The sequence below is a fragment of the Notolepis coatsorum genome (genome assembly GCF_963971535.1).
Source record: "Notolepis coatsorum genome assembly, chromosome: 12".
Taxonomy (NCBI): domain Eukaryota; kingdom Metazoa; phylum Chordata; class Actinopteri; order Aulopiformes; family Paralepididae; genus Notolepis; species Notolepis coatsorum.
The window spans coordinates 121,447,237-121,718,570 of NC_140176.1; the positions used below are offsets into that span (position 1 = coordinate 121,447,237).

Consider the following 271,334-nt stretch of genomic DNA (forward strand, 5'->3'; position numbering starts at 1 on the left):
GTGGGGTGGGGTTGGGTGGGTTGGGTGAGGGCTGTACATTGGAGGTGGGGGGGGGGGGGGGGGGGATTATAATTGATTGATTATAATTCTATGCGAATATTATATTGTTCACTCATCCTACCATATTTGAGTTACTGTGTGGAAGTGTGGGGTAACACGTATGAAAGCAACATAAAGCCATTATTTATATTACAGAAGAGAGCAGTAAGAATAGTTCACAATGTAGATTCAAGAGAACATACCAACGAATTATTTATTAAATCCAGACTATTGAAACTTAAAGAGTTAGCTGAAATACAGACTTTATTAGTTTTGTTTAGAGCAAAATGCAGAGTATTACCAGCAAATATACAGAGGTTGTTCGTTCCCTGTCCAGATGACAGCAGAAGGAAATTAAATTTTAAACACCAATTTGCACGAACAACCTTAAAACAAAGGTGCACCTCAGTTATAGGTATCAAACTATGGAACTCCTTGCAGAACGATGAAAAGAGTTCCAATAATATATTTCACTTCAAAAGGTTGTGCAAAGAAAAGATACATAGACAGTATAGCACAGTTTAGTATAATATTGCAGTTTAGCGTGTCAGGATGACGTAGCATAGAGTTGTAGTGTAGGCCAGTATGAGTATAGTAATATAGTATATAGCAGCGTAACATAGAATAATAATATATTAAAATATTGTATAATACTGTACCAATATGGTGTAGAATAAATAGTATGATTTAGTTATATGATTTAGTTATATTATAATAAAATAGAAATTAGATAGTATATAGAAGTATAATACATTATATAAGTGTGTGTGTGGGGGTGTGTGTGTGTGTGTAAATGAATTAACCTAAATATGTAGTTCGACTGATAGATAGACAAAATGGGTTTATTTATGTTGATTTAATTTGGTTGTGTTGATGTTAAATTTAAATTTTTTTTTTGCAAAATGGGTATATTCTGTTTGGTTTTACACAATATGTCTATCGGTGTGTTGTGTGTGTGTAAATCTGAAGACACACATGAGAACTCATACAGGAGAGAAACCACTGTTCAGTTTAAGCTGACAATAGACATGAAAAGAAGAAGGAACAGGTTCCAAAACAGTTAGCTATATCTACAATAGGAATATCATGTATGTATGTATACTAAGCAGTATGCACAATAGGAGAAAAAGAAAAAAAGAGATATATAATATATATATATATATAAATAAAGTGTGTATATGTTTTGTACATAAAACTATGAAACGTTTGTAACCTTTTGTTTTTGCAAAATGATTTACTGAATTATGTTTCTTTTTTGTATTATTTTTTGTGTGTAAATAATGTAATGTAAAAAAGGGTAGGCAATTATAAGCCTCGGCTTCAGCCTACACCTTTTCGGTAATTTTTTATTTTTATTTTAATATTCTACTACTATGCTTTGTAAAAGAAGACTGAAATAAAATCATTCATCATCATCATCATCATCAATGGTGACACCTTCTATAAAAATAGCCTCCCAGAAGTCCTCTCACAAAGGAAAATGCCTGTGACCAGTGACAATATTGTCTCCCAGGAAGATTTGGTGAAGTGGCCTTACCTGTCTGATGTGGTCAATGGCCCCCTTCAAGCAAATGATGGTCCTGAAAATGGGATTGCAGTGGCCAATGTTAAGAGAAGATGTTCGATTTCTGAAGATCATGGAGGAATCGGCACAGCTTATGGATGGACACTATAGTCTGAAGATGCCCTTCAGAAGTGACCAGATTTCTCTTCCCAACCTCTGTGTGGTCAAGCAACGGCTATTTGGATTACAGAGGAGGTTCAAGAAAGATGAAATCTTCCACAATGAGCACACCAGCTTTTTCACTGACATTATCAGGAATGGATATGCTGAGGAAGTGCCTAAACATCAGCTGGATCATGGAGTTGGACGCATTTGGTATGTCCCCCACCATGGTGTGCATCATCCAAGAAAGGGCAACTTAACCTCTTCCGCCCATGCGGTCCGGCCATCACGTCATAAATCAAGCTCTCCAGACTGTCTGACATAATTATAGTTTTATTTTCAAACGTATTCAAGAATAAACATCCTAATCATGTCACAACAGCAGTTATAATGTATATTTTCATCAATACATTTGTTTACCAATAGGTTAAACTAGCGATTCTAGTTAAAAAAAAATTATTGCGGAAATCGGCCATTTTGAATTATCGGCCGTCAGTGAATGTAGTAATTTTGAGTAATTTTGAGAAGAGGACATCCAGAGCTTTCAATGAGCGTTGGCATTTTTCAAAACTACACTTCCCAAAGGCCTCTAGCTTTCTTCAAGCAAATGACTTCCTGATTATTCTTTATTTTTCTTTTATTACTCTGGATTATATACCACAAAACATTAGGTTATGTCTATAACCAAGTTCTATGAGTAATGGTGACGCTCAGCATCACACTTGCACTGTACTTCACTTTGTGCACGTGCACTGAATAAAAAATTCCACCATGTACCTTTACATCCCAACATTCGTCTGGCCACACCCCCATCCGCTTACCTTCATAAGCAGGTGTGTGGTCACCTACTTGCCTCCTTCCCAAGCTTTCACCACAAGGCGAGATCAAGGGCCGCAGCGGCGTCTGATGCTGAGCGTCACCATTACTCATAGAACTTGGTTATAGACATAACCTAACGTTCTATTTCATAATGGATCTCGCTCAGCATCACACTTGCACAAGGGAGGCTGAGCGAGAGCCATAGCCCGACAAATGTACCCCGCTGAGGCCCCCCACAACCATCAGACCGGGGAGGACCGAGCCCCCCCGACCCTCCCTAATGGAGGATACCCCCCCTATTGGAGGTTCACGGGAGGGCGACGGATCCGACCGTGCGAAGAGGCACTCAAGCAACTCAACCCACAGGGTGAGCAGACCGTGGCTTGACCCCACAACTACACACACGCACAACCCGCATGCCACCCGGGAACGAACGGAAGGAACAACCTTGTTACTGCCCCCAGAAATCACGGGGGTCAAGAGCCAACCCAACCCCGTCGCAAGGCCGTAGCAGCGGAGCGCGAAGGAAGACCCAGACCCACTGAAGGGACTGGATCCCCTGGAAAACGGGGGCCCGGAGAGGTCAATGACGCCAGGCATCAAGACCCCACCAGGTGGTCACTTAGTGACACCGCCCCCCACATCGCCAGCGTATTCGGATAAGGCCCCTCCAAGAGCGGGCCCTTTCCCCCCAATAGCACACCGCCTGGCACACTGACCCTGCAGAACAGGCAGTCAGCATGGCCGTAAGCACACAAAAAAGGTTAACCAACAGAAGCAGGCAGCGCACCGGGGAAACCAGGCAACAGGCTGTAACCTTAGCCTGGAGCACTGCGGACGAGACAGGCGCCAAAGGAGTCAGCTGAAAACAGCGCCCCCGGTGGAAGGGGCGTATGCTGGCGTTGTTGCATGACAAAGCCTCCATTAAAAAAAAACACCCAGAGGGGTTGAGGCAGAGAAGGCTGACATGATTGGCAGACATCATGAACGTGCAGGGGCACACTCAACCGGGTAACCCGGGAGTTGACTCTGCTCCAACACACCAGGGAACCAACCACCCTGTCGTTACCAGATGCGGTGGTTGTTCCTATAACCCCTCAAGAAAAAACTCCAAAACACACCTGCGGGCATACACTGGCTATACCGCAGTACAAGTGTTTCAGTTTTCAAAAAAGGGTTATCCCAGGCCTACAATATCAACGAAACTTTACTTCGGACCGGGCCCGGCGGCACGGGAAGCACAGGGTTACCAGAGGAGGTCCAAGACCACCCCAACAGCCCCCTCTTCGCCACGCGTGAGAGAGGAGCGAAAAGAATGGAGAACCAGCCCTAAGCACACCGCACTTGGTATTCCCAGGCGGTCTCCCAACCAAGTACTAACCAGGACCGAACCTGCGTAGCGTCCAAGATCGGACGAGATCGGGCGTGTACAGGTTGGTATGGCCGTAAGCCATTACGATAGTGCAGAGTACAACATGTACCCAACAAAGGGTCTCCATAGCGCCTAACCCTGTGACACCCGGACCGACCTGGCATTTTTCCCCCCGAAAAAAGAACAAGTCCCTCAGGGTACCAGAACAGCAGATCTGCATCCCCGGCAGACAACGGGTTAACTGACCTGGACCAGCGTGACCAGACCAGTCCCGTGTCCTAACCACGCCGACATGCCCACTCCAGGAGAGGGGGTAGGTATGCGTGTCGATCTAAAACATGAAAAGAGGGCGCCACCCAGACGGTCCCATTTGGACCGTGCTCAGTGGCCCACCCCAAGGGCGTGAGACCCCTCTACCTATGTTCAGATCTATTCCGTTAACATCCCCCAGATATGAACGAGAATTCATCGAGACAACCTAGTAAACTGGCGCTCGGAAGAGACAAAACTCCATCCCAGTTGCCCTATAAAAACGCTGTTTTAACAAGCAACCAAGGCGCAATTAGCCCCTGTGTGATTCTGTCACAGAAACACACCTGAGCCAGCACTATGTATGCGTCGAGACCCAAACACATCAATGGATAGTCTAGCAAGACACCAAACATTGTTCCTCCAAGTCGCCTGGGAGAACGACACGGAGCCGTCGTGCTTCATGTACCTTCCTCTTTTTATTCAAAAAAGAAAGAACACAGACTGACATGAATCCCTCGTGACACCGCTGAGGGTAATTTCTTTTTACATTTTTACATCCCACCACCCTCCCATAGGGAGGAGACGGAAATCCCCAGAGAGACTTCCCACGCGAGCTGTATAGATTGAAAAGAATATATTGCAATATTGAGCCATGTAAAATTTGGGTTAGGGCTTGTAGTAGTTTTCCATAACCAAATAATGGAAAGTGTATGAAAGAATGTATGTAATAATACTAATAAATGAAACCGGGGCGGCGCAACCGCTAAACGAAGGCGAAGCGGCGGACGATGAAGCCGTGGTGGCGCAACCCCCAAACAAAGGGGAAGATGCAAATGATTATGGGGAGCCAGACAGAGGGGACCACGATTGGCCACCAGTAGAAGATGAGGGATTTTTACAGGAGCCAGACAGAGGAGAGGATTATGAATTGGAACATAATAATTTCTCCTCTGTGGACTTGGATGGTGTACCAGAAGGACCGGATGGACCAGTGCTTAGCACAAGCCCGGAACGAGATACTCGACCACAACGAGTCATTAAGAAACCTCAAAGGTACACATAGGCAAAAGGAGGGACAGTGTAAATGATAGACCATGGAGAGAGGGTGTGTCGGTACTGGCTGTCCGGCCCTGGAGGCAGCTGTCCAATAGACGAAGGTATGATGTTTGAATTTTATTCCACAGTAATTAGTAAATGGGTGGTGTGGGTTATACTGTTTTGACAGTATAATATAAAGAGAGCCATGTGAATATTTCTGAATTTTGAATATTAACGATCTAGAAGCCATGAAATATATAGATAAATGATTTGGAAAAGAAAGGTGTCAAAACTCAGACCAGTAAAGAGTGTCTGAGGGAGGAAAAATATGGATTCTCAATCAAATGTTGTGGTAGAAGTAACCTGCACTGTCCACCGACGCGATATATATTCACTGCAGGATATGAATGGGGGATTGGGGAACCAGCAGTCAGCCGAGTGGGGATGTGTATGCAATTTAGTTTTTCCCATAATAGGTACGTGAGTGATGACTGGATTATGTGGAGCTGTGTACCCGGAGTTCGGTGTTGGGTCCGGTCGGCTGTGCATGGCTGTCCGGCAGGGCACTGGATTCTGGGGATGTTAGCTTGAATGATGGGATAAGATGCTTGGATGCTGACTGCTTTGTACCTGTGGTGGGGTGTGTTCAAACAGCTGTGGAGGGTCTATTATGGACTCTTCAGAAAACAGGGGTGTCCAAAGCATTCTTTAGATTATCTCTGGGGGACACGTGTCCCCTGGGGGGAGTGGTACTGAATAATGGAAAGTGTATGAAAGAATGTATGTAATAATACTAATAAATGAAACCAGATGGTGTACCAGAAGGACCGGATGGACCAGTGCTTAGCACAAGCCCGGAACGAGATACTCGACCACAACGAGTCATTAAGAAACCTCAAAGGTACACATAGGCAAAAGGAGGGACAGTGTAAATGATAGGCCATGGAGAGAGTGTGTATATATTTTTTGATTTTTGATTAGTGAGCTCTCTCCTTTTTTAGAAATGTTTAAAAAATGAATGCAATGTAATAATCTTTTCTTTCAGAGTTGGTCACACAAAATAGACATGTTTGGTTAAAAAACACATAAGTATAGTCTCAACCTGGTAATTGGTCCGATGCCCTTTTTGTATAAAGGGACGGACCTAGACGGAAGTGAACTTGGAATAACTGATACATTGTGTAAAATCTTGAAATAACTGGAAATTGTTAAACGGTGTGAGTGAATTTAGAACTGTGTAAACGTCAACTGACTAATAGTCGTTAATTGTGTGAGGGAGCTAATGTGGGTGTTGAAAGCAATTGATACTAACAAATATGAACTATGGGCTAGAAGGATTCTGGAAATATGTGGTTCTTAGGTGATTTGGCTAAACAGTAAAAAGGTTAAGGTATTTGTAACAGTTTGATTGAGAAAATACTAACAAGTATATTGGGGATCATTAATCCCCAAACCGGGGAAACTGTAGTAGTTTTCCATAACCAAACTGTTTAAATAAACTGTACACGGAAGCAGAATGGCAACCTGGCATGAATGAATGAATGAATGAAAACTTTATTTAACAGATTGCAGAATGGGTACAATACAGTACGGCTCAATACATACAATTGTTAAGGGGATGCAGACCTGAGAAAGACATTTGTCTTGTTTCCATCAGGGTCCCCCATTTTCAATTCATATAGCAGAGGTGGTAACGCACGCATCATACATTCTGACTCAAAGCGACCGTCACCTGACGCCTGGAGAGGGGGAAGGTGGAGGTAGAGGCTGAGTTAAGCACCATAGGCTGACTCCCTCATCTCTACATTCTTACAATAGACTTCTGGCTCAAACCCCCCAAGCTGCACCTTAGAGATAGTGAGATCAATAGACTTCTTGAAGCCGAGACTCAGATACAAGAGTGGGGTGTTGACCATACACAAAAGACACACTAGACTTTTGTCTCAAACTCCCCAAGTCAAACCTTAGTTACAATAGATCAAACGGTATCTTGATGTTGGAGGGCTGGCCGAGACAATGACGGTCGACACCATGCCCTAGAACACAGGTTTTATTACTCCTCAACAACAAGAACGGACAGGATGCAGCTGGTTCACAGTAATCCCACAATAGACGCGGCCATAGGCAGCTGTTAGAAGTAACCGTTTGTTATCGGGGGGAGAACATTACCCCCCGCAGAGATAGCCTTAAAAGGCGTTTCCGGCCCAGGGCTATTCAAAGAGACAGGCATGTATTTTCAGCGAATTAGACGTGGAGGTAGACTATAAACGGTCACGACCACTGGCTATCCAATAGGAAGCTCTCTAACTCTCAGAAAGACCCGCCCTCATGACGTAACGTTTGGCGGGTGGAGACTAGTCTTTAAAGTACGTGGTTCTGGGGGAAAGCTTCAGAACCCACACTAACAACGGAGAGAAAGCAACATCCACTCTACATACCTCCCCCCACCCACTGGACCGGAAGTCAGCGGCGACGCCCCGGAGCAGACGATACATACCAACGGAGAAGCGAGGCAGGAGCCGAGCTCGTTAGATATTGAATATTTAGACTGAATTCTACGAACCTCCGGCATAGCGGCTGCTTCTCGTAGGTTCATTGCATTTATTCTTCAAATCGTTGATTTGTAAATTGTTGGAATCCTTTTGATTAAAACTTGGATTCTTCCAAAATCAATCTGCCCGGAACTGTTTTTCTTCAAAACCGTCATCTCTCTGAGCATCAGCCGCATACAAACCATTTCCTGGTTTGTTGTTTGAAGTACTCTAGGCTTTTAAGGTTTTGAACACAACGCAGAAGATTAGGTTCTGATTAAATCAGAACAATTAGCCCAGAAAAGTACTACAGGCTCTCCGAGGAGGAGGCACTGAACCAATACACACTCAATAATCGAATTGAATCGAATACACACACAATAGAGCAGGACTCCTTTTTGAAGTTCTACTCACCTTGACAATCTGAGGAGGAGGCTCTGAACTCTGAGGAGGCTCCTTCACAGGGAAGGAGAGTCCTAACTCACAGAAGGCCCGAGTAGGAGCTTCGTGAGGAGGAGCCCTGACCACTCCCTGAAACAGATCCATCATATGGACCTGAACAACTCACGGAAGTCTTACCAACAGTGACGTACTCTATGGCGGGGGAATTTTTGCGGTGCACACGCCCAATCTTCCAGGGCGTGGGACCAGGAAACTCCCCCCCCCCTCTTACCCTGTAACGTGCCGAACAGCAACGTGACAGGAACCTTGAAGGACAGGAGGTTTTAACCCCTGCCCATCAAAAGGGGAGGAAAGGATTACCAGTTCACCCCTTTACGACCCCACACCCATGATACGATGTAATGACAAAAAAGAGCATGACACAGTCATAGTCAGCTACATGAAGTGTCTAACAGCTTCACACAGCTCATGTGCTAACCTGCTATCTGATTTTTACTAAGGAAAAAACACAGAATAGAGAGGGGCCCCTTAAGAGCCCCGGTACCAGACTTACACATGTGCTTCTGTGGCCAACCTAACCCAGTTATAGATCACAAGACACACACAACCCTTTATCACCACAAAAAATGGCAAATCTACAGAGGAACGCCGTTTTTCATAATGAGAGAATACATAATTCTCGATTAGTATCGGCCACAGGCCTTGCTAAGCACACACGAAAAGTGACCAAACAATCTTTTCTTTAGGAAAATATAGTTTCTCAAGCGGTTTAGCACAACCCCAGCAACTAAGCTAAGGGTTACATCGTATCCCCACAACACAGTGACACAATATATTGTAAACAACATGTCTGAGAGGAGGGTGGGGAAGCTCCAGGGAACCGGGGGGAACACCCCTCCTACCTTACCCTTGATACGGCCAGTTGAACAGGTAAACCTGTTAATATGTGAACACACTGTTCATTGTCATTACAGGCTGAGAAAAGAATTCATTCTTCACTCATATGTCACTAAGCATAGCTTTATAGGTTAATTAACCCCCTTAGTTGTGAGTACACGGTACATGAACACACATGATGTTTCTCAACACAACTAACCAGATCATTTTTACATATGTAACAAAAACCCGATTTGCATGGAGAAGCTATACCAGTGACAAGACAATTCACACACAACACGCGTCGTATCCTAAATGTATTGCAGCAACACCCGTTTTGGAAAACATCGTTATTACAAAACATTAGAAGGGAAGGAAGAAGACGCGTTAAGGTCTGGTCGGGACCTTCCTACCGTGAGCACAGGCCAAGCGAACTGCAGTCTGGCTAACGGGGCACTGATAGTAAACACAGCATTCCTGCAGCCGGGCTCCCGGTAGGTTTGACTAACATCCTCTGTCAAAGATGACGTCGTAGTCAGAGTGTTTAAGGCATGTTATAGTCACAGAACGTTCAACAGTGTAGCATTAAGCTAACAGCCGATCGGCTGATAGCAACAAGCTAACGTATACCAGCCTGGTAAACACAGCGAGCTAACGCCGCAGCTAACAGCTGCACAGCTAACAGCTGCACAGCTAACAGCTGCGCAGCTAACAGCTGACTGGCAGTAGTCCATGAGTACCAGGGAACTTTACTGAACAGTGAAATGTTACAAGGCCCTAATCTCACCAGTTCGCTACTTGGTGTTTTTGTAAGATTCAGACACGAGCCAGTAGTGTTCATGGGAGACATAAAGTCAATGTTTTACCAGGTCAAAGTTCCTGATGAACACCAAGATGTTTGTTTCTTTCTCTGGTGGGCAACACAAGTCTGGAGATTGTTTAACACCGAATAACAGTGCACCTGTTTGGGGCAGTTTCCTCCCTAAATTGGGCAAGCTATGCACTGAAGAAGACTGCTGAAGACAATCGCAATTACTTTTCTGCCGATGTTTTTATGTGGATGATTGTTTAAAGAGCCTACCCACAGAGGAGGAAGCAGTTGTCATGGTTCAAGTTCTTTCAGAGATTTGTCAGAGAGGCGGATTCACCTTGACCAAGTGGACCAGCAACAGCCGGTCAGTACTGCAGTCAGTTGCAGAAGAGCACCGGGCAAGGGACTCGAAAGAGTTGAATCTGGACAGAGATGCGCTTCTGATGGAGAGAGCCCTAGGACTACTGTGTTGTGTGGAAACGGACTCCTTTAAATAAAATTTTTTGAAGAAGGAGCAATCGCATACCCGGCGAGGTCTGCTGTCCCATCGTGAGTTCAGTGTACGATCCCCTGAGTTTCCTTAGCCCAGTTACACTGCCTGCCAAGTCCATGCTGCAGGAACTATGTAGAAGAGGGTGCAGCTGGGATTAGAACATTCCCAAAGATATCAAGGACCAATGGACAAGATGGCTGGAGGAACTGGAAAAGATGATGTCATTCAAAGTCAACCGATGTGTTAACCTCTTAACATGCAAGGGCCCACATGTGGGCCCTTTTTAGGACGATTTTCCCACCGGCACTTTGGCAACCACTAGTGGCTCGGTGTGCATATTTTGTAATACAATATATAATACGAATTGAAGGGTTATTTGTTGCCTGTCGATAGCCCTTTCAGGTGACAAAATCCGTTCAGCGGTTCTCGAGTTACATGCCGGTATTTGAGGCTTGTGCAAAGTACACAGTATTGTGCAAAATACTACTCCCGGCTCTAGTTCCGTCAATCATTTGGCGATCTCGAAAATGATTTTGGAGGGTTGTAGCCAATGAGTGTGGCTTTCCAATGATACCCCACCTGATGTATGAATCAGGGTTATGTTATCGTCATAGCTTCCGCTCTGCGCCTACTGGAATATATCCCTATATCAGTCTATATACTGAATAAATTCTCCACATGCACCTATACACACCCATCCATCTGGCCACACCCCCATCCGCTCCTCTACATAAGCAGGGGTGTGGCTGTAGTATTATTTGATAAACCATAAATCCTAAAAATGTATTGGAAAAATGTTCCTAATAGAAAAGGTCATAAGATTAAGCTTTGATCAGAAAACAGCTGTCCTATTCAGTCAACCAAAGGGCCAAAGCAGTTGGGACAGTAGGGAGAGAAGTTACATTCTTCTGGGATCTACTGAGAACGGCCAAAGAACAGGTTTAAGGTGTGTGTTTATACATAGGCTCTAAAAGTGGACCAAAAGTAAAGTAATATTGTTTAGATTATGCCCTGAAGATAGTCAGAGGTTCTGATTCAAGCTGTGTCTCCACCCCCCCTGGAGAGGAGAGGTGAAGAGGACACAGTTTGAAACCACCTTTTAATTTGCACAGAGTTGTAAAAAGGCGATTAAATTACTCTGCCCTTTTTCCCTGTCTCTCTAAATAGATAGGGTTGTTTACTAAAGCAAGACCCCCACAATAGGTTGTGAGTTGGGCTACTCAACAGCCGGCTGTAAAAGATAAAGAACTGTTTGAGTAAGCCCTTCGAGGGTTCTAGAACAAAAGAGCCACCTGGGCCCTCATTCATCAATAGTGTGCGTAGAACATTTCTATTTCCACATGTAAGCACGGAATGTAGAACTAGTGTACGCACAGGGAAGTCGGGATTCATCACACGGTGCGTACGCAGGCTCTATGCCCCTCCGTGTTGATGAATACCACTTTGTTCTACCGTCAATGCTTGTGCATGATTATCCATATATGGTCATGAAAATGAGGAAACACCCCCCATGGGATGTGAAATAATGGACTGACCCGAGCGGAACCCTGAGAAACTCCACGAAGATTGTTCACAGCTGTCGAACCAAGAAGACACTATCGCGTATTATGGGATAAATAATAAAAGGCGGACTTGTAAACGGTGATGTCAGATATCAACGGCTCCCTAAGACCATTGCTGCAATTCTGCCTGGACAGCTCAGAATACTAATAAAGACCGTTCGTTGACCACTGTTTGGCGTTGGTTGTGTGTCATTATAACCGTGCTGTAATATGAATGCCTTTATTAGTTGTGTTCGATTGGCTATATGATTTTTAGAGGCATCTATTTTGTTGTCGGCTAATAAAGACCGCGCTGGAATATGACTGCCTTTTCCCGTGTTGTTTGATTGATACCCAGGGATTAAAGTTCTCCTCAATTCTATTCCAAATCGCGATGGATCTCCCGTCAATTTTCTACCTGCTGCATATGATTTCTAGAGGCATACTACAATCTATTTTGATGTCAGTATTGGGTAGCCTATATAAACAATAATAGAGAGCATATACAAGAACAATGAATCTCACTGCATGTATGATGTAGGCATGTCTTTCAATACATGAACTTGAATTCCATCATGTTTGTGTGCGGGACTCACAAGGCTGTTGTCACAATGGGTGGTACCGGTACAGTAATAATTACAGTCCACACAATATCACGATCCATGCCATAGCCTATGTTCTATTAGGACATGATCTGTGACGACAAATGTTCTAGAATGTTTGATTAAGATATCATACTCTGACAGCATGCCTATGAGCAACAAAAACGCGAACTTGAATCCCATCATATAGTCTGTCCACTATCTGCATGGTGTCATTGCAATGCGTTTTCTATTCTTTCTTATACAGTAAAAAGGGGGAAGAACACTATATTCATATGACTTATTCTGCTTACAGCTTCGAAATTCCACTTGTTTCGTTTAACGTAAAGCCTTTTAAATATAATCAAAACGTTCCCGTGTTTCGGCGGTCTGTGCGCAAAATAATAACGAGTTGAGCTTTATGATTTATGATGAATTGAAAATGGGGGACCCTGATGTAAACAAGACGAAAGTTGGTCTGCATCCCCAATTAACAATTGTATGTACTGAGCTGTACTGTACTGTACCCATTCTGCAATCTGTTAATAAACTTTTCAATCAATCAATCAATCAATCAAGCTACGCGGAGCGCAGTCAGTCAGTAGCCTACACCCCGTATATTCCGATAACGCTATATAAACCATGCTGCATTCATTCTGAGAGAAAGATCTATTATTCCAAATGCTATTTATAGGGTTTTGACCATAATTACACTACTGTTGCTATTTTACAATGAACTATAATGAACTACGGTTCGTACAGAACATGCCAGTGTTATTATGCACAGAAGCTCATTTCCTTGTTGTAATAATATATTCTACCACTGGGCGTCAGGTAAGTGTGCTCTGACCTGTGCGTAGATGTAAGCACGGAGTCAAGTTCAAATCGAAATTGATGAATCCCACTCTTTGCTTAGAAATGATCGTACGCACAGGGTAAGCACAGATCTGTGCGTAGAACACGTTGATGAATGAGGGCCCTGGTTTCTTTAGGGTGTGGGACAGGAAGGGTTTTAGATAAGCCCTAGTTAAACACAGAAGAACACCATTTGGTCTCAAAGTAAGTAATCCCACATAGAAAATAATAAAGAGGTTAAAGAAATACCTAGACCGTTTAAAGTTGAGTTAAATAACTTAAATGTGTTTTTACTGAGTTAGGATGTTTACCATCAATGTGAAATACCTGCATATATGACTGTTATGTTGGACTGATGATGCTGAATAGAATGATGTGATTATATGCTGTGATTATACTAGTTAAAGAGGTAATATGTTTGTGTTTAAAGATGAGATGAAACAATGTGGTCTCTAGGTTAAAGAGTCTTGGTAAATCATGTGGGAACATTTTATTAATGAAAGCTAAATATAAACTGTTTGTAGCTATTTAATTTAAGCCAGAAAGACTGTTTTAGAGACTTAATCCCCAGCATATTATGACTATTTTTACCTAGGTTTAAAACAATGAAACGAGAACTGTTGGGCTTAAGGGCCACCTCCTTTTCAAATACCAACTATGGAAGCTTGCGATTGGGTGAAATCATAGGGGTGGATCACTTGGTGACGTCACGCCCAGGGTTTCTCGCTCATGGATAAAATGGGGAGGTAGAAGGAGACACAAAAACGGAACCGACACAGGGACACACCTCCCGATTCACAGGGAGGACGGCGAGCAGAGGAAAACGGAGAAGAAGCTTTTTGGAGGGAGAAAAGACTCTCTTTGTTTGTTACCAGACCACAAAGACAATCCACAACTCAACGACGAAGACCATTCTTTTTAACTGCTTTCTTAGACTAATATTAATGGCAAGCGGCTTAGTGCTTTTGGTACATTAATATTATAGCACACTTTCAGTTGATTGAAACAGATCATTTTTTGTATAACTTTGTGGATTTTAATAAACCACTACTTTTGAAATAACTACATTCTCCTCTTTCATTCTCCTGCATAGCTGCCGTCGAACAAGGCCAGTTTCCTGGTCTTTTGAAAGTACAAGGGAATTAGTAACGGACAAACACAACGCAGGGTAGCTTAGCTGGTTCTGTATATCAGAACAGAACTTAGACCCCTTGATACTTCATGGCCATACTAACAGCTCCTTCCTTATTTTCACCACGGCGAGTGTCTGTATACACCACTTGAGTTTAGTTTAAAACAGTTGGAAAGGAGCTACGTTAGGAGGACATTATATCTTTGTTTTCTCTCTCACTATTTTTCGAGGAAATACAGCGATAATGTCTTCGCCACCGGAGTGTCTAGAAGATGATGATCAGTCTGACCTCCATTGGAGCTTTGTAGTAGGGGCTCGCGTCGCCGAGCAAATCTCCGCCGGCATTTCCTCCACTCTGCAGTTGGACTTTGCTTGGGAGGTGGTCGGCTGTGTGGGGGCTGACGGCCTCTCTGGGGCGGGTGATGTGTTTGCAATGCAGGCGCCAGGTGTGTTGGTTGTGGAGGGAACAACTACACAGTTTATGAAGATCCTGCCCCAGGCTGGTATTCTTTTTTCGCTGCTCTAGCGGCATGGAGAGGGTTCTGGTTCTCATCGAGAGCTTTGTTTACTGGGACCGTGCTCCGAATCTGCGGTTCAATTCCCCGGGTCTCTGGACAAACGGATCCCCTCTGTCACCGTGCGGGCCCCGCTTTCAAGATGAAAAATACCCAGCGTGAGGGAGGTGAGCTTGGTGTTTCATTATGAGAATATCCCCACGCTCAAGTCGGCTGCAGCCTATGAGGGACTTGTTGCCGACACCGCTGTGTCTGATAAACACTGTTCTGAAGACTGTGTTGCCTTCTTTTTCTCTTCTCTCTTCGGATGAGGAGAGGGGCGTCTCTACTTTTCGTAGCTCCATTTCTGCAGACTCCTCTCTGATTGGTTGAGCTCCATTTCTGCAGACCCCTCTCTGATTGGTTGAGCGCGCGCATGCGCATGAGCCGCGACAAGCTCCTCTAGCCAGGAATCGAAACTCCGTTAAGCTCCAGAGAGAGAGGCTGAAAACCCACAGTTCTTGCCCGACGGATGGGAACCGAATCCCGGATCCGAGTTTTCTGATGACTACCCCCAAAACATGGAGGTCGCGAACGCAATTTATACGCATGGCGCCATAACGAATCATTAAAAAAATATACCGTTAACTGGAATATGTTGTGTGTTGTAACTAGACAGTTACAATATAACATTTATATTAATTAACCCAGTTAATGCCTTAAGAGAAAGAGTCTGGTGGTCAATGTCACTTCGGTTTGCTACGGAAATGTTGTGCCTTACTAATAATAACTAATTCCTTGGTCAATAGAAGTCTCTGTGATACTTTCTGAATATAACAATATAATTAACTCTGAATATAATAATGAGGAAAAAGAAACAGGATACACAACAAGGTGCATGATGAGATGAGGTTATATGTTGAACATGGTACAGTTACAGTAAGTGGGGAGTGCGTCATGGTACAGTTACAGTAAGTGGGGAGTGTAAACACTAAACAGTGATTCAAACCATTATGTGAATAAACTGCAAAATAACATAACGTTATGTTATATAATGTTACAATGTACAGTTTCTAACAGCTGGCTGTGTTGTGAAATGTGCATAACGTTATGAATAAACCGCGAAATAACCGCAAAATAACATAACGTTATGTTATATAATGTTACAATGTACAGTTTCTAACAGCTGGCTGTGTTGTGAAATGTGCATAACGTTATGAATAAACCGCGAAGTCACGCGAAATAACGTTATACACGAATCTGGTAGTACATTTCTTTTTATCTTCTTGATATGATAACATTACATCCGCCTTTTACCGAGTGACGAGCTAAACCAATCAGAGAGGGGCTTCGCTCAACCAATCAGAGAGGGGTCTGCAGAAATGGGCTCAACCAATCAGAGAAGGGTCTGCAGAAATGGAGCTACGAAAAGTAGAGACGCAGGAGAGGGACAGACAGCGGCTGTCTGAAGTGTTGGCCTATATTGTTTTCTCACGTTGTACAGTTTCAGTGGTAGCTGCTTAGCTTGCTTCCTAGCTGGGTTGAGCTACCTGTTAGCCAGTTAGCTGTTTAGCTATGACGTTAGCTCTGTATGTTCGCTCGGCTGGGAACGTTAGCCTGATGCTATCAGTTAGCCTGGAGTTAGCTGTTAGCTTGTGCTACAACCGTTGAACATTAGCTGTGAGAATAGCAGGCCCTAGAACTCTGACTACGACGTCATCTTTGACAGAAGATGCACCATGACCGGCTGTTGGAGGGGGGCGTCTCGCCGGAGCCTTGCTCCGGCCATAGCTTCTTTTGCCCCGCCAGCGAGAGGCCTTTCGTCAACGTGGAGACCAGCCTGTTGCGGCCTTCTGGTTTGTTGGTGCAGGTAAGGGTCCATTGGACATTACCACACTCTTCCTTCCTTCCCCTCCCGAATGTTTTGTTAATAATGATGTTTTTTCCAAAACGTATGTTGCTTCACTACATTTGGAGATACGACATGTGCTATGTGTGAAAGCTATGTGGCCAAAGCTTGTGCTTTTCTCTCTACCTAGAAACAGCATTGTTTTTTACGTGAGTAAAAATGAACTGGGTTTTTGTCGTATGATGAGAAGTTGTGTGTGTTCATGTAACGTTAGACAACGTGGCTGAGCCCACAACTGGCTGAGTTACCCTACAATGCTGTGCATAGTGGCATGTGATCGAGGGATGAGTCCCTCTCTCAGCTTGTAATGACAATAAACAGGTGGCAAGTTTTTTCTCACATGAACAGGACTGTACCTGTTCAAACAAGGTCTTCGGCTGTGCTGGCGTGCATGATGTAAAGCTTACTCTACACATTGGCGTCGTATCCGGGGTAAGGTGGTGAGGGGTGGGTTTCTCCGGTTTTCCCCTGGGCCCCCCCCTCCCCTCAAACCTGATTTTGTTTACAATATGTGTGTTGTTTCACTATGTTTTTGGGGATACAGTGTAACCCCTCAGCTTCTGCTGGGGTTGTGCTCTTGCTTAGAGAGGCAATTTTTTTCTGAAAATTGTTTGGTCGCTGTCATGTGGACTTAGCAAGGCCTGTGGCCAGTACTTAATCGAGGACTTGTGTCTTCTCTCGTTATGAAAAACGGCGTTCCTCTTACGGTAGTGAGAGTGTACTTTCGCCATTTTTTGTTGTGATGGAGGGTTGTGTGTGTCTGGGTTAGGTTTTGGCCTACAGAAGTTACATGTGTAAGCTCTTGTACCAGGGCCCTTGGCCCTCTCTTGGTCTGTGTTTTTTCTTTCTTTAGGAAAAGGTGTAAAAATTCAAGTGGCAGTTTCGCACATGAGCCTATGTGAAGCTGTTACCTTGACAGGTATACATGCGCTTCATGTAGCACGCTATGACTGGTGTCATGGCTCTGCTTTGTCATTGCATCGTATCAGGGGTGAAGGGTCATGAGGGGGTGAACTGATAAACTCTCCCTCCCCTTTTTCTGATTGGTCAGGGGGTTGGACCTTCTGTCCTTCGGGCTTCCTGTCACGTTGCTGGGTCAGCGCGTCACAGGGTAGGGAGGAGGGGGGAGGGAGTTTCCTGGTCCCACACCATATTTGGGCGGTGGGTCACGGAATTCCCCCCGCCATAGAGTATGTCACTGGGCACGTTTCTATTGGTTGTGAGACTTCCGTGAGTTCTTTTCAGGCTCCATGTTGTGGACCTCTGTTATTGTCAAGATGAGTTAGAACTTAAAAAGAAGTTCTGCTCTGTTGTATGTGTCTTGAGCTTGGTAGGTGATGCAATGCAGTAGAGACAATTTGTTCTTCTGCTCTGCTCCCTACTAGTAGTGTATATTGGGTCAGAGCCTCCTCCTCAGGGAGTTCAGAGCCTCCTCCTCAGGGAGTTTCAGAGCCTCCTCTGTGAGTTTCAGAACCTCCCTCTCAGTGAGGGAGCCTCCTCAAGAGTTTCAGAGCCTCCTCCTCAGAGAGTCTTAGTCCAGTTGTTACAGCTCAATGTTGCATATATCTTTTCAATTATTACTCACGTGGGAAGTCTCTCTCTGGGGGTTCCCTGTCTCCTCTCTTTTATAGGGCAGGGTTGACAGGGGTGTTTTCCCTCGGACGCGTCATATGGGACCCATATCTGTGTCTTGGCCAGCTTCCTGCCGCTCTCCCAGGCGGCTTGGAGGGAACGTTATCTGGGTTCTTGTTAGAATTACCATTGATATGTTTTGGGTCTCGACGTGTGCATAGTGCTGGCCCTGGGTGCTTCTGTGTGGAACCACGCATGGGCTTGCGCGCCTTGGTTGCTCATTATTGAAACAGTGTTTTTATGGGGCAACAAGGGTGGAGTTTTGTCTCTTCCGAGCGCCAGTGTACTAGGTTAGTCTCGATGAATTCTCGTTCATCTCTGGGGGGAGCTAACGGAATTGATCAAAGCATTGGTGGAGGGGTCTCACGCCTTTGGGGTGGGCCACCGGGTGAGGCTTGGTGGGGCCGTCTGTGATGTTTTAGATCGACACACGTACCTACCCCCCTCCTGGGACTGGGGATGGCGGCGTGATTAGGACACGGGACTGGTTCTGGTCGCGCCGGACCAGGTCAGTTAACCCGTTGTCCGCCGGGGCGCAGATCTGCTGTTCTGGTGTTCCGGCCTGGGCGTTGCAGGGTTTGATGTTATGAAGATGTTCTGGTCCTTCTCCATTCCTTTTTCGCCCCTCTCTTCTCCTGCTTGGCGGGGCTGGGAGGGGGCTGTCGAGGTGGTTCTTGTACCCCTCTGGCATCCCTGTGTACGTCCCGGTCTGCCGGGCCCAGGTCCGAACTTGTTTCGTCGACCTGTTGGCCTGGGTTAACCCCTTCTTGGAAACTGAAACACTTGTACTGCTGTACAGCCAGTGTATACCCGCAGTTGTGTTTTGGAGTTTTTTCTTGGGGGGGTTATAGGAACAACCGCCTCATGTTAGAACCAAGGTGGTGGTTGGTTTCCAGGTGTGTTGGTAGCGGAGTCGACTCTCGGGGTAGGCCGGGCTTGGCCCTGTCTGTCTGTGAGTGTGCCCCCGCACCTTTCATGACGTCTGCCAATCGTGTCTGCCTTCTCTGCCTCGGCCCCTCTAGAGGGTCAGGGTTTTTTGTGGAGGCTGCAACATGGTGCACAGCATACCGTACGCCCCTTCCGCCGGGGTGCTGTTTTCAGCAGACCCCTTTGGCGCCTGTCTAGTCCGCAGTGCTCCAGGCTCAGGTCGAGTGACCTGTTGCCTGGATTGAGGGATCTACCTCTTTTGGGGGTTGTCTCCCCGGTGCGCTGCCTGGTCCCGCTGTGGGTGTAGCCTCTTGAGTGCTTCAGGGTGGCGTGCTTTGGGTGGGAAGGGCCTGCTCTTGTCCGAATACGCTGGCGATGTGGGGGGTGGTGTCACTAGTGACCGCCTGGTGGGGTCTCGATGCTGCGGCGTCGTTGGCCTCACCAGGCCCCCTTTTCCGGGGGGGTCCAGTCCCTTCCTGGGCCTGGGTCCTCCTTCGCGCTCCGCTGCTACGGCCTTGCCACAGGGTTGGGTTTTTGCCCTTGACCCTGTGATATTAGGGGTTGTAATGTTTTTTTTTTATTTCTTCCCGTTCGTTCCCTAGTGGCATGTGGGTTGCGCGTTTGTGTAGTCGTGGGTTCTTCTGTGGGAAGGTAAGTCCCACGGTCTGCTCACCCTGTGCGTTTGAGTTGCTAAACCCCTCTTCGCACAGTCGGATCCATTCCCTCCCGTCCTCCACTAGGGGGGTCTGGGGGCTCGGGTCCTCCCCGGTTGTGATGGTTGTGGGGGGCCTCAGCGGGTACAGCGGGTACTGTATTCCAGTAGGGTGCAGAGCGGAGCTATACGATACTATAACGTACGGTTATGTCTATAACCATAGTTATATGAGTATAGTGACGTACAGTATAATCCATCCGACTTATATATCACTTCTCTTGGTACCCAAAGACGCTTAAAACACATTTGCATTCAGTACCAGTTTAACATTAATACATAATCTTACTCAGCACTAAAGTGGCAGGTTCTCAACAGCTAATTCTACAGAGTCTGTAAACAATACAGTACAGCATTATCTGCATGAAAATAAGATGAGACAATATCAATAATAGAAATAGTGAACAGGACAGGACCCAACATTGATCCCTCTGGAACACATTTAGTTACCGGTAAGAACTCGGATAGGGTTCAATTGATCCCTGTTGAATCAAAAGCAATCCTACGTAATCTCTCTAAAAGCAGTGAATTGTATCAAATGCAATCCAGATTGATGAAAAGAACAGCACAATGTTTTCTGTTGCCCATAGCAGATACACTATTTAAGACTAAATAACAACAGAGATGGTGCTTAACTCTGGAACTAACTGTTGAGAGCTCAATACAGAATACACTGGGTTGATTATTCATTACAGGATTTTTGTTAGACAGTATAGTTTGGAAATTGGTCTGTAATTATTGAGATACAGTAACTTCTATCTTCACCATTATGTAAAGGAATGAGTCATGACTTTCAAAAACCTACAAACTATGCCAGATTAAATAGGTGTTATTTACTCTGTAATCAATGGAGGAGATTATTTATCAAATGTATCCTCTTATCAATGGCTTGCACTGCCTCAATAACACTAGGAGAGGAAGGCTGTACGTTTACAGAGAAACATGACTTATTGGGTGCACAGCCTCTTAACATGCAAGGGCCCACATGTGGGCCTTTTTTGGGATGATTTGCCCACCGGCACTTTGGCGACCACTAGTGGCTCGGGTGTGCATATTTCGTAATACAATATATATATATATATATATCGAATTAAAGGCTCATTTGTTGCCTGTAGAGAGCCCTTTCAGTTGACAAAATCCGTTCAGCAGTTTTCCAGTTACATGCCGGTATTTGAGGCTTGTGCAAAGTACATGGTATTGCTCAGAATACCACTTCCGACTCTTGGGGTTCTAGTTCCGTCAATCATTTGGCGATCTCGAAAATGATTGTGGAGGGTTGTAGCCAATGAGTGTGGCTTTCCAATGATACCCCAATTCATGGGGTTATATGAATCAGGGATCTAGGTGAAAAACTAACAAGCGAAAACAGGAAGAGAAAAACAGCCGAATTAATTGAAGTCTATGAAAAAAGATTTTATTTTGTAGAGTTTACCAAAATGTCTCCTAATCACTCATTTCTCAATGGATCTTTATGATATTTGGACATGTACTACATAAAGCTTCGGGCTATGGATCTCGGGAGTTTTCTTAAGCCATACCACCTTCTGGGGAAATACTACCTCTGGACTACTACTACTACAGAAAAACTAGAGTAACACGTTTTTCTACAATTCAAGATCTTTCTTTTTGTATCATAAACTTCAGAATGTTATCTTTCAAAAGAGACCAGGCTCATGCATGTGCTATAAGTATAAAGTATAGTATTTTGGTTTGCAAAAAAAGTATGCAGTCCTCAAAAACTAAAACTAAAATGGCCACTTTTGGGGGCGCAGGTTAAAAGGGACCGTGTTTTCATGTTTAAATACATGACCAGCAGACCAGCAGCAAAATGTGTATTAAAGGCTAATCTCTTTCATCTCAGATATTAAACAGTCAACCTCACACCAGAAATAACGACCATCTATGACTGGAATTGTTTCTATACTCTGGCTAGTGGCTACTGAGTTATATATCGGGTATATATGGCTATATACCCTCACCACCGCAACAACAGCCTTAAAGTGGAGATGAAGCAGTGCGATAAATACATATTCATAGCATCACATTAGTATTTAGATAAGCCACAGAAGAAATCACGTTATAAAAATAAGCAGTTTCTAAGAAAAAACGATTTGTTGTGTGCATTTCTGAAGCATTTAGCATTATGGGCGCGGCCATTTTGTTGCTGACGTCATGCCGCTGGTTGGGTGTATACACTGCTGGTTAGCTGCCTATAGTGAATGGGTCAGTCAGTAAATAAAATGTTGCCTACAAAACAACGGGACCGCGGTGGTTCTGTTTGTATTGCTCCTGGCTGTTCAAACTAATTTTACCATGTGAGAGAGAGGAAAGTTGGTTAATTTCCACAAACTACCAGTGAAAAAAACAGTGTTGTTGGCACGTTGGCTCAGGCTGGCTGCACTCAGGCGGCGCGACCAGCCTGTTGGACAGGGAAGGAGGATCTGCAGCGAACACTTCATTGCCTCGGATTATGTTGTTGGGGGTGGAAGGTTTGTCCAGAAGACCACTAATCAGCTGAAGCCTGATGCGGTTCCCTCGGTCTTCGACAGACAGACCGGCGTTAGCTCTCGGGAGCGATCGCTAGCTAGTTGGCACCAGCCGGGGACCGGAGTTAGCTCTCGGGAGCGATCGCTAGCTAGTTAGCACCAGCCGGGGACCGGCGTTAGCAACCGGGAGCGTCGCGGAGCATTCAGCCTGCTGGATACCTAGATCCACTTCAACCAGCGTCGCGGAGCATTCAGCCTGCTGGCTACACAGCTTGTCGGTGTGCTGGAACCTCGGCAAGCTAACGGTAGCTGGCTACATAGCTTGTCGGTGTGCTGGAACCTCGGCAAGCTAACGGTAGCTGGCTACACAGCTTGTCGGTGTGCTGGAGCCTCTGCAAGCTAACGGTAGCTGGCTACACAGCTTGTCGGTGTGCTAATAGCCTCGGCAAGCTAACGGTAGCTGGCTCCAGGCTATTAGCACATCGACAAGCTGCTGGAGCTCCCGACCAGGGGCGGATCTAGGATTGTAGGAGATCCGGGGCTTAGCCCAGATGGGCCCCCCTTTTATTTTTTTATATATATTTTTTCGTTTACAATTTTTTTTATTTTTATTTTTTTTGCAGGCAAGGGGTGGTTTGGAGGGGGTCAGGCACGACCCCCTCCACGACAGATTTTTTTTTAATTTAATTAACCTGTACGTGCAATTTCCTGCAATATAGAGCCTTCAATCTTGACCAATAAAGCTGCTCTTTTCACTATAAAACTCAGTTAACCATAACGTAGTTATGGTTAGATTTATATATTGGGGGGGGATATATAATATTTTTCATATGATCAAAAAGTGGTGGAGCAAGAGCATACCTTTGCTCCCCCAAGTTCAATAGTGGGAGAGCAGAGATGCTCCGAATGCTCTTATGGCCAGGCATCTATGATTCACTGATACAAAGTAAAATAGTGCAGTGCAATAAAATAGTTAGTAAAATAGAATAAAATAATGCAATAGTGCATTGCAATAAAATTGTTATCATCGTATTTTTTCGGGAGGCCGGTAAGGAGTGCATTACAGTAGTCGAGTCGGCTTGAGATAAAGGCATGGATCTGGTTTTCAGCGTCCTTTTGATTTATAAATGGCCGTACTTTAGCTATGTTTCTAAGGTGGAAGAATTAAGTTTTTGTCAACTTGTTGATTGTGATTTAAATCTTAGGTCTGAGTCTACCATAACACCAAGACTTAACTCACTCAAATACAGTTAGCAGCTGGATAGACCACAGATGGAAATTAGCTTCTGCTAAATCTGGTGCAAACATATTTTCATGTAACAATGATGAATTGTAAAAAAAAAAAAAAAAAAAAAAGGTTTTTTTATTTTTTTTAATTTAAAAAATTTTTTTTTAATAGATTCGGGGCTTTTCAGAATACATCCGGGGCTTGAGCCCAGGTAGCCACCCCCTAGCTCCGCCCCTGCTCCCGACGCTCGGCTGGTTGAAGTGGATCTAGGTAGCCAGCAGGCTGAATGCTCCGCGACGCTCCCGAGAGCTAACTCCGGTCCCTGGCTGGTGCCAACTAGCTAGCGATCGCTCCCGAGAGCTAACGCCGGTCTGTCTGTCGAAGACCGAGGGAACCGCATCAGGCTTCAGCTGATTAGTGGTCTTCTGGACAAACCTTCCACCCCCAACAACATAATCCGAGGCAATGAAGTGTTCGCTGCAGATCCTCCTTCCCTGTCCAACAGGCTGGTCGCGCCGCCTGAGTGCAGCCAGCCTGAGCCAACGTGCCAACAACACTGTTTTTTTCACTGGTAGTTTGTGGAAATTAACCAACTTTCCTCTCTCTCACATGGTAAAATTAGTTTGAACAGCCAGGAGCAATACAAACAGAACCACCGCGGTCCCGTTGTTTTGTAGGCAACATTTTATTTGCTGACTGACCCATTCACTATAGGCAGCTAACCAGCAGTGTATACACCCAACCAGCGGCATGACGTCAGCCATGACGTCAGCAACAAAATGGCGGCGCCCATGTTGAAAACAGGGATATTATATTTGATTTTTCAGACAAATAAGATAGATTTCACATTTGATTATAGAACCCTGTCTTACACAAGGTACACAACAAACAAACTAGGATCACATTGTTCACTGCTTCATCTCCACTTTAAGCTGCTGCGGTCAGGCAAGCGCCTACGGTCACACGCTGCAAGAACAGAGAGACTCCAACTCAGCTTCTTCCCCGAGGCCATCAGAACACTGAACACTGAACTCTCCACTCACAAGTACACATGAGCACACACACACAACACTCATGCGGCAACTGCTAAAACAATCACTTGTAAACAAAATGTCACTTTAAAAAATAGAATCTTTAGAAACACTTTAAAAGAAGGAGGTACTGTATAGTTTAGATACATTAAGAGTTAACATTGTAAATTGTATATTGCATAGTAGTGTATATAAGAACCAGTTTCTCAAGAACTGGCCATCAGGATGCTCAACGAACAATAACACTATGTAACAACTATCAAATGCACTCTCAGCACACACATCCACACGCACACACTCACTTTAAACAAAGAACTCACTGCAGCACCCACTTTAGAACACCTAAACACACTTTATATTTATTGGTAAAGAATTTGCACTACAACCCATACCTCATTACACCGTACTGTAAATTGTACCTAAATTGTACCTCATCCCATTTCTCCTTTGCACTATATAGTATTATTGTATATTAGTATATTGTATAGTATATTGTATGGTAACTCAGTTACTTCTATTCTGCATTGAACATTGTACATATACATACTGAACACTTGTGTCTACGTACGTGACTTCTATTTTATACTTGCTATACTTACTTTATTTTATACTTATCTATTTTGTCTAGCACAGTCTCTGGAGCGTAACAGAAAGAAGCATTTTGTATAAAAGTATTCTGTACTTCTGTATGACAACTAATAAAGAAACTTGAACTCGAACTTGAAGAACCTAGCATGTCTTTTTTTACCATGCATATCTTGTTTTATCTATTTTATTTTTTCGATGCCCATTTTATTCTATTTTTTTATTGTATTTTGCACAATCAATGCGGGCATGACCACCCACATTTCACTGTATGCCCTGGTATGTATGTGACAAATAAACCTCTTCTTCTTGATTCTGACTGTAGATCTGAAATAAAGGATCAACCACAAGGGGGAGCCAGTTTACCTGACATATTCTGCTCATATTCAGAATGATGTTACTGCATCAAGTCATGGACTTTTAACCCAATACTTCTGTTATAAACTAGAAGACTAAGAAATTAGTCATTGGTGTGACAAATAACTGTGCTGTCTGAAAGAGGATTGCAGTGTAACTTTGGTTCAAAATCATCAGATGGATTTTATTTATATATTTTTTTACAAAATTATAGCGTAACATGAATTGATGTTGTGAGCTCCCCTCCATCCAGGATATATACAATATAATATATAATGGGTTAACCCTAAACATCTGTGGTTGTCCCCTCCCTCCAGGATATATACAACATAATATATAATGGGTTAACGTGCGTGTGTGTGTGTGTGCGTGCGTGCGTGTGTGCGTGCGTGCGTGCGTGCGCGTGTGTGTGTGTGCGTGCGTGCATGCGTGCGTGTGTGTGTACTGTACAGCACCAGATCCCAGCGCGGGGCCCAGTCATTTGGGACCCACCCCTACGACGGGTCCAAGAGGCTTCCGGAACTACTTCATGAGCAGGAAGCTGGACTGTGACGACCAGCTGCCAGACCCTGAGCGCCTGTTCCAGAGTGTTGCCACGACCAGCTGCCAGACCCTGAGCGCCTGTTCCAGAGTGTTGCCACGACCAGCTGCCAGACCCTGAGCGCCTGTTCCAGAGTGTTGCCACGAGCAGCTGCCAGACCCTGAGCGCCTGTTCCAGAGTGTTGCCACGAGCAGCTGCCAGACCCTGAGCGCCTGTTCCAGAGTGTTGCCACGAGCAGCTGCCAGACCCTGAGCGCCTGTTCCACGCAGTGGACTAAGCACTCGCCTACCACCGCAGAGACTCCGGGATCGAATCCAGCTGTCAGCGGTGCCTCCGGCTTGGTCAGTCGTCCCTATACTGACACAATTGGCACAAGTGTTAGCGGGTGGGAAGCCGGCGGGGTATAATATGTGTCCTGGTCGTTGTAAAACAGCGACTCCTACTGGTCGGTCGGGGCGCCTGCTCAGCGAGGGAGGGGGGATCTGGGGGAAATAGCGTGAACCTCCGCACGCGTTACGTTCCCCCAGTGAGAGTCCTCACTGTCGGGTGAAGAGAAGCGGCCGGCTGACTCCACATGTATCGGAGGAGGCGTGTGGTAGTTCTACACCCTCCCTAGGCCGACAGTGGGGCAATGCGCGCAACGACCAGGAAGGGAATTGGCATAACGACTCAATTGGGATAAATTGAGCAAAATACAGAAAAAGTGAGAAAAAATTATATATATTAATAAATAAAATGGAATGTCCCGGGGACGACTTGCTGGACGGCACTGCGGGGGGGGGGGGGGGGGGCATGGCGGCATCACAACACTCTGAAGACCAATGACTTCTTTACTGCGCTCTCTGCTTGAGGGGAGTTGGGATTACTGTGGATTTTTTTAATGTGGGCATAAGTACCAGCGCGCGCCCCCGCAGACAGTGGAGGGTTAAATCCGCGGATACTCGTCACTACACTACCGTGTACCTCTTTGTGGCAAATAATGCGTGAGATCCCAAAAAAAACGACGACTGCCCTTCTAGCAGGTACCGCGATGACTCCGAACACTTGTCGCTGAACACATAAATACCGTCCAATGTTTTTCCCCCGTCCGTCTGTGTTTGGAAAGGCGTCTGAAACGGTGTTTACTTTTAGACGATGTGACGCTGAAATACTCTGTTGAAACCGATACAAGGGGGGCTTCTGTCACGGTGCGGTGGCGGCTGTTTGACGACGTGGCGTGTTTTAAGGTGTTTCCCCCGAAGCCTGTCTTTGGGCTTCGAAACTTCGTCAGGGTTTTTTTTCGAACGGACGTTCGAACCTTCGTTTTTAATACAAAAAAAATATATATACAAATAAAATAATAAAAATCATCAATTTGAATAAAGTGATTAATCTGATTAAATTAGTCTTTAAAATAAAATTTAAATTAAATCAACTTTCTTTAATGAATATAACTCGTCAGTTTCGTCAACATAGATCATCCAATCAGGGCTCACGGTTGGCACGAAAGTGACGGTGACGTCTTGATGGAGCGCGAAAGCGGATGCAGATATATAGGCGACATCATTTATGATGATCAATGTTTTATTTACATTTTTAGGACGAGTCATATACTATAAGAGTATAATAGTATATCTGCCACTGTGAAGATTTTTTTTTTTAAATAATTTATTAAAAATAAAGAATTCTAATGTTGATTTAGAATTCGAACGCCACCGTAACGAACGAAGGTCCGGACGTTTGGGCCCAGCCCTACGAGGTGGTGGCTTCGTGACGAGAGATCCTTTATCCATCGTGTCTGGATGTAGAGATGGGATGTTTTGAGAGACTTCAACTGCCCCCTGTTCCCACTCCGTGCCTCTCTCATCCTGCACCACTGAGTGATGAGTAACGTATGCATACTGTATGTATCAGGAAATATTTAGCAAATGAGTTTAGTTTAGTTTAGTTTATTTAGCACATTATTTAAAAACAGTGCTAGGAGGGAACGAAGCCCAAAGGGCTTGTACAAAGTTCCACTCCCACGCCATCAATGTCCATAATCAAAATAGGAACGTAATATACATGGTCAAGAAAAGAAACACAAAACAAGATCAGAGACATAAGGCAAACACTATGACGAAAAATGGAAGATAGTCAAGGATAGATATCACGTTCAAAACACACAGCAACAAGAGCCAATAACAAGAAAAGATTATTTAAGTCCAAGGCAAAGGAGAGGAGAATAACATGTGAAAAATAAAATATAATAATGAATAAAAAAGAACAAAAGAACCAGCCATATTGGTAACACTGTTACACAGGACTAACCTTGTGTTTCATGATGTTATTTTTGTGTGATTGATTGATTGAAAACTTTATTAACAGATTGCAGAATGGGTACAATACAGCACGGCTCAATGTAGGGGTGGACGGTATAAACGGTATATAAACGGTATGAATTTGCGCTACGGTATGGATTTTGATTATACCTTCATTACCTTGTGACCGGTAGACTAAGAGCAGCTAGTCACAGCAGTAGCAATGACGTTAGCGTTACTTGACGTTTCACTCGACGTTTGCAGCGGTCGTTGCATAGTGTTTAATTGTACTGACTTTTTCTCCACTTGCTCACTTGTCATATAGTTTGGGCATTTCAATTTGGCTAAGGAGGCTGAGAGGAGACTTGCTTTAGCGCAGCAACGGGCTAACGTTAACATGCCGTGATATATACCGTTACGGTCTATGCTCAGTGGCGGCCGGTGGGTACTTCGCCACTAGGGGCGCTATACCAAATATTTTGCAAACATGTACAGTACAGTACTGTACCACGCAAGACTCATGGCAAGACGTGAGCGATTCGACTCACGCTCACGGCAATGAATCGGCTCTTATGAACGAGTCGCTCAGCTGTTACTACAACAACACACAACCAGTCAAATAAAGTATAGTCTAGACTCTAATTCACAACTTGAAACACAATATAAATAGAAAAGTTAGAAACAAAACTCGCCCGTCTCCAAACACAGGCAGATCTCTCCCTCTCTCCTTCTCTCTCTCACACACAGCGCGACGTGGAATCGATTCGTTACACAATCAGACCTATTATATACCAAGAATAACTTCAGTATGAGTACAGGGCTGTACACATATTTTGCATATTGTTAAACGAGCCAAGGCTAGCTATTAAACTATCAATATGAATCGAAAATCTGGGACCCTGATGTAAACAAGACAAACGTCTTTCTCTGGTCTGCATCCCCTTAACAATTGTGTGTATTGAGCCGTACTGTATTGTACCCATTCTGCAATCTGTTAATAAAGTTCTCATTCATTCATTCATTCAAACATAGACGATATTGAACAAGCCATAATCCACGTATTTTCAATCCGAGAGAGCTGCAGTAGTTAAATCAATGAGCCATCGACATAGTCAGTGTGGTAAGTAACGTTATTATTGCATCCAAGATTGATACACGGCTGGCTAGGCAGTTGGTAGTCATAGTCTTGTGTTATAAAATAAATAAACAATCAGCAATGTCTCGCTTCATGAATGGCCACTGCTCCTAAAAAAAACTATTTACAAACGTTAACGTTAAGCACAGAGAGAGAGAGAGAGAGAGAGAGAGAGAGAGAGAGAGAGAGAGAGAGAGAGAGAGAGAGAGAGAGAGAGAGAGAGAGAGAGAGAGAGAGAGACTCACTGTTTAGTTGAAACGTCCAGGGCAGGAGAGCTTGATAAACGTGTATAATCCGCCATATAGCTTGTTAGCCAAGTGTTAGCTGAGCTCGTTAGCACAACACTCAACAAGTACATTCCTTTGTCCATTTCCGCTCGAACAGACTGCAAACTACCTGGCGTTCTATCGCCATGCTCTAAGACAAACTCTAACCTTAACCAACTTTGAAAGAGTGCCTAAGCTTAACAGTCTAAAGAACTTGCAGTCACGGCACGCTCTAAGACAAACAACCTAGACCAACCTAGGAACCAAGCTAGAAGCTAGAATTGGAACATTAGAAATTGGATTCGGCCAATCAGAGATCGTCTCTGTGAAATTCTGCCATGGAAAAAAATACTGGCGTCGGCCAATCAGAGAGCGTCTCCGCGAAATGCGGCTATGGAAATTCTTCACGGAAGTTCACGCTGCTGCCTAGACCGCTTCAAATCGCGCTCGGATTCCAACATAATAGTCATATTTCAACGCACAACGCCGTATGCACTGATTGGCTGTGACGGAGACAGCGATCAAACTGTGACGCGCACTCAGAGCGCTATCGCTTCTAGCCCGGGCGAGAAATACGAAAAAATAAAAAAAAAGTCACTTCCTGCTCATGAAAACGATGTTTTTTTAATTTAGATAATAACGTTATATTGTGCATTGGAAATACAAACATACTTAAAATGAGTAAATATTATTCATTTTAAACATGTTTATATTATTTATAGGGCTATAAAACACAAAAACGAAAAAGTTTTATTGTCTTCTTCTCTGATTTAACAGCAGCTGGCCAGCAGGTGGGTCGGCGCCCTTGCGCCCCTAGTGGCGAGCCGCCACTGTCTATGCTTCGAATTATACTGTGATATAGATTTTAGACCCTACCGTCCAGCCCTAGCTCAATACACACAACTGTTAAGGGGATGCAGACCAGAGAAAGACCTTTGTCTTGTTTACATCAGGGTTGTTAAATTGGTGCCTGCTTTGTTGTTTTCGATGCAGTGATATGACTCAACATATACAGAATACATTACTCTCAGCGTCCCCATGGCCATCAGATCTGCCCCCCCCCCCCTCCATCGAGTCTTTTGAATCTAAACTCAAAACCCATCTATACTCCCTGGCCTTCCCCGACTCACTCTGACTCTGGCCTCGCTTGTGTTGTTCTGTTTCTGTGTCTGTCTGTTGGTTGTTTATAGTTTCTGTTTATTTTATACTTTAGCACTTTGTCCTTTGTTTTTAGCTATGTGACTTACTGTGAAGCACTTTGGTTGACAAGTGTCATGTCTAAATGTGCTATACAAATACATTTGATTGATTGACTGATTGATTGATTAACTCTCTGAATCCGTACCGCTGGCACTGCATCAAACGAGGTCTCAGCCTTCAGCAGTGAATTGTTTTGATTGTACTACAATAGCTTTTATATTATCTACAGAATGTACTGCACAAGAGTATTGCCAAAAGTAAATACTGTAAACAATTTTGTACATTTGGACACACACGGATACCATACTGTAACCGATGGATGGGCAATTCCCTCTAAAATCTCATTAAAGGAACACCACCAAAAGGGTTAAGTGCCCAGAATTTAAAAGAACATTTGCCCATATCTCAGGGGCTCATACAGAAACAAGCATTTCATCGTAAGGTATTCTGTATTTTGTCGTGACAACTAATAAACAAACTTGAAAACTTGAAACTTGTTTTGAACCTTGGAATACACAGGTCAGCAGATGTGGCTCTGGTGTTATGGGTACAGTGGGTACACATGTCCCTGTTACACTGGAAATAATTGGTAAGATTGTTGTGTGTGATGTCAGTGATTCAGGCGAGACGTTTCCCAGCGTGGGATGTGAGGAGGAGGCCACTATTCATCTCTTCATCGAGTAGAGACACTCGCAGACATTCCGAGACACAATTACTCTCCCTCCTCGTGGGACCAAAATGTCGTTGTTAAATTGCCTATTTGTGCTTTCTCACACGGTCTCTACTCTATACTTTACATAATAGCCAATTTGTCCCTGTTGCTCATTTTCTTCCTGTCTTGCTACGTGAGAGGCTTTCCGTGCAGGAACTAACTGAGAGGCTTTCTGTGTGCGAACAGTAGGGCTGACCCCTATTAATCGATTAGTCGACTAATCGGTCGAAAGGGGCCGTAGTCGACTGGCCAACCTCTTAGTCGAATATAATTAAAAAAATAAAAATAAAAAATATAATTTTTTTCAAAAGAAAAGAGGCCTAGAAGCGTGGCTAACGCTAATGGCGCGCATACCAGAGGCTAACTGCCTACGAAAACAGGCACAGAGGCACTGAAAGAGGATTTCACCATCTAATGAACACACTAGACTAGACAAATATCAAGATGTATCCATCAGTGGACCAATTGCATGCTTTTGCACAGAGGACAAGAAGCCTTCAGTCGACTCCTTCAGACATTAAGCACCCCCCACAGCCCAAATGGAATGATAAAAAAAAAATTAAAAAAAATTAAAAAAAAAATATATATATATATATATATATATAGTTCAAGTTCAAGTTCAAGTTCTTTAATAGTTGTCATACAGAAGTACAGAATACTTTCATACAAAATGCTTCTTACTGTTACGCTCCAGAGACTGTGCTAGACAAGATAGTATCAAATAACATAATAACATAATATAGCATGAATTTAGAAGAAGAAAATGAGGTCACAGTGTTCGGTATAGACATATGTACAATGTTCTGAGTTACCATATAATATACAATACACAATACTATGCAGTGTACTAATGTACAGTACTATCTAGTGCAAAGCAGAAATGGGATGAGGTACAATTTTAGGTACAATTTACAGTAAGGTGTACGAGTTGTAGTGCAATCCTTCATCCATAAATATAAAGTGTGGGGAGTGGGTGCTACAGTGTGTTTGTTTAAAGTGGGTGTGTGCTATAAGTGTGTGGAGTGGGTGCTACAGTGTGTTTGTTTAAAGTGAGTGTGTGCGTGTGGATGTGTGTGCTATGTGCGTTTGGTGGTTGTTGTTGTGTAGTGTTCATTCATTGTTCGTTTAGCAGCCTGATGGCCTGGGGATAGAAGCTTCTTCTGAGTCTTTCTGTGCTCGCCTTGAGACTCCTGTATCGCTTGCCTGACGGCAGCAGTTCAAAGAGGCAGTTGTTCGGGTGACTGGAGTCTTTAATGATTCTCTTAGCCTTGCCCTTGCAACGCTTGTAGTAAATGTTCTGGAGGGTGGGGAGCCCCCCTCCAATTGTGCGTTCGGCTGAACGTGTCACTCTTTGTAGTCTGCTTTGGTCTTGTGCAGTGCTATTCCCAAACCAGGAGGTGATGTTGCCGGTCAAGATGCTCTCTATTGTACATGAGTAGAAGTTCTTAAGGATCTTCTGGCTGACTTGGAACTTCCTTAGGCGCCTGAGGAAGTAGAGGCGTTGTCGTGCCTTCCTCAAAACACTGTTAATGTGTGTGGTCCATGTCAAGTCCTCGGATATGTAGGCTCCGAGGTACTTAAAGCTGTTGACTCTCTCAACCGGTGCCCCGTCGATGCTGAGGGGGCTGTAGTCCTTGACCCCCGACCTCCTGAAGTCCACAATCATCTCCTTTGTTTTGCTGACGTTCAGGGAGAGGCTGTTTTCCTGGCACCATCCCGCCAGGACCTTGACCTCTTCCAGGTAGGCCCTCTCGTCGTTGGCAGAGATCAGGCCCACCACCACTGTGTCGTCAGCAAATTTGACGATTGTATTGCTACTCCGCTGAGCCACACAGTCGTGTGTGTACAGGGAGTAGAGGAGGGGACTCAGAACACAGCCCTGGGGGGCCCCTATGTTGAGGGTGATGGATGAGGAGGTGCAGTTGCCTGCTCTCACCACCTGGGGTCTGCCAGTCAGGAAGTCCAAGACCCACTGGCAGAGGTCATAGCCCAAGCCCAGGTCCCTGAGCTTGGCTATGAGTATGGAGGGGACTATGGTATTGAATGCCGAGCTGTAGTCGATGAATAGCATTCTCACATAGTTCCCCTGCCTCTTGTCCAGGTGTGATGCTGCTGTGTGCAGCACATGGGATATGGCGTCCTCCGTGGACCTGTTGGGGCGGTATGCAAATTGCAGGGGGTCCATGTTGATGGGGAGGGAGGAGCAGATGTAGCCCTTTACTAGCTTCTCGAAGCACTTCATGGCTATGGAGGTGAGAGCTACAGGGCGGTAGTCGTTGAGGCAAGCAGGCTTGGATTTTTTTATATATTATACTTCATAGATACAGGTTAAAATAGCTATCGGATTGACCCAGGAAAAGGTGGACAGTATAGCCTGCTTATTATGACTAAAATATGGCCTTTGCACAGGGGTGGTATTTGGTTGGTTTACAGTTGACAGCACAGTGTCTGGTGGCCTGTCAGGCTAATGCTGCTGCTCGCCAGAGCTGAACAGTTGTAATTTTTGCGCAGAACAAGAGTGACTATGAAATGCATGAGTGAATGGATCACAGTGTAGGCAGGAGGCGTCTATGCTTTAGGCAACTGGCTTGTCCTTTCGCGTTGCTCTGATTTGGCCACTGATCTACGCTAGTTTCGCCCCTATACGCTCTCTATATTAACGTAACTAGCATATTCATATCAATTGAAATAACGTATTGTATTGTTTTCATCTCTCTATGTTAACGTGATTCCATCAACACTGTGGCTGAATAATGAAGCCCAAAGTCGCGTCACGCGCAAGAGCATTATTACCTGTGTGTTGATGGAATCACGTTAATATAGAGAGATGAAAACAATACAATACGTTATTTCAATTGATATGAATAGCTAGTTACGTTAATATAGAGAGATGAACGTTATTTCAATTGATATGAATAGCTAGTTACGTTAATATAGAGAGATGATAAATTAATTAAACGTAAAGAAAATAATACTTAAACAAACGCACGCAATTGGCACAAGTGTAAATTATGCATTCGTCACTCAGTTTTTTAAGATTTTTTATTTTTTGGCATTTTTATCGCTTTATTGCTACTGGGCAGTCCAGTAGAGAGAGACAGAGGAGGAATGGGAGACAGAGTGGGGGGAAGACATTGGGAAAATAACGACGGGATCGGGAATCGAACCCGGGTCGGCCATGTCGCGGCTGAGCGTGCTATGTGGTTCGCCACTGGGGCGCCCCGTCACTCAGTTTTAACATCGACGCACTTAGCTCAACTCGTTCGTCAGCTGGCTGTGGAGCCTATGGTCACAAGTTCAAATCACTCTTAGTTTAATATTTAAATATAGATAAAAATGCCAAAAAATAAAAAATCTTAAAAAACTGAGTGACGAATGCATAATTTACACTTGTGCCAATTGCGTGCGTTTGTCTAAGTATTATTATTCTAAGTATTATTATTATTATTATCTACCGGCGGGGGCAAAACCTGCGTGTGTGCGAGGGCTCTCGCATTATTATTATTATTATCTAGGCTCATGCGCATGCGCGCGCTCATACCGGCGTAGGGGCGAAACTAGTGTAGATCAGTGGTCAATCAGAGCAACGCGGAAGGACAAGCCAGTTGCCTAAAGCATAGACGCAGCCAGGAGACACCTATCACATGTCACTAACCCATCAAGTTACACTTCTCATTAAAGCCACTAGAGGGTGTAACTTCTTCAAGCTATGTATCCAGAAGCATTATTAGTGGCCCATAATACTGTTCTTCATGATAACTTGACTCCTCTGCTTCACCTTCCTCAATCCCAGTATATCTGATGGATCTGATTACAGCTGGATCTGATTACAGTTGGATCTGATTACAGCTGGATCTGATTACAGTTGGATCTGATTACAGCTGGATCTGATTACAGTTGGATGTGATTACAGTTGGATCTGATTACAGTTGGATGTGATTACAGTTGGATCTGATTACAGATGGATGTGATTACAGTTGGATCTGATTACAGCTAGATCTGATTACAGATGGATCTGATTACAGCTGGATCTGATTACAGTTGGATGTGATTACAGTTGGATCTGATTACAGTTGGATCTGATTACAGTTGGATGTGATTACAGTTGGATGTGATTACAGTTGGATCTGATTACAGTTGGATGTGATTACAGTTGGATCTGATTACAGATGGATGTGATTACAGTTGGATCTGATTACAGCTAGATCTGATTACAGATGGATCTGATTATTGTGCCACTCATTGGCCACACTGCACAGACGCAGCTTAATGGTAATACATTAAATGGAAGGCCCTCGCTTTTGGATCAATACATTCAGAATTATAGAGTAAAGTAAACTTGTAAACTTTGTAAGTCGCTTTGGATAAAAGCGTCGGCTAAATGACAAAATGACCAAATGTAAATGTACAAAAAGGGGGAATGGCAACACAGTCACACAGCGGGGATGAGTGAGTGACAAGCCCAGTAATGTTACTCATTAACATCAGCTTTCTTAAAGGCATGTAGGAGGAAGCTGTGACACTTCCTGCAACCTTTGCCCCGCGAGTCTTTGGTTCATGGAAGCGCTGCCCACCTGAAGCCAGCCACAGACACCTGTTAATAAAACGCAGGACCAGAAGGGGACTATACGACTGCAAACTGTCTACAAACTGTATCTATTAGGTAAGTCCTAAATGTACATTATAATGTAGAGAAAGTCTGTGTGAGGAGAAAGTTAAGTGTTTGTCTAATGCCAGTCGGAGGACACACCCTGCGAGTGTAGAGGGTGACCTAGGGACGGCTTGTTGTTGTTGTTGTGGCACACTTAGGTCATTCCTTTGTGTTTTTCTCTGTAGTATACTTTGTATATTTTGTATATTTTATACATAGTCGAAAACAGTATTACAATGTATTTAATATATGGGACTGGGAACGAGGTTAAGCCGGTACAATATACTTAACGACCTACATGCCGTTTAAGGTGTAAAGTTAATCGGTAAGCATTTCACGACTATAATCACGAACCTGGGAAGACCACGGTATAGCCTACTTGTGCGTGTCACCAAGTCATGGGATACATACATATATACGCTAGAGGAGAATTTAATTAATCATTACAACAGTGTATCACAATTAATGGTTCTGATTACGCCTAACGAGGCATATTGGATTCATGGGTTACTTACAAACTAAGCATATTGTAGTCTTAAGTCCAAACCAAGCCATGGGAGAGGTGTTTATTGACGCGGAGGTTTATTGGCCCATGAAAGAATGTTGTTCCAGCCTTGTAGGCCGAAGTGGGACCATGTTGTCCTGGCCTCGTCCACGGGGTGGCGCTGCTGTCAAGTGAACCCAAGAGACAAAAGAAACCGTTTGTTTTGCCTTTTTTTTATTAGGACCCCAGGCCTCCCAACCACAAACTGTTTCAGCTGTTGTCGTAAGGCCCGGACCAGCAGACTCAGGAACAGTTATTTTCCCCAGCGGTCATCTACCGGCCTGTGACTGAGGAAGAATCTGTGCTATTCTACCGCTGAGAGAAAGGATGTAGTTTACAGAGAAATATTACTTATTGCACACTATCATTAATAAGAAGGGACCCTGTGTTTTCATGTTCAAATACATGACCAGCAGCAGCAACATGCGTATTAAAGGCTAATCTCTTTCATCTCAGATATTAAACAGTCAACCTCACACCAGCAATAACGACCATCTCTGACTGGAATTGTTTCAATACTCTGGCTAGTGGCTGACTGTAGATCTGAAATAAAGGATCAACCACAAGGGGGAACCAGTTTACCTGACATATTCTGCTCTTGTGTAGGAGAATGATGTTACTGCATCAAGTCATGGGCTTTTAACCAAATACTTCTGTTATAAACTAGAAGACTAAGAAAATAGTAATTGGTGTGACCAATGTGAAAATAGTTACCACAAGCAGGGTTTATCACTCAAAAAGTAATTTTATAGGTACCTTTCTGAATAAATATTTAGCCAAACTGGAGTGCTAAATGGTCTACACCAGGGGTCTCAAACTCACGGCCCGCGGGCCAATTGTGGCCCGCTGGATGATATTTTGCGGCCCCCTACTTGACATCAAAGTTTAGTGTTAGTGCGGCCCGTGCGCAACTTGTTGCCGAGTCATTGCACGAGTTGGACGTTTTATTTATTTTATCACTTGTAGGCTACCATAGCGCAGGCTCATGACAGCAACGTTACGTTAGTGACTTGGTTGAAACGTGATTCCGGAGTGATACCAAGTAAAGTGGAAGGCAAATGCATCCTCGCTATCTCCTATGCAAGCAGTGCTCTGCATGTCCGGCTGCACTGCCACTCTGTCTGTGTACTCTGCTCTGGTCCAATCACATTCAGCGCCCCGTCAGCGTTTCCCCCCCCACCCACAGTCTGCGAATGTATGCAGATGCAGAGTAGGGGAGTAGGGAGCGGGTCTTCACGGAATGCGTGTCGTCTTTCAGTCCGAGTCAGAGCAGAGAGTTGACAGCGCATCTACAGTAGCCTCGCTCCCAGTTTTATCTCTGTGAGATAAATGTAGCTAGTAGCCTTTAGTTTTGCCAGCAGGCAGGCAGCAAAAAATATGGCATGTTCAAAGATGGCGAGTAAAAGAAAAGTCGACTGCAATTCAAAGGTGAATGGACTGAAAAAGATGCATTCATCCTGAGTCCCAGCACCAAACCAATGTGATATAATATGCCAAGAAACGGTAGCTCTTGTGAAGAGTGGCAATTTGAAACGCCACTACGAAACAAAAGTTATTTTGATGCAACCTTCCCTCAAAATTCAGTGCTAAGAACCACAAAAATAAATGGAATGAAATCATCATATCAAGCTGCAAGCAGAATTATTGTTAAATCTATGTCACAACGCGAAAAAAAAGCAACCAAGTCCTCACTCAGTGGCATGGGTGTTGGCTAAACACAAGAAGCCATTCTCTCTCTCTGATGCATACCAGTGGAGGTTTCTCTATGACAACACGTGAAACACAAATTCACTCATAATTCATAATTATTATTAATTTACATATATATATACATTTATTTTATTTATATATATATAAAAAAATATTTTTTTAATTATTATTATTTTATATTTTTTTATTAGAAAAGTTTTCCTCTGTAAAAAAAAATTCAGTGAATTTTTTCTTTTTTAAAAATGGCCAAAAATGACAGCTCTGAGCAGGCCTGCACTGCAGTAATGACTGCAGTAATTATTCGTGAAGAAAACTTCACAGGTGTGACCCAATGTTATATAAATAATAAATAACAGCCAATCGAAATAGGCTATTAACTTCGTCTAAGCACGGTCTGTGCAGTTAAACTCTCGCCATTGAATGGAGGATTGAATGATTGACAGCCCTTGCCATCCAATACATGGAGGTTGAATATGATTGGCAGCCTTGCAAATCCAATCAGAGATTGCTGCATTGCAAAGTCAAAACGGGTCCATCTGCAGGGTAGGTTTAGCTCTGGCCAATCTCAAGTTTCTCAAGTTTCTTTATTAGTTGTCATACAGAAGTACAGAATACTTTTATACAAAATGTAACTGAAATAAGCATTTTGTATAAAAGTATTCTGTACTTCTGTATGACAACTAATAAAGAAACTTGAGAAACTTGAGATTGGCCAGAGCTAAACCTAACCTCCGACCCTGCAGATGGACCCATTTTGACTTTTTGAAAGAGCAAGGAAGTAGTTTAGTTGTTGTTTAGTAGAAGTAAGCTGTACAGCTATAACAAGTAAAGTCAGGCTAAATTAAACTTTGCGCCAACATTAGGACCGAAGTATAAACCAGCAACTGAGCAACATGAAGAAGTGGATCAGAAAAAACGTTGTGGATGAAAAAGTAAGTAGGCTAGTGTTTGTAAAAGCTTGTATGCTAACAGTAGCTAGCCATCTTAGCCTACATCACAATGATAATCACCAAGCTAACTTACTGTACACACTGTAGGGCTGGGCAATTAATCAAAACAGAATCGCGATATCGATTCATAGACCTATGCAATCTCATTTCTAAGTTATGACTATTTTTTTTTATTAAATATATATATATATTTTTTTTTTTTACTTTTTAAATTATTTTATCTGGGTTGAACATGATTTGTGGAACTCCCTCTGGTGTTGTGGTCGTGGTATTCACTGACCTTTGGGAAGTATTCCGACATGCACATGGGTATCTTAGTGGTGTAGTGTATCTTGTAGACCAGGCCCATTGCAAGTTGCTGTACTCTGTCGTCTACTCTCTAAGCCATCCTAGGTTGTCAAAGTGGGCAGGGGTGAGGTGGGTTTTAGGAGTAAGGTCAAGCAGTAGTCTGACCAGTTTGTTTTGTGATGTTTGTAATCTTGTTTTTAGTGCCTTTGAGGTGCTTTGGTACCATGAGGTGCAAGCATAGTCGTAGTACCCTTGAATGAGTGCTCCTGTTAGAGTCTTCAAGGTATTCTTGTTTACCAGAGAGGAGATCCGGTACAGGAATCTAGTTTGTTGGTTGACTTAGTTTTATTACATTGGATCCCATTTTGTCACAGGAATGATTTGCCTCTATAGGATGGAACCCAGGTAGGGAATTTCATCTTTCCTTTTAAGATAAGATAAGATATTCCTTTATTGATCCCCTTGGGGAAATTCAGGCATCATAGCAGCATGGGGGAGGGGGGGGGGGGTACAGGTAGTGAAAACAACACAAGCAGTGTAAACAAATAGGTCAATATAATTTACTATCTAACTAACTGAAATATATTTTCACAGTGTCACATAAGGTGCAGTATGCATAAGGTAGTGTTATAATTTACTATCTAACTAACTGAAATATACATTATTCATTATTCACAGTATCACAGTATCCACATAAGGTGCAGTATGCCTAAGGTAGTGTAAGTTGTCCTCCTTGGGTTCCTATAAGTCCCAGGTCGATGTCTGGCAGCAGTTGCTGCCCACTGTTGTGGAGCCTGATGGCCACTGGTATGAAGGACTGTCCGAGGCGGTTAGTTGAGTGTCGGGGGGGTATGAGTCTGTGGCTTCCTTGTCACCTTCACCTAATATGTTTTGATCTGGTCAGGTGCGCTGTCACCTAAAATGTTTTGATCTGATCAGGTGCGCTGTCACCTAAAATGTTTTGATCTGATCAGGTGCGCTGTCACTTAATATGTTTTGATCTGGTCAGGTGGGCTGTCACCTAATATGATTTCATCTGGTCAGGTGCGCTGTCGCCTAATATGATTTCATCTGGTCAGGTGCGCTGTCACCTAATGTTAATATGTTTTCATCTGTGTCCACTGACCACTGACACACAGTGGGGGATGTTTTAAAAATATAATTTAATATATAATATAATATAATAATTTGTGCTTCACCTAAAAATTTGGTCAGCAGCCTCCACTGATGCATACATAATAAAATAATGTATGACTGAAGTGATGGAGACCATGTTTGAAGGCAAACAAAAGCAAATCCCCCTCAGATAGCACAGCAACCAGAATAACTGAAATACTGGCTGGTGATTTGATTAAACAGCTTTGTGATAGAATAAAAAAATGCACAGTGCATTTCCATACGCAGAACACCCACCTCCAAACACGATTAAATATTGTTTAAAATAAAAAGCGAAATACTATTATTTTGTGTGTCATGTTTCCAAATAAGATTGGTCACAACGAAATGCTTTCTACTTAAATTTGTTGGTTAGAATAGATGACCTCTGTTGAAACTTCACTGAGACTAAGACAGTCTATTTGTGAGCTCCCGCACAGACGTGATAATAATAATAGCTTCATTTTATATAGCGCCTTTTAAGAGACCCAAGGTCGCTTTACATAGGGGGAAAAAATAACAGTAACAAACATAGTGGACAGACACAACATATAAATATGATGATGGAATTCAAGTTCGCGTTTTTATTGATCACATAGGCAGGCTATACATAGGCTACATGCAGGGCTGTACAGTGCGACATATATATCGCACGTGCTACAGCAACAGCGGTCTGTGCGATGAATGGATTTACTTCAGTAGCACTGGTGCGATAGGCATTCGGTTCATATTGATACTCTTATTTTGAAAATCCTGTCACAGGTCTCATTTCCGCCTAAGCGCACCTCCAGTCATAATATCTGGGCTCCGGCAGCTAGCAACGGTCAGGTTCATATGATACTCTTATTTTGAAAAAACCCATAGGAACTCCGCAATGTCATATCCGCCCCAGACCGTGCTTCTGCCTTCTGCTCTCAGCCGAGCAGTGCGGCTATTTTGCGATCCGAAATAAGTCTGTGGTGTATTTTTTTCTCACAACGGGTCAAATGCATCTAACACGCTTTGCATCGTCGCCATTCCTTTATGCCCACATCGCCCGAAATGAACGTTACATTAGCATAAGCTAACAAGCTAATCCTGATCAGAGGCAGAGCCATAGAGACAGTGTGGACTGGGGAAAGGGTGTGTGTATGTGTCGAGAGGAGTGGAAGTTTGAAGACAGACTAGACTACAATATGATGCGGGGGTGGTGAGTTGAAACAGTGTGAATGAATGAAAACTTTATTTAACAGATTGCAGACTGGGTACAATACAGTACGGCTCAATACACACAATTGTTAAGGGGATGCAGACCAGAGAAAGACTTTCGTCTTGTTTACATCAGGGTCCCCCATTGTGTGTGTGTGTGTCCCAACCGACCCCACTTCTATGTTTCAATAAATTATTTGCATTTAAAAATGTTAACGCTGACTCATTCCTTCAGTCCACTCAAAATTATGCTAATATTCCTTATGATATTAATTGAAAATAGCATATGAGAGTATTATAGTAATAATAACACATGGCGATATACTAAAAAGCAATTTATACTTTTTGGCTGGTAAAAAATCTGCTTATTTTTTTTTTTAAATCTACCAGCCAAATGGCTGGTAAGTAAAAAAGTTAAGTTTGTTCCCTGACTGCAACTAAATAACACAAATACAATAGGCACATTTGTGACTGTTACAAATATAACACATTCTATACTTGTGCTACAAGATTTTGGCCAGTGCTACAAAACTATCAACCTCTGTAGCACCAGTGCTATGTGCAAAAAAAAGTTAACGTACAGCCCTGCTACATGGCAGTGAGATTCATTGTTCTACTCTCGTATTATTGTTATAGTATATGCTATTGTCAAGAAGGAAGTACATTATTTTCAATCGTGGCTTTAATTCGTATAGCCGAGAAGCAGTCTCCTCTCCTATCAGCTACATTAATCCCGACCCATCTCAGCAACAGCATAACTGAGACCGGCTATGGAAACAAATCAGAAATAGACTACTGTAAATAAAATAGCCTAGGATAGGCTATAGCAGGGGTTCCCAACATTTATTCCCCAGAGCCCCACGATTGCTTGGAGACATAGGAATATGATATGATATAAAGGTATACTGGTCCGTCAACGAGGAGATAGCCCACAGCGGATAGCCATTAAATGCCATTTGAGAATATAGGCTATTAAGGCAAAACAACGGCCTATACATATTATTTAATGTTTTCATAAGCGTAAAGATACAAGGACAACAGTTATATTAACGATCAAGTTAGTTTACTGTATGCAGGCGCGGGGCTCCGTGTGACATGTCTGGCCATGCTGCGTTATGCGCAAATTACTGTTGCATAATGTAGGCTATATATATAATTTATATAGGCTATACCTAATACCAACATCAAAATAGATTGTATGCCTCTACAAATCATATTAAACCATGCAGGTAGAAAATTGACGGAAAATTCGACGCGATTTGGAATCAAATCAAAGAACTTTAATTTCTGGGTAATCAAACTTTAAAAGAACAACGCGAAAAAGGGCATTCATATTCCAGCATGGTTATTATTAATGACACCAACGCCAAACAGTGGTTAGCGGTCTTTATTAGTGTTTGCGCTGCCCAGGCAGCAATGGTCTTTAGGAAGTTAATAGATATCATATCCGACTGTTTCCGACATCACCGTGTACATGTCTGTCAGCCTGTCGCGTATTTCTCCCAGGCGTTCGCTCGGTTTAGTCCACTTTTCCACATTTCATGGGGGTGTTTCATTACCGTATATGGTTAATTACGGGCAGTTCTATATGCAAATACGTAAAACCGTGCACGAGCGTGGAGCGTAGATCAAGTGATATTTATCAACACAGAGTACTTGCAGGTGTGCGTGGGACACGTCTATGCACGTTTGATAAATCCTGATTTTTCTGTACGTACACACATTCTAAATTCTGTGCTTAAGAACGAAAATAGAACACTTTCTAAGAATTGTTGATAAATGAGGGCCCAGGTCTACACAATATGACTTCTTGTGCATTTTTACATTCCCTTTATCGCTGAACCTGTTCCAACTAATTAAACAACTACAGAGTTTCTCTCCAGTATGACTTAAATCAAATCAAATTTATTTGTAAGGCCCGACAACACACGTTAATGTCCCCATGAGCCGTACACTTCTTCTTTAAACAAGTCAAGAAGAAACATCACAATAAGTCCAGAACAAAAACAAGAACACCATAAGGTCCAAAAAATATTAAATAAATGCAAAAAATTAAATAAATGCAACACTCCCAGACATACCCCACGTGAAGGTAAGGAAAAACTCACTAATACCTAGCAATAGGAGGGGGTTAGAGAGTTCCCATGTTTGTAGTGGGCGGAGATGGAACAATAAATACAAGTAGTGAGCATATGCATACGTGACAGTAGAATCATAGTATATAAGAAAATTGTGAAGACAGAGGTTAAAAGGTTCTCCTATGTCTGCAGAAAAGCAGACAAGGGAGCAAATAGACATCCTAACTAAACTAGACAGATTAATCTAAGGGTCAGGCCCCGACCAGGTGAGATCAGGGTAGGTTGAAGGAGAGAGAGAAAAGATGAGTCTTAAGCAGGGATTTAAAAGCTTCGACAGAGCAGGCGCCCCTGACGACGGCAGGTAATTTGTTCCACAGGTAGGGAGCGCGGTAGACAAAGGCTCTGTGGCCGGCGGATTTCTTTTTAACCCTAGGAATCGATAGAAGCCCTGCATTTTGTGAGCGCAGAGCACGAGCGGGCGAGTATTGAGAGATGAGATCGGATAGATAAAGCGGTGCAAGCCCATTTAAAATTTTGTAAGTCAAGAGTAGCACTTTAAAGTCAGATCGGGCTTGAATAGGAAGCCAGTGTAGCGTGGACAAAACTGGTGTGATGTGATAACATTTTCTAGTTTTAGTTAGTATCCGTGCAGCCGCATTTTGCACGAGTTAAAGATTTTTGATGCTTGACTTAGGTAGGCCTGAAAAAAGTGCATTACAGTAGTCTAGACGTGATGAGACAAAAGCATGAATTAGGGTTTCAGCATCAGCCAGAGTTAAAATTAGGGATGCACGATAATCCGATATCAGCAATTATGACGTCATCCCGATAAACGCGATAACGTTATTGATAGCTCCGATAATATATAATAAATTTTTTGGTTAAAAGAAATCCGGTGTGGGTGGATTTGGATGAAGGGCGCTTGTTTTTATTATAGCCTCCTCCCATTTTGCCAGTACTGTGGTAAAACTGATAGCGTGTGGTTTAGGAACAGGGAGTTTTTCACAAATCCAGCGCTCCCTTTCTTGGCTGTGACGTAGTCACGTTACATTCGGAGGCAGACAGTCGATCTGCCAATTACGTCCCACCGCTTGCACCCACCTCTTCTTCTTACCACCAATCAGAAGCTCTCGTTCGTTTTATTTACCTCCGGATTGTCAGCCATTACTCTACTCGGAGCTAACGTTAGTTCCCCGCCAGCCACATTGACAAGTACCAGCGCTTATACATTACTGGCAAATGTCTTGTTGCACTTGTGGCAACGAGCGTTGTCAGCATCGACTTTAGTAAAATAGACCCAGACTTTTGAACGTTTCGTTCTGTCCGCCTGGCCATGATGAGAGCAGAGCTGTCTGTACTCGGCAGCAGCAGCACCCGTGTGTGTGTGTGTGTGTGTGTGGGAGGGGAAGAGAGGAGAGAGCACAGCACAGCCCGCTCCTAGCGCAGGCAGAGACACCAAGGCAGGAGAGATATAGACAACGGCCAACAAGATTAGTTTGCGACGTTTAAATTCCTCAAAAAAAAAAACTCCATAATTTCTCGAGTACCGATAGCAGTACCGATGACGTCAGAGCTTATAAATACTAAAAAAGAATATATATATATATATATACATTTAAAAAAAAAATTATAATACAATAAATATCGGTTATCGGTATCGGTTATCGGCTTGAGGAGCATAAAGTTATCGGTATCGGTGTCAAAAAATCAATATCGTGCATCCCTATCGTGCATTAAATGAGGGAGGAATAAAAAATTACTCAGAGGTTTTTTATGGTGGAGCTCTGGGATACATGACAAGTATCAAAGTTGAGGGAGATGTCCTGAAACAGGCCTCTGTGGTTTGGGGGGCCAAAAATTAACATCTCAGTTTTATCTGCATTAAGGAGTAGAAAGTTTTGCGACATCCATTTTTTTACGGCAAGCAGGCAAGCCTCAAGATTTTGTAATTGGGAGGAATCATTTGGCTTAATAGGTATATATAATTGGGTGTCATCAGCGTAAAATGAAAGTTTATGCCAAATTTGCGTATGATATTGCCGAGGGGTAGCATGTAAATTGAAAATAGCAAAGGGCCCAGGACAGAGCCTTGTGGGACCCCGCATTGCACTGGGAGGGTCTCAGATGTTAAATCATTATAGACCATGCAGTGTGTTCTATCAGTTAAATAAGATTTAAACCAAGCAAGTGCGTGACCCCGAATGCCAACATGATTCTCAAGCCGACCTAGAAGAATCGAATCATCGATAGTATCAAAGGCTGCACTGAGATCAAGCAATAAGAGCACAGAAGTTAGGTTTGAGTCAAGAGAGAGCAGTAAGTCATTTGTGACTTTGGTAACTGCCGTTTCGGTGGAGTGTAAGGCTCTAAAGCCAGATTGAAAAGATTCATTAAGATTATTGTTTGATAGATGGTCAGTAAGTTGCGTTGCGACAATCCGTTCTAATATTTTGGATAGGAACGGAAGATTCGAGATGGGTCTGTCATTTTTTAAGATTAGAGGGTCGAGGTTCGGTTTTTTAAGTAGTGATTTAATGACGGCTGATTTAAAGGCCAGGGGCACCACGCCAGTAGACAGGGAGGTGTTGAAGATATTGAGTAGGGCAGGGCCTAGAGTTGGGAAGAGTTTTTTTTATGAGAGTTGCTGGAAGAGGGTCAAACAGACAGGTTGAGGGTTTAGCCGCGCCAACCAATTTAGAGAGGGCACTAAGTGAGACGTTTTCAAGGCAGCATAGCGTATGGCTGGATTCAAAGTCAGGCGGAAAGCCCATCAGAGGTTGGGAGGGACTCTGATTGTTAAGTAAGCCAACAATTTCATCTCTTATGAGATCAATTTTCTTGGTAAAGAATTTAATGAATTCGTTAGCCGAGAGGTTTAGGGCATTTGGTTGTTTCTGAGTAAGTTTAGCAACTGTGTCAAACAGAAACTTTGAGTTGTTTTTGTTTTCATTAATGAGCCTGGAAAAATATGAGGTTTTGGCAAGTGAGAGTGCCTTTTTGTAGTTACGTAAACTATCATTCCAGGCAAGGCGGAATACTTCGAGTTTGGTCGAACGCCATTTATGTTCAAGTTTGCGACATGCCTTTTTAAAGGAGCGAGTTTCCTCCGTAAAACCAGGGAGTTTGTTTTTGCGGAGCACGTTTAATTTTAGGCTTAAGGGGAGCAACAATGTCGAGCATGCTACGAAGGGCGGCGTTAAGTTTGTCTGTAAAGAGATCAAGGGGGCCAGAGTAAGAGAGGAAGGGAGAGAGGGTGTCTGGTAGGCAGTTAACTAGAATTGGGACAGTTGAGGCGTTAATACGACGGATTCTACAGTCTGGGCGAGAAACCGTCAAATCAATTTGAAATTTTATGAGGTAGTGGTCTGAGAGAGCAGGAACATAGGGAGAAACGGTCAAATCTGACACAGTGAGACCGCGGGCTAGGACTAAGTCAAGGGTGTTCCCACCACTATGAGTGGGTTGGTCAACGATTTGAATGAGTCAATGATGTCGGTAAAAGCCTTATTTAGGGGATCTAGAGTTTTGTTGGAATGGATGTTAAAATCACCAACAATTAAAATGTTATCTGAGCGCATAACAAGCTCAGAGATGAAAGTTGAAAATTCATCTAGGAAGAGGGTGTAAGGGCCTGGGGGGCGGTAAAGGACAGCCATTACAAAGGATGCAGTGGAGGTAGGAATCAGACCGCCACACTTTCTGTTGGGGGGAGAGGGACGCAACAGGAGCACCTCAAACGAGGAAAACGTACAGTTTGCGTCGGATGTAATGTTGTGCTTAGAGTCGTAAATTAGAGCAACTCCGCCTCCTTTCTTGGAGGTGCGTGCGATGTGGGAGCTACAAAAATTAGGGGGTGAAGCCTCGTTTAAGGGCAGAAAGTCATTAGGTTTAAGCCATGTCTCAGTGAGGCCCAATAAGTCGAGACTATGGTCTGTTATCAGTTCATTTACCAAAAGAGCTTTGGTTGGCAGAGAGCGAATGTTGATAAGGCCAACCTTCACGCACTCTGTATATTTAACAGCGCGATTTTCAGCCATGCGGGTAGGTTTAATCGCAATTAAGTTGGCATGGTTTATTGCACAAGGACGAGCTGGGTAAAGCGGAGCGTAACGAGATATTCTAGTTTTGATTGGATATACCGGGTTAAGGATAGAGATCGAAAGAGAGGAGTGGGGAGCCTGGTGGAGGAGGGACCCAGCATGGTTAGGAAAGGTATAGGGATTGGCAGGCTCCATCGGTTTAGCATGACTAGCAGGCGCGCTACGAGCCTGTACCCTGGCATGCTTGTGGGGTGGCTGTCAGCCCGAAGTTCTATGTTTCCGGTCCAGTTCCCTACTCCCACTCACTGCGGATCTCAGAGCCATGTCCATACCCACGGAGAGCAGCCAGGCTCCATTCCAGTTGGGATGAAGGCCATCCCTAGCAAAGAGCTCCGAACGTCTCCAGAAACCATAGAAATTGTCTATATACGGAATCGTATTTAGGCAACAGTAACCCTTCAGCCAGATATGAAGTTCACGGATCCTGCTGTACTTGCCATCCCCATACCGAGGGGAGGGAAAGGGACCAGAGATAATACAGGCTTTTTTAAAATACTGGACTGTGGAGATCAGGGCCCTAAAGTCCTCCCTCAATATCTCAGACTGTTGATACTTAATTAGACCCGGAGTGGATGATGATGGATGATGCCTGAGGATGGTCCTTGATGAGTGAAGGGAGTGCTGCCTTGATGTCTGAGACCCTGGCTCCTGGGAGGCAGTAGGTTCTGGCCCTCGGGACAGCCACATGACGCACCATTGAAGTCCCGATGACAAGCACAGAGGGAGGGGGAGCGGTGCAGGGCTCACCATCCCTTGGGGGTCTCCGTAGAGGTCTGCCGTCTATAGGTTTACCATTCCGAGTGGGAGGGGGGCGCGGCTGGCGAGGGGGATCCTTCAGAGAGTGAGGCAGGGGACCCATCCACGCCTCCTGCGTGTCGGCTACAGGCGTGGTACCAGGAGCAGCAGTGAAGGACATTCCTGCATGACCAGTCTGCTGTAACACCTGCTCCCACGCCCCGGGAGAGGAGGTCGGTTTCGGTCTGGGGGTGAAGACCGGGAAACCAGGGCGCCTAGAAATGCTAGGAGTAGCTGGCGGATCCTCCTCCTGCTCCTGTGGTGGGGGGCCCAGACAGCTCCTAGCCGTAGGAGTGGGTGAGCCTGACCCCGGACGTTGCCTCTTGGCCCCTGGTGTCCGGTGGTCAAGCTCCACACTCTCCAGGATGTTGAATCTGTTGGAGAGTGAGAGAGACTCATGGGGTGGAGGGCTAAGACGAGAGTCCCAGGTTCGCCTCTTACGCCTCGACTGCACTTTAGACCAGGCCTGGGGAGGGGGGGGGGGGGGGGGTGAGTAGGAGTGGAGCTGGAGAGCTTGGGCTTGGCTCCCTGCTTCCTGTATAGGCTCTCCCTAGAAGATCCACCCGAACTGGGGGCAGGGGGTGCTTCTCTCAGGTCAGCCGACAGGATGGTCTCCCGATGTCTCTGCTCCTCCAGATGGATGGTAAAAAATCTGCCAGTATACAAGTGGTGGATAGATGACAGGTAGAAGGCAGGCTGTTAGCTGGTGTGATGTTTATAGGGCATGGGTTAAGACTTACACACGAGGCCTCAGAAGAAATCATGGCTCAGTGGAATAGACTGAATGCCCAGGTAGAGCAGCCTGCAGGCCTAGTGGAGCTGGAGGTCCTCAGGTGGAGATGGAGGCCCAGCATGTGTCTTTTCAGAACCCCTTTATCACTGAACTATTTCCACAAACTTAGACTTCAGGGTTTATCTGCTGTATGAGTCTTCATGTGTCTCTTCAAACTTCCTTTCTCACTGAACCCTTTTCCACAAACTGAACAACTAAAGGGTTTCTCTCCTGTATGATTTGTCATGTGGATATTCAAACTTCCTTTCTGTCTGAACCCTTTTCCACAAACTGAACAAATAAATGGTTTCTCTCCTGTATGAGTTCTCATGTGGATCTTCAAATGTCCTTTCTGACTGAACACTTTTCCACAAACTGAACAACTAAAGGGTTTCTCTCCTGTATGAGTTGTCATGTGCATCTTCCAATGGTCTTTCTTACTGAACCCCTTTCCACAAACTGAACAATTAAATGGTTTCTCTCCTGTATGAGTTGTCATGTGGATCTTCAAATGTCCTTTCTTACTGAACCCTTTTCCACAAACTGAACAATTAAATGGTTTCTCTCCTGTATGAGTCATCATGTGTATTTTCAAATCTCGTTTCCGTGAAAACCCTTTTCCACAAACTGAACAATTAAATGGTTTCTCTCCTGTATGAGTCATCATGTGGGTCTTCAAATCTCCTTTCCGTGAAAACCCTTTTCCACAAACTGAACAACTAAATCGTTTCTCTCCTGTATGAGTTGTCATGTGTCTCTTCAAATTACTTTGGTGAGTGAACCCTTTTCCACAAACTGAACAACTAAATGGTTTCTCTCCTGTATGAGACAAACTTAATGTTTTTTGTTTCTTGTTTGATATTAGTATCTTTAAACCTGACTGAGGTTCCCCACTCTCATTCCAATCATCACTGTCATCAGTCTCAGAACAGTCTGAAGAGCGAAGCTGGACATCTCTAGTTGGTTCTAAATCACCAGCTGGATCTAAGTTACTGGCTGGTTCTGATACTCCACAGTCCTCCCCATCAGGTTCTGTTTTCATCTGTCCAGTTGAGGTGCTGGGTAAAGAGTAAGCTTCTCTGTTTTTCTCCCTCTGGGTTTGAAGAGGCTGGAAGGACAGAGCGTTCTCTTGACCATCTTCACATTTCACTGGGTCTACTGTGATCTTGGAGACATCAGCTTCTTCCAGCCCTTGATGTAGTTCATCTTTAATCTGTAGGAGCTCTGGGTCCTGGGTTTCGCTGAGCAGTGAGGACAGAGTATTGTCTCCATCATGTTCATATTTCACAGGGTGTAAGGTCATCTTGGAGCCATCAGCCTGCTCTAGATCTTGAAATAGTTCCTCCTGTTCCACTTTAATCTGTAGGGACTCTGGGTCCTGGGTTTGGCTGAGCAGTGAGGACAGAGTATTCTCTCCATCATGTTCATATTTCACAGGGTGTAAGGTCATCTTGGAGTCATCAGCCTGCTCTAGATCTTGACATAGTTCCTCCTGTTCCTCTTTAATCTGTAGGGACTCTGGGTCCTGGGTTTGGTTAAACCATGAGGACTGAGGTTTCTCTTCATCATGTTCACTCTTCACAGAGACAGGATTGTATGTGAACTTCATGATATCAGCCTCCTGCAGACCTTGAAGCTGCTCTCCCTCCTGACTGCTCCAGAGTTCCTCCTGTTCCTCTTTCATCTGTAGGGGCTCTGGCTCCTCCTGGCTCAGACTGGGGCTCCTCTCCTGCTGCTCAGGGGGAACCTCCTCTTCACACACAGAGAGCTGTGGGGGGTCTGCAGGGAGGAATAATAATAATATGAATAACAAACATTAAGATGCAGTAGTAGTGTTGTCAAAAATATAGATTTTTCTATACATATCGATTCTGAATATTTAAAAGTTTCAATACTAATTTCCTGCAATATCGATACTTTCTGCACTATCGATACCAGCTGGCTTTCTCACCGTCATCTCTCCTACAGCAAGTTGCTGACACACAGGCACACACGCTGCTGCAGTGCACACATTGCCCCTCCCCCTCCCCCTCACAGACCGTCTCGTCAACAAATCCTCTCATTCGCTCCAAGTGCAGAACCTCCGGCAACTTGTCGTTACAGCTCCTCTTTCAACATCACTGAAGCATTAAAGAAAATGGCCCAGTAAACGCTTAACTTTAGTTTAATACACGAGGCGTTGTCTAACATTATCTAGCTGGCTATCATATAGGGATGCACGATAATGATTTTTTGACACCGATACCGATATCTTTATGCTCCTCAAGCCGATAACCGATATCGATAACCGATATTTATTGTATTATAATTTTTTTTTAAATGTATATATATATAATTTTTTTAATCAAAGTATTTATAAGCTCCGACGTCATCGGTACTGCTATCGGTACTCGAGAAATTATGGAGTTTTTTTTTTGAGGAATTTAAACGTCGCAAACTAATCTTGTTGGCCGTTTTCTATCTCTCCTCCCTGGGTCTCTCTCTGCCTACGCGAGCCAGCCGGCTGTGCTCTTACACACACTCACTCACTCACACACACACACAGCTCTGCTCTCGACAGCACCCGTGTGTGTGTGTGTGTGTGTGTGTGTGTGTGTGTGTGTGAGAGTGTAAGAGCACGGCTCGCGCAGGCAGAGAGAGACCCAGGGAGGAGAGATAGAAAACGGCCAACAAGATTAGTTTGCGACGTTTAAATTCCTCAAAAAAAGTCTGGGTCTATTTTTACTAAAGTCGATGCGCTCGTTGCCACAAGTGCAACAAGACATTTGCCAGTAATGTATAAGCGCTGGTACTTGTCAATGTGGCTGGCGGGGAGCAGCTAACGTTATAGCTCCGAGTAGAATAATGGCCGACAATCCGGAGGTAAATAAACGAACGAGAGCTTCTGATTGGTGGTAAGAAGAAGAGGTGGGTGCAAGCGGAGGGACGTAATTGGCAGATCGACTGTCTGTCTCCGAATGTAACGTGACTACGTCACAGCCAAGAAGGGGAGCGCTGGATTTGTGAAAAACTCCCTGTTCCTAAACCACACGCGATCAGTTTTACCACAGTACTGGCAAAACGGGAGGAGGCTATAATAAAAACAAGCGCCCTTCATCCAAATCCACCCACACCGGATTTCTTTTAACCAAAAAATGTATTATGTTATCGGAGCTATCAATAACGTTATCGAGTTTATCGGGATGACGTCATAATTGCTGATATCGGCCCGATAATTATCGGCCCGATAATTATCGTGCATCCCTACTATCATATATAGCTCATAATATCAACGGCTGATAACATCATTGAAGTTCGTTTTTGCAGCTGTTGGCTAGCGTTGAGTTAAATGTAAGGTGCAAGAATTGAGTTCTGTATTAATTGAGAATGATTTACATGTTATGGCCTTATCTGAGACACATTTGGATACATTTATAGAGGATACGGAGGTTTGATTGATTGATTGAAAACTTTAATTAACAGATTGCAGAATGGGTACAGTACAGTACAGCTCAATACACACAATTGTTAAGGGGATGCAGACCAGAGAAAGACTTTCGTCTTGGTTACATCAGGGTCCCCCATTTTCAATTCATAATGACACTTATGACATACACAACATACAGATATACAGATATAATAATCTAATCTAATCATGACATTTATGACATACAGATATATACAGTACTGTAACATTAAGATATATAAATATACAGTACTGTTAAACAGATCCTAACAGTAAATATATACATACAATGGGGAGGGAAATGTACATTAGGAGGGGGTGGGTGGGACGGGGGTTCAGATATTTACGGGGGCCAGTTTCTAATTGCAGCCTCCCGTAGGTGCTCTTTGAGAGTGGTTTTGAAGGTGGGTAGTGATTCACATTTTTTTACGGCTGTGGGTAGGGCGTTCCACATTGATGTGGCATAATTGCGGAACGTGTTTAGTCCCTTGTTTGAGCCGAATCTGGGTTGGACATGATTTGTGGAGCTCCTTCTGGTGTTGTGGTCGTGGTATTCACTGACCTTTGGGAAGTATTTCGACATGTCCTTTTTTTTTTTTTATTCCACTTTTATTGCACTTTGTTTCTTGCTGCAAATAAGTTCAAGTTTCTTTAATAGTTGTCATACAGAAGTACAGAATACTTTTATACAAAATGCTTCTTACCGTTACGCTCCAGAGACTGTGCTAGACAAGATAAGTATGAAATAAAATAGTATAGCATGTAATAGAAGTAAAAATAGAAAGGCGGCTAGGTGGTGTAGTGGTCTAAGGCACTCGCCACCAGTGTGGAGACGCTAGGATTCGCGTGTTCGAATCCAGCTCTCCACATTGTTTTTCAGTTTGGCTGGTCGTCCGCAGTAATACACATTGGCCGTATTACGGGGAGGGAAAAACTGAAGGGTGGGGATCGAACGTTGTGAACAAGCGACTCCTACAAGTCGGTTGGTGCGCCTGCGCAGTAGAATCAGGAAGTGTCGGGGGCAGCGTGAGCCTCCCACGCGTTACTCCTCGAACACTGAGAGATCGAGCTGCGCAGGTGAAAAGATGCGACTGCTGTTACCTCAAGTACCGGAGGGGACTTGTGCTATGTATGACTTAGTCCTCACTGCAGCCGGCTTGTGGGAGGCAAGAAACAGCGTTCGTGACAGGGGAGGGTTGAATTGGATGATACGAAATTGGGATGGGAGAAAATATAGAAAATGGGAGAAAAAGTGGATCAAAAAACAAAAAAAAAAAGAAGTAAAAATAGAAGTAAAAAGTAAAAATAGAAGTCACAGTGTTCAGTATAGACATATGTACAATGTTCGATGCAGAATAGAAGTAACTGAGTTACCATACAATATACAATATACTATGTACTATGTACATGGGTACCTTAGTGCTGTAGTGTATCTTGTAGACCAGGCCCATTGCAAGTTGCTGTACTCTGTCGTCTACTCTAAGCCATCCTAGGTTGTCAAAGTGGGCAGGGGTGAGGTGGGTTCTAGGAGTAAGGTCAAGCAGTAGTCTGGCCAGTTTGTTTTGTGATGTTTGTAATTTTGTTTTTAGTGCCTTTGAGGTGCTTTGGTACCATGAGGTGCAGGCATAGTTGTTAGGGCTGACCTTTGAATTTCTTTTTGGCATTTTATTTTTAATGTTGTGGGACTTGTACAGCACTTTGTTCAACTTTGTCAGTGCTGTAAAGTTTAAACCTTTTTAAATCTTGACAAACTAAACACTTTGCTTTAAAGGGGCTATGCATTGCTATTCCTAGCACTATTTGGGCAACTTTACACAATTCCTGTGAGTCTATGTAACACATCTGTAAGGTTTATTCCAAAAATAATCATTGTTTTATATTTCTAATCAAGTACTCAAAACCAGCATTTTTCTGTTTTAGGATTTCAAGCCGTTATTGGCTTGGCTCCACCCATACTAGCAGAATGCTTTGAGTGACAGCCACCCACCAAATAGCTCCGCCCATCTCCCCGTCCTTCCCTCTCAGGTCTCAGGTGAAGGGTTTTTATTTCGACACGCAAAACATATACCGATTTTACTAACTAATACAACATGGCTGTACATTATGTTTGGGATCCAGAGAGCGACCCACAGTATGATTCAGAAGAAGAAGTCGATTTGCAACAGCGAGGCTTGCAAATAGTTTCCGATTGGTAAGTTGATTACACCGTTAGTATAATGGCTTGCCGAAAGAGCGAATAACGTTACTTACTTGATCGATCAGCCAGCTTTTGCTTCGATAGCTTGCTATAAGTAACGTTACCTTGTTTACCTCTGACTAGTTGTGTTTGTATTGAGCAGTTTTTAATTATGACTAGCTTGCTTCAATAGTTTGCTATAACGTTACTTTATAAAGAGCAGCAGTTATATAGTGTACTTCTGTCGCGTCCCGTCGAACACACACACACTAACGTTAGATTGTATTCACCCACCCCCCAAACAATGGTTCCCCCTTCTGTGGGGTTCCCGAATAGTAGGTACAAGTCCACTGTAAGTCAATTGTAATAATGAATTTCTATAGTTTGCTATAACGTTACTTTATAAAGAGCAGCAGTTATATACAGTGTACTTCTGTCGCGTCCCGTCGAACACACACACACTAACGTTAGATTGTATTCACCCACCCCCCAAATAATGGTTCCCCCTTCTGTGGGGTTCCCGAATAGTAGGTACAACTCCACTGTATGTCAATTGTAATAATGAATTTCTATAGTTTGCTATAATGTTACTTTATAAAGAGCAGCTACCGTTTTATACAGTGTCCCCCACCCACCCCTCCTACCCAACCCCCCCCCCCCCCCCCCCCACACTCCTATGTACAGTTTCTACGGCAAATGTATATACTTTTTTTTCTGGGCTCTCTTTGTATCACAAACAGTACTGTATTTACAAATATGGTATGTCATAAATATATAGATGTAGCAGTACTGTCTATCTGTATAATAATAATAATAATAATGGATTGGATTTATATAGCGCTCTTCGTGACACCCCAGAGACCCCAGAGCGCTTACAGAGGCCATTATTCGTTCATACACAGTCATACCGGTGGTGGTAAGCTACAATTGCAGCCAGAGCTGCCCTGAGGCAGACTCACGGAAGCGTGGCGAATAATCAACGCCTACGGCCCCTCCGACCACCACCAACATTCATTCACATGCATACACATTCATACGAGGCAAGTAGGTTAAGTGTCTTGCCCAAGGACACAACGGCAGTGGGATGGACATGGGCTTGAGCGGGATTCGAACCACCAATCCTTCGATCATTGGACGACCCGCTCTACCCCTGAGCCACGCCGCCCCACAACTTTATGTCATATATGTTACGATGAATTGAAAATGGGGGACCCTGATGTAAACAAGACGAAAGTCTTTCTCTGGTCTCCATCATAGCATCCTATAGCAGTTGTGTTGGTATTGAGCAGTACTGTATTGTAGCCATTTTGATCATTGATTGATAATTTCCTTCACCCTCAAATCAATCTACTAGGTGCACGTGCGGAAATTGTGAACGGATGCCAACAGAGGCTGAGAATGTGTGCTGCATGGAGGTTCCCCAGGTACAGTAGTAACACAACCTTGCATCTTGGTAGCACTGAAAACCATGCATATGGCTAACGATTTAATTTTCTATATATATAGGTCAGGCGTAGAATAAATCAGGAACCCGATGGACTTCTGTGCATGGTTGTTCATCCGGGATTGCATCCAGTGTGCTTCAACCCCTATACCATCCAAATGGCAACGAATATTTACAAGGCAAATTTTGGCCGGATACCAGCCAGCGGAATCAATAAGTAAATAATATTTATTACAGATTTATATATTTTTTTACAGGTGTTTCTCCATCTTGCATCTCTCAGACTATACTAATCTTTCTTGCAAACACAATCTAATCCTTATTGCACATCCCATATAATCAATGCTTGCTACTGTCCAATGACATGACATGACAAATGGTTATTTCACAGCGTTTATTTTTTTTATTTGTGCATAAATATAATACTTCTTCCATCTTTTTCTTTAGCCGTTTCAGATATATCGCGTACCGGTGTTTTGTGGCCTGGTGTTGGGGGTTCTTAGGACGCAGAGTGAGGGTAGTAATCCCTTCCTGTGTAGTGGTTCGAATCCGCACCGAATTTCCGGATGTTGATGGTGTCTACACTGGCTTCAGGCCGGTACAAGATTGAAGCGTGACACATAGGCGGCAACCGCTTCTTCCATGGAAGGCCTGTGGAACTGTGCGCACAGATGTTCTGGGATGGGAATCTGCTCAACCACCTGGAGATATGGTTGGGGGTCACGAATGACGGAGTCAAACAGGAGCTCCATAAGCTGGTTGACATAGTCTGTAAATGAGAAATTGTTATTTGTTTTGTCATGTTAAAAAGGTTATTATTTATTCAATTTATTGTTATTAATGCTGTTCCACTGTAAGTGGAAATATTTTTCTATTTATATAGGTCATGTGTGTGCAATAATAAATGTTGATATTTTGACTTACTGACTGTGGGAGCGATTTTCCTTGGTTTTATACTGTGTCCACCCTTTTTGGCCTTGGGGAAGCACATTCTGTAAGCCGGGGCTCCCGAAGCATCTGTAGCTTGCTGGCGGTTGGCGTTTTCATTGAAATGCATTGCAGCTAGGTATAGTCTGAAAGGAAAATTTCGATAAGCAATATATTTGTAGTTGATCTGAGGTTATCTAATGCAACATAATGAGTTATTTGACAAATCAGGAGTCCATAATTAGTCATTTGTACACAATATAAAATACCTGCAAAGCATTCCAATGTATGTAAAGACAACGTTTTTTGGGGCAAAACGTAAAATCACACTGTGATAGGACTCCAGTGAAGACGTTTGATGGTGTGGACTTAGTTTGGAGACATCTTTGATGAGCCTCGTGTTTAGCAGCACCTTCTCGAGCTGGTGGGCCGGTTTTGAGTCTAAAGTAAAAAAGAAATTGCATTCAGATATTTCATTAGAGTATATTACAGTAGATTAGAATTATTCAAGCAAGTATACATTTGTAAATCACACCAATCTAGAATGAGAACATAAATAAATATGTTGAGTATATAATCATGATGAAAGACAGACAGACATACCAGGTTTAACCCACTTGCTACCATCTCTCGACAAACGGTCAGCATGAAGACAACGTGGATAGAGTGGTTCTTCGTCGTGTTCATGTACATTCATCAGGTGATTGAGGGATGATTTCCACTTGGCCACCCTCTCAGCGGGCGTCTTCGATGTGGCAGCTGTCCAGTAGAGGTGGTTAGATATGTGTGGGCGCCATTTTTTAATCACCTTGCAGTCTTTAGCTTGTGCCACCTTGTCCAGCTTCTTAGACAGGCCTTGAATTTGAATTAAGCAGAACATAACAGTCGTCAATCTAAACAGAACAGGATAACAACATCCTAAGGGATTGAATGTGGGATGCCTTTCGACATAAGTGTCATACCTTTGGCCACGTGCCACACATCGTAGAAGTGTTTGATGCCCAGATCTCTCAGGTACTTTTGAATCTGCGGGTGATGATCTGTGACAATACAGTCCAAGGTCACATCTCGCTCCTTCAGAAGAGCGAGGCTTCTCCTCAAGCCTTCCTTCTCCATATGGTAGCTGCCCCCCACCTCATTGCTCTGTTGAGGTACAAGCAAGGAAGGGAAGGGAAGAGCAATGAAATAGCCTTTTCAAAATAGTCACCAGTGTCAAAAACACTACATTCCCCCATCCCACAATTTCCATTTCCTAACCCCCGCTCACACACACAGCCAGACCACTTCACACCTACAGCGATTCAAGATTCAAGAGCGAGAGCTTTGTGAGATGTGTTTGTTTGAGCACAATGAAGGGTGCGGTGTCTTCAGACTTGTTATTTACCTGAATTAGTTGGACGTCTATGACATGATTGGTGGCGAGTTCCATCACAGAGTAACTACCGTACTTAGCACTGTGGCCTGTTGAAAATAATAATAACAATTTCAATCAATGTAGTGCAATATTAAAAATGTATTCATAAAGTAGAAATTTGACATTGGGGAGCTTTTTCTAACCTGGAGAGTCTGCGCGCATGTCACCTCCTATTATGACCATCTCCTCCTGGCTTAATTTACAAAAGAATGTAAAAATGTTTTTGTGAAAATGCATTTGTTGAAGATCTGAACAAGATAGAGTGGGATAGTGTGGTTAAATGAACTCAGGAGGCCTTACAATTATTTATGAAATTGTTTTTAACCATCTGTGACAAACATGCACCTGTGAGGAAATTAACCATTAGAGCAGCAAAATCCCCCTGGCTTGATTTGGAGTTAAGAAGGTGTAGTATGACGGAGAGGGAACAACTGAAAAAAACTGCTATTACATCTGGCAGCTCAGATGATTGGCAAGCTTACCGTTCAATGAGGAACAATGTCACAAAAATGAAACTCAAAAGAAAAAACAATACTACCAATTCAAGTTTGAAGAAATTAAGGGTGACAGCAAAAGGTTATGAAGAACCTTTAATGAAGTCATGGGAAAAGATAACATGAAAAAGACTCCCTTGGCTTCCGTAGGGAGAGGCAAACGAGATGGCTGCTTGAAGTTATAGCTCCCGACGGTCAATTAAAATAACCTCTCCAAATTCAGAAGAAAAGCTAAAACAATAATGAAATACTCAGAAATGAGTGAGAGGACATAAACAATGAGTCGAAAGAGTCAAAGGAATAGTAAAAAACAGGAGAACGACGACGAAAACGGCGAGATGGACGAAGTAAGACTAGCTAACATGGATGAAGATGGCGACGGTGAAAACACGACTGAAACTATTCAAGAGGGACTAGCCAACATTAGCAGAGAGATATGCAACCTTAAGACAGAACTGAAGAACGATTTGAAAACGACACAAGAAGAATTAAAGACGGAATTAGGGGTGGGAATCACCAGTTTCATCACGATATGATACGATATCGATTCTTTGGACAACGATACGATATTATCCGAGATCACACAGTCTGCCACGATACGATACGATTCAGGTGCCTGCGATCGATATGAGACGATATTATATGCCCATTTAACACAATCAGTAACATTAAAAAACAAAAAAAAGGCAATGGAAATATCATTTAACATTTTTATTTTTGAGCTCTTCCAGACATTTAAATGAAAAACAATCTATTGTTTTTAATACAAATAGACCTCCTCTTCACTGTTTTTAGTTAGTTTTTCTCGATATTAATATCCTATTCACTGTCACAGAGCTGTATTTTGGCTGGAAAAGCCGGCCAGATCCTGTTAGTGGGGCTATCCCGAGAATGCACCCTCCTTTGCAGGTTCTATACAACAAGAGGTGCAAATCCAGAGCCTGCAGAATAATGAAAGACCCTCACCACCCCAACAACAGCCTGTTCCAGCTGCTGAGGCAGACGCCTGCGAACACCAGCTACTAGGACAGAGAGGCTTCAGCTCAGCTTCTTCCCCCAGGCCATCAGAGCCTTGAACAATGAACACTGAGGGTCACAGAACACTCTCTCTCCTCACACACAAGCACACATTAGCACACACACGACAAGCATGCTGTGCACGCTCGCACACTAGCAGCCACTTTAACATGAGAAAGCACTCACTCATGCTGCACACGCCCACACTTATGGCCACAAAGGAAAGGTCACTTTAAAAATAGTATAGTAACAGTGTATTGCACTACCAAGGGACCTAGCATGTCCTTCATGCTCTGTAAATAACGATGTACAAATACCGTGATGTCCCACTATGTTACCTGTTTATTGCACAATGTTGACTATTGGATTCTATTATATGTTGTACTACTGTATTGCACATCGTTGCGGGCAAGACCACCCGCATTTCATTGTATACTTGTATGCCGTGACAAATAAAACTCTTGACTTGACTTGACTTCCCAGTCCCCACTTCTCTCTGCCTATGGCTCTGGGTTAGCTTGTTAGCTTACGCTAACGTAACGTTATCTTCGATGTTTAACGCGACGTGGGCATAATGGAGTGGTGAGGATTGGAAAGCAGGTTAGATGCATTGGACCCGTTGCGGAATAAAACAGCAGGGACAGGCCTGTACAGTGCGACATATATATCGCACGTGCTACAGCAACAGCGGTCTGTGCGATGAATGGATTTACTTCACTAGCACTGGTGCGATAGGGATTCGGTTCATATAGATACTCTTATTTTGAAAATCCTGTAGCGGGTCTCATTTCTGCCCACGCGCAGCTCCAGCTATAATAACTAGGCTCGACAGCTAGCAACATTCAGGTGCATATGATACTCTTATTTTGAAAAAACTCCGTGACAACTCGACGAGTCATATCCGCCCTATCCGTGCTTGCAAGCAGAGCAGCGTGTTGGTGCGCACTGCTGCTGCGTAACACAGCAGTGCGCCTACACGTCCCGAAATAAGTCCGTGGTGTTTTTTTTTTCTCGCAACGGGTCAAATGCATCTACATGCTTTGCACCGTCGCCATTCCTTTATGCGCACATCGCCCGAAATTAACGTTTATGTACCATTACAATCACTACAACGTTAGCAAGCTAACAAACTAATCCTGATCAGAGGCAGAGCCAGCAGACACAGTGTGGAAAGGGAAATGGGGGGGCACTCTCTCCCCTTCCCTGTGTGTGTGTGTGCGTGCGTGCGTTTGGAAAGACGATGAAGTCACTCGTCAGGACTCAGGACAGGAGTATATTATAGTAAACTGAGGATGGACAGATAATGTTGATATTCAAATATAAAAAAATTCGAGAGGAGTGGAAGTTTGAAGACAGACTAGACTACAATATGATGCAGGGGTGGTGAGTTGAAACAGTGTGTGTGAATGAATGAATGTAAACTTTATTTAACAGATTGCAGAATGGGTACAGTACAGTACGGCTCAATACACACAATTGTTAAGGGGATGCAGACCAGAGAAAGACGTTTGTCTTGTTTACATCAGGGTCCCCCATTGTGTGTGTGTGTCCCAACCGCGTCTACCTTAATGATAAGCAAGCAGTGCAAAAATGCGGAAGCATTCGTCACCGCACGCCACTACGGTAAAGCGCCTTTCTTTTCAGGCCCGCTTTGGGAGCTGTCGCGCGGAAATAGGCTGTCTATTGCCATTCTCTTTGACAAACTCTAACCTTAACCAGCTCCTTAACAGCGCCTAAACTTAACCGTTCTAACCTTAACCAACTCCGAAACAATGCCTAACCTTAACCTTAACCTTAACCATGCCTAACCTTAACCATAGAAAGAATATTGCCATTCTCTTTGACAAACTCTAACCTTAACCAGCTCCTTAACAGCGCCTAAACTTAACCGTTCTAACCTTAACCAACTCCGAAACAATGCCTAACCTTAACCTTAACCTTAACCATGCCTAACCTTAACCGGCGAAAGAATACACGTTAAAAAAAAATCACGTTAAAAAAAATATATTTTATGGGATTCGAACTCGCCAGCAAACGAGCTGTAGGATCCACAGCCATGCAGTGTTGCCAATTGAGCTATTTCTCAATACTGAATAAGGGGCGGTGACTTATATATATTGAGCTCCGCTCGTGTCGAACCAAGGCGGGATCTCATGCGCATGCGCGGGCACCTCGCGCGAGCACGCCGGCGCACGCACGCACCTGAGCGAGCACGCGGAAAATGAAAGGCGCATTACCGCACGCCACTACGGTAGAATGCTTCCGCATTCTTGCACTGCTTGCTTATCATTAAGGAACAGGCGTCCCAACCGACCCCACTTCTATGTTTCAATAAATTATTTGCATTTAAAACTATTAACGCTGACTCATTCCTTCAGTCCACTCAAAATTATGCTAATATTCCTGTTGAAAGCTACAGGTCGCCTCTATATATCTCAATCACCTACTCGAGATATAAACCTGCGGCCGCTCGATATCCCCCGGCGAGGTGCTAAACTCGCCAAGTTCTCGAGTCATTTTACTATTTCTGTCTAGATTACTTCAAGTCACTGGTCTTGTGATATCCAGTTGATATGAAATGTAATCATGAAGAGTTGTTAATCTCTTCTTGTTTGAAATAAACCGAATATATGTCTAGGAGAACCATTATCGCCTGTAATAAAAATAATATTATTATTATCAACATTTTACGAAAGGGCTTGTAATACTGCTCATTTGAAAGCTTGGTTGTATTACTACTTTTTTAATAAGTATTACCACTGTACTAACACGTAATCATTGTTTGCACTCCCCGGCGCCTCCTGTCCTCCTCCTCCTCCTCCTCCGTCAGCGGAACCGACCGTCTTGAACCCTGCAGTGATTCAGACGGTCGAGGTCCCACATAAGACAGAGTCCGTCTGGACACAGAGACACCGGAACCCGCAAACAACACCCATCTACATGCATAGTATTTCTTATCAGTACATAGCATATACATATATATATATATATATTTTTAGCTGAAAAGCATTAACCAGTCAATTGATTCAATCTGTATTTCAGGACATAGTCACCTCAGAGGAAATCAGGGCACGGCTGGTATTTGCTGGCATGGCTGGCAGGAATCAGTCCAAGAACTCAATGGATTATAAAAAGTCATTTTTATTTCAATGAAGTTACAGAAAAAGACTCGAGCAAAAATATCCATTACAGTAAAAAGAAGTATAAAACAAAAAACATCTCATCTGGCACGTCTTGTGCCCGCAAGCAACATCTTGTCTTCCAAGTCACACAATGGTAAAAACTTCAAAATCTCTCAAAAAAGTCTCTAAGTACCATTCTTCTTCTCTCTCCAGCTCAGTGTAAAAATCCGCTGTGCTCTCGCCAGTTGGCCCTTTTTATAAGGTCCGTCACGTCACGCCATCATCAGTACATAGCTCCAATCACTGTACAGTACGTGTCATATCCCTCCTTCAGTTATTTGTTACTTTGCAGTTACATATCAAATCAAGTAATTCATAAGAATACAATGCCCCTCTGACTAGAGCTCCCTCTTCTTGGCCTTGCATTCCAGCCGGTCACTTCCCTACTGCATGGGGCCTCTTTCGTTCTGAGACGAGGACGAGGCAGACTGTCGTAATATATCTTACATAGCCCAACACATACATATACAGATATATACAGGTACAATAGGTTACAGGTACAATACAGTACTCGGTGTACTATATTACATTAGTTTACATTACATTATAGTCATTATAGTCTGCTCTCCTCTCCTTCCTCTTCTGATTCAAGACTTCAACCAGCAACCCTTCCCGTCTGAAAGGGTTAACATCTTACAGCTCTCTATCTCCTTCACTGGGGCCCACATTCCGCAGGTTTCCTCCCTTTTGCCTGTGAAGCACTGTGGAGAACAGACCTCTCTTTATGGAGACATTTAAAGGCTCAGTTCCATCATAGTCTTTCCAGAGTTTAGTTTTAAAGATTTATATAAACTGTGGCATTTCACACATACGATACTGGTATAGGGTTCAATTCCCTGTTCTACCTAATACCATACAACTATTCGGTCTCTCTCTCTTTGTCTATGTCTCTTTCCTTCTCTCCATCTCTGTCTGTCTCTCTGTCTGTGTGTGCGTGTGTGTGTCTCTCTCTCACACTATGTCTCTCTCCTTGTGTGTGTGTGCGTGCGTGTGTGTCTCTCTCTCACACTATGTCTCTCTCCTCTCCTTGTGTGTGTGTGCGTGTGTGTGTGTCTCTCTCTCACACTATGTCTCTTTCTTTGTGTGTGTGTGCGTGTGTGTGTGTCTCTCTCTCACACTATGTCTCTCTCCTTGTGTGTGTGTGTGTGTCTCTCTCTCACACTATGTCTCTCTCCTTGTGTGTGTGTGCGTGTGTGTGTGTCTCTCTCTCACACTATGTCTCTCTCCTCTCCTTGTGTGTGTGTGCGTGTGTCTCTCTCTCACACTATGTCTCTTTCTTTGTGTGTGTGTGCGTGTGTGTGTGTCTCTCTCTCACACTATGTCTCTCTCCTTGTGTGTGTGTGTCTCTCTCTCACACTATGTCTCTCTCCTTGTGTGTGTGTGTCTCTCTCTCACACTATGTCTCTCTCCTTGTGTGTGTGTGCGTGTGTCTCTCTCTCACACTATGTCTCTCTCCTTGTGTGTGTGTGTCTCTCTCTCACACTATGTCTCTCTCCTTGTGTGTGTGTGCGTGTGTGTGTGTCTCTCTCTCACACTATGTCTCTCTCCTTGTGTGTGTGTGCGTGTGTGTGTGTCTCTCTCTCTCTCCCCTCTCCCCTCTGCTAAGGCCCACATTCCCCAGGTTGCCTTGCAGATATTAAAGGCTCATTTCCATTTTTTATAAGTAGAGCCAGCATAAAGCTATCTTCCAAAGTTCAGTTTAAAGATTATACTGGTCACATAGGAACGACTCAGGATGTCATTGTCCAAAAGTGTCGCTTGTTTTGTGACACTTTACACCCACTCTGCCATCCTGTGAGGTCTTTGTCCATCGTCAATTGAATAATGGAAAAATTAAGCATATGATTACATGTGAAAAATAGATATATAGGGCTGTATTGGAACGACTCAGGATGTCATTGTCAAAAAGTGTCACTTGTTCTGTGGCACTTCACACCCACTCTGTCATCCTGGGCGGTCATTTTCCATTGTCTTAATAGCGTCTGTACTGGGGGACGAGATGGCGATTGTGGGGTCACGTGGCTGTGACTCTCCACACCCCCTCTGCCATCTTGGTACCTTGTTACCCTGGTAGCCGGCGGGAATACTTGCATCTGTTGTTCCCTGGCTGGACGGCTCGACAGGATAGGAGTCACGTTGTTGCTTGGTATCCGGCGGGAAGACTTGCATCTGTTGTTCCCGGCCGATGCACCCAGGCTGTTGTCGTCTCGGTCATCTTGGTCATCTTGGTCATCTTGGTCATCTTGGTCATCTTGGTCATCTTGGTCGTCTTGGGGTCGCCCCCTCTGACCTCTTGGATCTCTCCCATAGTTTGAGGTAGGTTGATTTGTCACTTCTCGGGCGACCCCCACGGGTCCCCGAGAATTGTAGCAGCAGTCCTCTATTGAAGTGTGGTTGGCCTGGTCGTGTGACCCTGTCCGTAGGCCTCGCAGGACATCACAGATACAGTCCACAGAGGACTCATTCCTTTTCTCTCTTTCAGGTCCATTCAGGGCTCTCGTCGCCCTGTAACCTGGGTCCAGGCCGATGTCTCTCTGTCCGGTCTGGGAGGTCTGGGAGGTCTAGATGAGGACCTTGAGGATGCTCTGGAGCTTGACCTATCGTGTGACCCTGTCCGTAGGCCTCGCAGGACATCACAGATACAGTCCACAGAGGACTCATTTCTTTTCTCTCTTTCAGGTCCATTCAGGGCTCTCGTCGCCCTGTAACCTGGGTCCAGGCCGAGGTCTCTCTGTCCGGTCTGGGAGGTCTAGGAGGTCTGGGAGGTCTGGGAGGTCTAGGAGGTCTGGGAGGTCTGGGAGGTCTGGGAGGTCTAGATGAGGACCCTGAGGATGCTCTGGAGCTTGACCTATCCCGGTCTTCCTCCATTTCCGATTTCTGACCTGAGTCAGTGTATTCCTTCTTGCCATTCGCTGCGTCGTCCACTGACTCCGGGGGACCCCCCCCCCTGTCTAAGAATGCGGCACTGGTTCAGGTTTTGTCCCTTTACCAGCGCACCTTTACCAGCGCACATCGTTCACAGGCCTTTCGGACTGTTATCGCTCTTTGTTTGGCTTTATGTATGAGAATGTTGTTGGTTCTCAGGTATACCAACATCCTCCTACTTCCGGCATGTCCAAGGTTATCATATACCTGTCTGATCATGTGAGTAGCCTCGTCCTGTTAGCAATGGCTAGTTAGCCTGCTATTCGCTCCTATTCGCAATGGCTATTTCAGCCTGCTCGCAATGGCTATTTCAGCCTGCTATTCGCAATGGCTATTTCAGCCTGCTATTCGCAATGGCTATTTCAGCCTGCTATTTGCAATGGCTATTTCAGCCTGCTATTCGCAATGGCTATTTCAGCCTGATATTTGCAATGGCTATTTCAGCCTGCTATTCGCAATGGCTATTTCAGCCTGCTATTCATAAAGTAGAGTTTTTTCTACTTAAGTTCTGACTTTAAGTAAGCATTTAGTTACTTTAGTCATGAGTAAACCTTTTTACCGTATTTCACAAAAATATACTTTAATTGTGATTGTTTCTTTAAGTAGAACCTTCTACGTTTTTGACTGTAAGAAAACATTACGTAACTTTTTAGTCATGAGTAACCGCTACTTCAAGTCGTTACTTATCAACCCTCTCTTGTTCCTGATAGATTTTTTACCAATATACTTTTGGCTGTCTGCTGCGCTCTGCAGACCATCTACGTCACCAGTGTTCCAGATCTCAAACATTAGGAAGAGTCTTGGTTGGAGAGGTTCTGCCGATAAGACCAATCTTGAGTAAGGTTGACTCAAATCTGTAACTAATTCTACTCCAGAGACACCTGACAGCAGTTATTTCAGTTAATATTCTTTCGGCTGTTGATACCTATTTAATTAGTATACAGCCCAACTCACTTGAACTCATGTTCTAAGCCCCGGAGCCTCCAATCCGTTTTGACAGACCTATAAACCAGTGACTTGGCCGCCTGAGCACCACAGCGTCCTGTATGCTGAGGCTTCCAAGTCTCCACAAATCTGATAGGCCCGTCGGATACAGAGACCCTGATGCTCGCTCTGTCCCCCCGCGTCAAGGTGCTAAGCTCGATGAGAGTTTGCAGAGTCTCAATTTGTTACCCATAGGCGCTGGTGAGTGTACATCTCATGCAGCTGATATGGTTGGTAGGGTGCTAACCTACCAAATGGTTGCTGTCAGGAAATCCCTTCTGAATGAAATAGATTACAAATTCACTTTACTTTACTCTGGGTTTAGAGCAAGGACGGACATCTTTACATATTATACTTAAAATATATACAAAATGCATGTAGTATTCTATGTCATGTTCCTTCCTAAATGACAATAACACTACATATTCTTCCTCTGAGCGGTATGTCAAGTGCAGTTTGCACTTGCTTGAGTGTCACGTGTCAGGGCCCCCGAAGGTAATTTCTCCCTTTGTTGCCCTCATCCCTGCTTGCTGTTCTGGGGTTAGTTTCTCCCCCATGTTTCTCCCGTCAAGTGCAGGTTGCACTAGCTTGAGTGTCATGTGTCAGGGCCCCAGAAGGTAATTTCTCCCTTTGTTGCCCCTTTCTGCTTGCTGTTCTGGGGTTAATGCGGCCCACTCGTCTGGAGGTAGGTATATGTAATTCTTCTTCCGGGATTTGAATTCCTCCCTTGTTGCCTTCCTTTCTGCTTGCTGTTCTGGGGTTAATGCGGCCCACTCGTCTGCAGGTAGGTATTGGTACCTCTTTTTCCCTGTTCTGTCCTTGGTTGTTTTCGGGGGGAACTCCTGGGAGGCCCCCCTTTTGTCAGATAGCATTTTAACTTGGTCATACAGCATACATTCGATACGTAGCTGGTCTTGTGACCATGCTGCGCATCGGGCTGCCAGTGGGTTACCCCCTGGGACTCCTCTGAGTAGCTTTTCAAGCAGTGAGCATGATCCTTGCATAGGTGTTCCATTCATGACTGATTCTGCTGCATCATTGAGAGACATGCTCCCGCCTCGCACCTGTGCGATTAGTTTCTCCACCATCTTATACCCTGGATCTTGACCGGGGGTCCTTACTTCTCTTTCCATCAGTTGGTCCATTGAGGCCCTTTCGGGGATCTCTAGTCCTTTGAGATGTCTCAACATGCGAGCTAGCGTCTCGTGTGCTTGTATCTCCTGAGCGAGCATCTGCTGCGCCAGCTTCTCCTGGGCTAGCATCTCCTGGGCTGGCTTCTCTTGTGCTAGCTCCTCCTGAGCTAGCTTCTGGCGTGCCAGCTCCTCCTGAGCTAGCATCTCTCGTGCTAGCTCCTCCTGAGCTAGCTTCTGGCGTGCCAGCTCCTCTTGAGCTAGCTTCTCTCGTGCTAGCTCCTCCTGAGCTAGCTTCTCTTGTGCTAGCTCCTCCTGAGCTAGCTTCTGGCATGCCAGCTCCTCCTGAGCTGGCTTCTCTCGTGCTAGCTCCTCCTGAGCTAGCTTCTCTCGTGCTAGCTCCTCCTGAGCTAGCTTCTCTTGTGCTAGCTTCTCTTGAGCTATTACTCAATATGTTGAGTAATCAGAACTGTGTTCAGTTTCAGAGGTATTTAGCTCCCCATCTTGTTCAGGCTCAGACTCAGTTTCACCTGAAGGTGTCATCTGTGGCCTCGGGTTCTGATCCTTGATCTGAATGTCGCCATCCTCCTCTTCTGAGCCATAGAAAATGGAACAGTGCTCATAATTGATGTTTTTGGCCTTTAGGTACTCGTCTAGAGAGTTGAACGCCTCTATGTCAGTGGAGGGAGATACTCGTTTTGAGGTGGAGCCTGGCGCCTCAGAAAGAGGAAGAATGACTACATCGTCTTCTTGGTTTTTTCCATTTCCACACTCATCTTCGATAGTGCGTCGCAGTGTTCTTGAGCGAGACACATCACCCCTTACTGCCCCCGTTAAGCAGGTTGGCACCTTGCATGGCTGCCTCCGCCGTCTGTGTCTCTTAAGCCCTTGCAGGTTCCGGAAGCTCATGTAACACTGGTCACAGTAGTATGGTTTCTCTCGTGTGTGTACCATGTGGTGTAGTGTAAGGTTACGCTTCGCCTTGAAGCTCTTTCCACACTGGTCACAGCAGTAAGGTTTCTCTTCTGTGTGTACCGTGTGGTGAATTTTAAGCTCTCTCTTCGTCTTGAAGGCCTTCTCACACTGGACGCAACCGTAAGGTTTATTTTCTGTGTGTACCACGTGGTGACGTCTAAGGTGATCCTTCGTCTTGAAGCTCCTTCCACACTGGTCACAGCAGTAAGGTTTCTCCTCTGTGTGTACCGTGTGGTGTTGTTTAAGTTCTGCCTTCGTCTTGAAGGTCTTCCCACACTGGTCACAGCAGTAAGGTTTCTCTTCTGTGTGTACCACGTGGTGTCGTTCAAGATCTGCCTTTCTCTTGAAGCTAATGTCACACTGGTTACAGCAGTAAGGTCTCTCTCCTGTGTGTACCACGTGGTGACTTTTAAGATCCCCCTTCGTTTTGAAGGTCTTTCCACACTGGGCACAGCAGTAAGGTTTCTCTTCTGTGTGTACCATGTGGTGTATTTTAAGATGTGTCTTCGTCTTGAAGCTCATGTCACACTGGTCACAACAGTAGGGTCTCTCTCCTGTGTGTACCATGTGGTGACTTTTAAGATCCGTCTTCGTCTTGAAGCTCATGTCACACTGGGCACAACAGTAAGGTTTCTCTCCTGTGTGTACCAAGTGGTGTCGTTTAAGCTCTCCCTTCGTCTTGAAGGTCTTCCCACACTGTGCACAGCAGTAAGGTTTCTCTCCTGTGTGTAACATGTGGTGTATTTGTAGGTTTTTCTTTCTCTTGAAGCTCTTCCCACACTGGCCACAGCAGTAAGGTTTCCCTTCTGTGTGTATTAGGTGGTGATGTTTAAGGTGATCCTTCGTCTTGAAGCTCCTTTCACACTGGACGCAACCGTAGGGTTTATCTCCTGTGTGTACCACGTGGTGACTTTTAAGATCCCCCTTCGTTTTGAAGGTCTTTCCACACTGGTCACAGCAGTAAGGTTTCTCTTCTGTGTGTACCGTGTGGTGAATTTTAAGCTCTCTCTTCGTCTTGAAGGCCTTCCCACACTGGGCACAACAGTAAGGTTTCTCTCCTGTGTGTACCAAGTGGTGTCGTTTAAGCTCTCCCTTCGTCTTGAAGGTCTTCTTACACTGGGCACAACAGTAAGGTTTCTCTCCTGTGCCAATTACTGCTTGCTGTACAGCCGGCAGCTCTGGATATTGTGATTTGCTTGGTTCTGTGAATTCCTTACTTCCCGCAAACGTTTCAGGGGACTCTGGGTGTTCCTCCCGTTCTCCTAGGTAGTCTAGACCCAAGTCGGGTATGGACACTCCCAATCCCTTATCCGAGGGTGATTCCTCCTCTATGATGTGGGAATGATTGTGAGACATCATGTTAGCACTGGTTTGTTAGCCGATGGTGAGCTAGTTAGCTTCCGTCTGGATACGGCCAGCTCCTGGGTCTTCCGTCTAGCCAGCTCATGGGTCGCACCGTCTGGCTAGCTCATGGGTCTTCCGTCTGGCTAGAGCCAGCTCATGGGTGTTAGCACTGGCTTGTTAGCCGATGGTGAGCTAGTTAGCTTCCGTCTGGCTACGGCCAGCTCATGGGTGTTAGCACTGGCTTGTTAGCCGATGTAGTGCTAGTTAGCTTGCAGTTCTGTGAATTCTTTTTGACTTCGCTTCACATCCAGTCTCCCCTCCTTACAAACAGTGTCTTTGGGCTAGGGAGCCCTCGCCTTTCTGTGAACGGCCGTTTTGGCTCGCTTCACATCCACACTCCGCTCCTTACAAGGTGTCTCTGGGCTAGGGAGCCCTCGCCTTTCTGTGAACGGCCGTTTTGGCTCGCTTCACATCCACACTCCGCTCCTTACAGGGTGTCTCTGGGCTAGGGAGCCCTCGCCTTTCTGTGAACGGCCGTTTTGGCTCGCTTCACATCCACACTCCGCTCCTTACAGGGTGTCTCTGGGCTAGGGAGCCCTCGCCTTTCTGTGAACGGCCGTTTTGACTCGCTTCACATCCACACTCCGCTCCTTACAGGGTGTCTCTGGGCTAGGGAGCCCTCGCCTTTCTGTGAACGGCCGTTTTGGCTCGCTTCACATCCACACTCCGCTCCTTACAGGGTGTCTCTGGGCTAGGGAGCCCTCGCCTTTCTGTGAACGGCCGTTTTGGCTCGCTTCACATCCACACTCCGCTCCTTACAGGGTGTCTCTGGGCTAGGGAGCCCTCGCCTTTCTGTGAACGGCCGTTTTGGCTCGCTTCACATCCACACTCCGCTCCTTACAAGGTGTCTCTGGGCTAGGGAGCCCTCGCCTTTCTGTGAACGGCCGTTTTGGCTCGCTTCACATCCACACTCCGCTCCTTACAGGGTGTCTCTGGGCTAGGGAGCCCTCGCCTTTCTGTGAACGGCCGGTTTGGCTCGCTTCACATCCACACTCCGCTCCTTACAGGGTGTCTCTGGGCTAGGGAGCCCTCGCCTTTCTGTGAACGGCCGTTTTGGCTCGCTTCACATCCACACTCCGCTCCTTACAGGGTGTCTCTGGGCTAGGGAGCCCTCGCCTTTCTGTGAACGGTCGTTTGACTGCGCTTCTGTCTCTCTAAACTGCCAGACATTTTAGAGAGAGGGTTTTCTTTACCCCTTTTTTTTTTTTTTTTTTTTTATCCAATTTTGCGGGCTCAACCGCTCCACCAGCAATGCCCCCACCATGCAGATGCCTTTAATTTGCCACTGCTCTCCATCGAGGGCCCTACAGATCAATATCCTTTGACTGGTGTATTCTAAAACTCGGTTCTCCGTTTTTTTTTTTTCCATATTTCTAGTTTATTTTATTTTGGCTGTTATCTTACCGATCTCTGCCCACCCAGGGACGCCATGTTGAAAGCTACAGGTCGCCTCTATATATCTCAATCACCTACTCGAGATATAAACCTGCGGCCGCTCGATATCCCCCGGCGAGGTGCTAAACTCGCCAAGTTCTCGAGTCATTTTACTATTTCTGTCTAGATTACTTCAAGTCACTGGTCTTGTGATATCCAGTTGATATGAAATGTAATCATGAAGAGTTGTTAATCTCTTCTTGTTTGAAATAAACCGAATATATGTCTAGGAGAACCATTATCGCCTGTAATAAAAATAATATTATTATTATCATCATTTTACGAAAGGGCTTGTAATACTGCTCATTTGAAAGCTTGGTTGTATTACTACTTTTTTAATAAGTATTACCACTGTACTAACACGTAATCATTGTTTGCACTCCCCGGCGCCTCCTGTCCTCCTCCTCCTCCTCCTCCGTCAGCGGAACCGACCGTCTTGAACCCTGCAGTGATTCAGACGGTCGAGGTCCCACATAAGACAGAGTCCGTCTGGACACAGAGACACCGGAACCCGCAAACAACACCCATCTACATGCATAGTATTTCTTATCAGTACATAGCATATACATATATATATATATATTTTTTAGCTGAAAAGCATTAACCAGTCAATTGATTCAATCTGTATTTCAGGACATAGTCACCTCAGAGGAAATCAGGGCACGGCTGGTATTTGCTGGCATGGCTGGCAGGAATCAGTCCAAGAACTCAATGGATTATAAAAAGTCATTTTTATTTCAATGAAGTTACAGAAAAAGACTCGAGCTAAAATATCCATTACAGTAAAAAGAAGTATAAAACAAAAAACATCTCATCTGGCACGTCTTGTGCCCGCAAGCAACATCTTGTCTTCCAAGTCACACAATGGTAAAAACTTCAAAATCTCTCAAAAAAGTCTCTAAGTACCATTCTTCTTCTCTCTCCAGCTCAGTGTAAAAATCCGCTGTGCTCTCGCCAGTTGGCCCTTTTTATAAGGTCCGTCACGTCACGCCATCATCAGTACATAGCTCCAATCACTGTACAGTACGTGTCATATCCCTCCTTCAGTTATTTGTTACTTTGCAGTTACATATCAAATCAAGTAATTCATAAGAATACAATGCCCCTCTGACTAGAGCTCCCTCTTCTTGGCCTTGCATTCCAGCCGGTCACTTCCCTACTGCATGGGGCCTCTTTCGTTCTGAGACGAGGACGAGGCAGACTGTCGTAATATATCTTACATAGCCCAACACATACATATACAGATATATACAGGTACAATAGGTTACAGGTACAATACAGTACTCGGTGTACTATATTACATTAGTTTACATTACATTATAGTCATTATAGTCTGCTCTCCTCTCCTTCCTCTTCTGATTCAAGACTTCAACCAGCAACCCTTCCCGTCTGAAAGGGTTAACATCTTACAGCTCTCTATCTCCTTCACTGGGGCCCACATTCCGCAGGTTTCCTCCCTTTTGCCTGTGAAGCACTGTGGAGAACAGACCTCTCTTTATGGAGACATTTAAAGGCTCAGTTCCATCATAGTCTTTCCAGAGTTTAGTTTTAAAGATTTATATAAACTGTGGCATTTCACACATACGATACTGGTATAGGGTTCAATTCCCTGTTCTACCTAATACCATACAACTATTCGGTCTCTCTCTCTTTGTCTATGTCTCTTTCCTTCTCTCCATCTCTGTCTGTCTCTCTGTCTGTGTGTGCGTGTGTGTGTGTCTCTCTCTCACACTATGTCTCTCTCCTTGTGTGTGTGTGCGTGTGTGTGTGTCTCTCTCTCACACTATGTCTCTCTCCTCTCCTTGTGTGTGTGTGCGTGTGTGTGTGTCTCTCTCTCACACTATGTCTCTTTCTTTGTGTGTGTGTGCGTGTGTGTGTGTCTCTCTCTCACACTATGTCTCTCTCCTTGTGTGTGTGTGTGTGTCTCTCTCTCACACTATGTCTCTCTCCTTGTGTGTGTGTGCGTGTGTGTGTGTCTCTCTCTCACACTATGTCTCTCTCCTCTCCTTGTGTGTGTGTGCGTGTGTCTCTCTCTCACACTATGTCTCTTTCTTTGTGTGTGTGTGCGTGTGTGTGTGTCTCTCTCTCACACTATGTCTCTCTCCTTGTGTGTGTGTGTCTCTCTCTCACACTATGTCTCTCTCCTTGTGTGTGTGTGTCTCTCTCTCACACTATGTCTCTCTCCTTGTGTGTGTGTGCGTGTGTGTGTGTCTCTCTCTCACACTATGTCTCTCTCCTTGTGTGTGTGTGTCTCTCTCTCACACTATGTCTCTCTCCTTGTGTGTGTGTGCGTGTGTGTGTGTCTCTCTCTCACACTATGTCTCTCTCCTTGTGTGTGTGTGCGTGTGTGTGTGTCTCTCTCTCTCTCCCCTCTCCCCTCTGCTAAGGCCCACATTCCCCAGGTTGCCTTGCAGATATTAAAGGCTCATTTCCATTTTTTATAAGTAGAGCCAGCATAAAGCTATCTTCCAAAGTTCAGTTTAAAGATTATACTGGTCACATAGGAACGACTCAGGATGTCATTGTCCAAAAGTGTCGCTTGTTTTGTGACACTTTACACCCACTCTGCCATCCTGTGAGGTCTTTGTCCATCGTCAATTGAATAATGGAAAAATGAAGCATATGATTACATGTGAAAAATAGATATATAGGGCTGTATTGGAACGACTCAGGATGTCATTGTCAAAAAGTGTCACTTGTTCTGTGGCACTTCACAATTCCTTATGTTGTTTATGATATTAATTGAAAATAGCATATGAGAGTATTACTATTATAGTAATAATAACACGATATACTAAATGACAGCCAAACATGGCACTGCAACTAAATAACACAAATACAATAGGCACATTTGTGACTGTTACAAATATAACACGTTTTATACTTGTGCTACAAGATTTTGGCCTGTGCTACAAAACTATCAACCTCTGTAGCACCAGTGCTATGTGCAAAAAAAGTTAACGTACAGCCCTGAGCAGGGACATGTTTTGGGTCACAGAATAGGCACACTAGTCTTGCTCTAGTGACGCTCTGTGTGCTGTTGATGTTAAACAGAGTTTCACAACACTGGGCGCGGGGCGATGACGTCGCAGGATTTTCAAAATAAGAGTATTGCAATATTATATGAATCGATCTTTTTACGTTGCATCGATCCTATTTGATTATTGATAATAGATCGATATATCGATATGGATCGATGTATCGTCCCACCCCTAGACGGAACTGATGACAGAACTCAAAGATTTTAAAAAGGAAATTTATCAAGAACTGAGAGCTAACGCACTACAGGCCCAAGCACAAAGCACCAGAATTACACGAGGCAGAGGCGCGCATCGGAGAACCAGAAACATGGAACATGACAGTCAAGGAAACACTCCTCAAGTCTTTGGAACAGCAGAGAGCCATGCAAGAAGCGCTAACGGACATGGAAGGGAGGTCCAGAAGAACAAATATGCGCATCTATAACATACCGGAGGGTAGGGATGGGAATCGAAAACCTAATTGGCCGATGCCTGGAACCGTGTGGCTCCCGTGACTTTCGATTCCCTTATCGCTGCCTACAGTTGCGCAATAATGTTAGCCGTTAGCATGTAGCCATGGCAGACTCTATTTGATTCCTTAATGGCTCGAAATTGCCTGGGTTTTGGTAATATGCTCCCGAAATGCTCCCGCTGTTTGGCTACTTCTATGTGCAGTGAAAACTACTTGAATGCTTTAGAACCTAGTCATTGATTTAGATCAGGGTGAGCTAAAATTTGCCGCAGAGCTAACGTGAGCTAACGCTATTTAATCAAGCTCACAAAGAGAGATAAACAGCCGACAGCGGAGAGTACAGGTACAAATACAATAAAACAGCAGGTGGGGGCTGTTGTGTAAACCTTGTACTCTTTAGTTCACATATAATGAGAGACGGAATGTTTGTTTACAAGTCTATAAGCCAGGAAGTACAGTGGTGCAACATACAAATGTGTCCGTGTAGCAACACAAGCCAATACCTTATAGGACAGGGGCCCGGGGAGGGAGCTCTCTCTCTCTGTGTGTGTGTGTGTGTGTGTGTGTGTGTGTGTGTGTGTGTGTGTGTGTGTGTGTGTGTGTGTGTGTGTGTGTGTGTGTGAGAGTGTGAGTGAGAGACAGAAGTCAGAGGAATAACGACCTGTTATTCAATAGATTAAATTAGTTTAAGAATAAAAAAATAAATACATTTTAAGAGAATCTCAAATACATTATTTTATTTAAGTGTAGGCTATAGTTAATGTTTTATTTTTTACAGTTTTTGTATTTTTCTGACATGGGGGCTCAACAATAAATGACAATCAGAAATGTCAAGTTGCATGTTGTTATTCTAACCAGCTTAGACCCCTACGCTCTGCATCTTCTGGCCGCCTCAGACCTACTCCTATCCGAGCTCCGGGAGGGTCATCAAAGAGAAGTCGCCTATTCTCAGTCCTTGCCCCACAATGGTGGAATGAACTACCCACCCCAGTTAGGACAGCCGAATCACGTCCAATCTTTCGCCATCGACTAAAGACGCACTTCTTCAACCATTATCTGAATAAAAAAAAATATATCTAACCCTAACTAACCGTACTGTCATGCACTTGTCCTAATAAACTAACCTACACTGTAGCACTCAACACTTTGATGAACATTGTTGCTCAGCTGATAGAGTTGTACCCTTCCTGATGGCTTGTCGTACAGAACTTGTAAGTCGCTTTGGATAAAAGCGTCAGCTAAATGACTAAATGTAGTTCTGTTGCATTTCCAATTTATTTATTTAAATTATAAATTGATCAGGTATCGATAAGGGAATCGATAAAGAATCGAATCGATAAGCAGAATCTAGGGATGCCCCGATCACGTTTTTTGCCACAGATACCGATCACCGATCGTCGTGAGCCATATCGGCCGATACCGATCCGATACCGATCGTTTTTTATTAAAAAGAAATTAAAATTTATTTTATATAAAAAGTTTTTTTTTTATTTTTATTTTTTATAAAATATATATATTATATAATTAGACTTGTACTTGTATTATCTGCGAGACATCGCCACCACGCAACAAGTCAAAATGCTCGCTATCTGCAAACAGCTCCACTGTCTGTGTGTACTCTAGTAGCTCCAAAAAGGATTCTCCGGCGCTGCAGCGGGACCCTATTGTATTGGTAACGTTATGCTTTGGTCATTTCACATTCAGCAAGCCCTCAGCTCGAATACGCATTCAATCAATGTTATAAGACATTGATATCAGGAGCTATCTGTAGCTACTGCTAGCCGGCTAGATGACGTTAAGACAACTATTTAGTTCAATCGGACATTTCGTTTTGAACTGTGAAGTAACGTCAGCTAACGCAAGCTAACGCAAGCTAACGGAGATATCAACATGGACTAATAGCTCCGGATATCAACAAATGCCCCAGGAAGTCTATCAGTAGCTAGCCGGCTAAATACCGTTAGACAATGCCTACTAAAAGTGAATAGTTGACTGGGTAATTTTGTTTAAACAGTAACGATAGCTAGGTAGCTAACGTTAGCTCAGGTCGAATGCACTATCTAGACTCAGCAGAGGAGGTCCGCCTCCTCTGTGTTTACAAACTCTACACGGGTACGGGCGGGGCTAGGGAGGAGGAGCAGTTTGCAGGTCCTGTGCGTCTGAGACAAGCGAGTGAGATATCCACTTGATCAGTTTCCGCGATCGGCGAATATGACTCATTATCGGAATTCCCCGATCGCATATGATTATCGGCCGATAACGATCGGTGGCCGATCGATCGGGGCATCCCTAGCAGAATCGATAATGGAATCGTATCGATAAAATCCTATCAATTCCCATCCCTACCGGAGGGAACGGAGAAAGACTGTCCTCTCCCGGAGTTTATTGATAAACTGCTAAGAGCTGAGCTCTCACTACCGACAGATACCGACCTGCAGATCCAGCGGGCCCACAGAGCATTAGCTCAAAAGCCAGGACCCAATGCACCACCTAGGTCGATTATAGTAACCTTCCTCCAATTCACTACCTGCCTGGCAGAAGATCGAGATCGAGGGCAAACGCTTGTCGTTACCATGACTACCCGACGGCGGTGATGCAGAAGAGAAGGGAATACAGCGGCATCAAAAGGGCACTTAAAGAAAAAGGGATTTCGTTCCAGACACCCCTCAGGGTTTCCCATTAATGACCTAGACTGTGGCGGCCCGCCACAGTATTTGTATATTGAAAAAAAATAATGTTATTAAAAGAATAATAATAATAATAATTTTTTTTTTTAATATAAAGTTTGCCAATATGGATGTATCAGTAGTATTGGCAGTGGTATTAGTCGTAATAGTAATCCACTATATTTTTTTATTTTCTAAAAAATAAACCAGTTCAACACAGGTAACCACTTTTGCTTCATTTCTTTGATGGCTCAAATGTCTGCTCTAGTCCAGTGGTTCCCAAACTTCTCCTCGAGACACCTCAGCCGATCCATGTATTTGTTCAATTCCACCACCAGCACACCTTGATTCAACGAATAAAGGGCTAGTTAAGTTGAATCAGGTGTGCTGGTGGTGGAATTGAACAAATACATTGAACGGCTGGGCTGGTGTTGTGAAGGACCAGATTAACACTGAGAATCTACGTTTTATTGTTTTATATAACTTGTATATTATTTATATATATAAGCTATATCCCTTTAAGCCTCCGTTTGAATCATAGCATTATTCGCTTTCCTCATTGGATAATGCCCTTGACGTTGGCGGCGCCAGGCAGTCGCGTCCCTCAGACAGGTTCAAAGATGAGTCTGGACAAGTTCGGACATGCCCTTGGCAGCGCATTGATCCCGGACAAGAGATTCGGTTGCGCCCTAGAAAGCCCTCTAAGTATATATATTGTGGAAGGCGCAAACAGTATTTCGTTCGTCCGAAGTAATGCAACAGCAGTAGTATTGTGCAGTTCGTCATTACAGTTAACACAGTAACGTTAACCCAGTTCGTCTAGTAGCAGAGTCAAGTTCGACCTAACTTAACGTGAAGTAAAGAGTCGTCATTTAGTGTGAATCGTATTACAGCAGTTCGTTCGGTGTGCAGCATTAACAAGCAGTTCGTTCGTTTAGTAACTAGCGTGAACCTTAGCAAGTGTGTGTGGACTTAAAGTAATTAGTGCCAGAACACGAGGTGGACCTAGCAGCAGAACTATTGGACATGTGAGCATTAGAACCTACCGCGGCGATATTGCAGAACCATTATTGGTGGATTATAGTGACTTGTGGAAACGTAGTACCGTGGAGAAGAGCAGCGTTAATACCCATTGGCGTTTGGATTTAACTACCCTGAAGATCTACATCGGGCTAGCTTCGAGGGCGAAGCTGGCTGGCTATCATCATTGCTATCGGGCATTGGATTACAGCTATTACCCTGCTACCGAGCACTTGGATTATAAATACCGGATCCGTATGAGAACCCCTTTCTTCAAGTGACCAGCCTGAGTATCCGTATATTCTTCATTCCTCCGGAGCTTACAACTCTGTGGGAGGATATCACCAGTCTCCAGTTATACCCTCGTTTGCCCACTATATTGCCATCTCACGCCATGCGGCGTCCGGTCTAGTATACTTAGCCTAGGAATTATTCATTCCCACTGACTTTGCTACTCTCTGACTTTCTAATATCATTCGCCATAAAAGAGCGACCCAGTAATTATCAGTTGTATCTTCTGCATAATAATAAAATACTGTAAATGATATCTCTTTGTCACCGTGCCATCTATTTGAGTGTCTGCCATAATAACTGTACTGTCTGGCAAGTAATAATAATAATAATATGTAGTAGTGGTTTAATCTATCACAATCTTTAATACAGTCAGGGTTTTGTAACCCCTCAGTTACAATTGGTCCATTGAGCCGGAGGGTATCAGTAATACTAATCATATTAATAGTAATATGGCCAGCGGCGGACACTCTCCAAACGGCTCTCCCGAACTAGAGCGCCCTAGGCGCCAGCGTCAGCCCCCTCCACACTTGGAGGACTACGCTGTAGTTCTACCTCCTAGCTTATCTAAAAAGACGTTAAGCACGGATAAAACGAATAGCTTAAGTATGCCCAACCTTATCGACTTGTCGGCCCCACTAGTAGAGACCCAAGCTGGTTTAAGCGAAACTGACGGGGGGGGACAAGCGGGACATAACTTGACTATGCCCAACGACCACAGCGCCACCGAGATGGACCTCGGAGCGCCAGAAGATAAAGACCGCGCATCCGAGGTGGACCTCGGAGCGCAAGAAGGGACAGAACGCGCACCCGAGAGGGACCTCGGAGCGCAAGAGGATAAAGAGCGCGGCCCCGAGATGGACCTCGGCGCGCACCAAAGAAAAGAGTACCGCGTCTCCGAGATGGACCTCGGAGCGCGTAACGAGAACAGGTCAACGCCAAGCCCTGTCAACTCCAGATCACCATCATCAGCGTCATCCCCAAGCGAGGCTGACCAGAGGCTAGCTCAAGTCTTGATCGCCACGCTGACAGCTTCAACCGAGCGCGACCGTCTCCAAGCGCAACAAGAGAGTGAGCGTAACCGCCTCCAGAGTGAACGCGAACATCTCAGACTGGAAGAGAGTCGCCTCCAGGCTGACGCCACGATGACCATCAGACTGGAAGAGAGGCGCCTCCAGGCTGAAGAAAACATGGAGCGAGACCGCGCCAATGCACAGCGTGACGCAGCTAATGCGCAGCGCGAGGCACAGCGCGACGCAGCCAATGCACAGCGCGAGGCGGAGCGAGACCGTCTGCAGGCGCGAATGATGGAGCTAGCGCTCCAGAGGGTGACTCCCCACTCTTCCACCCGGAGCTCCCGGAGATCATCACGACAAGGGTCGAGGGCAACTTCCCCTCCCCGACCAATCTACACGGGACCGAGCCTACGGGAAGAACCTGCTTACGTCGCCGAGAAACTAACCAAGCGACTACAAAGCCTAGCGGAGGACGAGGGAGGACAGAAAGCCCACACGCACAAACCCATCTCAGACCAGGAGGAACAGTGCACCCCCGATCTCAGCCCCGACACGCTGCGTTACGAACCCCCAACCCGTCCCAGGGGGGAGTTTGAGCAACAGACAGCACCGAGGAGCAGTACCTGGGGGCCCGGCCTGTGGTTCCCACCCAGCACGAACCCACGACCCCACGTACGGGGAGACTCACCAAGGAGGCCTCTCCCCCTACGCGCATCAGTGTCACAGCCATCCATGGCATCTTACATTGGGACACCCACATTCCCAGACTTTACACGTGAAGACAGAGCGCAGTATACCGAACTGCGCATGTGTTTAGAGACCATTATGTCCGGAGTACAGGACGAGTCCTACAAATATGCCATCCTCCTCAAGCACCTCAAAGTACCCAGAGCGCACAACATAGCGCTGGCATACTCTAACTCCCAGACTCCCTACTCTGATGCCCTGGTGGCCCTCGACGCGCGTTACGGACGTGCATGGGACTATGTCATTCAGGAGATACGGGAAATTGAACGTCTCCCCCCAGCTAAAGACAATCGAGCCCTGGATGACCTATCCATTAAAGTACAATCCCTGGTAGGGATGCTCGGGTCACAAAAGGAAAAGGGGATGTACGAATTGTACGCCAACTCCAACGTGGAGCGGATATTAGAGAAGCTCCCCTCATCCCGCCAAGAACGTTTTCGGCGGCAAAGAGATCACCGTGACCCCCACGGCCCAGAACAATCACTCCTAGACCTTGCTGACTTCCTAGCCAGAGAGGTCAGCAGCCTACGGATCGACACCTTCGCGTGGGGCGGCTCTAACCCTAAAGATGGACCGAGAAGGTTTAAAGACAACGGCAGGCCCGTCACCGTGATGCACCAGGCCGAGGCGGTGTCACGGCAGACGAGTCCCAACCCCCACGCCAAGGAGAAATGGAAGGCTGCCTGTCAGTACTGCGACAGTGAACACTGGCTGTCACAGTGCGACGCCTTCAAAGGACTGACTACAGCCGAAATAAGTCAGTGGCTTAAGGATAACCGCCGCTGCTTCCGCTGCGCGAGCGGCCACATGGCAGCATAGTGCCGCCTCAAGAAAAGGTGCGGCAAGTGTGACGGCGCCCACCTAGAAGTCCTGCACGAGTGCAACAAGCGCCCACCAGGAAACCAAAGTAGGCCCATCACAGTGATGTACCAGACCGAGGCGGTGTCACCACAGACGAATCACAACTCCCCCGCCACAGAGGAATGGAATATTTATCCACAACAGGAGAGTCACACACACCCCCCCCCCCCCCCCCCCGCCACAGAGGAATGGAATATTTACCCCCCACCACCACAGAAGATCCATTGGCCCCCCCCCCTGGTGTACTTACTGCCGCAGCGGGCACTCCAAGTTACGGTGCGACGCATACCAGAAACTGACCCCCGCCGAAATGGATCAGTGGAGTAAGACTAACACGCAGTACCACGCTTACTGCGATACACTGCGCGAGGCCCACAAGAGAAGACTAGCTCTACAAGGCAACTCACCAACAGAAGTGCTCCACATCGACCCCGCGTATAGTGGGAGCCCCAGAGTGCTCATCAAGGTAGTACGAGTACTCCTCAGCCACGGAGACAAGGTACTCGACACCTACGCCGTCCTCGACGACGGGTCGGAGAAGACACTCCTCCTCGCCTCCGCCGCGACCCAGTTGGACCTGCGGGGCCCAGAGGAGACGATGACCCTCCGTACCATTAGTCGAGACTTAAAGACTATAAAAGGTGAAAACGTCTCGTTCACCATAGCAGCGATCGACCACCCTGAGAAGCGGTACAGTATCAACAAGGCGCTCATGAGCGACGACATAGGTCTGTCAAGCTACGATTACCCCATCCCACAGCTGATGGAGAAGTACGATCACCTACGCCTACTGCCCCTACCGCTCATCAGCGGAGCTACGCCGACCCTACTCATTGGCTCCGACCACGCGGACCTCATTGTGCCAACCAAGGCGGCCCACATCGGACCCAAAGGATGCCCAGCCGCGGTTAAGACCCGACTGGGGTGGACGCTCCAGGGCCCCCTCTACGGACCTGCCAGCCAACCAACGTCCACCCGCTGCCTTTACACCAAGGTGAGCGACACAGACAACAATCTCTTACAGCCCGTTGAGAGGCTATGGACATTAGACGTGATGCCATTCAAGACCGAATGCAAGATGGTTCGGCCCAAAGAGGACAAGTACGCCATCGCTCTACTAGATCAAAGGACTACGAGAGTCAAGGTCGACGGAGTGTTCAGACACGCAACCCCACTCTTGAAGCGGACGAAGATGCCTGTGAGAGAACCGTGGGCTCAAGAAGAGGGAGTTCTGAACTCCACCCCCCTCAGCTACGCTCCAAGTGACGTAGCTCAGGGCTGTACGTTAACTTTTTTTGCACATAGCACTGGTGCTACAGAGGTTGATAGTTTTGTAGCACAGGCCAAAATCTTGTAGCACGAGTATAAAACGTCTCTAAAATCTCTAAAAACAACCACAAGTAGTGCAGTTCATTACTTAAATAGGTATGTGACTGGCAAGGGACATGAATCTTGCATACAGGGCACACAAAATCCAAACTTTAACAAGAAATGCTTTTAGACAAATTCTCTCTTTATTTGCCCATAATGTAAAACAAAAAGAACAAGGACATAACCATATAACCGATATGAAGCAGTCCGAGACCAGGCAGCGCTGGTGTGGACTCAGATTACAGGGAAAGCTAGAAACCAACCTAGAAACACCTATAAACCAACATAACAAATAGATATAATGCATACAAACACCTGTACATATTTGTGGAACCAAATAAATAAATGTATTATTATTATTATTATTATTATTATTATTCGTGTGTGTGTGTGTGCGTGCGTGTGTGTGTGTGCACTGCACACGTGTCACAGTTCCAGCATCATGTCTGCTGGCCACTTTTTCAGATCCACACACACACACACACACACACACACACACACACTATTGCATTAATCAGAACTAAGTACAAGGAACTCTGCATGAATGAAAAGGGCTTTATAAATTAAATTAATTATTATTATTATTATTACCTTATTTGCATATTGTCTCGTTATTAGATAGATAGATTGATTGATAGATAGATAATTAATACTTTATTGATCCCGGAGGGGAATTTAAGTAGCCATACGATGGAGTTCTTTTTACAGAGTAAAATTAGCGGCTTAAATTTAGTGAATAGCATTTCTTCCTTGGCGATGCAATATGTCACATTCATCTTAAACTTTACCTCACGGAGATCAGCATCATCCGCTCTGGTCGTGTTTAGTCAGCGAGTGCAAGAGGGTGCCGGCCCGCTCAGGAGTTTATTTAGCGTTGAAGGCATCCTGGGCAAGAACGTGTCGATGGGACGTATTGTGTTTATTAATGTTATCCCTTTTTAGGATATTGTTACCCGCGACATAGGGATTCTCTGATCGGATCTTTTCCGGAGTCTCCCGGCACCAGTGACAGAATAATAATAGCTGTGCTTCCTCATTAAAAAATATCCACGGAAAATCATTTTCCCACTCTGCGTTATATCTGTACATCTTGTTAATCTTCTCCTTTTGTCTCGTTTCTATTAACGGTGGTCCCTCTCGGGCTCGTTTGGGGTTTTGATCTTGTACTTCTTTTGTTGGATTTAATACCTTAAAAAAGCGCTTCATCTTGTCGAAGTCACCCAGTCAGTGTACATTGAGCTCGCAATTTAGTCGCGGGGATATTGTTCGCTAGGGATTATGGGATTTGGTGTTTGATTATGGACTCTAGGCGAGACGGGACATTGTTTTTAATCGCACGAGACTACAAGTACCAAGTGGATAGCGTGGCGCTGTGGTCCATTCAATTTACCGTCACACTTTCTTTTTTTTTGCTTGCGCCACGGGCCATCGCACCAGTGCTACTAAAGTCAATTCATTCATCGCACAGACTGACGTCAGTGTCGCACGTGCGATATATATATCGCACTGTACAGGCCTGTAGCTGACCTCGAACCCATCACCCCAAACTACCTCTTGATGGGGCGGCCGGACCCGGCCCTTCCTCAGACGGTGTATGTACAGACAGGACGAGAGGAACGGACGGAGGATGTGGAGACACAACCAAGTACAGATGGACCAGTCTTGGGCCCGCTTCCTCCTACGCTACCTACCATCCCTTCCAGCCCATCAGAAGTGGGTTAAAGACAGGGACAACCTGAAGGTGGACACAGTCGTCATGATAATAGACCAGTCACTACCCCGAGCTACGTGGCCGGCCGGCCGTGTGAGCAGAGTGATTACTGGTGCCGATGGGAAGGTCAGAGCGGCAGAAGTCATCGTCCAAGGGCGGACTTACACCCGACCTGTAGCTAAGTTGATAGAGCTGCCGGAGATCCCTGACTCCCCTGACGATGACCATGACCCACTGACTTTGTAGATTGTTCCAACTCCTCATAACAAAGTATGGAGAAGTTGACCGGACATTAATATTAATCTGTGCCCATTTATTTACTAATTAGGAGGCGGCTGTTGTGAAGGGCCAGATTAACACTGAGAATCTACGTTTTATTGTTTTATATAACTTTTATATTATTTATATATATAAGCTATATCCCTTTAAGCCTCCGTTTGAATCATAGCATTATTCGCTTTCCTCATTGGATAATGCCCTTGACGTTGGCGGCGCCAGGCAGTCGCGTCCCTCAGACAGGTTCAAAGACGAGTCTGGACAAGTTCGGACATGCCCTTGGCAGCGCATTGATCCCGGACAAGAGATTCGGTTGCGCCCTAGAAAGCCCTCTAAGTATATATATTGTGGAAGGCGCAAACAGTAGTTCGTTCGTCCGAAGTAATGCAACAGCAGTAGTTGAACCTAACGTATTGTGCAGTTCGTCATTACAGTTAACGCAGTAACGTTAACCCAGTTCGTCTAGTAGCAGAGTCAAGTTTGACCTAACTTAACGTGAAGTAAAGAGTCGTCATTTAGTGTGAATCGTATTACAGCAGTTCGTTCGGTGTGCAGCATTAACAAGCAGTTCGTTCGTTTAGTAACTAGCGTGAACCTTAGCAAGTGTGTGTGGACTTAAAGTAATTAGTGCCAGAACACGAGGTGGACCTAGCAGCAGAACTATTGGACATGTGAGCATTGTAACCTACCGCGGCGATATTGCAGAACCATTATTGGTGGATTATAGTGACTTGTGGAAACGTAGTACCGTGGAGAAGAGCAGCGTTAATACCCATTGGCGTTTGGATTTAACTACCCTGAAGATCTACATCGGGCTAGCTTCGAGGGCGAAGCTGGCTGGCTATCATCATTGCTATCGGGCATTGGATTACAGCTATTACCCTGCTACCGAGCACTTGGATTATAAAGACCGGATCCGTATGAGAACCCCTTTCTTCAAGTGACAAGCCTGAGTATCCGTATATTCTTCATTCCTCCGGAGCTTACAACTCTGTGGGAGGATATCACCAGTCTCCAGTTATACCCTCGTTTGCCCACTATATTGCCATCTCACGCCATGTGGCGTCCGGTCTAGTATACTTAGCCTAGGAATTATTCATTCCCACTGACTTTGCTACTCTGACTTTCTAATATCATTCGCCATAAAAGAGCGACCCAGTAATTATCAGTTGTATCTTCTGCATAATAATAAAATACTGTAAATGATATCTCTTTGTCACCGTGCCGTCTATTTGAGTGTCTGCCATAATAACTGTACTGTCTGGCAAGTAATAATAATAATAATATGTAGTAGTGGTTTAATCTATCACAATCTTTAATACAGTCAGGGTATTGTAACCCCTCAGTTACAGCTGGGGTGCTTCGAGTAGAGGATTGGGAAGCACTAGTCTAGTCGATTTTGTGTTTTGAGCACAAAGTTCATCATAGATCTAGCCTCTTTATTTTGCTCTCAAAGTGCACCAGATTGATGCATTTAACTTTAAAATGTACACACAAACACAAGTTACGGGGGGGCCCCCGGACCCCCCTAGAAGGTTGGAGGTTCACCCCCCCATAGTCTCTGAAAATCCTGTGGGAAACACTGCGGCTGCCCCTCGCTAAGATCCGAATCCACTGGGACTCCGGCACACGAACATATGACAGCGCTGAGGAAGCCGCACAGGATCTGAAGAAGAGAGGAGTCGCTGTGGAGGAACCGGCCCACCGCGCTGCTAGAACGGAACAGGACGAGCGACTACAGCGAAGACAACCGTGGCAGCGCGCCGGAAGGAAGGAGAGACAGCCGGGAGACGCGAGCGAGAGGGAGAGAGGAATAGCCCAACGAGCAAAGAACAAACTGCAGGACTTTCAATGTACCACCAGCAAATAAATCTCAGGGTGAGAAATACATAGCCTAATAAGACTGGTGAGTTAATTTAACGCGAGTAGCCTGCTCGAATATGTCTAAGGACTATGGGCTGTATTGTGTTGTTTTGACTCGCTTAAAGTTAACGTTAGATGTTCCGAGTTTTTGTTGGATCTAATGTGGACTAGCTGTAAGCTATTCACATGAACGCTGAATAGCCCCTTGACTCAAATGACTGGATGACTTAGTCTCCCTTTTTATAGTTTAACAGACGCCACTTGATTATTGAAAGACCGACGAGAGTCACTCAGGCACGCTGTAGGTAGACTAGACACTTTCTCTTTTATTTTATAGCTCCTTTTTTTCGCTCCACTTGAGTGGAGCCTATCCCCCCACCCCCAACAGGACGTAAGCCATGGGATGGCGAGCGAACGTCTGTTTTTAGAAGCCAATTGTTGTTTTTGTTAATGTTACACCTGTTCTCTATGTGTATATGTCTAACTGTTCATGTTTAGTAATGTGTGAATTCTGGGTTGACAGTGTTAGGTTCATGTTGTTAAAGCACAGATGAGTAGAAACTTTAATGTGGTATCTATAAATGTAAATGGTCTGGTTAACCCAGTTAAACGGAGTAAAGTCATAACCAAATTGAAACGTGAAAAAGCTCAAATTATCTTTTTACAAGAAACGCATCTCTCTCAGACGGAGCATGAGAAACTCAAGAAATATGGATATAGGAATACGTTCTATAGCTCGTTTAAAACGGGTTTCAAAGGTTTCTATAAATTCATATTTGGTCTGATAGCAGTGGAATCTGAGGGGATACTAATCTGTGGGGGAGATTTTAATACTATTCTTAGTCGTGAGCTGTACACTACAAGCCAAAAAACAGGACTCCACAGACAAAAATAATTACTGCTTCACTTACAGCCTTAGGAATGTTTGATGTATGGCGAGATCTCCACCCGTCTGAGAGAGATTACCCCCACTATTCTGTTCCTCACTCTGTTTATTCAAGAATTGACTATCTTTTTAAGTTTAGAGGTGATAGACATAGGATAAGGGATCGTACTTTGGGAACTACTGACATATCAGACCACTCTGCAGTCTATATGACTTTACACTTGGATAGTAGGCCAAGGAAGTGAACACACTATTGAGGCTTAACACAGGAATATTGAATAACAAAACAATTAGTGAAAGTATTAGGACAGAAATAAAAACATATATAGATAATAATAATAATGGTGAGGTTAATCCAGTGATTGCTAGGGATGCTGCAAAAGCTGTGCTAAGGGGGGAAATGATTGCCATCACAGCAACACTGAAGAGGACGAAAGAGCGCAAATATCAGGATCTAACCCAAAAATTGACATAGATACACACAGGCTTATATCAATTCTAATAACAAAAAAGTCCTGGACATTCATTATTATATATAAATGTAAATGTAAATATTCCTAAACACAAATATTACACAGGTAATTACTCAAAAAATAATAAACCATTCTTGGGGTTATTTACACTCTGGTCTGCATCCCCTTAACAATTGTGTGTATTGAGCCGTACTGTACTGTACCCATTCTGCAATCTGTTAAATAAAGTTTTCAATCAATCAATCAATCAATCCGTCGACTATCCGACTTTCTCCGTGGTCTGTTTGCGCACCTCTGATCCACTGATCATATCCGTTGGACTACATCCAGATGTTTGTATATAAATAAGAACGATATTTTTTTTTTAATATGGATATATATATACAAACAAGTCTCGGACGACTGCAGGTGTATTTACAAATAGCGTATCAGCTTCCTGTTCAGGTCGCTGCGCTACTGTACCTATTATAGATATTCTCTGCTAATGTGGGGCCCTGGCTCACGGCCTAAGAAGCATTTTAAAAATGTTAGCAGCATGTTCTCACTAAAGGCCTCTGCATGCTACAGAAACTTCAAAGCAACTGCACCACAACATCGACAAAGCAACGGTGTTGCAGACACTCTACCTTTATGCTTCTGCAAAATCAACGCGCAGCCTATGTAACAATGTACCCCGTACGTAGCTAGGTTCCCTAGATAGATGACGCTTCCCTTCTCAACCAACCCATTGATAACAGGCAGAAGAATAAGCATCATTTTTACTTCCGGGCGGGGGGTTTCAAAATAAAAGAGCGAGTCTAAAAGCACCGTAAATACGTTTATTTTTTACAATATCTAACGTTACACGAACCTAAACTAATCTAACTCAGTAGCAGTGATGTACCTGAACGCGTTCAATGAACGATCGTTCATGAACGCGTTCGTATTTTGGGCGAACTTGAACTGAACGTACTGTATATCCGCTAAATGAACGTAATTGAGAACGAGTTCATTCTCAGCCCTGTGTAACGGAGTTCAAAAGTGCGTTCATTCTCAACACTCTGTTATAACGGCGTTCAAAGATGTGCCATATTTCATATGCATTTCAGCCGAAAACTCAGTTAAAACACACTGTAAACTGGACAAAAATGATGCGTAAAACCACCCGATCTGGCAACGTGCCTGTCACCCCCTGCTATTGGCTACGTGATCAGACTCCTCACAACAAGCAGTGGAACAGGCTTACAGCAGAATCTGCGCGCAGAAGCCGAGAGGCGCTGCAGCAGCAGCAGCACTCGCTCAGTCAGAGTCAGACTCTAGACGTCGTCGTATGCATTTAAAAGAGTTTACAATTCAAACTATTTCATAAACTTCTACTTTCAGCCCGGAAATGCATTCTGATAAACTGGATTAAGGATAAGCCTCAATTTTTACAAATGTGGTATAGAGAGATCTTCGGTGTGCTGCTACCCCATGAAAGACACTGTGCATAGAGGCAACAACGCTTCCTTTCAGGAGGTGTGGGCCCCACTATTAGACTATTTTCCTGCTGAAATGTATCGGATCCTTCTAAAGGCCCAATGCCCCATTGTATGGACAGACCTAGGATAGAAAAAATAAATATATGTATGTCTACATGTGAATGGGCTCGAGGCAAGTGCAATAATGTACAGTGCCTGTCTTGGTCTGCTTTCCTTTTTGCTTGTTTTTCTTTTTTTGTTTTTGCTTGCTTATGGTGTGGATGATGGCATAGAGATGAACTGGAGGACCCCCCCCCCCCCCTTGTCCCAATGTGTGTTTTTGTAATGTAAGTAACTGTACGTGAAACATCTATAATAAAAAAAAATATTCAAAAAAGAACTAAAAAGAACTAAATTAGTTCATTTTTGAAACCATGAACTTTAGTTCAACATTTTGAATTATGAACTATGAACTGAACTAGTTCATTTAAAAAAAATTGAACTGTGAACTGAACTAGTTCATGTAGAAAGTGAACTTTCCCAACACTGCTCAGTAGTAACATTAGCATAGCAGCTTAGCTTGGTAGCTGCTCCAGCTAACTTACCTCTGGTCAAGGCCCAGTCTGGTGGAAAAGTGGCAGAAACGCCAACAGATCAGATGTGCGGTCAGAAGATGAATACAAGCTGATTTTACTAAAACGTTAACAAAACGGAGAGGTCGACATGAACCGAATGTACCTTTGTTTACCTGAACAAGGAGACTCGAGAAACTACGTGTTTTAGTCTTCTTCTTCTTCTTCTTCTTCTTCTTCTTCTTCTTCTTCTTTGGAGTTAATGGCGGGTCGCAACCACAGAGAGGCGCATGCCGCCACCTACTGTACAACCCAGCAACTGGAGCGGATAAGGCAAGAACCTGGCAAAGAAAAGAAAACAATAAAGAAAAACAACAAACCCAGAACAAACCAAACTAAATACCCAACCCTAACATCACCACCCGATACAAACCTAATACAAATAAAAATGAAACCTAAACACAAACAAGAGAAATTAAATAAAATTTAAATCCTACCCCCAAACCAATTGAAAACACAAACCCCAAAACCAAATCCCACACCCCTTTACTGCCCACCACAACCCTCTACAATCCACCCAACGTGAAATATGCACCCCCCCCCCCTCTCCCTCACCGACCCCACAAGACCCCCCTCTCCCTCTCATACCGAGCACAATGAAGCAGCACATGTTCAACTGTTTCCAGCTCCACACAAAAAGGACAACCGCCGGTCGCGTGTATACTTTCCGCAGCGGAGTTCGGTTTCCGGGTTCCTCTGATTGGCCGTGACCCCCACGCAGTGGCGGCTCGTACTATCTTCTGTTGGGGGGTCGCAGACTCGCAGGGGGTTCACGTTAGGTCGAGTTGAAACTTGAAAATGTAACGGTAACGTTAATAAATGCTCTGGAGCAATCTCTCTCTCTGTCTCTCGGATCAATCCAATAAAATAATTAACACATGTATATGTTGTCATTTTAAACAACTCACCATTCATTCATTCATACATTATGCATCAGCAGCAGCGAAATTAATGTTATAGTTCACAACACAGCAGCGCGTTTTGAAGCGCTATTATCATCTCAGCAAGGCAGCACCGTCAATACTTTCCATAGCCGCATTTCTCGGAGACACAGGATTGTGAGAGAGAGAGAGAGAGAGAGAGAGATAGAGAGAGAGAGAGAGAGAGAGAGAGAGAGAGAGAGAGAGAGAGAGAGAGCGAGAGAGAGAGAGAGAGAGAGAGAGAGAGAGAGAGAGAGAGAGAGAGAGAGAGAGAGAGAGCGAGAAAGAGAGAGAGAGAGAGAGGGAGAGAGGGAGAGAGCGAGAGAGAGAGAGACCGAATTAACTCACTGTTTACGTGGTCGAGGAGGGCTTGATAAAGTGTATAATGTCCACTGTTGTCCCCAGACTGTTGATGTATATCCAGTTATCCACTCTGTCCAGACTGCATCCAGATTAGCTTGTTAGCACAACACAACAGTACTGTGATGAATTCAATGAATGAGTCTGTCTTTGCCCATTTCCGCGTCGAACAGCCTGCAAACTACCTGGCGTTCTATCACCATGCTCTAAGACAAACTCTAACCTTAACCAACTTTGAAAGAGTGCCTAAGCTTAACCGTCGAAAGAACTTGCCGTCACGCTCTAAGACAAACTCTAACGCTACCTCCTTAACCTACTTCGAAAGCTTAACCAGTGTAGAAACTGACGTCGGCCAATCAGAGAGCGTCTCCGCGAAATGCGGCTACGGGAAAAAAATGGCGTCGGCCAATCAGAGAGCGTCTCCGCTAAATGCGGCTACGGAAATTCTAGACGGAAATTCTAAATGCTTGCCTAGACTGCTTCAAATCGCGCCCGGCTTCCATCATAAACATCATATTTCAACGCACAGCGCGTTACGCACTGATTGGCTGCGACGGATACAGCGATGAAACAGTGACGCGCACTCAGAGCGCGATTGCGTCTAGCCCAGGCCGAGAAATACGGCTAGGAGAAATGCGGCAGGAGAAATGCGGCAGGAGAAATGCGGCAGGAGTGAGTCACTTCCTGTTCAGGAAAACGAGTATTTTTTTTTGATATATTAACGTTATATTGTGCATTGGAAACACAAACATACTTAAAATGAGTAAATATTATTCATTTTAAACATGTTTATATTATTTATAGGGCTATAAAACAAAAAACTAAATAAAAAATGTCATGTTCTTCTCTCATTTTAACCAGGGTTCACCAGGGGGGTCGGCGCCAGAGCGCCCCTAGTGGCGAGCCGCCACTGCCCCCACGTGACCCGCCCCCCTTATCGCTGCCGCTGCCGCTGCCCGCTCGCCGCTGTGTTGCAGCGCAGAGCGCTCGCTTCCTGAGTCGCGAAACGCGCCACTCTGCTGTCAAGAAACGTGCTGTTGGTAACACCACCCACTTCAATGACAGAGCTCTCTTGTTTAATAATATTGTCGCGTCATCTTCTGAGTCCCGAAACGCAGTCATCTTAATGTGCTGCTTATGCAGTTATCAGCTGTTCAAGAAACGCAGTCATCTTAATATGCTGCTTATGCACCACAGCAAAACATGTAAAATATTTAAACAACCATTAAGCAGTGTTGGGCGCGTTACTCAGGAAGTATAGGAGTTGTGGAAAGCAGGATGAGAGAGCATAGATTTCAGTGTGTATCATTTAATCATTTATCATTTAACATTTGAAAGGCATACATTGTTGTCATACAGAAGTACAGAATACTTTTATACAAAATGCTTCTTACTGTTACGCTCCAGAGACTGTGCTAGACAAGATAAGTATGAAATAAAATAGTATAGCATGTAAAATAGAAGTAAAAATAGAGGTCACAGTGTTCAGTATAGACATATGAGAGAGGTTGAGAGAGTGAACAGTTTCAAGTACCTCGGAGCCCACATATCCGAGGACTTGACATGGACCACACACATTGACAGTGTTGTGAAGAAGGCACGACAACGCCTCTACTTCCTCAGGCGCCTAAGGAAGTTCCAAGTCAGTCAGAAGATCCTTAGGAACTTCTACTCATGTACAATCGAGAGCATCCTGACTGGCAACATCACCTCCTGGTTTGGGAATAGCACTGCACAAGACCGTAGCAGACTACAAAGAGTGACACGTTCAGCCGAACGCACAATTGGAGGGGGGCTTCCCACCCTCCAGAACATTTACAACAAGCGGTGCAGGGGGAAGGCGAAGAGAATCATCAAGGACTCCAGCCACCCGAACAACTGCCTCTTTGAACTGCTGCGGTCAGCCAAGCGATACCGGAGTCTTAAGGCGAGCACAGAAAGACTCAGAAGAAGCTTCTATCCCCAGGCCATCAGGCTGCTCAACGAACAATAAACACTATGCAACAACCATCAAATGCACATAGCACACACACCCACACGCACACACTCACTTAAACAAACAACACACTGCAGCACCCACTCTCCACACTTTAGATCACACAAACACACTTTATATTTATTGATAAAGGATTTGCACTACAACTCGTACACCTACTGTAAATTGTACCTAAATTGTACCTCATCCCATTTCTGCTTTGCACTATATAGTATTGTATATTAGTACACTGCATAGTATATTGTTATATGGTAACTCAGTTACGTCTATTATGCATCGAACATTGTACATATGTCTATACTGAACACTGTGACCTCATTTTTTACTTCTAATTTACATGCTATACTATGTTATTTTATTTCATACTTATCTTGTCTTGCACAGTCTCTGGAGCGTAACAGTAAGAAGCATTTTGTATAAAAGTATTCTGTACTTCTGTATGACAACTATTAAAGAAACTTGAACTTGAAACTTGAACTTCTTCTCTGGCACTCGAGCCTGCTCCAGCCAAAGGTGGCGCTGGGTCAGGGTGGCCAGGGCGCGCATCTTCCCCGAGGCTATGGCCTGCACCTGGGTAAGATGCAGGACAGCTCCTGCCGCCTGGGTGATCTGATTTTACGTCGGTCAGACCCGTGCCGCCCGTCATTATCCCCGATACAAATCTAACCAGATGGGCGATGTTAGAAGCCGCAGCCAGTGATTGTGTACCAGCGATAAATGACCGGTCACCCCAATATGCCAATCGCCTAGCCGATCTTCCATGGAGAACCGGCTTGCATAATGGTTCCCACACCACATCCAGACAGAGGAGAGCGGCCATCGGCCTATCAAGCCCTGGCACGCCCTCTCTCATACCTTCGACCAACCCCGATACCCGCGTAACTGGTACGTAGGCCGGGGTAAGTCCTATGATGTGGGACACCGCCTGGCCCCGACGCACATAGGCCCCCATTGAGGGGAAAAATGGGTAGACAACGTCCACCCCTCTCACCGGGCGACGCTGCCAGAGATGACCTATTAAATCATCGGGGGCAGGAGCAGGCAATGGCTGCGGCACGCCGTTTGCAGCGGCGGCTACCGCCATGAGCTCGGGAAACAAAGCCTGCAGTTCCCCCCGCTGACTTTCCTCCACCGAACCCACATCCCTCACATGCAGCAGGCTTCGACTGGCTGAGGAGCCACAGTCTGATGTGGATGATAGCAGGGCATCCTGCCGATGAGGCCGAGGTGATTCCCCGACATCCTCGAACAAGGCGCCCCAAGGAGGCATTTCTCCCCCCTCCGGTGTTTCCTGGACGGGAGGGATACTCGCATCCACAGGGCCTTCAAACAAGAATCCGTCCGACTCTTCCATGTAATCCTCTGTTTCCATTGGGCATGCAGAGACCGACGCATCCTCGCTGGTCTCCAGCAATTCCCCAAACCCAGGCCGTTCGCGCCTGCAGGACACCATCTTGCGACGTGAACGGGCAGACGCGAAAACAACTGGCCGCTCACCAACGGACGATTCCCTGGAACCATAGGAACCAGAGTCGGGATCATGCCATCGCCGGGGCGACGGCACCGGTGCACCGGCTCCTCGGAGAGGCAAACAATCCATCGGCTGTCTCCTGGACTGGGCTGGCAACCAAGAGAGTGGCAGCAGCCCCGCACCAAGGCGCACGACAGAGGCGGGAATGGAGAACCGCTGGTGAAGAGTGGGTCTACTCTCCGAGGTAGACATTATGACTTAGTTTTTCTTTTTGAATAATTATGAGAGAAGAAAAAAATAAGCACAATGTAAACACGTCTCAACTTTCTTCAACTAGCAACACGTCAAGTGGGGATCGAAGGCACCTCCTTGTGGTGAAAGCGAAGAAGGGAAGGAGGAGAGCAGGTGACCACACACCTGCTTATGTAGGTAAGCTAACGAGGGGTGTGGTCAGACGAATACTGGGATAAAGGTACATTTGTGGAATTTTATTCAGTGCGCGTGCACGTATGCGAGGATAGTGCATGAGTGATGCCGAGCGGATCCACTAATGATACAGAACTTACACAGACCGTGACCCCAACCTCTACTGTCTTTAACTATGAATGAACACAACACTAACTTACACTGACCGTGACGCCAACCTCTACTGTCTTTAACTATGAATGAACACAACACTAACTTACACTGACGCCAACCTCTACTGTCTTTAACTATGAATGAACACAACACTAACTTACACTGACCGTGACGCCAACCTCTACTGTCTTTAACTATGAATGAACACAACACTAACTTACACTGACCATGACGCCAACCTCTACTGTCTTTAACTATGAATGAACACAACACTAACTTACACTGACGCCAACCTCTACTGTCTTTAACTATGAATGAACACAACACTAACTTACACTGACGCCAACCTCTACTGTCTTTAACTATGAATGAACACAACTTACACAGACCGTTACACTATGAGCTTCAATGTTTTAAAATAGTATTAAACAGCAGCAAGCAAAGCGTAAGTCTCAGGAAGCGAGCGTCAAATTGAAAGCGAAAGTCAAGTCCATGGCCGCTCGCTCTGCCGCGCGCGCGTCAACACACAGGCGAGCGTCAACACAGCGGGCAGCGGCAGCGGTGGATAGGGGGGCGGGTCACGTGGGGGTCGCGGCCAATCAGAGGAACCCGGAAACCGAACTCCGTTGCGGAAAGTATACACGCCCCCCGGTCTCATGCCTCCCCACCCTAAATAGTGCCCTCTTCAATAGGGTATATCTGCAGAGCCGCAGAGCCCCATGTCTCGGGTCTGAGCTCGGATGGGAGGGGCTTGAGGCTTGCTAAGCACTACTGTGCATGCGTCTCTCTCTCTCTCTCTCTCTCTCTCTCTCTCTCTCTCTCTCTCTCTCTCTCTCTCTCTCTCTCTCTCTCGCTACGTGTTACTGGTGCGACATTAGCCGACAGATAATGGAGTAAAATTAAATTAAATACGAGCTAAGTTAAGCACAATAGGACAATAACACTACCTTATGCATACTGCACCTTATGTAAATACTGTATTTCAGTTAGTTAGTTAATTATATTGATTTGTTATATTGTTTACCTAATTATCCTAATTATCCAACCTAATAAACCACTCCCAAAACCAACCTAATAACCCACTACCAAATCCAACCTAATAAACCACTACCAAATCCAGCCTAATAAACCACTCCCAAAACCAACCTAATAACCCACTACCAAATCCAACCTAATAAACCACTACCAAATCCAGCCTAATAAACCACTACCAAATCCAGCCTAATAAACCACTACCAAATCCAACCTAATAAACCACTACCAAATCCAACCTAATAAACCACTACCAAATCCAGCCTAATAAACCACTACCAAATCCAGCCTAATATACCACTACCAAATTCAGCCTAATAAACCACTACCAAATCCAGCCTAATAAACCACTACCAAATTCAGCCTAATAAACCACTACCAAATCCAGCCTAATAAACCACTACCAAATTCAGCCTAATAAACCACTACCAAATCCAGCCTAATAAACCACTACCAAATTCAGCCTAATAAACCACTACCAAATCCAGCCTAATAAACCACTACCAAATCCAGCCTAATAAACCACTACCAAATTCAGCCTAATAAACCACTACCAAATCCAGCCTAATAAACCACTACCAAATTCAGCCTAATAAACCACTACCAAATTCAGCCAAATAAACCACTACCAAATTCAGCCTAATAAACCACTGCCAAATTCAGCCTAATAAACCACTACCAAATCCAGCCTAATAAACCACTACCAAATCCAGCCTAATAAACCACTACTAGATCGCACTAAAAGTATCAGTGAAGAGTGCTTGGACAAAACGCTGTCCAGGGAATTATGAGGCTGCGACTCTCACATATGAATTCAGTCAATATAGGCCCTGTTCTGTCCCTGTCCCCCTGCAATGCAGTAGTGGCAATAAAGTCAACAGTGGCAGTATTAACCATAGATATCTATATAGAACACTAGATAGCTTAAGGCGGAGTCACCAGCGTCACTGAACCGCCGCCATCTTGCCAGGGGCAGCCTTGAGTGAGAGTGAGTGAGCTGCACAGACAAAAATACTCATAACTCGCTGAAATATTGATGGATTTACAAACGGGTTGGTTTGCTATAAACATCAAAGATTTAGTTATGATACTGCATACTTATAAAAAAAAATCTTTTAAAGATGTTTTTTTTTACAAACCGCTTGAATCATAGCCACGTTAATAATGCTTGTAATAAACCAAACCGTTTGTAAATCCGTCAATATTTCAGCGAGTTATGAGTATTTTTCTCTGTGCAGCTCACTCACTCTCACTCAAGGCTGCCCCTGGCAAGATGGCGGCGGTTCAGTGACGTCGCTCTCCATTGGCCGGCAGCGCGGGCAAGCTATCTAGTGTTCTATATATATATCTATGGTATTAACTCCTTAACACTTTGATTGCCAGGCAGCAGGGGGCACTGTGGGCCTTCAGTGCCAGCGTTATATTCAATGGATAGAATGGCGTGTTTGCACTGCTAAAAACTATATTTTATATTATAGCTATGGATATAATAACGTTGTCGATTGACAGTGTGTTGCTTCTGGTAAACATGCAAAAAACAGATAGTTTTTTCATCCATACATTTCCGTTTTATACCGTTTTATATCTTATCATCCTGAAATCAACGCTAGATTATTGGTATTATGTCTCCTCGTGCATAAATTAAATGGGGTTTGGAGCGTGACGCGGCGCTCCCCCCCCCCCCCCCCCCCCGCCCACCAACGGTACACAGCACATACACATTCCACACAGACAGCTTCAATCACGGGAGAAAAAAATATCAGATCAACACAAGATCGGTAATATAGAGTCCTTACCTGGTCTCTGATGTAATGCAAAAAAAATAATCCAATTATCTGATCGCCATTCCAGTTATCCACAGCGATCCTGTCTCCGACGTTATTGGGCATTGCACATGAATGGGCGGGCGGGGTCAGTTGTCCAAGCCATCCCTACAAGCGCTTGTTTTGCACTAGTGTTTAGGACCCACCCCCGCGCCGTAGCTCAGTAGAGAAATGAAACAACATAGTTTCAAATGGAGTGCAATAGCGGCCGAAGGCGTTAGAGGGCAGTATTGACCATCTGCCAGCTCAGACACATTCAGTACAGCATGCACAAGGTGCCCTGATGAATTATGAATGGCAATAGCGAATAAAAGAAATACAGAAGCAAAAACGTAGATCTACGTTTCTGTGACGTGAACGGCACTCAAGCGCTGGGCCACAGAAACGTAGATCTCCGTTTTCGGCACAGAAAGGGTTAATGGCAAGCCTGCAATGTTATCAAAAATATTTAGATAGTCGCCACCTTGATCATGATTGAGGCTTTTAACACTATGATCGCCGATGACGAGTTTACACGTCATTCCTAGCCATGCTCATTCTGCCGAAGACGCCGTAACTCGTCAATATTGTCAATATTTCTAAAATCTGTGACCGAAATCATATTTCCCCTCCGCAGCCCTGAGACCCACTGCAAAGCTCCACTCAACTCTCTAGCGGTTCAAGAGCGCCATCTGGTGGCCGATCGGCAGATCACCAACCGGAAATCACCCTTTGAACCGGAACTGCTCATCTATATGTGGTCCGGGCACTCGCTATCGTTAGAGAGACTCCGTCTTTACACAGTGAACATCGATCGGTGCAAATAACTCGAAAAAACAACATGATTTGGACGTATATACTATTATACAACCTGGAAATGGATCGGGTATTTCGACATCCCATAATGGAAAAAATTCTGTTCCACGCTCATCTGCCAGCGGCCCGAGGAAGCCACGGTGAGTTTCAACGTTATTTTCTAAAGTCTTTTATACTAACTGATCTGATGAACATATGACCCACACTAGATGAATGGTATAACGTTGCCCACGGAATTATAAACGCCCCCTCGCCCATCCGGTCAACATCAGATGACGTGTAGTAACTTCTAGAACCACGTCCAGTTGACATTTTTTATATCGCGCCGATTGCCATCAAACTGTATTTCATCATCAATATAATGCATTTGGAGCTATAAATCAAGTTCTGGAGAAAGCTGCAGAAAACGATAAAAACATACTTATACTTTAGACCATATTTTAGTATGAATATGTGAATGAAAAAGTTTAACGTTGCTACACCCTGAACAATACATATAGGACATTGAATGGGCCATAATAATGGCAATTTAGCAATAGAATTTAAAAAGTTATAGCCCTGCAAAGAAGGGGAACTTCTCCATAGACAAATAGAGCTGGCGAGGGATGGTAAATTATGAATTTAACCCATGGCGATCAAAGTGTTAACTATAAATTCCTCATAATCAGTGACCTTGTGTAAAACACATTGAGATATAAGTAGTGGTAGGAGCGTGCATTATTGAGGGCTTCTTTGTAGTGCTGTTGATGGAGTTTGTAGGCATCTTTATGGACAGTGAGACCGGTTTTGTTTACAAGGCGTTCAAGCTGACAGCCCTTGGATTTGAGCTGATGGAGATGGTCGGTGTACCAGGGGGCAGAGTGGGTGAAGGAGACAGATTTGTTTTTTAGGGGAGCAAGTCGAGACAGGAGGTGAGAGTGTGGTTGTAGGTGTTGACCAGTTCAGTGGGGCAGAACTTCTGGATGAGGGCGGGGTCAGGGAGGGTGTCGGCCAATAGGGAGGAAAGGGAGGGGGGGTGGATGGATGTAAGGTTCCGGAAGGTTATGGAGCGCTTCTGTTTCACGAGGGGGGTGGGGATGAGAATGTCCAGGGTGATGGCGAGATGGTCAGAGATGGTGAGGTCATAGCTGGTGAGATTGTTGATGGAAAGGCCGGAGGTGCAGATCAGACCCAGAGTGGGTCCTTTGTTGTAGGTGGGAAAATCTACATTTTGGGTGATGTTGAATTTTTTTTGAATGTCCAGGAGTTCAGTAGCGGGTTTGGAGTTAGCCAAGTCAATGTGTATATTGAAGTCACCGAGTAATATAATGGATGGGGAGATGGCACAGAGTTGTGTGAGGTACTCTTGACAGTTCAGAGGGAAAGGCATGGTTTGGTTTGGGGGGGCGGTAAATGACTGCAGTAACCAGGGGTTTAGGACAGTTTAAAAACAAGGTGTTCAAAATGAGGAGAGGGCCGGGATGGTTATTGCAGTTGTTCGGTTGCTCGGCAAATTTAAATATTAAATTCAGCCTGGTTTCACTCATCTGATACTTGGGCGTGTTCGAACTTTGTTCTGCTAATTGAGCATTAACTGGCAGACTCAGGTTTCATGTCATCCACAGGTGTCTGACATTAGTAACTCACTCTTAGAAGTAGAAGAACCTCGAGGAACCTTTTGGAGTTCCTCACCATTGCCACTGTGGAGGAACCTTTTCAGTTCAAAAAGGTTCCTTGAGGAACCCCTGCAGGAGAGGTTCCTCGAGGAACCCCTCAGAAAGGTTCTTCAAGGAACCGCTTTGTGGGGTTTGGGGTTCAATTTTGAACTCATTAAGTATTATTATTAATATAATTATTGACATTGCACAAATGTTTAACGAGCAACGCCGAGAGCTGGGCTCAAACCCGGCGTCTCCTGCGTTGGTGCCGAGCACCTTGCCCACTGCGCCACTTAGCCACTCTGCATGGGGGAGGTGTTTTTGGCCAACATCTATGCTAGTAGTCCATATGTTTTCAGAGCTCACAAGACAGTAGACACCCCAAATCCAACATTGTCCTTTGGCACAGAGCTCGAGAAGGGTTGTGCAGTGCATATAACCAAGAGGACTGTATTATATGGAAATAAATTCGATTTAGGTTCGAGGAACCTTGCTTAAGTTACGTTTGGAAGAAATATGAAAAGCTGCTAGGCTAATCTAATTATAAGTTACCGGTAAACAACGTTTTAATATTTTGTTTATTTTTTTATTAAAAGGCAAAATATTATTTAAGAATATCACCAAAATGGACAATACACTACCTAAAGCATACTGCACCTAGTTACACTGAATACTGGAATATATATTTCATATTTCATTTAGTTAGATTTAAATTATAATTATATTGACCAAATTGTTTACCCCATGCTCAGTATGCTCAGTATATTCTTACTGTATTTATTTCTGTATATTTTATTTCATTTCATTTTATCCTATTTTATTTTACTCTACTCTTATCCTAGGCAACTTGATTTGATTTGTGTTATTATTCTAAATTGTGACCTCCTGTCTAAATGTTTAAATGTTGAGCGATTTGCAGTGTCTAATTTCCCACGGGATAATAAAAGTATTTCTATCTATTCTATTCTATTCTATTCTATGTTTTTGTGCTGAGACACTTGAATATCAGTAAAGATAAGTACTATATCTTTCCAGAATGATTTTGAGAAACAACAATTATAAAATGACTGATAATCTGTTTCATTTTCACAGAAGGAAAGGCTTGTAGTAGCCTCATTAATTAATTTAGAAAAAGATCCTACAGGAACCCTTTAAAAAAAGGTTCCTACAGGAACCCCTTCTGAGTGAACGGTTCCTCCAGTAACCTCTCCTCTAAATTGAGCTGTTAACGGTTCCTCTTGGAACCGCCCAAGCAAGCAAGGTTCCTTGAATATCCACAGAGTTCCTTGAGGCTCTCCTAATTCTAAGAGTGAGGAACCCTTTTAAAAAAAGGTTCCTCCAGGAACCCCTTCTGAGTGAACGGTTCCTCCAGTAACCTCTCCTCTAAATTGAGCTGTTAAAGGTTCCTCCTGGAACCGCCCAAGCAAGCAAGGTTCCTTGAATATCCACTAGTGCTTTAGCACGCGTCTTGCTAAAAACGTCCGCTAGGTCCCAATATATCTCAGGAACCCCTATCAATTCGGGATTAGAGGAACAGAATCTGCGACGCTCCCCACCATCCTGGAGAGAGAAGGAGGAGACAAAAGAGAAGAGGGGGGGGGAGGACAAGGGAATGGACAAACTCTCGCCGACGACCGACTTCACGTCGACCTCCATTGAAAGTTCGCCCGTGCTCCAATTAATATGACGTATATATGAAGACAACCAGGGATGACCCAACACCAAAACAGAATAGGGGGAGACAATGACAAATAATTGAACCCACTCCCACCCCCCACCCGCCACCCGGATGTGTATAGGAACAGTGCGCTGAGTGACGCTCCCACTGCCCAGGGGCTGACCGTCCAGGGCGTAGATAGGAATAGGAACCCCCAACTCCTCTACCGGGATTCCCCATTCTCTCACCGACCCCAGGTGAATGAAATTGCCCGCCGCCCCTGAGTCAATGAGAGCCTTAGTTCCCCTAACGTCACCCCCCACAGTTAACCGCCACCTCCAGAAATGTACGTGTGTCTGATGGTAGTGCTGGGATGAGCCCACCTGCTGGCGCCCTCTCGAGGCCCGATGGAGCACCTCCTCTCCCCGACTGGCGCAGAGTTGAGCCAGCCTGGTCCCGACAGCTGCCGAAACGATGACCGGTGCGGCCGCACCGGAAGCAGCGGCGCTCCTCGATGAAGCGCCGCCGCTCGTCGTCTGAGAGCGACATCGCCCCAAGCTGCATGGATTCATCACCCAGTGGCCCACTCGTGTAATGCAGGAAAGTATCAACACCGGGAGAAGTGACACGTACCTGGGTAGTATTTTCACGCTCCCTCTCTCTCTCCCGATGTCGGTGTATTGCACTACCAAAGCTACCTAGCATGTCCTATATGCTCTGTAAATAACTATGTACAGATACCGATTTTGATGTCACACCATGTTACCTGTTACCTGTTATTGCACAATGTTTTTTGTATTGGATTCTATTATATGTTGTACCCACTGTATTGCACATCGTTGCGGGCAAGACCACCCGCATTTCATTGTATACTCGTATGCCGTGACAAATAAAACTCTTGACTTGACTTGACTTGTCTTGTCCATCCGTATGGCGGTGTTGATGAGCACTTCCAGCTGCTCAGGGATCTCACGCACGGCGAGCTCGTCCCTCATCCGTGCGGAGAGTCCCCTGACGAACAGGACCACACAGGGAATTTCCGGCCAAGCTGCCTCCCAAGCCACGATCCGAAATTCGATGGCGTGATCTGAGACCGTGCGGAGGCCCTGCCGGCGAGAAGCCGCCCACCGGCCTCGAAGATCTAGAGTACTCGGGAAGTATCGAAGACTCTTCTCAACTCCCCGGTAAATGCGTCCACACTGTCGCAGATTGATGCTCCGCTCCCCAATTCGGCCGTAGCCCAGGAGAGTGCTCGACCGGTGAGGAGGGTGATAATATATGCGACCTGTGATCTGGAAGAGGGAAATGAACGTGGCTGCAGCTGGAAAACGAGTGAGCACTGGGTGATGAACTCTCTCCATCCCTCCGGTGCTCCCGCGTAGCGGCCTGGTGGGGTAGCCGTGGCTCCTGGGTCCGCTCCTGGTGCCCAAAAGCTCCCCGACTCTCCTCGGTGTTGAACGCCGCCTCTCCTGCCGCCGTCTCTCCCACCGTCGTCCTTACCCCAGCCACCTCGACTTGTGCCTGCTGGGCTGTGAGCAGCGCCGAATGCGCCGTCTCCTGCGACGCGCTGACGATCCCGCCCAGCAGAACCAACTCTGCGCTGACCAGCTGCTGGTGTCCCTCCATGCGCTCCTGTGCACTCTTCTGTGCCCGGAGCATCTCCATGATCGCCTCCATGGAACTCTGATGGTCGTAACATGTATGACTGTTTAGACTGCGTTACTCTGTCACAGTGATCTCCTGGTTGTTCCCCAGCTATGTTATCTAACTATCGCGCAGCCGCAACTAGAAACACTGGCCTGCTCTGCTTCTTTTTTTTTTTTTTTTTTTTTTTTTGCACAAATCTTACAAAATTTCAAGAGACATCTTTCAACAGCATAATATGCAAAATCCAAGATTTGTCTTTTTTTTTTTCGTATTGACATATAAAACATACAAAAGACTTATACAGACATACCAAAAACAGACATGGAAATAATAAAAAATACTTACCAAAAAAAACAGTACTACAGTATATATATATTAAGCTAATAACAATGGATAAGTCAGCCAGATAGCTACAAGCAGACAGCATCTATCTATCAGCTGGTGAAGTAGACTAGTAGAGCAGACAGCATCTATCCATCAGCTGGTGAATTAGACTAGTAGAGCAGACAGCATCTATCTATCAGCTGGTGAAGTAGACTAGTAGAGCAGACAGCATCTATCTATCAGCTGGTGAAGTAGACTAGTAGAGCAGACAGCATCTATCTATCAGCTGGTGAAGTTGACTAGCGGCCCTCTCCTCAGACCCAGCGCTAACTTCGGCTGCCTTTAGCCTGGTCTCGGCGGCTCCCTTTTCAGCTTCTGCGATGTCAGAGGCGGCCTTTTGCCTGATTTCAATGGCTCTATCAACCTGCTCTTTCTGGACCCTGCCGAATTCAAGTACCCACCTTCGCCAGAGGTCAATTCTCTTGTCCTCCAGCACTTGCAGCTTCTTACTAACCATGCACGCAGCGCCTTCAGGGATCCACCCTTCCCAGACAGCTAGCAGACTTTCTGCCTTGGTGATGAGATTCCAAGAGTGTGACTTGTTCCTTACCATTTCCGTAGGTTAACTTCTCCCGCACCTTCATAGCTTCTTTCTGCCCGTCCAATGGCTGCTTTTAGCTCGGTCTCTGCATATTTTGACCAAAGGTTGGAATGGATTGCCTGCTTCACCTCTTTTAATGTTGTATCACACTCTATGGTTACCCTCTCCAAGTCTGCTTTGGCTTTCCCATACACAGCCTCCATGTCGCCTGCTTCGTCTACCAGACAGGCCTCACAAACATAATTAGCTGCATGAAGCCTTTCCGCGTCCTCAGAAAGGGATTTCCAATCACCTCTCAATTCTTCTCGCAGCATAGTTGGCGCCATTCGTAAAATGCTGTTGGCCCTTCTTGTGAAAGCTGCCTTCACTTTGGCCCTCTCTTTCTTTAATTGATCCATATTTCTATTTTATTATTTAATTTTTATTTTGTATTATTATTTTTTTCTTTTTTCTTTATTATTTATTTGACCATGGATGCTAATTGAGCGTCCCCGTAACTCCTTGTCTACCACCTTGTGTCTTCCGCCCTCTCTAGCTGCCTAAACTAGCTCAGAAGCTTCTTCCCTGACTATCCTAGCCTAACTAGTCTTCAGCGGCGTTACCAGGCTCACCAGAGGTCCCCCCGGGGATACCGCCCAAAAATGGAAAACAATACAAATAAACAAAGTGGAGTAGGTTTCACCTTCTCCCGCCGGCTTGCCACCCAGGTACACTCAGACTAAGCTAAAGGTCTTGAAATTAGAGGGCTACTAAATATACCTAAATAATATAATTGGCACCATCACAGGGCTAGTAACGAGCTATAGCTTTTATCTTTAGCTGCCTTCATGCTTGCCCACGTTAGTGTTGGTATGCTATTTGATAGCTAGTTTCAGTAGCTTGGCATTACTCCTGATCGCATTTGAAGTTAGCACTGACATCTGTCAAACCAAGTTTTCATTCATTCACTCATTCAGCTGCGTTAGCTTCCTTAGCTGTGTTAGCTGCTTGCATTAGCATTTGAACCAGGTGAAAGTTCCTGCTCGCTGACCCGTATGGTCTGATGCGCGAGTTACTCCATTTACAACGACACGGGAGTACCTCATATCCCTCGGTTGTTTTGTCCTTATCTGACGGCGCGTTTCAAATTCAAGTTCAAGTTCTTTAATAGTTGTCATACAGAAGTACAGAATACTTTTATACAAAATGCTTCTTACTGTTACGCTCCAGAGACTGTGCTAGACAAGATAAGTATGGAATAACATAGTATAGCATGTAAATTAGAAGTAAAAAAAGAGGTCACAGTGTTCAGTATAGACATATGTACAATGTTCGATGCAGAATAGACGTAAATGAGTTACCATATAATATACAATATACTATGCAGTGTACTAATATACAATACTATATAGTGCAAAGCAGAGATGGGATGAGGTACAATTTAGGTACAATTTACAGTAATGTGTACGAGTTGTAGTGCAAATCCTTTATCAATAAATATAAAGTGTGTTTAGGTGATCTAAAGTGTGGAGAGTGGGTGCTGCAGTGTGTTGTTTGTTTAAAGTGAGTGTGTGGATGTGTGTGCTGTGTGCATTTGATGGTTGTTGTATAGTGTTTATTGTTCGTTGAGCAGCCTGATGGCTTGGGGATAGAAGCTTCTTCTGAGTCTTTCTGTGCTCGCCTTGAGACTCCGGTATCGCTTGCCTGACCGCAGCAGTTCAAAGAGGCAGTTGTTCGGGTGGCTGGAGTCCTTGATGATTCTCTTAGCCTTACCCCTGCACCGCTTGTTGTAAATGTTCTGGAGGGTGGGGAGCCCCCCTCCAATTGTGCGTTCGGCTGAACGTGTCACTCTTTGTAGTCTGCTTCGGTCTTGTGCAGTGCTATTCCCAAACCAGGAGGTGATGTTTCCAGTCAGGATGCTCTCTATTGTACATGAGTAGAAGTTCTTTTGGTATTTTATTTTTTTATTATTTTTTAAACAAACATATAAACAAACATGACAACACTCGATAAGATATACAAGCATTAATTGTCAGGGCACATCCAGTGAGATCACATTTTAGTTAGTTGTCTTATATAAGATATACCCCTAATACCTGTTATCTAAAAAACCTACACACATATGCTCAGCTCGAACCCCCCCCCCTCCCGGACCCCACCTTGAGAAGTACCTCCACTATCCCTCGCACCTAACCAGACATTACCAACTTCTCATGAGTAGAAGTTCTTAAGGATCTTCTGACTGACTTGGAACTTCCTTAGGCGCCTGAGGAAGTAGAGGCGTTGTCGTGCCTTCTTCACAACACTGTCAATGTGTGTGGTCCATGTCAAGTCCTCGGATATGTGGGCTCTGAGGTACTTAAAGCTGTTTACTCTCTCAACCGGTGCCCCGTCGATGCTGAGGGGGCTGTAGTCCTTGACCCCTGACCTCCTGAAGGCCACAATCATCTCCTTTGTTTTGCTGATGTTCAGGGAGAGGCTGTTCTCCTGGCACCATCCCGCCAGGACCTTGACCTCTTCCAGGTAGGCCCTCTCATCGTTTGCAGAGATCAGGCCCACCACTACTGTGTCGTCAGCAAATTTGATGATTGTGTTGTTACTCCGCTGAGCCACACAGTCGTGTGTGTACAGGGAGTAGAGGAGGGGACTCAGAACACAGCCCTGGGGGGCCCCTATGTTGAGGGTGATGGATGAGGAGGTGCAGTTGCCTGCTCTCACCACCTGGGGTCTGCCCGTCAGGAAGTCCAAGACCCACTGGCAGAGGTCATAGTTCAAGCCCAGGTCCCTGAGCTTGGCTACGAGTTTGGAGGGGACTATGTTATTGAATGCCGAGCTGTAGTCGATGAATAGCATTCTCACATAGTTCCCCTTCCTCTTGTCCAGGTGTGATGCTGCTGTGTGCAGCACATGGGCTATGGCGTCCTCCGTGGACCTGTTGGGGCGGTATGCAAATTGCAGGGGGTCCAGGTTGATGGGGAGGGAGGAGCAGATGTAGCCCTTCACAAGCTTCTCAAAGCACTTCATGGCTACTTCAGCCACTCGTCTGCCGCCGTCGGGTGGTTTGTAACTGTGCAGCTTTACTCCCGCTGCTGGGGTGAAGGGATGGACAGGATGCCACTCAGTTGTAAAAAGCTTTTAATTCCTTCTCCAACAGGTTACAAACCTTGAAACAAAACATACATTCAATCAATAACCACCACAACACTACCATCATTCTTAAAACAAATCGCTTACACACATCCACTCACCAGTTCCCACTCGTCTCCCTTCTCTCCTGTCAAATTCCCCGCAACTTCCTGTTTACTACTTTCCCTGACACCACGTGACGTATCTCGACCAATTACAGCCCACTCTCCGCTACGTCCCTGGATCACATGTGAATTAAAAATACATCTCCATTCACAACTTCAACCAAGCATACAGTGCCTCCATACATCCGAAATGAAAACATAATATAACCATAGCTCAACTACCACTAATCAACATTCACATAAACGCATAGCATAAAAACAACACTTAACATTACTTAGTTATTTACAACACACAGAACTAAAGTGCACCTAAACTCCACCACCACAATAGAAAGCTGCACAATTACACTAGCACACTATTACACTATTACACACTATTACACTATTACACACTAGCACACTATTACACTATTACACTATTACACACTATTACACTAGCACACTATTACACTATTACACACTATTACACTATTACACACTAGCACACTATTACACTATTACACTATTACACACTATTACACTAGCACACTATTACACTATTACACACTATTACACACTATTACACTAGCACACTATTACACTATTACACACTATTACACTAGCACACTATTACACTATTACACACTATTACACTATTACACACTAGCACACTATTACACTATTACACTATTACACACTATTACACTAGCACACTATTACACTATTACACACTATTACACACTATTACACTAGCACACTATTACACACTATTACACTATTACATTATTACACTATTACACACTAGCACACTATTACACTTTTACACTATTACACTATTACACTAGCACACTATTACACTATTACACACTATTACACTAGCACACTATTACACTATTACACACTATTACACTATTACATTATTACACTATTACACACTAGCACACTATTACACTATTACACACTATTACACTAGCACATTATTACACTATTACACACTATTACACTATTACATTATTACACTATTACACTATTACACACTAGCACACTATTACACTTTTACACTATTACACTATTACACTATTACACTAGCACACTATTACACTATTACACACTATTACACTATTACACTAGCACACTATTACACTATTACACACTATTACACTATTACACTATTACACACTATTACACACTATTACACACTATTACACTATTACACTAATACACACTATTACAGTATTACAGTATTACACTATTACACACTATTACACTATTACATTATTACACTATTACACACTATTACACTATTACACAAAATGTGCACATTTTAGTTTTTCATTTTAGGTATTTTGTGGTACTTTGTGGTATATTTCCAGGCACTTTGGGGTATTTTGGGATATGTTGGGGGTATTTTGGGGTCTGTGGGGTATTTTGGGGTATACTTTGGGGTACTTTGGGGTATTTTGGGGTACTTTGGGGTATTTTGGGGTATACTTTGGGGTATTTTGTGGTACTTTGGGGTATTTTGGGGTATAATTTGGGGTATTTTGGGGTACTTTGGGGTATTTTGGGGTACTTTGGGGTATTTTCTGGTATTTTGGGGTATACTTTGGGGTACTTTGGGGTATTTTGGGGTATTTTAGGGTACTTTGGGGTATTTTGTGGGTACTTTGGGGTATTTTCTGGTACTTTGGGGTATACTTTGGGGTATTTAGGGTATTTCTTGGTATTTTCATTTTAGGTATTTTGTGGTACTTTGTGGTATATTTCCAGGCACTTTGGGGTATTTTGGGATATGTTGGGGGTATTTTGGGGTCTGTGGGGTATTTTGGGGTATACTTTGGGGTACTTTGGGGTATTTTGGGGTACTTTGGGGTATTTTGGGGTATACTTTGGGGTATTTTGTGGTACTTTGGGGTATTTTGGGGTATACTTTGGGGTATTTTGGGGTACTTTGGGGTATTTTGGGGTACTTTGGGGTATTTTCTGGTATTTTGGGGTATACTTTGGGGTACTTTGGGGTATTTTCTGGTACTTTGGGGTATACTTTGGGGTATTTTAGGGTATTTTGGGGTACTTTGGGGTATTTTCTGGTACTTTGGGGTGATTAGTAGGACCCCAATTGGCAAGTGTTAGAGGGTGGGAAAGCGGTTGGGTGGGGATTGGACGTTGTGGACAGCGACTCCTACAGGTCGGTTTGGTGACGCCGGTGCGGCGGAAGCAGGAAGTAGTGGGGGCAGCGTGAGCCTCCCACGCGTTACTCCTCGCCACTGAGAGTTCGAGCTGCTGCGGTGAAAAGATGCGACAGGCTGCCTCCTCGTGTACCGGAGGGCTTCTATCCTCACTACAACCGACCAATGGGAGGCATAGTCTAGCAACGTTCAAGACAGGGGAGGGAAGAATTGGATAATACGAAATTGGGATGGGAGAATAATAGAAAAATGGGGAGAAAAAGTGGATAAAAAAATATATATATATAATTTTTTTTTTGCTAGGGAGCCGCAGCTGATTGGCTAAAGAGCTGCATGCGGCTCCGGAGCCACAGGTTGCCGACCCCTGCCCTAGGGTAACCCTAACCCTAACCCTCTAACCCTAACCCTAACCCTAACCCCCCAACCCTAACCCTAACCCTAACCCTAACCCTAATTTAAGGAATGGTTAAAATCCTGAAACTGAATAAATATTCGATATGTATGGTGAGGACTGAAGTTAATAATGATATTCATGAAAGAAAATTGGAACAATACATGAAAAAGATATGTTTTACTGAGATCACAGTTTCGGTCACTAGGGAGACAGGTAGTGGGTTTTTTAAAGGTTGACTCGAGGGTTAAGTAACCATGTATAGACTTAGTGTCTGATTCTATTTTCTGAAGAAGCATTTTCATTGGCTTAGTGATGACATAGGGGTAGGCAATTAAGTTTGGCCGGGGGCCACATTTTTTCCAAGCCATCGTATGGGGGGCCGGAGGCAAAAACAATGGCTCATTTAATATATTGATAGTGAAAACATTTTAACTCTGTGAACTGTGACAGACCACCTTATAACTAAGACATACATTTGTGGCAGAGGCAGATAATGGACAAAATAAATGAGCTGCATAGGTGCCATAATAAACTGTAAACGACATACACATTTGCACTGAACATTATACCTTTGTCTGTTTGCCATTTTATTATAAAACCAGAGACAAGCACCTCTCTCTTATCGGTCTATCTTACATTACGTGCAACCAATGCGTCTATCTGACAGCCCTTTCTGTGGAGCGCACTGGACTATTGAGAAACAATAGGAATTTTCCATTGGTTCTCCCAGTCCATGTGACCATTTCTAGCATTTCCATTGGCTATAGTGACAGACAGATATATGATACATGGATAGATACAGCGGATTAGATGCAGTCCAGGGAAAACAACCAATCTAGATATTTCAAGATTCTATGCTTTACATCCGCGCATTCTCTGAGAGATGCACACAATGTTGAGATGACAATCGATTCCGATACAATAAAGCAAGTCTTTATCACAAACAAATCCAAATAAATGTTAATGTTTTAGAAAACATGTCTAGTGTTGCCCCCGGCTTTAGAGGGTTAAAAGCCTAATTGTATTTTTTATTTAGTTAATAAATGTCTCGTTGTAATTCCTTATATACTGTACCTAATGTAGCGCATCTTCTTGAAGCAGATTCAGCTTTTTTTGCTCTGATTTGACTTCAGTTTAATCAAGTTAAGTCAAGAGTTTTTAATTGCATTGTTACTGTTCACATGTGTGGTGCCGTCACAGTCATATATAAGTAAAGATAAAGTTTGAATGACTTACTGAACTGGTGTTTTAATTTCACACCACACATGTGGTGTGGCGTGTTTGTTATTTCAGCACCAGGTGCTGTCCAGTGGCGTCGTTAGCCCTGGGCTTCAGGGGCTTTAGCCCCGGATGTTTTTCTCCTAGCCCCAGATCTAAAAATATATATATATATATTGTTTAAATTTTATTTTTTTTGGTGGCAGCATCCCCATTGTCTGTGCTGAATGTTTGTTAGTGTTTGGTATTTTTCTTTGGTTTCTAGTACTTTTAAACATCGATTTTTAGCAAGTAGTATAGTTTTCATTTGATCCTATATAATTTTTTCATTCACCGATTTGTGGACTTTTTTTTTAGTGTCTTGAAAGGCGCATTATAAATGCCTATGTTTTGCTCCTTGAGTGTAAGGTTTTGATAATTGTGTAATACTTTTGATTTGAGTGTTTATGCAATCGAAGAAAACTGTAAAGACTAGAGATTAACTGTTTATTTATTTTGTACATAGGCTGTGCATAATGTTTGTTTGTTTATTTGCTTATGTGTATGATTCTTAACTGTGTTTTTATTTTGTTATTGGTGTATATGTGTGTATGTATGTATATATATGTATGTATGTATGTATGTATGTATGTATGTAGGCCTATGTATGTATATGTGTATATATGTATATTTGTACTCTCGTTGGGGCCTCTTGGACCATATCAATGTTTTATCTGGCGAAATAAAGGTTAAATAAATAAATAAGAAACTGATGATTTGGGCCTGTTAACTTTGAATTTTCTATGGGGACTGCCCAGATCCCTCTCATGGACCTGGACCTCACTTTAAAAAACTCTAATCTAGTTCTTCAGTATTCGTCTCTAATTACCCTAAAATTGCGTATTTCTGTGTGTAAAAAAGAAAAAGAAAAAAAACCCGGCTGAAGCCCCCAATGTTTTCTAACCCTAAAAACGCCCCTGGCGCTGTCCACCGACTTTTTTCATGTTGAGCAAGCGCTACATTGCACCTCGCTGCCTACCTGTTATTCACTCTCAACATGGATAAACCAAAGTATAATAAGCATTATTTAGGTGGTGGTAGTTTCTCTATTTGGACATTATAGCTAACATATAGCCTAGCCTAGTTGGTCTGATATATAAAAAAATATAAATAAAAATAACATTTAAATGGAAAAAAAACTTAAAAATATATATATATATTCTGAGGGGCCAGATATGATTGCTGGCGGGCCAATTTCGGCCCGCGGGCCGCCTATTGCCGACCTGTGAGCTTGTGTCTTCTTCCTGTTCCTTGCGGAATGTAGAAGTGGATTCTGCCCTGTTGCAATGAACCACCTTGCAACGTATCCTTTTCCTGTCTGCTTGCTTGATTGCACTTTTGAATAAACCTTTGAAAGATGTTTTCTACCTTTCATTATTGAATAAAGTCAGATAACATATAGACACAGGCATCCCTGTTGTTTATTCTGTAGTAACTACCCTTCACCACTAGAGGGAGGTCTGAGGCCTTGTGTGGATCTATTTCACAATGATGAGTGGCAGGAGACTCCTCCTGTAACACACTTAGCTCTGCCCACCGTGACCTGCCCATGGGTGAGGTTAACCATTAGCAACTGTTGTTTCAGTTCAGCCACAGGTCTGCCTCCACTAACGGCAACGACATGCCACGCGCCAGGGCTCTGCTGAGAGACAGGTAGGGTCTGTCTGTCTGTCTGTCTGTCTGTCTGTCTGTCTGTCTGTCTGTCTGTCTGTCTGTCTGTCTGTCTGTCTGTCTGTCCGTCCTACAGTCTGTCCTGTTGTCTGTCTGTCTGTCTGTCTGTCTGTCTGTCTGTCTGTCTGTCTGTCTGTCTGTCTGTCTGTCTGTCTGTCTGTCTGTCTGTCTGTCTGTCTGTCTGTCTGTCTGTCTGTCTGTCTGTCTGTCTGTCTGTCTGTCTGTCTGTCTGTCTGTCTGTCTGTCTGTCTGTCTGTCCTTCAGGTTGTCTCTCTCTCTACTATACTAACAATGTTATTTATGTATAGAGAGAACAATGTGGGGCCAAGAATGGAGCCTTGGGGTACACCTTTAGTGGCTACGACAAGGTGTTGTCTGGGAGGTCTTTGGCTCCTGGTGGGGTCTGGGGCGTAGTGGGGGCTCCTGGGAGGTCTTTGGCTCCTGGTGGGGTCTGAGGTGTAGTGGGGGCTCCTGGGAGGTCTTTGGCTCCTGGTGGGGTCTGAGGCGTAGTGGGGGCTCCTGGGAGGTCTTTGGCTCCTGGTGGGGTCTGAGGCGTAGTGGGGGCTCCTGGGAGGTCCTCTGGCTCCTGGTGGGGTCTGAGGCGTAGTGGGGGCTCCTGGGAGGTCTTTGGCTCCTGGTGGGGTCTGAGGTGTAGTGGGGGCTCCTGGGAGGTCCTCTGGCTCCTGGTGGGGTCTGAGGCGTAGTGGGGGCTCCTGGGAGGTCTTTGGCTCCTGGTGGGGTCTGAGGCGTAGTGGGGGCTCCTGGGAGGTCCTCTGGCTCCTGGTGGGGTCTGAGGCGTAGTGGGGGTCCCTGGGAGGTCCTCTGGCTCCTGGTGGGGTCTGAGGCGTAGTGGGGGCTCCTGGGAGGTCTTTGGCTCCTGGTGGGGTCTGAGGTGTAGTGGGGGCTCCTGGGAGGTCCTCTGGCTCCTGGTGGGGTCTGAGGCGTAGTGGGGGCTCCTGGGAGGTCTTTGGCTCCTGGTGGGGTCTGAGGCGTAGTGGGGGCTCCTGGGAGGTCCTCTGGCTCCTGGTGGGGTCTGAGGCGTAGTGGGGGTCCCTGGGAGGTCCTCTGGCTCCTGGTGGGGTCTGAGGCGTAGTGGGGGCTCCTGGGAGGTCTTTGGCTCCTGGGGCCTAAACAAATTGTTTGGTTCCTGTTGCCGACCGACCCTGCCGCCGATTTAGGTGCGACCCAACTTATTTTATGTAAAAAGATAAATATAAAAAAAGTATCTTTTTTTTTTTTTTTTTTTTTTTTTTTTACAATAAAGTTTACTTAAATCTTAGTCAAAAAGTGCAGTCCATGTCAATAATGAGAATATATAAAAAGCAAGTATTTCACAAACAAAGAAATTCCCTATTAGTCTATTTGCCAACACAATGAACCCGGACATTTTGGAACCACCAAACTTTTATGATAGATATGGATAGTATGGGTCACCAGCACTTAGAAACTGCCGGATGCTAAGTTGTACATGTTGGGCAACTTTTTTTATTTGCATAATTAGCAAATTATTATTATATTTAGTATAATCACCTAAATGGACAAATCTCGGAAACTACTTGATCAATTTCAACAATGTTGGAGTGGTTTTGGGGGTTATTCAGGATGCTGAATCCATTTATGATACTCAAGAGTTTCGGAATTGCAATATTTACTGGAATTTACCAAATTTCAATTTCAAGAGAAATTCTGCTGAATAGTATTATGGGGAAACTTACTCCTTGCTTACAAGTCTTGCGTATCATAGACTCAGGTCTACTTTAAGCTTTAAGTCCCACATTAACAAGGTGACAAAAACATAATTCTTCCACCTTAGAAACAAAGCTAAAGTACAACCATTTATAAATCAAAAGGATGCTGAAAAACGGATCCATGACTTTATTCCAAGCCGACTGAAGAAAATACTTCAGCTTATTCAACTCTCAGCTAGGCTATTACTGTAACTAGAACCAAGAGGAGAGAGGACATTAGTCCAGTGTTAGCTACCCTGCACTGGCTTCCGGTAACATTTAGAATTGATTTGAAGGTCCGCCTCCTTATGTACAAAGCCCTAAATGGAACCAGACCAAGCTACAGTATATTGGCAATTTTCTTGTCAACTACAGTACATGCCCCCAAGAACACTACAATCATCTACTTCTTTTTATTTTCTGCATTGCATTTATTCTGTCTATTTTATGCTCATTTGATGTATTCTAGTGTATTTTCTGCTGTGAAGCACTTTGGGCTGCAATTCGTGTATGGAAGTTGTACGAATAACGTTTATTATTATTATTGCCATCCTTAGAGTTATTTGCTACCTCTATCTAGCAGGGCTAAAATGATTTGAAATGGTTTTGTTAACCCTCCTGTTATCCTCAAATTGACTTTACACTCTTTATCCTTGGGGACATTTTGACCCCAGCAGTTTAAACCTCCAGAAAATGATCATAATGAAAAGTGTTACCCAAATGTATGTTTCAGGTGCTTCATGTTACTTTGTTGATTACCTAAATAACCATTTAAATAAAACATTACCCCTACTCCCCCCCACCCACCCAATTATACATACATAATATATATTATGTTGTTCAAGTGGGGAGTGGGACCATGATAACTTTCCGTTTTTGGAAAGTAACGTGTCTGCTTGTGGTTGAGAGACAACAGGAGCATCTGCACTAAGGGTCTCATTCTCATCAGAGGAGGACGCCTCATAATCAGGGTCTCAGACACATTCTCTCCTATGTCACTTTCACCATCAAATATCTGACAAAACTTCACTGGCAGAAAACCTTTTCTTCAAGGTAATTTTCAAATTAGAGTTTAGAAGGCTGCTATGTTTGCTCCTCCCCTATGTTGCGTAAAGTTTAGGTAGTAAAAAATCACAAATAACAATAAAAATACAGTCCGGGATATACATTCTAAGATATATACATTCTAAAATATACAAATGTTTAAGTGTATATGTAAAAATAAGAAGTCAAAAGTCCAGGAAGATTACCAGAGTTTGTACTGTCACTCTGTGGTGAGGCAGTGAGGCACAGTGATGCATTGTATACTCTGATGGCTGTTGGAATTAAGGACTTCCTGTGCCGTTCAGTGTTGCATCTAGTCTAACACTGAACATGCTCCTTCTATCAGCCAAGTCTGTGTATAGCGTGTGGGAGGGGTTGTCCATGATGGCGTGGAGCTTAGCAAGGCTCTTCCTCTCTGACAGAGGAAGAGTCTAGCTCCACTCCCACCATGTTACTGGCCTTCCTGACCAGCTTATTTGTCACATATAAGGTACATGACATTGCAGTGCAATGCTTGGTTCTGTATGAGCCCCCTGAGATTGTGCTTCAGACAGTAAAAAAGTAAAAAGAATAAAGACCAAACACTATACAAAATATGCAGTACAAGTACACAATGCAAACAACTGCAAAGATGAGTTAGAGAGGTAGTGCAAATCTTTTACTAATAAATAGATACAATATGGTGTAGTGTTAAAAAGTGTTTAAAGTGAATGTTAAAGGCAAGTGTTATTCCATACACATGGAATATGTATCTCGATACGATAGAGGGCACACATTGTGAAAACAAAGAACAATTTACTGCCTAATAGAGGCCTTGCACAGAGTGTTTAGAATGCCCATTTCTCCTTGTTAGGGACCAAGCAGTGAGACAATGAGGAAACAGGAGTTGTAGATGAAAACTGGGTTTTTATTTACCCACAAGGTGCAAAACCATTGCAAACCAATAATTTGATAACTAGGCCTATAGATGGGTTTCTTGTCCACGTCAGACTCAGCAAGGAGGCCAAAAGGAACGTAATAATCCTGGTCAGAACAATGGGGCAGACTGTATAGAGGATAATTTGTAGGACATGACCTCGAGAACATTTGAACCTGTTTGGGGAGAGATTTCACACAGACACAACCAGGAATGAGGAAGATATGGATGGTGGTTTACCATTGTATCTTTGTTCCTGGATTGTAGCCAGCTCTTCATAACAACTCATCAATAATAGTCTGGCACCCTTCCACCCTCATGACAGCTACAGCATCACCATAAAAGTCACACAAGTATCTGCTTACTGCAGAGAGGTGCCCGGAGTTGGCTACATATATATCATGTAACTCTGACAAATGTTTTTGAAGGATGACTTTCCTGGTCTCTCTCAACAGTCCGGCATTGTTTCACTGGCTTCCATCTATCAGGGTGTTTGGTGTCTTTGGGTTCGCAAAAGATACCACAAAACAGACATTGTTTAGAAAACTCAAAGGCATGAGAACGAGACATACGTTTCCCTAGCTGAGCTGCAGCTTGCGTTTGGTTGCATTTCTAGACTTAGGTATATGAGCTATAACATGATTTGTGACAAACTACAGAGGCAGACACACCATGGGTAGCAATGATGTTCGATAAAGTCTCAGTTGTAGCTGAATCGTCAAGCTCTTCACTCCTCTGAAGCAAAGCTGTAATGCCTTTTGGTCCAGATGTCTTGAAGTCATTGTCCTTGCCGTCACAGGGCTCGAATAGGCATTTCTTCCTTGACATGTCAATCTGAAATTAACAAGAGAAGAATGCACTATTTGTATCCTCCATCTCTACACACTCTGGATACATTGCCAGGATGTACATTTCAGACGGGCTGTTCACTATTCTAATGAAAACATGTATTTCCCATGTTATTGGTATCCTACATGAACTTGACTGGTATTTGCATTACCTTTTGGGTCTCTTTCTCTGCCTCAGTGCCTCAGATATTCTATCACACAATTCTACATTAAGGAGAGCAAAAGTACCATATGTATACTTAGAATCAAACTTGATGCTTCTCTGTGTGACGAGGGATAGAGCCTGGTGATGCGAGGCTAGGTAATAACGGGTTATAATCACACATTCATATCATGACATACATTGCTAACATAGCTAACTATGCATTAACATTAGTTACTGTCAGATGGCTAACGTTAACCCTAAGAGCTGGCTTACTACAGCTTGTGATCATATTATATTCAGTGTTTGTTATTGGATAGTAATAAAACCACAGTTTGTGTATCTGTTTCTATTTTCTCAACTTACTTGCACAACAACAATCCTTGAAAATCAGGGGTCTGTATTTTCTGCAGCTGCAGTTGCTCGTTGCCACAGTAGGAATGAGATCATGGTGCAAATTAGCCACTACTCACTTGGAAGTGTTGCGTTAATGATTAGCACACTGAAGTCTCAGTCAAGGCTAGGAACTGGGGTTCTGAGGACATTTTATAAGGTAACAGTCACATACAAAAATCCAATAGAATAGTTTCTAGTTGTGGCAGCAAACTGCTCCGCTGCCACGTGGACTCATGGCAGAGCTCACCTGCAGCAGTTACCCCAGTAACCAAGCATAAGCGCCTAGAGTACCCCATTAGGCGCTCTACAAATTAAAGTTATTATTATTATTATCATTCTGTTTACAATTGAACATTCCATGAAAATTATCTATAAATTCTGCATCTTCTGAAACATTTATAAACAGACAATTCATAAAAAATGGCACCAAAATATGGTAAATTCCAGTAAATATAGCAATTTTGAAACTTTTTTTCTTCTCTTAAGTATCATAAATGGATTCAGTATCCCGAATAACCCCCAAAACAACTCCAACATTGTTGAAATTGATCAAGTAGTTTCTGAGATTTGTCCATTTAGGCGATTATGCAAATGGAGGCTAATTATGCAAATACAAAAAGTTGCCCAACATTTACAACTTAGCATCCGGCAGTTTCTGAGTGCTGGGGATCCGTACTATCCATATCCATCATAAAACTTTGGTGGTTCAGACATTTCCGGGTTCACAATGGGGCTCTATGGGATGGCAAATAGACTATATCCATAGTCGCTGTGGAAAAAAATAAAATAAAAAATAAAATAAAATAAATTTGGCTCCTCCTCTGGCTGGTGTGAGATTTGACGGCCCAGTGCCACATCCTTCAGTGTTTTGGTAAACATGCCCACTGCCTGCTTTTTTAAGTGGGAGTGGTCGTACAGGTGCTCAGGCGTTATGGATATATGATGTGCAACGTGTACATTTGGGAGTGAGGCACATCCTCTGGTGATGTCAGCGTTCACCCTATTGATGGTCTTGAGGTGAATGTCTCTGTGGGGTAGCAAGGTGGAGATGGTGATGCGTGAGTCTGGGAAGGTCACAGCTGCTTTCTCTGCTCTTCTGGTGACCAGACTACCAACCTTTTCCTGTTCCTCCCGCAGGTTGTTGGTGCCAGTGTGGATGAGAATATGGCCTGGTGTGCCAAACTCAGGGTGCGAAAGGATTTGGAGTGCATCCTCTGTTGTGGGGCACCAGATTTTTGACACTCTTGTTTTGGGGGAACGTTTTTGTTCTTGAATGAACTTGCCATTGGAGTCTATATGGATAGCAACCTCAGTGTCCTTTTTCAGGGTGGTGGGCTGACGGTGTGAGATGCTGGGGGAGGAGGGGGCATGGGGGGCTTGAAGGCCTCTCTCGGCTGCATCCTCGCTGGGTGGTGGGGGCTCGGTGGTGGGTGGGTTGGGCGAGGAGGGGGCACGGGGGGCTAGAAGGCCTCTCTCGGCTGCATCCTCGCTGGGTGGTGGGGGCTCGGTGGTGGGTGGGTTGGGCGAGGAGGGGGCACGGGGGCTGCATCCTCGCTCGGTGGTGGGAGGGTTGGGAGGGGTGAGGGGTTGTGGCTGTTCTGTACTGGTAGACATCAGCTTCACCATGATGGCTGATATTTCCTTTGACATCTCGTTTGTCAATGAAAATGTTCTTCAGTAAAAATGTGCAATGGCCAATGAGTCTCAGGTTAAAATAAAATATGAATTGTATAATTTCCGTTATTAAAGATTTAAAAACGGCCCAGAACACCACACAAGGGTTGATGTTCTCAATGGCATCATTACCACTATTGATTCCAAACAACATTGTGCAGCAATTCTTATTGATCTTGCAAAAACATTTGATACAGTTGACCACTGGATTCTCAGAGACAGACTTGGTAACATTGGTGTTAACTACCATTCCTTAGCCTGGTTCTCCAACAATTTGTCTGGTAGAACCCAGTGTGTTAAATCAGAACACCACTTGTCGTAGCCACTAAAGGTGTACCCCAAGGCTCCATTCTTGGCCCCACATTGTTCTCTCTATACATAAATAACATTGTTAGTATAGTAGAAAATTCAAAGATTAATTTGTATGCAGATGACAGTTTTATACTCAGTTGGACCTTCTCCTAATGCTGTTCTGTGCTCTCTTCAAGACAGCTTCAATAGTATACAGGCTGCCTTCTCTAGTCTTAACCTAGTTTTGAACACATCTAAAACAAAAGTTATCCTTTCACCTCTTAGATACTACACATAATTTTTCTCAGCATGTGTTACATATTAAAAAAATAAATAAAAAAAAAAGACTTGGCTTCTTGTGCAGGAATCTCTCCTGCTTTACTCACTCTGCTAAACGCTAGGGGTGGGCGACAAAATCGATACGTAGTAGTATCGCAATACTTTGCGTGGCGATACTGTATCAATACAGGGACGCCAAGTATCGATATTTAATTATTTATAATTATAAGGTATAAGGAAGTTGCATTGTTCATTTCAATACCTGTAATAGTACAGTAGTCCACACTCCACACCCACACACACATGTGCATTCAGTTAAGTTGGAATATGACTGTAATACAAACAGTTCAGTTTGTCAGGTACATGCAACACAGATTACAGTGTTTACATCTGTCTGCTTGAGAAAATACCATGTTCTGCAATAAAAATTATTGAAGTGAGATGAACAGACTGAACTTTATTTGATTAGATAAAACATGTTGACAAAGTTTTACTTTGCAGTTGAAAAAAGGTAATAAATCGCATTATAACGCAATATTAATCTCTGGTGATTCCCACCCCTACTAAACACTCCCTAGTCCAAATGTCCATTCTCCCATTGTTTGACTATGACAATGTAATTTACATGCATGCAAATCACCCTCTAAGCCTGAGCGGTCTGGTGGGGGACCGCAAATGACATCACGCCATAAATCCATCTCTACAGACTGTATGAATTAATGTTTTTTTCCCAAATATAGCCAAGAGTAAAGACCCTAACCCTGTCAAAACAGCAGTCAACGTGTATATTTTCAGCAATACGTTTGTTTACCAATAGGTTAAAGTGTTATTAGTGAAATATGAGTTTTGGAAATCTATTCAGAAACTGGCGAATATCAACGCTAGGAAATGTGCGCCGCCATTTTGTTTGTAGTCATATGAGGAGAGGAGACCCACGGCTTTCAATGGGTTTTGGAATTTCAAAAAACGACTACCCAGCTCAAGCCAGTTCCTGTCAATCATATGACTTGTTGTTTTTTCCTTATTACTGTGGGAGAGTGCAATCATCCAATCCACCAAGCAACTCAAAACGAGAGTGAATACCAACAGAAGAATATTGCAGGGGATTTTGGCAAATGTCTTTTGGCCGCTACCCACACGGTTAGCTGTGTTGCTCATTCCATGAATGCACAATCCTTACAACTTGTACCTCGTTGTAAAGGTGACTAATCAGCCTTTCCAAAGATATAAAATACAATACCAATTGGTATTATTAAAGGGGAGGAATAATCGTCCAAAATAACGTTTCCGAACTTTTTTTGAGGAGTTTATATACACTTACATTTAACATTTTCTAAATGTATTTATTGATCTGAGAGATGGACGTCCTCCCCCATACATACTCTGCTTCAGTTAAACAGGGAAGAGATAAAAAGCCGTGGGTGAACTTGAGCCACTGGAATGTTGTGGCAACATGGAAAGTGGTCAAACTCGTCTTATGAATAATTTATTTTGTCTGGTATCTCTATGAAACGGGCCAGGAACCAGGCACACTGCTGTCTACTGTACCCAGCCTGTACACGTTGTTTCCTCCTGTGTGCGGCCAGGCAGGGAAGGAAATCATTCAAATACAACGTGTTGCTACAACACTAAAAACATGTTTAATACAAGGGAAGAAAGAGGTGCTGGAAAATATATAATTAGATTGAACCAAGTGTCTTTGTATAGAAAGTAAATCAATAAATAAATAAACCATGTTCCATTGAAGTTATATACACACACAAAAGATCCATAATGTCCCTTTTAATAGCAGAATAACTGGTTAAAAGGTTTTTGGGTAGTTAGTTAGTTGTTGATGTAGAGTTAGTTAGTTAGTTGTTGATGTTGGGTTTAGGGTGAGTTCATTGTTGATGTGGAGTTAGTTAGTTAGTTAGTTGTTGATGTGGAGTTAGTTAGTTAGTTAGTTAGTTAGTTAGTTAGTTAGTTAGTTAGTTAGTTAGTTAGTTAGTTAGTTAGTTAGTTAGTTAGTTAGTTAGTTAGTTAGTTAGTTAGTTAGTTAGTTAGTTAGTTAGTTAGTTAGTTAGTTAGTTAGTTAGTTAGTTAGTTAGTTAGTTAGTTAGTTAGTTAGTTAGTTAGTTAGTTAGTTAGTTAGTTAGTTAGTTAGTTAGTTAGTTGTTGATGTAGACCTGTACCTTGTTGATGTAGACCTGTACCTTGTTGATGTAGACCTGGGCCCCGTTCCCCGTACCTGGTTCAACTAAGTCGATCAAGATGTCATTATCCAGATTCAGTTAACCCGATGTTTGAAGCCGGGATTTTCCTGTTCCTCGAAGGTGGATTCAGTCTCGTTAACTCAAGCCAGACTTGAGACCCAGGATAAGTGCGCGTGCCCGCCTCAGCCGAGAAGGCAGCAAGTGTCGAGAGCAGAGATCCTGATTCTCTAGCGGCATTGATTGATTAATTGATTTAAAACTTTAGTAACATATTGCAGTACGGCTCAATCGCCTCGCCGACAAGTTAAATGCGTTATCTATAGGCTAATTTTAAGTCCCTCATTACCTCAATCAATCAGATTATATTTCTTTAAACTTGCCTGCTGGATTGAATAATCAAATGAGATCTTGCTAGCGAAAATAATTAGTTAAACTGTTATACAAAATAACGATACGGCTCTCTTCCCATTGATTGATGTATAGTCGATCTTTTACTTATCTCCACTGTGGTGTAACGGGTTCTTCTTTTGACTTTCACGCAGACGACCGGGGTTCGAATCCTAGTCTTCCCCTTCTTTTTGCGATGTAGGAATAATTCAATTTGGTGCACGTTGAGAGCTATATAAAGAATGACATCCTCAATGCATGTAGATTTATAATATTTTAACTTGAAACTAGGCTACTTTGGCGTATAATCATTAATATTATATTCCAAAAAATTATATTGGAAACACAGGGTTTCGAACACCGGTCGCTGGGTTGACAGGATTGAGCACTACCACTGAGCCACTGTGCCAGATGGGATAAATTCATTGTTTATACATTAATGAACGAGACAAGATCCACAATCCACGCATAGACACTTCAATTTTATGCTTGAATGAAACACAATCCAGGCGCTCCATTAAACATCCACAGCGGAGAATATGAAAGGAATCAGAGCCAAACGAGCGATAGGTTTCAATCATTAAAAATATCCCCGCGGGATTCACATTTGCAATGCTGCGCGTTGTTAGAATAACCACATAATGTGTACATCGCACCGAGCGAGCGCCACGGTATATATAACGTGCATTATTTAGGACAAAGTGAATTTAGTATCAGCATTTTGGGTCTATTTTACATTTCAAAAGCCCCCTCTGGAAGAATGGAGCACAAAAACGTAATTCAGAATGGTATAAAGCAGATCCTAGACTGTGGGAATAATTTCAGGAAACGCGCTGTCACTTTCTTTGCGGGGGCGTGGCTGTGCTTCATCCGGCTAACTTGAATTTAAACCCTGCTTTCGACCAGGCTCAAACTTTTGGATCTGTTGTCATGGTGATTTGGACAATCCAGGTACGGGGAGCCGGAAAGTCCGGCTTAAGTCAGACTTAACCGAAAGTTATCCGGCTAACTCAGTTATCCAGGTACGGGGAACGGGGCCCTGTACCTGATGTAGATTGTAAACAATTCTACTACCAAGGAGCACACATCTTCTCTGGACAGCTGTGGATTTCAACAATATGTTGATTTCCCTACCCATTCCAAAGGACACATTTTGGACTTAAGTGTGCTGCTCTGGTGTTACGCCCCAAATCTGTACTGCGTCTGACCTGCCCATCTCTGATCACAAGTTCATATCCTCTGGAGTCTGGGCGATTTTCACCCCCCCCCCCCTTTCTGGGGACTTTCTGGGGATTTTCAATTTTTTTTTTTTTTTTATTATATGAAACTACAGGTTCATACCTTCAAAATAAGCCATAACTTGTAAAAATCGATGGGATACTTTTCAATCAATGTCCTATGAAACATTCTGGTAACACCCTAACCAAATCTTAGATCAGGGCTTTGAAAGAATGAAAGACAATTCTCAGCCATTTGATGAAAGACTACATTCCCATAATAAGGCAACATTCACCATTGTTGTTGTTTCCTTTGTTAGTAAATTTGCAAGTCAAAGCCAAGTACAGGCACTCTCCTCTCCCTCCCTGTCTTAGTCTTCAGCACAGCTTGAATACATGTCTTACTATAGTAATGGCAGGGTGCGAACCATGGGGGAGCTAGGGGAGCCATGGCTTCCCTAGATGAGACATCAGCTCCCCTGAAAACATGATTTGTGAATTTTTGGGGGGTCTAAAATACTGACAATAATCTTGCAATTACCATTCGGAGCGTGGCGGCGCTGCAGCCTGCAGGCACAAATCAAACTTCACCCGCCGTTTTAAAAGAAAGAAAATACAGGTATTCAGGATAATGTCGAAAGTTAAAACGAAAAATCAAAGAAGTAAGCCTTCTAACCAATTTTGGTTTTACAAAGAAGGCGAAGCAGCCAATCGACTCGAAAGCCCGTATTGAAAACAGCCCCTCCTTCTACTCATGTTCCCGCGTAAAGTCCTTTGTCCTCAAGTGATGACGCGACGACTATCAATCATCGAGTCAGAAAAGAGGTGTGTTTAGCTAGTACTGTATAAAAGTGTGTCAATGTATTCTCGAGGCCACCACTTGGCACTTGCTCGCTCCGTGTGTGGAGGTCAGTGGTCCGGATTGTGATCTATTTGTGCTGTGAGGGTTCAGTAAAACTTTACAGACTGCCATCTGACTCTTTGTCTCATCTCTCTGTTCACCTCGCCGACATTCAATTAAAAGAACCCAGGGTTAATTTACAGTATATCTTGATCTTTTTCAAGTGGAGGCACCGTAGTTAAATTTAAAGGGCTCGTCCGGAGGAATAACCTTTCAATATGAAAAGATAGAATCCTAGTGTCTCTTACTATAGTAATGATATGAAAAGATAGAGACCTAGGCCCTCATTTATCAACAGTTCTTAGAAAGTGTTCTACTTTCGTTTGTAAGCACAGAATTTAGAATGTGTGTACGCACAAACAAATCGGGATTTATCACACGTGCATAGACGTGTCCCACGCACACCGGCAAGTACTCCGTGTTGATAAATGCCACTTGTTCTACGCTCCGCGCTCGTGCACGATTTTAAGTATTTGCATATAGAACCGCCTGTAATTAACCATATACGGTAATGAACACCCCCATGAAATGTGGAAAAATTTACTAAACCGAGCGAAAGCGTGTTATGGGAGAAATACACGACAGGCTGACAGACATGTACACGGTGATGTCAGATATTATATCTATTAACTTCCTAAAAGACCATTGCTGCCTGGACACCGCAAAACACTAATAAAGACCATTAACCACTGTTTGCCGTTGCCCGTTGGTGTCATTAATGCATGCTGGAATATGAATGCCTTTCTTCATTTCGTTCTTTTAACGTTCGATTAATACCCAGGGATTAAAGTTATCCGTCAATTTTCTACCTGCATGGTTTAATATGATTCGTAGAGGCATACAATCTATTTTGATGTCGGTATTAGGTAGCCTATAAATTATTATTATAAATTTTAATATTAATAATGATTATATTACAATAAAGGACAGCTCTGTCTTTTAATACACACATATATTGTACAGTAACGTCAAATAAACACGTACAGTCCCCGCTGAAATAAAGGTTCTGCACGCACGTACCAGCAGTAATCTACAGCAGCTAAAATACACTTAAAAGATAGCCACTTATACTATTCTGAGTAGATAATTCATCTGTATCGCAATGGAGTCACGGATCTGGTCGGGGCAGGTAGCATTATGTCGGGAAAATTCCTATGAAATAAACAAATGTGAATTAAAGAATTTAAAATGAAGTTTAGCATATTAAATCGTTTTATAAGCTTATAGCTTTTTTGTGCTGGACCACCTCCTCGCAGCCAGTCGTACAGTCTCTACTAGGAGGTGGTCCAGAGGGGGGGGTGAGTCTCTACTAGGAGGTGGTCCAGAGGGGGGGGGTGAGTCTCTACTAGGAGGTGGTCCAGAGGGGGGGGTGAGTCTCTACTAGGAGGTGGTCCAGAGGGGGGGGGGGGTGAGTCTCTACTAGGAGGTGGTCCAGAGGGGGGGGTGAGTCTCTACTAGGAGGTGGTCCAGAGGGGGGGGTGAGTCTCTACTAGGAGGTGGTCCAGAGGGGGGGGTGAGTCTCTACTAGGAGGTGGTCCAGAGGGGGGGGGGGTGAGTCTCTACTAGGAGGTGGTCCAGAGGGGGGGGTGAGTCTCTACTAGGAGGTGGTCCAGAGGGGGGGGTGAGTCTCTACTAGGAGGTGGTCCAGAGGGGGGGGTGAGTCTCTACTAGGAGGTGGTCCAGAGGGGGGGGGGGGGTGAGTCTCTACTAGGAGGTGGTCCAGAGGGGGGGGTGAGTCTCTACTAGGAGGTGGTCCAGAGGGGGGGGGGGTGAGTCTCTACTAGGAGGTGGTCCAGAGGGGGGGGGGGGGGTGAGTCTCTACTAGGAGACTAGTAGTCACACACACACGCACGCACACACACACACACACACACACTGTGAAACAGTGTCTCTCTGCAGTCTGTCTCTCTGCTGTCTCTAAAAATAGTATAAGTGGCTATCTTGGCCCTGAGAGCGCTGCTCTCCGGCTCTGCAGCTGGACCCTTCTCAAATAAGCACGGAAAAGGCTATAAGCTTATAGCTCCAATTTGGGTCCCAAATTGCGGTACAAATCAAGGAGGTGTCTCGGGTATAGCGGACTGTAGTTAATATTATGTTATCTCTGCAATTAGACTGCCCCTCATTCATTCATTCATCCCTATCTGCTATCTCTGAAAACAGTTCCCCGCGAGCGCAGTCAGTGCACCCGATAACGCTATATATAAACCATGCTGCATTCATTCGAAAAGAAAGACCTATTCCAAATGCTATATTTATAGGGTTTGACAATAATTACACTACTGTCGCTATTTTACAAAGAACTATAATGAATTACGGGCCATACAGAACACGCCAGTGTTGAAACGAATGCACGGAAGCTTATTTCCTCGTTGCAATATTCATATTCTACCACCGGGCGCCAGGTACGCACGGTCGGAGCTGTGCGTAAATATACGCACAAAGTCAAGCACAAGTTCAAATTGATAAGTCCCACACTTTGCTTAGAAGTACGCACGGGTTACGCACATATCTGTGTGTACGCAACATTGATAAATGAGGGCCCTGGTGTCTTACTATAGTAATGATATGAAAAGATAGAGGCCTAGTGTCTTACTATAGTAATTGTAAAGGCAATCCTATGAACCAAAGTTGCCTTGAGGCTCCAGGTAATGCGTTGTTAGTCCGACACGCTCCGAATTGCAGTCCAAAAGAAAAGATGATGCTGATCCGATGTACTTTGTCAAATAAACAGGATTTATTGGAAAGCGAATCACAACAGCCCCAATAGCTGCCTACCACTATAAAACAAACAAAACGGGTTTTGTAAATGAACGTAAACTGTCAATCAAGTGCGGTCAAAAACGATATGGTACCGCTCTACCTGGGCCTACCTGAACTCTAAACGACCTGCCATGTTATAGGAGGGGTTAGGGGGAACATGGTAAAAAAGGGGAGTTGACCAGGTAAGTCTCCATCTTGGAATTCATTATGACATTTATTAATAAACACAAAGCACAAAGACCATAATAAACTAATGGGGCAATACAGATACAATTTATCATCATAGGATTTGGCTCCTACACACACTATACACAACAATACACAATAACACAATAACAATATAACAAAATATAAAAAGGATACACAACAATACACAACACTGCACAATAATATACAATAATATACAACAATATAAGGTAAATTGACTGCATTTATATAGTGCTTAAATCTAAAATGCTTTACAATGTGTTCCTCACATTCACCCGTTCACTCACACATTCACAAACAGACGGAGGAGGCGACCATGCAAGGTGCCAACCTGCTCATCGGGAGCAATTAGGGGTTAAGTGTCTTGCTCAAGGACATTTCGACACTGCCTGGGAGGAGCTGGAACCGAACCGGGAACCTTCTGATTACCAGATGACCACTCTACCTCCTGACCACTGTCGCCAATACACAACACTACACAACAATACACAATAATATAAAACAATATACAACAATACAACATTACACAATAATACACAATACACAACAATATACAACAATAAAACATTACACAATAATACACAATACACAACAATATACAACAATAAAACATACAACATTACACAACAATATACAATAATACACAATAATGTAAAACAATATACAACAATACAACATTACACAATAATACACAATACACAACAATATACAACAATACAACATTACACAATAATACACAACAATATACAACAATAAAACATACAACATTACACAACAATATACAATAATACACAATAATGTAAAACAATATACAACAATACAACATTACATTACACAACAATATACAACAATACAAAACAATACACAATAATAATATAAAACAATACAACATACAACATTACACAACAATATACAACACACAATGCACAATAATACACAATAATATAAAACAATACAACATACAACATTACTCAACAATACACAATAATACACAATACACAACACACAACACTACACAACAATACAGAATAATATAAAACGATATACAACAATACAACAATACACAACAATATACAATAATACACAATACACAACATACACAACAATATACAACAACACACAACAACATACGACAACATACAACAAGAGAGTAGCCTTAGATAATAGCCTTGTAGATCTGCATTGTGTTTTTGGTTTGGTAGATTGAGAAGGTAAATTGTGGAGTTGGAGTTGTCCTATGATCTCACTGGCTCGGTTGGCAACCAAGTTCAAGTTCAAGTTTTGTTTTATTTATCACATACAAGGTACATTATAGCGAAATGCTTGGTTCTGTATGACCCTCCTGTCTGTTTGTTCTTGTGTTTTATTGGGGGGTTTCCATACCACGTGACCCTGTTAATATTAGTCATGCTAACAAACTGTTTCTTATTCACTAGGAACTGAACAGGACCAGGTCTGATCGGAACCATCTGGACCTTCAACCATCTACTAAACATAAACCCTCTAGACGTGGTCTCAACAGAACCACCTGGACTGAAGTGGACTAAAGCTAAACAGGACCCAACGTGGACCAGACCTGAAATAGTTAAGTCTAGGTCCCGTAGGACCTCAACCTGGAGCTAATATAATGACTACTATCTCCAATAATAACTATATCTAGCATAATCTATGTCTAGATATGGTGGATATAATCTATTGTATCTAATCTCTCCTGTAGACCTTGAGTTCCATGGTAAACTGTGGAAAAGCAGGGCATAGCTGAAAAGGATTAACTCTCCCACCTTAAGTCAACCGACAATGTCAACAGGATCGAGGCTGAACACATCACCCACTAACTGAGCACGTCACACAGTCTGCACTGGGTGGACAGTCGCGGTCTCCTGTTAACAGTGCGAGTGTTTCACAGCTGCTGCAGACGCAGGCAGCGGGTGTCGTCGGTCCACTCTTGGTACTCAGACTGAAACACACCAGATAGGACTGGAGCCAAGACTTAACGTGGACTGAATTGTAGAACCTGACGGCTTAACATGGACTGGGTTCTAAAACCTGAAGACTTAACGTGGACTGAGTTCTAGATCCTGAAGACTTAACGTGGCCTGTGTTCTAGATCCTGAAGACTTAACGTGGCCTGTGTTCTAGATCCTGAAGACTTAACGTGGCCTGTGTTCTAGATCCTGAAGACTTAACGTGGCCTGTGTTCTAGATCCTGAAGACTTAACGTGGCCTGTGTTCTAGATCCTGAAGACTTAACGTGGCCTGTGTTCTAGATCGTGAAGACTTAACGTGGCCTGTGTTCTAGATCCTGAAGACTTAACGTGGCCTGTGTTCTAGATCCTGAAGACTTAACGTGGCCTGTGTTCTAGATCCTGAAGACTTAACGTGGCCTGTGTTCTAGATCCTGAAGACTTAACGTGGCCTGTGTTCTAGATCCTGAAGACTTAACGTGGCCTGTGTTCTAGATCCTGAAGACTTAACGTGGCCTGTGTTCTAGATCCTGAAGACTTAACGTGGCCTGGGTTCTAGATCCTGAATGAGAGGGTGAAACAAGCTGTCGCTGATAAAGTCGAGCCACCTCAGTGGAATTACTGTAAAGCTAGGAACCACCACAGACCCTGGTCTGGACAGTGAAGGACATACGACCAGACTGGAGCGTGCACTAACCGGAACCAGCATTACACTGGATCCTGGACTCAAGTGGATTAAAGCAGACCAGCAGGGCCAACAGAGAGGTCTGCCAGCGGCTAGACTGAGTTGGGGAGATGCTGCTGTGTAGCGTGGGCACTAAGCCCTGTGGCCTACTGCTCGCTGCTGCTGTTCTACTGGGGTGAGTACATATTATTAGGGATGTGCGATATTATCGGCCGATGTCGGCATTAAAATGTTTTCAAAAAATAAAATAAAAATATAAATTTATTTATTTATTTTACATTTATTTAACCTTTATTTACCCAGGCAAGCAAGTAAGAACAAATTCTTATTTAATTTATTGTCAAAAGTATGCATAATGTTGTGTTAATTCCACAACAAGAGATATGTAATGTTAATTACCTGAAATTATTCAGTTTTTTGGCGTAGGGGGGGGGGGGACCCTTCATATATCGGTATCGGTTGATATCGGTATCGGAAATTAAGAGTTGGACAATATCGGTTATCGGTAAAAAAGCCAATATCGAACATCCCTACATATTATCATTCTCTCAGTGTCATCTTTACCATACAGACATACATTATGTTATTGGTCATTTTTACTTTGTATCATGATTATCAAATGTCCAAAAAAGGGTTTGAGGTTTGCACATTTAAATATTTGCAGTCTTAGAGCAAAACCCCAAACGTTACAGTACCCCCCCCCCCCCCCCCCCCCCCCTGGGCACCTGGGTGTTGTTGACGGAAGTCTCTAATAAGACTATGGTACCCCTCCCAGTCCACAAAAAATGTAAACCCCCTTCCTCTCCGCCGGCAACCCACGATCCTCCACACCGTGTAGATAGGTGGTTCTCAATGATCCTCTAGCCTCGGGACCCAACATTTTCCTTAGTCATTAACACTTTGATTACCAGCCATGCGGTGTGCCTTACCCCCGTAAAATGCCCCCACCCACTTCAATGATAGCGTTGTGAACGCATAATCTCTGTCTTAGATTATGGCTATGTTTCTAATCTGCCCGTCGTTTATCAATGACTTGTTTGCAGTCAACATTGTCGAAACGGATAGTTTTTTAATCGCTTAATTTCCGTTTTATAGCATTTTGAAAAGCCCTTGTTTTCAAGGAAAATATAAAGATTCCGTGATAATCGCCCTTTACTGGAATATTCTGGAATACACAAAAACGTTGTCATTCTTTGGCCTATTTATGAATCGTTTTCAAATAAACGCTAGATTATTGATAGTATATGTGTATTTATGCACGCTATAGAAGCGGGCTGAAATATCGATTCTCTCATTTCCTGATCTCGCACACACACACACACAACACACGCACACACACACACACACACACACACACACACACACACACACACACACACACACACACACACACACACACACACACACACACACACACACACACACACACACACACACACACACACACACACACACACACACACACACACAAACGCACACACGCATAGGGCAAACGCTGATATATCTGTGAAAACAGCTTTGATTATCCTAAGACTGGTCAAATAAATTCCTTACCTCAGATCAGATGTTATCCAAAAAGATTATTCCAATTCCTGATCGCCATTCCAAATATCGATCGTGTTTATTGATTCAGCGTTGGGTACTGTAAATACATAATCCACGCGTTTTCCAGGCCGGCGATCACAATGGATTCCTCAGTTAAAAACATGAAATAAACACAAAAAAGTGCAACAAAAGTGCAACTAGGGCTAAAAACCCAATGAAATAAAATAATTATAAATAATATATGCTTCTTAGCAGATTTCTTAGCTTAACATAACATACCTAAGTTTGAGGGAACTAATGGGATAACTGGGGTTGCAACAAAAGTGCAACTAGGGCTAAAAACCCAATGAAATAAAATTATAATAAATAATATGCTTCTTAGCAGACTTCTTAGCTTAACATAACATATGGTTATCCTATAACATATGAGTATAGCGAGCGCTCTGCTCGTAGTGGAACTTATCCCTTTCAATCTAATTCTGAATAAAATGTCTCCACATGTACACACCCATCTGCCTGGCCACACCCACATCCGCTCCTCTACATAAGTGGGGACGTGGCCATACTAACAGCTCCTTCCTAAGTCTTTCACCACCGAAGGCGAAGACCACGGGGTCCTCAGTGAGTCCGAGCAGAGCGCTCGCTATACTCATATAACTATGGTTATAGGATAACCGTATGTTATATTATTGTATAGCTTGCGCTCTGCTCGTAGTGGAAAACAGGAGCTGAGCAGAGCGGAAGCTCGACAAATGTACCCGCTGAGGCCCCCCACAACCATCAGAACCGGGGAGGACCAGAGCCCCTGGACGCCCCTAGAGGGGGACGGGAGGGAATCGGATCCGACTGTGCGAAGAGGGTTTAGCAACTCAAACGCACAGGGTGAGCAGACCGTGGGACTTACCTTCACACAGAAGAACCCGCGATTACATAGGCGCGCATCCAACATGCCACCAGGGAACGAACGGGAAGGAAAAAAAACCTGTTACAATCCCTAACAACACAGGGTCAACGTCAAGAACCCAACCCCGTAGCAAGGCCGTAGCAGCGGAGCGCGAAGGAGGACCCAGCCCCAGGAACAGCCTGAGGGTCAGGACCCCCCGGAAAGGGGGCCTGCTGAGGCCAACGATGCCGCAGCATCGAGACCCCACCAGACGGTCACTAGTGACACCATCCCCCACATCGCCAGCATATCGGACAGGGCCCATCCAAGAGCAGGCCCTTCCCCCCTACAGCACACCGCCCTGAAGCACTCCAAAGAGGCTACACCCCCACAACACAGTGGGACCAGGCAGCGCACCGGGGAGACAACCCCCAAAGAGGTTGATCCCTAAATCCAGGCAACAGGTCAAAAGCATAACTCGACCTGTGCCCGGAGCACTGCGGACTAGACAGGCGCCTAAGGGGTCTGCTGAGAACAGCACCCCGGCGGAAGGGGCGTTCGGTATGCTGTGCACCATGTCGCAGCTTCCACAAAAAAAACCGACCCCCTAGAGAGGCAGAGGCAGAGAAGGCTGACATGATTGGCAGACGTCATGAAAGGTGCGGGGGCACACTCGCAGGCAGATGGGGTCAAACCCGGCCTAACCCGAGAGTCGACTCTGCTACCAACACACCGGGGAACCAACCACCTCCCTATGTTTAGTTTAACAGGAGGCGGCTGTTCCCATAACCCCCCCAAGAAAAAACTCCGAAACACAACTGCGGGTATACACCGGCTATACAGCAGTACAAGTGTTTCAGTTCTCAAGAAGGGGTTAACCCAGGCCAACAGGTCGACAAGAACGAGTCCGGACCTGGACCCGGCGGACCGGGACCTACACAGGGATGCCAGAGGGGTACAAAAGAACCACCTCGACAGCCCCCTCCCAGCCCCGCCAAGCAGGGGAAGAGAGGGGCGAAAAATAATGGAGAAGGACCAGGCTCCTTAGCACAGCGCAAGGTACAACACAATATGGACCAAGCAACAGTGAAGGATAACACGCAGTGACATAACCATGAACACCTCTATAACATCAAACCCTGCAACGCCCGGGCCAACCCGGCATTTTCCCCCCGAAAAAGCACAAGTCCTTCAGGGTACCAGAACAGCAGATCTGCGCCCCGGCGGACAACGGGTTAACTGACCTAGTCCGGCGCGACCAGAACCAGTCCCGTGTCCTAATCACGCCACCATCCCCAGTCCTAAGAGGGGGGTAGGTACGCGTGACGATCTAAAACATCACAGAGGGCGCCACCAAGACGGTCAGAACATGAATGCACCGCGCCCGGTGGCCCACCCCAAGGGCGCGAGACCCCTCCGCCAATGCTTTGATCTATTCCGTCAGGGGCAAAGAGTCTGCGTCGCAAATCCCCAGCCACCAGAGGAGCTGTCGGCCTGTCGGCCGACTGTCCACTGGTGGGGGAACCAGGGCCGGAACCAGGCCATCTCACGGGAGACGGCGGCTCAACGGCCCCTCCGAGAGGCAAACTCACCGGGCGTATCTGACTGCCACGACCGTGGAGTCAGAGCTGCCCCACGACGCACGGCGAATGCGGCAATGGAGAAGCGCTGGTGAAGGGTGACGTTGTGAGCGCTCTAACCCTCCGAAGGTGCAGACATTAGCTTTTCTCGTAAATTGGCGAGAGAGAGAAAAATAAGATACAATGTCCACGTAGCTCCTTTCCAACAACTATTTCGGCACTAAACTCAAGTGGTGTATACAGACACTTGTCGGTGGTGAAAATAGGGAAGGAGCTGTTAGTATGGCCACGTCCCCACTTATGTAGAGGAGCGGATGTGGGTGTGGCCAGGCGGATGGGTGTGTACCAGGGTTTCCGTTAGAATTTTTTTTTGCAGGTCTGAGTGTCCGGTAGATTTCAATCTACCGGACAAATGGGATAAATTCCGGTCAGAGTTTATTGAGCTTAAAAACAATTGATAGGCCTATATAAAGAATGACATCATCAAGGCATTTATAATATTTTAACTTAAAACTAGGCTACTTTTGCGTATACAGTCATTAATATATTCCAAATAAAATAAGTCCCTCGAGACTTCGTGCTGCTGCCGACTTGAGGTGTCGGTGGGCAGTCTGCCCGACATTAAACAGCAGTCTGTTATAATCACATTTTTATGAGCTATTTTAATTCCGTTATATTGGACATTTGTATTAATTATATCAAGCGAAGAACTGAGAAATTTGGCAGAGAGAGACGGCAACATTATCGTGGGTTTGCGTGATGACTCCACCTCCCAACGACTTGGTGCTGGTCATAATGTCCTGTGAAAATAATTCCCTCTAAGCACAATTTGATTATTTGAATTGTATTAAAATAGACTAAAATTAAATAGCCTATGCGATGAACGAAACAATCATTACATTTGTTTCATCGTTGCTTCACCAAGCAGCCGGTCTAATAATGGCACCGCTGTGTCAGCGCGAGCTGGCTGTTGTTAGATTTACGTGAAGCATGGAGCTGCAGACTGACAGAGCAGCGGTGTTTTTAGGTCCGGTCCGGTCTGGGCTCAGCAGCGCCACCCACCCAACAGCTGAATTGCCAATGGCTGGATTGGAGTACTGCATTCTGTGGGGCTGCAGATGGATGCTTCTCACAAATCTAGGAGCAGCAAGCTCGCGCTGACACAGCGGTGTCATTATTAGACCGGCTGCTTGGTGAAGCAACGATGAAACAAATGTAATGATTGTTTCGTTCATGCATAGGCTATTTAATTTTAGTCTATTTTAATACAATGCAAATAATCTAATTGTGCTTAGAGGGAATTATTTTCACCGGACATTATGACCGGAGAGATTAAATATGTCGGACTTCAACAGATTTTGCCGGTCAAATACCGGTAATTACCGGCTAACGGAAACGCTGGTGTGTACATGTGGAGAAATTGTATTCAGAATTAGATTGAAAGGGATAAGTTCCACTACGAGCAGAGCGTAAGCTGTACGATAATATAGCAGACCTACAGTAAGTTTGAGGGAACTAATGGGATAACTGGGGTTGCAACAAAAGTGCAACTAGGGCTAAAAACCCAATGAAATAAAATTATAATAAATAATATGCTTCTTAGCAGATTTCTTAGCTTAACATAACAGACCTAAGTTTGGGGGAACTAATGGGATAACTGGGGGGATGCAACAAAAGTGCAAAAACCAATGACATTTTTTTATTAAAAAAAAGAAAAGAAATGTTTAACTTTTTTATTTAATTTTTTTAGGCCCACCAGTTGAGAGACACTGGTGTAGACCGTTTGCCCATCAATGATGCGGGGCGGAGGGACAGCAGGAACTGGCAGGGACATGGGCGAAGTGAGGAAGGGTTTCAGGAGAGATACGTGGTATGTTGGGTGAACCCGCATGGAGGTAGGGAGTAGCAGCCTGTACGCCATCGGGTTCACCGCCGCACCACCTTAAATGGACCCACAAACCAGGGGGCCAATTTCCTGGACTCGACCCGGAGGGGAAGGTCCCGGGTCGAGAGCCAGACCTTCTGTCCCGGATAGAAGATTGGAGCCGGACGACGATTGCAGTTGGCCTGATGCTGGGACCTGACTGAAGCCCTCTGAAGCGCCGCCCAAACCCGCCTCCAGGTCCGGCGACCCACGTGAGCCTGGCCAGAGGGCACCTCTGCCCCCTTCTCCTGCTCTGGAAACAGGGGGGGTTGATAGCCATATTGGCACTGAAATGGGGACAGACCAGTGGATGAGCATAGGAGGGTGTTGTGGGCATACTCTGCCCACGCCAGTCGCCGACTCCACGTCGCCGGATTTCCGGAGACGTAGCACCTAGGGGTGGGACGGTTCACAAAATGGACGGTTCGGTTTGTATCACGGTTTTGGGGTCACGGTTTTCGGTTCGGTTCGATATACGTACATTTATATTAAAAAAAATGTAACACTCAAAAATCTAAACATGCTTCATTTATTATTATATAAAAAAAAAAAGTTTACAGTGTTACAGTGTTTACAGCCTTAAATAATGTTTGGCACACAAAGACCGAACTGACTGAAAAATATAGGCTACATTTGTCAAAGTATTAACTTAGTGCAAACAAACAATATGCTCAGCCACCACTAGACTTTCCTTTCTTTAATATAAACACAAAAAAACAATGTCAACCATGTTTAAATTCCCTGATTGTCAGTTCTTAATGGAAAGGTTAGTTTTCTGCTTGAAATTAAAGTGCAGTATTTGAAATACAATGAAAGGAATATGGCTGGATTTCTTATCAAACTGTTATTTAAAATAAATAAACAAATTAGAAGGCCATCGATATAAATGGCAGCATACATCAAACTAACACACACACACTGTACTGTTTAAAAACAACACTGCTCTGTTCATTCTATTTTTAAAATACGTACATTATCTGTCTACATTTATTTAGACTAACATTATTTAAATATTGAGTGCAACTGTGGTGGATTACGTAATTCGGTGAGTTGGAACTATCTATTGGTTGGCGGGTCCCCACGGACATTTAGCGCAACGGACCTTCAGCTCCGGTAACGTTAGGAGTTCATAACATCAACAAGCAGCACGAAAGCGGCAATAGTCCCGGTTGGATTTAGTAAAACACAGTTGTATGTTAGCCTTCTTGGATGTTGAATAAACGCCTATCATTGTCTTTAAACACCCCGCCTCTCAGACTCCCATTTCCTCCGCTGCTAGCTAGTAGCTACGGTAACATTTCGTTGACTGTATTAGCTTGCAGGCTGTTTTTATATATTAAGGCTGTTTTTTTATATTAAAACGTGCGTTGTGTTGTACAAACTGCTATGGCAAGATGTGTGTAGGCCTATGTAATGTTAATGGCTATGTTTTTAAAGTCGTAATGAAGATTGATTTATATTGTGCTTGCCATTTTTACACAAACTGACTAGCACCTGGCTGCAGTGCTGCTGCTGCAGCCAGTGCTCACCTCTCCCGGCTCCGCCAATTTTTTTTTTATTATTTGCACGTCATCTGAACCGCACGATATACAGACGCCCCGAACCGTGGGGGTCGTACCGTACGGTACACGGTTCGAATGCGTATCGTCCCACCCCTAGTAGCACCTCAGCACACCCTCCAGATCCTGGTTGACGCGCTCCGTCTGCCCGTTGGATTGCGGATGGAACCCGGACGACAGGCTGACAGAGGCGGCGAGACTGGTCGCAAACGACTTCCAGAACCTGGAGGGGAACTGGGGACCCCGATCAGAGACCATGTCATGCGGGAGCCCGTGCACCCGAAAAACGTGCTGCACCATAAGGTCAGCTGTCTCCCGGGCCGAGGGGAGCTTGGGGAGAGCGATGAAATGGGCCGCTTTAGAAAAGCCTTCCACAACCACCAAGATGGTAGTGAGACCATCGGAGGGCGGGAGACCTGAGATGAAGTCTAAGGATATGTGAAACCAAGGCCGGTTGGGGATGGGAAGAGGCCGGAGAAGCCCCGCTGCGGGGCGGCGAGAGGTCTTACTGCGTGCACACACAGGACAGGCTGCCACCACGGTACATGTATCCCCCTCCGCTGTGGGCCACCAGAACCTCCTGCGAATGAAATCCAGGGTACTGGCGGCCCCGGGGTGACCGGTGAGGGATGCGCCCATTGCAGCAGCCGTGAGTGCGCAGCCTTGGGTACATACAGCCTCCCCGGGGGCCCTCCCCCAAGATCAGGCTCCCGTCCCAGCGCTATCCTCCACGACACGGGAGCGACAATAAGGGCCTCTGGGTTAATCGGGTGGGGTTTCTCCTCTTGGTCCGTTGGGTCGAACTGTCAGGAAAGAGCGTCCGGTTTGACGTTCTTGGACCCTGGTCGAAAGGAGATGGAGAAGTGGAAGCGCATAAAAAACAAGGCCCACCTGGCTTAGCGTGCGTTAAATCGATTAACCCCCTGAATGTACGCCAGGTTCTTGTGGTCGGTCCATACTATAAAAGGTTGTGCAGCCCCCTCCAACCATTGCCTCCACTCCTCTAATGCTAATTTAATAGCCAGGGGACAGGCGGCGCGAAAGAAAGCACAAGGATGCACTTTCTCGTCCTTTAAGCATCTCTGAGAGAGCACCCCCCCCCACCGCGACATCGGAGGCATCCTCTTCTACCAGAAATGGAACCTCCAAATCTGGGTGGACTAAGACAGGGGCGGAGGTGAATCTGTGTTTAAGGTCGTGGAAGGCGTTCTCTGCCCGTGGTGACCAGTCAAAACCTGGCAGCGAAGCCTTAGTGAGGGCTGTTAGAGGGGCAGCTAGGGCGCTAAAATTGCGTATAAACCGCCTATACAAATTTGCGAATCCTAGGAAGCGTTGTAACTGTTTGAGCGAGGACGGACGAGACCAGTCTAAAACTGCACTCACCTTGGCTGGATCCATGCGCAAATCACCCCTCGTCAACACGAACCCTAGAAATGACACCGTGTCGGTGTGAAACACACATTTCTCCGCTTTGACAAAAAGCTGGTGTTGGAGGAGGCGCTGGAGAACCTGACGAACATGCTGTTGGTGTTGTGACATATCCTTGGAAAAAATAAGGATGTCGTCCAGATAAACGAAGACTGACACCCCTATCAAGTCCTGCAGCACGTCATTCACCAGCGCCTGGAAGACTGCTGGTACTCGTAATGGCCATTGGGTGTGTTAAAGGCAGTCTTCCACTCATCCCCCTCCCTAATCCTGACCAAATGGAAATGTATGTGGATGACACAACAATGTATGTCTGATGTCTCTGCAGATAAAGATAAGGTTAATACGTTGCTCCAAGAAGAGTTAATGCTGGTGTCTAATTGGTTTACTGAAAACAAGTTAAAGGGGAACTATTTTACTATTTCTTTCACTGTTTGGGCACTTTTACACAATTCCTGTGAGTTTATGGAACACCTCTGTAATTTTCAATTTTTTTTAATTCATTGTTTTGTATTTCTAATCAAGTCCTCAAAAACAGCATTTTTCTACCTCAAGATCTTAAGCCGTTTTGAGCTGACTGTGTGGAGTGGGTACGAGTCTCAGCACATGGGGCCACATTATCATGCAGCGGTGTCTCTGTGACATCACAAATCAGCACATTTTCAGATGACTCAGTTCAGTGAGGGTGAATATTGTGAGAGGAGAATTGGAAGAATGCGCCAATATGAGAATTAGAGACATAGATCATATTAATATAAGTCCACATAGCTAGGAAACAATGCTAAACACTGAAAAAGGCCATTTATAAGATAGTTCCCCTTTCAAAAACAAAGACTATCATGCTGGGCTCTAGAAATAAATTAAGAACGGATCAGGAACTAAATATTGTGTTGAATGGTGCTGCTATTGAGAAGGTTAGACAGGCGAAGTTGTTGGGTGTGATTATTGATGAAAAGCTTGCTTGGTCAAGGCACATTAATAACAGTGGCTAAAATGAGTAGGGGTATTTCAATGATCAGAAGGTTTCACCCATGGGTAGACTAATGGGGATCCCTAAAATAAACAAATAAACAAATACTCAGAACATTCTCCTGGCTGCTCTCAGTGGCGTCTATAACATCTTCCCCAATGCATTGTCTGTGGAGCAGCTTCAGACTGTATACCTGATGACATCACATGTTTGAGTTTCAGCTCTAGTCTCTAATCTGTCTCTATGTGTGTCTCTCTGCGTGTCTCTCTGTCTGTTCTCTTTTGTTATTTTGTTCTCTACAGAGTTCTCTATGCTTACTACCTCTCTGACATATACAGGTAACTATTACACTACACAACAACCCATAAACAAAACAAAAACAACTGTGACCCCTTAGTTGTCAGGGCCTCTACCACAACAGCGATAACGGGTACCACAAACACCGGTACTACGATCGTGAGAGGGCGTCTGCTAGCACGTTGTCCCTCCCACGAATGTGGCGAATATCCAAGTTATACGCCTGGAGGAACAAACTCCATCGCATCAAACGATGATTCGAATTCACCATGCTGCGAAGAAAAACCAAAGGGTTATGGTCTGTATACACAACAAGGGGTAAACTGGAGGATCCCACGTAAACATCAAAATGGTTCAAGGCAAGAACCAAAGCGAGCGCCTCCTTCTCTATAGTAGAGTAGTGCAGTTGATGCCTGTCAAACTTTTTAGAAAAGTAGCACACTGGGTGCTCCACCTCTAATGCATCCTCTTGCAGGAGGACGGCTCCAGCACCGAGGTCACTAGCATCCACTGCCAACTTGAATGGCAGTTGAAAATCGGGAGCTGACGGAACGGGAGCGCTAATCAGAATACCCTTGATGCTCTCAAAAGACTGTTGACAAGTCTCAGTCCACACGAAAGGTACCTTAGGACTGAGCAGATTGGTCAAAGGGGCAACAACAGAAGCAAAGTTCCTACAGAAACTCCTATAGTACCCTGCCATACCTAGGAAGCGCTTTAACTCCTGCCTGGTGATGGGAGCAGGGAAGCCCACTATAGCCTCCACCTTAGCTGTAATGGGGCACACATGCCCACGTCCAACCACCTTACCCAGGTAGGTAACCGTGGCCTGTCCAAATTCACATTTCGCAAGGTTAACTGTCAAGTTAGCATCACCCAACCGCTTGAACACTTCGGCCAGATGCTCCACATGTTGTGACCAAGAGGAACTGTGGATAACCAGGTCATCCAGATATGCCTCACAGAACGCTACCCCGCCCAGGACCTTGTTCACTAGCCGCTGAAACGTCGCTGGGGCATTTCGCATGCCAAAGGCCATCACTGTATACTGGCAGAAACTCTCTGGTGTGACAAAAGCGGATATCTCACGTGCTCGCGGAGTAAGCGGAACCTGCCAGTATCCCTTTAGCAAATCCAATTTACTTACAAAGGCTGCTGAACCCACCCGATCGATACAGTCGTCCATCCGAGGCAGAGGGTACGAGTCCGGCTTGGTTACTGCATTAACTTTACGGAAATCAGTACAGAACCGATGAGTGCAGTCTGGCTTATCAACAAGCAGGCAGGGGGAGCTCCACGCACTAGAACTGGGCTCCGCAATGCCATGTCTCACCATATAGTCCACTTCCTTACTCAAGATCCTTCGTTTTTCCGGATTCACCCTATAGGCATGTTGCTTAATTGGCCCTGCACTACCAACATCAATGTCATGCTCGAGTACATTAGTACGACTAGGGACATCAGAAAACAAACGTATATGCTGTCTAAGTAGGCGCACCACATCCGTACGCTCAGGAAGTGGTAAGTACGACAGGTGTGAGTCCAAGTCACCTAGTATCTGGGTGTTTGGCAACCGGCCCTGAGAAATCTCCTTCGACACAGAACAGTCGGCTACAATAGGAGATGCAGAAACTGTTAGAACAGCCACAGGCTTGACCCCTGACTGGTCAATCTGAGCCCTATCATTGTACGCCTTCAACATATTGACGTGACATAATCTACTCTTGCGCCTGCGGTCGGGAGTTTTAATCAAGTAGTCGACCTCACCAACTTTGCGCTCAATGGAGTATGGCCCACTGTATTTAGCCTGTAATGCAGACCCAAGAATAGGCGAGAGAACCAACACCTTGTCTCCCGGTGAGAACACCCTATGTCGGGCCCGCCTATCATACCACACCTTCATTTTTCCTTGGGCTACCTTTAGGTTCTCTTTCGCTAGTTCACATGCTCTACTAAGCTTAAGCCTGAAGTCACACACATAGTCCAACAAATTAGTAGAGGAAGGAGTCTGGTCAGCCAACCACTTTTCCTTCAGCAGTTTCAAAGGACCCCTCACTGTGTGGCCGAACACCAGCTCAGCCGGGCTGAATCCAAGAGACTCCTGGGTTACCTCCCTAGCAGCAAACAGAAGCAAAGGAATTCCATCATCCCAGTCTTTGTCGAACTCCGTACAATATGCCCGCAGCATTGTTTTGATAGTCTGGTGAAATCTCTCCAGCGCCCCCTGGGACTCTGGATGATAGGCAGAGGAAGGGCAATGCTGGATAGACAACTGCTGGAGGACCTGAGCAAAGAGACGGGACATGAAGTTAGACCCTTGATCTGATTGAATGACCTTTGGTAGACCAAAAGTCAAAAAAAACCTAACCAGAGCTTTGGATATAGCTGGGGCTGTGATCTTGCGTAAAGGAATGGCTTCAGGAAAACGGGTCGCTGCACACATAATAGTCAAAAGGTACTGGTTCCCTGTCTTAGTTCGAGGGAGGGGACCAACACAGTCAATGAGGATCCGCTCAAAAGGTTCCCCAACGGCAGGGATAGGCTGCAGAGGAGCCTGAGGGATCTTCTGGTTTGGTTTACCAACCACCTGACACACATGGCACGAGCGACAATATTGTGCCACATCTGACTTCAAACCAGGCCAACAAAAATGTCTCAGCACACGGTCATAAGTCTTCCTGACCCCCATGTGACCAGCAAGATCATGATCATGTGCTAGATGCAGTATATCAGGACGATACACGGCTGGAACAACAATCTGAAACACACTGCCCCAGTCATCCAGACTGGACAGGTTAGGTGGTGTCCACTTTCTCATGAGCACGTCATTGCTAACAAAGTATCCTTGAGACGTATCTACCATTTCATCCTCTAAAACCGCCTCTTCAAAGAGGGACGACAAGGAGACATCCTTGTTTTGCTCTAGTACCAACTGCTCATGAGACGGAATCACCTTACCAAACCCCTCATCAGGGCCACTTTTCAACTCAACAAAGAACGTGTCACTAAGTGTCATATCACCATCTAAGTTAACAACCTCATGGGTGTCACATTTGACCTTTGACATTGCGCGTGTTACCGCACACACAGGAAACACTCCTGGATGCTTCTGTGCGAGCTCATCAGGAACCTCAGAAACTACAGGGACGGGAATTACAACTGGAGTAGCCAGCACTTTGCCACCGGCCAAATCGTTCCCTAGAATGAAGGACACCCCCTTTATGGGAATGTGAGAACACACTCCTACGACAACATTGCCTGATACTAAGGGAGAGTTTAGCGAGACCTCATGCAAAGGAGTATTCACAAAGCCTCCTCCAAAGCCCTGAACAATGGCACCGGAATGCAATGAAGAATCTTCCGAAAATGGCAAAATCCCATCCAGAATGAGAGACTGGAAAGCTCCTGTATCTCTCCATATTGTAAGCCTGTATAGCCTGCCTTGATCCTAATTCACCAACCAGTGAAACAAATCCATCCATCCTAAATGTTGAGGAGCCCTCTAGCTCCCTGTCTGCACCTTTGATACTTCGCACCCCACCCTCTAATGTCGGCATAGGTGTCCTGTCTATGATTTCTACCAGAGCCACCGTTTTTACATTTTTCTGCTTAAGCACAGGGCATCCAGCAACGATATGACCAGGCTCCTTACAGTAAAAACAGATAACCCCCTCTGGGAATGCACTAGCAGAGCCACCTTGCCTAGGAGTCGAAGTAAACCGACCAGCAGACACGGGTGCCGGGAACCGGCTCCCCTGAGAAGGACGCCTACTACCCCTGGACTCCACACGGCTCTCCTCTACAAAGACAGATTTGTGTGTTAACACAAACTCATCAGCCAAGACAGCAGCGTCGGCTATCTTCGATACCTTATGCTCATTTAGATGTGTGGAAATGTTATCAGGAACACACCTCTTAAATTCCTCTAGGAGAACCAACTGTCTGAGCTGCTCCCTTGACTCTGCTTTTTGCGAGGTGCACCACCGGTCAAACAGGTTCTCCTTCTCTTTTCCAAATTCAACATAAGACTGCCCCTCCTGCCTACGATAACCTCTAAAACGCTGACGATAGGCCTCGGGGACCAACTCATAAGCCCTCAATATGGAAGCTTTAACCAGCTCATAATCAGCGCTTTGTTCAAGGGACAGAGCAGTGTAGGCTTCTTGTGCCCTACCAACCAAAACACATTGCAGCAGCAGTGTCCAGGCGGTATCAGGCCACTTCAATGTGGTTGCCACCCGTTCAAAAAGGGGAAAATATCTTTCCACGTCTTTCTCAAAGAATGGTGGCACCATCCTAATATTCCTGCCTACATCAAACCCGGAACGTGACTCTGGATGCAGAGAACCCGCCTGCAAGGCAGCATGCTTAAATGCAAGCTCCTTCATTGCACGATCGTGCTCTCTCTCCTCTCTCCTCTCCTCTTGTTGTAGCTGTTTTTCCTTAAGCTCCCGCTCTCTCTCATCTCTCCTCTCCTCTTGTTGTAGCTGTTTTTCCTTAAACTCACGCTCTTGTTGTAGCTGCTTTTCCCTAAATGCCAACTCCCTAGGCCCCCAATCGATGGCAACACCTTCCGCCACGCCAGAGAGTTGTGGAGACACCTCAGACAAAAGAAGCTCATCCACCGTTGCCACAATCACCTGCTCCTCAATGAGTATAGCCCTCAAAGTCCCCAAGGCAGTCGTTTTTAACCGCTTCTCACTGGCAGTAAGCTCCACATTGTAGTGCACAGCAAGCTTCAGAAGCTGCTCTTTGGAAAACCTTCCCAACATCTCATCAGAGGGGTTCTCAACAAAATCCTTAATGGTAGCCATCGTTACTGTACCAGTCACCACAAGCTACTCACTTTACCCTACAGTCACTAAGAACCACTAACAAACCACGAAGAACCACCAAAGAACCACTGAAAAACCACTAAAGAACCACTGAAGAACCACGAAGAACCACTGAAGAACCATGAAGAATGCTAATGCCAATAATAACAACCATAAAGGGACACGGTGGAAATGTGAGCTCTACGGAGCGCACCTTTCCAGGTTGCACAAACAAAAAATAAAAAATAAAAAAAACCACACCCACCCTAAATAGACGTGTCATACACGCAGGTGTGACTGCGTCCCCGACCGCCAAGAACCTTGGTGTTGTCCTCGACGACCAGTTGAACTTCTCTGCTCACATCGCAGCGACGACCAGAACCTGCCGATTCCTCCTGAGCAACGTCAGAAGGATACGCCCCTTCCTGACAAAAGAAGCCACCCAACTCCTCGTCCAATCAACAGTCATCTCCCGCCTCGACTACTGCAATGCACTGCTCGCTGGCCTCCCGGCCACTGCCACTAAGCCTCTTCAACTCATTCAGAACGCAGCGGCCCGCCTGATCTCAAACCTACCGAAGTCGGCCCATGTCACCCCACTTCTTAGGGACCTGCACTGGCTCCCCATTGCTGCACGAATCCGCTTCAAGGCCCTCGACCTAGCATACCGTGCGGCAAAGGGAACCGCTCCCGCCTACCTCCGGTCAATGGTCTCTAACTACACACCCTCAAGACCCCTACGCTCTGCATCTTCTGGCCGCCTCAGACCTACTCCTATCCAAGCTCCGGGAGGGTCATCAAAGAGAAGTCGCCTATTCTCAGTCCTTGCCCCACAATGGTGGAATGAACTACCCACCCCAGTTAGGACAGCCGAATCACGTCCAATCTTTCGCCGTCGACTAAAGACGCACTTCTTCAACCATTATCTGAATTAAAAAAAAAAAAAAAAAAAAAAAAAAAAAAAAAAAAAAAAAAATCTAACCCTAACTAACCGTACTGTCATGCACTTGTCCTAATAAACTAACCTACACTGTAGCACTCAACACTTTGATGAACATTGTTGCTCAGCTGATAGAGTTGTGCCCTTCCTGATGGCTTGTCGTACAGAACTTGTAAGTCGCTTTGGATAAAAGCGTCAGCTAAATGACTAAATGTAAATGTAAATGTAAGGGTGTTAGGTGCTACCAGGTATGCTCACCAAACACTTAAACAAACAAAATAAATCCAACAAAATATTCCAAACAGGTGCGCCTTCTAACCTGATGTGACCACATATGCTTCTACGTCTAAACTGCAGAAAACCCCGGCCTACCACATGTCTACCCTAAGAAACACTAAATCAAGCCCTACCACACTACCTGTGTTTCCTGGCCGCCCTAACCTACCTACCCTTAAACTAATGCCCTGTAGACCTAACTTTCTTCAACCACACCTGCTACCAGTCAAAGATCATATACAATCATTTCATTGACCGCCCCAGGAGTACGCGGTGCACAGGACGCTAACCAACAACCAGAAAATAATATCCCTATCTACATGTGGTGCCTACTAAACTATATATTTTAACAGCATAAGTAGTCACATCAAATTACAAACAAATACGGCATACTCACCTATTTGATGAAAATGGCTCAGCCCCCACGTTACACCATGTGTAACGAACACCACCCAAACCATAATATGATGACACCCCGTGCAACACACAAAAAAATCACCAAACAAAGTGCTAGGGGTAAAAGATCCCGGACGAGCGCCCAATTGTTACGACCCTGGCTCATGGGTACGCAACCTATGTGTAATCAACACCAAAACCCTGTGCTCCAACTCAAAAATGCTACTAAACCAAGGAACTACTAATATAACTATAAGCTAATGTACTGGTAACCCAACGGACAAGGACTGTAAGAACCTGACAGCTCTTTCACTAGGCACAGACCGTGCATGTGTGTTTCTGGGTCTGCCTTTGAAGCTCCCCAGCAGGTAACCAATCAGCACTAATTGGCTAATTGGCAGCCCTCACCTGCCTGCCCTGGTGACACAGGAGTGACCAGGCCTCTAGTACATAACAGTGCATGCATGTGCGTGTGTATAAAGGGTTGATAGTGACTAATGGATCCTGTTGCCTCCTGTTAAGATATATATTTATTAGACAATGGGTCTCATTCCCGAACAAAGTTACGACAAAAAATGTCGTCTTAGCCAGATTTCGGCCCATTTAAGACATATTCGGGCTGGGAGTCGGAGTCCCCAAATTTTCCTGAGATCAGATTTGATCGTGGCTGAGAGCAGATTTAAGAGTGCTGAGGAGCACTCTTAAATCTGCTCTCAGCCACGATCAAATCTCATGATTGATTGACTAATTTAAAATTTCATTATAACTTGACAGACTGTGTTCTCATAGAGATTCCTTCACGTCAACGCTACAGGCCTCCTTGGAATTAATTACTTAATCATAATTAAAATAAATATGACAATATTTGTACGATAAGAAATTATGCATTTGATGTCGGAAAAATAAATAATATGGATTAATCTGATCACAGGGCAGCTGCTTAACCATATCTGAACCAGCTATTTTGGACAAATGTATAATTACTTTAATTACTCAGATATTCAAACACAATTATGCAATTATTGTGAAATGATTGAAAATAATTATTATTTAATGCCTTCTGTGGAATTTGTATTTCTTATTTGTTACACATCTGTTTTAATGATTAATTATATACATTTGAAAGAATGCAGGTCAACATGCAATGCATCCCATTGATTGGTATACAATGGGACAGACCTTTGTTTGATTGATTGATTGATTGAAAACTTTATTAACAGATTGCAGAATGGGTACAGTACAGTACAGCTCAATTACATAAGGGGATGCAGACCAGAGAAAGAATTTCATCTTGTTTACATCAGGGTCCCCCATTTTCAATTCATCATAACATATATGACACACACGACACAGATAGACAGTACTGCTACATCTATACATTTATGACATACCAGATTTGCAAATACAGTACTGTTTGTGATACAAAAAGAGTCCAGAAAAGAGAGTACATTTGACGTAGAAACTGTTGTAGGAGGTTGGGTAGGAGGGGTGAGTGGGAGATAGACTTACACTGTACAAGCAAAACTGTACATTGGAATATTGACAAAACCATACTTGGTCATTTACTGTACATTGGAGGGGGTTGATATAGCTATAAACCTGCATTCCTTCAAATATTAACTTAACTTAACCCCCAACTGCTCCAGTGGAGTTGCTCCAGTGGCCAACGGTGTCAGACTGTGGTTGTACTGGGCAGCTCCCAGGTATGAATGGAACCGTGTGAATGTGAAGCAGGGCGTAGCTGAAAAAGAGCATATCTGTGCTCAGCGAACCTACCCTGGGTAAATAAAGGTTAAACATATCATTAATCAATTAAACTTATATTGAAATACACTAAATAGCCTATACACCAACACTGAAATGACAGTGGATAAATAAATAAGAACTAAAGCTAATCGGTGGAAATAGACTGCATTAACATTCCATAACAAGTCTTGTGTGCGCCTACGAATGAACAGTAGCCTATAGGCTTAATTATGGAATAATAAGCCATACTGCATTTATTCATTACGCCCGCCGTAGGCTATATATATTATATTTCATTCATTCATTCATATACAGTACTGCGCGCGTGTGTGTGTGTGTGCGCAGGTGTACCGCGAGCTGTATATGATGCCAATACATTAATCTAATCTAGTTTTGATGGCGCGCAAGCGTGATTACGAAACCTAGCCGCATTTCTCGGAGACGCTCTCTGATTGGCACTGACTGACGCTAGGTTTCCTAATCACGCAAGACTCGCAAAGCACTTCCGCCATTCCATTTGCACACAGCTGCGTCACTAGTTGCCTTATAAGGAGCTCTGGAGGCGTTGTTTTGTATGCAAATTACCTGAACGGGAACGCGCTTTCGAGTTTGAGACAGAATGCCATTCTCCAAGCAGATATCAGATCATATAATTTGTGCGAACTTTTCAGCCACTTAAGACATATTACCAGCACGTTCAGGACTCAGAGTGAACTTGTCATTGATTCTGTCTCAGTGGTTCCAAGATAAGTCTTCCAGAATATATCTTTGAAAAAATTTCGGGAATGAGACCCTATGTTACCACCATCTTAACACTTTGATTGCCGGAAAACGCTTTTTCACGTCATTCAGAGCCATGCTAAAGGTGCCGAGGACGCCGTAACTCGTCTTTGATATCAATATTTCAAAAATCTGTGATCGAAATCATATTTTCTTTCCGGAGCCCTGAGATGTGCTGGTGGGCTCCCACCAACTGTCTAACGGTTCGAGAGCGCCATCTGGTGGCCGATCGGCAGATCGGCCAAGAGGGAGGGGCACCCCAAACAGGAAGTGCTCATCCATATGAGCTCCGGGCACTCGCGTCCGGTAGCCGGACTCCATCTCAACACACTGGATGATCAATCGCTCGCCCTAACTCAATAAACAACGTTATTTGGACGTATATAGTATTATACAAGCTGGAAATGGTTCATCAGGATAAACATCCCATAATCGAAAACGGTCTACACCACGCTGATCGTCCAACGGCGCAAGGAAGATACGGTAAGATTCAGCGTTATTTTTGAACGTGTTCCATAAACTGTTATGATGAACATATGACCCACACTAGATGAATGATATAACGCTGCCCACGGAATTATAAACGATCCCCCGCCCATCCGGTCATCATCAGATCATACGTAGATCATTCTAGAAGTACGTCCAATTGAAATTTTTTATATCGCCCCGATTGCCATCAAACTGTATTTCATCATCAATATAATGCATTTGGGGCTATAGATCACGTTCTGGAGAAAGCTGCAGAAAGAGATGAAAACATACTTATACATTAGACCATACTTTACTATGAATATGTGAATGAAAAAGTTTAACGTTGCTACACAATGAACAATACATATAGGACTTTGAATGGGCCCTAATAATGGCAATGTAGCAATAGAATTTAAAAAGTTATAGCCCTGCAAAGAAGGGGAATTTCTCCATAGACAAATAGAGCCGGCAACCTATGGTATATAATGAATTTAGCCTTAGGCAATCAAAGTGTTAAGATATTAATTAGATTATGTTACCACCATCTTAAGATATTTATTAGACTATGTTACCACCATCTTAAGATATTTAATAGACTGTTACCACCATCTTAAGATATTTGTTAGACTATAATAATAATAATAATAATAATAATAATAATAATAATAATAATAATAATAATAATAATAATAATAATAATAATAATAATAATAATAATAATAATAATAATAATAATAATAATAATAATAATAATAATAACTTCGTTTTATATAGCACCTTTCAGAAGACCCAAGGTCGCATTACATAGGGTGGGGGGGAAATAACAAAAGTAACAAACATAGTGGACAGACACAACATACAAAGTGAGAAATTAGGGGTTAAAGGCCAGGTTGAAGAGGTGGGTTTTGAGGAGTTTTTTTAATGAGTCCAGAGTTGGGGCGTTGCAGCGTTCTGCGGGGAGGGAGTTCCAGAGGGTGGGAGCTGCCACACTGAAAGCTCTGTCCCCGAAGGTCCGCAGTCTGGTTCGGGGGGTGGATCGCTGACCAGTGTCCGTGGATCGCAGGGACCGTGACCGAGTGTGGGGGTGGAGGAGGTCAGTGAGGTACTGAGGTGCCAGAGCGTGGAGGGTTTTGTAGGTGATGCAGGATTTGATGGGGAGCCAGTGGAGGTGGATGAGGGTGGGGGTGATGGGGAGCCAGTGAAGGTGGATGAGGGTGGGGGTGATGGGGATCCAGTGAAGGTGGATGAGGGTGGGGGTGATGGGGAGCCAGTGAAGGTGGATGAGGGTGGGGGTGATGGGGAGCCAGTGAAGGTGGATGAGGGTGGGGGTGATGGGGAGCCAGTGGAGGTGGATGAGGGTGGGGGTGATGGGGAGCCAGTGGAGGTGGATGAGGGTGGGGGTGATGGGGAGCCAGTGGAGGTGGATGAGGGTGGGGGTGATGGGGAGCCAGTGGAGGTGGATGAGGGTGGGGGTGATGGGGAGCCAGTGGAGGTGGATGAGGGTGGGGGTGATGGGGAGCCAGTGGAGGTGGATGAGGGTGGGGGTGATGGGGAGCCAGTGGAGGTGGATGAGGGTGGGAGTGATGGGGAGCCAGTGGAGGTGGATGAGGGTGGGGGTGATGGGGAGCCAGTGGAGGTGGATGAGGGTGGGGGTGATGGGGAGCCAGTGGAGGTGGATGAGGGTGGGGGTGATGGGGAGCCAGTGGAGGTGGATGAGGGTGGGGGTGATGGGGAGCCAGTGGAGGTGGATGAGGGTGGGGGTGATGGGGAGCCAGTGGAGGTGGATGAGGGTGGGGGTGATGGGGAGCCAGTGGAGGTGGATGAGGGTGGGGGTGATGGGGAGCCAGTGGAGGTGGATGAGGGTGGGGGTGATGGGGAGCCAGTGGAAGTGGATGTGGGTGGGGGTGATGGGGAGCCAGTGGAGGTGGATGAGGGTGGGGGTGATGGGGAGCCAGTGGAGGTGGATGAGGGTGGGGGTGATGGGGAGCCAGTGGAGGTGGATGAGGGTGGGGGTGATGGGGAGCCAGTGGAGGTGGATGAGGGTGGGGGTGATGGGGAGCCAGTGGAGGTGGATGAGGGTGGGGGTGATGGGGAGCCAGTGGAGGTGGATGAGGGTGGGGGTGATGGGGAGCCAGTGGAGGTGGATGAGGGTGGGAGTGATGGGGAGCCAGTGGAGGTGGATGAGGGTGGGGGTGATGGGGAGCCAGTGGAGGTGGATGAGGGTGGGGGTGATGGGGAGCCAGTGGAGGTGGATGAGGGTGGGGGTGATGGGGAGCCAGTGGAGGTGGATGAGGGTGGGGGTGATGGGGAGCCAGTGGAGGTGGATGAGGGTGGGGGTGATGGGGAGCCAGTGGAGGTGGATGAGGGTGGGGGTGATGGGGAGCCAGTGGAGGTGGATGAGGGTGGGGGTGATGGGGAGCCAGTGGAGGTGGATGAGGGTGGGGGTGATGGGGAGCCAGTGGAGGTGGATGAGGGTGGGGGTGATGGGGAGCCAGTGGAGGTGGATGAGGGTGGGGGTGATGGGGAGCCAGTGGAAGTGGATGTGGGTGGGGGTGATGGGGAGCCAGTGGAGGTGGATGAGGGTGGGGGTGATGGGGAGCCAGTGGAGGTGGATGAGGGTGGGGGTGATGGGGAGCCAGTGGAGGTGGATGAGGGTGGGGGTGATGGGGAGCCAGTGGAGGTGGATGAGGGTGGGGGTGATGGGGAGCCAGTGGAGGTGGATGAGGGTGGGGTGATGGGGAGCCAGTGGAGGTGGATGAGGGTGGGGGTGATGGGGAGCCAGTGGAGGTGGATGAGGGTGGGGGTGATGGGGAGCCAGTGGAGGTGGATGAGGGTGGGGGTGATGGGGAGCCAGTGGAGGTGGATGAGGGTGGGGTGATGGGGAGCCAGTGGAGGTGGATGAGGGTGGGGGTGATGTGCTGCCAGTGAAGGTGGATGAGGGTGGGGGTGATGTGCTGCCAGGGTTTTGTGCAGGTTAGAACCCTGGCAGCTGAGTTTTGAACATACTGGAGCCTGTCCAGGGTTTTGCTTGGAAGGAACCCCGGACAGGACCCCGTTGCAGTAGTCCAGGCGGGAGGTGACGAAGGCATGGATGAGGGTCTCAGCTGTGGAGTCGGAAAGTGATGGTCGGAGTCCATCACCATCTGTTACCACCATCTTAAGATATTTAATAGACTGTTACCACCATCTTAAGATATGTATTAGACTATGTTACCACCATTTAAGATATGTATTAGACTATGTTATCACCATTTTAAGATATTTAATAGACTGTTACCACCATCTTAAAATATGTATTAGACTATGTTACCACCATTTTAAGATATGTATTAGACTATGTTACCACCATTTTAAGATATGTATTAGACTATGTTACCACCATCTTAAAATATGTATTAGACTATGTTACCACCATTTTAAGATATTTAATAGACTGTTACCACCATCTTAAAATATGTATTAGACTATGTTACCACCATTTTAAGATATGTATTAGACTATGTTACCACCATCTTAAAATATGTATTAGACTATGTTACCACCATTTTAAGATATGTATTAGACTATGTTACCACCATTTAAGATATGTATTAGACTATGTTATCACCATTTTAAGATTAGGTTAGATTAGATTAGATTGTACTTTATTGTCATTATATTTGCATACAACGTTTTGGACTCAAACGCAGTAGTGGAAGCAAATATAAAATCAAGTAATAAAAGAGAAGCATAAAATACTATACAATAAAACAATGTTACAATACTGTACACTATACAAAATAACAATATACCAAATAACAATCACAGTGTCAGACAGTAGTGGGTGGGTATTGCACTGTGGATATTGCACTTGAGGGCTAGGATGTTGCACACTGTGTGAGGAGGGGGGGGGGGGTGAGTTATTGGTGCATGTTAGAGTTCAGGGTGGTGATGGCTCTGGGGAAGAAACTGTCTCTGAGCCTGTTTGTTCTGGCTCTGAGGCACCTGTAACACCTGCCCGATGGCAACAGGTGGAGGCCAGGGTGTGAGCTGTACTTTTTGTTTGTTTGTGTTTGTTTGTTGCTCTGTTGAGGCAGCGGCAGTTGTGCAAGTCCCTCAGGGAGGGGAGGGGGCAGGCGTTATACAATTATGTATTTGACTATGTTATCAACATTTATTTTAATTTTAATTTTTTTTGTCTTTTTCCCCCTCCATTTTCCTCCGATTTTCTCCCATCCCAATGTTAGTCGTATGCCAATTCCCAGTCCCTTCCTGGTCGCTGCGCACTTACCCCCCACAGTCAGATCATCTGGGAGAGTGGAGGCTACCACGTGCTTCCTCCGACACACGTCCAGCCAATCACCGCTTCTTTTCACCTGGCAGCGCGGATTCTCATCGAGAGGGCGTAGCGTGTGGGAGGATCACACTATCCCCCTCAAGTCCTATCCGCGCTTAGCAGGCGCCCCGACCGAACTGTAGGAGTCGCTGTTTACAACGACCCGGACCCACCCCGCCAGCTTCTCCCACCCTCTAATACAGCCAATTGTATTAGTGCAGACGGCCAGCCAAGCTGGTGACAACCCCGGAGCTGTGAGCTGGATTCGAACACAGCTCCGGGGTTGGTGACGAACGCAATCTCCGCTCGGCCACCTAACCGCCTATGTTATCAACATCTTAAGATATATATTAGACTAAACATAAGGAAGTTCCCGGCACTCTTCTTGTATATAAAAAAAGGCTTTAATAAATAGCTTAGTTCATTGTAGAACCATTAAAAAAAACACTAACATGTGTCGGCCTCTCTATCTGCCTTCATACAAGATGTGTTAGACTATGTTACTGCCAACTATGTTCTAACCTTTGCCTTTCTCAGGTTGTAAACTCATAATAATGTTATCTAAATTATTCTTAACTGAACAACGATAAGGTTGCCGGGGTGTGCTATCAACATTCTGCAGTCCTCCTCCAATCAGGAGCCAGGGAGAACATTCCTGCTCAGGTGAGCTGTGTGCAGAGTGAACCAACGCCCGGAAGAAAGATCTCATACATGAAGAACTGGGGCTTTTCCTGACTCAAGGCGGGCAAGGACAAAATCAGGAAAACTAAATAATAATAAGATTTGTTTATTAAGGACAATGCAAATTAATGAACATCATTTACATGTGTATGCATAAAAAATCAACAATTCAAATTTGTACATGGTCAAACGGCAACATGAACAAGTGGGTTTTCAGCTGCCCCTTGAAAGTCTCCCCAGAGGGGGGGGGGGGGGGGGGGCTCTCAAGACCTGGGGGAGCTCATTCCAGAGCCTGGGGGCCACAGAGGGGGAGGCTCTTAAGACCTGGGGAGCTCATTCCAGAGCCTGGGGGCCACAGAGGGGGAGGCTCTCAAGACCTGGGGAGCTCATTCCAGAGCCTGGGGGCCACAGAGGGGGAGGCTCTCAAGACCTGGGGAGCTCATTCCAGAGCCTGGGGGCCACAGAGGGGGAGGCTCTCAAGACCTGGGGAGCTCATTCCAGAGCCTGGGGGCCACAGAGGGGGAGGCGTGTGGCTTTTTCCAAATCCAACAGTGCAAAAATGCGGAAGCATTCGTCACCGCACGCCACTACGGTAAAGCGCCTTTCTTTTCAGGCCCGCTTTGGGAGCTGTCGCGCGGAAATAGGCTGTCTATTGCCATTCTCTTTGACAAACTCTAACCTTAACCAGCTCCTTAACAGCGCCTAAACTTAACCGTTCTAACCTTAACCAACTCCGAAACAATGCCTAACCTTAACCTTAACCTTAACCATGCCTAACCTTAACCGGCGAAAGAATACACGTTAAAAAAAAATCACGTTAAAAAAAATATATTTGACGGGATTCGAACTCACCAGCAACTAGCTGTAGGATCCACAGCCATGGCGTCTTGCCAATTGAGCTATTTCTGGATACTGAATTTGGGGCGGTGACTTATATATATTGTTAAGGCGGGATCTCATGCGCATGCGCGAGCACCTCGCGAGCACCTCGCGAGCACGCCGGCGCACGCACGCACCTGAGCGAGCACGCCGCCGCTGGGCGCTGCGTGAAGGAAAATGAAAGGCGCATTACCGCACGCCACTACGGTACCTCCGGTGACGAATGCGGAAGCATTTTTGCACAGTTGGATTTGGAAAAAGCAAAAGGCGAGGGGGAGGCTCTCAAGACCTGGGGGAGCTCCTTCCAGAGCCTGGGGGCCACAGAGGGGGGGGGGGGGGGGGGCTCTCAAGACCTGGGGAGCTCCTTCCAGAGCCTGGGGGCCACAGAGGGGGGGGGGGGGGGGGCTCTCAAGACCTGGGGGAGCTCCTTCCAGAGCCTGGGGGCCACAGAGGGGGAGGGGGGGGCTCTCAAGACCTGGGGAGCTCCTTCCAGAGCCTGGGGGCCACAGAGGGGGGGGGGGGGCTCTCAAGACCTGGGGGAGCTCCTTCCAGAGCCTGGGGGCCACAGAGGGGGGGGGGGGGGGGGGGGGGCTCTCAAGACCTGGGGAGCTCCTTCCAGAGCCTGGGGGCCACAGAGGGGGGGGGGAGGCTCTCAAGACCTGGGGAGCTCCTTCCAGAGCCTGGGGGCCACAGAGGGGGGGGGGAGGCTCTCAAGACCTGGGGAGCTCCTTCCAGAGCCTGGGGGCCACAGAGGGGGGGGGAGGCTCTCAAGACCTGGGGGAGCTCCTTCCAGAGCCTGGGGGCCACAGAGGGGGGAGGGGGGGGCTCTCAAGACCTGGGGGAGCTCCTTCCAGAGCCTGGGGGCCACAGAGGGGGGGGGGAGGCTCTCAAGACCTGGGGAGCTCCTTCAAAACCTGGGGGCCACCGTTTCAAAAGCTTGGTCCCCCTTTGTCAGGCACCACCAGGAGGCCCTGATCAGAAGACCTCAAGGACCGGCTGGTCTTATAGGGGTGGATAAGGCTGGTCTTATAGGGGTGGATATGGCTGGTCTTATAGGGGTGGATAAGGCTGGTCTTATAGGGGTGGATAAGGCTGGTCTTATAGGGGTGGATAAGGCTGGTCTTATAGGGGTGGATAAGGCTGGTCTTATAGGGGTGGATAAGGCTGGTCTTATAGGGGTGGATATGGTTTGATTGATTGGGGTGGGGGGGGGGGGGGACTGTACCTTGGAGGGGGTTGGGTTAGGACATTTACAGGGGCCAGTTTCAAATTGCAGTCTCCCGTAGGTGCTCTTTGAGAGTGGTTTTGAAGGTGGGTAGTGATTCACATTCCTTTACGGCTGTGGGTAGGCCATTCCACATTGATGTGGCATCATTGCGAAACGTGTTTAGTCCGAGATGTAAGCGGGGGCTTGACTATGGAAGGCTCTGTAGGTGAAAACTAAGACTTTAAACTGGATCCTGAACTGGACAGGAAGCCAGTGCAGGGAGGCTAGGATTGGTGTGATGTGACAGGATTTCTTTGACCTGGTAAAGCAACCTATAGCAGCAGCATTTTGGACCAGTTGTAGCCGGTCCACTGAGGCTTTGCTCAGGCAGGTAAACAGAGAGTTACAGTAGTCCAGCCTTGATTGAATAAAAGCATGAACAGACATTTATTTTATTTCTTTATTTCACACCATTTCAGGAAAACAGTAAAAAAAAACATTGCCCATGACAGAAAGTGTATAAAGGTGCTGAGTAGAGGCAAGAGACTCAGATAGGCCTATACGGGGCCTCAACTCATTCAATCATTGGATTAAAAAGAACACAAAAACAAAAGTAAAGTGAAATAAGTTCATAATTTTTTTTTCATAATATTAAGATAATAATAATAATAACAACAATAATAAAAGTAATAATAATAACAAAAACAACAACATTAATAATTAGTCTAAACAAATTAACATGAAACTGTAAAACAAAGTGACATTAATGGTTTTATGAGATTGAAGCTATTCATTTAACAATGTATATTTAAGCTTGGATTTGAGTAATGAAATAGATGAGCCAATTTTTATTATGGAGGGTTTTGAATTCCAAATAGTAGGACCTCTAATAATAACAGACATTTCTAGCTCTGCATGTGATCAAATAGCCCAGAGTTTATCTATTATTCCTGAGGTGGAAGAAACAGGTGCGGGTCATGGATTTAACATGCTCATCAAGTTGCATAGATTGATCAAATGTTACGCCAAGATTTTTTATATTTGAATGAACATTTCCCTTGATTTGTTACCCTAGAGGCAATATTTTCTGCAGCTATAATTAAGACTTTAGTCTTTGCCACATTAAGCTGGAGGAAGCTACTCAACATCCATTCCTCAATGGCATGCAGAGACACTCCTGCAGGATGCAAATGTTCTCAATGTTGGCGTTAAAAGAGAAATACAGCTGGATATCCTCTGCATAACAATTATATGAAACACCCTTAAATTTGCTTATTTTGGGTTCTGTTGCTGAGGAAGTCAAGGATCCAGTAGTTTATGGCCGGGTTGATGTTCATGTCCTGTAGCTTGGAGAATAGTTTATTGGGGGAGATGGTATTAAAGGCTGAACTAAAGTCGATAAAAAGGATGCGTGCGTATGTGTTGGGGGTTTCTAGGTGTAGGAGTGTTTGGTGGAGTACCAGGCTAATGGCATCCTCTACTGACCTGTTGGCACGGTAGGCGAATTGCTATGGGTCTAGGCAGGCACGTGCACACATAGAGGCCAAGGGGTGCTTGAGCACCTGCCTTTTTGAGCCTCATCAAAAAAGTGCCCTTTTTGAAAAAATTTAAAAATATATAATAATTTTTTCTTTCTTTTTTACCGTTACGCATATAGACTGCCCTTCCAACTGAAAAATGTCAGGATAGAATCAAAATATTAGGTAAAGAGAGAGAGATGCCCCATATTCCATTGCAGTTTGCACGGCCTCCTCAGCGTGCCTCTCCGCGGACCTATATATTTTATGCATAGCGTGGGTGGTGATGATGATGATGATAGGAACCGCTGTGGCGCATACAGTTGAATGCTGGTATTACACTCATTGAGGGACACGAAGAAGTCAAGTCCGATGGGATTTGGGAATCTCAAATACAAATCGGGATTGGAATAAAAAATGCATTTATATTAAACAATACAGAATATACAGCACTTCTTGGGGTCTGTAGGGTAAGCACTTATTCCCTCCCCCCTGAACATTTATGGAGATGTATGGGCCTTTTAAGTCAGTGATAAAAGTGTCTTTCAAGGATAAGTGAGCTCCTGCACTGATTATAGTTCAATATTCAATATTTGATCACCAAAACCCCCCAAAAAGCATAAAAAGGGGGCCCCCCCGCCCGAAAAGGGCCCTTAAAAATCGTGCTTGCGTGCTACGCGCGCTCGGTTAATATATACAGACAAGTATAGTGCCCTTTTCAGCCTTTGAGCACCTGCCCCTCTAAAGTCCTGTGCACGTCCCTGGGTCTAGGAGGTTTTGAGGTAGTCTAGGACCAGGTGCTCAAAGGATTTCATTGCCGTAGATGTGAGTGCTATGGGTCTGTAGTCATTGAGGCAGGTTATTTTGGTGGATTTTGGGACTGGAATGATGGTAGACTGTTTAAAACACTGTGGGACTGAACATTGGCTTAGGGGTGTGTTATAGATGTCGGTGAATACAGGGGCTAGCTGGTCAGCACAGTAGCTAAGTACTGCAGGGGAGAGATGGTCAGGCCCGGCTGCTTTCCTTTTATTGCTTTTTTTGAAGACCGCCCTCACTTGATCCTCCTGGAGGGAGGAGGGGGGGGGCCGAGGTGGGGGGGGTGCTGTGAGTGACATTATCGAACCTTGCATAGTCTTCATCTGCTGCTGGGGGCGGGGGGGGGGGGGGGGGGGGGGTGCTTTGTAGTTTGTCATCTGTTGGAGACTTTTCCAGACTGCTCTGGGGTCATTGAATAGGTTTTCCAGTTTTGTTGAGTGGTTTGATTTGGCCTTCCTGATAGCAGACCGGAGTTCATATTTGGCTGATTTGTATGCTTCCTTGTCACCACTGAGAAATGGAAGCAATGGAATAGAATACATGTAAAGTATATGGGTAAAAAATATATAATACTTTATGTTCACCGTCATATACAGAAAATTTGTCAAATGGCAAATGCAGATCACATTTCTATAACAAACATAATTAGGCTACGCTAGAGATGTTTTCTTTTGTCCACGTCACATGCGATGTGCACATGCATCAATGGGAGTGTCATGGTCTCTCCATAGAGCTCCATTATACTTTTAGTCAGGGGAGTGTCATGGTTTCTCCATAGAGCTCCATTATACTTTTAGTCAGGGCAGTGTCATGGTTTCTCCATAGAGCTCCATTATACTTTTAGTCAGGGCAGTGTCACGGTCTCTCCATAGAGCTCCATTATACTTTTAGTCAGGGCAGTGTCACGGTCTCTCCATAGAGCTCCATTATACTTTTAGTCAGGGGAGAAATACACTCAATCACTAACACAGTCATCACATCATCCCTTCAGACCCTTTCAGCGGCGAACGTCAGTGGCGTGTTGAAGGGCTGGTGGTCTCTGTAACACAGAACTTCATTAACGGAGAAATTACACATTCATTTAATAATTAATTTCACTTTAAACTCTGCAAACCCAATTTCCCGGCAGGACAATAAGAAGTGAATGAAATGTTGACATGTGGTGTTGTTGCTTCTTACAGCTGGACCTTTGGAGAGGAAAAGAAAGAAGATTGTCAAAGGTCAGTGTACACACACACACACACTAGGGCTGTCCTCGACTAATCGATCGAAAGGAGCCGTAGTCGACTGCCAACCTCTTGCGTACACGTGATCTCAAGAAGGTGCTGAACGGTGGCAGTTTTTCATGTCTGGTAAATTTTAGCATGGTGTTATTCACTGTAAAAAATGTATAAAGAAAATTGATATTCTCCTTTGGTTCATTACAATTAGAAACAGACACAATATTTCTGACACTGAGGATACATTCCCTGAAATCCATAGATGTCCCTAGATACTAAGAACATGCAAATGGACCTTGTAGAAGTGGAGCAATCTTCCATTTACTTATTTTTAGCCGGGTTTTCAGAAAATAGGGCTAGGGCTTAAGAGGTTAAGCGCCTTTTTCCGACTTGATGCCCTGAGATTTATATAAACTCATATTTCAATAATAACACTTAAAATCATTGGTAAACAAACGTAGTGCTGAAAATATACACTTTGACTGCTGTTTTGACAGGGTTAGGGTCTTTACTCTTGGCTACATTTGAAAATAAAACGCAACATTAATTCATACATTCTGTAAAGATGGATTTATGGCGCAATATCAATCTCGTACCGCTCTGGCTTAAGAGGTTAAAGACTGCATCTACCTCTGAAGAGACTTAACCTCTTAAGCATCACCCCCAAAACTGGGAAATGTTTGACGACTGCATACTTTTTTGCAAAGCTTAGCTTTAACATTCTGACACAATAAAGAAGAATCACTTTAAGTGCTAATGTAATAGAGAAACAGAGGTTTGAACACAATAAACAATAAAATATTTGCTATTTACTTTTGCTTGTTTTTGGGCTCCAACTGAGAGGCAGGAGCTGGGACATAATGGTTCCATAGCCTGAATGCTTACATGTCCAAAGTTGATATAGTCCTGGAGCCATGGGGTTGAGCAGTGGCGGCTGGCATAGAGGGCGCTAGGGTGCCGCAATAATAATTACTCATTTTAAGTATGTTTGTGTTTAAAATGCACAATAACGTGCAATATATAAAATATAAATCATTGTTTGTGCGTCCTGTTCCTCCCCTCTCTCTTCTGGGCAGTGGCAGCGCCAGATAATTGTGATTGGGGAGCTACGCGGGGGCTGGATTGTGATTGGGGGAGCTACGGAGGGGCTGGATTGTGATTGGGGGAGCTACGGAGGGGCTGGATTGTGATTGGGGGAGCTACGCGGGGGCTGGATTGTGATTGGGGGAGCTATGGGGGAGCTGGATTGTTTCTAGCAGGTGCTAATGAATGCAACAAACAATAACAAATAACAGAAAAACGAGATGCAATGATTCTGGGCTAAGAGGCTACATAATTGAAAATGCACATAACTAAATGTTTAGCGTTATACACTGTTACGTTCAATCCTACAATATGGCTCGTTTAGGCCTTGAACGTAAAGTGGTGGACACAGGACAAGACAGGAGTTATCAAAAATAACAATATTTATTTGGACAGCTAATTTAATGAACAGAAAAGATGGGGAGCTGGGTGCTCCAGACTCCCAAAGCTCAGGACATGAATAAAGAAAAGCACATGGTCAAAAGTAGCAAAAATGGACAAACAGCAAAAAGGCCAAAATGGTGAAAAGGCAGTGTGAGCACAAAATGAGGTCTTCAGGTTAGGCCTCTGGAGAACCAGTGACGAGCGACAGCTGCAAGAGAGAGAACGAACTGCTGTAGCCTCCACTCTGCTCTTGTAGGGCGTGGTGCTCATCACCACACCTGTGTTTTAATAATTTTTTTTTTATAAATGGAAATGTATGGTTGAAACATGCACACGTTCAAACGCACACACACTAATAAGCATTGGAGGCTTTTAACCAGGGCCGGACTGGGGAAATCATTCAGGCCAGGAAATATAGAGCAAAATATAGCCCCAGTCAGGCCAGTTTTTAAGCAGGGGGTCTGGGGGTCCCCCACCAGGAAATGTCTTGTTACAAAGACTTAATTTCCTGCATTCTGGTGCAATAATTTTTTTATTTGTACCCTTCAAATGCCAGTGTTTGTGATGGCATCACAAATTATTGTTAAAAAACAGGCTAGCATATGTATGATTAACAACAACGCTGATTTTGATGGTTTTTCAGTTTTTTTGTAATGTCAGATTGAAAATAATACAATCTTTTATTCAACTTCAGCCGTGATCATAACACCACATATTCATTTTATAATTCTAACCCTTTAAATGCCAGTGTGTGTGATGGCATATATTTGCAATATATCAAATGCAAAGTAGATTTTTCTGGTTGGGATTATTACAGGCTAGCATGTGTCAATGATTAGCAACAACAGTTTTTTGTAAGGGTCCCGCCTCCACCAATCACATGCGGCTCCCTTTGTGTGTGTGTGTGTGAGAGCAAGAGAGAGAGAGAGAGATAGTGTGTGAGTTGCAGTGATCTCCTGGTTGTTCCCAACCAGGTTATCTAACTATTGCGCTGCTGCAACTAGAAACACTGGCCTGGCCTGCTTCTAAGTTCAGTGGCCTGACTGCATAATTTTTTTTGGGAAATCATCTGGCGACAACCCCCCCCCCCCCCCCCCCCCCGCGCGCGTGAGGGTCGCGACCCCGACTTTGGGAACCCCTGGCCTACATGACTCTTGTTGCTATACGGATTTGGATTGAGTCAAACGCACACATTTCAGCACTATAGGAAATGAACAGCGACTGACACACATGCACGCACATACACAAACACACACACACACACACACACACACACACACACACACACGCACGTAGAATCTTAGACCAACACCACCGTGGGTGTGAGACACCGCTGCTAGAACACCCATAAAGAACGCAGCATACCATTAACAAGCCAAACAAGTTCTAATATCGTTACCCACGGAAAGAAACGACTGTAGCACTGGCTAGAGTTGAATATGGTAATGCAGAGCAATCTTTGGAAAACGGGGAAATTAATGAATATTATCAACAAAAGCAACAGAATTGTTTCTGTATGCACATTTATAAAATGAGGCATATTTAGCCAAAATATGCTCAATGACAACTACTACGTTAATGTACTTGACCAGCAGCAAAGACACACACTACACGATTAGTGATGCCGCTCCTGATTAATGAATTCAACCGTCGGGCCGTTGTTGACTTTGCGCCTCCTGGTGGCAGATAACAGAACAGCAGCCTGGTTTCCTAATTAATTCCCCAAACCGCAGACACTGTGTGATGTAACGAGTCCTGATGGCTGCATCTGTAATACCGTTACATTTTAAAATCATAATATAACACTGAGAGACTCACTTGGTTTTGCTGCCGGTAGACCATCGCCGTACAAATTGGAAGTGCCGTCACGTGTCATTCTAACCCCTTCAGACGCTTTGTGGTGCGGCCTTAAACTTTCCATAAATGTGTCTCAATAAATCCATTTAGTTAGATCCAGTAATGAATGTATCTTGTGATTATTATACATTTTCCGACGACGACAACAACTATTAGCCGTTTCCTGGTTGATTTCCTGGTTGATTCTCGGACATGATGCCACACTAATGCCAGGCTGCTCAGCCAATAGACAATTTGTTTTATTATTGTGAACCAGTTAAGACAGAGTATAGCCTACCCTAGTTCGAGAAGCTTTGTGGTCCAGACTCCAGGCTTGAACTTTCCATAAAAGTGTCCATATAAATCTATTTAGTTAGATCTAACACTGTCTGAAATATCCACTGTCCAGACTAGTAGACTGCATCCAAATAGCTTCTTGTTAGGCACCACAACACAACAGCATCGAACAGCCTGCAGGCTGCAGTGCAAACTACCTGGTGTTCTATCGCCATGCTCTAAGACAAACTCTAACCTTAACCAACTTTGAAATAGTGCCTAAGCTTAACCGTCGAAAGAACTTGCCGTCAGCCCGTCACTGACCTGTCCAGACTGCATCCGACCAACAGCTGCAAAGTGCAAACTACCTGGCGTTCTATCGCCCTGCTCTAAGCCAAACCGAGAAATGCGGCTAAGGAAAAGTACTGGCGTCGCCGCGTCGGCCAATTAGAGAGCGTCTCAGAGAAATGCGGCTACGGAAAATACTGGCGCTGCTTGCTTAGATGATAATAGATCGCTTTAAAACGCGCCCGGCTTCCATCATAATACATCATATTTCAATGCACAGCGAGTTACGCACTGATTGGCTGCGACGGATACAGCGATTAAACCAGTGCACGCCCACTGTAAGCGCTATTGCGTCTAGCCCGAGAGAAATGCGGCTACGGCTAGCCCGAGAGAAATGCGGCTATGGAACGTATTCTCTATCAGACAGTCACTTCCTGTTAACTGAAAACAATTACGCTCTAGCGCCCCTATTGACCAGCCGCCACGGCGTGATGTTCTACCGGCAGCAAAATAGAATAGAATAATTTTCACCAGCCGCCACTGTGGTTGAACATTGTTTTGTCGGTTGCAATTTTTTTAATAATCTTTTTTGGAGCTTGGGGGTACCTCAGATATTAAACCCTTTGTTAACAGATTTGGCTATGGGGCGACAATAATGTATACAAGAGGCATGGTATTCCATCTTTGGCCTTGCTCTGCTGGCAGCGGTTTATTTATCACGTTGTCTCATAATACAGCAGCACCTATGATCTCCTCTCCGGGAGGGGCAGACGTGAGAAGAAGGAACAGTAGGAGGGAACCAGGGTTTATATAGTCCCAACCTGGTGTAGACAGTAGACGCTCCGCCTACAGCGCCCTCCAGTGGACACAGATATACATGCAGTCATGAGGGCAGTAGAGAGCAATTACAGTCAGTTACAACCATACATACACCCTCTATATTCAACACTCCCACTTATGGTTGCTTAACATTCTGTATGGACTCTTCAAAACAATTTACAAAGGAAATGACATTCAATATTTACACACCAAACATAACCTCTGTAAATCTTTTCAATTTCAGTTTGGAAGCAGGTTTCGTCATAGTGTCTGCTACCATGTCATCTGTTGGACAATAAATCAGTGTCATTCTTTCTTCTCTGATGACAGATTTGATGAAATGGTACTTTATGTCCATATGCTTACACCTCTGTCGGCACACAGGGTTTCTCGCAATGGCAATAGTACCTTGGTTGTCCTCATAAACAACAGTTTTCTTATATACATAGTTATCCATCCCTCCGAGCAGTTGTTCTAGGTAAATACACTCCTGTATCGTCATGGCCAGAGCCATGTACTCGGCTTCACAAGTTGACAGTGCTACTGTGGGCTGCTTCTTTGTTTTCCATGAAACCAGTGAACTGTTTGTGTTTAAACTAACACAGTATCCAGTTGTACTCCTTCTATCTGTGGTGTCAGCAGCCCAATCTGCATCACTGTAGGCTTTAAGCCCTAGGCCTTCACTGCTCTTTCTGAAACAAAGTAGTTTATCTACTGTACCTTTTAGATAACGAAAAACATGTTTTACTGTGGTCCAGTGTTCCTCTGTGGGATCAGCGAAATGCTGTGACAACTTACTCACTACAAAACACAGGTCAGGGCGGGTACATGTTGTTAAGTAGATGAGGCTACCCACGGCTTCCCTGTACATTTTTACATCTGTCCGTTTCTGAGCATCCTCTTGGTAATCAAGTTTCTTATCACATGGTGTTTCCCTTGTTCTACATTCCTGCATGTCAAAACGTTTCAGGATCTTTTCCACATATCTCTTCTGGGCAGTGTGCGATCCATAGCATCATATTTGGGTGAGCCCCGTCGTCGGGGGGGGGGGGGGGTGCGCGGCGCGCCTCTCAGCGGAAAAAAACTCAGAGCGTGTTTTTATAGTCACATATTTGTCATGTGTAGGTGGGTTTTCCAGCAAACTCACCACTCTCGCTGCCGTTGAATTCGTAAGGGCTGCTACCACATAGTAGTACTTGGTGGCATCCGCGGTAATATTCCTGAGATCGAATAGGGCTTCGGCTTGCGCGAACCAAGCGTTGGCACTCTGCGCAGCTTGAGTGAAACTGCGTTCAAAGTTCTGCGATCTGCGTTCTGTTGTTCAGTTGACATGTTCGATATAATCTCCGAAATATGTCCAAGGGTCACAAATGTAGGAATGCAGTAATGATAGCGTAGACGGAGTCGTGTTCCGATGCAAAAACGCTAGTTTATTACGCACTCTACTGTCGCACAAACAACACCCATTCAACTTTCACTGTCTCTCTTTAACTACGTCATCCCCCGCTAAGGGTCATGGGAGATGTAGTAAACACCACAAAAGGCTAGAATGCCGTGAATTGTGTCCCAGTAAGTAGCCACTACACGCAAATCATTAATCATACATCCAAAATAGCATACGTTTATTATTATACACGATGATGATACAGCTCCCAGGGGAGCTTTAGAGACCCCCAGGGGAGCTGATGTCTGATCTAGGGGAGCTATAGCTCCCCGGGCTCCCCTCTTGGATCGCACCCTGCTTCTGGGATACTGTTACACAATTTACCGACTGCTCAAAGTCCATACCTAGGAAATGCTTTAACCTGCCAAGGTCTTTCATTTTGAATCTGGTGGAGAGCATACCTTTCACCTGATCTAGGTTCCTAGTGTTGTCTGCTGCGATGATCAAATCATCCACCCAAATGACGATTATCACTTTCCCTGACTCTTTTGACTCCCTTGAGTAAACACAGGGGTCTACTGGATTCTGTAGGAAGTGATCCTTGATGAGGCATGTGTGGAGCATCTCGTTCCAATTTCGCCCAGACTGTTTCAGGCCGTAAATGGATTTTTCTAGCCTGCACACTAGCTTTTCCCCTTTCTTTTCATAACCTTCAGGTTGTTCCATATATATCTCCCTATCTATGGGTGCGTGCAGATAGGCTGTCTTCACATCCATCTGATGTAGAATCAGATTGTCCTCAGCTGCTTTCTGAACCACTACCCTTACACTGGTCAGGTTGGCGGTGGGGGGAAATGTTTCACCATAGTCTATCCCCTCCCTCTGGCTGAAACCTTTAGCTACAAATCTCGCTTTGTACTTTTCGTGGCCTTCGATCCCTTCCTTGATTGAGTACACCCATTTGCCTCCCACTGTCTGTCTGCCCTCTGGCAATTGTGTGAGAGTAAAAGTGTGGTTGTCCTCTCCTCGTCCATCGCTCTCTCCCACTTACTCGACTCTGGGGACACTATGGCTTCCTTAAAGGACTGAGGCACGCCACACACCACTCTGTAGCAGTAGTCAATATCGGCGAGTGTACTGTCATCCTCTCCGGGCATAATCTATCAGATATTTTGGGGGTTTGTGTTCCCTTGAGGGATACCTCCCACTGCTTGGGGCACTTGACGTCACCCTCGGGTGCTCCTCGTCATCGCCCTCTGGGGGTGGCTGGCTGTCTGCTTGCACGCCTGTGCTCAGTACGCAGTACGGTGTCTCTGTCCCTCCATACCTTACCCCGGAGTCCAGCCATGGCTCCTCTGTCTGTGTCTCGATTTTGCGACAAATTTCAATAGTCTGTGCTTTTGCACCTTCCCTTTACCGGGATAGTAGACTAGTGCTGAGCTCCCTCTGTCGTGTCCTACAAAGAACCCTTTTTCACATCTGGACTCAAGCTTGCCTCTGTCCTGCTGGTAAGTATAGCACACTGATCCGAATTTGTGCATTCTGGCTAGATTACATCTTTTCCCAGTCATTGCTGTATATGGGGTGGTGCCTGTGTGTTTATTAAAACACCTGTTTCTGGTGTAAGCAGCTTCTTGTACCGCATAATGCCACAGGCTCTTCGGTATGTTACTATCGTCTAGCTTACACCTGGCCATTTAAAAAAGGGAGCGCCATTCCCTCTCTGCTACCCCGTTCTGATGTGGGGAGTAGGGACATGACGTCTCGAGTCTGATCCTGTTCTTTCTTAGCAGTGATTGGAACTCTCTGTTCGTAAACTCGGTCCCATTGTCTGATCTCAAACATTTTACTTCCCCATAGGGGGCTACATCGGCAAGGAACTTTTCCGTGGCTTGGAGCGCATCACTCTTTGCTTTGAGGAAATAGACGAACACTACGCCTGTACCCACATCTGTAAAGGACTGTACGTAGTTAAAGCCACCTATGGACTCGTTCCTTACTGGACCGGCTAGGTTGGTGTTAACTAGCTCCAGCGGTCTCTTTACTTTCTCCGTGGGGCCCCTGTTCCTTGTTTGAGTAAACTTCCCTCTTATGCAAACTTCACATTCTTTGTTAGGTCTATGCCTCTCACCTTTAATGTGCATACCGTCTGTCACTGCTTGTAGCTTTAGCAAATCCTCGTGGTTACAATGACCCATAATTTCATGCCACGTCTGGATGTCATGGCTAACAGTTACATTACATTTGTCATTATTATTGCACTCCGTTTGTAAGTAATACATTCTCCCATATACGTCGATATTAAACCGCGTACCATCTCGTTCTACAAGAACATCTTTACCTTCACTGAAGAACACTTCGGCGCCGTTAGCAGTAGCAGATTTGACTGAGAATAGTTCTTGCTTCCCGTCTGCCCGCTCCATGCTGTGTCCCTCCGGCTCGAAGGATTTATCGAAGTTCTTGAAACTGCTCCTGTCGTTGATGATGTGGGACGACGCACCTGTGTCTACCGGGTGACGCCTGTTTTACTGCATTACAGTACTGTTATATTGTCGTTTTTTTATCAATAAAAAATATATTACATATATTGCTGGTGCTCCTTACATTTTGGTGGGTGCTCCTAAATTTTTTCTGGTGCTCCCAAGTAAAAAAAATTATTTCGAGCCCTGGCTTCATAGTCTTCGGTGAGTTTGATGTACCCATATGTCTCGCGATGGTCTGTTGATTGTCTGCATCTGACGTCATTTACTCCCACATGCACAATGACTGTATGTGCAGATGGATAGCGCTCCACAATAGTTGGAATATGTTTAATTATATTGATTGATTGAACATTTTATTAACAGATTGCAGAAAACGAAATCCTCTCGTCCCGCCGCTCTTCGTGCGTCATTTCGACCCGTCACACGATCTCTATCGCCGCCATCTTGTCTGTAGTCGCCATCTCGTCCATCGCCGCCATCTTGTTTGTAGTCGAGGTCTCGTCCGTCGCCACCATCTTGTCCATGTGCGCCGCCTCGTCTCTGGCCGACATCTTGCCCATGTGTGTATCGGGCACTCTGGTCTCGTTTCTTTCGGCACTCTTTGTCTGTGTGCCCCGATGATCTGCAGAAGTTGCACCAGACTGTCTTGTTGCAGTTATCTCTCCGATGCCCGTTCTCTCCGCATCTTGAGATACTTGGTACTCAGCACCACACTCTGAAACTAGCTCTCCAGGTGGTATCAGATGAGATTTCAATGAGTTCTTCCAAGAGTTTGGATGGAGATGTGTCAGGAAGCTTTGTCTGAATGTTGTCTGTAAAGTTTTTTTTTATCCAGAGTAACTTGGTGATCCTTTTCTGTGTTTTATTAAATAATGATTTTCAGATTTTGAGAAATGGTCAAACTGATCCAAATATGGTATTTTCATGGAGAACAGTGCAGCTGCAACAGATTGCACTTTAGTGATAAAAAAGTAATTTAGTGATTTAAAAAAGAAAAGAAAAAATCTCTTTTATTTTTATTTTATTTTATTTTTATCTCAAGGCCCCCCCTGTCATGCATCTGCGCCCCCCCTGGGGGCGCGCCCCACACTTTGAGAAACACTGTAGTATAGAATAACGTAAGGACACCATACTATATAATAACATATAAACACCATACTATAGAATAACATATAAACACCATACTATAGAATAACATATCAACACCATACTATAGAATAACATATAAACACCATACTATAGAATAACATATAAACACCATACTATAGAATAACATATAAACAAACACCATACTATAGAATAACATATCAACACCATACTATAGAATAACATATCAACACCATACTATAGAATAACATATAAACACCATACTATAGAATAACATATCAACACCATACTATAGAATAACATATCAACACCATACTATAGAATAACATATAAACACCATATTAGAATAACATATAAACACCATACTATAGAATAACATATAAACACCATACTATAGAATAACATATAAACACCATACTATAGAATAACATATCAACACCATACTATAGAATAACATATAAACACCATACTATAGAATAACATATCAACACCATACTATAGAATAACATATCAACACCATACTATAGAATAACATATCAACACCATACTATAGAATAACATATAAACACCATACTATAGAATAACATATAAACACCATACTATAGAATAGCATATAAACACCATACTATAGAATAACATATAAACACCATACTATAGAATAACATATAAACACCATACTATAGAATAACATATCAACGCCATACTATAGAATAACATATAAACACCATACTATAGAATAACATATAAACACCATACTATAGAATAGCATATAAACACCATACTATAGAATAACATATAAACACCATACTATAGAATAACATATAAACACCATACTATAGAATAACATATCAACACCATACTATAGAATAGCATATAAACACCATACTATAGAATAACATATAAACACCATACTATAGAATAACATATCAACACCATACTATAGAATAACATATAAACATCATACTATAGAATAACATATAAACACCATACTATAGAATAACATATAAACACCATACTATAGAATAACATATAAACACCATACTATAGAATAGCATATAAACACCATACTATAGAATAACATATAAACACCATACTATAGAATAACATATACACACCATACTAGAATAACATAAAAACATCATACTATAGAATAACATATAAACACCATACTATAGAATAACATATAAACACCATACTATAGAATAACATATACACACCATACTAGAATAACATAAAAACATCATACTATAGAATAACATATAAACACCATACTATAGAATAACATATAAACACCATACTATAGAATAACATATAAACACCATACTAGAATAACATAAAAACATCATACTATAGAATAACATATCAACGCCATACTATAGAATAACATAAAAACATCATACTAGAATAACATAAAAACATCATACTATAGAATAACATATAAACACCATACTATAGAATAACATATAAACACCATACTATAGAATAACATATAAACACCATACTATAGAATAACATATCAACACCATACTATAGAATAGCATATAAACACCATACTATAGAATAACATATAAACACCATACTATAGAATAACATATCAACACCATACTATAGAATAACATATAAACATCATACTATAGAATAACATATAAACACCATACTATAGAATAACATATAAACACCATACTATAGAATAACATATAAACACCATACTATAGAATAGCATATAAACACCATACTATAGAATAACATATAAACACCATACTATAGAATAACATATCAACACCATACTATAGAATAACATATCAACACCATACTATAGAATAACATATCAACACCATACTATAGAATAACATATAAACACCATACTATAGAATAACATATAAACACCATACTATAGAATAGCATATAAACACCATACTATAGAATAACATATAAACACCATACTATAGAATAACATATAAACACCATACTATAGAATAACATATCAACGCCATACTATAGAATAACATATAAACACCATACTATAGAATAACATATAAACACCATACTATAGAATAGCATATAAACACCATACTATAGAATAACATATAAACACCATACTATAGAATAACATATAAACACCATACTATAGAATAACATATCAACACCATACTATAGAATAGCATATAAACACCATACTATAGAATAACATATAAACACCATACTATAGAATAACATATCAACACCATACTATAGAATAACATATAAACATCATACTATAGAATAACATATAAACACCATACTATAGAATAACATATAAACACCATACTATAGAATAACATATAAACACCATACTATAGAATAGCATATAAACACCATACTATAGAATAACATATAAACACCATACTATAGAATAACATATACACACCATACTAGAATAACATAAAAACATCATACTATAGAATAACATATAAACACCATACTATAGAATAACATATAAACACCATACTATAGAATAACATATACACACCATACTAGAATAACATAAAAACATCATACTATAGAATAACATATAAACACCATACTATAGAATAACATATAAACACCATACTATAGAATAACATATAAACACCATACTAGAATAACATAAAAACATCATACTATAGAATAACATATAAACACCATACTATAGAATAACATAAAAACATCATACTAGAATAACATAAAAACATCATACTATAGAATAACATATAAACACCATACTATAGAATAACATATAAACACCATACTATAGAATAACATATAAACACCATACTATAGAATAACATAAAAACACCATGCTATAGAATAACGTAGAATAACACCAAACTATAGAATGATAACAGGGTTAGGGTAAATAGAAGTTGAAGGTGTTTTTATGTTTATGTAAATCTTTGTCCGCTTCAGTCCAGAAGAGCCTGTTGCCAGGAGCAGCGGACATTACCTGATGGCCCCTGACCAGTAAGTATTAGAAGTGCGATGGGGGGCTGGCCGAGGTCCGTCGGGGCGCATGCAGGGGGCTGGCGTTCGACTTTGGGGGAAGTCTGGCGGGGGGGGTTTGGTTGGAGCCTATGGCACCTATGGCTTCGGCTGGACCTTTCCCGGACCTTCCCTGGAGTTGGGTACTGGTCTCTTGCGTGTGCTTTGGTGGATTTTGGTTGGTTTTTCGCCGTTGGGCTCCATCGGTTCGCTGGCTGTTTTTGGGGTTCCTTGCGTGGGGGGCTCGCTGCGGCTTCTGCTGTGTTCCAGGGTGTCCCGGTGTCATCTCGGACTGTCCCGATCCATATCTTCTCATTTGGCCGCTTTTGTGTCTGTCTGCTTCAGTGGTTTGGAGTCTCGGCTCCTTTGGCGTGGCTGCGGGTCCTGGGGCGCGTGGCCTGTCATTCCTCTGTGGAGCGTGGGATTCGCTGGTTTTCCTCGTGGTTTTCCTTCCTGTTGCCGTGCATGGCGGTGTGAGTGGCACGTGGGCTGTTTGTGTTTTGACGCGTTTTATTTTTATTCTGTCAATTGTGTGCTGATTTTATGCCTATGTTAATTGTATACTAATTTATACACTGCGGCTTTTGATCATTGTTAGCATGGTGTTATTCACAGTCAAAGATGGAAAATTATAATAATAATAATAATAATAATAATAATAATAATAATAATAATAATAATAATAATAATAATAATAATAATAATAATAATAATAATAATAATAATAATAATAATAATAATAATAATAATAATAATAATAATAATAATAATAATAATAATAATAATAATAATAATAATAATAATAATAATAATAATAATAATAATAATAATAATAATAATAATAATAATAATAATTTATATTCTCCTTTGGTTCATTACAATTTACTCAAGAACATGCAAATGAGCCTTGTAGTTGTGGAGCAATTCTTAATTTACTTGGGTTGTTGTGGGAAAATATGGCTAGGTTTTAACAAATCATGCAGAGTGCTCTATTTCTACTGGGCAGGTAAACTCACCACTTGCTAATTTCTCAGAAGTTGCCTACTGGAGCTTTAACCCCTAACTGCTCTAGTGGCTAACACTATAGCTAACACTTGCTAAAATTCTAGCTAATGCTAACACTATAGCTAACACTTGCTGAAATTCTAGCTAATGCTAACACTATAGCTAACACTTGCTAAAATTCTAGCTAATGCTAACACTATAGCTAACACTTGCTAAACGTCTAGCTAATGCTAACACTATAGCTAACACTTGCTAAAATGATAGCTTTAGCTAACACTATAGCTAACACTTGCTGAAATTCTAGCTAATGCTAACACTTGCTAAAATTCTAGCTAATGCTAACACTATAGCTAACACTTGCTAAAATTCTAGCTAATGCTAACACTATAGCTAACACTTGCTAAAATTCTAGCTAATGCTAACACTATAGCTAACACTTGTATCGTTACAAGATTCAGCGGTCCGTGATGTATTCTATATTACTAAGATAGGAATACTGTGATGTTCTATACATCTGCTACTGACTGAATCATCAGTAAAAAGAGAAGAGTGCTGCGGTGGAAGAATCATCAGGCAGGATGCAGCGCTCTCGTCAGAGAATTTGCATTTATTGCATGAAAACAACGCATAACTAGACTAAAAGTTTGGATTCCAGCGAGCTCAGGCCTGAGTCTCGGCTGGAATATTCCATATACAAATGATCAAAACAGTGTTGAATAGTTCTAGCTAATTCATCAGGGTCTTTCTCTGGTGGAAACCAGGAAGTTCTGCTGTATTGTTCTGTTGTTGTCCGGTTGCCGTGGTGATTTCTTCTTTGTCGATTTCTGTCTTCTGTGTGGTATCCGTGTCCTGTCGATCTGTGTGTCCTGTCTGTTATCCAGTGCCCCCTTTTATCAAAGAGCCTGGGCCCTCATTCATCAACGTGGACGTAGAACTTGACCTACTTCCACACGTAAGCACGGAATGTAGAACTAGCGTACGCACAGGGAAGTCGGCATTCATCACACGTGCGTACGCAGGCTCTATGGTCCTCCGTGTTGATGAATACCACTTTGTTCTACCGTCAATGCTCGTGCATGATTATCCATATATGGTCATGAAAATGAGGAAACACCCCCCATGGGATGTGAAATAATGGACGGACCCGAGCGGAACCCTGAGAAACTCCACGAAGATTGTTCACTGCTGTCGAACCAAGAAGACACTATCGCGTATTGTGGGATAAATAAAAGGCGGACTCGTAAACGGTGATGTCAGATATCAACGGCTCCCTAAGACCATTGCTGCAATTCTGCCTGGACAGCTCAAAATACTAATAAAGACCGTTCGTTGACCACTGTTTGGCGTTGGTTGTGTGTCATTATAACCGTGCTGTAATATGAATGCCTTTATTAGTTGTGTTCGATTGGCTATATGATTTTTAGATGCATCTATTTTGTTGTCGGCTAATAAAGACCGCGCTGGAATATGACTGCCTTTTCCCGTGTTGTTTGTTTAATACCCCAGGGATTAAAGTTCTCCTCAATTTGATTCCAAATCGCGATGGATCTCCCGTCAATCTTCTACCTGCTGCATATGATTTCTAGAGGCATACTACAATCTATTTTGATGTCAGTATTGGGTAGCCTATATAAACAATATAATACGAGAGCATATACAAGAACAATGAATCTCACTGCATGTATGATAGCCTGCCTTTCAATACATGAACTTGAATTCCATCATGTCTGTGTGCGGGTCACTGCGGGAACTCACAAGGCTGTTGTCACAATGTAAATAAGAACGTGCACTGAAAAGTTACAGTATGTAGTTGGTTGATCATTTGTATGACAGTCAGTAAACCCTTGCAAAAAGTATCCGTTTTATTTAATGAATTGAAAACATTCAGCATCGCCTGCCTCCCGGCATCCAGCAATAACATGTATCAGGCAAATGCGCATCGCAACATTGACTGAGTGGAATCCCTTTCTATTCACATAACTGCATTTGTGATGGAGCTTTGACAGCTACAGTAACAGTCTATTGGTCGATCCATCTCCAATATCACGATGGACCGTGCCGCGGTGGCAAAGACGTACCCGAGGGTGGAGAGGATCTTGAATGAATTCCATCATCATATATATATGTTGTGTGTCTGTCCACTATGTTTGTTACTTTGTTATTCCCCCCCCCCCCTATCTATGTAAAGCGACCTTGGGTCTCTTGAAAGGCGCTATATAAAATGAAGCTATTATTATTATTATTATTATTATTATTATTATTATCATCACATCTGTGCGGGAGCTCACAAATAGACTGTTAGTCTCAGTGAAGTTTCAACGGAGGTCATCTATTCTAACCAACAAATTGAAGTAGAAAGCATTTCGTGACCATTGGGTCATTCTTATTTGGAAACATGACACACATAATAATTAGCTTTTTATTTGAAACAATATCTAATCGCGTTTGGAGGTTGGTGTTTTGCGTCTGCCCCCCCGTGCCAAACAAGCAGGCCAACCTCTTGTTCGCGTGTGAGCCCGTTATAATTACACTACTGTCGCTATTTTGCAATGAACTATAATGAATTACGGGTCATACAGAAGTTGAACACTAATGCACGGAAGCTTATTTCCGCCTTGGAACTAATGCAGGACTGAGGAGTGCTTATGCGTAGTAACGATCTTCTACCACTGGGAGCTAGGTACGCCAGGTCTGACCTGTGCGTAGATGTACGCACGAAGTCAAGTTCAAGTTGAAATTGATGAATCCCACTCTTTGCTTAGAAATGATCGTACGCACAGGGTAAGCACAGATCTGTGCGTAGAACACGTTGATGAATGAGGGCCCTGGAGTCTCTCCGTGATGTCACAGGAAGTGACATCGAGGAGACGTTTCCCCCAATCCGTGGCTCTCTTGGTTCAATTTGAAAAAAGGGGCTGTCTCTAGTAACCCAACTGCTCCTATTCTTTGTTCCAAATCAGAGAATAGTTTTACTGTCGAATTTCCTTAATAGTTTGGTTATTCAATACAAGATTTATATTTTCGAATTGGTGATAACCAGATGAACACAGACATATCATTCTTGACTAGGTTCTCTTTCTGCTAGACGAGAATCACATTTTTTTTTATCATTCAGTCCGCTCACATGTCTTCTAATAATAATGTTTTAATCTTGAATCAATATCTATTCTAAACCGTTGTTATTTATTCTATTTTAAGTACTGCCAATTTGATTCAAACAATGCTTACTTTCAAAACCCTGTGATCCTAATTTAAACATTTCATATTTTATATCATTGCGTTCAGTAAAATTATCACAACATAACAGGAATATTTGCAGTTCAGTTAAATTGAGTATATAAATTGAGTATATAAAAATATATTTGAAAGTATACTGCTTTACTATAATACAGAAAACATTAGTCCCTCCTCTGCAGCTGTCTCTCCTCTGTGCTCACAGGGGAAGTTTAGCAGATAGTATGGACACGTTATCTACCCCCGCCATTGTCTCAGCTGTTGACCACCACTATATGTAAATTGATCTAGGATGACCACAGCTGAAACCGTTTCAAACACCACACTATGCTCTCTTGGGAACCTAGGTGTTTCCCTAGTAAATCAAGTACATTTGATTGTCAATCATTAACCATTGATTATTTAAAGACTAGAAATATGAATCATTCATTTTGCACACCATCCTAGTATTACTTACTAAATAAATGACTATAATTATTACAAAGTTCCTCTTAACAGCAACAAGGATCTGTTCTATTATACCAATGTAGAGCCTCCAGGCTTGGCCCCCTGTGGCTTCCTGTGACTGAAGAGACATCTGGCAAACCACTCCTTATACTTAAAACCTTTTCAGGGACATTTCTCAACACGTTTTTATGAGATATATTTAGCATAATATACCACACTTGCTAACATTTTAGCTAATGCTAACACTATAGCTAACACTTGCTAAAATTCTAGCTAATGCTAACACTTGCTAAAATTCGAGCTAATGCTAACACTATAGCTAACACTTGCTAAAATTCTAGCTAATGCTAACACGATAGCTAACACTTGCTAAAATTCTAGCTAATTCTAACACTATAGCTAACACTTGCTAAACTTCTAGCTAATGCTAACACTATAGCTAACACTTGCAAAAAGTATAACTTTAGCTAACACTATAGCTAACACTTGCTAAAATTAGAGATAATGCTAACACTATAGCTAACACTTGCTAAAAGTATAGCTTTAGCTAACACTATAGCTAACACTTGCTAAAATTATAGCTTTAGCTAACACTAAAGATACTAAAGACATTACTGGTGATCCTGTTTCTAATGCTAATGCTATTGGTAAGAACGATGGTATGTTCTACCATGTGTAGGCTACCATGTGTATCTGTTTCATATTTGAACATGTTCTCCCCACAGTCTACAGTACAAACAACCAAGCATCCTAGTAGGGTGAGTGACATTTAGATTTTGATGTTTATGTTGTGATGTTGTTGCTGTAATTATATCTAGCTAGTAGACAATATGGGGGTCATCCCTATGTTCCCCGGGTTCTATGTCCCCCACTCCCAAAAGAAAAAAGGGTCCTATGTTCCCCGCTCCCAAAAAAGGGTCCTATGATTGCGTGTGTGGTTCAAATGTTAAACTTCTATTCCTAAAAGAACACTAGTGTTCTGAAGATCCAGATTAATAAATAGAATTAGTTCAACAAAAGGTAGATTAGGCTATCACCTAAAGTTCACATTTATCATTTTCTATACCTTATATATATATATATTGTTTTATTTGTATAAGATATATATTTACCGTTTACCTGATAGTGTTTTATTATTCGCCCTTTTCGTATACTGTATGCTCCTTGTATCACGCGTTGTATACAGCACGAGCCCACGCACCCACGTGTTGGGACGGAGAAATGTTTACCGTTAGTCGGAGAATAAAAGTGTATGATGAGTTTCTCAAGTTTCTTTATTAGTTGTCATACAGAGGTACAGAATACTTTTATACAAAATGCTTCTTTCTGTTACGCTCCAGAGACTGTGCTAGGCAAAAATAGATAAGTATAAAATAAGTATAGCAAGTATAAAATAGAAGTCAAGTACGTAGACAAAAATGTTCAGTATATACATATATACAATGCTCAATGTAGAGTATAGAAGTAACTGAGTTACCATACAATATACTATACAGTGCAAAGGATGGGGTACAAAAGAGGTGTTTTGCTACAGTGCTGTGGGGGTAACGTTGGTGCCGTTATTAATTGGAAACTGTGTCGTAGTATCGCCGGGGGAAAAGTGGAGTGCCATACTCCAGCATCGATCTGCCGACAGGCAGAGGATAACTGAGAAAGAGGAGACGTTTAGACTGAGTTTGGTTGCGGTTGAACTCAGATAGCAACCAATGGACTGTTTGCTAGTTAGTCCCAGTATAAAGGGCTAACGAACTATCGTACCTTCAGCTCGGGCGTTGTTTGGACAATAGGAACCCGGTCCGTATGAGACCCTCCTATCAAGCAGCAACTACCCGACGGTCTCACATCAGCCTCTGGACCAGAACTCAGAGATCATCGTCTCCATCCTCGCCATTCTCCTCCATCTTCAATGAGACATATATATATAGGCTTATATATTATTCTGTATTTATATACTGTATATATAGGCTACATTATTCTGTATTTTTCTCAAACTAAAAAGAAAACCCACAAGGCCAAAAACATGATGTATTACGATGATGAAGATGCATCTGAAAGTGCCTTCGTCGCCAGAGAGGAAAACCCGACTGACAGACCACAACATGCTGAGTGGTTAATTGATTCTGGAGCATCAAAGCACATGACATGTGATAAAAAAGTTCTTCAAGGATACCAGCAATTCTCAAAAGCACAGTCTGTGAGACTCTGTGACGGCAGGGTGGTTGAAGCCCTAGGAATTGGACATGTCAACATGAAAAATACTTCCTGTTCCCCCCCACAGGGTCGGCACCGACCCCTTTTAACATTATGATCATATAGGCATATTTTTATGAGTGATGAAAATAATTAACGATTTTAAAATCAACCGTTTTCAAGTATTAACATCACTACTATGTCACAAAAGCATGTAGAATGTAAAACTTTAGGTTGGCAATAGTTTAGCAATAGGTTAAGTGTCCTTATATCGTTTAAGTTTTCGATATGCGATCGTCTATCCGACCCGGAACCGGAAATGGACATTTTGAACCATGGGAATTGTAGTTTGTATGTAGTCCATTTTGTAGAGGAGATTCATAGCTGTCGGCCAGCGTTGAAATTTCTCCGATCTACACTTCCTGTCACATACTATGGTGGTTCAAAGTTCAGCGTTCTGAATGAATCATATCAATAATTGTTATGATTCGCGATAATAAGCCACAAAGGGTAACGTTTTTGACAAATATTGAAACGCAGTCAGTTTCTCCTCACTATTGTTAGCATGTAGGAACAATTAGATCTGAAATTAGTTTCAAAACGGTTACACTGTGGGGGAAATAAAAAAGTACAGTCGATTACAGTAAATATCAGTATCTGTTATTATGCACGCCTGGTGATACTAAATCCAAATTGAACTCGGGCATTTGAAAGATACTATATGTATATATATATAAATGTGCGAATTGGCTATAATAAGGTAATGTATAAGCATATATTCTATATTTTATAATAATATTTCAAATTGCATTGGTCCGGATGGGAGAATTCAGTACTGTATATACAGAACCTTCGGTTTTATCATCTTCCCTTTATTAATTTCCTTAGATCTTTTGTACACATGATCTCAAGAGGGTACTGAACGAGGTCAGTGGCAGTTTTTTAAGTCTGGTAATTATTATCATGGTGTTATTCACTGTCAAAGATGAAAAGAAAAATCATAATTCATATTTTCCTTTGTTTCATCACAATTTAAGCAAGCCTAGTAATAGACACAACATTTCTGACACTGAGAATACATTCACTGAGGTCCATAGATGTACCTAGATACCAAGAATATGCAAATAGCCCTTGTAGAAGTGGAGCAATATTCCATTTACCTAGGTATACATTTTATGCAGATTTTCACCTGGGGTGGAACAGGTTCAAGTGATGTAAAACATTTCACAATGTATGATGTGCTGTATGTTCCAAAGCTATCTGAGAATCTATTCTCAGTGGGAGCTGCTACCAAGAAAGGAAATACAGTGCAGTTCAGGAAGTCTCGCTGCTACATATGTGGAAAAGATAGAACTCTTCATGGAATGGGAACACAAAGAGCTGACGGGCTCTATCAGCTGGATGTTGAAGGAAGTTCATCTGTCTGTCATAGTGCATCAGCAGCAGCCAGCCTGTGGCACCAGCGCCTTGGTCACACCACCAAGCTGAAGGAACTAAAATATCTGGTGAATGGAGTGGACTTCTCTGCAGAGAAAGAGGTTCCCTTCTGTGAAGGATGTGTGGAAGGCAAGCTGGCTAAAAAGCCATACAAGTCGATTGGAGGAATCCGTTCCAAACGCAAGATGCAGCTGATTCACAGTGATGTCTGTGGTCCCATGCAGACTGAATCTGTAAGTGGAGCAAAATATTTTGTGACTTTCATTGATGATTACTCTAGATGCTGCAAGGTATACTTTCTGAAACAGAAGAATGAGGTGTTACACAAATTCAAGGAATTTGAGAAAACATTCTCAAATGAGTGTGGGCAGAGTGTCATGAGGCTGAGAACAGACAATGGTGGCGAGTACACATCAAAGGAGTTTCAAGAATATTTGAAAGCTCAAGGCATCCACCATGAAATGACTGTACCTCACTCACCACAGAAAAATAGTGTTGCAGAAAGAAAAAATAGGACATTAGTTGAAGCAGCTAGAAGCATGCTGTCACATGCTAAGTTGCCGAAGATGTACTGGGCAGAGGCTGTAGCCACTGCAGCTTACATACAGAACAGGCTGCCCACATCTGTCCTGAAGCAAGAGACTCCCTATGAGAGATGGTGTGGAAAAAAACCTGACATGGGTCACATGAAGGTGTTTGGCTGTGTGCTTATGCACATATCCCAGATTCAGAGAGAAGGAAACTGGACAAAAAGGCTGTGAAGCTTCGTTTTGTGGGATATGCAAACAATGCCAAGGGTTATCGCCTGTATGATGAAGAAAAAAGGAGAATTCTAATCCGTCGTGATGTCATCTTTGATGAATCAAACTTCAACTGTAAACAGGAAGTAAAGAGCGAGATGACGATTAAAACAGGTGAGAGTGAAACACGAGAAGTGAAGAACGAAATAACCATTAAAACAGAGGAGTGTGAAACACAAGATGATGAGGTCGATAGCACTGTCAGAACAAGCGGCAGAATCAGAAATGCTCCAAGGAGATATGGATATGATGACTTTGCTGATACAGTGACTGTTGATCATCATGCCAATATGTGTCATGTGACGGAGCCAATCACACTGAAAGAAGCAATGGTGAGTCCTGATGCAAAGGAATGGCAGGAGGCGGCTGATTTGGAATATGAGTCGCTGCTGGAAAATGAGACATGGGACTTAGTGGATTTACCAAGAGAAAGAAAGGCAGTAGGATCAAGATGGGTGTTCAAAGTCAAGCATCACAGTGATGGACGAGTGGAGAGATACAAATGCAGACTCGTCGCCAAGGGCTACTCACAGTTGTATGGTGCTGACTATGATGAAACGTTTTCACCTGTGGTACGATTCAGCTCTATTCGTACATTACTGTCCTTTGCTATTCAAAACAATCTACAGGTGCACCAGATGGACGTCGTAACTGCATTCCTTAATGGACACCTGTAAGAGGAACTCTACATGGAGCAACCAGAGGGCTACATCAAACCAGGGGAGGAACACCTGGTATGCAAACTGAAAAAATCGATCTATGGACTGAAGCAGTCTCCTCGCTGCTGGAGCAAGGCTTTCACACAGTTTATGATGGAAATTGGATTCAAACAGAGCACATCAGACCCCTGTGTGTTTGTGAGATCAAGACAACAGCTTGAAATACTTGCAGTTTACGTTGATGATCTCATTCTGATAACGGAGTCGACTGAGAGCATGAACAAGCTGAAAATGGCTCTCAATGAGCGCTACAAGATGAAAGACATGGGTGAGCTCTCCTATATCCTGGGCGTCTCAGTGATCCGAAATAAGAACAGTGTATTTCTTCATCAGAAGCAGTACATTGAAACCATACTTCAGAAATATGGAATGGATAATGCAAATCCTGTAGCAACTCCTGCTGATGGCAATGTCAAATTGAGCAAAAGTGATGGTGTCAGTAAGCCAGTGCACCAACATACCTATCAGTCAATGGTAGGAAGTCTGCTGTATGCTGCAATGGCCACATGACCAGACATAGCTCAAGCAGTGAGTGCTGTGTCAAAGTTCAATGCAAATCCAGATGCTTCACATCTGACTGCTGTGAAGAGGATACTTCGATACTTGAAAGGGACAGTGAACCTTGCTCTCAAGTATGAGCAGTCAGACTCTGGAGCTTTGATTGGATTCTCAGATGCTGACTGGGCTGGTGATCAGGATGACCGCCGCTCAACAACAGGCAACATCTTTCTACTGTGTGGAGGAGCGGTGAGCTGGCTTAGCAAGAAACAGGCGACAGTTGCACTTTCAACAGCAGAAGCTGAGTACATCGCACTCAGTCAAGCTGCTCAAGAAGGTATCTGGCTGAGACGACTACTGAGCGATCTCGGAGTGGAGGCTACGTCCACAGTGATCCTGGAAGCCATCGCAATCGCCAAGAATCCCGTGAACCACTCCAGGACAAAACACATAGACATTCGCTACCACTACATCCGTGAATGTCTGCAGAATGGGCAAATTGAACTGCAATATTGTCCAACAAATGACATGAAAGCGGACATCTTTACCAAGCCACTGACTAAACAGAAGTTTGAGTACCTTAGGGGATAGATTGTACTTTTTCCTATTTAAATAGAGTGGTTGTTTGTGCTTGACAGGTGAACGCAGAACGCTGCCTGGTCAAAGCAACTCTGAAAATATGTGAAAAAGAGTTCCAGTAAAAGCATTGTAAAAAAGTTTTTTTCTTAAAGATTTTTTTTTTTTTTTAGTTGTTTAAAGATATTTTTTCTTGACATTTCTTTTTATGAAGGAGAGCATGGCTCTGTAATATTATTTAAAGGCACTTAATGCGATTGTAAAATTAAGTGGGAGTGTTGTAATATTATTTAAAGGGACTTGAATGCAATTGTAAAATTAAGTGGGAGTGTTGTAATACAGTACTTTTACCTTACCACTGGATGGCACTATCAGTAAATACCACCTCTGCTTGTAAACAGATAATTAGTACTTCCTGTTCATGCTGTAAGTTGTATCTTTGTTTTGGTCCATGCTGTATGCGGTGCAACAAGCGAATAAAGCTCTGGAAATATACAACAGAGATATCTGTCAATAATCAATCCAAAATAAGCTTTTATTGCAACCAACCTATCTGTAATTAAACTTGAAGTCAAACAGTAAAACATTTATAATAATAATAACAATAATAAAATAATATAAATAGGCCAATAATAATAATAATAATAATAATAATAATAATAACAACAACAGCAACACATACACATACAAACAGATTCGCACGTAGGCCTATCAATGCGTGGTGAGAGGGGGGAGATAGTTGTAGACCTAGCTACTTGACATTTATGATTTGTAAAATAAAAGAAACATTTGATTGATTGGTTTTAACTATTTCGGTCATTTTAAATAAGAAACAGAACAACGAAACAGCTGATGGCATGAGCGAGAGATGTTCATTTACACTTGAGGGCAGGCCCCCCTCTCACCACGCATTGATAGGCCTACGTGCGAATCTGTTGCACCATCTACACCCTCACACAACTGTCGCTTTTTCGGGAGCGGGGAACATAGGACCCGGGGAACATAGATACGCTCCCGACAATATGTACTAATCTGAGGCGTGTTGGTTTTATGAAGATGCCGTGAGATTTTTGTGTCTCTACTGATGTTTTTTAGTCTAGATGTTTTAATAAAAAATATCAAAAAGTCTCTCTCTCTCTCCCTCTCTCTCTCTCTCTCTCTCTCTCTCTCTCTCTCTCTCTCTCTCTCTCTCTCTCTCTCTCTCTCTCTCTCTCTCTCTCTCTCTATCTCTCTCTCTCTCTCTCTCTTTCTCTCTCTCTCTCTCTCTCTCTCTCTCTCTCTCTCTCTCTCTCTCTCTCTCTCTCTCTCTCTCTCTCTCTCTCTCTCTCTCTCTCGTAGTCGCACTGATGTGGTGACGGTGACCCCATGGCTGGCTCCTATAGTCTGGGAACAAACCTTTGACCCTCTGCTGCTCGACAGAATCTACAAACCACTCAACATCGTCATAGCAACCACTGTCTTTGCCGTTGGAAAGTACGTACACATATAGCATGTTTACTTTTCTATTATTGAGACAGTAGGAAGGCTGAAAGGGAGACAGAGTAGAGGAGACACAGGAGAAAATGTTCTTTATTGAGACGGTAGGAAGGCTGAGAGGGAGACACAGGAGAGAAGACACAGGAGAGACGGTTCTTTATTGAGACAGTAGGAAGGCTGAGAGGGAGACAGAGTAGAGGAGACACAGGAGAGAAGGTTCTTTATTGAGACGGTAGGAAGGCTGAGAGGGAGACAGAGTAGGGGAGACACAGGAGAGAAGGTTCTTTATTGAGACAGTAGGAAGGCTGAGAGGGAGACACAGGAGAGAAGACACAGGAGAGACGGTTCTTTATTGAGACAGTAGGAAGGCTGAGGGAGACAGAGTAGGGGAGACACAGGAGAGAAGGTTCTTTATTGAGACAGTAGGAAGGCTGAGAGGGAGACACAGGAGAGAAGACACAGGAGAGACGGTTCTTTATTGAGACAGTAGGAAGGCTGAGGGAGACAGAGTAGGGGAGACACAGGAGAGAAGGTTCTTTATTGAGACAGTAGGAAGGCTGAGAGGGAGACAGAGTAGGGGAGACACAGGAGAGAAGGTTCTTTATTGAGACAGTAGGAAGGCTGAGGGAGACAGAGTAGAGACTCAGGAGAGAAGGTTCTTTATTGAGACAGTAGGAAGGCTGAGAGGGAGACAGAGTAGGAGAGACACAGGAGAGAAGGTTCTTTATTGAGACAGTAGGAAGGCTGAGGGAGACAGAGTAGAGACTCAGGAGAGAAGGTTCTTTATTGAGACAGTAGGAAGGCTGAGGGAGACAGAGTAGGGGAGACACAGGAGAGAAGGTTCTTTATTGAGACAGTAGGAAGGCTGAGAGGGAGACAGAGTAGAGGAGACACAGGAGAGAAGGTTCTTTATTGAGACAGTAGGAAGGCTGAGGGAGACAGAATAGAGACTCAGGAGAGAAGGTTCTTTATTGAGACAGTAGGAAGGCTGAGGGAGACAGAGTAGAGAAGACACAGGAGAAAATGTTCTTTATTGAGACAGTAGGAAGGCTGAGAGGGAGACAGAGTAGAGAAGACACAGGAGAAAATGTTCTTTATTGAGACGGTAGGAAGGCTGAGAGGGAGACAGAGTAGGGGAGACACAGGAGAGGAGGTTCTTTATTGAGACAGTAGGAAGGCTGAGAGGGAGACACAGGAGAGAAGACACAGGAGAGACGGTTCTTTATTGAGACAGTAGGAAGGCTGAGGGAGACAGAGTAGGGGAGACACAGGAGAGAAGGTTCTTTATTGAGACAGTAGGAAGGCTGAGAGGGAGACAGAGTAGGGGAGACACAGGAGAGAAGGTTCTTTATTGAGACAGTAGGAAGGCTGAGGGAGACAGAGTAGAGACTCAGGAGAGAAGGTTCTTTATTGAGACAGTAGGAAGGCTGAGAGGGAGACAGAGTAGGAGAGACACAGGAGAGAAGGTTCTTTATTGAGACAGTAGGAAGGCTGAGGGAGACAGAGTAGAGGAGACACAGGAGAGAAGGTTCTTTATTGAGACAGTAGGAAGGCTGAGGGAGACAGAGTAGAGACTGAGGAGAGAAGGTTCTTTATTGAGACAGTAGGAAGGCTGAGGGAGACAGAGTAGGGGAGACACAGGAGAGAAGGTTCTTTATTGAGACAGTAGGAAGGCTGAGAGGGAGACAGAGTAGAGGAGACACAGGAGAGAAGGTTCTTTATTGAGACAGTAGGAAGGCTGAGGGAGACAGAGTAGAGACTGAGGAGAGAAGGTTCTTTATTGAGACAGTAGGAAGGCTGAGGGAGACAGAGTAGGGGAGACACAGGAGAGAAGGTTCTTTATTGAGACAGTAGGAAGGCTGAGAGGGAGACAGAGTAGAGGAGACACAGGAGAGAAGGTTCTTTATTGAGACAGTAGGAAGGCTGAGAGGGAGACACAGGAGAGAAGACACAGGAGAGACGGTTCTTTATTGAGACAGTAGGAAGGCTGAGAGGGAGACAGAGTAGAGGAGACACAGGAGAGAAGGTTCTTTATTGAGACAGTAGGAAGGCTGAGAGGGAGACAGAGTAGAGAAGACACAGGAGAAAATGTTCTTTATTGAGACAGTAGGAAGGCTGAGAGGGAGACAGAGTAGAGAAGACACAGGAGAAAATGTTCTTTATTGAGACAGTAGGAAGGCTGAGAGGGAGACAGAGTAGAGAAGACACAGGAGAAAATGTTCTTTATTGAGACAGTAGGAAGGCTGAGAGGGAGACAGAGTAGAGAAGACACAGGAGAGAAGGTTCTTTATTGAGACAGTAGGAAGGCTGAGAGGGAGACAGAGTAGAGGAGACACAGGAGATAAGGTTCTTTATTGAGACGGTAGGAAGGCTGAGAGGGAGACAGAGTAGGAGAGACACAGGAGAGAAGGTTCTTTATTGAGACAGTAGGAAGGCTGAGAGGGAGACAGAGTAGGGGAGACACAGGAGAGAAGGTTCTTTATTGAGACAGTAGGAAGGCTGAGGGAGACAGAGTAGAGACTCAGGAGAGAAGGTTCTTTATTGAGACAGTAGGAAGGCTGAGAGGGAGACAGAGTAGGAGAGACACAGGAGAGAAGGTTCTTTATTGAGACAGTAGGAAGGCTGAGGGAGACAGAGTAGAGGAGACACAGGAGAGAAGGTTCTTTATTGAGACAGTAGGAAGGCTGAGGGAGACAGAGTAGAGACTCAGGAGAGAAGGTTCTTTATTGAGACAGTAGGAAGGCTGAGGGAGACAGAGTAGGGGAGACACAGGAGAGAAGGTTCTTTATTGAGACAGTAGGAAGGCTGAGAGGGAGACAGAGTAGAGGAGACACAGGAGAGAAGGTTCTTTATTGAGACAGTAGGAAGGCTGAGAGGGAGACACAGGAGAGAAGACACAGGAGAGACGGTTCTTTATTGAGACAGTAGGAAGGCTGAGGGAGACAGAGTAGGGGAGACACAGGAGAGAAGGTTCTTTATTGAGACAGTAGGAAGGCTGAGAGGGATACAGAGTAGGGGAGACACAGGAGAGAAGGTTCTTTATTGAGACAGTAGGAAGGCTGAGATGGAGACAGAGTAGGGGAGACACAGGAGAGAAGGTTCTTTATTGAGACAGTAGGAAGGCTGAGAGGGAGACAGATTAGAGGAGACACAGGAGAGAAGGTTCTTTATTGAGACAGTAGGAAGGCTGAGAGGGAGACAGAGTAGAGGAGACACAGGAGAACATTTTCTTTATTGAGACAGTAGGAAGGCTGAGAGGGAGACAGAGTAGAGGAGACACAGGAGAGAAGGTTCTTTATTGAGACAGTAGGAAGGCTGAGAGGGAGACAGAGTAGAGGAGACACAGGAGAGAAGGTTCTTTATTGAGACAGTAGGAAGGCTGAGATGGAGACAGAGTAGGGGAGACACAGGAGAGAAGGTTCTTTATTGAGACAGTAGGAAGGCTGAGAGGGAGACAGAGTAGAGAAGACACAGGAGAGAAGGTTCTTTATTGAGACAGTAGAAAGGCTGAGAGGGAGACAGAGTAGAGAAGACACAGGAGAGAAGGTTCTTTATTGAGACAGTAGGAAGGCTGAGAGGGAGACAGAGTAGAGAAGGTTCTTTAGTGAAAGCACATATGTGAATAGAATAGAAGTACTTAACCCAGCAATGCATGCATGAGTCTGGTCTCTTTTGAAAGGTAACATTCTGAAGTTTCTTACACAATAAAGAGAAATCACGTTGAGTGCTAATGAAATAGAGTAACAGAGGTTGCCAGATGCATGTTTTTGGGGTTCCAGCTGAGAGGTAGGAGCTGGAAACGGTTCCATAGCTTGAAGTCTTATAGTCATACAGGTCCAACGTTTATAAAGATCCCACAGAAAATGTGTGTTTTACAAAGGTTTTTGTAATGTGTGTACCGCAATAATTCAGCGTGATTATCAAAAATGCATTCAGACCCCCTTCTCGTTGCAATCAGCGCTCATCTGGGATCACTTTCGGAGCAGTCGCTCCTTGGCTACAATGGTGGTGAATCATCAGCGGTGACTGGTCAGTTCAGGACCGTTTACAACCGGACGTGGTCACTCGTCCAAACGGCTTGTCAAATGACGCTTGCTGGATATTTCATCTTGTAACTTGAGACCTGAAGCATGGAATAGGTTGTATGTGGTGACGATCGAATGGCGGCAAATTCAACTTTCCAACAATGTATTGGTTGCACGCCCCCCCCCCCTCTTATGATTCTTATTGAGCAAATGTGTTTCAGTTAAAAAGGCTGTTTGCAACTTTGATAAGTCTGCAAATATTTTACTGCGTTTCACTGGGTGATTAATCCCTTTGATGTTCCATGTTGTACATTTTGTAATTGCCCCCCACAATTTATTAGGATTAGATACAGCCATACCGTGGGAGAAAACAAGACATAATTACCTCCTGGTCACAGACAGCCCTTCAATTGACAGTAACACTCTGTAAAAACAATGCATCATTGAAGACATGAACAAGAAACTCACAAAAAAAAAACAAGAATACAAAGACAAAACATCCCAAAACCCCTCTGCCGGCCCCTCCCCCCATGAGAGACTGCAGAAACCGTTACTTGTCTTTCCTCCTCTAAGAAAACCAAATTCAAAGCTTACCCTGTGGGGCAGAGCCTCACCAGAACTGTGTAATACTAAAACAGAAATAATACTAACCAGTCTAACTGCATCAGTCTTTACCTTCTATAGTACACAAAACACCTTCTTGGTCTTCTTCTTACCTTGCGGGGGCCCACATGTGGGCCCTTTTTAGGACGATTTGCCCACTGGCACTTTGGCGACCCCTAGTGGCTCGGGTGTGCATATTTTGTAATACAATATATATAGAGAATTGAAGGCTTATTTGTTGCCTGTCGATAGCGTCAAAATCCGTCAAAATCCGTTCAGCGGTTCTCGAGTTACATGCCGGTATTTGAGGCTTGTGCAAAGGACACGGTATTGCGCAAAATACCACTCCAGACTCTTGGGGCTCTAGTTCCGTCAATCATTTGGCGATCTCGAAAATTATTGTGGAGGGTTGTAGCCAATGAGTGTGGCTTTCCAATGATACCCCATCTGGGGATGTATGATCTAGGATCTAGGTGAAAAACTAACAAGCAAAAACAGGAAGAGAAAAACAGCAGAATGAATTGAGTCTATGAGAAAACTGAGTTTTTCTTTTGTACACAGTTTACCAAAATCACTTCTAATCACTAATTTCTGAATGGATCTTTATGAAATTTGGACATATACTACATACGGCTTCAGGCTATGGGTCCGTATGGATTTGTAAGCCATACCACCTTCTGTTAGGATTAGGGGTGCTGTGAGGGTGAGAACGCAATTGCAGAGGGAAGAGAGGAGGCGGAGATAGCAGGATACGTGGAAATCAAAATACGTTTACTAGGACGACAAAATCAACAACAAAACAACACTGAAGGGACAGGAAAACAAAGAAGAACGAAAACGGGATATATAACTACTTACAGCACAGACGAACATGAAACAAGGCAAGGGGAGGCACGAAGAAAGTGAGGGTACAATGGGGGTACAGGAGACAATGACGCCACAAGGAAGTGATGACAAACAGACACCTAAATACCAACACTAATTAACAACGATCAACACCTGGCAGGGCCAGGCCAAAACACAGAATCACAAACACAAACTAGACACAAAAAGCAATGATACCATAAACACAACTAGACACAAAGGCAAATACACACACAACAACCAGACAGGGGGACGACATCAAACACAGACAGGGATGGCCCAGGATAACAAACAATTAGAAATTAATTCAATTACTTGAAACCAACATAAGATGGCCGTCTGCACCATCCGGCTTTGGTCACTGGAAGGAAGTAGGGAACCAATGTCAGGGGGAAGGAAATGTCCACTGTAATTTTCATGCCCGGCCCAGCAAGGGCCGGACCTGGGGACGTAACACCTTCTGGGGAAATACTACCTCTGGACTACTAACTAACTACTACAGAAAAACTTGTAGTTTTTCTACAACTCAAGTTCAGACCTATGTTACTCTATTATGTTAGCACTAAAAGTGAATTTTCTTTCTGGAATCAGAAACTTCTGAATGTCATCTTTCAAAAGAGACCAGGCTCATGCATGTGCCCTATCAGTTATATTATACAATAAACACTAGAATCTTAATCTAAATATATACTATGAGTAAGTAAAGTATACAGTAAACACAGGTGCAGTATACATAATGTAACAACCCTGTGATTGAGTTGATTGGTCAGCCGAGCTGTCACTCTGCGCTCTACCAACCTGGGGCTGGTAGGGGACGCTATTGGTCAAGCGAGCCCGGGCTTTGTAGAGGGGAGGGGGCAAGGGCTGAGGGTATAAGAGGGTGGTACACCTCAGAGTGCGCTCTCTTGGGGTATGGGATGGGAATGCAAGCAGAGGTCTTTGTACCTGAGAGCCATCCCTGAGACGTTGAATAAAGAGATAAGTGAGAAACAACAACCGAGTCGGTGAGTCGTTAATAGCGTAAAAACGCTATAATAAGTTACCCTAACTGGCATGATATATACGTTATACGTTGTAGTCTGTGCAGTTTAGGTGAGAGTCAAACACACTTAGTGACGAGACTCTTAGTAGTTCTCATAGTTCTCTCTGTGACTATTATTACTCCAGTGTTATTCTGACCTAACATGTCATTGTGACTATTATTACTAAAAGATGATTAACATAGCACTATACTACTGACCTGGAAGTAAAAGCTGCTGACTTCCTGTCAGGTATGTGCGTTTCCTGAAGGACTACCTGGAGACGGCGGAGCAGCACTTCTTCGTTGGTTTCCAGGTGCACCACTATGTGTTCACCGACCGGCCCGACGAGATGCCCCACGTGGAGATGGCTCCCGGGAGACAGGTACACTAGCGAGGAAGGTCACAGCAGGGGTGTAAAAAGTACCCAGAAATTATACTTAAGTGAAAGTATGGGTACCGTCTCAAAATCGTACTCAAGTAAAAGTCAGAGTATCTGGCTAAAAACAAAAAAGAAACGTTTCTACTTTTAAATGTACTTAAGTACTAAAAAGTAAAAGTTAAAACTTGTTTTTATTCCGGGGCAATGAAATGTTCCGTTCCGTCCTCTTCATCACTCGTACTATCGTTTGTGGCCATCTTCTGTAGCTTGTCACTCTGACTGTCTATTCTTCTGATAGCAGGTGTTTAATCAAAGATCGTCCTAATAATAATCGAGTAAAGTACAAATCCCAAAAAACAGTATTTAAGTATTAGTAACAAATTACAATTACTCAAGTACTTTACACCCCTGGAGGAAGGTCACAGACATGTTGCGGTTAGCACTCAATACATTCATGATCTCGTTGTGGCCTGCAGACACAAACACAGTGTTGCTGCTGACATTAGAGTGAGACACAAACACAGTGCTGCTGCAGACATTAGAGTGAGAGACACAAACACAGTGTTGCTGCTGCAGACATTAGAGTGAGACACAAACACAGTGCTGCAGACATTAGAGTGAGAGACACAAACACAGTGCTGCTGCAGACATTAGAGTGAGAGACACAAACACAGTGTTGCTGCAGACATTAGAGTGAGAGACACAAACACAGTGCTGCAGACATTAGAGTGAGAGACACAAACACAGTGTTGCTGCAGACATTAGAGTGAGACACACAAACACAGTGTTGCTGCAGACATTAGAGTGAGAGACACAAACACAGTGTTGCTGCTGACATTAGAGTGAGACACAAACACAGTGTTGCTGCAGACATTAGAGTGAGAGACACAAACACAGTGTTGCTGCTGACATTAGAGTGAGACACAAACACAGTGTTGCAGACATTAGAGTGAGAGACACAAACACAGTGCTGCTGCAGACATTAGAGTGAGAGACACAAACACAGTGTTGCAGACATTAGAGTGAGAGACACAAACACAGTGTTGCAGACATTAGAGTGAGACACAAACACAGTGTTGCTGACATTAGAGTGAGAGACACAAACACAGTGTTGCAGACATTAGAGTGAGAGACACAAACACAGTGTTGCAGACATTAGAGTGAGACACACAAACACAGTGTTGCTGCTGCAGACATTAGAGTGAGACACAAACACAGTGTTGCAGACATTAGAGTGAGAGACACAAACACAGTGTTGCTGCAGACATTAGAGTGAGACACACAAACACAGTGTTGCAGACATTAGAGTGAGACACAAACACAGTGTTGCAGACATTAGAGTGAGAGACACAAACACAGTGTTGCAGACATTAGAGTGAGATACACAAACACAGTGTTGCAGACATTAGAGTGAGACACACAAACACAGTGTTGCAGACATTAGAGTGAGACACACAAACACAGTGTTGCTGCTGCAGACATTAGAGTGAGACACAAACACAGTGTTGCTGCAGACATTAGAGTGAGACACAAACACAGTGTTGCAGACATTAGAGTGAGACACAAACACAGTGTTGCTGCAGACATTAGAGTGAGAGACACAAACACAGTGTTGCAGACATTAGAGTGAGAGACACAACCACAGTGTTGCAGACATTAGAGTGAGACACAAACACAGTGTTGCTGCCGACATTAGAGTGAGACACAAACACAGTGTTGCAGACATTAGAGTGAGAGACACAAACACAGTGTTGCAGACATTAGAGTGAGACAGAAACACAGTGTTGCTGCAGACATTAGAGTGAGACACAAACACAGTGTTGCAGACATTAGAGTGAGAGACACAAACACAGTGTTGCAGACATTAGAGTGAGACACAAACACAGAGTTGCAGACATTAGAGTGAGACACACAAACACAGTGTTGCAGACATTAGAGTGAGACACAAACACAGTGTTGCTGCCGACATTAGAGTGAGAGACACAAACACAGTGTTGCAGACATTAGAGTGAGACACAAACACAGTGTTGCAGACATTAGAGTGAGACACACAAACACAGTGTTGCAGACATTAGAGTGAGACACACAAACACAGTGTTGCTGCAGACATTAGAGTGAGACACAAACACAGTGTTGCAGACATTAGAGTGAGACACAAACACAGTGTTGCAGACATTAGAGTGAGACACAAACACAGTGTTGCAGCAGACATTAGAGTGAGACACAAACACAGTGTTGCAGACATTAGAGTGAGAGACACAAACACAGTGTTGCAGACATTAGAGTGAGAGACACAAACACAGTGTTGCTGCAGACATTAGAGTGAGACACAAACACAGTGTTGCTGCAGACATTAGAGTGAGACACAAACACAGCGTTGCTGCAGACATTAGAGTGAGACACAAACACAGTGTTGCAGACATTAGAGTGAGAGACAAACACAGTGTTGCAGACATTAGAGTGAGAGACACAAACACAGTGTTGCTGCAGACATTAGAGTGAGACACACAAACACAGTGTTGCTGCAGACATTAGAGTGAGACACAAACACAGAGTTGCAGACATTAGAGTGAGAGACAAACACAGTGTTGCTGCCGACATTAGAGTGAGAGACACAAACACAGTGTTGCAGACATTAGAGTGAGACACACAAACACAGTGTTGCAGACATTAGAGTGAGAGACACAAACACAGTGTTGCTGCTGACATTAGAGTGAGACACAAACACAGTGTTGCAGACATTAGAGTGAGAGACACAAACACAGTGTTGCAGCAGACATTAGAGTGAGACACAAACACAGTGTTGCAGACATTAGAGTGAGAGACACAAACACAGTGTTGCAGACATTAGAGTGAGAGACACAAACACAGTGTTGCTGCAGACATTAGAGTGAGACACAAACACAGTGTTGCTGCAGACATTAGAGTGAGACACAAACACAGCGTTGCTGCAGACATTAGAGTGAGACACAAACACAGTGTTGCAGACATTAGAGTGAGAGACAAACACAGTGTTGCAGACATTAGAGTGAGAGACACAAACACAGTGTTGCTGCAGACATTAGAGTGAGACACACAAACACAGTGTTGCTGCAGACATTAGAGTGAGACACAAACACAGAGTTGCAGACATTAGAGTGAGAGACAAACACAGTGTTGCTGCCGACATTAGAGTGAGAGACACAAACACAGTGTTGCAGACATTAGAGTGAGACACACAAACACAGTGTTGCAGACATTAGAGTGAGAGACACAAACACAGTGTTGCTGCTGACATTAGAGTGAGACACAAACACAGTGTTGCAGACATTAGAGTGAGAGACACAAACACAGTGTTGCAGACATTAGAGTGAGACACAAACACAGTGTTGCAGACATTAGAGTGAGACACAAACACAGTGCTGCAGACATTAGAGTGAGAGACACAAACACAGTGTTGCAGACATTAGAGTGAGACACAAACACAGTGTTGCTGCAGACATTAGAGTGAGAGACACAAACACAGTGTTGCAGACATTAGAGTGAGAGACACAACCACAGTGTTGCAGACATTAGAGTGAGACACACAAACACAGTGTTGCTGCAGACATTAGAGTGAGACACAAACACAGTGTTGCTGCCAACATTAGAGTGAGAGACACAAACACAGTGTTGCAGACATTAGAGTGAGACACAAACACAGTGTTGCAGACATTAGAGTGAGACACAAACACAGTGTTGCAGACATTAGAGTGAGACACAAATACAGTGTTGCAGACATTAGAGTGAGACACAAACACAGTGTTGCTGCAGACATTAAAGTGAGACACAAACACAGTGTTGCAGACATTAGAGTGAGACACAAACACAGTGTTGCAGACATTAGAGTGAGACACAAACACAGTGTTGCAGACATTAGAGTGAGATACAAACACAGTGCTGCAGACATTAGAGTGAGAGACACAAACACAGTGTTGCTGCAGACATTAGAGTGAGAGACACAAACACAGAGTTGCAGACATTAGAGTGAGACACAAACACAGTGTTGCAGACATTAGAGTGAGAGACACAAACACAGTGTTGCAGACATTAGAGTGAGATACACAAACACAGTGTTGCAGACATTAGAGTGAGACACACAAACACAGTGTTGCAGACATTAGAGTGAGACACACAAACACAGTGTTGCTGCTGCAGACATTAGAGTGAGACACAAACACAGTGTTGCTGCAGACATTAGAGTGAGACACAAACACAGTGTTGCTGCAGACATTAGAGTGAGACACAAACACAGCGTTGCTGCAGACATTAGAGTGAGACACAAACACAGTGTTGCAGACATTAGAGTGAGAGACAAACACAGTGTTGCAGACATTAGAGTGAGAGACACAAACACAGTGTTGCTGCAGACATTAGAGTGAGAGACACAAACACAGTGTTGCTGCAGACATTAGAGTGAGAGACACAAACACAGTGTTGCTGCAGACATTAGAGTGAGAGACACAAACACAGTGTTGCTGCAGACATTAGAGTGAGACACAAACACAGTGCTGCTGCAGACATTAGAGTGAGAGACACAAACACAGTGTTGCTGCAGACATTAGAGTGAGAGACACAAACACAGTGTTGCAGACATTAGAGTGAGACACAAACACAGTGTTGCAGACATTAGAGTGAGACACACAAACACAGTGTTGCTGCAGACATTAGAGTGAGAGACACAAACACAGTGTTGCTGCAGACATTAGAGTGAGACACAAACACAGTGCTGCAGACATTAGAGTGAGACACACAAACACAGTGTTGCAGACATTAGAGTGAGACACACAAACACAGTGTTGCTGCAGACATTAGAGTGAGACACAAACACAGTGTTGCAGACATTAGAGTGAGACACACAAACACAGTGTTGCAGACATTAGAGTGAGACACACAAACACAGTGTTGCAGACATTAGAGTGAGACACACAAACACAGTGTTGCTGCAGACATTATAGTGAGACACAAACACAGTGTTGCTGCCGACATTAGAGTGAGACACAAACACAGTGTTGCAGACATTAGAGTGAGAGACACAAACACAGTGTTTCAGACATTAGAGTGAGAGACACAAACACAGTGTTGCAGACATTAGAGTGAGACACAAACACAGTGTTGCAGACATTAGAGTGAGAGACACAGACACAGTGTTGCAGACATTAGAGTGAGACACAAACACAGTGTTGCAGACATTAGAGTGAGACACACAAACACAGTGTTGCAGACATTAGAGTGAGACACACAAACACAGTGTTGCTGCAGACATTAGAGTGAGACACAAACACAGTGTTGCAGACATTAGAGTGAGACACAAACACAGTGTTGCTGCCGACATTAGAGTGAGACACAAACACAGTGTTGCAGACATTAGAGTGAAAGACACAAACACAGTGTTTCAGACATTAGAGTGAGAGACACAAACACAGTGTTGCTGCCGACATTAGAGTGAGAGACAAACACAGTGTTGCAGACATTAGAGTGAGACACAAACACAGTGTTGCAGACATTAGAGTGAGAGACACAAACACAGTGTTGCAGACATTAGAGTGAGACACAAACACAGTGTTGCAGACATTAGAGTGAGACACAAACACAGTGTTGCAGACATTAGAGTGAGACACAAACACAGTGTTGCAGACATTAGAGTGAGACACAAACACAGTGTTGCTGCAGACATTAGAGTGAGACACAAACACAGTGCTGCAGACATTAGAGTGAGAGACACAAACACAGTGTTGCAGACATTAGAGTGAGACACAAACACAGTGTTGCTGCAGACATTAGAGTGAGACACAAACACAGTGTTGCAGACATTAGAGTGAGAGACACAACCACAGTGTTGCAGACATTAGAGTGAGACACAAACACAGTGTTGCAGACATTAGAGTGAGAGACACAAACACAGTGTTGCAGACATTAGAGTGAGACACAAACACAGAGTTGCAGACATTAGAGTGAGACACACAAACACAGTGTTGCAGACATTAGAGTGAGACACACAAACACAGTGTTGCTGCAGACATTAGAGTGAGAGACACAAACACAGTGTTGCAGACATTAGAGTGAGACACAAACACAGTGTTGCAGACATTAGAGTGAGACACACAAACACAGTGTTGCAGACATTAGAGTGAGACACACAAACACAGTGTTGCTGCAGACATTAGAGTGAGACACAAACACAGTGTTGCAGACATTAGAGTGAGACACACAAACACAGTGTTGCAGACATTAGAGTGAGACACAAACACAGTGCTGCCGACATTAGAGTGAGAGACACAAACACAGTGTTGCAGACATTAGAGTGAGACACAAACACAGTGTTGCAGACATTAGAGTGAGACACAAACACAGTGCTGCCGACATTAGAGTGAGAGACACAAACACAGTGTTGCAGACATTAGAGTGAGACACAAACACAGTGCTGCAGACATTAGAGTGAGAGACACAAACACAGTGTTGCAGACATTAGAGTGAGAGACACAAACACAGTGTTGCAGACATTAGAGTGAGACACAAACACAGTGTTGCTGCAGACATTAGAGTGAGAGACACAAACACAGTGTTGCAGACATTAGAGTGAGAGACACAAACACAGTGTTGCAGACATTAGAGTGAGACAGAAACACAGTGTTGCTGCAGACATTAGAGTGAGACACAAACACAGTGTTGCAGACATTAGAGTGAGAGACACAAACACAGTGTTGCAGACATTAGAGTGAGACACAAACACAGAGTTGCAGACATTAGAGTGAGACACAAACACAGTGTTGCTGCCGACATTAGAGTGAGAGACACAAACACAGTGTTGCAGACATTAGAGTGAGACACAAACACAGTGTTGCAGACATTAGAGTGAGACACACAAACACAGTGTTGCAGACATTAGAGTGAGACACACAAACACAGTGTTGCTGCAGACATTAGAGTGAGACACAAACACAGTGTTGCAGACATTAGAGTGAGACACAAACACAGTGTTGCAGACATTAGAGTGAGACACAAACACAGTGTTGCAGCAGACATTAGAGTGAGACACAAACACAGTGTTGCAGACATTAGAGTGAGAGACACAAACACAGTGTTGCAGACATTAGAGTGAGACACAAACACAGTGTTGCTGCAGACATTAGAGTGAGACACACAAACACAGTGTTGCTGCAGACATTAGAGTGAGAGACACAAACACAGAGTTGCAGACATTAGAGTGAGAGACACAAACACAGTGTTGCTGCCGACATTAGAGTGAGAGACACAAACACAGAGTTGCAGACATTAGAGTGAGACACACAAACACAGTGTTGCTGCAGACATTAGAGTGAGAGACACAAACACAGAGTTGCAGACATTAGAGTGAGAGACACAAACACAGTGTTGCTGCCGACATTAGAGTGAGAGACACAAACACAGTGTTGCAGACATTAGAGTGAGACACACAAACACAGAGTTGCAGACATTAGAGTGAGACACAAACACAGTGTTGCTGCAGACATTAGAGTGAGACACACAAACACAGTGTTGCAGACATTAGAGTGAGACACACAAACACAGTGTTGCAGACATTAGAGTGAGACACAAACACAGTGTTGCAGACATTAGAGTGAGACACAAACACAGTGTTGCAGACATTAGAGTGAGACACACAAACACAGTGTTGCAGACATTAGAGTGAGAGACACAAACACAGTGTTGCTGCAGACATTAGAGTGAGACACAAACACAGTGTTGCTGCAGACATTAGAGTGAGACACAAACACAGTGTTGCAGACATTAGAGTGAGAGACACAAACACAGTGTTGCTGCAGACATTAGAGTGAGACACACAAACACAGTGTTGCAGACATTAGAGTGAGACACAAACACAGTGTTGCAGACATTAGAGTGAGAGACACAAACACAGTGTTGCAGACATTAGAGTGAGATACACAAACACAGTGTTGCAGACATTAGAGTGAGACACACAAACACAGTGTTGCAGACATTAGAGTGAGACACACAAACACAGTGTTGCTGCTGCAGACATTAGAGTGAGACACAAACACAGTGTTGCTGCAGACATTAGAGTGAGACACAAACACAGTGTTGCTGCAGACATTAGAGTGAGACACAAACACAGCGTTGCTGCAGACATTAGAGTGAGACACAAACACAGTGTTGCAGACATTAGAGTGAGAGACAAACACAGTGTTGCAGACATTAGAGTGAGAGACACAAACACAGTGTTGCTGCAGACATTAGAGTGAGACACACAAACACAGTGTTGCTGCAGACATTAGAGTGAGACACAAACACAGTGCTGCAGACATTAGAGTGAGACACAAACACAGTGTTGCAGACATTAGAGTGAGAGACACAAACACAGTGTTGCAGACATTAGAGTGAGACACACAAACACAGTGTTGCTGCTGACATTAGAGTGAGAGACACAAACACAGTATTGCTGCAGACATTAGAGTGAGACACAAACACAGTGTTGCTGCAGACATTAGAGTGAGAGACACAAACACAGTATTGCTGCAGACATTAGAGTGAGACACAAACACAGTATTGCTGCAGACATTAGAGTGAGACACAAACACAGTATTGCTGCAGACATTAGAGTGAGACACAAACACAGTATTGCTGCAGACATTAGAGTGAGACACAAACACAGTGTTGCTGCAGACTGTGCAGAAATTAGCTTGAGTTGAATATGTTCGAGCAAACATGGTTAATATAAACAATGAATGTGAGATAGACTGATGTGAATATGAAAGAGACTGATATGAATATGAAAGAGACTGATGTGAATATGAAATTGACTGATGTGAATATGAAAGAGAATGATGTGAATATAAAATAGACTGTTATGAATATAAAATAGAATGTTATGAATATGAAATAGATTGATATGAATATGAAATAGACTGTTATGAATATGAAATACACTGATATGAATATGAAATATACTGATATGAATATGAAATAGACTGTTATGAATATGAAATACACTGATATGAATAGGAAATAGACTGATGTGAATATGGAATAGACTATGAATATGAAATAGACTGCTATGAATATGAAATAGACTGCTATGAATATGAAATAGACTGACATGAATATGAAATAGACTGATGTGAATATGAAATACACTGCTATGAATGTGAAATACACTGCTATGAATATGAAATACACTGATATGAATATAAAGACCATATCACTGATAAAGCTGATGTGAGTAAAGACCATATCGATGTTGTTTTCGTTTCAGCCATCGATATGTCTCTTTGTGTATCTGAACGTAGTTCTGTTGCAGGAAGTACAATAGGTGGTGGTGGTAGGAGCGATATGAGCTGGATTTAACAAAACAGGAAGTGAAGAGGGTGGCTAAGTGGCGCAGTGGGCAAGGCGCTCACCACTAACGCAGGAGATGCTGGGTTCGAGCCCAGCTCTCGGCGTTGCTTCCGGCTTGGCTGGTCGTTCATACTAATACAATTGGCAGTGTTAGGGGGTGGGAAAGCCAGTGGGTGGGGATTGGACGTTGTGGACAGCGACTCCTACAGGTCGGTTGGTGCGCCTGCGCGGCAGAATCAGGAAGTAACGGGGGCAGCGTGAGCCTCCCACGCGTTACTCCTCGCGTCTGAGAGATTGCGCTGTGCAGGTGAAAAGATGCGACGGCTGCCTCCTCGTGTACCGGAGGGGACACGTGATGCAAGGCTTCGTCCACATTGCAGCCGACCAGTGGGAGGCATGGCCTAACAACGTTCGAGACAGGGGAGGGTAGAATTGGATAACACGAAATTGGGATGGGAGAAAAATAGAAAATGGGGAGAAAAAGTAGATAAAAAAAAAATAACAGGAAGTGAAATTAAAGATATTCTATATTTTGTTGTTTAGCTAACAGTGCTGACGGTTCCGAGCTCCAAACGCTGGCAGGAGATCTCGGCTCGCAGGATGGAGCTCATCCAGACCCTGATAGAGACAGATCTCCGTCACCAAGCCGACTACATATTCTGTCTCGACGTGGACTCCAGGTTCCACGGTCACTGGGGACCAGAGTCGCTGGGAGGACTGGTTGCCGTGGTACACCCAGGTTAGTCTAGACACATACTGTACACCCAGGTTAGTCTAGACACATACTGTACACCCAGGTTAGTCTAGACACATACTGTACACCCAGGTTAGAGTCATACTGTACACCCAGGTTAGTCTAGACACATACTGTACACCCAGGTTAGTCTAGACACATAATGTACACCCAGGTTAGTCTAGAGACATACTGTACACCCAGGTTAGTCTAGAGACATACTGTACACCCAGGTTAGTCTAGACACATACTGTACACCCAGGTTAGTCTAGAGTCATACTGTACACCCAGGTTAGTCTAGACACATACTGTACACCCAGGTTAGTCTAGAGACATAATGTACACCCAGGTTAGTCTAGAGTCATACTGTACACCCAGGTTAGTCTGGAGTCATACTGTACACCCAGGTTAGTCTAGACACATACTGTACACCCAGGTTAGTCTAGACACATACTGTACACCCAGGTTAGTCTAGAGTCATACTGTACACCCAGGTTAGTCTAGAGTCATACTGTACACCCAGGTTAGTCTAGACACATACTGTACACCCAGGTTAGTCTAGAGACATACTGTACACCCAGGTTAGTCTAGAGACATACTGTACACCCAGGTTAGTCTAGACACATACTGTACACCCAGGTTAGTCTAGAGACATACTGTACACCCAGGTTAGTCTAGAGTCATACTGTACACCCAGGTTAGTCTAGACACATACTGTACACCCAGGTTAGTCTAGACACATACTGTACACCCAGGTTAGTCTAGACACATACTGTACACCCAGGTTAGTCTAGAGTCATACTGTACACCCAGGTTAGTCTAGAGTCATACTGTACACCCAGGTTAGTCTAGAGACATACTGTACACCCAGGTTAGTCTAGACACATACTGTACACCCAGGTTAGTCTAGAGACATACTGTACACCCAGGTTAGTCTAGACACATACTGTACACCCAGGTTAGTCTAGAGTCATACTGTACACCCAGGTTAGTCTAGAGTCATACTGTACACCCAGGTTAGTCTAGAGTCATACTGTACACCCAGGTTAGTCTAGAGACATACTGTACACCCAGGTTAGTCTAGAGACATACTGTACACCCAGGTTAGTCTAGAGTCATACTGTACACCCAGGTTAGTCTAGAGTCATACTGTACACCCAGGTTAGTCTAGAGTCATACTGTACACCCAGGTTAGTCTAGAGTCATACTGTACACCCAGGTTAGTCTAGAGTCATACTGTACACCCAGGTTAGTCTAGACACATACTGTACACCCAGGTTAGTCTAGACACATACTGTACACCCAGGTTAGTCTAGAGTCATATTGTACACCCAGGTTAGTCTAGAGTCATACTGTACACCCAGGTTAGTCTAGAGACATACTGTACACCCAGGTTAGTCTAGAGTCATACTGTACACCCAGGTTAGTCTAGAGACATACTGTACACCCAGGTTAGTCTAGAGACATACTGTACACCCAGGTTAGTCTAGAGTCATACTGTACACCCAGGTTAGTCTAGAGTCATACTGTACACCCAGGTTAGTCTAGAGTCATACTGTACACCCAGGTTAGTCTAGAGTCATACTGTACACCCAGGTTAGTCTAGAGTCATACTGTACACCCAGGTTAGTCTAGAGACATACTGTACACCCAGGTTAGTCTAGACACATACTGTACACCCAGGTTAGTCTAGAGACATACTGTACACCCAGGTTAGTCTAGACAGATACTGTACACCCAGGTTAGTCTAGAGACATACTGTACACCCAGGTTAGTCTAGAGACATACTGTACACCCAGGTTAGTCTAGACACATACTGTACACCCAGGTTAGTCTAGAGACATACTGTACACCCAGGTTAGTCTAGACACATACTGTACACCCAGGTTAGTCTAGAGTCATACTGTACACCCAGGTTAGTCTAGACACATACTGTACACCCAGGTTAGTCTAGAGACATACTGTACACCCAGGTTAGTCTAGAGTCATACTGTACACCCAGGTTAGTCTAGAGACATACTGTACACCCAGGTTAGTCTAGAGACATACTGTACACCCAGGTTAGTCTAGAGTCATACTGTACACCCAGGTTAGTCTAGACACATACTGTACACCCAGGTTAGTCTAGAGTCATACTGTACACCCAGGTTAGTCTAGACACATACTGTACACCCAGGTTAGTCTAGAGACATACTGTACACCCAGGTTAGTCTAGACACATACTGTACACCCAGGTTAGTCTAGAGACATACTGTACACCCAGGTTAGTCTAGAGACATACTGTACACCCAGGTTAGTCTAGACACATACTGTACACCCAGGTTAGTCTAGAGACATACTGTACACCCAGGTTAGTCTAGAGTCATACTGTACACCCAGGTTAGTCTAGAGACATACTGTACACCCAGGTTAGTCTAGAGTCATACTGTACACCCAGGTTAGTCTAGAGTCATACTGTACACCCAGGTTAGTCTAGACACATACTGTACACCCAGGTTAGTCTAGAGACATACTGTACACCCAGGTTAGTCTAGAGTCATACTGTACACCCAGGTTAGTCTAGAGTCATACTGTACACCCAGGTTAGTCTAGAGTCATACTGTACACCCAGGTTAGTCTAGAGTCATACTGTACACCCAGGTTAGTCTAGAGTCATACTGTACACCCAGGTTAGTCTAGAGTCATACTGTACACCCAGGTTAGTCTAGAGTCATACTGTACACCCAGGTTAGTCTAGAGACATACTGTACACCCAGGTTAGTCTAGAGTCATACTGTACACCCAGGTTAGTCTAGACACATACTGTACACCCAGGTTAGTCTAGAGACATACTGTACACCCAGGTTAGTCTAGACACATACTGTACACCCAGGTTAGTCTAGACACATACTGTACACCCAGGTTAGTCTAGACACATACTGTACACCCAGGTTAGTCTAGACACATACTGTACACCCAGGTTAGTCTAGACACATACTGTACACCCAGGTTAGTCTAGACACATACTGTACACCCAGGTTAGTCTAGACACATACTGTACACCCAGGTTAGTCTAGAGTCATACTGTACACCCAGGTTAGTCTAGACACATACTGTACACCCAGGTTAGTCTAGAGACATACTGTACACCCAGGTTAGTCTAGACACATAATGTACACCCAGGTTAGTCTAGAGTCATACTGTACACCCAGGTTAGTCTAGACACATACTGTACACCCAGGTTAGTCTAGACACATACTGTACACCCAGGTTAGTCTAGAGTCATACTGTACACCCAGGTTAGTCTAGAGTCATACTGTACACCCAGGTTAGTCTAGACACATACTGTACACCCAGGTTAGTCTAGAGTCATACTGTACACCCAGGTTAGTCTAGAGTCATACTGTACACCCAGGTTAGTCTAGACACATACTGTACACCCAGGTTAGTCTAGAGACATACTGTACACCCAGGTTAGTCTAGAGACATACTGTACACCCAGGTTAGTCTAGAGTCATACTGTACACCCAGGTTAGTCTAGAGTCATACTGTACACCCAGGTTAGTCTAGAGTCATACTGTACACCCAGGTTAGTCTATAGTCATACTGTACACCCAGGTTAGTCTAGAGACATACTGTACACCCAGGTTAGTCTAGACACATACTGTACACCAGGGTTAGAAATTAACATTTTTTTTCAAGGGCTTTTTTTGCTTTTGCCCCCCTTAATTGATTTTCGGGGGCTTTTTTTTGTATTTCGGGGGCACTGAATTTTTATGATGAAAATTAACATAAGGATTATAAAACATTGTTGACACTTTTTTTTACAGTCTTCGTCCCTATGTTTGATAATGTAATGTTAATGTCTCCATATATAGGGCTCTACGCTAACCTTTTTCCCAAGGAGCACATGTGCTCCTAAATAAAATGTTAATAAATAAAATCTAAATAAAAATTTAGGAGCACACAAAGAAATTTAGGAGCACAGTGAAAATTGTTCAAGTAACAGAGTTTATTAACTATTTATCTCATGCATTATTATACTGTGCGTGTGCACACTATGAATTGAAAATGGGGGACCCTGATGTAAACAAGACGAAAGTCTTTCTCTGGTCTGCATCCCCTTAACTTGTGTGTATTGAGCTGTACTGTATTGTACCCATTCTGCAATCTGTTAATAAAGTTTTCAATCAATCAAACGCAAAGGATATCGGTTGTCAAGCTGCTTTTGTATGTTGTAAGGTTGTTATGATACCAACATTTTGACTTTGATACAGATAGGAAAGGTAATGGAATATATTATTAGATGACAGAACATTGAAAATTCTTTATACAATTATTTAATTCATTATGAAATAGAAATTCCGTTTTTGGGTGGAACGTTTGTTGCAAGGAGGGAGGAGGCGGGGACCGCTGCGTGTTACACACAACACGGAGAAATTGTCTAGCTGCTTCGGTGCGTCGTTAACGTTAACGTCGGAAGAAATTCCCCACTAAGCCCTAAATTCAGAGCAGAGCAGTATCCTAATGACTTTTATGCTTCAGTCGATAAGGTGTTTTGCGAATTCTGTCAACATACCGTGGGGACTGGACCCGCAAAAACACGTGCGAATATCACTTCAAAAGCCATGTCAGCCGGATTCCTCTCTTTCTCCTCGTCTCTCTTTTGCTCAAAATAAAAATGAATGGGCTTCATGGCTGGCTGATTTTTTTGCGTTGTCTGATTCTGAATGTATAACTTGCCTAAGCCGGTAACGTGACTTTGTTTTCGGGCGCTACTGTGATTGGACGTTTATGCGCCTTGTGTAATGTGGGACTATTATAACAGCGGAGCTGTTTTGTAATCGTCACTCGTCTCGAGTAAATGATTTTTCCGGGTGGCGCGCACACACATTATTAGGGCCAAATACAAGGGAAATGCTCGCACTGTAGATCATATATATAATTATATATATAATTAGTAAACTGTCGGGGGCATTTTCTGCCCCCCTTAACTGATATTCGGGGGCATTTTGTCCATTTTCAAGGGCATTTTGCCCCGAGCCCCCGTTAATTTCGAACCCTGCTGTACACCCAGGTTAGTCTAGAGTCATACTGTACACCCAGGTTAGTCTAGAGTCATACTGTACACCCAGGTTAGTCTAGAGTCATACTGTACACCCAGGTTAGTCTAGAGACATACTGTACACCCAGGTTAGTCTAGACACATACTGTACACCCAGGTTAGTCTAGACACATACTGTACACCCAGGTTAGTCTAGAGACATACTGTACACCCAGGTTAGTCTAGAGACATACTGTACACCCAGGTTAGTCTAGAGTCATACTGTACACCCAGGTTAGTCTAGAGTCATACTGTACACCCAGGTTAGTCTAGAGTCATACTGTACACCCAGGTTAGTCTAGAGACATACTGTACACCCAGGTTAGTCTAGACACATACTGTACACCCAGGTTAGTCTAGACACATACTGTACACCCAGGTTAGTCTAGACACATACTGTACACCCAGGTTAGTCTAGAGTCATACTGTACACCCAGGTTAGTCTAGAGACATACTGTACACCCAGGTTAGTCTAGAGTCATACTGTACACCCAGGTTAGTCTAGAGTCATACTGTACACCCAGGTTAGTCTAGACACATACTGTACACCCAGGTTAGTCTAGACACATAATGTACACCCAGGTTAGTCTAGAGTCATACTGTACACCCAGGTTAGTCTAGAGTCATACTGTACACCCAGGTTAGTCTAGACACATACTGTACACCCAGGTTAGTCTAGACACATACTGTACACCCAGGTTAGTCTAGACACATACTGTACACCCAGGTTAGTCTAGAGACATACTGTACACCCAGGTTAGTCTAGAGTCATACTGTACACCCAGGTTAGTCTAGAGTCATACTGTACACCCAGGTTAGTCTAGACACATACTGTACACCCAGGTTAGTCTAGACACATAATGTACACCCAGGTTAGTCTAGAGACATACTGTACACCCAGGTTAGTCTAGAGTCATACTGTACACCCAGGTTAGTCTAGAGACATACTGTACACCCAGGTTAGTCTAGAGTCATACTGTACACCCAGGTTAGTCTAGAGACATACTGTACACCCAGGTTAGTCTAGAGACATACTGTACACCCAGGTTAGTCTAGACACATACTGTACACCCAGGTTAGTCTAGAGTCATACTGTACACCCAGGTTAGTCTAGAGTCATACTGTACACCCAGGTTAGTCTAGACACATACTGTACACCCAGGTTAGTCTAGAGACATACTGTACACCCAGGTTAGTCTAGAGTCATACTGTACACCCAGGTTAGTCTAGAGTCATACTGTACACCCAGGTTAGTCTAGACACATAATGTACACCCAGGTTAGTCTAGAGTCATACTGTACACCCAGGTTAGTCTAGACACATAATGTACACCCAGGTTAGTCTAGAGTCATACTGTACACCCAGGTTAGTCTAGAGTCATACTGTACACCCAGGTTAGTCTAGAGACATACTGTACACCCAGGTTAGTCTAGAGTCATACTGTACACCCAGGTTAGTCTAGAGACATACTGTACACCCAGGTTAGTCTAGACACATACTGTACACCCAGGTTAGTCTAGAGTCATACTGTACACCCAGGTTAGTCTAGAGACATAATGTACACCCAGGTTAGTCTAGAGTCATACTGTACACCCAGGTTAGTCTAGAGTCATACTGTACACCCAGGTTAGTCTAGAGTCATACTGTACACCCAGGTTAGTCTAGAGACATACTGTACACCCAGGTTAGTCTAGAGACATACTGTACACCCAGGTTAGTCTAGAGACATACTGTACACCCAGGTTAGTCTAGAGTCATACTGTACACCCAGGTTAGTCTAGACACATACTGTACACCCAGGTTAGTCTAGACACATACTGTACACCCAGGTTAGTCTAGACACATACTGTACACCCAGGTTAGTCTAGAGTCATACTGTACACCCAGGTTAGTCTAGACACATACTGTACACCCAGGTTAGTCTAGAGACATACTGTACACCCAGGTTAGTCTAGAGTCATACTGTACACCCAGGTTAGTCTAGAGTCATACTGTACACCCAGGTTAGTCTAGAGTCATACTGTACACCCAGGTTAGTCTAGAGACATACTGTACACCCAGGTTAGTCTAGACACATACTGTACACCCAGGTTAGTCTAGAGTCATACTGTACACCCAGGTTAGTCTAGAGACATACTGTACACCCAGGTTAGTCTAGAGACATACTGTACACCCAGGTTAGTCTAGAGTCATACTGTACACCCAGGTTAGTCTAGAGTCATACTGTACACCCAGGTTAGTCTAGACACATACTGTACACCCAGGTTAGTCTAGAGTCATACTGTACACCCAGGTTAGTCTAGAGACATACTGTACACCCAGGTTAGTCTAGAGTCATACTGTACACCCAGGTTAGTCTAGACACATACTGTACACCCAGGTTAGTCTAGACACATACTGTACACCCAGGTTAGTCTAGAGTCATACTGTACACCCAGGTTAGTCTAGAGTCATACTGTACACCCAGGTTAGTCTAGAGTCATACTGTACACCCAGGTTAGTCTAGACACATACTGTACACCCAGGTTAGTCTAGACACATACTGTACACCCAGGTTAGTCTAGAGACATACTGTACACCCAGGTTAGTCTAGACACATACTGTACACCCAGGTTAGTCTAGAGTCATACTGTACACCCAGGTTAGTCTAGACACATACTGTACACCCAGGTTAGTCTAGACACATACTGTACACCCAGGTTAGTCTAGAGTCATACTGTACACCCAGGTTAGTCTAGAGTCATACTGTACACCCAGGTTAGTCTAGAGTCATACTGTACACCCAGGTTAGTCTAGACACATACTGTACACCCAGGTTAGTCTAGAGTCATACTGTACACCCAGGTTAGTCTAGAGACATACTGTACACCCAGGTTAGTCTAGAGACATACTGTACACCCAGGTTAGTCTAGAGACATACTGTACACCCAGGTTAGTCTAGAGACATACTGTACACCCAGGTTAGTCTAGAGTCATACTGTACACCCAGGTTAGTCTAGAGACATACTGTACACCCAGGTTAGTCTAGAGTCATACTGTACACCCAGGTTAGTCTAGAGTCATACTGTACACCCAGGTTAGTCTAGAGACATACTGTACACCCAGGTTAGTCTAGAGACATACTGTACACCCAGGTTAGTCTAGAGACATACTGTACACCCAGGTTAGTCTAGAGTCATACTGTACACCCAGGTTAGTCTAGAGTCATACTGTACACCCAGGTTAGTCTAGACACATACTGTACACCCAGGTTAGTCTAGAGTCATACTGTACACCCAGGTTAGTCTAGACACATACTGTACACCCAGGTTAGTCTAGACACATACTGTACACCCAGGTTAGTCTAGACACATACTGTACACCCAGGTTAGTCTAGAGTCATACTGTACACCCAGGTTAGTCTAGACACATACTGTACACCCAGGTTAGTCTAGAGTCATACTGTACACCCAGGTTAGTCTAGAGTCATACTGTACACCCAGGTTAGTCTAGACACATACTGTACACCCAGGTTAGTCTAGACACATACTGTACACCCAGGTTAGTCTAGAGTCATACTGTACACCCAGGTTAGTCTAGAGACATACTGTACACCCAGGTTAGTCTAGAGTCATACTGTACACCCAGGTTAGTCTAGAGTCATACTGTACACCCAGGTTAGTCTAGACACATACTGTACACCCAGGTTAGTCTAGACACATACTGTACACCCAGGTTAGTCTAGACACATACTGTACACCCAGGTTAGTCTAGAGTCATACTGTACACCCAGGTTAGTCTAGACACATACTGTACACCCAGGTTAGTCTAGAGTCATACTGTACACCCAGGTTAGTCTAGAGTCATACTGTACACCCAGGTTAGTCTAGACACATACTGTACACCCAGGTTAGTCTAGACACATACTGTACACCCAGGTTAGTCTAGACACATACTGTACACCCAGGTTAGTCTAGACACATACTGTACACCCAGGTTAGTCTAGACACATACTGTACACCCAGGTTAGTCTAGAGTCATACTGTACACCCAGGTTAGTCTAGAGTCATACTGTACACCCAGGTTAGTCTAGAGTCATACTGTACACCCAGGTTAGTCTAGAGTCATACTGTACACCCAGGTTAGTCTAGAGTCATACTGTACACCCAGGTTAGTCTAGACACATACTGTACACCCAGGTTAGTCTAGAGACATACTGTACACCCAGGTTAGTCTAGAGTCATACTGTACACCCAGGTTAGTCTAGAGTCATACTGTACACCCAGGTTAGTCTAGAGTCTAGAGTCATACTGTACACCCAGGTTAGTCTAGAGACATACTGTACACCCAGGTTAGTCTAGAGACACGATACAAATACAAGATACAAGAGTTTTATTTGTCACGGCATACAGTTATACAGTGAAATGCGGGGGGTCTTGCCCGCAACGATGTGCATAATACAATAGTAATAATATATAATAAGAATCCACTTAAGAGCGACATTGTGCAATAAACAAGTAAACAAGTAGGGTATATCGGTATCTGTACATGAGTTATTTACAGAGCATGGTAGGACATGCTAGGTCCTGTGGTAGTGCAGTACACTGTTAGCTATGGATGAGGCACTGGGTCTTTATGTACACTGCTATACAATGCTATATTATACAATCTCAAGCTCTACTATACTATTCTTAAAGTGACCTTTCCTTCTGTAAAGTGTCCATAAGTGTGAGCGTGTGCAGCATGAGTGTGTGTGTGCTCATGTTAAAGTGGCTGCTAGTGTGTGAGCGTGTACAGTGTGTGTGTTGTGTGTGTGCTCATGTGTGCTTGTGCGTGGAGAGTTCAGTGTTCAAGGCTCTGATGGCCTGGGCAGGGCTTGACATTAACTTTTTGGCTCACTAGCCACTGTGGCTAGTGGTTTTCCAAAGTCACTAGCCACTCAGCATTTTCACCAGCCAAAAATCCCCACACACGCCGATCATAACCCAACAATGGTAATAATGTGATTATTAAAATGGTCAGGTGAAAATGGGCAACGGACTAACTGTTTTCACCACCGTGATGAATGAGAGACCTCCGCCAATGTACAGTTTATATGTCAAATGTATATACACTCTTTTCTGGACACTTTTTGTATCACAAACAGTACTGTATTTGCATATCTGGTATGCCATAAATGTATAGATGTAGCAGTACTGTCTATCTGTATGTTGTGTGTGTCATATATGTTATGATGAATTGAAAATGGGGGACCCTGATGTAAACAAGACAAAAGTATTTCTCTGGTCTGCATCCCTTAACAATTGTATGTATTGAGCTGTACTGTACTGTACCCATACTGCAATCTGTCAATACAGTTTTCATTCATTCAATCAATCAATCAGAGAGAGAGAGAGAGAGAGAGAGAGAGAGAGAGAGAGAGAGAGAGAGAGAGAGAGAGAGACAGAGAGAGACAGAGAGAGGGAGAGAGGGAGAGAGACAGAGACAGAGAGAGAGACAGAGACAGAGACAGAGACAGAGAGAGAGAGAGAGAGAGAGAGAGAGAGAGAGAGAGAGAGAGAGAGAGAGAGAGAGAGAGAGAGAGAGAGAGAGAGAGAGAGAGAAAGAGAGAGAGAGATTTTGATTTTAGAAAAACATTTATTTACATAATTCTCATTACAATGTGTGTGTCAATACAATTAAATAACGAACTACACATTATATCGGGCAACATGAGTCCCCATCACACTTAAAACCACATGAGATCTCACAATAAAAAAAATAAATAAAAAATGCTAAAATACACCTGTCCCTCTGCAACACAACAAAAAAACATTGAAGCTCCACCCAAACAAAAAAAGTATCCATACTTCCATTCAACACATAATATGTCATCAAGAACAACATATGAGCAACCCAAAAGGGTCCCGTCAGTCCATTTGTGTCCGTTTTTATATCCAGTGCATGAAATAGATCCCCTTCATCAGGACCTTCCGTTCCACTGAAATAATCCTGCAACAGGCAGGGTTCGAGTTATCACCTGAGAGCTACACTATGGGGGCCCCCTGAATTGTATTATATAATTTAATTTTTACTATTTCTTTCCTGAAATTGTGGCCGTTTTCGAAGTCATATTTAGAGGAATATCTCATTAGGATTAGAGTCTAATACTAATGAAAACTAATGAAACTGGCCCCTGTAAATGTCCAAACCCCCCCTCCAACTCCCCCTAATGTACAGTTTCCTCCCCCTCGTATGTTTTCTGTTTGGATCTCTGTTTAACAGTACTGTATACAGTATTTGCATATCTTGTATGTCACAAATGTAACAGTAATGTATATCTGTATGTCATGTATGTCATAAATGTCATGATATATATCTGTATATCTGTATGTTGAATGAATGAATGAAAACTTTATTTAACAGATTGCAGAATGGGTACAATACAGTACGGCTCAATACACACAATTGTTAAGGGGATGCAGACCAGAGAAAGACGTTTGTCTTGTTTACATCAGGGTCCCCCATTTTCAATTCATAGTGACATTTATGACATACACAACATACATGACATTTATGGCATAGGGACATACATGACATACAGGTATTTAGTACTGTTACATTTGGGACATATACGATATGCAAATATACAGTACTGTTACCCATAGATCCTGACAGAGTATATACATATGATGGGGAGGGGACTGTACATTAGGAGCGGGTGGGTGGGTGGGAGAGAAATATACATACGTGGGGAGGAGACTGTACATTAGGAGGGGGTGGGTGGGTGGGAGAGAAATATACATACGGTGGGGAGAGAACATGCGGTGGGGAGGAGACTGTCTATAGGAGGGGGTGGGGGTGGGGGGGTTTGGACATTTATGGTGGCCAGTTTCGAATTGCAGACTCCCGTAGGTGCTCTTTAAGAGCGGTTTTGAATGTGGGTAGGGATTCACATTCCTTTACAGCTTTGGGTAGGGCGTTCCACATTGATGTGGCATAATTGCGAAACGTGTTTAGTCCCTTGTTTGAGCCGAATCTGGGTTTAACATGATTTGTTGAGCTTCCTCTGGTGTTGTGGTCGTGGTATTCACTGACCTTTGGGAAGTATTTTGACATGTACATGGGTACCTTGGTCGTGTAGTGTATATTTTTTTTTCTTTTTTTTAACTTAATTTTTTAGCGTTTATCGCTTTTCTGGTCAAGCATGACCGACAGTTGTAGGGTGAAACGGGAGAGAGAGCAGGGGGAGACATTCGGCAAATGACGGCGAGTCCGGGAATCGAACTCGGAGTCAACCAGATCCGTGACGCAGCACGGAGTCCCGCGACGCAGCGCGGTAACATGGTGTGCTACTGGAGCACCCCCGTGTAGTGTATCTTGTAGACCAGGCCCATTGCAAGTTGCTGTACTCTGTCGTCTACTCTAAGCCATCCTAGGTTGTCAAAGTGGGCAGGGGTGAGGTGGGTTCTAGGGGTAAGGTCAAGTAGAAGTCTGACCAGTTTGTTTTGTGATGTTTGTAATCTTGAGGTGCTTTGGTACCATGAGGTGCAAGCATAGTCGTAGTACCCTTGAATGAGTGCTCCTGCCAGAGTCTTCAGGGTATTCTTGTTCACCAGAGAGGAGATCCGGTACAAGAATCTAGTTCGTTGGTTGACTTTTTTTATTACCTTGGATGCCATTTTGTCACAGGAAAGATTTGCCTCTAGGATGGAACCTAGGTATGTAATTTCATCTTTCCTTGTGACAATATTGTCACCCACTGTAACTGAAAAGCCGTCGGTCTTGCTGAGTTTGTTATTTGATCCGAAGAGAATGGACTCTGTTTTACCCAGGTGTTTTACCCAGGTGTAATGATAGTTTGTTATCAGCGAGCCAGGTGCAGATTCTGCCAAGTTCAGAGGGTTTTTTCTACCTGTAACTTGTTCTTGTCAGAGACCAGCAGGGCTGAGTCGTCTGCGAACAAGAACAAGTTGCAGTCACAAGCTGACGACATGTCATTTGCATAAATTAGGAACAGTAGCAGCCCTAGTATGCTTCCTTGTGGAACACCACAGCTCACTGTGAGGGGGGGGATAGAGTACCGTTTACCTCCACCATCTGTTCTCTCCCCTCAAAGTAGGATTGCATCCAGCTCACTGATAAACTATCAAAACCAATTGCTTTTAGCTTGTCAATCAGAATGGAGTGATTGACAGTGTCGAAGGCCTTTTGTAGGTTCAGCATGATGTTGTGCTGGACATGTTGTGTATGTCATAAATGTCATTATGAATTGAAAATGGGGGACCCTGATGTAAACAAGACGAAAGTATTTCTCTGGTCTGCATTCCCTTAACAATTGTGTGTATAGCCGTACTGTATTGTGCCCATTCTGCAATATGTTACAGTTTTCAATCAATCAATCAATCAATCAATCAATCAATCAATCAATCAATCAATCAATCAATCAATCAATCAATCACATCACACAACAGTCTAATTATTAGACTATTGTGTGATGTCATTATTCAGTCTCATTCTCTTAACCATCAATATTTGTTAATTTTCTTACTCACCTCTGATATATAATGCCATATTTACTTATTTGCATTTTGCATCTGATAAAATACAACAATTTAATTTGAAAAAATTAGACCAAATTTATGAACTTGAATGAAAATGTATTTGTCTCTGCACTTATAAATCAAAAACTAACAAAAAATCTAATGGAAGATAAATAGTTGTATGGCACTTAACAGCATTTACCTCAATTTACCTCCTTGGCAAATAACCAGCTGTATTTAGTTTTCCAAAAGGTCCACTGACTCGGTCCCCAGCATTGTGGTGGTTGAGAAGCAGCGCAGTCCAGGTACAGTGGCAGCCGCGGTAACTATTAACAGCCTGGACTTCAGTAGCGCTGCTAGCTGCTGCGCTAACAGCGTTAGTCTTTGGCCTTTTTATAAAGACGAAGCTGTCCAGCCTTGTACAGCCTTGTGGCCGGTTAAGCCTTTTTTTCTGCGGCATGTGGTGTAGGCTACTGTTTACTTTTTACTTGAGTCGCAGTTGCATTTGCAGGACATGACATGACAGGAGTGGACCATGTAGGCCGGGAGCCAGGTCCACCCCTCAGGATGTTTTTTGCTACCTTTTTTTCATCATTATTACCTGTTATCCCATACTTTGGGCCATCACAAGTTCATAATGACCACCCCCAACTCAGCCCCGTTTGGCCTCAGCGGTCCAAAAAACATATTTTTGGTAAAAGCTTCTGCATGGCGAAATTATGTAATTGCAAATATGAGGGTACTGCAACTGCATAAATGGTCAGATTAGTCTGAAACGTTGCATGGTGTATCCTGACACAGTGGAAAGTATCAGAATAATACTCTGGGGCTTACTACCGTTCTATTGTCAAATATCACACTCAGAATACCCCAAAAGACTAAAAGATGTCTGTCCGCCTGACAAATTGTCATCAAAAGTGATCATTTTCAAGTATTTTATTATACATGTTGCTGCCTCACATGGATATGAAAAACTTCCCACATCTATAAGCTTCAATTTAAGTCCAAGATGACCTTTCCATCTAGAAGATTACACCTGATATGACCAACGTTCTCCATTGTACCTCAAATCGAAAAAATAGAACATTCAACCCTTATTTCTTCTTTAAAATTTTTTTTTTTTTGATCAAGTATTTTCTTTTCTTTTCTTTTTTCCAACATGAAACAAAACATATCACAATACAACAACAACAATACATAAAAAGACTTACTCAACACCACATGACAAGACAACTATACAGTGATCATCCTAACATGGACACTCGCTCGTTCTCTTCCCCCCCCCCCTCCCCCCGCTCACCCCAGGACCTCAACATGAGTCACACTCATAATACATCACATCACTCGGCAAAAAAAATAAAAAAAACAAGAATCAAAACAAACATTTCCAAACTTATATGCGTTCCCTCAACTTTGCCACTGTAGCCAACCAAATTACGATATCAGATTCCCTAACCCCTATAACACGTGCCGTGGATATCTCCAAATAGATCACGTCAAGGTAGGTGAGAAACCATACCTTTGGACAGAGTCTATCTGGATGAAACCAACGTGAGGCAATCAATTTTTTTGCGGCTGTGAGGCCGGCCAAAATGAGTTTTTTCACCTGTATAGAGGTCGGTAATTTAGAGAGATCATTCAGTAATAGTACAGAAGGAGATACAGGTATGGTTAGAGAGAAAATGTCTGAGAGCTGATATGTAACATTTTCCCAAAAAATCACAACAGGAGGGCATTCCCAGTACATATGCATAAATGTACCTGTGGCGCCATTTGGACACAAGGTACATAGAGAGTCAGGTCTGAGACCCATTGAATTCAATCGTCTAGGGGTTAAATAAGTCCTGTGAATAAAATTTAGATGAATCTGTTGGTGATCTGGGTTGTGTGAGGATAACCGAACATTTTCCCAGACTGCATCCCAATCAAAATCTACATCCAACTCCGGAACATCCTTTCTCCAAATCGTATCCAGGGGGAGCTCTTTATACGAGGTCATGAGTAAATGGCGATAAAAGTCAGAGACAAAGCCTCTCGATGTCTCCTTGTCATAAAAGAACTTGTGAAAGCGGTGATGCACTAGTGGAGCATCCCATGGCACGCCATGAGCCTTCAGAGCTGCTCTTATTTGTAAAGAAAAGAAAAAGGAGGTTCCGGGGAGATCATATCCGTTGGATATATCCTGGAAAGATCGGAGGCCAGAGTTATCAAAGATATCCCCCAATGTGTGGATACCTTTCTTTTCCCATCTAGGGTACCTAATAGGTTGTTGTTCAATAAGGAGAAGATTGTTATTAAATAGAGGGGAATGCGTGTGCCATTGATGGCGGTTTGTACCCACTTTCTGAGTGTCACGCCAAGTTTGGATCACATGTGTGATTAAAGGGCCAAATCTTAATTTACATTGTTTAATTGATATGTTGGTATACACAATATCCTGAAGTCTATATGGGGACACCAACTTCTCCTCCAATGGTCGCCAAGATACAGCTGCTTGAGCATCAAACCAAGTGATCAAAGGTCTCAGAGAGAAAGCCTGAATTTTTTTTTTTTTTTTTTTTTTTTTTTTTTATTCTTTTTTAAACAAACATATAAACAAACATGACAACACACGATAAGATATACAAGCATTAATTGTCAGGGCACATCCAATGAGATCACCTTTTGGTTAGTTGTTTTATATAAGATATACCCATAATACCTGTTATCTAAAAAAAAAACCCTACACACATATGCTCAGCTCGAACCCCCCCCTCCCGGACCCCACCTTGAGAAGTACCTCCACTATCCCTCGCACCTAACCAGACACTACCATTATAAGCTAGCTTTTATTCTCTCCACCACTTCTAACCACATTGACATTTTGGATTCATTGAGACCCAGAATTCTTGCTGTAGATATTTCATGGTAAATTACATCGAGATATGTAAGAAACCAAACTTAACGGCACATTTTTTCCGGTTGAAACCAGCGTGATGCGATCAGCTTTTTGGCTACTGTGATACCCGATAAAACCAATCTCTTTAGCTGTGGATTCACTGCAAACTCAAAAACATCATTCAACAGCAATACCGAGGGGTGTACAGGTATATTCCAAGATACGAGTTTTGATATTTGTTGGGTCACATCTTTCCAGAATGCCTTAACTGGTGAGCAGTCCCAATACATGTGCATAAATGTCCCTTCGTCCCCATTTGTACATTGGGTGCATTTGGAATCTTGTTTGAGCCCCATTCGGCACAGTCTTATAGGAGTCAAGTATGTCCTGTGAATATAGTTAAGATTGATTTGTTGATGATCCGGGTTCCTTGATGTAAGTCGGACATTTGCCCAGGCTCCTTGCCAATCAAAGTCATTTTCCAGGTCTGGTATATCCCTCCTCCAGACAGAGTCAAGTTGGAGGGTTTCATACGAGGACGTTAGTAATTGATGATAAAATTCTGAAACAAAACCTCTCGATGTCTCTCTTGAGTAGAAGAATTTGTGGTATCTGTGGTGTTCAATTGGTCTGTCTAATGGAACACCGTGAGACTTCAAACATAGCTCTAACTGTTTGTGAAAAAGCCATGTGGACTTGGTGAGATTAAATTTTTTGCGTATTTCTTTATCACTACAAAAACCCTGTTTGTTAAAAACATCCCCTAATGAGTGTAATAATATTTAAAGTCTGGAAATGCTAAGCCCCCATCGAGTTTACTCCTTTGGGCAGTTGATCTCTTCAAGCGCGGGCGTTTATTGTTCCAAACGAATTTATACGAGGCAGAGTGCAATTTCTGCTAGTAACCAACAGGAGGAGGTAACGGGAGCATGAAGCTGATAAAGTTAATTCTGGGTAAAATATTAATTTTAATTATTGACGCACGGGCCTGTAATGAATTTTTTAATTTGGACCATCTGTTAAAGTCATTCGTAATCCTGTCACCCAAGCTGGAGTAATTATACCTTACCGTCTGGCCTATAGTGGGGAATATTTCAATCCTGAGACATTTAAAGTGCTCCACCATAAGTATGTTTGCCGGTAAGATGGTAGCCTTCGCAGGCTCATTAAGTGGAAGAAAAGCAGATTTTGGCCAGTTGATCTTAAAGCCGGACAGGCTGCCGAATTCATCTATCACGCCGAGCAGATGAGGTAGAGAGATGGAGGGATTTTGCATAAACAGGAGTACATCATCTGCGTATAAGCTAATATGATGATGTGTGCCCTGAATTGAAATAGGAGACATAATTTGGGATTGTCTTATGTATTGAGCTAGGGGTTCGAGGGATAAAGCGAAGAGTCCGGGACTAAGAGGACAACCCTGTCTAGAAGAACGCGAGACAGAGAAGAGTGGCGAACAGAACTTTCCCGTTAAGATCATGGCCGAAGGCTCAGTGTATAATACTTTGATCATATGAATGAAACCCTCACCCAACCCCATCCTTCTGAGAACTGCCCATAAGTAAGACCACTCCAATCTGTCAAATGCCTTCATTGCGTCCAAGGATATGACCGCTGTAGGGGCTGCAATATCCTTGCTGGCATTAATCACGTGCAGTAATCGTCTGATGTTGTCAGTAACCAGGCGGCCTCTTATGAAGCCGGTCTGATCAGGGTGAACTAGAGATGTCATGTGCTTTTGAAGTCTGGTGGCTAGAACCTTGGCATATAGCTTAAGATCGGCTCCGAGGAGACTTAGGGGCCTGTAGCTGCCACATTCGGTGGGGTCCTTATCCTTCTTGAGTAAAACAGATATACGCGCCATATTGACATCTCTAGAAAAATTGCCCTCTTTGATTGAGTGTAAGATCATTGAGAGTAATAAGGGGCCGAGTACATCCCAGAATGCAAGATAGAGTTCCGGTGGAATGCCGTCCCATCCGGGAGCCTTGCCCCGTTGCATATCCGCAATCGCCTCTCTAAGTTCAACCAGCGTGATAGGTGCAGCTAACAACCTAGCACTATCTTCTAAGATCTGTGGTAGATTGATTTGATCAAGAAAATCCTCCAGCTTGGTATGATCAAAGACCATCTCTGACTTGTACAGATTGGAATAAAAACAGCGAAATGTATCATTAATCTTTTTTGGGTTGGTGGTTACCTCCCCCTGTTGGTTCTTAATGGAAGGGATATCCGCAAATTGCTCACTGGCACGTATCTTCATAGCTAATATCTTTAAAAAAATATTATATCTAAAAAATATATTAAACAAGAGTTGAGACTTGAGTAATGTAATGCTATACTATCTAAAGTTAATTGCATGAAAAGTTAACACTGTTACGCCCCCTGGTGGAGGGTATCACAGTGCAACATAAAGCAGTGCTGACCGGGTTACACACACCAACCAACCAAAACCCTAACCCTGTTTCATGTCACATCCCACCTGAAGTTATTCAGCAAAGACAATTTTGGGTAAGTTGGTCTATTTTTTCTGGCTGTGGGAAGAGATTGAGTCTATTAAGAGATTGGTATTTTTCTACATGAAACGTGGCAACTCAGCCCAATGAAGCTAGCTAGTGAGAGCAGGAGCGGCAGACTAGCTAGTGAGAGTAGAAGTGGGAGAAAGATTATGAAATTGTAATTATTAAGAAATTATAATTATTAGCAACTCTACTTCTAGAGTGATAACATTAGCTAGTTAGTTTGTAGATTGTTAGCTGGCAGCCCAATGTAGCTAGCTAGTGGGAGTGGGCGACTAGTGAGAGCAGAAGTGGGATATAAATTATGGTGTGTGTGTGTACACATGTGTGTACAATGGTTGCAATGCTACGCTATAGTCAAGGTGCCAAAGAGACGACAAGATGCCTGGATACCTTGCCAGAGTGCTTCCATGCTGGAAGCTCTAGAGACTCCTCTATGACAAGTATCTGGAAACTTATGAACCACTCTCTGCAGAATGGGCTGCATTTCTGGAAAATCTCACTCTGAATGAATCTACTCTCGCTAAAGTGCTCTCATCAAGTTTCAAGTTTCTTTAATAGTTGTCATACAGAAATACAGAATACTTTTATACAAAATGCTTCTTTCTGTTACGCTCCAGAGACTGTGATAGACAAAAGGAAATAAAATAGTATAGCATGTAAAAATAGAAGTAAAAAATAGAAGTCACGTACGTAGGCACAGTGTTCAGTATATACATATGTACAATGTTCGATGCAGAATAGAAGTAACTGAGTTACCATACAATATACAATATACTATGCAATATACTATACTATATAGTGCAAAGCAGAAATGGGATGAGGTACAATTTAGGTACAATTTACAGTAAGGTGTACTGAGGTATGGGTTGTAGTGCAAATCCTTTACCAATAAATATAAAGTGTGTTTAGGTGTTCTAAAGTGTGGAGAGTGGATGCTGCAGTGTGTTGTTTGTTTAAAGTGAGTGTGTGCATGTGGATGTGTGTGTTTGATGGTTGTTGCATAGTGTTATTGTTCGTTGAGCAACCTGATGGCCGGGGGATAGAAGCTTCTTCTGAGTCTTTCTGTGCTTGCCATGAGACTCCGGTATCACTTGCCTGACCGCAGCAGTTCAAAGAGGCAGTTGTTTGGGTGGCTGAATGAATGAATGAATGAATGAATGAATGAATGAATGAATGAATGAATGAATGAATGAATGAATGAATGAATGAATGAATGAATGAATGAATGAGTGTGGAGTCCTTGATAATTCTCTTAGCCTTACCCCTGCACCGCTTGTTGTAAATGTTCTGGAGGGTGGGAAGCCCCCCTCCAATTGTGCGTTCGGCTGAACGTGCCACTCTCTGTAGTCTGCTACGGTCTTGTGCGGTGCTATTCCCAAACCAGGAGGTGATATTGCCAGTCAGGATGCTCTCTATTGTACATGAGTAGAAGTTCTTAAGGATCTTCTGACTGACTTTGGCGCCTGCGGAAGTAGAGGCGTTGTCGTGTCTTCTTCACAACACTGTCAATGTGTGTGGTCCATGTCAAGTCCTCGGATATGTGGGCTCCGAGTTACTTAAAACTGTTCACTCTCTCAATCGGTGTCCCGTCGATGCTGAGGGGGCTGTAGTCCCTGACCCCTGACCTCCTGAAGTCCACAATAATTTCCTTTGTTTTGCTGACGTTCAGGGAGAGGCAGTTCTCTTGGCACCATCCCGCCAGGACCTTGACCTCTTCCAGGTAGGCCCTCTCGTGGTTTGCAGAGATCAGGCCCACCATTACTGTGTCGTCAGCAAAATTGTATGATTGTGTTGTTGTTCCGCTGAGCCACACAGTCATGTGTGTACAGGGAGTAGAGGAGGGGACTCAGAACACAGCCCTGGGGGGACCCTATGTTGAGGGTGATGGATGAGGAGGTGCAGTTGCCTGCTCTCACCACCTGGGGTCTACCCGTCAGGAAGTCCAAGACCCACTGGCAGAGGTTATAGTTCAAGCCCAGGTCCCTGAGCTTGGCTATGAGTTTGGAGGGAACTATGGTATTGAATGCTGAGCTGTAGTCGATGAATAGCATTCTCACATAGTTCCCCTGCCTCTTGTCCAGGTGTGATGCTGCTGTGTGCAGCACATGGGCTATGGCGTCCTCCATGGACCTGTTGGGGCGGTATGCAAATTGCAGGGGGTCCAGGTTGGTGGGGAAGGAGGAGCAGATGTAGCCCTTCACTAGCTTCTCAAAGCACTTCATGGCTATAGAGGTGAGAGCAGGGCGGTAGTCATTGAGGCAAGCAGGCTTGGATTTTTTGGGTATAGGGATGATAGTGGACTTCTTCAGACAGGTGGGGATGACAGCCTGTTCCAAGGACAGGTTAAATATGTCAGTGAATACCGGGGCCAGTTGGTCGGCACAGACTTTTAGGACGAGGCCGGGGATACTGTCCGGGCCTGCTGTCTTCCTGATATTCACTTTCTTAAAGGTCCTCCTCACCTCATGTTCCGTTACCCTGAACACTGAGTCTCCCTCAGCAGCCCCCCCCCCCCTCTGTTGCAGTGGCCTGTGGGCTGGTGTTGTTATTACCAGCCTCAAACCTCGCATAGAAGGTGTTGAGATCATTTGCTAAGGAGATGTCACTGTTCAGCTTGAGGGAGGTGCCTTTGTAGTCTGTCATCGTTCTGAGGCCCTGCCACATAGCTCTGGAGTCAGCCTGTTCAAATTGCAGTTACATTTTATCCCTGTAGCGCCTTTTTGCTTCTTTTACTGCCCTTCTCACGTTGCATGTCGCCACCTTGTGGTCATCCATGTTGCCTGCCTCCAGCCTGGCATTGTAGGCTGCAGTTCTTGCTTTCAGAGCCTCACGGACGGATTTGTCTACCCAGGGCTTTTGATTTGGGTAAACTCTAGTTGTGGTAGTGGGGATTGTTTCTTCCACCAAAGTACATATAAAGTCCAGCACTGTCTCTGTGTAGTCATTTAGGTTATCTGTGTTATCGCGGAACACATTCCAGTCTGTGCATTCCAGTCCAGCTTGGAGCGCCTCCTCCGATTCGACAGACCATTTCTGCACCTCTCGCGAGACTACCGGGGCGCACTTGAGTTGTTGTTTATACTCCAGGGAAAGCAAGATGGCGTTGTGATCGGATTTTCCAAAGCCACTGGCAGAATTAGCCTTGTAACCACCCTTGAATTGCGAGTAGCAATGGTCTAGGATGTTGCCGCCTCTGGTGTTACAAGTCACATGCTGGTAGAAGTTTGGTAATACTTTCCTCAGATTGGCGCTATTGAAATCGCCCAGGACTACAATAGCAGCGTCAAGATTTGTTTCTTGGATTCTGTTTACCTCGTCATGGAGTTTGGACAGCGCGTCGCCTGTGTTGGCTTGCGGGGGAATATACACTCCGACCAAGATTATTGACGTTAACTCTCTCGGGAGAAAGAACGGCCGACACTTGATGGTTATATACTCCAGGTTGGGGGAGCAGTGATTCGAAAGTTCTTTCACGTTGCCTGGATCGCTCCAGTTGTTGTTTAACATGAAGACTATACCACCTCCCCGTTGTTTTCCTGATTCTGATACATTCAGAAGATGTATCTCACCACATGGCAGAATATCATGCATTCAGAGAAGCAGTGAGAAATGGGGAGCTTTAGATGGAATGCATGGACTGCACCTGGCTCGTCCTGTCAATGAATAAGGCAATCAAAATGAATGACTATTAAGGATACAAAGCCATCCTAAACAACATGCCAGACCTCTTCTTCTGCTCAGACCAGCAGAACTATGCTAGATTCCTCACATACTTGGGATAATTTCTTGAACACATTGAGGAAACACATCCAGGATCTGATAAACGTTTGCATGCTGGAGCAATCAGTGTATCCAGATCACATGTCCCTGGCAACCGCTGCCATACAGACAAAACAATAGAAGAGACGTGATAGATATCAGTGTTTTCAGCCGTCATCTGCCGTTCCAGGAAGTCTCTGCGTTGTGTTTGTTGTTTGTTTGTTGATGGCAATCTTACTGGCTGTCACACTGTCTCACCCCGTTGATGCATCCGTAACAGAATAATTAGTACTGGAAACGTGATCTCTTTCTCAGTAGGATGTTTATTTTCATAAACATAGCATCTCGTACAAGATTAAAAGTCTTTGATGGTCTAATGAACCTAGATTAATAGATTAATCTCTCTGACACCCGCTTGGTGGTTGCGGCCTATCTGTTAGCTTGTAGCTATCGGTTCTGTTAGCCAGTAGCTAGCTCTGTCCTCGTGGCCATTTCCCTTCCCCCTCCCAACCCTCGTCAGAGAGCTGGGAGCTCTATCGGTGTGATTCATCTCATTCACGTCTGACTCAAACCGGAACTCACAGCTATAACGTTTTTTCCCTAGCAACGGCTGCCAGCCCATAGAAACGCCACCCCTATCATACTAAATGTTTACATTCCCTTGCCTCTCTCTATCTGACTTCTCTATCTTTCCCACTCCCTGTCTGTCTGTCTCTTACAGTTTCCGAGTTCAACACATACACAGGGGATCCATTACTGAATATCTATGGATATGTACCATACATACACATATGAAAACCAGATGAAACCCAGTGATTTCCTTCAGACGTGAAATCACTCCAGCAAACAGTAGAAGCATTTCAGTGTTTTATCAACCCATTTCAGCTTGAGACTTCTCAGCCCTTGACAAGTTTGACATCAGGAGCAGCTATGCCAGAAGAGGTGCTCTATGATGTGCTGAATGCCCTGAAAATGGCAAAACTCAAAAAGAGGAGTTCATCTGTGATCGACTTCAAACAAAAAAACAGTAATTGTCTTTGAACCTATCAAGAGGAACAGATTCAAGACAATTTCATCTACCACACCTAAAAGGAAGCTTGTGGCATCAAACCAGAAAGTGATCCAGTACAAGGCCACAAGTGGGTTCATCTTTCAGATCTTCGTCAAATCACAACAACTCAAGTCACAAATAAGCATCTCTGACCTAATGACCTATCCCTTGACTCTGACGCCATACTCCATCTCAACAATCTATGGCTTTTTCACAAAAACCAACAAAGCAAACGGAATAAATTTCCTTCTCCAAGCCAATGTGCTCTCATTCAATTCATTCATTCACGAACAATGAAGAATATATCAGAGCACACCTTCAAAAGTCTACCGGCTACAGCTGAAACAATATTCAGCACACACTTACCTTGACCATTGAAGGAGAATGTAGCTTCTTTAAGGAAAGTAGACTAGGCTGGACTGAAGTTTAAACAGGTGTGTCCTCCCTCAAATGATGCAATCTTACATCATTGGACAAAGATCACAGGCTTTGACGAGTCCCCCCTTAATCCTGACCCAAGATCCTGGTGACCTGGCTTCAACATTCTGGGTTATGTTATCTTGACCTGCTTTGTACACATTCCACTTTGAATATTGTTTTGTGAAGACAACCACAACCCTTCCCACAGAGGTCTGTCAACTTCAGTGTTTACAGAGCTCGAAGGGAGGATAGTGTCTTTACATGACTTCAATATCACTGAATTGTAGATTAATAGTAATTATGATTTTATGGTATAGTAACCATACATTTTCCACTACACCATCTTCATTCACCAAAATCAGCTGAGAGTAATCACAGAGGTTGTGGTGAACGTTTTATGGTGAATGGGCTAAATGTTCATCGACAAACGGTTTGGTTTATTACACATGAAAGTCCATTATAAGTATGTTCAAGTTTCAAGTTTCTTTAATAGTTGTCATACAGAAGTACAGAATACTTTTATACAAAATGCTTCTTACTGTTACGCTCCAGAGACTGTGCAAGACAAGATAAGTATGAAATAAAATAACATAGTATAGCATGTAAATTAGAAGTAAAAAAATTAGGTCACAGTGTTCAGTATAGACATATGTACAATGTTCGATGCAGAGTAGACATAACTGAGTTACCATATAATATACAATACTGTGTAGTGTACTAATATACAATACTATATAGTGCAAGGCAGAAATAGGATGAGGTGCAATTTAGGTACAATACAGTAGGTGTACGAGTTGTAGTGCAAATCCTTTATCAATAAATATAAAGTGTGTTTGTGTGATCTAAAGTGTGGAGAGTGGGTGCTGCAGTGTGTTGTTTGTTTAAGTGAGTGTGTGCATGTGGGTGTGTGTGCTGTGTGCATTTGATGGTTGTTGCATAGTGTTTATTGTTCGTTTAGCAGCCTGATGGCCTGGGGATAGAAGCTTCTTCTGAGTCTTTCTGTGCTCGCCTTAAGACTCCGGTATCGCTTGCCTGACCGCAGCAGTTCAAAGAGGCAGTTGTTCGGGTGGCTCGAGTCCTTAATAATTCTCTTAGCCTTCCCCTTGCACCGCTTGTTGTAAATGTCCTGGAGGGTGGGAAGCCCCCCTCCAATTGTGCGTTCGGCTGAACGTGTCACTCTTTGTAGTCTGCTACGGTCTTGTGTAGTGCTATTACCAAACCAGGAGGTGATGTTGCCAGTCAGGATGCTCTCTATTGTACATGAGTAGAAGTTCCTAAGGATCTTCTGACTGACTTGGAACTTCCTTAGGTGCCTGAGGAAGTAGAGGCGTTGTCGTGCCTTCTTGACAACACTGTCAATGTGTGTGGTCCATGTCAAGTCCTTGGATATGTGGGCTCCGAGGTACTTGAAACTGTTCACTCTCTCAACCGGTGCCCCGTCAATGCTGAGGGGGCTGTAGTCCTTGACCCCCGACCTCCTGAAGTCCACAATCATCTCTTTTGTTTTGCTGACGTTCAGGGAGAGGCTACATCTCTGACGTTTATAACAAAACAAACCGTTTGGAAATCGGTTGAAAATTTTGCAAGCTATGGTTATTTCAATAGTACATGCACCATAGACATTGTTATGAGTGGGCGTGCTGCCTGTTCCAAGATGGCCGCCATGTGGCAACATTGGTCTCCATTGGCCAGCAGCAGGTGAGTCATCAATCCTTATATATGTCTATGGTCAGGGGACTGTAAGCTGCAAGTATGGTCACCCCCGGTGATGATGTCACTCAGTCCTCCTAATCTACCCCACAATGCAAAGCGTCCGGGAAGAAATAAGGGTAATGCTTGAATGTTCTATTTTCTCAATTTGAGGTACAGTGGAGAACTTTGGTCATGGAAGGTGTAATCATTTAGATAGAAAGGTCATCTTGGACTTAAATTGAAGCGTATAAATGTGGGATGTTTTTCATATCCATGTGAGGCAGTGACATGTTTAATAAAATACTTGAAAATTATCACTTTTGCCCGGCGGCTGGGTGGCGTAGCGGAGATTATCACTTTTGATGACAATTTGTAAGGCGGCCAGACATTTCTTTGTCTTTTGAGGTATGCTGAGAGTGATATTTGACAATAGAAATGTGCAGTACGCCCCAGATTATTATTCTGATACTTTCCCCTATGTGTCAGGATACTTCATGCAAAGTTTCAGACTAATCTGACCATTTATGCAGTTGCAGTACCCTAATATTTGCAATTACATCATTTCGCCAGAAGCTTTTCCTAAAAAAGTTTTTTTTGGCCCCTGAGGCCAAACAAGGATGAGTTGGGGGTGGTCATTATCAACTGGTTATGGCCCAAGGTATGGGATAACAGGAAATAATAGTGAAAAAAAGGTAGCAAAAAACATCCTGAGGGGTGGACCTGGTCCCCGGCCTAATGGGCACATTGGGCAGCCTCCTGTTTACATCACGTTAAACTTGCTGCTTCTTCTTCACCAAATGGGTTGGAGTAGTGTTAAACACGCTCATGGGCGATGCATAGGGGCTTGGAAGTGAAACGCAGCCTATTCCACAACATTAATTACTCAGTTATTTTAAAAACTGAAAAGAAAAATATGATCTATTAACAATTTATTTAGGTAACATAAATAATACTAATTCGTACATTGAAAAAAATTATTGAGAGACCCCCACAAATGCTGTTGACTATGGGGGCTCAGACTCTATCTATGGGGGCTGAGCCCCCATTGGCCCCCACATAATTCGAACACTGGCAACATGTATTGTTCCCCGACGCTCCGCGCTTCAGTCCAATCGTCCAAACAGACCCTGTTGTGACAGGCTGTCCTCAGCCCCAATAAAGAAGCCACTTCCTCTGACCCGGCTACATCCACACCATCTTTCAGTGTCATTGTCCCAACTGCTTGCAGACACTGTCCAAGCCCAGGTCTACTCCCTTCCTGAATGTCCAGCCAGGCTCCATACATCAGAGGCTCCATGATCTCCAGAAGGAGTGCACAACACTATTATCCTTCATTATAATACTACATTATCCATTTTTTTTATCTTCTGCACAATCTTTCTCAGTCTAAAAACGTCCTGGGAAGTGTACCCCCCATTGTTCGTCAACCTCATTTGAGCCTTTGCTGAAAAAATAAACATCTCTAAATCTTCAAAAAAATCTCAAACTTTGACATTTTTCACATGTTTTGTTGTATGCAGGAACTGCTGTATCTGCCTGACTGCATAAAAAAAAATCGTTGTGAATCAGACACTTGAGAAGCATTTGGAAACTCATCTTCCTCAGCACTTGGGACGTCTGTCCCCCATTGTTTTTCAGCCTCATCCTCGTCCATGCTGGACTGAGAGGAACCTGTGTCTTCTACACCCTCCTGACTCTCTTTGACCAAACTTGTCACTCCTTCCTTATCCTGAGAGCCCACCCCTCCATCACTTCCCACCACGTCATCCACTGTCTGACTGTTTACATTGTCCACCACATTCAGCTTTTTACCTATTACTTCACTTGTCATATTTTCCTTATTCCTTTTTTTACCCTGACGCGGTGTTGGGCTTGGGGAGACCAAAAAAACTCTGCTCTCCCCTGTTACCTCGCCACTTGTTGAAGGGGGGGCAGCATCTCTGATTCCCACCTCCGTACCTACACTACTGGTTGAGGGGGGAACAGCGTCTCCCACCCCTCCTTCCTCTGTACCTGCACCACCCACCCCCCCCCCCCTGTTACCCCACAGTCGCCACTGGTTGAGGGGGGGGCAGCGTCCCTCACTCCTCCCTCCTCTGTACCAAGGCTCTGCTCCGTATCGGCTGCACCAGCTCTGTGGCCCTGCAGCTGGATACTATCGGCTGCACTGCTGACGGTCTGCAGAGGGATACTGTTGACACTGCTCGCAGCTCTGCTCTGCCACACTCCTCCCTTCTCTACACCTGCGCTGCGCCCAGCGCCGCGCTCCTCCTGGGGCTGAGGCGGAGGTTGCCTTGTCCCTCTCCCCGTACAATCGTGGGAGATATGTCCCTCTTCTCCGCATTTGAAACATTTTCCCGAATTTCCAGAACTCACAAAAACCACATAATCAAACTCATCAACTTTTATCTTGAAAACCAACTCAAGGTCTTCTCCGCTGTTGTTTAGAATCATTAAAACCTGTCGCCTGTGTGAGACAACATGCTTTAAAAGCGAAGATTTACATCCCGACGACATTTTCCTTATAGGGGAAATTATCCTCCCATGTCGTGATAGTTGACTTATCAATAGTTCGTTACTGATGAACGGCAGAATGTTGGAAATAAAGACATTTCTGCCTGGTGTGGAGAGAGGCTCAACAGAAAGAAAAAAAAACTCAACACTGATCCCTGATTGAACCAGTGTCTGCACCTTGTCCAAAGAATAAAAAAAAATCACCACTCCTCCATTCATTCTCGCAGCTGATTTAATATGTCCTATGTCCTACAATATTTCCAACTGCCAAACTGCAGTCCTCTACTGACAGATTAGGAACAGATATCTTAATGCCATGCTTTCTACCAAGTTTGGAAAAATCCATACTTGCGTCTCACGTCAGCCAGCAAAACAGCCTGGCCGACTGCCAAACAAACAAAACACTCCCACTTAACCCTATACACACCAAAACACACAGCAACCCAACACTACACTATAATACAATATCCCATAATCAAATTAACAAAATAGATAGATAAAGATAGAAAAAAACTCACTACACCTCCAACCTCCACTCTCCAATCTCATTCCCAGCATGCACTGAGAGAGAGAGAGAGAGAGAGAGAGAGAGAGAGAGAGAGAGAGAGAGAGAGAGAGAGAGAGAGAGAGAGAGAGAGAGAGAGAGGCGCGCGTAGGTTCTAGGTTGAATCAATTGATGAACAATGTCGTTTTCATTATAAGCGTCTTGCAAGTTGCAACGCTGGTTAAGATATGAAAATACTTGCCAGTACTGTCTGTAAGGATGGTTGTAGGCAGCTGTGTTCAACGATCCCGCCAGCTTGATTATGTGTATTGGCGACGGACTCAGTGTGAAAATAACTTTGAAGAGAGCTGGTTTCAGGTTTCACATGACCAGCCTATCAGAGGCAGATCAGGGCTGGTCTTTGCATAATGAACGTGATATAGCCAATCAAAGGCAGAGATTTTTTTGGAGGTCTGACCCCCCACCCTGACCGCATGGGGCCTTTCGCTCAGAAAGTCCAGTATCCAGGCGCTCAGAGCGGCGCTCAGACCCAGCTCGATCAGCTTGTCCACCAGTCTGGTGGGGACTATGGTGTTGAATGCTGAGCTGTAGTCAATGAACAACAGTCTCACATAGCCCCCCTTCTGGCGGTCCAGGTGAGAGAGTGTGCTGTGCAGTACTTGGGAGACCGCATCATCAGTGGACCTGTTTGGCCTGTATGCAACTTGCATAGGGTCCATATCACTGGGGAGGGAGGCACAAATGTGATCCTTGACCAGCCTCTCGAAACATTTCATGGCCACAGAGGTGAGTGCCACCGGTCTGTAGTCATTGAGACATGTTGGGGAGGGTTTCTTCGGTACAGGGATGATGGTAGACATCTTGAAGCAGGCAGGGACATACTGTAGATACAGGTTAGTCTAGAGACATACTGTAGATACAGGTTAGTCTAGAGACATACTGTAGACACAGGTTAGGTTAGATAGATCAGTGGTTCTCAAACTACGGGTCACGACCCAAAGTGGGTAGGTGACAGCGCATTGGCAAAAAGATTTATTTCTGGCAACATATTTAGGCTAAATATGCCTAATTTTATAAATGTGTATTGATAACATAGTGCTGTAATTAAATGTTTTAATAAATCAAGTTCAACAACGTATGCTTTTATTTTGATATTCCTTAATTCCACATTGAAATTACGTGATACATTAACACTAGCACAGCCGACAAGGGGTCAAATGGCATTTTCAATAAATGTATCCTCGTCACTCGGTCGATCTCCACCTCTGTCACTCAATGACTTTTCCTAAAAGTACCAGTTTTATCTGGCACGGTGTATTAAAATGTAATTAGAATGTTATTCCACATATGGGCCGTTGGAACAGACGAAAGTCACAGCACTTTGCGAGCATCTAGCGCAGGGGTGGCCAACCCGTGGCTCGCGAGCCGCATGTGGCTCTTTGCCCGTCAATGTGTGCCTCTTATATAATATATATATTATATATCCTTTTTTTTCACTCAAACCTACATTTCATTGTGGTAAACCTCATATTGTTATATTCAGAGGTAATTATATAGTTTACACTGTTTATTTTTCTCATATTTCTCAATTAAGCTGTCTGTTACGATACGATACGTGGTGGTAGAACCCAAGGCAGCAGGAAGAATAAGCAGGGAGATGAGGCAGAGTCGATGATCACAATTCAGAGTGTTTACTCAAAAGTACATATGAGTACAACAATAGGCACAGCCGTGCTGACACTTACTATAAACCAAACCTAACCAGAAAACGGGCATAACACACGAAATCAAAGATGACAAAAGAGAAACTAATATACACTTACTTTTGGACAGAGCAACACTAATAGGACGAATGTTTGATACATACAGCACAGGAACAACAACAGCACAGGACCATGTAACATGAAGGAATGTCTCCACACCCAGGTGAGGGCAAGCCACACATAAATAGCAACCCTAATTACTAATTGCACCCAGCTGGGGGGAGACACAGCACAGAGCAAAACAACACACTACCAATAATAATCAATACGTCAAACAACACTACACAGGGAAACCAATTTACACCAGGGTGGGGGAGTTCAACAACAACAACATACACTGTGACATCCCATTAATCATTCCATTAATTACAGTAAGCAAGTGAGTGATGACATGTATTAACAGTGTCTGAACCAACTGGCTCGTCTGGCCACAAGAGGAAGGTAGAGGAGGTAGTAGACCAATGTTAGGAGGTAGGGGACCAGGTAGGCGACCATTGTCAGGAGGGAGGAAATGTTCACCGTTATTCATATAGCCGGACCCGCAATGCCCGGCCCTGGGAACGTTACAGCTGCCGGGTCATCTGACCCGTTCCTGGTGGGAATTAGTGGCATTTTCTCCATGGCTGCGCCAAAATAAATCCTAAATAAAATGGGGTTGTGGTATAAAAAAAGTTTGAGAACCACTGGTCTAGAGGTTGACCTGTTGGCACCAGGAAGTGCTGTCTGTAAACCAACCAGTGCCCTGCATCCCCTGTGCTTCCAGGTTACTATAGCAACACCAGGAAGTGCTGTCTGTAAACCAACCGGTGCCCTGCATCCCCTGTGCTTCCAGGTTACTATAGCAACACCAGGAAGTGCTGTCTGTAAACCAACTGTGCCCTGCATCCCCTGTGCTTCCAGGTTACTATACCAACGACAGGAACGACTTCCCATATGAGCGGAGGCCAAAGTCTCTGGCTTACGTGGCAGAAGGGGAGGGGGACTTCTACTACTGCGGGGGGGCGTATGGAGGTCTGCTGCACCACGTCCACAACCTGACCAAGACCTGCAGACTCAACTTCGAGGCTGATGCCCTCGATGGACTGGAGGCTGCATGGCAAGAGGAGAGTCATTTAAACAGGTAAACGCGGACAGGCAAGACAGGAAGACATGTGGTTTGTGATTCTGTGTGATTCACCTGGTTTTGGAGATATCCGCTGTAGAGATACCTGCTCTAGAGATGTCTGCTGTAGATATACCTGCTGTAGATATACCTGCTGTAGAGATACCTGCTGTAGAGATACCTGCTGTAGAGATACCTGCTGTAGAGATACATTCTGTAGAGATACCTGCTGTAGAGATACCTGCTGTAGAGATACCTGCTGTAGAGATGTCTGCTGTAGAGATACCTGCTGTAGAGATACCTGCTGTAAAGATATCTGCTGTAGAGATATCTGCAGTAGAGATATCTGCTGTAGAGATGTCTGCTGTAGAGATATCTGCTGTAGAGATATCTGCAGTAGAGATACCTGCTGTAGAGATATCTGCAGTAGAGATATCTGCTGTAGAGATATCTGCAGTAGAGATATCTGCTGTAGAGATGTCTGCTGTAGAGATATCTGCAGTAGAGATATCTGCTGTAGAGATGTCTGCAGTAGAGATACCTGCTGTAGAGATACCTGCTGTAGAGATATCTGCTGTAGAGATATCTGCAGTAGAGATATCTGCTGTAGAGATACCTGCTGTAGAGATATCTGCTGTAGAGATATCTGCAGTAGAGATATCTGCTGTAGAGATACCTGCTGTAGAGATACCTGCTGTAGAGATATCTGCAGTAGAGATATCTGCTGTAGAGATGTCTGCTGTAGAGATATCTGCTGTAGAGATACCTGCTGTAGAGATGTTTGCAGTAGAGACAAATACAGAATAATGTAGCCTATATATTATACAGTGTATAAATATTGACAGATATCTCTACTGTATTTCTTTGATTTCGTTTGAGAAAAATACAGAATAATGTAGCCTATATATTATACAAAAAGCATGTTGAATTAATGAGTTAATGGAATGTATTTTTCATGATTACGGTGGTGGCTCTTAAAAGAGCCTTTGGGTTATGAATGTAGAAAAACAAAGCCAAATTAAGCGCGTTCTCCATGGATGCGGCGGGCCAGCTGGATGTCTTTGGGCATGATGGTCACCCTCTTGGCATGGATCGCGCACAGGTTGGTGTCCTCAAACAGACCGACCAGGTAAGCCTCACTGGCCTCCTGAAGAGCCATGAAGGTCGGTCTTGAAGTCCTGGGCGATTTCTCTGACCAGGCACTGGAAAGGCAACTTAACTCGGTGGACTTCTGTACCAGGCCTGTAACGATGTCGCTTTTTCACGTGTGCCGGTAGCCGGTGCGCTCTTACGGGCAGCCTTGGTGGCAAGCTGCTTCCTTGGGGCTGCTTCCGGGAGCGGGCGAGACCGGGGAACATAGAACCTTTTTTTCGGGGGGCGGGGAACTTAGGGATGACCCCGTATTTCCTATGGTTGTTTAAATGTGAGGGAATGATGCAGTAACTATTGTGTTTTCTTTAACAGGTATATGTGGATCAATAAACCCAGTAAGGTCCTGTCTCCTGAGTATCTGTGGCAGGACTTTAAACAGAGAACGCCTGAGGTCCGAATCATCCGCTTCTCAGGGGTCATAAAGAACTATGCAGAAGTACGACCCAACGTCTGAAAGTCACACAACACACCACAACACTGTCTGAAAGACACACATATACCCCACAACACTGCACAGACCAACGTGTGAAAGTCACACATACCCCACAACACTGTCTGAAAGACACACATACCCCACAACACTGTCTGAAAGTCACACATACCCCACAACACTGTCTGAAAGACACACATACCCCACAACACTGCACAACCCAACATCTAAACACTGGGGTGGAATAGATGGCACTGGACTGGACTTCAAACCCAGAGTTTCATCACTAAGGACCCTGAAACATCATCAAGTGCCGAAAAACCTGGACTAGACTCACCAGATTTGGAACGGGTTTACATCAGTGCTGCCTGAATAAGACCATAGCAGGATATTGGCTGGTATCTGGAATGTGACTGGAAACACTGTATAGCCCTGTAGTACAGCTGATGGGACTGTTCGGGATACGATCAATTAAACCTGCACTGGCTCCCCATCGCCGCACGAATCCGCTTCAAGGTCCTTGACCTGCATATCGCGCGGCGAAGAGAACGGCTCCCGCCTACCTCCGGTCAATGGTCTCTAACTACACACCCTCAAGACCCCTACGCTCTATGTCCTCTGGCCGCCTCAGACCCAATCCTATCCGAGCTCCGGGAGGGTCATCAAAGAGAAGTTGCCTATTCTCGGTCCTCGCTCCACAATGGTGGAATCAACTTCCCACCACAGTTAGGACAGCCGAAACCCGATCAATCTTTTGCCATCGACTAAAAACACTTCTTCAATCAGCATCTGACATTTTAAAGAAATGATTTTTTTTTTTTTTTTTTTATAAATAACTATTTTTATTCTACTCTCAACTTGAATGGGAAGCTGTGGTTTTTCTTTTCTCACACATGTAACATGTAACATGTCTGGCTGTGTGATGATGTGAGCAAATTATTTATAAGCAAGATAGCTGAACTTAGCATGAACAAGCTAGTTAGACTAGCTCAGACGGACTTATACCCGTTTATTGTCAAAATATTGTTATGCTTATAACCCTACGATGCCTGGTCACGCAGCTCTATACTCTCAACATACATGTAGATTGATATATAGATTCACAGACACAAGCCACATCATTACAGGAGGACATGTTAACGTTGTGTCGGACGGCAGGTGGACAGGAAGTGAAGTGAGTCACTGGCTCAAGTTAAATCTAATTAAACCTGTTGCTACATCAAGGAGCTCCACTTAGTGACTAAAACATGGCACTGCAACTAAATAATAACAGACATTCATGACTGTTACTGTCGTCTGTTTGGAGCAGGCAGCTCCAGAGGGGAGGTGGAGGGTGTTAGAGGGAGGAGGGCCAACGCTCTCCCAAGATGTTCCTGTGATTGATTTACATCTAAATCAATTACCCCTATAGGGAGGTGTAGTGGTTACTTCCGGATCTATAGGCAGGTGTAGTGGTCAGTCCCGGCGCCATGGGCGGGCATTAGGGGGCCGGGCCCGCCCACTGAGTCAGCTGTGCCCACCCTGGTAAAAAAAAAAAAAAAAAAACGTTTTTTTTTTCTTCTTTTTTTCAATCAAAGTCAACTATCCAAATCCTTAGTCGGGGACATCCCTAGTGGGCACTGATGTCAACAACAACACTACTGAAGCTAGCACGGCACTCTGTGAGAATTCGTTTTCTACCCTCAAGAACGTCTTTACAGAACATCGCCTTAGTATGCTTCATCGACGCAACTAAGGCCAATTTAATTCAGTTTTAGAAGGACTTAACAAAAAAGTTCAGGAATGAGTGGAGGGGCAGTGTTTTAAGAAGATTTCACTCTGTCCCCAAACGCACCTTATTTTTGTCAGTTCAGTTCAGTTTGTCAGTGAATTCAGAAGTGTTGAATAAATGGAGACTTTTCAAAGATATAGAATAGAATAGAATAGGAATGTATTATCCTGACACTGCAAATCACTCAACATTAAACATTTAGACAGAACAAGTCACAAATAAGAATAACAAAACAAATGGCCTAAGAATAGAATAAAATGAAATAGAATAAACATAGAATAAAAGATACAGTAAATAAATACAGTAAAAATATACTGAAGTCTACAGTAGGTGTAATATTGCACAGTGCTGTTTAAAAAGTAAGAGTCCAGGAAGATGGTAATTGTCACTCTGTGCTCAGTGATGCAGTGAGGCACAGTGATGCATTGTATAGTCTGATGGCTGTCAGAATGAAGGACTTCCTGTGCCGTTCAGTGCTGCATTTAGGTAGTGTGAGCCTATAACATGCTCCTCCTGTCAGCCAAGTCTGTGGGAGGGGTTTTCCCTGATGGCCTGGAGCTTAGCAAGGCTCCTCCTCTCCGCCACCCTCGCTAGAGTCCAGCTCCACCCCAACCACGCTTCTGGCCTTCTTGACCATCTTATCCAGCCTGTTTGTGTCCCCTGCTCTCAGTCCGCTGCCCCAGCAGGTCTGTTATATATATCCGTTCAGTCTGTTTTTGTATAAGTGAAAGTTCTTAAGATAGAGAGAAATTAGATTTTTCAATTGCCTCTCTGCTGTTTAGTTCAGCACCGTGGGCAGCGCCAAGCAAGCCACAGCGCCGTTGTCCCAGCTGAAACGTATAAAAGGGAACCTGTGTTGAAAAACCATTGTGCCCCCCCGAGAAAATGTTATGCCCCCCCACTAATTTGTTTCTGCAGCCTGGTTACTTCCTGGCCTATAGGGAGGTGTAGTGGTTACTTCCTGGTCTATAGGGAGGTGTAGTGGTTACATCATTGTTGTTTCCGGCCGGTCCATCTCACTTGAAATTGCAATGTATTTCCAAATGGACACATTTCTAAATCGTCTCGTTTAAAACAAATAAAGCGGGGCGCTCTAGTAGCACACCATGTATCGCACTGCATCGCGAAGCGGTCGACCCGGGTTCCATTCCCGGACTTGCCGTCCTTTGCCGAATGTCTCCCCCCCGCTCTGTCTCCCGTTCTTCCTCTCTCTCTCTCTCTCTCTACCCGGTAGAACAAACAAATACAAATCTACCAAAAACATAATTACATTTTATTTTAATTTTTTTAAATAAAGCATGAACATTTGCATGGTGTACCTTTCTGTGTGTATTCATCCACAATCTATAGCTCAACATGAAACAATTAGCAATTAATCGTAAAATAATTACGTATAATTGTATTTCAACCAAAAATGCTTAGACAATAACGTTAGTGATTTTGTGCAAAAATGGAAAGCTTGCCAATGTTCATGACGCAGAATTATTACAATAGCCGATAATAAATTTTCCCAATGATAAATCCCTATACGGGTGGACCGCGCGGGAAACAACAGTGACGTCAGACTACACCTCCCTATAGCTCTGGAGCTGCCGCTGGTCTGGAGGTTAGATAGATGCTTTTGAACCGTCAACAGTACCAGCTTAGATCTCAACTTGTGGAACTAATTATAAATATGTCATACACTTTGCAAAAAAAATAAAGATAAGGCGGTAAACAAATACAAATCTCATGTATAAACTGTAAGTGTATTGTATTGTGTTTGGAAATGTTCAATATATTTTTGAATATATATTTTATATGTATTATTATTTTTACTTCTATATTACCTTCTTCTACCTTGTTTGTTTAGAAACGATATACGCTTAAAGGATAACTCCACTATTTTGGGAAATTAGCTTATTTAACATCTTCCCTGGAGTTAGACAAGAAGATGCATACCTTTTTTGTCTCTGTGCGTGCATTTTAGCTTTGGGAATAGATGCTCTGTTAGCATAGCTTAGCTTCATCACTGGAAGTGAGGCAGGACAGTAGCCTTACAGTGCCTTACAGTGTATTGCAAGGTCTGACATTGACCAAACTTGATATGCATGACCTTGGTGGGCTCTAGGTCAACTCCTGAAAAGGGGGTCAATGTCAGACTTTGCAATCAAAAGTTAGGGGGCTAATAACCCTTGCCATAATTTCAGTGCGCCCCTAACTTTTGATTGCAAGGTCTGACATTGACCCCCTTTTCAGGAGTTGACCTAGAGCCCACCAAGGTCATGCATATCAAGTTTGGTCAATGTCAGACCTTGCAATACACTGTAAGGCACTGTAAGGCTACTGTCCTGCCTCACTTCCAGTGATGAAGCTAAGCTATGCTAACGGAGCATCTATTCCCAAAGCTAAAATGCACGCACAGAGACAAAAAAGGTATGCATCTTCTTGTCTAACTCCAGGGAAGATGTTAAATAAGCTAATTTCCCAAAATAGTGGAGTTATCCTTTAAGGTATAGTATAAGTTGAGGCACCTTTACATTCATTCTAATATTGATTTCTTTCAATTTGTATACACTTTGTGGAAAGATTACTTATTCTTATTGATTTCTATTGTATTAATGACCAAAATAAACAAACAATTCCCAACTCATTGTGAAGAGTTTAAAACGTGTTTTGTTGCCTTGTGCTGGAGCACAGAACGTCTTTTCAAGTTTCAAGTTTTGTTTTATTTGTCACGTATAAAGTACATGTACAGTACATTACAGGTATGGATGTAGTGCAAATATTTTTGTAATAAATAGATAAAATATGGTATAGTGTTAAAAGTGTTTAAGCGACAACCAGAACCTGCAGATTCCTCCTGAGCAACGTCAGAAGGATCCGCCCCTTCCTGACAAAAGAAGCCACCCAACTCCTCGTCCAATGAACAGTCATCTCCCGCCTCGACTACTGCAACGCACTGCTCGCTGGCCTCCCGGCCACTGCCGCCAAGCTTCTTCAACTCATTCAGAACACAGCGGCCTGCCTGATCTCAAACCTACCGAAGTCGGCCCATGTAACCCCACTTCTTAGGGACCTGCACTGGCTCCCCATTGCTGCACGAATCCGCTTCAAGGCCCTCGACCTAGCATACCGTGCGGCAAAGGGAACCGCTCCCGCCTACCTCCGGTCAATGGTCTCTAACTACACACCCTCAAGACCCCTACGCTCTGCATCTTCTGGCCGCCTCAGACCGTCTCCTATCCGAACATGATTTAAAATCAAGAAATCTTTTATCAAGAATCAAGAATCAAGAGGTTTATTTGTCACATACACAGTAAAATTCGCAGTGTCAAATTAACACTTAAAGAGTCGAATTTAACACTATTCCAGAGTGTATATGACTCCAACTACGAATAGTGTTAAATCGACTCTTGCTCCTGTGTTAAATTTTTTTAGTTAAATTAACTCTAAATAGAGTACAAATGTAACACTCGCTTACACTGTATGGTGTTATTTAAACTTAACACTATAGGTTTAATAACACTTGAGAGTGTAATTATTATTCTCAGAAGTGTTGATAATTTACTCTTATGTGATAACAAATTAACTCTGATTGAGTTGAATTCCAATGCTCATTAACACTGCATTGAGTTATTAAAAGTTAACACTGAGGTCAAATAACTCTGCTGAAGTGTTGACATTACACAGTACTGTGTTGATAATTTACTCACTTGTAGTGAAAAAACAGCTCTGCAAATAACACCCATTAACACTGCACAGTGTCAATGAAACCGGACACTATATTGGTGAAAATAAACCTCACTGGTGTTAATTTTACACTTAATTTACTCTTGTATAGTGTGAAATTGCATTTACATACAATATACATTAAAAATCACAAGTTACCACAAAATAATGATTTCAACCATTTTATTGTTGGTCAGGCAGGGTCAGGCAGGCTTATAAAAAAATAAAACATAAATATACATTGACCTCAGCAGGTCTGCATAAAGTGCAATATGGAACAATACTTCACAGCTGATTTATACAACACCTTTACAACTATATAGGGTTGGGCATCGTTTGGATTTGAACGATTCCGGTTCAGATTTTTTTTGAAAATGTTTAAATGTTTTCATACTATTCACATTTTCAGTTGACTTGATACAGTTTAATTTGGTTGCTGTACTGTAACTATGGTATTAATTAACAAAGTAAAAAAAATTTAAAATTAAGAATCGAAATGCAAATATGTTACTTCCGGTTCCAGAACCGGAAGTTAGGAACCGGTTGCTATTAGAACCGGTTTTCGGTACCCAACCCTATTTACAACTCCGTCTGGATGCAGTAATACAACAATCACATTAGCAGGTCTGCATAAAGTGGCAATATGGAACAATATACTTTGAGCAATCTGTCGTTCGATAATTCATTTGAATATCAAATGGTTTGAAGTAACACAGCTGATTTATATCCAAGACCTTTACAACTCCGTCTGGATGCAGTCTGACCTTAAAGGCATGGTAATGGTCATAAAAACACATGGTTTCCATCAGTTTTCCACAGAGCAATACACTGTCATCTTTCACAGCAATAGTCTTGATCTTACAAAACACAGGCATCTCAAATGCTACCCCAGTACAGATAATCAAGTCACAGCGGTACTCTGTACCATGATGTTTTATCCACTTGGCAGAAAAAACACTGGTTACATCTCCAAATAAGGAAGCAATCTCTGGACCTTCTTTGAGCTCAACAAGTGCCACCATCTTTCCTGGACCTATGGTTAATCTTTCTTTGGTAAAGGACTCCCGATACATTGCCATACAACTTTGGTGCTTTTGGGCTAATGTCTTTGTAATGTTTTTAAAGCTTTTTAATTGTCTCTTAAAGAAGTTATGTTTAGCTTCATAACGCATGCACCACATGTGCAGAATTGGGCCAATGTTCCTTATATTACGAGGGTAATGTATCATGAAGTGATGCTTTGGCAATAGGTTGCTTCTAGGAAATAACTGCTTGAAGAGCCGATGATGATCAGTGATTACATGTTTGAGATAAATGGTCATGCCATATGACAGGACTGGTGAAAATACAATGTTAACAATCTGTAGAAGCAAAAGCAGAAGATGCCAGTACTTATCATCAGTCTGTATTAAATCACCAAATATCAGAGGCATATTGCACAACAAGCACCAAGACTGTGGCATTCAACCCCAAATCCTTACTTTCATCCAACAACTTGACTCTTGGCGGACGGTTTCACTGCTGATTGTAACCATAGTCAAAAGCATGTATTCTGCCAGCCAGTTGTTCAGCATTTAGAAGTTTCTCCTGAAGAATGTACTTGAGAATAAGTTTCACCTAAAACTGAGCAACCCCCTCTAAAATATCATGCATGATATCTACAGAGAAGTTTGTGGCTGTGTTGAAATACTCAAGTGAATTCAACAGACAACTGCGTTTCACGCCATATATATGAGGTAGCGTAGGATCTGTCTGTATAGTTTGACAGTGTTGTGCGTGCATCTCAACAGTTCTTAGTACAACAGCCGGATCATCTTCACAGAATACAGTCTGAAAACGAGCTTTCTCAAGGAGACAGAAACGACAGCAATACCGAGCCCCAAATGACTCCACAAACCCAAACAGACCATGCAAGCCAAGGTTATCCCCAGTGACCTGAACTATGGTACCACGAATCACGTGTCTAAACATGGGAATTTTAAGTCCCTCTGTCTCCAGTACTTTCAGATCATTGACAAGTGGCTCAAGTATCAAATTGAAATCATAGCGCTTAATGTCCTGTGCATGGAAAAGAGCACACAAATGAATATTAATCAAAGATGAATTATAGATTGGGGGGAAATTTCTTAATGTAAAGTATACACCACCTAATTTATGTATACCCTTTTTAGAGCCCAATGGATTTGCAGTTTCAAAGTCATCATAAAAAAGTTGAATTTGAAAGGAATCTTTTTCTACTGAAAACAGGGGACATTCTTTCAAATAGGTGGCATCTCTCAAGTCTGCATACACACCTTCCTTAGTCATGTGCCTGGGCTTTAACATGTCTGCAAGTTCTGGGTTTTGAAAAATGCTCTTCAGCGTTTCCAAAATGGGAACATATGCAAACTTATCAGTTACAATGACCTGGTCATATGTCCCAGTAGTTTTGTTTCTTCTGCTGTCAAATCTTGTGCCAAGCACCTTTTCAATGGGTTCAACTTTTCCCCATTTCTCTTTGAAGTGTTTGTTTATTTTTGCCTCAGAATTTAAGTGTGTGAATGGGTTTTCCAACTTTTGGAATGACTGTTCTATGCTGTTCTTATTTTCTGTGTCCTGTGGAGATAAGCACTGTAGAGCTGCATCTTTAGCGTGACTATGAATCTCAGAAATCACTTCTTCCATGGTTGAGACAAAACTTTTTACAGTAGACTGACTGGTTCCAGCAGCCTTGAGTTGTGCAACAGCAGTTGCACACATATCGAGAGTGCTCCTATTAGAGTTTCTGAACAGTCCACATGTGGCCGTCGCATCGACATCAGATGTTGTGGCGGTCTCATCTACATTAGCGATCACCGCCTCTCCTACACTGTTTACATTATATATATAATGCAGGACCTAACATCAGTGTCAACCTCTTGGTCAATATACTCAGTGTGTTTGTTGTCTAAATGTTTCCTAAAACCTGAAAACGTACCAAACCTATAGCCACATCCAGTCTGAGCACATTTAAGGCGAAGCTTTTTTCCTTGAACGTAACCGTGAACTATTCGCAAATGCCTAACAAGCCTATTTGTACAACCTAACTCCTTCCGACAATCAAAACACTTCATGGCGGAGGAGAAGCCTCATGCACTAATGAAGCAACCTCGCCCTAACTTCAGCAACACGAGGACTCTCCTTGACTTTCCCAACATCAATACTGTACACAGTGGTCTGGAGGAACGTGTACATGTTGCGCAGCATGGTGTTGTATGCTGTGCCAAACACATAATATGCCTTAAAGAGTTCATCTAAAGCACCAAGAGAAGAGATTGACTTGCAAGGTATGGCCTTCTTGTCAAGAATGATGTAGAACCGGTGGATCGCATTCTTCTTCACTCCAACAGCCAGGAGATAGGGTTGATTGCTGGTAGTGATGGCATCAAGATGCTCTTGGATGCTTGTTCCAGTCTGAGAAGACAAACACACATGGAGAAACAATTAGAATTACATGATTGTGGCGGCTGGGTGGCGCAGCGGGCAAGGCGCTCGTCACCAACGCAGGAGATACTGGTATCGAGCCCAGCTCTCTGCGTTGCTTCCGACTTGGCCGGCCGTCATACTAACACAATTGGCAGTGCATTATTTCCGGCGTTGGGTGCATGATGCGCATGCGCTGTGATCACAGCACAGGCGCACCAGGCAGCCAAATACGGAAATACAGCCGTTTTGAGCAGTGTTGACCAGTTTATAAAAAATATTTAAAATGTTTATTAGCAACGCCGAGCTTTCAAACCCTGCCGCGTGTGTGTGTAAAACCCTAATGGAACGCTGGGTACCTTTGAAATGTCTACGTGATATATTTGACCCACCGCTCGCTTTTAAGCAGTGCTTGATGTGCACATTAACATGGCTAGTAACGTGGGAGCCAGTGACTGCGTATTCGAGCCCCTGGCTTGCATCGCAGTCACGAAAGGGGCTAAGAATTGGCATAACAACTAACATTGGAATGGGAGAAAAACAGAGAAAAAGGAGGGGGGGAATATAGAAAATAATAATAATAATAATTACATGATTGTAGCATTATAATTATAAATTTGTACATTAGGAGAAAATACCAACCTTCTTGAAGATCACAAGATGCTGCTCCGCGTTGGACGCCGACACCTTCCCTGGTCTCTTCCGCCCCTGAGCAGAGGGTGGGATCAAGTGCAACAGCAGTAGAATCGATGAGAGGTCACTGTCCCAACCTGTAACGATACAAGTTGGATGTTAAGACACTTGAATTATGTAGACCATAAACAAAATTCAGTCCATCTGCAATGTTAGCAGTATTTTTACAAAATAAGATAAAAGACAGCAGTTCATCACAAGAAGCTCTGCCACTCAAAATATGAATATACAGTACCAGTAAAAAGCTTGGATGCACTCATTCAAGTGAATGGGAAGACACTTTTGACTGGTTGATAATACAAAATGCCTCGTACATTTTTCACAGAAGTTCAGTGAAAAACAACAAGAATGGTATGCTCAAAAGCAGCTTACCAACGTCAGCATCCACTTCAGTGTCATCCTCAGGAGGATCAGCTATCAGCAGGAGCTCTTGAAGCTCACTGGTGGATGGAAGCCGTCTGCATTGTTGGATGATCTTTTTCTTGTATGTGGTCGGCCACTTTTCCAGAAGCTTGCCCGATACACCTTCTCCAAACATCAGAACGAAATCCTGTTCAACCTGGAGAGGGGGGGATTGGGGGACAATTTCAGGATTTCACAGCCAACCAAAGTTAGTAGGTGCTAGTTGAGGTACAATACATCTAACGTCTATCATTCAAGTGTCACAAAATGGTCAAAATAATGGCAGTTCTGTCTCATTAGGGGCTCTGCTTGGCATCACTCTGCACTCTCTTGCGTACGTGCACGCGCACTGAATAAATTCCACAAATGTACCTTTAATACTAGTATTAGTCTGACCACACCCCTCATCAGCTTACCTTCATAAGCAGGTGTGTGGTCACCTGCTCTCCTCCTTCTCGCTTTCACCACAAGGAAGTGCCTGGTAGTACCCCACTTGACGTGTTGTTAGTTGAAAAGAGTTGTGACGAGTTTACATTGTGCTTAATTTTTTCTTCTCTCACATCTGTTGTAAAGAAAAAGTTTGGGTCATAATGTATTCCGCGGAGAGTAGACCCGCTAGACCTACTCTTCACCAGCGGTTCTCCATTCCCGCCTCCGTCGTGCGCCTTGGTGCTGGGCTGTTGCCACTTTCGTGGTTGCCGACCCAGCCCAGGAGACAGCCGATGGATAGTTTGCCTCTCCGAAGAGTCGAGGAGTCGGTGCCGTCGCTCCGGCGATGGCCTGATCTCGACTCTGGTTCTTCTGGTTCCGGGGAATCGCCCGTTGGTGAACGGGGGGTTGTCTTGGAGCCAGAGGATTTGCGACGCAAACTTTTCGCGTCTGCCCGTTCACGTCGCAAGATGGTAGCCTGCAGACGCGAACGGCCTGGGTTTGGGGAACTGCTGGAGACCAGCGAGGATGCGTCCGGCTCTGGATTTCCGATGGAAACTGAGGACTTCATGGAAGAGGCGGACGGATTTTTGTATGATGGCCCCGTGGAGGAGAGTATCCCTCCTCAGGAGACCCCGGAGGGGGGGGAAATGGCTCCATGGGGCTCCCTGTTCGAGGATGTCGAGGAACCACCTTGGCCTCAGCAGCAGGATGCCCTACTGTCGGCCACATCAGACTGTGGCTCCTTAACCAGTCGCAGCCTGCTGCATGTGAGGAATGCGGGGTCGGTGGAGGAAGGTCCGCAGGGGGAACTGCGGGCTTTGTTTCCCGAGCTCATGGCGGTAGCCGCCGCCGCAAATGGCGTGCCGCTGCCGCTGCCTATGCCTGCATCTGTCCCTGATGATCTCATAGGTCATCCCTGGCAGCATCCCCCAGTGAGAGGTGTGGACGCTGTCTACCCATTTTTCCCCCCGATGGGGGCCTATGTTCGTCGGGGTCAGGCGGTGTGGGACAGTCCGATGGCCGCTCTCCTCTGTCCGGATATGGTGTGGGAACCCCTATGCAAGCCGGTCCTCCAGGGGAAATCGGCTAGGCGATTGGCTTATTGGGGTGACCAGTCATTCATCGCTGGTACACAATCGCTGGCTGCGGCATCTAACATCGCCCACCTGGCTAGATTTGTATCGGGGATCATGACGGGCGGCACGGATCTGAATGAGGTGAAATGCGATCAGATCACCCAGGCTGCGGGAGCTGTCCTGCACCTTTCCCAGGTGCTGGCCATAGCCATGGGGAAAGTGAGCGCCCTGGCCACCCTGGGCCAGCGTCATCTTTGGCTGGAGCAGGCCCGTGTGCCAGAGAAGAAGAGAGCTCCTCTTCTGACGGCCGCCCTCTCCGACGCTGGCCTGTTCGGGAAGGCCCTGCGGTTGATGACCTCAACATGCAGAGAGATGGTAGAGGAGAGATCCATCCTCCAACCCCATTTTCCGCCTCCCGTCTTTGCCGGTGGAGTCAGAAGGCTTCCGCAACGTCGAGCTGTCTCCGTCGCCGCTACCACTGCCTCCGCCGCCGCTGCTGGCCCTTCCAAGAGGGCCAGGGGAAGAAACGGCGCTTCTGCCACCGCCGGCCCATCCATGACCGGAGGAGACGGTAGGGAACGTCGTGTCCAGCAGACAGTAACCTACCGTCCCTCCGGGGCTCCTCGGGGTGGCAAGACTCGAGCGGCGCGAGGTGGCAGACGCCGCTGAGTGACTTTTCCCCTCTGTATCCCCTCTCTTTTACACCCTCCCCGGCCCCTCTATGTTTTTGTGCCTTAGATCACCTTATAAATAAAAAAGTTCCCCGATATAAGGGGGACTGTGTTTTGGCCGAACAAACTGTGTGTTTCTTCAACAATTCATATGGTGGGGTTGTGTATATATGAATCTGCACTTTTACGTTGTGAGATGAGTCGTGTTGTGTTACGGGGTTAAGCAAGGTCTGCAACATACACTCAGTAATAGGTTCTATTAGCTTGATGCTCCACATGCAGGTAGAAACTGGTGTTATTCCATTGCTTGAACTAAGTATATGTGTCACAATGCTGTGTTGTTTAGTTGCAGTAATACTCGTACACGCACGTTCCACGGCCTAGCCGTTACTCTCGGTCATCGTTTTTTGCTATGTACGACATAGTCAACGGGTGTAGGATTCACACACATGCGACTTGTGTTTTGTTGTAAATCCTGTTTACATTTTATGGGTAGCGGGCATTGTATTAGCTTATGCTATGCATTGCATTCTACCGGAGGTTTTCAAAATGGCTATGGTTGTTTTTTCTGTGTGTAGGGAACGAAGTGTGTTTTCGTGAGGGGGTGTCGAATAAACCGCTCCTTTCCCACTTGATTGGTTTAGGGGATTTTTTATCTCTTCTGCTGAGCCAGTCAGGGTCGAGCCGGTGGGATGTCTTGGCAGGGGGGGGGGGGGGGGGGGGGGGTTATTCTGCCAACTCCTATTACAAGACAGGAGCCGGCAGGATTCCCCGCCCGTTGTAGCGGTGTTGCTATGGCGACGCCTTCCATGAGTTAAGGTGTCTTAAAGGTGTCGAGTTAGGGCGTAGGGCTCACAGTTCTGCTGCGCCCGATTTATGTGTAAACTTGAGTCGGTTGGTCACGTGACTCACAGTTGACATATCTTTTTCATGACTATAAACTCATGTGGGAAGGTGTTTCTGGGAGGGTCTGGTCTTACACTCTGATTAAAAAGAGTGACTGGATTAAAATCATGTGAAAACAGGTTTTTTACTCCCAGCTGTGCAGTTGGTTCATACGGGTGATGCTTTTTCTTTATTATTATAAAGAGTTGGATGTGTCTATATGGATTGGAAATGAGGGTCCCTGATGGAAACAAGACTAACGTCTTTCTCAGGTCTGCCTCCCCTTAACTAATTGTGTGTATTGCGCCGTACTGGGTTGTACCCTTTCTGCAATCTGTTGGGTAAAGTTTTCATTCATTCATTCATGGAGTTGATTGCATCTCGCCCCTCTTGTTGTTCCCCTGGGCGTCTTGGGGATTCAATAAGATGGTCTAAACAGCCTATTGTTGATGTGGGTATGTCAAAACGCACACATAGTGCTAGCTCAGGATGTTCTGTTGGACATTGGCTGACTGGCGCGCCTTGATTGCTTGGGGTTAAAACAGCGTTTTTATGAAGCAATTGGGATGGGGGTTTTTTCCTCTTCCGACACCCTGTGTGGTTGTCGATGGGTTCCCGTTCATATCAGGGGATGATAACGGAATGGATCTGAACATATGGGGAAGGGTCTCACGCCCTGGGGGTGGGCCGCCGGGCGCGGTTCGTACCGAAACGTCTGGGTGGCGCCTTCTTTTTATGTTTTAGGATCAACACGCATATCTGCCCCTTCTCCTAGGGTTGGCAGGTCGGCGTGGTTAGGGCACGGGACTGGTTCTGGTCGCGCTGGTCCAGATCAGTTACACCCGTTGTCCGCCGGGGATGCAGATCTGCTGTTCTGGTACCCTGAGGGACTTGGGCTTTTTTCAGGGGGAAAATATGCTAGGTCGGTCCGGGTGTCACAGGGTTGAGCGTTATGGAACCCTTGTTGGGTACATTGTATTCTACACTGTCGTAATGGCTTACGGCCGTGCCAACCTGTACGCGCCCGATCTCGTCGGATCTCGGCCGCCATGCAGGTTGGTCTTGGTTGGTACTTGGTTGGGTGACCTCCTGGGACTACCGAGTGCGGGGTGCTGGGGCTGGTCTTCCATTTTTACGCTCTTCTCTTACGCATGGCGAAGAGGGGCCTGTTGGGGTGGTTTTAGCCTCCTCGGGGGACCCTGTGCTCCCCGTATCACCGGGCCCGGTCCGGGGTAATGTTTCGTTGACCCGTAGGCCCGGGATAACCCTGTTGGAAACTGGAACACGGGCTGCGGCAGTGCCGCAGGTGTGTTTTGGGTTTTTTTTCCTGAGGGGTTATGGGACCAACCATTGCATAGGGTAACGCCTGGGTGGTTGGTTCTCTGGTGTGTTGCTGCAGTGTCAACTCCCGGGTTCACCGGTTGAGGGTGCCCCTGCACGTTCATGACGTCTGCCGATCGTGTCAGCCTTCTCTGTGGAGGCTTGGTTATGCGACAACGCCAGCATACGCCCCTTCCGCCGGGGCGGCTGTGTTCAGCTGTCCTTTCTGGCGCCTGTCTCGTCCGCAGTCTCCAGGCTAGGGTTAACAGCCTGTTGCCTGGTCTTTTTTCCCGGTGCACTGCCTGCTTCCGTTGGTTAACTCTTGTGTGTTACGGCCATGCTGTCTGCCTGTTGCAGGGCCAGTGTGCCAGACGGTGTACTATTGGGGAGGACAGGGCCCGCTCGGCTGAGGGGCTTTTGTCCGAATACGCTGGCGATGTGGGGGGCGGGGTCACTAAGTGCCCACCTGGTGGGGTCTTGATGCTGGCATCATGGACTTCTCCGGGCCCCCATTCCAGGGAGTCCAGTCCTTTTGGTGGGTCTGGGTCTTCCTTCGCGCTCCGCTGCTACGGCCTTGCCACGGGGTTGGGTTTGCCCTTGATCCCGTGATTCTGGGGGCAGTAACGAGGTTGTTTCCCTCCGTTCGTTCCCGGGTGGCATGCGGGTTGTGCGTGTGTAGTCGTGGGGTCAAGCCACGGTCTGCTCACCCTGTGCGTTGAGTTGCTTGAGTTCCTCTTCGCGCGGTCGGGTCCGTCGCCCTCTCGGTAAACCTCTAATAGGGGGGGTGCCCTCCATTAGGGGGGGTCGGGGGGGCTCGGCCCTCCCTGTTCTGTTGGTTGTGGGGGGCCTACAGCGGGGTGTATTTGTCGGCCAGTGGCTCCGCTTGGCCTCCCTTTGTGCAGAGTGATGCCAAGCAGAGCCCCTAATGAGACAGAACGTTAGGTTATGACCATGGCCGCCTAGTTATAGTTGAAAGTGGGGGTGCAAAATTTTGTTGTATTTTTTTTTTTTTTACCTTTTTTTTTTTTTTTGCAAGGGGTGGTTTGGAGGGGGTCCGGCACGACCCCCTCCACGGCAGATTTTTTAACATTTAATGAACACCTGTATGTGCAATTTCCTGCAATATAGAGCCTTCAATCTTGACCAAAATAAAGCTGCTCTTTTCACTATAAAACTCAGTTTATATTGCAGTATGATAGCTATAATAATAATAACTTCACTGCGAGGGCTCTTTTAGCTAACGCTAGCTAGGCACGTATGATAGCCAATTACTATTATAATAATAATAATAATAACTTTCCCATCCTCCCAAAGCCCCTCCGGCCCCGTTCACATCCGCAGCGCAGTACCAACAACAACAACAACTAATTGACGCTATCAATAGCCCCAGTGAGCGCGGCGGCTGAATGAATGAATGAAAACTTTATTTAACAGATTGCAGAATGGGTACAATACAGTACGGCTCAATACACACAATTGTTAAGGCGATGCAGACCAGAGAAAGACGTTTGTCTTGTTTACATCAGGGTCCATGTTAAGCCCTTTCGTGACTGTGCTGCACCGAGTGAATCCACAGTCACTTGCTCCTCAATGGGAAACCAACCTAGATTTACCATGAAGGACTGGTTCTGGCCGAACCGTTCGTTATACAAGTATCACAGAGACATTACAAAGGTGCTCACAGTTGCACGAGGGGTTCGCACAGAGATACGGGATGGTTTGAAAGCTCGCCGTTGCTAATAAATATTTTTAATATTTTTTTATAAACTGCTCAAAGCGGCATTATTTCCGCCGTTGGGTGATCACAGCGCCTGCGCACCATGACCATCCCGTATCTCTGGATTCACTCGGTGCAGCGCAGCAGCGCCGAGGCTCACCATACGAGAAATCTGTTTCAATCTGTTTGCGCATTTAGTATACAGTCACAGTGTTCGACTTACATGATGATTTGCTCCATTTTGATGTAAACGCCGAAGAATAATCCAGTCACAATGTTATCCAATATCCAGCCTGAATTTTTCAAGAGCTTTCGAAAAAGCCGCCTCCCCCAACATGTCGTATACGTCATGCCGACGAACCGTGGCCCGTGGGCACTGGATCAAACCATTAAAGTGGGGGGTCACACAATCTTTGGAAACTTAAAAACTTGCTATTAAGTGTCATTGCGTATTATTAATTTGATTGAAATTACTTAGTTATGCTTAGATTTATATATGGGGGGGGGGGGGGTATATCATATTTTTCATATGATCAAAAAGTGGGGGAGCAAAACCAGCGTTTGCCCCCCCATGTTCAATAGTCGTAGAGCACCCGCTTCCCGTGCTCTATTGCGCAGGCGTCTATGGTTATGACTATAACCAAGTTCTGTTAATTAGGGGTGACGCTTGGCATCCGACGGCCGCTGCAGCCCTTGACCTCACCTTGTGGTGAAAGCTTGGGAAGGAGGAGAGCAGGTGACCACACACCTGCTTATGAAGGTAAGCTGATGAGGGGTGTGGTCAGACTAATACTGGTATTAAAGGTACATTTGTGGAATTTATTCAGTGCGCGTGCACGTACGCGAGAGAGTGCAGAGTGATGCCAAGCGTCACCCCTAATTAACAGAACTTGGTTATAGTCATAACCTAACGATAATTACCACAGGCCGAAACGTTGTGTTCAAGTATATTAAAACTTGGGAACACTACAGACAGTGTGCAGACTTTTTTTCCACAACATTACAGATCTATTTTGAGTCTAGCACCCGTGACTATACACTTGGGATGTGCGTGAGTCTTTTCTACTAACTATAGATAATTACCAAGCCCTTGACGTCTTGGAAACGTGGAAAGTCAGACAGTATGTTGCTTGACTGCTGGGGGTCGAGGACCTTGTTGTGCCTATAGTCAAATGTCAGTTTCATCTTGTTCTTCACTGTGTCCTCATCAGCTGAATGTTTCATTAGTGAGATCGCTTCCTTGCACTCCTCTTCGCTCAGGGCAGTCTCTGCAACAACATGGGAATCTCGTCTGGCAGTTGGTCCTCCTCTACGAGATGGTTCTCCACAGGATTCTACAGAATATGGGGAAAAACACAAAAAAAAAGAATCTACCAAAGGCCTGATTGATGGAGTTCTGCAGGTACGTAGCCAGCTATGAGGCCACCGAGGTCAAACTCCCCAACCAAACAAGCACACCATTGATTTAATTGACATATAAATCACACATAAAGATCTAACTATTACTCCTCTCTGAGCATGAATATAAAACAGGTGATCTATTTACTGTGTAAACCTTATGCAATATTCATCATGGATATTTGGATACTTGAAATCTGTATGAACTGAGTAGTTAGTATCAAATGAAATAAGATGGAACAGCTCCATGCATTAATTGCTCATATTTGCTCATTACCAGTATGGTATTGTTTAAATTGTACAGATTTTTGTGTCTCTGTCTTTGTCTGTCCTTATTTTGTGTACTTTCAGTGAGCCAAGAAGTGGAGAAATATATTAATACTTCAGTAAAAAAAATTTTTTTACCAACAACAGGTGACTTTATTATAGATAATGCATTTTGAATGAATAGGTTGGGTTGTATAACTCATTTTGGTATGCATTTAGCCCATTCACCAAATTATAAATGCATAAGAGACCACAGGGCTTTGGTGCACTCTTTAGGCCACTCACCTGTAAGTGCCCCCACGTCCTGTAAATGACTTTGTGAGTGACTGACCTTAAGTTGATCTCTAGATAATAAAGTTTGTATAAAAAAAAAATGTACCTCCCTAATTTCTAAACCCTGGCTGGGTGGTGTCCAACCGATTATAGTGGGCCGGTCTGGGCCAAAAAAATAAATGGACCTCCCTAATTTCTAAACCCTGGCTGGGTGGTGTCCGGCCGATTATAGTGGGCCGGTCTGGTGTCCGGCCGATTATAGTGGGCCGGTCTGGTGTCCGACCGATTATAGTGGGCCGGTCTGGGCCAAAAAAATAAATGGACCTCCCTAATTTCTAAACCCTGGCTACGGCCCTGTATACAGTAATCAATAATGCCGCTTGTTTTGTTAATCAACTCGTTGTACTCAAGATATGCATTATTAGTGTTACCTCCAAATGATGATCGTTTGTCTTTAGCAGCGGTTCTCTGAATAGTTTTAATCCTCCAGGCCAAGTATCCACTGCCACTCTGGCCATCATAATAATGCTCCTTGGAGGGTGGAATAAAAACAGACACTTCACATTTAAAAGTGAAAAACAGCATGCTCTGGTAGGATTAAAAATGTATCAATATTGCCACAACCATTACTGTGTGCAACTCACATAGCCATTCTTAGAGTGTGGGTCACTGAGGTAGGGGAATAAGGTCACGATTCCTCTGGCATACTTTTCTTTCAGATGTCTGGGTGGTGAAGTACTGGAAGATTAAGATTAAAGAAGAATGTATTTCTCAGTCATATTCCCTGGATTTCATTTAGATTTCAAATTAATCGGAAAGCTAGATTGAGAACAAACTAAAAACAAGGAGCTAATTACCCATTCTTCTCTGTCAAGTCAGCTGCCAATAGGTTCACCATTTTCCTTCTGTTGTCATCGTGCAAGGACTTGGTTCGATTGTATTAATTTATTATGCGTTCTCCACCAGATTTCTCACGAAGAATGGATTCCACCAACTTGAAGCACAAAAGCACACGCACAAAAAACAATTCAGTGTTAGGAATATACTGTAGACTGCAATTCAAAGTTAAGGTATAGGATAAGTATCCTTAATATCAGTTTTAACCCTATCTGAGGTCTGTCTAGCATGCTTCTGACTCGTGGAGATGATAATTTGAGAGATCCATCCAATCTCAAGTGAGCTACAATATTCTTACAGGCACGCGACCAGTACAATGGAAAAGATGGGGGCATAACATTGACAGTAAAAAACATGCATTTCTGAGTTGTGAATCACAGGGTGATGCATACATATTACATGTGTGTCAACTCTTACTTGCTTGGCCTCTGTATCCAGCCTATGGCGTTTTCGTGAAGGGTCCTCTGAAATGATGACAGTATCCTGTGATCCTGACGAATCCAGGGATGATGGTTGGGACCCTGACGAATCCAGGGATGATGGTTGGGACCACTCAGATGAGGCTAGTGTGGAGACAGACTGCTCAGATGAGGCTAGCGTGGAGACAGGATAAATAAATAAAAAGATTATACACAGTTTCCTCATAAAGATGTCCCTTATCTAATCGAATGTAAGCTTCACATGACAAATAACTTATTCATTAAATATATATTACAAATGTAATCAAACCTGTGTCATATTTGATGATTAGCACCCCAGTGGATGCATCTCTTGCTACCTCCTCAAAAACATCGTCATCCAATTCGGTCCCCGAACTGTCAAAAACGTTCACACCTTCCGTTACAGCTGGGACACCAAACTTTGCAAATACTAGAAACGGGCACAAAAGCTTTTGTAAACAGAAATGTCATTGGATGTATCCAGTGATTTCTAAATCTACTCACTAAATATTCACTTAATCTTGAATAATTGCTGTCTGCAATACAATAGATGAAGCCACAGATCCACCCAGTGGATAACCATGAGTATCACATTGAGGACAATTTCCCAATGATCCCAATTTCTTACCTGCACTCAGAAACTCGATCAGATTTATTTCTGTAATACGAACAAACTTTTGGACATCTCCCAGTTGTACTTTCAACAGCATGCTTGCAGCAAGCCTGCAAGAGAGTTACCAACGAGTGGGCAACTTGAACACAGGGAAGTGTGGGAAATTAGTGTCAGGCTGGAATATTCAGTGACTCTGTACTTATTATTTACCTTATTGGGGACATTGATCTAAGTTAAGTTATTATTAAATGTTTTACTTAGATCAATGTCCCCAATAAGGTAAATAATAAGTACAAAGTCACTGAATATTCAAGCCTGACACTAATTTCCCACAGATGCAAACAGACAAAAAAAGGAGAGCTATATAACCCAGGGCTTTTCCTTGCATTTTCCCTGTGTTTCTTCCATTAAACTCAATCAACCATATTGTATGCATTCTAATGCACTCACTCTCATAACACACCATTTCATAGTACAGATTACTTATATCATTCAAGGGTATTTCCCCGCATTAACATTAGCTAGCAAGACACATTTGAAAAAACTCACGAAGGGCAAGGCTGGCTCACGTTCAAGGCCTCCCTCAACGTGACATGGCGCACGTGCAGTCTTCTTGGCTGTCGCCGAAATCTGTGGACTTAACAAAATAATAACGTTGGTCAAATGCCAAATAACTGTTAATTGATTTCATACTGTAGGACACATTTACCTCAGAACATGGCATGCAAATGTTTGTTACTAAGCCAATGTTAGCAGCTTGGTAACATGGCCTTCCTTGCATTTTCCCTGTGTTTCTTCCATTAAACTCAATCAACCATATTGTATGCATTCTAATGCACTCACTCTCATAACACACCATTTCATAGTACATATTACTTATATCATTCAAGGGTATTTCCCCGCATTAACATTAGCTAGCAAGACACATTTGAAAAAACTCACGAAGGGCAAGGCTGGCTCACGTTCAAGGCCTCACTCAATGTGAAATGGCGCACGTGCAGTCTTCTTGGCTGTCGCCGAAATCTGTGGACTTAACAAAATAATAATGTTGGTCAAATGCCAAATAACTGTTAATTGATTTCATACTGTAGGACACATTTACCTCAGAACATGGCGTGCAAATGTTTGTTACTAAGCCAATGTATCGCCCTGTGTTTTTTTCGATCTTTTTTTCCAAACGATACAATTCACAATCACCCCTCCACATTGTATTTAACAACATTAACATTACCTCTTGCAAGTTGCTGGAAGCCAATAGCTACCGAATTAATTAATGAATATGTGATTAGGGGGAGAAACTTACCTGCTGAGTTACCTCTGCCGCGACGTGAAGAAAATGGCGTGTCTTGGACATTCTTCAAGAGAAGGAGATGGGCGGAGCTTCCCAAAGTAGTGATGACACCAGCCAATTAACTACGAAATATTTCACCAACACTGTCTGCATTTTACTCAAACTGTTGTTGTAATAACTCTGAAAGAGTCAATGTACTTTGACACTGCATATTTGACACTGCAAATTTTACTGTGTACATACCAGGGCATACAGTGAAATGCGGGTGGTCATGCCCGCATCGATTGTGCAATAATACAATAATAAAAATAGGCATAGAAAAAAAAATTTAAATAGGTAAGACACAAGATGTTCATGATAAAAAAAAATACATACTAAGTTCCTGAGAAACTGGTTCCTATGTACACTACAATATACAATTGACAATTTTAACTCTGCCATTTTTATACTTAATGTATCTAAACTATACTATACAATACCTCCTTCCTTTAGAGTGACATTTTGTTTAAAGTGATTGTTTTAGCGGTTGCCGCAGTGTGTGTGTGTGTGTGTGTGTGTGTGTGTGTGTGTGTGTGTGTGTGTGTGTGTGTGTGTGTGTGTGTGTGTGTGTGTGTGTGTGTGTGTGTGTGTGTGTGTGTGCGTACGTAAGCTCATGTGTACTTGTGGGTGGAGAGTTCAGTGTTCAGTGTTCTGATGGCCTGGGGGAAGAAGCTTGTAGAGCCTGTCACTGCCGTCACTAGCCTGGTCGTCGCTAAAATTAAGGAACCTCCAAATCAACTGGAACCTATTGCGAGGAGTCGTCCTACTGAAGTGTGGCGTGGCCATCAATTCACCGGTAGATGGATAATCGCTATAAGGAAAAAAAGCCCAAAAAAACGCTTCAGGTCCTCCAAGTTTAAGTTCAAGTTTCTTTATTAGTTGTCGTAAAAAAAATACAGAATACTTCTAATAGGTCGGTCGGGCGCCTGTTTAGCAGGCAAGGGATCTGGGGGAGATAGTGTGAATACGGAAAATAGATAAAAAAATAAATAATACTTCTCTATGAAATGCTTTTTTCTGTTATGAGCCCCTGGGAGTGTGCTAGATAAAAATTGATAAAAAGTATAAAATAGAAAGTCAAAAGTACGTAAGCTAAAAGTGTTCAGTCAATATACATATATACTGTAGTAAATTCCTACAGAATCCTACAATAATCTAAGGTTATTGTAGTACAGTACAATGAGATTGCTTATCTGGAAGGAGGAGAAAGGGATCATATTGATAGAATTGTTGGTCTCTTCGTCTGACTTAAAGCAGATGAAGAAATAAACGTGTAGCCAGACAAACCATGAACTATAGTTCAACTCAGCATTTATTTGAGCCAGAGGCCAAGGTGAATAAGAAGTTGCCTTTTGCATACAAAAGATTTATCAGAAAACATTAACAGGGCTGCCGTGTACAGAAATCACAATAAGGTTTGCATTCTCAAACCCCAATATGTACAGAAACAGTCACTCGTTAACATAATTTGAACATAGAGAATTTACTGTACACATTATACATGAGTAAATCTGGTTTACAGATCAGGGATCTGTACATTACTCTAATCTATAAACAACCATTGGTGTTTCCCATGATTTACTCACGTAAAATGCAATCAGCTCACAGTAGTCTCTGGGTGGGGAGCGGTTGGAGCACGCAGATCTCGGGTGGAAATCTGGGCTCCAGTCTAACACTTTGTCGCCCCTTATATCTTATAATTTCTAGCCAATAATAGCACATTTTACTAATATGGTCCTCCAATCCGGCTGGTTCTTCTGGAGGTTGGGTCTTGTCCCACGGGTGGGGGCTGGTGTGATGTCATCTGGTGGGGTGGTGTGAATCACCCCCTCCTTTGGGTCATAGCTTTCTCATGTTTGGACAGAGAGGGGGCCTGCCTATGGCCCCCGTCGTCGTCGTCCTCCCGGGAACAGAAGGGCCTATTACCATACAGTACTAACCAGAATTCTATAACAAGAGTGTAATCACCCTTCCTTTCATGTGACATTCTAAATGGTAGTATTCTTTGTAAGTTACCTACACCAACCTTTATTTACCAGATAATATAACAGTGTTAAATATACCAGGATTTAGATTGAGTCCCCATTTCATCTGTGGGGTGCAACTTATTTACATAGTCTTTGTTGTCTCCTGATTACATTAGCTTGAGGGGGCTTTATGACCTGTAACTGTTCTCAGTCTGCTTATGAGAGGGGGTTGGTGTAGAATGTCTGTTTTTCCTACATTATGACTCTCTAATTATTCACACCTATTAATTATGAAATTCAACGTCAATACTACCACAATACAATATACAATACGGAGTAAAAAAATAGTAACAGTGAGGTACAATGCAGAAATGGGATCAGGTACAACTCAGGTAAGGTGCAATGAGGCATGAATTGTAGTGCAAATCTCTTTACTAATAAATATAAAGTGTGTTAAAGTGTCTAAAGTGAGTAGAGTGGGTGCTACGGTGAGTTGTTTATTTAAAGTGAGTGTGTGCGTGTGGATGTGTGTGCAGTGAGTGTAGTTGATGGTTAGCACACTCACAGGCTTCCCAGCATGCACTCTGCTCCTCGGGCATGTTGGCATCGATGACTGGGATAGTTTGCTCGGCATAAATGTTTGTTTGACAAGCTATTGTCTCAGGCAACTCATCCGCCAGAAACAGTCCCAGAAAGTCAACAGGCTGGTCTGACAACAGTGTGACAGCATCATGGCGTATAGTCCTGGGCTGGCAGTGAAAGGGATGTCTTTGGGCACCCAGTCCTCATCATGCCAGGTATCCTGGCTGCCACCACGCCCTGACCTGCTCCTCAGGTCAACACGGCTCAGGGAGTATCAAAGATACATTTAACTTAAAATCATGGTTGAGAGATGGTCAAGTGTGCAACCATTTTAACTGAGGGGTTTTGATGTATTTTAATGTATTTATTTTAGTGTATTTTAGTGTATTGTAACCTACTGATTCCTACTGTGTTTTAATTATTGTACTGTCTTAATTATTGTAGTTCTCATGTCACCTGCCCCAGAGACTACAGTTGAAAATTAGCCAACCTGGCTAAACTGACATATTTACAGTAAAATGTTCCTTAATATGCACTGTCTCTGTATTTTAAACCAATAAATACAAATACAAATACATGCCTCCTACCACCAGCACCTCTTCCCCTTCCCATTTGTTGACCTGTAAATTATACAAATATACAAGTATTACCATAACTAGTCTACCCGGCCCGTACACCCTACTGTGTAACGTTCTGGGTTCCAACTGGAACATCTGGAATGTTTGGTAATGTGTGTTTGTGTGTGTGTATGTGTGTGTGTGTGTGTGTGTGTGTGTGTGTGTGTGTGTGTGTGTGTGTGTGTGTGTGTGTGTGTGTGTGTGTGTGTGTATGTAGGTGTGTGTGTGTGTGTGTGTGTGTGTGTGTGTGTGTGTGTGTGTGTGTGTGTGTGTGTGTGTGTGTGTGTGTGTGTATGTAGGTGTGTGTGTGTATGTAGGTGTGTGTGTGTGTGTGTGTGTGTGTGTGTGTGTGTGTGTGTGTGTGTGTGTGTGTGTGTGTGTGTGTGTGTGCGTGCGTGCGTGCGTGCGTGCGTGCGTGCGTGCGTGCGTGCGTGCGTGCGTGCGTGCGTGCGTGCGTGCGTGCGTGCGTGCGTGTGTGTGTGTGAAGGACTAGGCCTTCTGGGACAAGTATATCAAATACCAACCACTGCTCAGTGTGATGGCCGACCTTGGGTACAGGTGTAGATATAGTGTACTTGTATTCGGAAGTCTTGGCCATGTATACAAATGCACCATGACCGGTCTGAGAATTGCTGCAATGTCTAAAAGAAAAGCCAAACAAATGGCCAAATATTGCTCTGTCTCAGCTATTATTGGCAGCTTAGCCGCGTGGAGAAGGAGGTGCTATGTGTCCCTTAAGTGTTCAGTGCTGCTTGGCCCCGATACATGTGATTCCCTGTTTATGTAATATAATTTGTGGAACCAAATAAAGTATTCAAACGTGTACCAGTGTGTAGGACTTCTTGCGTGCTCCCTGCAGGTTGAGGACAGATTGAACTCCTCTCGGCTCTTCCTCCAAACTCCTCCTCCTCCTTCTCTCCTCTTCCTCTGACAGCTGGGGGAGAGACAGACAGACAGACAGACAGACAGACAGACAGACAGACAGACAGACAGACAGACAGACAGACAGACAGACAGACAGACAGACAGACAGACAGACAGAAGTCTTTATTTGTCATGCTGATTTAACACACATGCATGAGATGGGCGACCCACCCACCCCCCACACACACACACACACACACACACACACACACGCACACGCACACGCACACGCACACACACACACACATGCACTGAGTCGCTGATGAAATGTTCTCTGTACTTCCCAAACGTCCCCCCCCCCCAAGGGTAGCCGGGAGCAGACAAATAAAGTATTCAAATGTGTGTGTGTGTATGTAGGTGTGTGTGTGTGTGTGTGTGTGTGTGTGTGTGTGTGTGTGTGTGTGTGTGTGTGTGTGTGTGTGTGTGTGTGTGTGTGTGTGTGTGTGTGTGTGTGTGTGTGTGTGTGTGTGTGTGTAGGTCTGCGTGTGTTTGTGTGCATGTGTGTGTGTGTGTGTGTGTGTGTGTATGTAGGTGTGTGTGTGTGTGTGTGTGCGTGTGTGTGTGCGTGCGTGTGTGTGTGTGTGTGTATGTATGTCTGTGTGTGTGTGTGTGTGTGTGTGTGTGTGTGTGTGTGTGTGTGTGTGTGTGTGTGTGTGTGTGTGTGTGTGTGTGTGTGTGTGTGTGTGTGTGTGTGTGTGTGTGTGTGTGTGTGTGAGTCGTTGCTCTTGTGTGTTTGGTGAAGCAGAGTCAGAGGAACGTAAGGTTATGTATATAACCAAGTTCTATGAATACTGGTGACGCTCAGCGTCATTCTGCACTAACCTCACTTCATGCCTAGCACTGAATAAAAAACTCCACAATGTACCTTTACATACCGACATCCGTCTGGCCACACCCCTATCCGCTTACCTTCATAAGCAGGTGTGTGGTCACCTACTCGCCTCCTTCCCAAACTTTCACCACATGGCGAGGTCAAGGGCCGCAGTGGCGTCCTCACGCTGAGCGTCACCAGTATTCATAGAACTTGGTTATATACATAATCTTACGTTCTATTTCATTCTGGTTTCCGCTCAGCGTCATTCTGCACAAGAGGAGCTGAGCAGAAGCCAGAAGCTCGACAAATGTACCCCGCTGAGGCCCCCCACAACCATCAGACCGGAGAGGACCGAGCCCCCCGACCCTCCCTAATGGAGGGATACCCTCCCTATTGGAGGACGGGAGGGAGACGGATCCGACCGTGCGAAGAGGAACTCGAGCAACTCAATGCAGAGGGTGAGCAGACCGTGGCTTGACCCCATGACTACGCACACGCACAACCCGCATGCCACCAGGGAACGAACGGAAGGAACAACCCTCGTTACTGCCCCCAAAAATCACGGAGTCAAGAGCAAACTCAACCCCGTGGGAAGGCCGTAGCAGCGGAGCGCGAAGGAAGACCCAGACCCCCTGAAGGGACTGGATCCCCTGGAAAAAAGGGGGCCCGGAGAGGTCAATGACGCCAAGCATCAAGACCTCACCAGGCGGTCACTTAGTGACACCGCCCCCCACATCGCCAGCGTATTCGGACAGGGCCCCTCCAAGAGCGGGCCCTTCCCCCCATTAGTACGCCGCCTGGCACACTGACCCTGCAACACAGGCAGTCAGCATGGCCGTAACATTGAAGCACTCAAAAGGTTAACCATAACGGAAGCAGGCAGCGCACCGGGGAAACCAGGCAGCAGGCTGTAGACCCGAGCCTGGAGACTGCGGACGAGACAGGCGCCAAAGGGGTCAACTAAAAACAGCACCCCGGCGGAAGGGGCGTATGCTGGCATTGTTGCGCACCATGACAAAGCCTCCATCAAAAAAAAAACACCCAGAGGGGTCGAGGCAGAGAAGGCTGACACGATTGGCAGACGTCATGAACGTGCAGGGGCACACTCAACCGGGTAACCCGGGAGTTGACTCTGCTCCAACACACCACGGAATCAACCACCCTCTTGGTACAACATACGGTGGTTGTTCCTATAACCCCTCAAGAAAAAACTCCAAAACACACCTGCGGGTATACACCAGCTATACCGCAGTACAAGTGTTTCAGTTTCCAAAAAGGGTTATACCAGGCCTACGGTTTCAACGAAACACAACTTCGGACCGGGCCCGGCGGCTCGGGAAGCACACAGGGTTACCAGAGGAGGTCCAGAAAACCACCCCAACAGCCCCCTCTTTGCCATGCGTGAGAGAGGAGCGAAAGAAGGAGAACCAGCCCCTTTATGATAGTGTCAGGTACAATGTGTACCCAACAAAGGTCCAGCAGTGGCGGTGGTAGCAGCGGCAGCTACGGCGGCGGAACCCCGACGACGAGCCTGCCGTCTGACTCCACCGGCAACATCGGGCGGGGGGAAATGAGGCTGGAGCACGGAACGCTCCTCCTGCATCTCCCTGCAGGTTGAGGTCATCAGCTGCAGTGCCGACCCGAATAGTCCAGCATCGGAGAGGGGTGCCGTCAGAAGTGGAGTCCTCTTCTTCTCCGGCACACGCGCCTGCTCCAGCCAAAGGTGGCGCTGGACTAGAGTGGCCGGGGCACGCACTTTCCCAGCGGCTATAGCCTGTGGCTGAATCAGATGCAGGATGGCTCCTGCCGCCTGGGCGAGCTGATCATGTTGTAAATCAGTCAGCTCCGTACCGCCCGTCAGTATCCCGGACATGAATCTCGCCAGCTGCGCGATGTTAGAAGTGGCAGCCAAAGATTGCGTCACGGAGATAAATGACTGGTCACTCCAAAAAGCCAACCGCCTCGCCGATTTCCCTTGGGGAACCGGCTTCCGTAACGGCTCCCACACCACCTCAGGACAAAGGAGCGCTGTCATCGGCCTATCAAGCCGAGGCACGCCCTCCTTCATGCCTTCTACCAAACCCACCACCCTCGTGACTTGCACGTAGGCGGGGGTAAGGCCCATGATGTGGGAGACCACCTGTCCCTGACGGACGTAGGCCTCCATTGAGGGGAAAAGCACGCAGTTCCCCCTGCATACTTTCCCCCACCGAGCTCGCGTCCCTCACATGCAGCAGACTACTGGTTAAGGAGCCACATTCTGATGTGGCTGATAGCAGGGCATCCCGCCGCCGAGTCGGAGGTTCTAACCCAACATCTGCGTACGAGGAATCCCAAGGAGACATCTTACCCCCCTCCAGTGTTACCTGGACGGGCGGGGGACATGTCTCCACCGGGGCTTCGAACAAGAACCCGTCCACTTCTACCATGTAGTCCTCTGTTTCCATCGGCCATGGAGAATCAGACGCATCCTCATCCGGCTCCAGCAACTCACCAAAACCAGGCCGTTCGCGTCTACAAGCCACCATCTTGCGACGGGAGCGAGCTGGCGCAAAAAGTTTGCGTCTCAAATCCCCCGCAACCAGAGGAGCCGGCCGCCCAACAGCGGACGACTCCCCGGAAGCAGAGGAACCAGAGCCGGAACCAGGCCATCGCACAGGAGACGGCGCTGGTGCACCAGCTCCTTGGAGAGGCAAACTATCCATCGGACGCCTACCGGGCGTGGCTGCCGACCACGAGAGAGGCCTCAACCCCGCTCCAAGACGTACGACAGAGAACCGCTGGTGAAGGGTGACGTTGCGAGCGCGACCCTCCGAGGTAAACATTATGACTTAGCTTTTTTCTTTTTAAATATATGAGAGAAGAAAAAAGCAAGAAAAAATTTAAACACGTATCAACTTTCTTCAACTAAACAACCTCGTCAAGTGTGGGTATCTACGAAGGCACTTCCTTCTGGTGAAAGTGAAGAAGGAGGCGAGTAGGTGACCACACACCTGCTTATGAAGGTAAGCGGATAGGGGTGTGGCCAGACGGATGTCGGTATGTAAAGGTACATTGTGGAGTTTTTTATTCAGTGCTAGGCACAAAGTGAGGTTAGTGCAGAATGACGCTGAGCGGAAACCAGAATGAAATAGAACTGAGACAGACTGGAGGGACAGTTTGTTAAAACTACAAGTCGTGTGACTAAATAGACTGATTACATGACTTCCCCTTTATGTCATGTTCCTCATTTATACATTTAGATATAAATATGAATATCAATATAGCCTTGTCTTTAATACCATGTTTACACTTGAGTCTAGTGTTATAGATAAATATGAATATTAATATAGCCTTAACACTGTGTTTATACTAGAGTCTATAAATAAATAAATATTAATATAGCCTTGTCTTTAATTAACACTGTGTTTATACTAGAGTCTATAAATAAATAAATATTAATATTAATATAGCCTTGTCTTTAATTAACACTGTGTTTATACTAGAGTATATAAATCAATATTAATATTAATATAGCCTTGTCTTTCATTAACACTGTTTATACTAGAGTCTATGAATACAAATATTAATATAGCCCTGTCTTTAATCAACACCATGTTTCAACAAAGATTACTAATACATTACATTTTACATTTAGTCATTTAGCTGACGCTTTTATCCAAAGCGACTTACAAGTTCTGTAGGAAGTTCACACTAGTTTATCTTGGGAGGTCTGGAGCTTTGTCTTCATTTGTTCTGAGATGTTACTGTACCATGAAGTGCAAGCGTGGTCAAAGTGACACTGGATGAGGGCTCCAGCTAGGGTCCTCAGAGCGTTCCTATTTATGAACGAGGAAATTCTAAATAAAAATGTGTTTTTTTTATTAGTAGACCTACTCCTATCCGAGCTCCCGGAGGGTCATCAAAGAGAAGTCGCCTATTCTCAGTCCTTGCCCCACAATGGTGGAATGAACTACCCACCCCAGTTAGGAGCCGAATCCCGTCCAATCTTTCGCCGTCGACTAAAGACGCACTTCTTCAACCATTATCTGAAATTTTAAGAAAATAACAAAATAATTTATAAAAAAAGACCTAACCCTAACTAACTTTACTGTCATGCACATGTCCTAATAAACTAAACTACACTGTAACACGCAACACTTTGATGAACATTGTTACTCAGCTGATAGAGTTGTGCCCTTCCTGATGACTTGTTGTACAGAACTTGTAAGTCGCTTTGGATAAAAGCGTCAGCTAAATGACTAAATGTAAATGTAAATGTTTATACTAGAGCCTATAAATACATATTAATATTAATATAGCCCTGTCTTTAACACTTTGAATGCCGACGACGACGTGTATTGTCGTCTTATCAGACCCCCTGTTGAGTGCCGACGACGTTTATTGTCGTTTGATTTTTTTATTAGCGATCTGAATTCATATTTCATCAACTGAGTCTCCTGTTGGTACAGCAGCCCCTCCAGGAGCTCAGATGGGAATAAACCGCCCCCTATTGTCTATCCCATGTAACTGCAGGTCAGTCGATTACACTGGGAGATCCCTGTGGGGATCTGTAGAGGTGGAGCCAACTGGCTCCATTGTGCTGGCGAGCCGTCTGATGATGAGGGATCTGATTGTGAGTTGGAAAGCAGCCTGGAATATATATTTACAGCAGCCAATAATCAATCAATAAACGCGATCGATATTTGGAATGGCGATCAGGAATTGGAATAATCTTTTTGGAGAACATCTGATCTAAGGTAAGGAGTCTATCTTACCAGTTTTAGGATAATCAGAGCTGTATTCACTGAGATATCAGCATGTGCCGTGTGTGTGTATGTGTGTGTGTGTGTGTGTGTGTGTGATGTTGAGGAAATGGATAATAGATTTTTCAGCCCGCCTCTATAGCGTGCATAAGTACACATATACTATTGATAATTAGCGTTTATTTGAAAACGATTCATAAATAGGCAGACAAATGACAACGTGTCTAGTGTATTCGAGAATATTCCAATAAATGTCGTTTATGGGGGAATCTTTTAATTTTCCAAAAATTTTCAAGAGAACGATAGCTTTTCGAAATGCTATAAAAAGGATATGAACCGATTCAAAAACTATCCGTTTCGACAATGTTGACTGCAAACAAGTCATTGATAAGCGACGGGCAGATTAGACACATAGCCATAATTTAAAACATAGATTATGCGTTTTTAACGCTAACATTGAAGTGGATGGTGGCATTCAACGGGGTAAAAAGGTAAACAAGGCCGGCACTGATAGTGTTAATCAACACCATGTTTATACTGGAGCCTATAAATAAATATTAATATTAATATAGCCTTGTCTTTAATCAACACCATGTTTATACTAGAGCCTATAAATACACATTAATATTAATATAGCCCTGTCTTTAATCAATACCATGTTTATACTAGAGCCTATAAATAAATATTAATATTAATATAGCCCTGTCTTTAATCAACACCATGTTTATACTAGAGCCTATAAATACATATTAATATTAATATAGCCCTGTCTTTAATCAACACCATGTTTAAACTAGAGCCTATAAATAAATATTAATATTAATATAGCCCTGTCTTTAATCAACACCATGTTTATACTGGAGCCTATAAATACATATTAATATTAATATAGCCTTGTCTTTAATCAACACCATGTTTATACTGGAGCCTATAAATACATATTAATATTAATATAGCCCTGTCTTTAATCAACACCATGTTTATACTGGAGCCTATAAATAAATATTAATATTAATATTAATATAGCCCTGTCTTTAATCAACACCATGTTTATACTGGAGCCTATAAATCAATATTAATATTAATATAGCCCTGTCTTTAATCAACACCATGTTTATACTAGAGCCTATAAATAAATATTAATATTAATATTAATATAGCCCTGTCTTTAATCAACACCATGTTTATACTAGAGCCTATAAATACATATTAATATTAATATAGCCCTGTCTTTAATCAACACCATGTTTATACTAGAGCCTATAAATACATATTAATATTAATATTAATATAGCCCTGTCTTTAATCAACACCATGTTTATACTGGAGCCTATAAATAAATATTAATATAGCCCTGTCTTTAATCAACACCATGTTTATACTAGAGCCTATAAATAATATTAATATTAATATAGCCCTGTCTTTAATCAACACCATGTTTATACTAGAGCTATAAATAAATATTAAATTAATATAGCCCTGTCTTTAATCAACACCATGTTTATACTGGAGCCTATAAATAAATATTAATATAGCCCCTGTCTTTAATCAAGACCATGTTTATACTGGAGCCTATACATAAATATGAATTTGAATATATGTCTTTTGATTATTATGACCATACCATACACATTCACAGCGTTTGGATCAATATGGTAGTAGTTGCCTCTGGCCTCTAGATGGCAGTGAT

At 44.1% G+C, this 271,334-nt stretch overlaps 2 protein-coding genes across 10 annotated transcripts; one reads left to right on the forward strand and one right to left on the reverse strand.

The window, feature by feature from the left end:
- Positions 1 to 57,674: 57,674 nt before the first annotated feature.
- On the reverse strand, positions 57,675 to 59,700 carry LOC311238336 (uncharacterized protein). Its single transcript, XM_084326367.1, has 7 exons — positions 59,683 to 59,700; positions 59,510 to 59,586; positions 59,088 to 59,268; positions 58,729 to 58,980; positions 58,395 to 58,566; positions 58,123 to 58,271; positions 57,675 to 57,967 (listed from the first exon to the last, which is right to left on the reverse strand). Exons 2-7 carry the CDS (start codon positions 59,552 to 59,554, stop codon positions 57,789 to 57,791), a joined length of 978 nt encoding a protein of 325 aa, XP_084182493.1. The 5' UTR covers positions 59,555 to 59,586; positions 59,683 to 59,700; the 3' UTR covers positions 57,675 to 57,788.
- A 55,620-nt stretch (positions 59,701 to 115,320) lies between these two features.
- On the forward strand, positions 115,321 to 240,225 carry LOC311238592 (globoside alpha-1,3-N-acetylgalactosaminyltransferase 1-like). Of its 9 annotated transcripts, XM_084326705.1 has the most exons (12): positions 115,321 to 115,372; positions 131,808 to 131,955; positions 132,089 to 133,195; positions 143,212 to 143,247; positions 163,229 to 163,267; positions 175,853 to 175,906; positions 181,336 to 181,368; positions 188,169 to 188,303; positions 195,070 to 195,202; positions 205,097 to 205,292; positions 236,875 to 237,094; positions 238,541 to 240,225. In XM_084326705.1, the coding sequence occupies exons 3-12, from the start codon at positions 133,131 to 133,133 to the stop codon at positions 238,680 to 238,682; spliced, it is 1,053 nt and encodes a 350-aa protein (XP_084182831.1). In that variant the 5' UTR covers positions 115,321 to 115,372; positions 131,808 to 131,955; positions 132,089 to 133,130; the 3' UTR covers positions 238,683 to 240,225. The 9 variants fall into 9 exon arrangements, with proteins under 9 accessions (XP_084182831.1, XP_084182830.1, XP_084182832.1 ...); XM_084326704.1 differs by having other exon boundaries at positions 131,808 to 133,195; XM_084326706.1 differs by lacking the exon at positions 181,336 to 181,368 and having other exon boundaries at positions 131,808 to 133,195.
- Positions 240,226 to 271,334: the final 31,109 nt, after the last annotated feature.

Excerpts from the sequence above, each read along its gene's own strand:
- LOC311238592 (XM_084326704.1), top strand. The coding sequence starts at position 133,131 with ATGCTGCTGTGTAGCGTGGGCACTAAGCCCTGTGGCCTACTGCTCGCT. Across the intron at positions 188,304-195,069 it reads ACTGTCTTTGCCGTTGGAAA|GTATGTGCGTTTCCTGAAGG; the intron begins GTACGTACACAT and ends ACTTCCTGTCAG. Across the intron at positions 195,203-205,096 it reads AGATGGCTCCCGGGAGACAG|CTAACAGTGCTGACGGTTCC; the intron begins GTACACTAGCGA and ends TTTGTTGTTTAG.
- LOC311238336 (XM_084326367.1), bottom strand. The coding sequence starts at position 59,554 with ATGGAACTCGCCACCAATCATGTCATAGACGTCCAACTAATTCAG. Across the intron at positions 58,981-59,087 it reads TGTGTGGCACGTGGCCAAAG|GCCTGTCTAAGAAGCTGGAC; the intron begins GTATGACACTTA and ends TTCAAATTCAAG. Across the intron at positions 58,272-58,394 it reads TACATTGGAATGCTTTGCAG|ACTATACCTAGCTGCAATGC; the intron begins GTATTTTATATT and ends TTTTCCTTTCAG.